Genomic DNA, 208,048 nt, shown 5'->3' with positions numbered 1-208,048 from the left:
ATGACCTTATCCACTGATTTCTCCAGAAATGGCTGTTATACACTTTCATAGAAGCTGAAGCCAGATTATGGGCTAGAAATTCTCTTTAGCTTATCTTCTTGGAGATCATCTAACAGAGCCTTCCTGCCCTTTTTCTTACACACCTGGGTTTCTGCTTGCTGCTCAGTTTTATATTAACCACATATGGTGGTTGATAAAATATTTGAGGAAAAAAAGATGTTTGATAGTGGTATTCCTTATTTATTTTGATGACTTCTCTCACCTGGGACTTTGGAGATGAAATCCTGAGGATTGAGCCAATGAGTGGTGGATTGAAGTGGAAAGAGTTTGTGTTGCAGAAAAGCAGCCTCAAAGGACATGAGCAGCTGAGAAAGCATCCATCTTCTCTGCTTCCATTTCATGTCCCACATCATCTCCATTTGGCTGCTAAAATCTCCAATTCCAAATCTTTCCCTGCTGCCAGTACGACCCTTTCCAGGAAAAAACAAAACAAAATACCTAAGTGGTAGCAGCAATGCTGCAGAGAGACTAAGGGTGTGATAAGGAGACAGAGCTGAGTCCAAAATACTGGGCCTTCTCAACCTTGCTCCTGGCTACCAGGTCACTCTGCTGCTTAAATTCCTCTCATGGATCCTTATCGCCCCATCAATGGATGGCATACAAAGGCTTTTCATTTCACTTTTCCCTACCTTGCCAGCTTCACCTGTGATGGTCCCTTATAGCACTTTTCTCTTGTCCACAGCAATATTCATCTACTTCTAATTCCCTGGCTACTGTGTTCACAACTATTGGGTTGGCCAAAAAGTTCATTCGGGTTTTTCATAACATCTTACGAAAAACCCAAATGAACTTTTTGGCCAACCCAATACTTTGATCAAGCCTAGAAGTCCCTTCTTACACCCTCTCTTCTTCTTTGCCTGGTTAATACCTGCTTATTTTCAAGACCCAGTTCAGACATCACTTTCTCCAGTAAAGCTCCTCTACCCTAGCAACCACTCTTCCCCAGACTGGGTTAGATGTGCTTTCTCTGTGCATACCTGTGCACGTCACACTGCACTGAATATTCTCTCTTTATCTCTCTGTGTCGTTCATTACATTAAATCCCTTGAAGACAGGGACGAGGTCTTCCATCTCTGCAACTCCAGTACCTAGCCCTGGGTCTAGTATAGAGTAAGCAGTCAAATAAATATTTGATGAATGTAATTCTTATAAAGCCTATCATATATTGAAATTATGTTCACATTATTTTTTTCTTTTAAAACTAATAAACATACTTAATTTTTTAGAGCTCTTTTAGGTTTACAGGAAAATTGAGCAGAAAGTACAGAGTTCCTATTTTCCCCCTTTTGCCCCACCCAGTTTCTCCTGTAATTAACATCTTGCAGTGATGTGGTATATTCGTTACACTTGATGAGCCAATATTGACACATTATCATTAGCTAAACTCTACAGTTTACATGAGGGCTCACATTGCACGTTGTACAGCCTATAGGTTTTGACAAATGTAAAATATTGTATAGTCTAAGGGTTGTGACAAATAGTTACATTTGTATCACACAGTATGATTTCACTCCCCTAAAAATCCACTGTGTTCCACCTACTCGTCCTCCCTCCCTCCCTCAAACCCCTAGAAACCACTGATCTTTTTACTGTCTCCATAATTTTGTGTTTTCCAGAATGTCATAGAGTTGGAATCATACAGGATGTAGGATTTTCAGACTGGCTTCTTTCACTTAGCAATATGCATTTAAGTTTCCTCTCTGTCTTTTTGTGGCACATTATTATTTTTGATCTTCAAAACAACTCTGCAAGTTAAGTATTATTTTAGTAGATGAACACCTGAGACTTGGAGAGGGAAGGTGACAGTGCAGAAGTAGCCAAAGTATCAATAATGCCTTACTATCTGTCCATTAAATAAACATTCATTGGTCCCTGCTTTGTGTTGGGCACAGTGTTTGCTTGATTCCAAGAGCAATAAGAAGATAATTTCCTAGTCCTCAAGGAACTAAGAGTTCAGTGTATGACAGGTATATAAAAAAAACTCATCACTTCACAATATGAAAAGGGCTACTAAAAGGGTAGGTATCCTGCTGATATAAGTAGTAATTCAGATAATGTAGGCACTTGTCACAATAATGCCACATAATAGGTGCTCATTAAATGCTAACTATTGCTATTTCACTTAGTCCTTACAATAGCCCTAACCCCTATATATTGCTATCTCTTGTTTTTCTGATCAATAAATAGTTCAAAGTAATTAATTAAACTTGCTCAAAATCACAGAAGAAGGAAATGAATCTGGGCTTGCTCCAAGTTCATGTGCCCTCTATATTCTTGTCTCGGTGATCCTGGCAGAAGTGACATCATGTCCCAAGGTAGAGACATTAAAGAGAAGGGTGTGTTGGGGACAGTGCCAAGTTGAGAGTGACTGGAGCACAGAGGGTGAGGACAGGGGCAGTGGGCAGTGGAGCTGGTCAGTCAGGCTATGAAGGACTCCCAAGTACTGAAGTTTGTAAAATGCTTCCAACCCGCTCATTTGCTCATGATATTTAGCTCTGAGAACTGCTGAAGCCGAACATTCCGTTCGGAGTGCACGGAATAAGACTAGCTCTGTGTAAGACATTTTTGGTCTTGCTGAGGTCAGTGTGGTGGGTTTGTTGCTGAGGGAGAGTTCTGACAATTGCTATTGAGACACTGCATAAGCAAAGATAAGCAAAAACGTTTGACTTCCGAAAGCAAAATTAGACGGAAGCACAGTAAATCAAGATTCCACACATAACAAGTTTTGCAAATAAACACCAATTTGAAGAGAAGCTTCAGGAAATGGAATTTAAATTGACCGAGTCCAAGTCTTTACAGAAGACCCATCTGCTTTCCCCCCTAGGTGACAGGAATGCTTACCTGTGGGGGCATTTCCTTTTATCATCCGACGGCTTCTTTATCTGAGAAATAGAAATAAGTAGAAAATTTACCTTTGATCTCTATTATACCCTTGAAAGCATCAGAGCTGAATTCTACTTTTTCTCTTCTGGGGAGAAAATGAAAATTAATTTCTGCCTAGCTATTTTTAATGTATTTGGCATTGATTTTAATATAATAGAAAAAATATTAGCATTGAATTTCAATTCAGAACAGTTGAAGAACATTACCAATACCTACTAATCTGATGTATTTTTAAAGTATGACTTAAATGAAAGCAAACCAATGGAGGTCATTTTACCATATTTTCTAGTTCCCATAAAAAAAATCTGTTTTCTGCCAATACTTGTTTACTTATTTAACCAAACTGGTTATTGAGGATCTACTATTGCCCAGCTTGGTGTCAGGTACTAAGAATATAGTCATAATCAAGACAGACACAATCCCCACCCTGATGGAATTTATAGTTTAATTAATAATACCAAAATTTATAAGCAATTGTATCAAAGGGTTAAGTTAGACATTTTTATTACTATATTGCAAGAAGATTGGGCTTGTGAGCGCATAGAACAGTGCTTCTTAAACTTCACATGTGAATCACCTGGGGAGTTTATTAAAATACAGGTTCTGATACAGTAGATCTAGGGTGGAGCTGCTATTCTGTATTTAAATGTGCTGTCATGCTGATGCCATCAGTCCGTGAACCATACTTCGTAGCAAGGGCAGAGACTATTAAGATGTAAGATGTAATATTAAAATATAAGTCATAGAGTAATATTAAAACTTTTTCTTTGGGGTATAGAGCACATGGGAAGAATAAATGGGTGAATGAGATGCATTTACAAATATGAAATGTTCCCAAGGGGAAGTAGAAAGTGGCCTGGGAGCCATATAGAGAAGAAACAGCATGAAGATTGAGGAGGGGAGGGGGTTCAGGAGGTGCTTCCCAAGGAAGGTAGTGTCTCTAATTGAGCCAGGAAGATGTGGAGGATGTCTGCTGCTGGAGAGGGCAGGATGGTGCTCCAGGTTGAGTGTTGGCATTGGTGTTTTCAAGGGTCAGCTCAGGGCTCGTCCAGAGACCAGCTACTGGTTCTCTTCAGTAGCTCTTCCGTGCAGGGAAGCAGGAAGGATAAGGCTGGTAAGGAGGTCCAGAGGAAGCCTTGCCTGATGAAAACCACCCCCAGCAAGGCCAGCCCCAGCATTCCTAAGACTGGACCCAAAGACTCTGACCTTTCTTTTTACTTGTTTTCTCTGCATACATAGCACACAATACTTGGACTTACTGCTCAGGGCTTTGTCTGGTGTCTAGTTCAGGTATCCCTGTTTTTCAGCTCATCTGGCCACTGACTATACCTCCCCTGGCCCTATGAAGTGGAAACTGAACTGGCATGGCTATGCGTTTGACAGGATATCTGGTAATAGACTTCTCTGCATTGGCCCTAAGATCCCTTTTTGTGAACTGTTGTTTTCGGTACTCAGTTGGGTTCTGCTCTCATAACCAGAACACGTGGCAAGACTGTCCCCATATTCCTGCTGGAGCTGAGTTCCTGTTGTCCCTGTTAGATGGACATGAAGTCTCCCATTCACCTCTATCTTCCCAGTCCATATTGTCTTCCTCATTTATATTACCTACTTGATCCTTGGGAGGAATCTGAGGCTGCAGTCTGATTGAATATGGGGGACAAAGGCAAAGGAGGGGGGAAAAAGGCAGAGATAGAGTAGTGAAGAGGAGCCATATATGAGGAGCTGTGTCTGCCTTAATTACTTCTGTATTCCCACTGTCCAAGAGAGCTCCTAATCCATAATAGAGGCTCAACACATGTTGACTTAATTTTAAATACAGATTTTGTATAATCTTATTTCACTAATTTTCAAGACATTATGGATTTAGAAAGTACTCTATTTAGGGAACTTTTTAGGTTTCTCGACCCATAAGTATTTTCTATCTTATATAATTTTAAAGGTAGATGAGATAGTATTTACGGTAGACAGAATTCTAAGATGACCCCAATGACCCTCACCCCTTTGAGTGTGGGTGGAAACTGCGACTATAATGAGATATCACTTCTATGATCATGCTATGTTATATGGCAAAAAGGAGATTTTCATGGATCTAACATTATTACATGAATCCTTTAAAAGCAGAGTTTTCTTTGGCTGGTTGCAAAAGAAGAAGCTAGGATTTGATGTCCCATTACTGGCTTGAAGATGGAGGGGACCTGAGAGTGACTTCCAGGAGCTGAGAGCCAGCAAGAAAGTGGTGACTTCAGTCCTACAACCACAAGGAAATGAATTCTGTCAACAACTTGAATCAGCTTAGAAGCAGATTCTTCTCCAGAGCCTTCAGATAAGAGCCCTTCCTAGCCCACACCTTGATTTTGGCTCTGGAAGACCCCAACCATAAAACCCAGTTGAGCCTGCATTGGCTTCTGACATACAGAACTGTGAGCTATTAAACGGCTGTTGTATTAAGCTGCTAAACTTGTTGTAATGTGTTGTGCAGCAGTGGAAAACTAATATGACATTTTATATGTCAAAGAAGTTTGCAATATATATGTACACATACATACATATATTTATAATGTATTCACATAATACATGCATTTAGCTTGCATGTAGTCTACTGTATGTACTGGAGGAAAAAAGAGACAAAAATAATTAAAATAGTGTGGGCAACAACCCCTCTTGGTTATTCCACTCAATAAGCCATCAGCAACATCTGACAGAGTTGCATTCTCTTCTTGCAATACATTTTTCATGTAGCCTACTGGGCAACCTCCTTTTAGGTTCACCTCCCAGTTTACTAGACACTTCTTTTCAGTCTTTTTCCTTAACTGTAGATTTTCCTAAATACGTTACACATACATATTACCCTACCCTGCAGGGTGGTATAAGCAAAATGCAATAGTTCTTCATAGGCAGTTAAAAGCTATTCAAGGCTAATTTTGACTATCCCCTGCTCAAGAAACAACTTCACTCTATCAGTTTTTCTCATCTAAAATTGAGAGTCACCCAGACATTTCAGTATGAGGTCAAGAGGATTAGTGAATTACCCTGTCTTCACATCGGATCTCTTTTTAGCTCTGAACCTGTGCTGTCCAATATAGAAGCCATTAGCCACAAGTGGGGATTTAAATTTAAATTTTAATTAGTTAAAATTACATAACATTTAGGGACTTCTCTGGTGGCGCAGTGGTTAAGAATCTACCTGCCAGTGCAGGGGACACAGTTTCAAGCCCTGGTCCGGGAAGATCACACATGCCATGGAGCAACTAAGCCCATGCGCCACAACTACTGAGCCTGTGCTCTAGAGCCCGTGAGCCACAACTACTGAGACCGTGAGCCACAACTACTGAAGCCTGCACGCCTAGAGCCCATGCTCCGCAACAAGAGAAGCCACCACAATGAGAAGCCCGTGCACTGCAACAAAAAGTAGCCCCTGCTCACTGCAACTAGAAAAAGCCTGCACACAGCAACGAAGACCCAGTGCAGCCAAAAGTAAATTAATTAATTAATTAACTTTTAAAAATTACGTAACATTTAGATTTTAGTTCCTCAGTGGCACTAGTCACATTTCAAGTGTCCGATAGCCAGTGTTACCCATGACTACCACCTTGGACAACATAGAGCATTGCTATCATCAGAGCAAGTTCTTCTGGACATGGAAAAGACCAACCCCTTTCACTGCCATCTGGTCCACTCCACTTAAATATCCTAGACTCATTGCTTTCCGCAGAGAAGATTTCACAAAGGAGTGATGTAAAAAATGCATTCTTTGGAAACAAATTGCCTGAGTTTCAATCCTGGCTCCACCATTTGCAGGCTTTTCCCTCCTAAGAGGGCTACTTGACCTCTCTGTGTCTCAGTTTCCCTAACTGTAAATTGGGGATAATAGTAGGAACTATCTCTTAAGGTTGTTGCGAAGGTTAAATGATATAATTTATATAATGCACTTAGAATAGTGCCTAACTCTTGAGTTCTCAATAAATGTTAGCTATTATTTTTTGCATTAGTATTGTTTTAGAGACCTACTTGGAATTTGGTGTAATTTATTAATCTGAAGAGTCATGATTTTTATTAATTCTGGATAATTTTCAGTCATTTTCAAATATTGTCTTTCCTTAATTCTTTCACTTTTCCTTTCTAGAATTCTAGTTGGACATCCATTGAACCTTGTCATTATATCTTCTACAACCTTTATGTGACTTAGCTTCCTCACCAATTAAATAAGAATACAAATAGTATCTACCTCATAGGGTTGTTGTTAGAATTAAATAAGTTAAGATATTTAAAACACTTTGAATAGTACCATATGTGTGTCAGCTATTATAACACCCTGGTTATATATAGCTCCTTATTCATTTTTAGCCCCTGTAGATTTCCCTTAATTTATTCGGGGAGTGATACTGTGATTTATAATAAGAAATATGTATTTGGTCTTTGTCCAACTTTTATCAGGAGCTCCTAAAACCCTTAGAATTTCCTGTGATGAAAGTGATAAAAAGTGTCTTTTGTTATGTTAATGAGGTATCTTTTGGACCCCATCAAAAGATGGGGCCTGGTTGTCAGTGGAGCCAACCATGTGATTAGAGGGCTGGAACTTTCAGTCCCACCTCTGACCTCCAGGGAGGGAAGAGGACCTAGAGATTGAGTTCAATCACCAATGGCTGGTGATTTAATCAATCATGCCTTTGCAATGAAGCCTCCATGAAAACCCAGAAAGACCGGCTTCAGACATCCTCCAGATTGGTGAACACATGGACATTTGGGGTGATTGGCAAAATCAGAGAGGGCCTGGAAGCTCCACGTCCTTTCCCTATATCCTGCTCTATGCATCTCTTCCATCTGACTGTTCCTGAGTTGTATCCTTTTATAGTAAACCGGTAATCTACTAAGTATAATATTTCTCTGAGTTCTATGGGCCACTCTAGCAAACTCAGGGGGTGGTCGGAGGAAGTGGGGGGAGGTTACCATTTCCAATCTGCTGCTGTCTCCAGGTGGACAGTGTCAGAATTGAGTTGAATTGTAAGACACAAGGTGGTGTCTGAGAATTGCTTGGTGATGTGGGAAAAACCCTCACACGTTGCAATTGGGAGCAGAATTGTAGCGATATTTTGTAATAGAAAGGTCTTTTCCTGATCATTTAGTTCACTCCATTGTGAAAACAGAAGTTATTTTAGACTCTCTTTTGCTTGCAAACCTTTATATATAATCTTTCCTCTGTTCAGAACACTTTCCTTCCCTCTTACCTCCTTTCATGACTGTTTAAGACAGAGTTTAATGTCTGTAACAGTTGGAATCACACTGTGTGATAGAAAACCCAAAATAATCATAGCTTTAAAAAGTAGAAGTTTATTTCTGACATAAATGAAGTCTAGATGTATGAGGTCTGATAGGTATGCCTTCTCCATGATGACTACGGGGACAGGCTTCTAGTTCCTTAATATCTGTGGTTAAAGATGGCTACTCCAGTTCCAGCCATTACATCCAAATTCTAGTCAACAGAGGCAAGGGGTGAAGAAGGGCATGTCCCTTCCCTTTAATACATTTCTTTAAAGTTGTACACACCGTTTCCCATTGGCCAGAATCTGGTCACGTGACCATGCCTAGTGCCATGGGACACTGGAGAATGTAGTCTTTATTCTTGACCACCAAATACCAAGGAGGTACCAGATATTGGGGGAAACAGGTAGTTTCTACTTCTCCTATGTTCCCTCTTGGATCCTATATCCTCCCATCTTGCTTACCTCTAGGGTGACTGACTTGGCCTGGTTTGCCCCAATTTGCCTGGTGTTTGCACTGAAAGTCCCTATGTCCCAGGGACATCCTCCCACCCCCCAGCCCCCAGGCATGGGCAAACACACTGGGACAATAGTCACCCTACATCACCTCTACCATGAATCTTATCACACCGTGAGCTCCCTGAGGGACAGACCTGCACCCGATTCACAGTTACATTCTCAGTACCTATCGCAGTGCTCCACACATGGTAGGCAATCAATAATAGAAAATACTTACATAGTGCTTTTTATGTGTCAGGAACTGTTCTAATTTCATAGTGCTTTTTATGTGTCAGGAACTGTTCTAAGTGCTTTACATATATGTTATGAGTTGAATTATGGCCCCTGCCCCCAATTCCTATGTTAAAGTCCCAGTACCTCAGAATGTGACCTTATTTGGAAATAGAGTAGCTGCAGATGTATTTAGTTAAGATCAGGTCATACTGGAGTAGGGTGAGCCTCTAATCCAATATGACTGGTGTTCTTATAAAAAGGGGAAATTTGGACACAGAGACATGCACACAGGAAGAACTCCACATGAAGATTGGAGTTATTCTGCACAAGCCAAGGAACTACCTGAAACAAGGAGAGAGGCCTGGAACAGATCCTTCCCTAGAGCTTTCAGAGGGAGCCTGGCTCTCCCAACACATTGATTTTGGACTTCCAGCCTCCAGAACTGTGAGACAATAGATTTCTGTTGTTTAAGCCACTCAGTTTATCGTACTTTGTTACAGCAGCCCCAACAAGTCAACATAATATATTAACTCATTTTAATCTTCACAGCTCCCTTGTGATATATTACTATTATCTCTATTTTATTGATTTTTTTTTTTTGATGGGGACCATTTTTTAAGTCTTTATTGAATTTGTTACAGTAATGCTTCTGTTTTATGTTTTGGTTTTTTGGCTGCGAGGCATGAGAGATCTTATCTCCCCGACCAGGGATTGAACCCACACCCCCCTGCATCGGAAGGTGAAATCTTAACCACTGGACATCCAGGGAAGTCTCTATTACCCCTATTTTAGAGATGAGGAAACCAAGGCACACAGCAGTTAAGAAAACCAAAGAGAGTGCCAAGGAAAAAAAAAGTGAAAGAAGTATAGACAAACTGAAAGAAAGAAGGAAAGAGGAGGGAAAGGGGACATTTTTGAAAAGTTAAAGTGTGGACAGGAATAAAGAGAAAGAAAAAAGTGGCAAAGGAAAAAGATTAAAGCTTGACCTGGCCAAAGAACACTAGAAGCTCTAGGTCACTGTATATAAACCACTAATATTTTTCTTTTTCAGATGTGTCAAGAGTTTGAATAAAAACATTCTTCTGTCAGGAAATGAACTCTCTCTTTTTTTTTAATTTATTTATTTATTTTATTTATTTATTTTTGGCTTCAGTGGGTCTTCGTTGCTGCGCACAGGCTTTCTCTAGTTGTGGCGAGCGGGCGCTACTCTTCATTGCGGTGGCTCCTCTTGTTGCGGAGCACAGGCTCTAGGCACGCGGGCTTCTGTAGTTGTGGCTCACGGGCTTCGTTGCTCCGTGGCATGTGGGAACTTCCTGGACCAGGACTCAAACCCATGTCCCCTGCATTGGCAGGCGGATTCTTAACCACTGCGCCACCAGGGAAGCCCTGAACTCTCATTTTTGACACTTCCATGTATTTTATTATATTTTGAACCTGAAGCTACAGCTCCTGAGAGCCCTGGTCTTGATTTTGCAATATAGGTTTCATTTTTATTTGAAGAGAGGGACTAATAATAATTGCTTGTTCCGTGAATGTGACTTTGAGAGATTTGGGTTTTATGCTCATATGCTTTATGGGTTTGTTTTTGATGGATGAAATAGTACTTTTTTTTTTTGAATTTTATTTTATTTATTTTTTATATAGCAGGTTCTTATTAGTTATCTATTTTATACATATTAGTGTACACATGTCAATCCCAATCTCCCAATTCATCACACCACCACCTCCCCCCTGCCATTTTCCCCGCTTGGTGTCCATATGTTTGTTCTCTACATCTGTGTCTCTATTTCTGCCCTGCAAACCAGTTCATCTAGAAATAGTACTTATTTTAAAACGCTATTATATATTATATGTTATGCTTCTTACCTCTAGTTTCATATATATATTCTTGCTGAAGGAAGGTATAGCTGAAGTGCAAAGTTGGAAGCAGTACTCAGTGAAGATGGGTTTTAATCCTCCAGAATGCAGCATACATTATATCAGAGATCTTTCTTTTTATGGTGCTGTGTCTCCAGTCAGAAGAATATATGGATCTGTAACTGAGGAGAAGAAGCAGGCGTGACACCACTGACCATCACTCCCAGTGACCTATGGAGTTATGCTTCGGGGGTTCTCCAGGGTTAGAGGTTCTGGTTTTCAATAGGGGTATGTTCTCTCTAGAGCACACAGCAAGGGTCCAGTTGAATTACAAACTATGGTTGCCATCTGGGCACTTTGAGCTCCTTGTGACCAGGGACCAGCAAGTGAGAAGAGTGACCATCTTGGCAGGGATAATTAACTCTGGTGGACAGCTGGAGATAAGGCGGATTTCCCACGAGGGGAAACGGAGGCATATGTGCAGAACTCAGATGACCACTTGGGTGTTCCTTGGTTCTTGATTCTCCTTTGATCAATTGTAACTGTGAACAGACAAGTGAAGCAACCCCAACCTGAAAAGGATATGATTACTAGGGGCTAAGATACCTCAAGAGTGAAAGTGTGGGTCATACCCCCAGGTAAGCTCCTGAGACTAGCAGAGGTGGTAGCTGAGGGCAGGACTAATTTAGAATGGATGGTGGAGAAGGGAGGCTATGAGAACTAGTGGAGGCGCAAGACCAGCTGCAGTGATGAAGGGTGACCTGAGCTGGACGGGTACGGTGAAGTGGATTTGCATGGTGCAAGAACTCGACTGTGGCTGACAGTCTTCCTTGCTTCAAGAAAGCTCTTGCTGCCCAGGTACAAAGAGTGTGGTAAGTCGACAGTTAGCAGCTCCTTCAGCGTCTGCCTGCTTTCAAGCAGCCTGTGCCAATGACTGAGCAAGGTGGTGACCCAAGGGCCTAGCCATTTACACCACTGGACTAAGAGAGGCTTTCTCGGGTCTGCATTGTGGTACGACAGTTCCCCTTGACCAATATTTCTGTCTCTCTGTTCCTTTCACAGGTGTGACACTCTAATAAACTTTTTGCGCCTCTAACTCTTTTTCAGCAACTGATTCCTGGGGTATCCCAAAGCCAGTACAGGCTGTATAAAAACCAACCACAAAACCTCAGTGACATAAAACATGAAGCATTCCTTATTGCTTGTGAGTTCAGAGGCCAGCTGGTAGCAGTTTTGGTCTTAGCTGGGTCTGTGGTCTGCTGCTGGTCAGCAGGTCTGCCAATCTTTCACATGTTGGGCTCACCTTGACTTGTGCAGATGGTGATGGAAAGCTTCCAAGAGAACAAGCTGAATGAAGCAAGCAAGGCCTCTTGTGATCTAGACTTAGAATGCACATACCATCTCCTCTGCCATACTCTATGGGCTAAAGCAAATCTCAAAGCCAGCCCAATTTCATGGCGTAGGGTACCATCTCTTGTGGAGGAGATGCGAAGTCACGTTATAAAGTGTATAGGTATATGGCCTTTATTATGTTGAGGTAGGTTCCCTCTATGCCCACTTTTTGGAGAGTTTTTGTCATAAATGGATGTTGAATTTTATCAAAAGCTTTTTCTGCATCTATTGAGATGATCATATGGTTTTTATTCTTCAAACTGTTAATGTGGTATATCACATTGATTGATTTGCAGATATTGAAAAATCCTTGCATCTCTGTATTTTGGGGATTTTTTAATCAAACCCGCTTGATAATGGTGTATGATCCTTTTAAAGCAGGGGTCCCCATCCCCCAGGCCAAAGACTGGTACCGGTCTGTGTCCTGTTGGGAACCGGGCCGCACAGCAGGAGGTGAGCAGCAGGCAAGCAAGCAAAGCTTCATCTGTATTTACAGGCGCTCCCCATTGCTCACATTACCGCCTGAGCTCCGCCTCCTGTCAGATCAGCGGTGGCATTAGATTCTCATAGGAGCGCGAACCCTACTGTGAACTGCACATGCGAGGGATCTAGGCTGCATGCTCCTTATGAGAATCTAATGCTGGATGATCTGAGGTGGAGCGGAGGGGGTGATGCTAGCGCTGGGGAGTGGCTGCAAATACAGATTATCATTAGCAGAGAGGTTTGACTGCACAGAGACCATAATAAGTCAATTGCTTGCAGACTCATATCAAAACCCTATCTGTGAGTGGCAAGTGACAATTAAGCTGCATCTGGTGGCAGGCTTTATAGTGGCAAGTGAGTTGATGTACTTCAATTGTATAGCTGCATCCAGTGGCAGGCTTTAAGTCAGAATCCGACACTTAATTTAGTCTGAGCGCAGCCGGCCCATTATTTTATTTACCACTTCCATCCGCACCTCTTTCCCACACTGTGCATTTGTCTCAGTCACAGTTTTGGTAAGCCCACACGCTAATCCTAGCCAAAATGAGTAAAAAACAAACATCGCTGGAGAGCTTCTTTGAAAACGGGGAAAGACCCAATGATGAGACAGCAGAAGACTCTAAGACTGCCAACAAAAAGAAAGCTGTATTTAAAAGAAAATATCAAGAGTCCTACTTAAATTACAGGTTCATCGCAACAGGTGATTCACATTCTCCAAGCCCGCTTTGTATAACATGCGGCGACCGGCTATCCAACAAAGCCATGAAACCTTCAAAACTGATTCGCCACATGGAGACCAAGCACCCTGCATTAAAAGACAAGGCTTTGGAGTTTTTCAAAAGAAAAAAACATGAACACGAGGAACAGAAGCAATTGTTGAAGACCACCACTTCATCAAATGTGTCTGCACTGAGAACATCATTCTTAGTCGCTAACCGCATTGCTAAAGCTAAGAAGCCCTTTACTGTTGGTGAAGAGTGGTTCCTTCCTGCTGCTAAAGACATTTGTCATGAACTTTTAGGAGAGGCTGCAGTTCAAAAGGTGGCAGGTGTTCCTCTTCCGGCTAGCACCATAACTAGACGAATTGATGAAATAACAGGGGATATTGAGGCACAATTGTTACAGGATTAATGAGTCACTGTGGTATGCAATCCAGGTTGATGAGTCTACCGATGTTGACAACAAGGCAACAATGCTTGTTTTTGTGCAATATATTTTTCAGGAGAATGTGCATGAGGATATGTTATGTGCACTTTTTTTGCCAGCCAACACCACAGCTGCAGAACTATTCAAGTCTTTGAATGGTTACATATCAGGAAAACTGAACTGGTCATTTTGTGTCAGTGTATATATGGACGGAGCAGCTGCCATGACTGGATGGCTTTCTGGTTTCACTACTCGCGTCAAAGAGGTTGCTTCTGAATGTGAGTCTACACACTGTGTCATCCATAGAGAAATGCTGGCTAGCCGAAAAATGTCACCTGAACTTAACAACGTTTTGCAGGATGTAATTAAAATTATCAACCATATTAAAGTACATGCCCTTAACTCATGCCTGTTTGCTCAGCTCTGTGAGGAGATGGACGCAGAGCACACACGTCTTCTCTTATACACAGAGTGAGATGGCTTTCTAAAGGTAGATCACTGGCCAGAGTTTCTGAGTTATGAGAGACGTTCCAGAGATTTCTTTTAGAAAAACAGTCACCACTGGCAGCACATTTCACTGACACAGAATGGGTTGCAAAACTTGCTTACTTGTGTGACATATTCAACCTGCTCAATGAACTCAATCTGTCACTTCAGGGGAGAACGACAACTGTATTCAAGTCGGCAGATAAAGTGGCTGCATTCAAAGCAAAACTGGAATTCTGGGGGCGATGAGTGCACATTGCAATTTTTGACATGTTTCAAACATTAGCAGAGATTTTGAAAGAGACTAAGCCAGGGCCTTCTTTCTCCCAGCTGATGCATGATCACCTATCTCAGCTTTCAAAAGAGTTTGAGCATTGCTTCCCAACCACAAAAGACCCCCGAACTGGGAAGGAATGGATCTGCGACCCATTTGTGAATAAGCCAGGTGAATCAACTTTGTCCGTGCTAGAAGAGGATCAAATACTTGAGATCACAAATGATGGTGGCCTTAAAAGTATGTTTGAGACAGCTTCAAATCTCCATACATTCTGGATTAAAGTCAAGGCGGAATATCCTGAGATTGCCACAAAAGCATTGAAAAGCCTGCTTCCATTTCCAACATCTTATCTTTGTGAAGCAGGGTTTTCTGCAGTGACAGCCACCAAAACGAGATTACAGAGTAGACTGGACATAGCAACACACTTTGGGTGTCACTGTCTCCCGTGACCCCCAGATGGGACCACCTAGTTGCAGGAAAACAAGCTCAGGGCTTCCACTGATTCTGGGTTATGGTGAGTTGTATAATTATTTCATTATGTATTACAATATAATAATAATAGAAATAAAGTGCACAATAAATGTAATGCGCCTGAATCATGCTGAAACCAAGCCCCCCGGGTCTGTGGAAAAATTGTCTTCCAAGAAACCGGTCCCTGGTACCAAAAAGGTTGGGGACTGCTGTTTTAAAGTACTCTTGGATTCAGTTTGCTAGTATTTTGTTAAGGATTTTTGCATCTATGTTCATCAGTGATATTGGCCTGTAGTTTTCTTTTTTTGTGATCTCTTTGTCGGTTTTGGTATCAGGGTGATGCTGGCCTCATAGAATGAGTTCAGAAGTGTTCCTTCCTCTGCAATATTTTGGAATAGTTTCAGGATAGTTGTTAACTCTTCTCTAAATGTTTGGTAGAATTCAACTGTGAAGCCATGTGGTCCTGGACCTTTGTTTGTTGGAGTTTTTTAAATCACAGATTCAAATTCAATACTTGTAAGTGGTCTGTTCATCTTTTCTATTTCTTCCTGGTTCAGTCTTAGGAGATTGTACCTTTCTAAGAATTTGTCCATTTCTTTTAGGTTGTCCATTTTGTTGGCATGTAGTTGCTCATAGTAGTCTCGTATGGTCCTTTGTATTTCTGTGGTGTCGGTTGTAACTTCTCCTTTTTCATTTCTGATTTTATTAATTTGAGTCTTCTCCCTGTCTTTCTTGATGAGTCTGGCTAAAGGTTTATCAATTTTGTTTATCTTCTCATAGAACCACCTTTTAGTTTCATTGATCTTTTCCATTTTTTTTTCTAAAAAATAATGAAAATTTAAAAGTACGCAGGCAGGGCTTCCCTGGTGGCGCAGTGGATAAGAATCTGCCTGCCAATGCAGGGGACACAGGTTCTATCCCTGGTCTGGGAAGATCCCACATGCCATGGCGCAACTAAGCCCGTGAGCCACAACTACTGAGCCCGCACGCCACAACTACTGAAGCCCACGTGCCTAAAGCCTGTGCTCTGCAACAAGAGAAGCCACCGCAATGAGAAGCCCGCACACCGCAATGAAGAGTAGCCCCCACTCGCCACAACTAGAGAAAGCCCGCGCGCAGCAACGAAGACCCAACGCAGCCAAAATAAATACATTTTTAAAAAAAATTTTTAAAAAAAGTACGCAGGCAATATGGAGAATAATATAACATAATAAACACTCATGAACCCACCATCCTACTTTAACAAATCTTAAAATTCTGTCATATTTGGTACAGATATTTTAAGAAACAAAACTATGAAGATATTATATTTTTTAAATCCACTGTATACCCCTGCCTATCCTTGTTTTTTCTTTTTTGAGGTCTTCAACTGTGAATTTTTCATTTCAGGTACTTACTTTTTATTTAAGTTAAAGGACTTGAGACTCATGTCTTCTGATGATTCAGCAGGAAAAAAAACCAAAAAGGAATTATATTCACTCAGTCATTAAACAAATATTTATTGTGCCTTCTATTTGCCAAGTATTGTACTACATATGTATTTATATAGTATATTCTTATTTTTTGTAGTGTTCTATTCTCACACCATTTTGTTTCAGGCTGTATATCCAAAGTGAGAAGCAAAGAACATTTTCCTCTGTAATGTGGGCTGTTTTTCAATATCTCTTACAAAATTTTTTCTTAATACCTTAAAGCTTTGAGGGCAAATCTTGTTCTACTCTTAGCTGTGGATTTTCATTAACATTTTCCTTCTATGGGTTTGGCTCTTGCTGTGTCACTGGGGTGGGTGGGGTGTTTTGACATATTTATTGAGTTGTCAGTTGACCACACCTTTCCTTTTCTTTCATATGATTAAGCAGTTATTGCCTGTAACTCCTATCTGGTTTCTCTAGTTCAATATGATGACTTCGGAGTGCAGTCCTCTCCCTGGTCCTTGTTTTCTTGCTTTCACGGTGAGTGGGTTATACCTTTCTTAAAAAGTAACAGCTTTGGGACGAAGTGAGAGAGTGGCATGGACACATATACAGTACCAAATGTAAAATAGATAGCTAGTGGGAAGCAGCCGCATAGCACAGGGAGATCAGCTCGGTGCTTTGTGACCACCTAGAGGGGTGGGATAGGGAGGGTGGGAGGGAGACGCAAAAGGGAGGAGGTATGGGGATATATGTACACATATAGCTGATTCACTTTGTTATACAGCAGAAACTAACACACCATTGTAAAGCATTATACTCCAATAAAGATGTTAAAAAAAAAATAACAGCTTTATTGGAATATAATTACGTACCATAAAATTCATCCTTTAGTATATTCAGAGTTGTGCAACCATCACCACTATCTGATTTTATAATATTTTCAGCACCTCAAAGAGAAATAATATACCTATTAACTGTGACTCCCCATTCTCCTCTGTCCCTGGAAACCCCTACATTACTTCCTTTCTCCATGGATTAACCTATTCTGGACATTTCATATAAACAGGGCCTTACATCTCTGGTTTTTTAAACTTAGTATAATGTTTTCAAGGTTCATCCATGTTGCAGCATATATCAGTACTTCATTTTTATGGCTAAATAATATTCCATTGTATGGATAATGCCACATTTTGATTATCCATTCACCAATTGATGAGTATTTGGTTATATCTACTTTTTGCCTATTATAAATAATGCCACTGTGAGCATTCAGGTACAAGTTTTTGTGTGGACATGTTTTCATTTCTCCTGAGTATATACCTATGAGTAGAAGTGCTGTTTTATAGGGTAGCTCTACAGTTAACCTTCTGAGGACTGCCAAACTGTTTCCCAAAGTGGCTGTGCCATGTTACAGTCTCACCAGCCGTGTATGAGGGCTGAAATTTCTCCATATCCTTGTAACACGTTATTGTCTATCTTTTTTACATTAGTCATCCTGGTATGTGTTAAGTGGTATCACACTGAGGTTTTAATTTACTTGTCCCTAATGACTAATAAGGTTGAACATCTTTTCATGTTCATATTGGCCATTTGTATATCTTCTTTGGAGAATGTTCTTTTAAAAATAAGGCTAATTTTTTTTTTTTGAGTTTTCAGTTCTTTATATATTCAGCATACAAGTCCCTTACCAGATATATGATTTACGAATATTTTTTCATATTCTGAGAGTCGTCTTTTTACTTTCTTGATGATGTCCTGTGAAGCACAAAAGTTCTTGATTTTGGTGAGGCCCAATTTATTTTTTCTTTTGTCACTTATACATTTTGGTATAAGCGACACTCTAAGAAACTATTGCTTAACACAAGTTCATAAGAGTTTAATCCTATTTAAGGATTAAACCTTTTAAATTTAATTTACTTTGAAGTTTTCTTTGAAGAGCTTTATAATTCTAGCTCTTACATTTAGATCTATGATCCATTTTGAATTAATTCTTTCATACAGTATAAAGTGGGGTTCAGATTCTCTCTTTTGCAAAGACAATTCTTTCTCTATTGAATTATCTTGGCACTCTTGCCTAAGGTTATACATTTATTGTAGAATTTACCAAATTTTGCCTTGTTTTGTGGTAAACTGGGTCAGTCCCCCTCCGTCAGGCTAGGACAGGAAATATGTTTTGTTCATTGAAAATGAGAAAACCTATGTGAAAAGCACCTACCATAGGGCCCCAGAGTAAATATTTCTTTCCTTCTTTTGAATCTCCCCACAGCACTTATTGTGGTATTTGTCATACAATAGTTACATAAGTGTTTGTTGAATGGAAAGTCAGCTTGAGCCTACACCTCGAAAGGGCACGGGTTCCTAAAGCTCTGATTGGATGGACATCCAGAACACTTTCAGCCCTTTTCAAACTCAGAAACTGAATAGTGGAGAATGACAGCTTTGTGAAATTGGGCTGCTGTCAGGGTAGGGGCTTCCAAATGACTCCTCATCCTCTAAGGTAAGTGACAAATACCCAAACACTGAAAACAACCCTAAAGGTCCAGAACCTTTCTTTCTTTCTAGTTTAACTTCAAGTGGTCCGGATGTCTACTTATTTAACTGCTTATGCAGTAAAGTCTCACTTGTGAATTTGACCTCAATTCCACACAATCGATCGTGGTTCTTTTCTGCTTAAAAGCAGAAAGATTTTCTCAGGCAGCAACAAGCACTATTTAAAAGGTAAAGAGACAGCGCTCAGGTGTGCCTGGCGATTCTATTTTCAGTGACCCGTTTCTCCCTCTCTGTTTCTCTCTTACATGCTGAACATTAGGAGCCCTCACAAGCTTTCAAAAATAGAGCAAGAGGCTGAAGATAAAGTCCTGTTCATTCCATCGGGGAGTGTCCTGTGGAGTCATGTCCAGGCAACGTCTCTGCCTGCATCTTGGATATCTTTTTCCGAGATGTGAGAATCTGCCCCTCTCTGTGCGAAAGTGTGTACGTGCGAGTGCGAACCGAAGATGTGTACTATACAGAGATACAGAATAACTTTCTTAGCCCATTCTTTTCAGCTTTAGGGAAGTGCTTCAAGTGACAGCTTCTGACTCCAGAGACACTGCTCTGTCACTTCACCAAATTGCCTTTCTGCAAATAATCAGGTCCCGGGCTCTTAAGGAAGAAGATGTACTTTTTTTATTATTAGACTTTATATTTTGGAGCAGTTCCAGTTCACAGCCAAACTGAGCTGAAGATTGAGATTTTCCAGGTCTTCCTGCCCCCACCCCTGCACAGCCTTCCCCATTATCAACACCACCCCCCCCCAACAGAGTGGTACATTTGTTACAACTGATGAATTTACACGGACATATCATAATCACCCAAAGTCTTTGGTTTACATTAGGGTTCACCCTCCCTGTTGTACTTTCTGTGGGATTGGACAAATGTGTAATGACATGTATCCACTATTATAGTATCATACAGAGTCGATTCACTGCCTTAAAAATCCTCTGGGCTCTGCCCAGAGGCTCGATTTGAAAGGGGGAAAAGAGAGGGAAAGAAAAAAGCCTGCAACTGCGAAGGTGCTACCAAACTCCAAGCCGAGTTTGTTCCCAAGTTCAGAGGCTCCAGCTGCCGCAGCTCTCCAAGTCCGGCTACCGGCAGGTTCCTCCTCCTTTGGTTTAAGTGTCAAGCAAATGGGTTTCCTGTTAACACCGGAATACTGTGAAAGGGCAGGAAGAGGCCAGGCCGCCTCCTCTTTCCCCCCTTCCTATCCGGTTTATTTATTTTGTACACGTTTGTTTTGGTGGAGCGGGTGGTTGCAGCGCGTGCGGCTCTGAGGCGGCCTCGGCGGCCGGTAACCCCTCCCCGAGGAGGCGAGGCCTGGCCAGACCCCGCCCGATCCCGGCTCCAGCTCTGCGGGGCGGACACCGGAGAGAGGAAGGGGGAAGAGAGTGGGAGAGGCAGAGCCGGGAGAAGGAGGCCGCCGGGGCGCGCGAGGAGGCGGGCAAACCTGCTCGGCCCGCGCCCGGCCGCTCCTTCGCGGGCTGCAGGTGGAGCCGCGGAGGTAGCCGCTTCCGCCGCCGCCGCCTCCTCCTCCTCCCCGGGGCCTCCTCCCAGGCCCGGAGGCTGCTGGCGCGGGACGCCCGGAGCTGGCGGCCGGCGCGCGGGGCCCGCAGCTCGTCGATGGCTGAAGGCCGGCGGCGGGAGGACGAGGACGAAGAGCTGCACGAGCGCCGGGAGCTCGGGGGCCCGCGCCGCGCCCGGGGCCGTGCGCTGTCGGGCCAGTCGGCAGCAGGTGAGGGGCGCGGGCAGCGCGAGGGGGGACCGGGGCAACGGGGACCCAGGGCTGGGCGTCCCGGGGCCGCGCAGGTCCTGCCCCGGACGCCGGCGGCTCCCTCGCCCGCCCGGAGGGGACTGGCACCTTTAACTCTAGGAGGCGAACGGGAGGGAGAGTGGTTTTTTTATCCCCATCCTCACTTTGGGGCCGAGCCCGAGGAAATTCAAACCTGTCTCTACCTGCTAGTGGCCCTGGAGCCGAAACTACAAAATTTCCATGCAGACTAAATCCAGGAGCTGCTGGCTTGGAACTTGTGGCCCGGGTGGTTACTTATCTCTGGATGAGTCAGAGACCAGTGGAGAATGCCCCCTCCCGATAGGTTTGCCTCCGCTGTCGCAACCGGGTCGAACCACATGCGAATCGTCCAGTCGGGTTTCGGTGCCTCTTGAACTTCGGACCTGTGACTGTCCTCCCAACCCCCAGCCGCCCGAGTTCACCTGTTTTCTATAGGACTTGCTTTAGAGTTACTTGGTGACCCCCAGCCCCACCCCCCAGTCCAGAATATAGCCTTCCAAAAGGCGATTCATTTGGACTGATCATTTCTGGGCCTGTAACTTGTGTTTTGGGGGTGCGCAAAGGCGGCGCGGATCAATAGTTTGGCGCAGAAGTGGAAGAGTGAATAAGTGTAGATCCGCACCCCTTCCCTCTTTCCGGGGCAGCTTTTCAATTAAACAGAATAGAGAGGACATTCTTTGGTCTTTGGTTCCAACTGGATAAGCCAGGTATCCGAAAACAAGAGGGAAGAACAAACCTAGGGAGGTGACAACAAAAGGGAGATAAGGCCGTGAGAAAGGTTCAGATGTGAACATTCATTAACGCCCCTTTAGAAAGTGGAATATCGTGAACATTCCACCCAGCCATGGAGCAGCTTTTCTATGTGGCTCCCTTAACCTAAGAGAAAGTTGAAGAATTAAAAGAAGATAATGGGTCTGTGGGGAACAGCTGGAGGGTAGAAAATGGGATGAAAGAAAAGAGTTTGAGTGGAACAGGAAGAAATAGTCAATCTTGGAGCCTTAAAAATAATTCATTTTGCCCATTACTCTTTTCATCAAAATGGGGCATTTGACTAACCACACGAATACCAGCCATCTTGAAGATAACTGATAGTTTTGTTCAGTATAAACCCAGACCTAATGAAATAATGGGTAATTGCTGGATATGAGTAAATAATTCTTGCAAGAATACAATGAAAAAACTTTACAAAGATGTTCCGCTGTTAAATTACTGATCTGAACATGCCTTGGACTCCTCTTACCTTCAGCAAAAAGCTTCACTTACGTACTGTGCAGAGCTGTACCCGAGGTCAGACTAGATATGATCCAGATAGATGTGTATCATTTAGTTGCAATATGTGTATTTATTCCAAGGCTGGTGGAAATGGCATTTTTTAACTTGTTTTTCCCAGTTCCTTAATTTCCCAAGGCTACCAGAAGCTTTTCTAAGTTCCATGATAGTATTTTGCTGATACGTGACACAGTGTCCTTTTTCACTCAGAAATTGGTGTTTTCAGTTTCTAACCATTTAGTGTACCCTGTCTCCACTAAGGGGTGTGGGGCAGAGATATTATGGAGTGGGCAGAGGGTTAAACTGGCCATTATCGGGCTTCTTTCTTCTGAGACACATTATTTAATAGTTTACATTTCTTTGCAAGCTGTGCTCCTCTTTCCCCTCATTAGTTCCCGTGTGTTTTTCAGACTCCATCGCATTCCTTACCAAGCTTGGGCATTTGTTAGTTACGTTTTGTGCTGGATGTTCTCTCTCCAAGTGAAAAAGTAGGAACTGACCCAGAGGCTTCATGTTTCTTCTTTTTAACATCTTTCTAATCTTTCACTTTTCCTGTTCTCATCCGCTCCCTCCTCCCTCCACCACCTCACAGTCTAAAGATTTTCCATTTTTCTTTGATCTCACAGAGGTTGACATCATAAAGTTAGGGTTTATGGACTTGAGGGAGTCTGTGAACTTCTCTCCATGCTAAATTTAGGTGTGGTTGTGGAAATGTGTTTTTTTACTTTACAGTGTACATTCAGGAGAACGTATAAAACCTGTAAATCATAAAGTAACTCTTGTAACCTGTGCCCAAGTTGAGAAATAGAATATTATCATTTCTAAGCAAACTCTACTCTCTCCCAGTCATGGCTTCTTCCTTACCCTTGAGGGAACCACTTTTATTCCCTTGCTTTTCTGTGCAGTTTTACCTGTACAGTTTTATCTGTGCATCCCTATACAATATTATTTAGTTTTGTTTATTTTACAACTTCTTACGAGTGGAATCATCCTGTAATTTTTCTTTAGTGTCATTCTTTTTTTCACTCCATATTAAGTTTGTAAGATTTATCCTTATTGTTACATGCAGCTGTAATTTCTTTTCTTTGTATTCTTATATCACACTTTTTGCTTATCATTTTTTATTGATTTGTTGGAGTTCTTTACTTGTGCAGGAATCTCAACTTCTGTCGGTTGCATGTGTTGCAAAATCTGCTCCACTCTGTGGTTTATTTAAAAAATGTTTGTTTGTGGTTTCTTTTGATGTGAACATCTGTAATTTTAACGTAGGTGTATTTATGAATCTTTTTCTTTATAATTAGTGTCCCTCCTCCCCTCACTGTCCCCCTGGTTAAGAATGCTTTCCCTACCCCAAGGTCATGAAGACATTCTCCTATATCTTCTGTATTGTTCCTAAAGTTTTGTTAACTTTCTTTGTAGAGAGGTGCCATAGCGTTCATCAGACTCTCAAATGGGTCTGAGAACCTCTGACTGACCTACAACATTTTTATATTGTTTCTCCAAAGGGCAGGGAATACAAAATTCTAGGTCCTCCCTTAATCACCTGGAAGAATGGTAGGCACTTAATAGGGTTTAATAAATACTAAATACTAAATAAATGTACTCTCTCTATATGTGTTGATGTGTTTATGGTAAACGCTGGAAGAACAGATATAACTTCTCCAATGTGTTTTGAGTAAAATAACTAATATCGTCAGTATGAGGTCACAGAATAAAATTCTTTGTATTCTTTATGAACCAGTTGCTTCTTACGTGCTAGCGCCTGTGAGGGAGGTATTATTTTCTCCATTATATAGTTGAAGTGAGTATGACTCCGTGCTCCCAATGCAGGGGGCCTGGGTTCGATCCCTGGTCAGGGAACTAGATCCCACATGTATGCTGTAACTAAGAAGCCCGCATGCCGCAACTAAAAGATCCTGCATGCCGCAACTACACATGCCGCAACTAAACATGCTGTAATGAAGATCCCACATGCCACAACTAAGACCTGGTGTGGCCAAAATAAATAAATACATATTTAAAAATAAATTAAAAAAAAAAAGATTGACGCTCAGAAATACTTAAGTGACTTGCTCAAGATCCCGCAGCTAGTAAATGGCAGGATGCGGACTTGAATCCCAGTCTGTTTGACCTGAAAGTCCATGTTTTTCCAAGCTATCCCACTGGCTGCTAATACAAGTCAATTGCTTTTAATGCTCCACACGTTTATACCTGCATGTTGCTTGTTATATTTTAGAAATACTTTATTACATTTATCTGGTGCTTTTCTGCTTAGGAGGGGCTTTCACAGCCTCATGGAACTTGATTGTTACAACGACCTGAGAGGGAAGACGGTACATTTTTATTATTCCCATTTTAAAGACGAGTAAATTGAGACTCAGAAGTGTTAAAAGACTTAATCTAAAAGAATACAGCTAGGTATAGCTGCACGTCAGTTACCTCTTTTGGATGTTTCAAGTCATAAACTGGCGTTTCTTTAATTTGATTCGTATAGCATGCTAGGTCATATGGCCCAGAGTTTGTGGCTCTGTCTAGTAAGTTGTGTAGTTTTGAAAACTGCATTAATTCTTCTGGGCCACCATCTTACAGTTTTTGTTATTAGAATTTCAAAGTTGTCTAATTTATTTTGAGGAGGTTATTTTAAGTCCCATAGAAACTATGGATATATATACACGTTGTTTAAAAATCCTGCACTCACCAACTTCTTTTAGAAGACCTGTCTAGTTATCCTGTCAACAAAATGTATGCAAAATGGTGTAGAAAATACAAGGAATACAAAGAAATATATAAAATAGGCTCCCTGCTTTTAAAGAACATGTCATAGAATTAAGGAAGGTAAGACTAATATACTTTAAAGAAATAAATAAGACTATAAAGTAGTCCATGGTGACTAGCAAGTGGAGTTTAGCATAAGAGAACCAGGCAGTCTTGGTTCATTTCTTGGCTTACCTCTTACTGTGTGACCTTGTGCAAGTTACCTAACCTCTCTGTGCATCCATTCTTTATTTGTAAAGTGGGAATATTAATAAAACCTATTGCATAGGGTTTGAGGATTAAGTGAATTAGTATATGTAATACCTTTAGAACATAGCTAGGCACATAGTGAATACTTCCTATAAAGTTATTAGCGTTTATTTATGTATATTTTTGTTAAAATATCTGACGCTTCGTTAAGTCTACATTTTTCTCCCTTTGGGAATAGTTATGGGGTTTCAGGTTGGCAGAGAAAAAGGAGGTAAAACTGCATCTTCACCATTTCTAATCAAATGTAGTTGCTTTGCTTTGGAGTTCATGCATCTTTTTGAAATATATCAATCTTACAAGACCCCGAAAGACTGAGACTAGTTCTTCATTTGACATTCCTTGCACCATACAAACTATTTTAACGTGGCTTGTCGTTGATGTTTACCCTTTCTTCATCATCACAAATGAAAAGCTAATTCTTTTTTTTTTTTTAATTTATTTACTTATTTATTTATGGCTGTGTTGGGTCTTCGTTTCTGTGCGAGGGCTTTCTCTAGTTGCGGCAAGCGGGGGCCACTCTTCATCGCGGTGCGCGGGCCTCTCACTGTCGCGACCTCTCTTGTTGCGGAGCACAGGCCCCAGACGCACAGGCTCAGCAGTTGTGGCTCACGGGCCTAGTCGCTCCGCGGCATGTGCGATCTTCCCAGACCAGGGCTCGAACCCGTGTCCCCTGCATTGGCAGGCAGATTCTCAACTACTGCGCCACCGGGGAAGCCCAAAAAGCTCATTCTTGTGACATAAGTATTTGTGTTCAAAGTGATTTCAACAAATGAAAGGTAAGTTAATGACTCTACATCCTGTTTTTAACCAGGGTGCATCCCTTCCTTTTTTTTTTTTTTTAACTTTGCCACTATTCATGCAGTGCTTCTATAAGGTCATTGGCATGTTACATTCTGGGGGCAACTATTTTCCCTCAGATCGTTTCAGCTTTACATTCAATGGTACTTAGAGTCTTATCCTCAGAACGTTTGGGTCTCTCTCAGTTGGCTTTAGCCTCCAGCAATTTACAGCATCTTTCTGAGCCTTAGTTTTTGCCTTATTAATTGAAAGGATGAGGCTTCCAACATTACATTTTATGATTCTAGGGGATGAGGTGGAAAATAGCTTCTGACTCGGTTTACAGAAGCCTGCCAGTGTGCGGGGTCCGATCTGGGGGGGCGGTTTCTCCGGGCTCCTTGTGATGAGGGAAAAGCCCAAGGTGCCACACTCGAGATGTCGCCTCACTGGGAAAAAGGCAGTCACGTTAGCTTAGTTGTGCCGCAGGTACCTGCCTTTCAAGATGGGCACTCCACTTCATCAGTGGAGAACATGGGATGTGTTCTGGGGGAGTTTATAATACTGAACATAGGTATGATGAAAATATTATCCGTTAAGTACAAGATGAAAATATATGTCTAGTAGCTTCAGAGCAAAGAGCAGGGTTAAGGTGGGGAGGAAGGAGGCCCGGCCCCCTCGTTTGTATGAAGGTTCAACATCCATTCCTGCCCCTCAGCAGCTGTAGGCCTCACCTTTAGGGACTCTAAGCTTGCCTTTGGGTGGGGATGGGTGCATGGCGGGGGAGGGGTGTACAGGCAGTAAATCATTGTTTTCTTTTCTTTTTTAAAATAAACTGTTTTTTTAGAATAGTTTTATAGATTTACAGAAAAATTGTTAAGATAGTACAGAGAGTTCCCGTCTACCTCACATCCAGGTTTCCCTGTTAGTAACATCTCCTTAGTTTTTGCCTGATTTCTTCCTGCTCTGCAGGATCCCATCCAGGACACCACATCACATGTAGCTGTCGTGTCTCCTCAGGCTCCTCTTGGCTGTGATGGTTTCTCAGATTTTTCTTGTTCTTTCTTTCTTTTTTTTTTTTTTTAATTTATTTATTTATTTTTGGCTGTGTTGGGTCTTCGTTTCTGTGCGAGGGCTTTCTCTAGTTGCGGCGAGCGGGGGCCACTCTTCATCGCGGCGTGCAGGCCTCTCACTACCGCGGCCTCTCTTGTTGCGGAGCACAGGCTCCAGACGCGCAGGCTCAGTAGTTGTGGCTCACGGGCCCAGTTGCTCCGCAGCATATGGGATCTTCCCAGACCAGGGCTCGAACCCGTGTCCCCTGCATTGGCAGGCAGATTCTCAACCACTGCGCCACCAGGGAAGCCCCCAGATTTTTCTTGTTCTTGATGGCCTTGACTGTGTTGAGGAGTACTGGTCAGATATTTCGTAGAATGTTACTCTACGGGGATTTGTCTGATGTTTTTCTCATGTTTAGACTGGAGTTTTGGGTGTTTGGGAGGTAAAGTACCATTTTAACCACATATTAAGGGTATCATATTAACATCATTTATAACTGTTGATGTTGACTTTGATCTCCTTGCTGAGGGAGTGTTTTTCAGTTTTCTCTAGGCCAAGGTTACCACTCCCCGCCACCCCCCCATACTGTAGGGGGGCAGAATATCTACATAAATCTGTTAGAATTCTTCTGCACAGGAGATAGCATTCTTTTTTACTCTCACCTTAGTTTCGTCAGGTTCTCCAAACATGTGCCTTGGGATTGTGTTTAGACCCTGCCTTTTGGGGACTGTAAACTCAATTCCTCCACCCCAGTTCTGTCCAGAATATCCCATGTGTGCTCTTGTCTGGCACTTACTTTCATAATTAGAAAGGAAAGGCATGAAATGCGTATCCAACTTGAGATGACCTGTGACTAAAACTCATTCACACTAGAGTATCAACAGGTACAATTTTGGAAATGGAGAGGAAGTTAGAGTATGAGAGGAATTTGGAAAAGCCCTGGATAATCAAACAATAATGAGTTAATATTTATTGTGTGCTAGGTCCCAGGTGGTATTCTAATTGTTTTACATGTATTTCCTTCACTTAGTCCTCATACCAATCTTATGAGATAGGTGCGATGATTTCCTTCAGTTTTGCAGATGAGAAACCGGAGAGGGTGTTTACCCAGAGCGGGTAAATAATATAGTCACGGTCACGTAGCTAGAAAGCTATGGAGTAGGATTCTGTACAGACTCCTACCCAGTATTTATTCTCGTCTTCCTTGGTCAGTGGAACCCTATATTGCTGACTGTGGCAAGGTACCCACCTGTGAAACTGCTTCACCCAGCCTACTAATGAGAGGCAAGAAAAAGTTGTTGAGTGTGGTTTCTAGAAAAATTCTTTAAAGGGGACTCAACTGCACAGAATATCCTTTTGCCCTTATCACCTTCCATCCCCCGACCAGGGACAAGGGTGTGTAGCTCACAGCAGCCATCCTGGGTCATGAGGTTATCTTGAGGATGGAAGCCACGCACTGAGAATGGTGGGGCAGAAAAATGGATGGAATCTCAGTTTCCAGTGGTAATAGAGTCATCAGATGAGCTTTTGATTGCCTGCTCCTCCTTTATTTAAGAAAAAATAAACTCTGTCTTATTCAAGCCACTGTTCTCTTAGGTCTTTTAATTAGCAGCTGAATGCAATTCCTAACTGATAAAAGTTGTGACTTGATCATATTTCTCTCTCCTTACCACCAGGCTATTTTTGTTAACATGAGGTTACCTAGGTTCTTGTTGCTATTTTGTACTTTATTATAATGTGACCTTGGACAAATAACTTAAAGGCCCCTCCTTTTTTGCATCTTTTGAATGGGAATTATTCATTCTCTAAATACAAGTTTACTATGGGAAACATGCTTTTAAACGTCACGTTCTCATGTGTGATGTACATTTCTTGAAGAGGGGCATGGTCATACTTGGACAAGTTTAAGGATATTGCAAAGGAAACCTATAGAATCTGAAAACAGTTTTCTGATTTTGTCATTTTGCCGAGTGCCAGGTCTGAATACCTCTCAGGGAACAAATAAATAGAAGCTGTGACAGGAGGTGATTTTGTCCCTGCTCTGATATGCTTACGAGCAGATTCTCAGTGGCACCACTGATGAGCCTATAACTCATGCCAGGGCTGCTGCGTAGGATTCAGAGTTTGTTTCCGATACGGCTGCCTTCAGTGTACCGGAGTGTTGTTTTCTGAAGATACATTAGTCAAGGAATCGCTATACTGGAAGAAAGCTAAATGCTTTTTCTGAGAGCCGGCCAAGAACAAGGCACAGAAGAAAACGTTTGCACATGTGGAGAATTCGTTTTTCTGGCGATAAATATCACCATTTCCAAAGAGTCCTTTGAAACTAGTACAGAGGTGTTCACAAAAAACTGGAAGGCCCCTCACTCAGCATGGGGCCACCCATGTAAATGATCCTTTCTTGCTTTGTCACCACCCTTGTTTCTTTATTTCCTCACAAGGACTCCCCCTCAATACACACTAGCTCAGTGGAGATAACAGGCTATCTGGAGATTATAAGGTAGATTTGTGTCACTCCGTTGAGGTATAACTCTTGCCAGTGGAAGGTATGGTTTGTAGGTGAAATTCATTTGGAATAAGGAGTGGTATTTCAAGTTTTAAAAGGTGAAGGCTTGTGTTTGAATATTACTCTTAATTAGATGCTTAATAATGTGAAATGCCTAATATCACAAACATTTTATCTTTTATGCTGTTCTATTCCTGTTTCTCCTTTCTTCTTGAGGCATTCAACTTTAAAACGTGGTGTGGTATTTCTCACATTTCTGTAGCAATGAGACCTTTAAACAGTGCTTCTCAAACTTTAATGTGCCTACAAATGACCTGGGGATCTTGTAAAGACGCAGATCTTGATTTAGTAGGTTTGGGGTGGAGCCTGAGATTTTGCATTTCTAACAAGTTCCAGGTGATGCTGCGGATACTGGTCCCTGGACCACACTTTGAGTTACAAGGTACTCAATCACCTCTACCTTAGTGCCAGGGTTCTCAGTGCTGGCTGGGCATCAGAATTAACTGAGGAGTTTTTTAAAAGACCTATGCTCATGACCCCACCCTCAGATTTTCCTGATTAATTACTTTTGGAATAGTATCTATAGAACTGGATTTTGGGAGTTCTGTGTGAGGTGAGGCTCACTGGCTTAGTGTCCTATTAAAAAATGTGATGTTGAGTGGTTTCAGTGTGCTTTCTTGTAATTTGAACTGTAATATTTTTCCATCATAAGTAATTTATGTTGTGATGCCTTTTAGTCAAACAGAATAAATAAATGGAATCCACCATGCATTTTATACATGGATTTTATTCAGTCCCTCTGTTATCCATAGCCTAAGAAGGCTCCACATAAAGAATGATGTAAGGACTTATCATTGAAGTAACTGGAAAGCAACGTATGTGATAGTTAACGTTCTTTCAGATTGCAAGAAATAGAGGTCTGTTCTGCTAACCTCAGCTGTCGGGAGGCGGCTTATAAGGATACTCCAGTAAGTTGGAAGACAGGAAGTAGCCTTGGAAGTCATTTGGAAATAAGAGTAGCTCTAGGAAACTGACAGCAAATAGTTACCCCGGAGAACATTCCTTTGTAAGTTGGGAAGACTGTTATTCTTTACGTTACTAACACCACCATTTTGGTGACTCAGTTCACTTCTATCTCCTTCCATGGCTTCTGAACTTACTGAATAATTGACTCTTGTTTTTCTTACAGTCAGCCTCCCTAAGAAAGAGACTCTAAGTAGGCTGGCCAGTCAGGGTCCTGCACAGAGTGCCCCTTTGGGGCAGGGGTCTCATGCTGGTTGACCTCAGAGGCTAATGACAAAGTATATAGTAGCCACCTTTTCAGGCCCATCCCTGGTCCCTTCTCCTGGAGGGGATGGTAGGGTCTTGTGGTACCCACCTGGCCACCTGCACATGAGAATTTGAGAATCGCCTGCAGCTGATTCTGTCAGATGAGACTCTGGGCCTGAGGGGTGTTCTGAGGTTTCTTAGAATGGAGAGAAGGTAAAATTGGCAGATTCCATGCGGACACTCTTTCAGTAATGAGTTCCACGAGGGAAGATTTATGTTGTTCATTGTTATAGCCCCATAACACAGAACGGTGCCTGGCACATATATTCAATACGTCTGTCAAATAGAATAGAATTTTTTTAATGATGTAATGTTGTCTTTATCGTTCGTTTGATTACATTTTATTCTAACCCGAATCCACAGGCAACTATGGAGAGTGAATTTCTGCTCTGCCCGTGGCTCACCGAAACAATATGCTCTGACGCGCCAGATCTTTTCTTGTTGCCTTTTTAGTAATTATGAACATTAGATGTTTGCCACTTGGCGCCATCAGTACGGCTGGCGTCAGGCTTTGGGCCGAGGGGCAGCAGATGGATGTCAAGTCCAGCGCTCGGAGTCCTTCCTAACGGCCTCCCTCTAGGGTAACCTTGGCCGCGGCTGTTTCTCCTCTGGGAGGCGAGCGGCCCCTCCCCGTACAAGGGCGCCGCCATGTTGGGTCCCAGCGCATCGGCTCTGAAAGGTCAAGTGTGGATTTGGACGTTTGGCCAAGGAAAGGAGGCTACTTTTCAGGTAAAGAGGGAGACACTAGGAAGATGAGAGTCGCCGTTACTTACAGCAGCTGCTGCCTCTTGAAAAGCTCCAAACCCCCTATCTGTGCGGAAAGGGCAGAGGGTGGATGTTAAGGATGTTTTCGAGGAAGGATGGACCCGGCTGATGATGGATGGGGTGTAGGGCAGCGCAGCGAGCACCAAGTCCAAGGATGCTGACCTGCCCCAACTCGGGAAACGGAGCTTGCAGTTGGCACCTTCCCAGGAGAGAGGCAGTGATACCCACCATTGAGTACTAAGCCTTGATTGGAGCGCGTTTGCTCTTCGTGTGAAATATCACGGCCAATACCTACGTAGCTCTGGGAACAAGCCTTTCAGTAGCTCCTTGAGCTCAAGGATTCTGTAAACCTTGAAGAACGTAATTTGATAGTTATCACCTCATAGGTTTCCAATGAATGTTTAATGAAGGTGATGAAGAATTAGGGGTTTTAATCCCAATATTCTTCAATTCTTTGCTCTTTTAATTAAAAACTAGATTTCTTCCTCTTGCAGTGGGTTTTTTAAAAGTACCAACTCTTTAGCATGTCTGAACAAAACATTTTATTGATCACTCACCAATTTAGTGCTTAGCGTATGCCAGGAACTCATGTAATCCTTTAACAACACAGAAAGTCAGGTTGTTTTTAATAAGAACAACGAGGCAAAGAGAAAAAGAGCTGGGATTTGAAGCCCTGCAGTCTTTTTTCTCCTTTAATTTTTAAATTTACATACAGTAAAGGTGACTTCTTTTGGGTACGTAGTTCTGTGAGCTGTGACACACGTACAGATTCTTGTAACCACCCCCATAGTCAGAATACAGACAGTTTCATCACCTTGAAATTCCTGTGCTGCCCCTTGCAGTCATATCTTCTCTACACCATTTAACCCCTGATCTGTTCTATGTCTCTGTAGTTTTGCCTTTTCTAGAATATGATATAAATGGAATCATTTCACCCAGCACATTGTTGTGGAGGTTCATTCATGTTGTTAACTGCGTCAATAATTTGTTCCCTTTTGCTGCTGAGTAGTATTCCATTGTATTAATGCACCACAGTTTGTTTATCCATTTACCTGATAAAGGATATTTAGATGATTTTCAGTTTTTGGTATTTATGAATAAACATACAGGTTTTTGCATAAACACAAGTTTTTATTTCTTTGGTTTAAGTACCTAGATATTGGTTTAATGGGTAATATGTAAGTGTATGCTTAACTTTACAAGAAACTGCCAAACTGTTTTCCAGAGTGGTGCTATACCATTTTGCATTATTATGAGCAATGAATGAGAGTTCCAGTTGCTCCACACCCTCATCAGCACTTGGTATTATCAGGTTTTTCTCGTTTGCTTTTGTTTTTGTTTTAGCCTTTCTGATAGATGTGTAGTGATACTTTGTTGTGGCTTTAATGTGTGTTTCCTTAATGGATAATGATGTTGAGCACCTTTTCATGTGGTTAATTGCCATCCATTATGTCATCTTTGGTGAAGAATGTTCAAATCTTTGCACATTTTAAAATTGGGTTGTTTGTTTTCATACTATGGAATTTTAAAGAGTTCTTTATATATTTTGCATTCAAATTTTTTGTTGGATATGAAATATGAAAATATTTCTCCTAGTCTGCAGTCTATTTTTTCATTCTGTTAACAGTGTCTTTAGCTCTTTGAATATATTGGAAATAGCTGATTTAAAGTCTTTGTCTGGTAAGTCCAATGTCTGGGCTTCCACAGGAACTGTTTATATTGATTGCTTTTTTTTTTTTTTTCTTTTTCTGTGCATGGGCCATTGCTTTCTTGTTTCTTTGTGTGCCTCATAATTTTTTGTTGAAAACTGGACATTTTGAATATTACAATGTAGCAACTCTGAAATCAGATTCTTCTCCCTCCCCAGGGTTTGTTATTGCTGCCTATTATGATTGTTGTTGCTTGTCTAGTGATTTTTCTAAACTAATTTTGTAGAGTGTGTAATTTTTGTGTGATGTGTGGCACTGAAGTCTCAGTTTCATTAGCTTAGTGGTCAGCTAGTGATTGGACAGAGTTTTCGTTAAATGCCTAGAACCAAAAAAAAAATCTCCCAGTCTTTGCAGGGGGGCTCTGTGTGTGTATCACAGCACACCTTCAACACTCAGCCAAGCAGAGTACAGCTAACCTTAACCTTCACTTTCTGCTTGTGCAGAGCCTGTAGTTCAGCCAGAGCTGAGAGGTTAGGGCCCTCTCAGATTCTTTCTGAGCACGCACTCACCCTGGGAATGCACATGGACTTCTAGATTCCTAGGAATATGTGGGAGCTTTTCAAAGCCCTCATTTCCCAAAGCATCTCATCCTTCAGCCTTTCCCCCCAACTTCTTTGGTTAGTCTGTTGTTTGCCCCAACTATTATCCATTGCCTCATGCAGCCGCAACAAATATATTTATTTGCCTGTAAATGATTTCAATAAGTTTTCTCGAGCTAGGCACTTTTTAGGAGAGTTCTGAGTTAGGCAAGATAAAGGCAAGTCTTTTGTGCTGGTCTTCCAGGGTGCCACCGGACAAGTCAAAACAAATTATTATAATTCTTTGTGAATGAGGTCTTTTCTGCTCCCTCTGGTACTGGTACTGGTACCGGTACCGGTACCAGTACCAGTACCAAGAGGGCAGGCTATTATTTTCAAGGCTTCCACTGAGCTGGAGAATGGGGGATGGGACCAGGGTAAGTTAAAATGCCACAAAACTTGCTACTGCAACCAAAACCCAGCTAGTTTTCCTTGATTAAGTGTTTCACTGTACTTAAGTGCATCAAGTGGTTGCTGCAAGCTTTTGGTTAGTTTTCAGTGTTCAAAAAGCGTTGATTCTGCCAGTTTCTGCCAGCTTTTAACTGCTTTTACGGAGGACAGACTTTTGGAGTTCTTTACTCTGCCATTGTCACTGACGTCCCTCAAGTATGGATTAAAAGAAAAACTGATTAAGGTTGTTGGTCTTTTTATGAGCAAATTGGCCCAAGTTTTCCCAATAAAATACCGAAAGAGAAAGTGTGGATAGTCTTACTCGTTTTGGAAGTGTTTGCACATCCTACAGTAGCATCATCAAGGTATTTGAGGAGCCCCGCTCATCTGGTTACAGCGCTGGGGTCAAGACCCTCCATTTAAACCCTGCATAGGCAGCTTGCTCTTCTCAATTCCAGGCCACAGACCACACCTAACCTGTCTGTTGCTTTTTAAAACATGATTTTCAAGGGATATCTGGTCAGGAAACCTATATTCCTCTTTGTTTTTGAAAGAATGACTCAGAGAAGGTAGCTTTATTGCGCTCTCCTGATATAAATCAGTCATGTGTTAACACTGGGGAGTGGAATTGAGGAGGGTGTGGAGTGTGTAACTCTATATACTTCTGTATTGAGTTTCCTCCAATGAGTATTACTTTGGAAGTTAAAAGAAAGGAAAATAAATTAAAAATACCATGTGAAATAATTGCCTGCTGGTCTAGTGTATTTGTTGCTCATTTTGTGGTATGTTTTTAAACCTGTTTTGCCTTAAGATGAGTTACTGCAATGATCGTAGCAAATGCTGTCCTGTTGATAAAAGAAATGATTGTTAAGTATTGGAGAAAATGATAGTAGGAAGGAAGTATATAATTGCGTTTCCTCTGAAGATCATTTTTCAAACACTGGCTAATTTATCATTCGTTCACCTATTCTATCTTATGACATTCACTTGTTTTTATGAAAGCCATAATCACTTGAAAAGCAAATCCTCATTTATAACCACACTGTTGAAAGCTGTTTAACATAATCAAAACCTACCCTTAGCGTCCTCCGCCTTATTTTTTGCTGTGTATTTCATCTCCCAAGTTGTTATGCAACAGAACCTGTTCTAAAGCAGTAGGTGGAGGAGACCTGCATTGTAATGCTCAACTTGCCACCAGCCAGCTGTATGTCCTTGATTTAATCTCTCTAGGTCTTAGATTCCTCATTGACAATATGAAGGATTTAGACCAGGGATCTGGAAACCATAGCCCTGTTGACCAAATCTGGCTCACTGCCTGTTTCTGTAAATAAAGTTTTATTGGAACACAGCCACGCTCATTCTTTTATATATTGTCTATGGCTGCTTTTGTGCCGTATATGCAGAGTTGAGTAGTTGCAACAGAGTCTGTGTGGCTTGTGAGCCTAAAATATTTACTGTTTATCCCTTAACAGAAGAAGTTTGCTGACTCCAGACTATCAGCTTTTCTTTCAGGTTAAAAATTCTCTGTTTCAGTTTTGGGATACTTGGGCCAACTATTTCTTTTTTCCCATCAGATTGCTTCGTAGCAGATCACCAGAAAAATTCAACTGGAGGAGGGGAAATACAAATCATACATTGTTATTTGTTAAACACCTATATCCATCATACGTCTGACATATTTTGTTAATGCTGTGGTTACAAACAACCTCTAAAGCTCGGTATCTTATGACAGGTATATTCAGCTGGTGAGCTGCAGCTCAGCCTCACTTGTCTTCTTCATTCTGGGATCCTGGCTGGAGGAGCAGTTCCTAACTGGGAAAAGGAGCAATGGACAAACGATGTGCCAGCTTTTAAAACTTCTGCTCAGAAGTGGCATATATTACTTCTACTCACATTTCTTTAGCCAACTGGATGTTAGTGGTACAGGGAAGGATAATCCTTCTGTAGGATGCCCTGGTCCCTCGAGTGGGTGGCTCATCCTTCTGCAGGGAGAGCTGTGGAACACTGGGAACAGCGTCATCTATCTCAGCCTCCTTAAGGGTTCCCTGGTGTGAGCAGACTGAAACTAATGGCCAAAACTTGGTTTCAGAATTCTTTGTGTGTTATATTTTTCATGAACTCTCTTCAATTAACAAGTAACTAGAAATTGGCCCGTTGAGCTTTTGGAATATATTCTGAATCTCTCAATGTGCTTATTTAATAAATGCTCATTGTAAGAATGTAATATCTGTTTGGATTTCTCTTTTATAGACTCCTGATGTCTTTAACTTATAATTCTCACCCCCAAGCTATCTTCTCCAAGGTTCCATATAATGACACAAGAGTTGCCCCAGCCAGAAACCTGGGTGAAGTTCTTAACTTCGTCCCTCCCCATGACTACTTATATCTAACCAGTCAGTTACCAGAGTCTATTGAATACATCCCCTAGGTAGCCCTTGACTAAGTCCTCTTGCCTCCATCCTCATTGCTACCATCCTTGTCCAGGCATCTCTCACCATTCACAACAGCCTTGTAACTAACTAGCCTTTCTACCTCCTGACTTGCTTGTCTGTAATCCATTGTCTACACAGCCACTGAAGTGATTTTTCTAAAATGCAAACTGATCATGTTATTCTGCATTAAAACCTTTCAACGCCTTATTTAATCTTCCCCTTAAATAAGCTCAAATTTCTTAGCATGGCCTTGAACCTTTTTTTCCTTTATTTTTTTTTCTGGGAATTCCCAGGTCTGTCCTCTTACACTTAGCTTACATTCATGGCTGGAAAAATATAATCTTTCTTCTAGAAAGATTTTTCTAGAGCATACTTTATGAACTCACATAGTATTTGGTAGATGTTTTTCACTTGTAGAGATTCAAATGCTTGATAAAAGCATTGTGCGAAGCTGACTGTGTGCAGTATTGAGGATTCTCCTGTCCTGATGCTCAGTGGATTGCTCCTTCTTGGAAGGGCTTGGATAAGCCAGATCGGCTCCAAAGAAAGGCGGGTTGACACTGTTTTGTTTTACTTTCTTTGTGACCTGTTTTTAGAAGTTTAAAATGTGCCCATTTTGGAACTGGTCATTTATTGGCCCTCTTTAAGTGAGCTAACATATTTTTCCTTATGATACCAACTCAGCAACTTTGGACAAAAAGAATGTGAAGCAAATGCATTTTTAAAAAATACTATCTCCTCTAGGTCTTTCATGTTAGCTCTCTGTTTCAGAAATAAAAATAGCTTCATTGAACTCATAGGGGGATAGGAGAAATCCAAATACTTGCCTTTGAAGATACTCTAGTGATTTTAATTTTTCAGGCAAAAGTGTTTTCATTATTTAAAATTCATTGACACAAAATTTCTTTGATCAACCAACTGCTATCCTTCTTTTTATCTAGCCTAGTTATGTGGAATTTTCAATAGAAGGAATCGAAAGTCTCAACTCTGAAGCTTTGCAATTGTTGTAACCAGCTTTCTGTTATCATAAGCTAATTTTAAAAAGCAAGCTTAATCAAAGAAAAAAGCAAGGTTAAAAAAACCTGTATATCTGTATAAACATTTAAAAAGGTGTCAGAGGTATGTTGGCCACATCTTTAAGCAAGAGAAGAACATGTAAAGGGTGATAGTGATGAACACAGCCGGTAGGTACATGGGGATTTGAACTTCCTATGTTAGATATTTCTGTAACATTGTGGGTTTTTTTTTAATAAGCAGAATTAGGAAAAAGAATATTTTTAAAAAGATTTTTTTTTTTAAATGAAGAGTTACTTGGCTTCCTCCTCCTTAGGGAGGGAACAATCATCAGAGTTAGAACAGGCTGCTTTGTGATTACTTACACTATTCTAGAGGTTCCACGAATGTAGAGATTCTTGACCATCTTGAAATTTCATGAAAAAATGTTGTGTTTGTGCATGAGTGCTTTTTTGGGATGCAGGGTTAGAGTAATGTGGGAAAGAGGGTCCATAATTCAAACAGATTCTTCTGGTTTTTTTTCTCTAGTCCTGCCCTCTCTGAGCTCCAGATTGCCTCCTCAACATCTCTACTTGTATGTCTAATAGACATCTCAAATCTAACATGTATGTATGTTTCCCATTGCTGCTGTAACAAATTGCTACAAATTGTCCTACAGTTCTGGAGGCCAGCAGTCTGGAATCAGTTTCACTGGGCTAAAATCAAGGTGTTGGTAGGGCTGCATTTTATCTCCAGGCCTAAGGGAGACTCATGTTTGCCTTTTTAAAATTTCTGTAGGCCAGCTGCACTCCTCGGCTTGTGGCCCCTTCCTCCATCCTCAAAGCCAGCAGCATAGCATCTTTGTTCCTCTCTTCCTTCTGCTTCCATCCTTCTGCATAGTCTCATAAACATCTCTGACTCTGACTCTCCTGCATTCCTCTTTAAAAAGATTTGTGATTATATTGGGCCCACCCATAATCCAGGATAATGTCCAAATCTCAAAATACTTAATCATATGTGCAGAGTTGCTTTTACCAGGTAATGTAACATATTCACAGGTTTGGGGATTAGACAGGGACATCCTTGGGGGCCATTATTCAGCCTATCACTGCATTTGATAGCCCAGCAAACTGTTCCTCCTCCAGCCTTCCTCATTTCATTTAATAATATGGCCATTCTCAGGCCACTAACCTAGCAGTCATTCTTGATTTCTCTTTTCAAATCTTTATCTTTCCCATCCTCCTATTCCAATTACCACCCTCACTCCCATCACCCACATACAATCCATCGAATCACATCTGGATCCAATCAAAATGTTATCACAGTCCTACCCAACTGTGTCTAGAATCTGTCCTCTTCTCACTAATTTCCACTAAAATCAGGATGCCTTTAGCATTTTGGAGCCTTAAGGCCTCATCCCATCCTATTCTTTTCACTCCTGGGTGTTAATTATCAAAGTTAATTATGGTACAGGGCAGTGTGGGCTAGGTGTCATAAGAGTGGCACAAAGAGCCACCGGACTAGACCTCAGTCACTTTATTCCAACCACATGGAGATGGGAAGTGAAGACTTACATGGTAGAAGACACTGTGGAGAGAATTTGGGTTGGTTGAGGATAATTATCCTGGAAAGCAATTAGAATTTTCCATTAAAGGTTTCAGTCTTTTTTTATTCTTATGACAGTGAACATTTCCTCTCAATTATTGATTGTAAGGAATAAAATTAATCTCTGGTTATTTTGAATGACTCCTTCCCTTCCCTTCCTTCCTGAAGAAGGATCATGTTTAACAGAATTCTCAGGCAACTGATTTCTAGTATGTAAACTGTACGTAGTCAAATTTGGTGTAGAGAATATTATAGCTTCAGAATGAAACCAAGCATCTGAAAAGGTAAAATACCCATTGTTGAAATAATATAAAAATAAATCTTCCACATTTTATTATTCTGAATCCTTTTTCTGTAATATTGCCACATGTTGGGGGTGACTTTACAATTTAATGAAATAAAGAAAAAAATGGGTGATTACTTGAAATAGTCTATTTGTTATATGAATAGGAGATCTGGAAATAACTATATTTCCTCACTTTTGGGGGAAAAAAAGTTCTGGTTGGATTTCAGCAGCCTTAGTGAATAGCTTTATTTGTTAAATGTGACCTTAGCAAATCCAACCTTAATTAAAATTCCTCAGGACAAGAAAATGAAAATTGGAGCATATTAAAGCAGATATTCCAAGGAATAAAGTATTCTGCAAATTAAAATAAATTTTTAAGGCAGAAAGGCTATTGAGCCCACCTCCAAAATAAGATGTAAAGTTGTTCCTATTAATTTCCTCCTCATTTGGTCAGTGGTGGTATGGACTAAATTCGTTACCAGTAAGTGTGACATTTTAGTTTTGTGAATACAAATGTTTATTGATTTTTTGGTCCTCCAGTCATGTGTTACCAGTTGCTGTACTCATATATTGGGTTAAGCTTTATATTTTGTGTTTTAGCAATGGAAACAGAAAATGTATGTAGTTAGTTTGAGCCTTTTCTTGAAATACAATCACAAGAATTATTTAGAAGATCTTTAGAAAGCCCTAAATACACCATAGACTAGTTGTTTTTTGTATAAGCAGGAAAAAAACTTCCCTGCTCAGTTTATAAAAAAATACTTTATTGAGATATAGTTCACATACCGTATACTTCACCCATTCCCTGTTAGTTTTTAAAACCATTTCCTAGGGTCCTTTCAGTGTGTTTTTCAGATATTCACTGCCTCCTTTTCTAATCAACAGATTGATTGGGTTGAGGTATACAAGAGAAGGGCATTCCAGGTATAGAGGACAGATTAAATAAGGCCTTGAGGTGGAAATGGGAGGAAGGAATGAGAAGAATATTGCTCTGGGTAAGAAGGGAAAAAACAAATAGGAAGTAAGGTAGGTGTCTTAGGGATGAATTATAAAGTAGATGGTAAAAAACTTGGGCTTGTGCCTTTCTTCACCTTGGTTCACGGGACCTTATTATAAGGGTGGTGCAGGTAGGGGACAGGGAAAACAAGAAACAGCCCACAGCCTCCTGGAATCGAACCTTCCTCACTGATGTTCAGGTGCCGTAGTCTTCTAGTGTTTTGCTTGTTAGCTGACTGGGGTTGATTGTCTTTCTCTCTGCTTCTTGTCTAATTCTGCTACCATCCAGCTCCCCTGTCTACCATCCTAGCTCCCTCACAGCCTCTGCGGACTCCCATGAGCAGTGGTGTGGGACCTTCTGTTCTTCTATTCTTTGATAATTCCCCTGCTCTCAGCCCTCAATACCTTCCCATCCCACTGAGAATGTGATTCAGAGCCCTTACTGCAGCTCCTAGGGCGCTGCTCCCCCTTTGCTCCCAATTCCCAGCCCTGTCCCCCCGCCTCCGCTCAGCAGTGACCTCTGTTCTAACTCACACGCACACAGCCGTGTGCTAACTCATCCTCCCACCTCAGGACCTTTGTACTTGCTGTTCTGTCTACCTGGAAGGTTCTTAGGTATTTGTTTTGCTTCCCTCCTTCATGCGGGCCTCTGTAAATGTCACCTCCTTAGAGAAACTTCCTTGACCACCCGACCTAAAGTGGAGTCCCCCACCCTGATACCTTATCTGCTGCTTCTGTGTTACCTTCCTTTATCAGACTTTCTTGTACTTGGCATTATAATAAACATTTACAGTTGGCACTCCATAACCAGAGTTTTGCATCTGTGGGATTGGTTGAATCCACAAACGTGGAACCCACAGATTTGGAGGGTCAGCTTACTATGCCATTTTATATAAGGAACTTGAGCATCTGCAGATTTTGGTATCCCTGGAGGTACTGGAACAAACCCCAGTGGCTACTGAGAGAGGACTGTATTTTGCATTTGGTTACTGTCTCTCTCCCCCACTGGAATGTACACTCCTTGAAGGCAGGCTTGGTGCATTGTATATGTTGTGGTATCCTCAGTACCTAGAACATGCCTGGAACGTGGTGGGCACTTAATATTGTTGATTGCACACTGACATACTCTAGGGCCCATTTTCAGACTTCCCATGAGAAGGGGTCTGTTGGGTTGTCCAGTATTTAGTGCATCTGTTGGGTAAGATGTTAGGCCAACCTGCCCCCCTACCCGCTAGGCAGCTCTTAAGTCAAGAGCTCATCCCTAGTAAGTCCAGCCAGTAGTGGTCAGGTCATGTGGTCAGTGGTGAGGTCATGTGGTCTTCTTCTATAGTTATCCCTTTCTTCCCACTTGAATGGCCTGGTCTCTCCAAAAGGTTTACGTTTCAACTCTTGGTTCAGGAGAAGAATATTGTCAGATTCCCATGCTGTGGAACAGTTGCTTCCTAAGGGTCTGGAGGAATGATAGGAAGCAGTGTTTTGGCTTCCTTGACCTTCTTTATGGCCCCTTGCCGTGTCATTCTGGCTCATACATTTGTGTGTTTTCTCTTCCTATTTGTTCTTCTCCAGTTCTTGATTTTAGTCTGTCCTTTCTCCTCCATTTTCCTTTCTTGCCCCTCCTTTCTCTTTTTCTTTTCTCTCAGCTGCCATTTTGCTTTGCCCTCTGTATCATTCCAGAGCTTGCTTAGCTTGAATTATTGTCTCTGAGAAAGATTTCAGTTCACCTGCTTTGTGTACTGTTTGTTCCTTTGTGCCTTATAGGTGGAGAGAGGTACGAAAGAGAATGGGGCCAAAACATTCTTTCCTTCTTCCTTTTATTTAACCTGTATTTGAAAACCTACTTTGTGTAAGACATTGTGCCAGGTTCTGGGCTACCTCAGTAAACAAAAGGTCCTTAGTTGGGGAGACAGAGAGATTGTGTGTTTATTTCTCGTTCATTCATTCACTCATTCAACAAATACTTATTGAGACTGGAATATAGTGGTTGGCAAAAGCAAAAATTCTTCCTCTCATGGACCTCATTGCATTTTGGTAAGACAGACATACATTAATTAGACAGTTACACAAATGAATGTTAAATTACGCCTATGTTGAGTCCTATCAAGGAGGACACCGTATTGCGAGACTGTATATTGGGGGGATTTGTTCTCGTCAGGAGAGCTGGGAACAGCTTCCTTGAGGAAGTGAAGAGTGAACTGAGATCAGTAAGACTTAACCACGCAAAGACAGCTGGGAAGAGGAAATAGCAGATACAGAGGTCTGGTGCTGAGAAGGGGCTTCTGGAGCATCTGAGGAAGTGAGAGTGTAGAGAGCAGGTGGGGTGAGGCCAGATGAGGCTGACGAGGCAGCCTGGGATGAGATCCAGCAGGGCTTTGTAGGTCCTGCTAAGGACTTTGGTTCTTATTCTTTGAGCAATGGGATGCCTTTGAAGTGTGGTAAACAGGAGAAAGGAGGAGAAAAGCATTTTAAAAATCTTTATTTTTAAAACACTAGTCTGAATTCTGTGGAGAACAAATGCACTTGAGCATAGGTGTGAGTGACAGTAAGGATGTGGGAACAGCAGTTGGGAGGCTGTAGTGGCAGCCTAGAGGAGAGGTGAGGTTCAGGGTTAGCAAAGACTTTAACTTTCCAAACCTACCCTCACTTCCTGTTAAATGTATTTATTTAATCCAAAAACATTGTTTTTGAAAGTTGACTTACCCCAAAAGACACAGATGCAACAAAACTTAAATTCATTCAAATGAGAAATGAAGGATGATTGAAATAAAAAGGAGTATGAGTAGAATTATATACCAGATAGTATAGGATAAAGATAATGACTGAAATCATGTATAAAACTCAGCTCTGACCTCCTGAAGCCTAGACAGAAAAGGAAATAGTATAGGTCACATGATTGTTCAACAAAAAGAAACATACTAGTTAAGCAAGGGAAATAATCTTTTCCTTATAAACATTTAAAAGTACTTTATTAAGAAGTAAAATTAACCTGGATAGGTCCAGATTATTGAAACCCAAAACCTCAGCTCTTGAGATTATTGCATTAATCCATTTTTGGTGGTAGGTATTTCAAAACGTAAACATTTCAGAAATACTCAGAGCTGAACTACATACATGGGTTTCTTATTTACGCCTTGTTACAGAGGGGAAGCACAAAGAGCAGAGAAAGTAGAGAAAGATAGACCAGGTAAGATGCTCATAATGCAACCTATGGGCACGAAGTAAACCCTTAATGTACTTTCTTGAGGACCTTCCCATTTGCCTTCCCAGATACTTTTTTTGTTGCCTTCTTCTGTCACCATTTCATTTGTGTCTGTAAATACTTCTTCATGGAAGGCATCCTTCCTGCCTTGCAAGATGCATAGTCAGGGACAAAGAATGCCATGCACAGAAGTGGCATTCTTATTTCTCAGTTGTTCACATTCCAGCCAGTGAAACCTACTTCCAGAATCAAGAACCTCAAAAACAAAATCATTTCTCCTTATTTTAATGAAGTCATCCAGAGTTCCCAGCGACTCTCCTCGTGAGTTCTCTGCCCCTGGGGCTTCTTCTCCACGCATTCCTTCCTAGCCCTGTACTTGGCCAGCAGCTTCAGCTACACTGCCTACTCTCCCGGTAAAATGTGAGGCCCAAAGGCGCAGGAGGGTCCCAGGAGAGCCAGAGAGAGCAGTGCAGTAGGGAGCAAGAAGTCAGCTAAGTCCAGGTTGTTGGCATCCAAGACCTCAGCTCTTGAGATAACGGACATAATCCATTTTTGGTAGTAGGTCACATTGGTGTAGACTCCAGGAAAAGAAAGACCACATCCTGTTCCCCAGCTTGACAATCCTATCTGGATCCATATACCATCAATATGACATGACAGAGGCCCTCCAGAATCACCCTAAGGAAGAGATAAAGGTCATGAGCATAGTGAAGAAGGACCATGAAGAGGAGAGTGGTCACAGGGGTGGAGGTTCCTTCGAATGGGGCAGTGGAGCCCATAGAGCTGTAAAAATCCGGAGGGAGCTGGACTTCCCACTGACATGGATATTTAGAATCACAGAATCTGAAATTGGCAGAGACCTTAGCTAAATATATCAGTAGTTTCAAAATACTCGTCTGTGATTGAAAAGAAATAAATATGATGAATTTTTCACTAAATTCATTCAGTTGAATGAACTGTCCTTATTTTTCTATTTTTAGGTTCTTATTGCCTTTTTTAGTGTTAAGATAATGCTTTCTTATATAAAATGGTGGTGATAGTAGTTGGTGATGTATCTCTCAATCTTGCTATTTTTTTGTAACAGCTTTATTGAGATATAATTCACATACTGTACAATTCACCCATTTAAAGTTCAGTTTTAGTATATTCACAGTGTTGCTCAACCATTACCACAACCCATTTTTGTCACCCCCCAAAAAAACTCCATACCCTTTAGCAGTCACCCTCATTTCCTCCCATTCCTTCCAGCCCTAGGCCAACCAGTTACCTACTTTCTGCCTCTGTGAATTTGCATATTATGGATATTTTGTATAAATAAAACTATATATGACCTTTTATGTCTGGCCTCTTCCACTTAGTGTACTGTTTTCAAGGTTCATCCATGTTATGTCAATAGCATGTGTAAGTACTCTATTCCTTTTTATGGCTGAATAATATTCCATTATATTGACATACCACATTTTGTTATCATCAGTTGATGGTCAGTTGGGTTGTTTTCACTTTTTGGCTGTTATAAATAATGCTGCAATGAATATTCATGTACAGATTTTTATATGGATGTATTTTTCATTTCTCTTGGGGTGTATACTTAGGAGTGGAATTCCTGGATCATATGGTAAGTCCATACTTAACCTTTTGAGGTTTTCCAGAGTGGCTGCACCATCTTACATTCTCACTAGGTACGTGAAGATTCCAATTTCTCCACATTCCTTGCCAACTCTTGTTATTATCTATCGATTATATCCATCCTCCTGGGTGTGAAGTTGTGTCTCGTTGTTTGATTTGTAAATAATGAATATACAGACAGGAAATTTTGGCAGAGATATAGAAAAATGCGTGTGAGAGAGAGAGAGAGAGGGAGGGAGGGAAGGAGGAAGTAAAACCCAAGTGGTCATTCTAGAACTAAAAAATAAAATATCTGAAATAAAAATTTCACTAGATGAACTTAACAGTAAAATGTAGATGGCAGGAGAAAGAAGCAATGATTCTGAATATAGATTAATTTAAACTATCCAATTTGAAAAACAGAAAAAGGTAAAAATAAAATATCAGGGACTTGTGTGAAAATATCGAAAGTTGTAACTTACAAATTTTCTGTTTCACCCAGAAGGGGAAAAGAGAGAAATGAGGCAGAATAATAGTTAAAGTAATTATGAATGAAAATTTCCCAAGTTTTGATGAAAGGTAAAAGAGTAGATTAAAAAAACACGTCAGTGAATCCCAAATAGGATAAAGACAAAGACAGTCATACCAAGGACATGACATTCAAACTTCTAACAATCAAATATGAAGGAAAATGTATTGAAAGCCGCCAGAACAAAACACATCACACCCAGTGGAGGAAGACACAAATGATTGCTGAATTTTCATCAGACAGTTATGATCAGGAGACAATGGAATGACATCTTTTAAGTGTACAATGAAATGTTTCTTACTTCAAAAAATTAAAAACTTGGCACTTCTATGTCAACCTCTTAATATATTTATAAAAACATATGAGACTGTGAAAATCCAAGCACCAGTGGTTAGCATTGCTCTAGATCAGTAGTTGAAGAGATTAAATTAATAGATAAAGGTTAAGTGACTTATCCAGGTTAACACAAGAATTATTGTCAGAACATTTGTCTCCTGATTCCCAATTCACTGTTGTTTACAGATGGGCAAACCTGGATCCAAATTAAGATCTCATGTTAAAATTAAAAAATTTCAAGAGCAAACCCTGATCTGGCAAGTATCCTTTCTTTTCTCAAGATCACCAGCACAAATCATGCTTTCCTGGATGACCGGCTCTGTTTGTGGCAGTAGCTAACCCACCGGGTTGTAGATTTTTTCGCAATGCTGGTGTTCAATGATGGGTATTTCTGCTTCTTGGCGGATGGTAGGGTAGTCAGAATCTGTAGAGATAAATAGGAGTGAAAGGAAAAGCAGCCTGGAAAGGTACAGGGACAACAGTCAGTCCTGATATGCAGACATCTCTGAATGGGAATCCAAAAGCAGAACACAGTCACTTTCCAATCGTGTTGGCTAATGGAAGAGTTTTTTTGGTACAGTTTATCTAAAACAATGGATAATTCAAAATTCTATTTGTTTGGGGCTTTTCTAATGTGCCACGCGGGGCATTCCTAATGTTCTAACTAAAGAGAAGTGCTGATATATTTTGATTAAGTAAAGATGTGAGTATTCTACCGTATTCTAAAACTTTTTCCTTTCTCATTTTTCTGCTCCCAGATCATTTCCTGTCTTTACTCTATCCTGGGAAAGAGTTGACACAACACAACACTTTAAAAACAGATTTAAAGTACTAGACTCTTTCCAACCTTACATCAGGCTTGTTAACCTCTGTTTCAGAGAGGTAATTGTGTGTTTAGATTGTTAGTATTAAAAAATAAATAAATAAATTGTTAGTATCTTTTCTTGCTGCTATAGCTAGACTCTAGGCAGGATATAAGAGTAAATAAACATATAAATAAGCAAACATTTTATTTGAAGACTTTCAGATAGTGTCTGGTTTTGTTGAAAATATTTGCCGTAGTAATGAAATGCCTAGAATATGACTATTCTGGAATGGGTACAAGAAGGTGATGTATAAAACAACCCCTTTCTCTTCCCATTCTCACCTTCATCTTCTGCTTTTCCCCATCCAGTCACCCAGCAAGAGTCTGGAATTGTCCACTGCTTTTTGACACTGGACAAGCAAATGGGCAGGATGGAAGAACTGTAGGTGACTCTAGAGAACTGCCTCAACAAGGCAATGTCTGCAGTGGTACCGTGGTGTTTGGGATGGATGACAATTCGGAACACATGGTACTTCACGCCTGTATTTGAATGGCCTATGTCAATTGATCCCAGCCACACAGTATATAAGAAAGGAATCCAGCGCCTAAGGGGAAGAGAAAGAGGAGAATAAAAGTGGAGCATGCTTTTGTGCTACAGCTGGGTCAGAACAAGCTGCCTGTGTGTAGCACTAAGTCTTTAAGTAAGAAAGGAGGGTAACAGACTTGGAATTAACCAGGCTGCTTCCAACTTGGCATAGGGTTGGTTTGTCTTCTTTTCTCCTTCCCTCACTCCCTGATCACTCTTTCTTTTGTTGTCTGCTGTTTCTGTGGTCTCCTTTTATATGATTATGGCCAGAGTTTTGTCCTGTATTTTTTCCCTGGTTCTCTTATTCACCTCTACTATTCTCCGTGGTTTCAGCCATAGCCTATATGCTTAACAGTCATTGTTGTTTTATTTTCATTTTTGAGTTCTGAGCACTAGACCTTTATTTCTAAATTTAAAAATTAAAGCAAAATATAACCACCAAAGTTCATATATGATATATATGTAATTTAAATGTTCAGTAGTTTGATCAGATTTACAAAATAAATAAATAACAGAAGTTCTCTGCCCTACTGCCCTCAATTCATGCTATCCAAAGGCAATCACTTTCAACTCTTAGCTCTTTCTTTTAGCATTTTCCCGAGTGTTTTCAAGAAACCCTATATATTGCCATTAATTTTTTTCTTTCAGTTTTAGAATATTGTATTCCTCCTGTAGAAGGTGAGGATTGACCCAACAATTACTGCCAACTCCCCACTTCCTTTTCACCATCCTCCTCATCCAATATAACTTTTTGTTAAATCAGTATTTAGTATGTATGTTCTTGTGACTATGAAAACATTATTCACTATGAGGCCATATTGAGTACCATAATGAGATTTCTTGCAAAACTTTTTGCTTCTCCTGGAATTAATAATGTGGTCTCACTTCTTTGTTTTTTAAGTTTTCTATGTACCTATCACTGACTCATTATTTGTTCCCCAAACTGTCTACCAGAAGTGTATATCTCTCAATATGTTGACACCTGTTAGGCTTTTTATGAATACTATCCTTTTTCTAAAAAATTAATTAATTAATTATTTTGGCTGTGTTGGGTCTTTGTTGCTGCACACGGACTTTCTCTAGTTGCAGTGAGCAGGGGCTACTCTTCGTTGTGGTGTGCAGGCTTCTTATTGCAGTGGCTTGTCTTGTTGCAGAGCTCAGGCTCTAGGCGTGCAGGCTTCAGTAGTTGTGGCACACGGGCTTAGTAGTTGTGGCTCGTGGGCTCTAGAGTGCAGGCTCACTAGTTGTGGCGCATGGGCTTAGTTGCTCTGCGGTATGTAGGATCTTCCTGGACCAGGGCTCGAACCCATGTCCCCTGCATTGGCAGGCAGATTCTTAACTACTGCGCCACCAGGGAAGTCTTTTTTTTTTTTTTTAAGCCCTCAGCCCTCTAACTCCAACCTTGGTACTTTTCTTTATGATTTTCTTGAGGGTTTTCTTCTGTGTTGTATTCTGTTTTTTCTGGATCCCATGTTTTCCTGTCCCCGCCCCACCCTTTATTTTGGTGAAGCGCATTCTCCTTTGGCTTCCTGAGAAAATGTGCATGAGGGGTAATATTTTTTCTGCTTTGTATATTTGAAAATGTCTTATTTCTATCCCACACTTGATTGATCATTTGTCAATATGAGCAGAATTCTAAGTTGGAATTCTCTCAGCATTTTGAAGTTATTACTCTATTTTCTTTGAGCTTTCAGTTTGTTATTGAAAAGTCCTGTTGGTTTTTTTTTTTTAATAAATTTATTTATTTATTTATTTATTTTTGGCTGTGTTGGGTCTTCATTTCTGTGCGAGGGCTTTCTCTAGTTGCAGCGAGCAGGGGCCACTCTTCATCGCGGTGCGCGGGCCTCTCACTATCGCGGCCTCTCTTGTTGCAGAGCACAGGCTCCAGACGCGCAGGCTCAGTAGTTGTGGCTCACAGGCCCAGTTGCTCCGCGGCATGTGGGATCCTCCCAGACCAGGGCTCGAACCCATGTCCCCCTGCATTGGCAGGCAGATTCTCAACCACTGCACCACCAGGGAAGGCCCAGTCCTGTTGTTTTGATTTCTGGATATATGTCATCTCCTGTGGCATAACAAATTACCACAAAGCTTAGAGGCTTAGAACAGCAAACATTTCACAGTTTCTGTGGATTAGGATCTGGGTGCCTCTGACCAGGCTGCACTCAGGGTGGGCTGCAGTGTCATCTCAAGGCCCGACTCAGGAGGGTCTGTCACGTCTTCATTAACTGTTGGCTGGAGACATCAGTTTTACATGTGCCTCTCTCTACAGCTACTCACCACATGGTACCTTGCTTCTCTCAGAGATTGTGTTTGTGACCCAAAGCAGCTTAAGACAAAATTCCCTGACTGGTGTTTAGGAAGTGATGTGGTGAAAAGTAAGCAAAGTCTCTAACATAGTGACTATTTTCATCATTTTTTTTTCTACCTCTATGCCCTGTCCCTAGTCCAAGATGACCTAGGTTTCCTTCTGCCTGTTCATCTTGGCACTTTCCTTAGTCTGTTGGCTCATTCATGGGTTCATTCAAATATTTATCGGGAACCTCTCTGTGTGCTAGGCACCAACCAGCTAGAACTCACCTGTGTAGGCAGTGTGCTGCTGTCAGTATCCACCTGTCACTGATGAGGGAAACTCCACAGACGTGGGACTCGCCCAAGTGCAGGCTGACCTGCCAAGGCCGGTCCTCACCACCCACAGTACGGCTTGAGTATACAGGTCGTCCGCACACTAGAGAAAGAGGAAAGAGAGAAGCATGGGAATCCGGTTGTGCTGTTCTCCTGATCCGCATCTTATCATCTCCAAACTCCCATCCATTCCTGGGACCTGAGTCCTCCCGAGCCTCCATACTCCATCCTATTCCAGTTCCAAGCCCAGCAGTCTTGGGCCCAAGGGGAGACCACTCACCTGACTGCAGAGATTTCCTTTGGAAAGAAAATGATAGGCAAGACGCTAAAACAAGTACACCGTATCATTAGCATATAACAACACCTCTTATATCCAGATTCACTTAATAGAGAGGCTTTCTACCTACTTAAATTTCTCAGATTGGTGTTAAACACCAAAATTTTATAAATATCTACCCATTAGTGGTAATCTTGATAATTACATACTTACTTACCTAACTTTTTTAGCAGTATACATGGAACATAATTTAACTTTTACTTGATGATTCACGGCTGCCATCAGGAGTATCAAGCATGTGAGGTTGTAAATACATTAATGCCTTCAGATGATTTTGAGGTTTATAAGCTATTTACTTTTGTCATGTTTTCTTGAACTGAACTAGCATTTTGCAGTTTTGTATATCTTTCTTTCTTGCTACCTGTTATCTTTTTGCTGCTCTCAGCCTACCCGGCTTTTAAATCACTGTGGGCCAGAAAAATAAAATGAACAAGCTTATTCCTGAAATCATTGACTGGCGTTTGTACTTCCAGTTCCCTCTGCCTGAAATGCTCTTTCCCTCAATCCTCTTAGCTAAATCACTCATCTCCTTGAAGTCTTTGCTCAAATAGCTTCTTCTTAGTGAAACCTTCCTTGACCACCCTATTTAAAGTGACAGTGTCCCTGTACCTTAGACGCCCCTCTCCGGTCACAGTATTTATTGCTTTCTAACCTGCCTTATAATTCACATATTTGATATGTGCATTGACTAGAAGCCCCCCCAGGGGCAGGGATCTTTGTGTTTACTTCTATATCCATGAGCCTTGGACTGCTTGGGCCCTGGCACGGAGGGTCCCCTCAGGACTTTCGCAGGCCACACCATTCAGAAGTCACATCCCGTGGGTGGAGTGTCCTGTTACTCTATATGGTAACTTCTTGAGCCAAGAAACCTCTGCCTCCTGCTCTCCACTCCACCCCCAGCCTCAGGGGCTCGCCCAGCAGAAGGGGCAGCAGGAAGACGCAGCCCGCAGGGCCCATGTTTCTGTCCTCAGAGTCAGCACCTCCTGCTTTCTGGACTCAGGCTCCCAGGGCGAGGCCAGCCGGGGAGCAGCCGGAGGAGAGCGGCAGGACCAGCTTCTCCTCCTAGCTGGATCCTCGGCTTCGCCCCCTCCTCCCCTTTGGCCCTCACCCTGGCCAGGCGCTGAAGGGACCAGACTTGAGAAATGCAGCTACAGGACCCAGGGGGAGGAGCTGGGGCTCGAGGTGCCCCCTGCTGTCCAGGGAGAGCAGGGTGTCTGAGGCTTCTGCCTCCAGGGCAGGTTGGAGGGTACAGAAAGGAATGGAACCCTGTCTCTGGCAAGGAAATGGAAGATGAGCAGGATTCTTCAGAAGCTAGAAATGAAAAAAGAGGAAATTAACCCAGTACCTGGCTAATTTTTTCTAAATTTTTTTGTCTTCATCTTCATTTACAGTGTTAGCCAGAGACCGTATGGCAAGTCAGATTTTCTGGGAAACAGACTCTAAGACAGAGATTTGTGTGCAAGAAGTTTGTTGGGGAATGGTCTTAGGATGAACACCTCGAGGGGGGATGGAAGCAGGATTGGGCAGAAGGAGAGTTGATGTAATGCATCTGCAACAGGGGCCTCAGCCATTCCCAAAGGTTGCTCTGGAGCTGGGCTGGCCCTTCAAAGATGCCCTGAACTGAGGCTAGAAGGCTGAGCCCTTGGACTTCTGAATGACTGGGTGCAGGTTACCTGCAGGGGAGGGGGCATTACCTTGGGTGAGGCGGCTCTGGCAGCAGTTCTTGGAATTGGACTTGGCTTCGAACTGTCTGCAGCCAACACTCCTGGTTGCTAGGAAAGTGAACGCTTCAGTCCTGAAGGGGGGTCTGGGCCATGCAGCACAGCATCTGCTACAGAATTCTTCTCTGCGCCTTTTTTGTTTTCTGTACCCATAGTCTGTAGGGTAGTAGGTCTGTGGAGGCAGAATTCAGTGAAGTGTTAAAGCATGTTATTGCTCTCTTGCAGCTTAAAATTTGGGCAAGTTTGACAGAAACACATGAATAATTTTAAAAAAATAAGACCAGAAAATATAGCTGTTTGGGTAAGTGTTATTCAGTTACAAGCAACAGAGACTCAATGAAACTAGCTTAACCAGAGAGAGATTATTTTAAAGATATTGTCATGGGCTGCAACGTGTCTCCCCCCACCCCAAATTTATGTTGCGGTTCTAACCCCCAGTACCTTAGAATGTGATCATACTTAGAGATAGTGTCTCTAAAGAGGTAATTAAGGTAAAATGAGGTCGTTAGGGTAGGACTTAATCCAGTATGACTGATGTTCTTACAAGAAGAGGAAATTTGGACACATACAGAGGGAGAAGACGGCCATTTACAAGCCAAGAAAGCCTAGAACAGATCTTTGCCTCCCGTCCCTCTGGAGGAACCAACCATGCTGACACTTTGATCTCAGACTTCTCACCTCTGGAACTGTGAGAAAACACAGTTCTGTTGTTTAAGCACGCCCCCCGCCCCCAATCTGTGCTACTGTGTTATGGCAGCCTTAACAAACCAATACAGATATCTGAGGAACAGTAAGGAGAACAGAGTAGCAAGGACATCTGCAGCTATCCTAGGACAGACTGGAGACCAGGGTGGGAGACTGGAGCTGGCAGGGGGCTCTGGATCCACGATGGCTCGAGAGCTCAGAGCAGCAGTTCGGCATCCTCACTCTGGTCCTCTGCCGTCAGGATGGCCCAGCACTTTCCATGTCTTTTCATTCTATCCCACTATAAACTACCCAAGTTTTTCCTCATTTTCAGTTCAAATTCCGCAGAATTTGAACAGATGATCTTTTCTTACCAGCCCTTAGGTACATGGCTGTGGACTAAGTGTCTCTGCAGTAAGTGCCCTTTTGCATGATGAGGATGAAGGAATATGGCCAGCTAAGCTGCAGGGACTGTTGTGGTGGGGCGGACACCACATTTGCTGTATCTCAGTACAGTAAGGTGTTTACCTCTCTCAATACATTTTTTTCAGATTTTAGAAGTGAACACTTCACAAAAAATTAATCTTCCATCTCCTTGTTTACTGACTGCCACAGCTGTCTTTTTCAGATTTAGTTGTCTTCATTTGTGACTGCTTGGTGGGGGTGAAAATCTACTACTATTATATTTATGTTATCTCCTCCATACATTTTTAATGGTTTTTGTTTTATGCATCCTATGTTTTGTGTGTGTGTGGTTTATCCATTCATTCTGGTTATGTGTCCACCACTAGCTGCGCTTTTTATCATCATATGATGACCCTCTCGGTACTTTTCACCTTAATTTTTTCCTGAAATTAATATTGTAACCTGCAATTTTGTCCTGTTCATTTAATCAAAGAAAAGATTCCTTATTCGTATCACAATTGGTATTCCAATTAATTTATTGTATTCACAGGCAATTTTAACTATTTAGTCAACTTACTTAAATATAGCTTTTAAGAGTCAGACCTCAATTTGAGATTTGCCTTCAAGTCATGTTTGGAGTAAAGATCATCTTTTTGCAAAGTTACTACAGGTCTGAACAGGTCTTTCTGTTGATTTATCAAAGGAACAGAATTTGACCAGACACTCCTTTCCCTCTGAGGGTCCTGTGGTTGTCCTAGACCTTTGGACTTTTTAATATCCCTGCACAAATCTGCGGTCGCTGAAAACTCTTTACATATTAATTGGGTCATTCACACGATCTTTTTTCCCTTTTGCTTAAATGTTTTGTGAAAATGTATTTTTGGTTCTAATTTAGTTGGAAATAAACTTTATTGTAACTAAGATATGAGCTCCTTACTATTAAAATTGGAAGTAAAAGGAAAGAATTAAATAGCTATCTTGCTTTTCCTGTCCAAACTGTAGTTCAGGGTAACAAAACGGGCTTAGTTGATGAGGGAAGAATTTCAGCTAATAAATTCTTACTGGTTGGAGTGATAGAATTTGAAAGCAATACTTACAGCTCTTTATGAGATAATTGATTCAGGGGATGATTATCAGTAGTTGAAAGTTTTAGATGAAACAGCTCAGGCTGTTACTATTTGAATGCTCTGTTCAATGTTAACATCATGAAAAGTGGGATAAGGCAGACATGAGCCTCCTGATGTGACATAATATGAAGGAATACCCAATGAAGTTTTCTTGTCAAAAAAGTGAAACCTGAATCTCTAAAGCTACTTCTACTTATAGCAAATACAAGGGATGAAGGAGTAAGTTAAATTACAAGGCCAAGGAAGTTAACAGTCACATCCAGAATGTGGGACATTTTATAAAACAACTAACACTGGTTTCTATAACAAGTCAATGGTATGAGGGTACAAAGGGAGGGAAACTCCTCTAGGTGAAAAGAAACGTAAGAGTCATAAGTGTGTGTGGCCCCTGTTTGGATCCTGATTTAGCAAATCAACTCTAAGAAGACATTTGATACAAGCAAGGAAATTTGATAATTAACTGGGTATTAGATGTTACGAAGGAAATATTGTTAATCTTGATGGGTGTAATAATGATATTGAGTTATGTAAGAAAATGCCCATTTTTAAAGAGACAGTTGGAACCTATGAGTCCTTTCTAAGTCTAAGCTAAACTCTTCTATCATATTGGAGAAATCGCCTTTGGTTTTCAGCCCACAGAGCTATGCTGTCATTTTTGTGGGGAAGACTGCATGACCTTAGGCAAGTCACCTTTCCCCTAAGGCCTGTGTTTTCCTGTTGTACCATGAAGGCACTGGAATCAGCTGATGATCTCAAAAGTGTCTTTGCAGATGTAACATTGACTTTTGACTTCCTTATCTATTTACCTGTATTTGCTTATCTTTATCTATTACCTCCATTACTCCTCTACAAATATTTCATTATTGTTGGTTTAGCAATCAAGAAATGTGTTGGGTCTGCCATTTTAATGCTCCCTTGCTTCTTCTAAGATAAGGAAGTACCAAGGAGTTGGAAGTGAGAGAGCAGGTGCTTGATGTCCACTCTAGAGATTTTCCTGAAGACAGCTCTTACAGCTTTCTGCCTTCTCTTCATGCCCTGTCTCGAGGTCCTAGAGTCTCTGTTCCCAGATCATTACCCTGTTATCATTAACGTTATCTTTAAATACCTCTACCGTACACAATAACTGTTGGTTTGGGAAGTGGCCATGTGGTGGTGTTGGTAAGAGCTTTATTGCTTGCCATGTGGCTGTTGCCTAGTTACAACCTTTTCATCTCAGCAAAATGGGAATAATAATACCTCACACGATTTTGGTAGGAATTAAATGAGATAGAGGGCAAGTACTTAGCTTGCGTTTAGGCTATTTAAGCACAAAATAATAAATAGTAGCCACTGTTTTATTATTGTTTTTGTTGAACTAATATCCTAGTTTTAAGTACTAACTTAATTCTGGGCAAACAGGTCATCTTGGTGATGGCTTAGATTGACGTGAATGGTGCCTATAGACCAGGATTTCTCAGCCTTGGCACTGTTGACGTTTGGGGCCAGATGATTCTTTCCTGTGGGGGGCTGTCCTGTGCATTGGGGGACGTTAAGCAGCATCTCTGGCCTTAACCTGCTGGATGCCAGGAGTACCACCCATCCCTAGTGGTGACAACCAAAAATGTCTTCAGACATTGTCAAGCGTCCCCTGGGGTTGGGGTGGGGAGCAGAATCACCCTTGGTTGAGAACCACTGCTGTAGAGTAAGGATGCCACTTCAGGGTGCAGTCTTCTCTTGAGCACCCTGAGAATAAAACAGGGACGACAGTAGATTTGCAAGTCTTGTAGGGTTTTTTTTTGTTTTTTTTTTTGTTTTTTTGGCCACAGCTTGCGACACACGGGATCTTAGTTCCTGCATGCCAGGGATCAAACCTGTGCCCCCTGCAGTGTCATCTTAACCACTGGACCACCGGGGAAGTCCCCAAATTCTGTAGCTTTTAATCTGTAGTTCCAGGAAGGGCAAATGGATTCCATTGTTTCTTTTCTAATTCAATCCATCAAATCTATCTATTATATTGATCTGAAAATGAATAATGAATAAATGAAAATGAATAAAATGAATAAATCTCTTTATAAAATGAGTAAATCTCTTTATAAAATTCTCCTAAAGAATAACTGATTTCTCACTGTTTGATTCCACTTACACGAGGTACCTAGAATAGTCTAGTCAAATTCGTGGAGTCAGAAAGTACACTGGTAGATGCCAGGGGGTGGGGAGGGGCAATGGGGAGTTAGTGTTTAATGGGGACAGAGTTTCAGTTTAGGAAGGTGAAAAAGTCGGGAGATGGATGATGGAGAGAGTTGCACAACAAGGTGAATGTACTTAGTGCCACTGAACTGTACAGCTAAATATGGTTAAAATAGTATATTTTCTATTATGTGACTTTTACCACAATAAGAAAAACATTAAAAAAAAAGCATAATTGATTTCTCTAGCACATGTGTAGCAGCAACAGACACCTATGCCCTCTATTCAAAGATCCAGTTTGGTCTTTGTTCTTGAACTTGGACAGGAAACTTTTAGTCCAGCTGTAGTTCCACTAACCAGTATGTCCTGGAACTAGTCCATATACTTGGCCTCCGTTATGTCAGGGCCAAGGCCTGGACAGCCTTTGAGGGACAGCCTTCTTCCTCCTCTCGCTCTCCACCTTGTTGTCCAGTCTACGGTTTCCCTCGCCTGCACTCCCCTTCTCCACAGGGACTGATCCTGCTCGGAACTCCATCCTACTTGCCCTGAGTCCTACTGGCCTTTAACTAGTTCCCCTCGGCAAGAGTTGGTCCTGTTCTTTTGACCACTAAAATAAAATATTTTTATGTTTATTCACTTATACTAAATGAATTCTTCCTTTCCGTTTTGACAGCTAGCCTTCTACAGTCTATTGCTTTCATTTTGTTATTTAGAAAATAAGATTCGATACTTTCTGTTTGCGACACTATAATAGATGCTGTTAGAAGAGCGAGAAGATGACTAGAACAGCAGTTTCTCTTCTCAAGGTTGTTCTTATCTATTCAGAAGAAGTAAAGCTGTGTGCACTCAAATAATTACAGATGGAGACTGGAGTATAATAAGAGGTACAAATAACTAGAACCAAAGGGCAGATGTTATTTTGGCATTGTATAAGGAAGATCTTTATTAGAGCTTTCTAACAGTGAATGGAGGTAATTTGGTATAGTGGAAAGAGCCAAATCTTTTGAGTCAGACAGTCCAGGGTAAATCTGTTTAATCAAATATTAGCTGTGTGATCTTAGGCAAGTTACTTAACCTCTCTGATCCTCAGTTGTTTTTGTGTGTGTGTTTTCATTTGTAAAAGTGGAATAAATAATACCTTCTTGAGTTGTTAGGACAAAATAAGATGATTTTTAAAGTGGCCCGCATAGTAACTGATAGAAGGCATAAGTAACTACAAGTTCCTGCCATAGTTAGAAGTAAGATAAAGATGGCATGACCCTCAGAGAATCCACTTTGGCAGGCAGTATGACTAGGCTGAAGTCATCTCAATCTAGGCTCTGGACCCTTAGCTTTTTAGCTTCTGAAATTCCTGTCAGAGCACCTAGAAGAGATCAAATTCAAGAGACTGACTCACTAAAATTTAAGAGACTTGTATATGAACCAGAATGTTGATTTGCAATGAGGACTATTCATTTTTATCATTTGGAATTTGCATTTTTCCCAACCAGGGCACACCTTCTCGATATTGAGTAGGGAAACCAAATTAGTAGGTGGGTGGTGGTTTGAAGAGTCTTCGGATCAGAACAAGTGGAAGTGGCAAATCTCCACAAGCATTTCACTCACTGGGAGGAAATATCCCTTCTTCACAAAAACTGGGTGAAACAGTGCTTCTCCATAACAGAGCATGTTTTTCTACATAAATACAAAGTTTATATTCATCAGAGTCTCTCTTCCTTTACAGCCTAGGGTCTGATGAACACAAAGTTGTCTGGCTTTTGCTTTCTTAGATTCCATGCTGACCATTCCCCTTCCTAATGAGGTTTTTCTTCAGTTTAGTGCCGAATAGTGTTGATTACACTTAAGCATTCTCAGGTATGATCTTATTCCTGGTATGCTGCTTTGAGATTATACCCAAACCTCCAAGTTTAGCTTATTCCTAAAACACATAAGACCTGTATTTACTGAAATCTTGGGCATCCTTTCTACAGAAAACGATCTCCTTCCATCTCACCCATTTTGTGTATATTTTACTTGTTAAGTTTCAGTTTTAGAGGATTCTGGTGGGCAAGTGGTGGGACAGTGCCATGTAGTGAAAATAGTTCCCTTTCCTTCATTACCAAAAGTTAGTTAGTTAGTTAGTTAGATAGTTAGTTTTCCAGTTCTATGATATTAAGAAGCGTAAGATCATCCGTCGTGTCTGTGAAACAAGCAAACATGCCTTGAGCTGAGAGTTGTATCAAAGAACTTGTAAGGTGCCTTCCAACTATTTTATTTTATGATTCTAAAACCTGCTGTTATCTCTTTGTTGGATTTCTTGGCTTTAGTATCTAGATCCATCCTCTTCGCTCACATTCTTTTATCGTTTTTTACTTATTTAGCATCTCACATGTTTAATAGGTTTATCTCTTCTTTTGCCAAAGCATTTTCACAGTGTCAATTATGCCTTGCTTCCAATTCTGTAGTGTTGTCATCTAAAGAAAATTCTGAGAAGATCTTATTAACATGAACAGTGTTCCTTTGAGAATAAATTGTAATCAATCTTTGAATCCTGCTCATACTTTGTATAATTTTTGCATTTGGAAAATTAATTTTTTTCAAAGTTCTTACTATTTTCTTTGTATGTATGGAAAACTTTTTAATGGCCCTGATTTAATTTCCTTATTTTTATGTAATTATCTTATCTTTGCAGTTATTAATGAAAATTTTCATTCTCAAACAGTGATTTTATTGGTATTTAATGAAATTTGAGCAAGGGATGATCATTTTGCTGCTGTTCATTCCACCATCTTGCCCAAACTCCTTCTAATCATTTTTCACTATTATTTGTTGAGTAATACAGAGCATCCTGTATTATTTTAATCAGTATCTTATGAAATCCATAAATCAACTCACTGCTGGCCAGCGTCAGATCTCATGTTCCTAACTACCCTTTGTATACGTATACCACAGGCCCAGGAAAAGGATGGGGATAAAGCAGCCATACGTTTCTTATATGAGACATGTTCTTGGACCCCTCTCTGGTCGCAGGATATTGCAAGTTAGATATCTCTCTAATAAACACCTTCCCTAACCCCAGTGCACCTCTGAGCACAACCCTGAAGTGCTCTTAGTGGGTGGGGTGAACAGGAGACTCCTCAATTTAAACCCGCCCCCATGCCTCTGCTTAATCTGTGACCACTAAACACAGTCAGTTTTCGCCTCCCAGCTCCTTAATCCAGACCCTTCCCTTATTGCACTTACAGAAGGCAGCCTTTGAGACGCCCTCAGTGATTCTTATCAGCTCACTTCTGAAGAATTGAATACAATGGAAGTAATGAGATGTCAGTTTTGAGATTAGTCATAGAGAGACTATAGCTTCCATTTGGGGTATTCTCTCTTGCTGTATCTTGTATCACTCACCCTGGGTGACGCCAGCTGCCCTGAGGCAGCCCTGCAGAGAGGCCCCGTGTGAGTGAGCTCGAAGCAGGTCCTTTCCAGTTAAGCTTGGAGGTGACTACAGTTTACAGCAGCAGCCTCTTGAAAGACCCTGAGCCAGAACTACCTGGCTAGGCCCTCCCTGATTACTGACCCACAGACACCGAGAGATAGTAAACATTTGCTGTCTTCAGCCATTATGCTTTGGGGTAATTTGTTATACAGCAGTAGATAGCCGATACACTGCCCTAGGCTCCTTTTGCCTGGCGTGCTTCAACTGAAACCTTCTAATCTTCTGAGTCCCTGCTTTTTCTTCAGAACCCAGTCTAGTCCCAGACTGGGTGGTTTTCATCTTGACTTCAGCCAAGGGCACACTAGTTAACCTCTCTGTACCCTTAGCTACTTTTTCTTTAGAATGTGAGGAATTGGTTGGGTCAGGTGATTTCCAGATCCCTTTCAGCCCTAAAGTTCTTTGCTTCTGTATTTCCCCAGGCCCTGACTCCAGTTTCATTAAAAAATAAATAAATAAATAAATGAATATGAGAAGTAATAGTTAGAACCAACCAAACTTTATTCATGCCGGGGACCTTGCTTCCCAGGTTGACCTGCAGGAGACAAGGCAGCAAGCAGACTGGGCTCCTGGGGGCTGCACCCAGAGGTAGCAGAACTGCATCTGTCTTGCTGAAGCTTCGGAATCTCCTCAAAATCCTCAACTTCTAGAATTTCCACTTTCTCCGTCATTCTTTTTTTTTTTTTTTTAAATATTTATTTATTTATTTATTTATTTATTTATGGCTGTGTTGGGTCTTCGTTTCTGTGCGAGGGCTTTCTCTAGTTGTGGCAAGCGGGGGCCACTCTTCATCGCGGTGCGCGGGCCTCTCACTATCGTGGCCTCTCTTGTTGCGGAGCACAGGCTCCAGATGCGCAGGCTCAGTAATTGTGGCTCACGGGCCTAGTTGCTCCACGGCATGTGGGATCTTCCTAGACCAGGGCTCGAACCCATGTCCCCTGCATTGGCAGGCGGATTCTCAACCACTGCGCCACCAGGGAAGCCCTCTCCGTCATTCTTAATTGCCACTTCACCTTGGCCATACTGACCTCAGCCAGTTAGGGTAGCCCTGGGAAAATGAGAGGCAGAAGCACAACAGGGAAGAGCCCGGAGAAGTCCGGCCTGAGGTCAGCGTGCGAGATGGCTGACTTCTCATTCCAAGACTTGTAGAAACTGATGTTTGTAAATACTCCAGGCTCATTGGTTCCAATGCAGTTTGATTCCCAGCTCACCACTCCTGCCAGGACCCAGAAATCCTCCACTTTACACGTCAGGGGATCTCCTCTACTGCCCTGGGGGAGAGAGGAAAGATGGCTGGGCCATGCACGGGGCAAAGGGAGAGACTCCAATAATTTAGCCACGAGCGGTGGAGTTAGGGCCTATCCAGACACTTCTGGGTTCATGCAAGGACCCCGAAGCTACGAGACATGGAGGAAGCACACTGGGGAATGGAAGGCTCTGAAAGGTGCCTATAGGATGGATTCTTACTATGCACTGATTGTCTGTCCCACTGGGAGCCTGGAGCAGATCATGGCTTCACTGATGGGCTCGACTCCATGCAACGAGCTTTCTTTCTATAGCAGTTATTGCATGTCTGGAGATCACTGAGGGGCACTTTTAGCTCCTTCAGTGTATAAGATGGTTTCATAGCTGTAAGGTCAAAAAGAGTCAAAGTTGTCTTAAAAAATTAGGAAGCAACTTTCAGCTATGGATAGAGCTTTCATGCCTTTGATTTTCAGGGATAGCTCTGATTTCAAGTTTCTGCCCCCATAACAGGCAGCACTCTGATTTCTGGTTTGGCAAATGGTCTAAAGGCTGAGTTCCCTGGGTCTGAACAAGACTGATGGCAGTTGCTCCTGCTGTACCACAAAAAACAGAAGAATCTTTTGATTCAGAAAAACCTAACATCATGAAAGATGTAGGATTAAGTTGTTTGGCTTTGGAATATATTTTTATATTCCATAGAACATAAGAAGGTGGATCTAATGGATTAAGAAGAATCAAGACTATTGAGGGCTTCCCTGGTGGCACAGTCATGAAGAATCTGCCTGCCAATGCAGGAGACACGGGTTCGAGCCCTGGTCTGGGAAGATTCCACATGCCGCGGAGCAACTAAGCCTGTGCGCCACAACTACTGAAGCCCACGTGGCTAGAGCCCGTGCTCTGCAACAAGAGAAGCCACTGCAATGAGACGCCTGTGCACCACAATGAAGAGTAGCCCCCGCTCGCTGCAACTAGAGAAAGCCTGCATGCAGCAATGAAGACCCAATGCAGCCAAAAATAAAAATAAATAAATTTAAAAAAAAAAAAAAAGGACTATTGATACATGAAGCCCTACTCTCCTAGTCTGACTTGGGACCTGCTGAGCACTCGTAACTTTCCTGGATCCATCTTTGTGTCTACTTCCCCCTACCCACCTACCCACACACACTCTACCCAGGTGCCGAAGGAGAACTGACAACTCTCCTTAAATTCATTGCCCTGTCCTTTTTACTTTTAAGGTCTTAGTAGTATTGTGAAACAAGAGCAGAAGCAGATGTAAATAAGCAAAGCAATTACAGCAGCAGAAGTATGAAGGAGGCAGAGGGAAGCTGGGGGTCGAGGAGAACTGAAGTCCGCAGTACCTCGGATTAATTGCCAGAGAGCGAGAGCGCACCGTATCTGGTGCCAGGAGTGGGATAGAGAGTAGGGGGAGGGACTGTCAGTGGAGGAAACAGCTCAGAAAGTCTACTTATCCTCACATTGGGATATCCCAGAATTGCCCCATCCAGTCACCCAGCAGGAGGTTGAGTTCTTCAGCTGGACTGCCGATGAAGGGAGGCAGATGGGCAGGACAGTGGGGCCAAAGGAAACCAGGTGGGCCAGTTCTGCCACAGCAATGGCGCTGGATGCATTTCTCTGGAACTCGGGGTACGGAACAATCCTGGACACGGTGATGATCATCGTTTTGGAGTCTTGGTGACCAGAGACCTGAAGTGACCCCACCAATACCTTGTATTTTCTGGTGTCCTTAGACCTGAGAAGAAGAGGAGCAGAACAAGTACTGTGGGTTTCTTGTGACTCTGTCATGGAGTGTCACAGCAGAGCCCAGAGTTCTGGAGGTTGTATTTTTTGTCTAGCTCTTCCTAAGCATATGTTCCTTCAATAAGTGCTGAGCATCTCCTGAAAATATAAATGAGACTTAGACATGATCTGGCCCTCACAGGGCTTTTGGTCTCAAGGATTGTGTGTGTGTGTGTGTGTGAGAGAGAGAGAGAGAGGGTGGAGGAGAGGGAGGGAGGGAGAGAGAGAACACACAAGTAAACAGGTATAAAATTTTAAATTGTGATAAATTTTATGAAGAAAACAGGATTTTGAGGTAGAGAGTAAAAGATGGGAGAAGAGCCTATGAATTGGTGATCGGGGAAGGTCTCGTTGAAGAGGTAACTTTTCAACTGAGTCCCACAAGGTGGGAGTCAGCCATGAGAAGAGCTATAAGGAAGAGCATTCCAGAGGGAATAGCGTATGCAAAGGCGCTGAGCGTAAGAAAGAGCTTGGCAGTTTCTAGGAACTGAAGTATACCTGGAGTAGAATGGGATGATGTTAGGGAAATGAGCAGATACCTGGCAATTCATGGCTTATAGGTTTTATTCTAGGTGCCTGAGCAGCGACTGGAGGATTTGAAGGAGGGAATGACATGATCCTGCCTCTGACTTTAAAAAAAAAATCACTTCGTTGTGTGTATGAAGGTAGCAAAACTTATTTTGCTATTGCAGTGGGCCAGAACATTTGTGCTGGAGTCAAAGTATTCTGTGGAAGTAAAACTGAAGAATTGGTGTGTGCAGTGAATATGAAGGGTGAGGGAAAGTGAGGCTTCATATTTCTGGCTTGAGCAACTGGCTGTGTTGTTGAATGAGATGGGAAGAAAGGGAGAGAAAAGGTTTGGGGATATTGCTGGTGGTAGAATTGTAGTTCTCTTTTGATTACATCATCTTTGAGATACCAGTGAGATATCTGAATGGAAATGCATCAGAATTAGAGTTCGGTGCTAGTGATGTAAATGTGGATGTTAACAAATCTATGACATTTTAAACCATGGGAATAGATGAGGCCACCTAGGGAGAGTGACGAGGGCTCAGAACTGTGCATCCAGAGTGGTGTGAGGATGTGGGCATGCAGTAGAGGGAGTGGCTCCCCCTGGGGAATGTCTCCTTGGGTGGAGAATTAGATGGGGGGTGGCGGGGGTGTGTGACATTTTCTAGGCACTCATTTCAGTCAAGATGATTGTCAGATGTAAAGAAACCCGAAGTCTCAGAGTAGTCGTATTGAGCTGAGAGCTAGGGCAGGAAACATTTGGACCCACTTCTTAGGCACAGATACTGTATTGGGCAGTGCAACGTAGACTCCTCTCTGACCTCAGCTCAGGAGGTCCAGTCACCCTCGTCCCTGATGGGTCTGCCTGAAGCAAGGCCCCGCACTCACCAGAAGCAGCTTGCCACTGTCAGTACCCACTGCTTTCAGATGAGGGTGGCCACACAGATGTGAAACAAGCCCTGGCGGTTGCTGACCTGCCAGGACCACTGCCCCACGTTGGCCTCTGTGCCTGAGGCAGTGCCAGGTAAGACCGCGGGCTGCCCACAGACTGCGGACAAAGTGGAGAAAGTCCTGGGAGGCCTGCCCCCTCCCCACACTGGTGTCCCCTCCTCCCTCCTCCTTCGCCCCATCCCCCCGCCCCCCCCCCCATGCTGGCCCTGGCTGGGGCGCCTTACTTGACGTCACGAGATTCTTTGGTTCCTCCTCATCTGTGCCTAGGAAGAGAAAAGGTGGACCGTGGGGACACCCAGGACGGCTTCTTATTGCCGAGGGCGGCCCACACCCCAGGCCCTGTGCAGCCCCCGCCTGGGACTCTCCTCACCCCAGGGGTTCACCTGAGATCCCCAGCAGAAGGGGCAGCAGGAAGACGCAGCCCACAGGGCCCATGTTTCTGTCCTCAGAGCCAGCACTTCCTGCCTTCTGGACTCAGGCTCCCAGGGCGAGGCCCGCCCGGGGGGGGGGGGGGGAGAGGGCGGGGCCAGCTTCTCCTCCTAGCTGGATCCTCTGCTTCGCCCCCTCCTGTCCTTTGGTCCTCACCCTGGCCAGCCCGGATACTGAAGGGTGCAGCTGCAGGACCCAGGGGGCGGAGCTAGGGCCCGAGGCGCCGCCTGCTGTCCGGGCAGAGCAGGGTGCCTGGGCTTCCTGCCTGTGGGGGGAGGAGGGGCCGTTGCGGGAGGGCGCTGGAAGGAGCAGGGCTCACACGGTGCAGAGGCCCCGGTGTGGGCCGAGGCCAGGCTCACGGGCTCCCTCTGCCACATCTCAGGGACTTGCCCTAGTTGCTCCCATCTTCTCCCCCGCCCCCCGGCCGAGGGTGACAGTCCAGGGCAGGTCCCTGAGCTTGGGTCGCGAAGGGCTGTGCAGAGGGCTGCCCCACGTCCTTGGCCTCGAGAACGGCTACGGGACTGACGGGAGAAGATAAAAAAGAGGAAATAAGCCGGTCAGTTAGCTGACCAATGTGTCCTGCTTTCTCACTTTCCCTTTGCTGCTTCAATCTCTACCTGTTGTAACTGGTTCCTTGCCTCCCTAAGTCAGGGACTATTTATTGGATGTTTATTGTGTACAAGGAGCAGGACCTATAAAGGGGCATGAATAATGGGGGTGCCTGCCCCCCAGGAGCTGACAGTCTAGCCCGAGAGAGGCGAAGTAAGGAAGTAATCCTGGAGGTTTTGCCTTATGATTGGTACCCTGTTCATTACAAAAGGAGGGGCGGGTGGCTCTGAGACCCGAGGGCAGAGCGCTGGGTCCTGGTCCAGAGTGTTGAACCCCTTTCCTGGCTCCGCCACAGACTGGTTTTGAGAACTTTTAAAGTTAGACAAGACACAGAGCCTAAGTGCTGAGCAAGTGTTGCTGCTGTTTTTAAAAACATGGCAATGCTGAGACAGTTATTGAGACTCTAACGTTCCATGCCTGTTGCTTGGCACAGGAGGGCATCATGGGTACATAAAATGAAAGGGATTAGAAGGCCTGTGGGAGTAAGGGGGAGCTTATACTTGCAAATATCAAGAATGGGATTATTACAGTTACTGAAATCAAGAATTTATTTAACTTGAAGGTTTCAAGATCAAGGTGTGGGGAAAAAAAAAAGATGAACTACATAGCTCACATCATCTGATAATAGGAACCATATTCTTTAGTCAGGAGATAACTTTTTCCCCCTTGGCAATTAATTCAATGAGTTTGTTACGATAGTATAAAAAGCACATTTATAGGTGACTAAGAAACATTTCTTGTTTTTTATATTATCTCTCACTGAATGGCGATGCCATCATTTTGAATCACAATTAAGTCATTTCTGTGAAGAACTAAACTAACTTAAAAGAAGTATTGATATTTCTCGTTATGTAACTTGAAATTAAAGTAGAATTTAGAGAAGATGCCTCTTGCTGCTTTCAGATGCCACTCTTGCCAGCTGTGCTTTGGTGGGGTCCACATTCTCTAGATACCCTTTGGACTGTCTTGACATTTTACTGATGTTTTATTTCCTAAGGAAGCTGGCTCTTATTGCTGCCTCTATGAGATCCCACCTCAGCTTTGCCTGGTTGTCGGCTGTAGGAAGGACAGTTCCAGAGCCAAATGAAAGTACCAAAGACCTCAAGATACCAAGTCTCTTCTGTCCCTATTTAGAAGAGAATAGATAACATCTCAGAATAGAAAACAAAAATGATTATAGCCCTGAGGCTAGAAGTTAGATACCAGTATTAAGATACTAATGTGTATAATTAATAGTGTAGACAATTAAAAATTCTAGAGCAGGAAGGACTGTTTAAAATCTTTGTTATAATTCAAGTTTTTTTTTTTTGGTTTACAAAAAGAATGAACTGGTGTCTACAAATATTAAATTGATTCTAAACAGCTTAACATGATCAGTTACAGAAGCTTGACAGTATTTTACATTTGCGTAACATTTTCATCCACACATTGACTCCGTGAGAGACGCATGTTTTCATTTCTGTTTTATAAGTGAGGAAACTGAGGATCTTGGAGGTTAAATGACTTAACGAGTTGTATCATACTGTTCACTAGCAAAGCTGGGCGTCGCTTCTATTTCCTAGACTAGTAATCAGATTTAAATCTAAATCTCCTGATTTGTTGTCTAGAAATCTGCCTCCATGCTCTGGCAGCCTCCCAGGTCCAGGGTCAACACTCATTTATGTAGCAGTCACATTCTCAGTGCCCATGCCAGGTGCTGTTCTAGAATAGTGGGGTGACAACATAGAAAAAGCCCGGCATCATGGAGTTTATATTCTAATTTTAGGTCAGATCATGGCAGGTTCTTTGGAGAAAAGTAAAACAGGACAGGGATGCTGGGGTGGGCATCACTTTTAAATAGAGCAGGCAAGGGAGGCATGGCTGAGGTGATTTCTGAGCAGGAATTTGAGGAAAGAGAGGCAGTGAGCCAAGGGGTTATCTGGGATAAAGGGGTTGAAGCACAGAGCATAACTTACAAGGTTCCTGAGCAGGGGTGTGTTTGGGATATTTGAGAAACACTGAAGCTAGAGCAGAGTGGGCCAGGGGCTCCAGTGATAGGAAATGAGGTCAGACAGGGAACAAGGCCAGACCACGTGGGCCCTCATAGGCTCCTGTGAGGCCTTTGGTTTCTATGCTAAGTAGAATGGCAACATTTTGACCTGACTTAAAGTTTTAAATGGATCCCATCGGCTACTGGATTGAGAATGGTCGGGGGTAGAAACAGGGAGACCAGTCAGAAAACTATTGCAGTCATTTGGGCAGGAGGTGATGGTGGCTTTGGACCAGGGCCATTGAGACAGAAGTGGTAAGAAGTGGCAGATTCTGGTTGCATTTTGAAGGCAGAGCGAATGGGACCTGCTGATGGATTGGTTGTGGGTAGGAGTCAATAATGACTCCAAGCTTTTTGGCCTGAGCCCCCGGAAGTGTAGGCTATCCATTTACTGAGATGGGGTGCACTGTAGGGGGAGGAGGTTGTTGAGGGGTAGACAAGAAGTTCATTCATAGGCATGTTAAGTTTAAGATGCTTGATAGGGACTTCCCTGGTGGTCCAGTGGTTAAGAATCCGCCTTCCAATGCAGGGGACATGGGTTCGATCCCTGGTCGGGGAACTACGATCCCACATGCCACGGGGCAACTAAGCCCGTGCGCCGCAACTACTGAGCCCACACGCCTCAACTAGAGAGCCCACGTGCTGCAAACTACAGAGCCCATGCACTCTGGAGCCCACCCGCCACAACCAGGGAGAAGCCCACACACCACAAGGAAGAGCCTGCACACCACAACAAAAGGTCCCGCACGCCGCAGCGGAGATCCCGAGATCCCAACACAGCCAAAAATAAATAAATAAAGTATTTTTTTTTAAAAAAGATGCTTGACAGATGTCCAACTGGAGATGTCCACTAGGCAGTTGAATATACCAATCTGGAATGAGGAGATTCCACAAACTGAAGGGCTAGATCAGGGTGCTGTCAGCATGTCATAGTATTTAAAGCCAAGAGATGAGATAAGGTCACCTAGGGAGTGAACACTCCCTAGGTCACCTAGGTCACCTAGGGAGTGAACATAAATAAAACCCTCTGTGAGTTTTAAGGCCTGATCACACCAAAGTTGGGATGAGATAAGAAGGAACCAATAAGAGACTGAGAGGAAAGCAGAGAGGAAGGCAGAGAACTGACAGAAGTATTCTGGAAGCCAAGTATGTAGAGAAAGTGTTTCAAGAAGGAAGAAGTGATTGGCTGCCAAATGCTGCAAACAATGAAGAACCGACCATTGGATTTGGTATCGTGAAATGAATTCAAGAGAAAGAGGAGAGTAATTGGAGACAGCAAATATAGGCAATTTTTAAGAGTAGGTTTGCTATTAAAGGAAGTAGAGACACAGCTGGCAGAAGAACCTGGGTGGTGCAGAATTTTTAGTTCTTGTTTTGTTTTAAGATGAGGGAAATTACATCATGTTTGTGTGCTGATGGAATTATCCAGCAAAGAGGGGGAAATTGATGATGCGGGAGAGAAAGTGAGAGAATTACTGAAGTGGTGTCTTTGACAGACAGGAGGGGACTGAGCCTAACTCACTAGTTGGGGGTGAGGATGCTTAGATTGGAGCACAGACCGGTCTTTCCTACAAGAGCACAAGCAAGCATGTGGGCACAGATGCCCGCTGGTGGGAGATGCGGTGGTAGAAGTCGTCTGCTGATGGCTTTCATTTCCTCAGTGAACTAGGAAAGACATCATCTGCTGAGGATGGGAAGGGAAGTGTTGAGGACTTAAGAAGGAGTGAACTGAGTGTGGGAGATGAATGGACCGGAGAAATAGTAGTGTGACTGCTGAGCACAGAAAGTATCCACTTGAATTTGAAGTGAAATTGGCACAGTTGTGTGTTCACAAGCAGCGTTCAGTAACATGGGTGGAGGCATAGAGAGGGCAGAAAGTTGACTGTAACCAGGTTGAGGGTTTCTGACGAGCATGTGGTGAAGAGGGAGGGAGAAGGGAGTGATTATAATGATACATCAGGAACTTCAGCTGGAAAGGAGGGAAGTAAGGAATGGAGGGGTTGTGCAGAGAGTAAAGCAAGGTAAAAATCAGTGGATTATAAATCCTAATGGTGTTAAAAAATATTGGAATTGTCATTTTTGCTATAAGGAGTGGAAGAGAGATAATTAATGTTCTGGGAAGGTGAGATGCTTAACATTGAGATCAAGGAGAGGGTGCAGTTCTTGGTGATCCCGAGGCCAGGGAGGACCACAGAAGAAGCATCTGAGGCTGGGTGAAAAAATCAGTTAGTCCTGAAGGCGGATTATGGTGGAAAGGCAGTGAATGTTAGGCTTATCAGCAGCACGCAGAGATCCGTGGCTCTCCTTTCACTTTCCCTGAGTCCTTCAGAGTGAGGACCAAGATAGATTTCAACCCATGTTTATGGTTCCAAAGTCAGTGCTCTTTCCACTTCTCCAAGAGTTTATTTTCTGTTGACTTTTATCATTGGAAGAAATTCTTGATGCTCAAAGAAGTTTTGCTAATCTTAGATCTAAATACCTCCTGACTGGATTATGCATGTTTGAACATGTAAAAATATTTTCATGTTAAATTAAGTTTAATCTTTTACTAAATGTTCCCTATTGTATGGGGAGAACTTTGAATCAAGGATCAGAAATCAGATGACACTAATGCTTCCTAATTAAAGAAATTTCTACTTAATGCTAACTAAAAATATATTGGCTGGACTTCTAGTCAGCTGGGTTTAATTCTCAGCCCTAAATTCCTGAACATTATGGGTAAAACACTTTGTCCAGTTTAGAAATAGCCAGACTCTTATTAGGGGATAAAAAGAAATTAAGAAAATGGAAATTATTTAAAACTATTTTATTGTTAGAGAACAAGGTTAACGTGAAATAAAGAAGAATGGCAATCTCTGATGTGTCAAAAGGCAGGGTGATCATATTTTAGTATTTGCTTCCTATTGCTTGCTGCCCATGGGGCTATTAAGAATAAGTGTTTCTGGAAGTCTCAGTACTGAAGATAGGAAAATGAGAACAATCCATACTGCTTTTTTTCCATGAGTACCAGGTAGCTTTAATGAGCGATGAGAAAATTATACCACTTGTGCACAGCACCACAATTGTTTTCTCAAAAGTAAAGAACTTTTTAATATAATATAGTCACATTATATACAATTCCACTCAAGATTTGACTCTACTCTTTTATTTAATCCATATAAAATAGATGCATCTGTTTGTAAACATTAAGGTTATAGACTTGTACTATTAAAATGGAGGGGCAGGAGATGGCAGCAGGGATTGGTTCTAAATGGGCAGAAGGGATCTTTTTAGGGTGATGAGAATGTTTGAAAATGATTGTGATAATGATTGCACAACTGTAAATTTACTAAAAATCATTGAATTGTACGCTTCAAACAGGTAAATTTTATGGCATGTAAATTATGCTTCAGTAAAGCTGTTAATTTTTTTTAATGAAGTGGAAAGTATGTGACCATAGCTGACCCCGGAAGACAGAAAATCTGAAAGAGAATTTATTATTGATGAAATAAAGCTGTTAAAGAGCTACCCTCCCTTCCCTCTCCTTCAGGTTTACAAGGCACATCTGTCACACCTTAACAAATCATCCCAATATGATTTTAAACTGTTTCAGAAGATAGAAAATGAAGGGAAGTTTCCATATTCCTCTTTATGAAGGGAAAATAACGTTGATATTGAAACAAGGAAAAGATATTTCTCCTAAAAGAAAAACAGAGATCAGTTTTGCTGTGAATATTGAAACAAAAATCGTTGGAAGAAAAATTATAAAATAGAATTCAGTATCACATTTGAAAAGTAACATACAAAACAGCAATGTAGTATATGCTGAATAGTTTGGGCTCTGGAGCTGGACTGGCTTGGAATCCCAGTACCAGGACCTAGCTTCGTGACCTCAGCAAAGTAACTCAACTTCTTTCTTTTCTCGTCAGTAAAGTGGGACCAGTAAATAAGAGAACTTACTTCATAGGGTTCTTGTGAAAGCTGAATGAGTAAAGCACTTAAGTAAGTGCCTGACACTCAGTAAATGTTGAATATGATAATAACTGCATAGCTTATAAAAGTATGAATGTGTCAGAATTTATTTTGTCATTCCTCTATTGTTGATCACTTGGATTTGCTGTTATAAAGAACAATGCAATAATTATCTTCATATGGAAATTTCCCTCACTTTTCTCTCCTGAAGATACATTTTTAGGAGTAGCATTTTGGAGAAAAAACCATAAACTTTTAAAAAGAAGTTATTGAAGTATAGTTGATTTACAGTGTTGTGTTAATTTCTGCTCTACAGCAAAGTGATGCAGTTACACATATATATTTAAGTTCTTTTGCATATTCTTTTCCGTTACGGTTTGTCACAGGATATTGAATATAATTCCCTGTGCTATACAGTAGGACCTTGTTGGTTATCTATTCCATATATTGATGTAATATATAGTTTGCATGTGCTAATCCCAAACTCCCAATCCATCCCATCCCTCCCCCACTCCCTTACCCCTTGGCAACCACAAGTCTGTTCTCTATGTCTGTGAATCTGTTTCTGTTTCGTAGATAAGTTCATTTGTGTCATATTCTAGATTCCACATATAAGTGATATCATACGGTATTTGTCTTTGTCTTTCTGACATATTGCACTTAGTATGATAATCTCTAGGTCTATCCATTTTGCTGCAAATGGCATTATTTCATTTGTTTGTATGGAAAAGCCGTAAACTTTTTAAAGGCCCATATTGCTCTTCAGAAAGATCATACCCCTTCCTACCGATGGTGATAAGAGTGTTTATATTTGCATTACTCCTACCACTATTGAACATCATCATTGCAAAGAAAATCTGAGGTGATTTGATTAGCCCCAAATAGAATGTAATCGTTTTATCTTCATTTATTGAGAGCATACAACGCAACCTTAACTCAAACATTGTCCCAAAACACCTGAAACCCTGAAAAATAGAAATGTTTTCAGTGTTCCTCTAGATGGATACCTGGAGTTGAGTTTTCATTTTCATATTCAAATTTTACATGCTGTTAGGATATTTGCCTTTTGTAGCTTTGCTTTAGCTACTTAATCTGATGGAGAAATTTTTCCTAAAAACATTAGTTAAAAAATAATCTACCAAAACAGTTGCCACCAGGGAAAACTGTTTATATTTTCAGCTTTATTTTAATTAGTTATTTTGCCTCCAAGACAGTTCTAAAGTCATGTATCTTTCCAGTCCCTCTCTGTGTTGTTCCTTCTCCAGGTAACTTCATCCCAATCTTCCGAATGACTTTTTTTTTTGGTCGTGCCTCACGCGCGGCATGCAGGATCTTAGCTCCCTGACCAAGGATCACGCCCATGCCTCCTGCAGTGGAAGCACGGAGTCTTAACCACTGGACAACCAGGGAAGTCCCCCAATCTTTAAACTCTTTGGGAACTGAGAATGGATCTGGTCTCAGAGAAAGACTCATAAGACTGCATTGGGCCAGTGTAAATCCATCCAATTAAATCTGAATTTAGATGACTTTTCAACTAGAGCACACCAAGGAACTTCTATGATCTTTTACAGGGAACAGGTATGTCTGTCGTAGGACTATCTAGCAGAGCTTTGGGTACAGTCATCACTAAAAGCCGGGAGCGTGAAAAGAACCCATCTCTGTACTGGATTTGTTCTCCTGCAGACTTGACACTTCAAAGGGAGGAGTCCCTTTTCCTGTAGTAGAACTTCCATCTGAAATCTTGCCATATAGCGAGGTCCCCTTAGTTTTTCCCTAAAAAACAAATTAACAGGGAACTGTGTCTTGTTACACTATTTACTCAAGACTTGAACGAATTAATATTAATATATTAGTTTTAAGACTTAAAGTCAGAAAGTTCAGCGGTGCTAAAATTCCTTAGAAGTTTATTCTTGTATATATTTGAATACTATTTAATAGAGATTGTTCCTGTTCACCTGTCGTGTTTGCTATGGCTATGTTTTAGACACAACCATACCCATTGACACGTGGTTAACATTTCAATCCAATACTGGAAACATGTTCTCTATACAGATTAATTATTTTAAATTGGACGGCACAACTAAGAGACTACCACGGTTCTGACATGCTCTAATGTCTCAGACTCTTCCAGAATGTATGTTTCACTTGACATATGTATCTTATGGTCTCTGACTGTAACATGGTATAGTTAGGCCTTTTAAAAATAAACCTTGAATTTATATTTAAATCTTAGTTTTAATCTCCTTTTTTGTAATTGTTATTTCCTTTTAATTTTTTAATTGAAGTATAGTTGACATACAATATCATATTAGTTTCAGGTATACAGCATAGTGATTCAAAATTTATATACATTATGAATTGGTCACTGTAAGTCTAGTAAGCATCTGTCACCATACAAAATTACCATAATATTATTGACTCTATTTTCTGTGCTGTACATTACATCCCCGTGACTTAATTATTTTATAACTGGAAGTTTGTACCTCTTAATCCCCTTGGCCTATTTCACGCCCCCCCCCAACCACTTATTGCTTTTTTTTTTAAGGTAATTCTGAGAAAAAGTCATTTCTGTTATCCTCAGATGTAGAAAGAAGCAATTTAGAATCAAGTATTAGCATCCTGCTTTCTTAACCTAGTTGCAGATTCTGTTTTCCTTAGGTTAACTGGATGTTGAGCTTTCCCCCATGCCCTATTAAGGTTTGCTTTTTTTTTTTAATAGATCTTTATTGGAGTATAATTGCTTCACAATACTGTGTTAGTTTCTGTTGCACAACAAAGCAAATCAGCCATATGTATACACATGTCCCCATATCCCCTCCCTCTTGAGCCTCCCTCCCATCCTCCCTATCTCACCCCCTAGGTCATCACAGAGCACTCCCTGTGCTATGATGCTGCTTCCCACCAGCCAACTCTTACATTCGGTAGTGTATACATGTCGATGCTACTCTCACTTCGCCCCAGCCTCGCCCTCCCACCCCATGTCATCAAGTCCATTCTCTATGCCTACCTCTTTATTCCTGCCCTGCAACTAGGTTCATCAGTACCTTTTTTTTTTTTTTTTTGAGATTCCATATATATGCATTAGCATATGGTATTTGTTTTTCTCTTTCTGACTTACTTCACTCTGTATGACAGACTCTGGGTCCATCCACCTCACTACAGATAACTCAGTTTCGTTTCTTTTTATGGCTGAGTAATATTCCATTGTATATATGTGCCACATCTTCTTTATCCATTCATCTGTCGAGGGACATTTAGGTTGGTTCCATGTCCTGGCTATTGTAAATAATGCTGCAATGAACATTGTGGTGCATGTCTTTTTTTGAATTATGGTTTTCTCAGGGTGTATGCCCAGTAATGGGATTGCTGGGTCATACGGTAGTTCTATTTTTAGTTTTTTAAAGAACCTCCATACTGTTCTCCATAGTGGTTGTATCAATTTACATTCACAGCAGCAGTGTAGGAGGGTTCCCTTTTCACCACACCCTTTCCAGCATTTACTGTTTCTAGCTTTTTTGGTAATGGCCATTCTGACCAGCGTGAGGTGATACCTCATTGTAGTTTTGATTTGCATTTCTCTAATAATTAGTGATGTTGAGCATCTTTTCATGTGCCTCTTGGCCATCTGTATGTCTTCTTTGGAGAAATGTCTATTTAGATCTTCTGCCCATTTTTTAACTGGATTGTTTGTTTTTTGATATTGAGCTACATGAGCGGCTTGTAAATTTTGGAGATTAATCCTTTGTCAGTTGCTTCATTTGCAAATATTTTCTCCCATTCTGAGGGTTGTCTTTTCGTCTTGTTTATGGTTTCCTTTGCTGTGCAAAAGCTTTGAAGTTTCAGTAGGTCCCATTTGTTTATTTGTTTTTATTTCCATTTCTCTAGGAGGTGGGTCAAAAAGGATCTTGCTGTGATTTATGTCGTAGAGTGTTCTGCCTATGTTTTCCTCTAAGAGTTTGATAGTGTCTGGCCTTACATTTAGGTCTTTAATCCATTTTGAGTTTATTTTTGTGTATGGTGTTAGGGAGTGTTCTAATTTCATTCTTTTACATGTAGCTGTCCAGTTTTCCCAGCACCACTTACTGAAAAAGCTGTCTTTTCTCCATTGTATGTTCTTGCCTCCTTTGTCATAAATTAGGTGCCCATATGTGCGTGGGTTTATCTCTGGGCATTCTATCCTGTACCATTGATCTATATTTCTGTTTTTGTGCCAGTATCATACTGTCTTGATTACTGTAGCTTGGTGATATAGTTTGAAGTCAGGGAGCCTGATTCCTCCAACTCTGTTTTTCTTTCTCAAGATTGCTTTGGCTATTCGGGGTCTTTTGTGCTTCCATACGAATTGTAAGATTTTTTGTTCTAATTCTGTGAAGAATGCCCTTGGTAGTCTGATAGGGATTGCATTGAATCTGTAGATTGCTTTGATAGTATAGTCATTTTCACAATATTGATTCTTCCAATCCAAGAACATGGTATATTTCTCCATCTGTTTATGTCATCTTTAATTTCTTTCATCAGTGTTTTATAGTTTTCAGAGTACAAGTCTTTCACCTCCTTAGGCAGGTTTATTCCTAGGTATTTTATTCTTTTTGTTTCAATGGTAAATGGGAGTGTTTCCTTAATTTCTCTTTCTGATTTTTCATTGTTGGTGTATAGGAATGCCAGAGATTTCTGTGCATTAATTTTGTATCCTGCAACCTTACCAAATTCATTGGTTAGTTCTAGTAGTTTTCTGGTGGTATCTTTAGGATTTTCTATGTATAGTATCATGTCATTGGCAAATAGTGACAGTTTACCTCTTCTTTTCCAATTTGTGTTCCTTTTATTCCTTTTTCTTCTCTGATTGCTGTGGCTAGGACTTCCAAAACTATGTTGAATAAGAGTGGTGAGAGTGGACATCCTTGTCTTGTTCCTAATCCTGGTGGAAATGCTTTCAGTTTTTCACCATCGAGTGTGATGCTTGCTGTGGGTTTGTCATATATGGCCTTTATTATGTTGAGGTAGGTTCCCTCTGTGCCCATTTTCTAGAGAGTTTTTATAAATGGGTGTTGAATTTTGTCAAGAGCTTTTTCTGCATCTATTGAGATGATCATATGATTTTTATTCCTTAATTTGTTAATGTGGTATATCACATTCATTGATTTGTGTATATTGAAGAATCCTTGCATCCCTGGGATAAATCCAACCTTTATCATGGTGTATTATCCTTTTAATGTGCTGTTGGATTCTGTTTGCTAGTATTTTGTTCAGGATTTTTGCATCTATATTCATCAGTGATGTTGGTCTATAATTTTCTTTTTTTGTGGTATCTTTTTCTGGTTTTGGTACCAGGGTGATGGTGGCTTCATAGAATGAATTTGGAAGTGTTCCTTCCTCTGCAATTTTCTGGAAGAGTTTGAGAAAGATCAGTGTTAGCTCTTCTCTAAATGTTTGATAGAATTCGCCTGTGAAGCCATCCTGTCCTGGACTTTTGTTTGTTGGAAGATTTTTAATCACAGTTTCAATTTCAGTGCTTGTGATAGGTCTGTTTATATTTTCTAATTCTTCCTGGTTCAGTCTTGGAAAATTGTACCTTTCCAAGAATTTGTCCATTTCTTCGTGGTTGTCCATTTTATTGGCATATAGTTGTTTGTAGTAGTCTCTTATAATCCTTTGTATTTCTGCAGTGTCAGTTGTGATTTCTCCTTTTTCATTTCTAATTTTACTGATTTGCGTCCTCTCCCTTTTTTTCTTGATGAGTCTGGCTAATGGTTTATCAATTTTGTTTATCTTCTTAAAGAACCAGCTTTTAGTTTTATTGATCTTTGTTATTGTTTTCTTCGTTTCTGTTTCCTTTATTTCTGCTCTGATCTTTATGCTTTCTTTCCTTCTATTGACTTTGGGTTTTCTTTGTTCTTCTTTCCCTAGTTGTTTTAAGTGTAGGGTTAGATTGTTTATTTGAGATTTTTCTTGTTTCTTGAGGTGAGATTGAATTACTATAAACTTCCCTCTTAGAACTGCTTTTGCTGCATCCCATAGGTTTTGGGTCATCATGGTTTCGTTGTCATTTGTTTCTGTGTATTTTTTAATTTCTTCTTTAATTTCTTCAGTGATCTCTTGGTTATTTAGTAGCACACTGTTTAGCTTCCATGTATTTGTGTTTTTTACAGGTTTTTTTCCTGTAATTGATTTCCAATCTCATAGCGTTGTGGTCAGAAAAGATGCTTGATACGATTTCAATTTTCCTAAATTTTCCGAGGCTTGATTTGTGACCCCAGATGTGATCTATCCTGGAGAGTGTTCCATGTGCACTTGAGAAGTGTATTCTGCCACTTTTCGGTGGAATGTTCTATAAATATCAATTAGATCAATGTGGTCTATTGTTTCATTTAAAGTTTGTGTTTCCTTATTTATTTTCTGTTTGGATGATCTGTCCATTGGTGTAAGTGGGGTGTTAAAGTCCCCTACTATTATTGTGTTACTGTCGATTTCTCCTTTCATGGTTGTTAGTATTTGCCTTATGTATTGAGGTGCTCCTATGTTGGGTGCATAAACATTTATAATTGTTATATCTTGTTCTTGGATTGATCCTTTGATCATTATGTAGTGTCCCTCCTTATCTCTTGTAACAGTCTTTATTTTAAAGTCTATTTTATCTGATACGAGTATTGCTACTCCAGCTTTCTTTTGATTTCCATTTGCATGGAATATCTTTTTCCATTCCTTCACTTTCAGTCTGTATGTGTCCATAGGTCTGAATTGGGTCTCTTGTAGACAGCATATATATGGGTCTTGTTTTTGTATCCATTCAGTGAGCCTGTGTCTTTTGGTTGGGGCATTTAATCCATTTACATTCAAGGTCGATATGTATGTTCTTATTACCATTTTCTTAATTGTTTTGGGTTTGTTTTTGTGTGTCTTTTTCTTCTCTTGTGTTTCCCACTTAGAGAAGTTTCTTTAGTATTTGTTGTAAAGCTGGTTTGGTGGTGCTGAATTCTCTTAGCTTTTGTTTGTCTGAAAAGCTTTTGACTTCTCCATCAAATCTGAGTGAGATCCTTGCTGGGTAGAGTAATCTTGATTGTAGGTTTTTCTCTTTCATCACTTTAAGTATATCCTGCTACTCCCTTCTGGCCTGCAGAGTTTCCACTGAAAAATCAGCTGATAACCTTATGAGGATTCCTTTGTATGTTATTTTTTGTTTTTCCCTTGCTGTTTTTAATATTCTTTCTTTGAATTTAATTTTTGTTAGTTTGATTAATTTGTGTCTTGGTGTGTTTTTATTAGGGTTTATCCTGTATGCGACTCTCTGTGCTTCCTGGACTTGGGTGACTATTTCCTTTCCCATGTTAGGGAAGTTTTCCACTATAATCTCTTCAAATATTTTCTCAGACCCTTTCTTTTTCTCTTCTTCTGGGACCCCTATAATTCGAATGTTGGTGCATTTAGTGTTGTCCCAGAGGTCTCTGAGATTGTCTTCAGTTCTTTTCACTCTTTTTTCTTTATTCTGTTCCACGGCAGTGATTTCCACCATTCTGTCTTCCAGGTCACTTATCCATTCTTCTGCCTCAGTTATTCTACTATTGATTCCTTCTAGTGTGTTTTTCATTTCGGTTATTGTGTTGTTCATCCCTGCTTTTTTGTTCTTTAGTTCTTCTAGGTCTTTGTTAAACATTTCTTATATTTTCTCATTCTGTGCTTCCATTCTGTTTCCGAGATTCTGGATCATCTTTACTATAATTACTCTGAATTCTTTTTCATGTAGATTGCCTATTTCCTCTTCATTTATTTGGTCTTGTAAGTTTTTACCTTGCTTCTTCACCTGTGACATATTGTTTTGCCATTCCAATTTTTTTCTTTGTTTATCTGTGGGATTGTGTTCCTGTTTTAGTGGCTGTTTGGCCTGAGGCTTCCAACACTGGAGTTTGTAAGCTATTGGGTAGAGCTGGGTCTTGGTGCTGAGATGAGGAACTCTGTGAGACCTCACTCTGATGAATATTCCCTGGAGTCTGAGGTTCTCTGTTGGTCCAGTGGTTCGGACTTGGAGCTCCCACCTCAGGAGCTTCCGCCCGACCCCGGGCTCGCAAATCAAGATCCCACAAGCCACGTGGGGTGGCAAAAAAAAAAAAAGAAAATAATAACAAAGTAAAAGATAAAATTAGACTAGGAAATTAACAGATGTATTAGAAAGAATGTAAAAATAAAAATATAGATGAATCAACAACTGCAAGGTTCCACAGTAGTAAAAAAGAGGAGGGAAAAGAAAAAAAAAAAAGGTTGCAGGGGGAAGGCCTTGGCTGTGGAGAGAAGGGCCTAATCAAGGATAAGGTTGGATGGTGGGCGGGGCCAATGCTCAGGACCCTCAGGGCTGGAAAAGGCCCTGGGGGCTGTGGGAGGTGGGGCTTAGGCTCTAGGAAGAGCAGGGGCCCAGGCGTGTCCCCACCCCTGGTCTCAGAGGGCAGGGGACCTCACCTGGGAGCCCAGAAGGCTTCCTGGGCTCGAGTGGGCAGGGCAAACGCCCTCTCCTGCTCCTCCGGTCTGGGGTCTGGGAGGGCCCCTCCCGCCTGCCTCTCCTGATCTCCCTGGCCTCAGGGGCACCGATCCTGTCTGGCCTCCACTTCTCCCCGCCTCAGTCTCCCTATGCCCTACCAGTTCATTCTGGGGTTCCTCCCATCTCCTTGGGAGTCAGAGTCCCCCACCAGCAGCCGGCAGGTGCCCTAGTTGTGGGGAGACGGTAACTCCACGCCTTCCCACCCCACCATCTTGACTCCTCCCCCTATTAAAGTTTTGAACGGTGTCTCTAAAACCTACAGGTGTAGTTCCCCACAGCCATGTATTAAGGTGTCTTTGAACTCAAGAAAATCCTTAAGCATTCTTTTTTCCAAGATGTGAAAAGATTCTGTGGCTTCACAGTAAGATGTCCATGTCTTGTTTACTATAGACTCTTAAAGGTCAAATCAGCTTTCCTTTCCTTATTATTAAATTCAGGTGCCAGTAGCTATTTCACTAACCCACAGAAATCACTTAGCTTCCCTACCAATCAGCGCCTGCTAATGCTTTGAAGAAACATATGTTAACACTTTGGAAGTTAAATTCCACAATGAGTCTTGAAAATCCATTGAGTTTTTCACTTTTTGAAGAGGATGTGTTTGGAGATACATTCCCTGTTCAGTTCTTGTTCTTGCAAGGATTCGAAAATTTCTCTGTTTATGGTTTGTCTCCTTTTTGGCAGTGATTCTCAAACCACATTACTCGGTCTTCCCTTAGCTTATATCAAAGAATGACAGTTTTCCTCAATACTCAGGAAAGGAGTAATAAATCAAGAGTTTTTGAATATTCAGTTTTTCTCCAACAGTTGTGATGCATTGACTTAGGAAATAGCTTTGGAAACACATGGTATAGATCTAATATCTTATGCTTTGTTTTGATCTTTCAAAATAATAACAATATTGATTACCATTTGTTAATCTCTTTGTCCATTTATGACTTAATTTCTGCCAGTAGGCAACATGGTATGAATGCCTAAAACAGTTAAGAACTTCATGTTGTCAGTTGTCCTTACCAGAGATGGAAATCACTTAACTTACCCCTTAATACAGTTTGACTCCCGCATGTTAATGGTATTTATGGAGAGAAACAGAAAGCCAGAGACATTTCTTTTTCCCTATTACAGTGTAAGGGCTTACATTTTTATTTGCTATTTATTGTATTTTTTATTTGATCTTAACAGAGTACTCTCAACTTACATATTAAGTGATTTTTTGCAGCTTTATTTGCCCTTAGTTGATTAACATCATAAAGTTTGAGGAGAGAGAACCAGTGAGAGGTCTTTCCTCTAAACAATGCTGTTTGTTTCTGGGAAAAAGGAAGAAAAGTTTGGAGATATTCTGTTCTCTCTAAATCCTTTTACAATTTGTCTAATAGTCAGAATTATTCCTGTGGAATTATCAGTGTGTCTTTTACCTGGAGTTATTATTGGAAATTTCTTCTGCTTATTCTTTTTTCCCTCTTGATTCCTCCAGCTTAATTAGCTGTACTACTATCAATGCCAAATCTATGTTTGGGAGACTTTCTTACAGCTTTTTATTGAAAGATCATTTTTCGTTTTTATTTCCCATGTATCATATTTAGAGATTAAGAATCTTCTAGCCCTAGTTAAATACAAACCCCTTTATTATTGAAGCCATCATACCAGAGGCTTTATGTCTTAGAATATTGTCATTAATTTCCCAATCAACTGTCACCCAAGGGTATAAAGAACAGTTTAAAGTCATATAAAACCTGTACTTCTAAATACATCTTCCCCTTTCTATTTCATTGCAGTTTTTTTCTTTTTACAAGCAAAATTTTGACTTATTAATAGACATGTGATGTTTTTACTTTCTTTTACTATTTATTTTAAAAGATAGATCAGGGGGCTTCCCTGGTGGCGCAGTGGTTGAGAATCTGCCTGCCAATGCAGGGGACACGGGTTCCAGCCCTGGTCTGGGAAGATCGCACATGCCGCGGAGCAACTAGGCCCGTGAGCCACAACTACTGAGCCTGCGAGTCTGGAGCCTGTGCTCCGCAACAAGAGAGGCCGTGATAGTGAGAGGCCCGCGCACCGCGATGAAGAGTGGCCCCCGCTTGCCACAACTAGAGAAAGCCCTCGCACAGATACAAAGACCCAACACAGCCAAAAATAAATAATTAAAAAAAAAAAAGATAGATCAGGAAAGCCTACGCGTAGTAACGAAGACCCAACACAGCCAAAAATAAATAAAGTAAAAAATAAATAAATTTATTAAAAAAAAAAGGTAGATCAGGAATGTGCTGCTGTGAAAAGCCATCTTGAGCAGGAGATTGGAGTCAGACCAAGCTGAGTTCCCAGTCCCAGTTCTGCCCTTTGCTGGTCTTGTGATCCTGGGCAAGTTAGTTACCCTCTGGGAACTTCAGTTTCCACATTTTCAAATGAGAATAATTGCAGGGCTATGAGGGTTAGGGTTGATGCACATGGCACATGAAATGGAAGTCAGTAAGCGCAGCTCAGATTATTACCAATTCTCTCCAGTTGAGACGGGCCAATATGTGAACTTCACAAATATTAAAGAACCAGAAATCCACTTCTACACTATTTTAAATTGGAAATCTGAACTTATAAAATTTGAATATTCAGAGTTCCAATTCATGTAGTCTTAATCTTCCATAAATATTAAAATAAAAACCTCAGCCATTCACTCATTTAATCAGGACTATTATTTTTAGCAACTTTTTTTTGGTAAAAGCTTCATTAAATATAATTCACATATCATATAATTCACCTATTTAAAGTATACAATGCAATAGTTTTTAGTATGTTCACAGAGTTGTGCACCCATCACCATAACCAGTGTTGGAGCATTTCATCACCCCAAGAAAAAACCCTGAACCCTTTCACCCTCACCCCTCATCCTTCCCAGCCTTAGGAAACCACGAATTGACTTTCTATCTGTCTTTCTATAGATTGCCTATTCTGAACATTCCACATGAAATGGAATCATTGAATATGTGGTCTCTTTGTGACTAGCTTCTTTTACTTAACCTAATGTTATCAAGGTTCATCCATGTGTAGCATATATCAATACTTCATTCCTTTTTATTGCTGAATAATATTACATTGTATGACTATATCATATTTTACTTATCCATTCACCAGTTGATGGATTTGAGGATTGTTTCCACTTTTTGACTATTATGAATAATGGTGTTATAAAAATTTGTGAACAAGTTTTTGTGTGGGCGTATGTTTTCATTTCTCTTGGGTATACATCTAGGAGTGGAATTTCCGGGTCATATGGTAACTTTTGGCTGCTTTCAAAGAGGCTGCAACATTTTACATTCACACCAGCAGTGCGTGAGGGTTCCATTTTCTCCACATCCTTTTTCACACTTATTGTTATCTGCCTTTTCAATTATAGCCATCCTAGTGGGTATCAAGTGGTATTTTCTTGTGGATTCTTAGCCACTTCTTAAAGTCAAATATATGAAAATCATATAACTCATGCTTTGGTACAATAATATCTCGTCAATGCTGAGAGTGATGGAGAAGTTAAGCCTCATATTGCAGAATCTTCTTCTTATTGAATACCTAGTGAACAGAACTTCCCTAGACTTTTTTATTCCCATAATCTCTGTTTCATCTTCTCCTGATTTGCAGTTTTCTGTTTCCAGAAGTTCTCTTGGGCTTATGAGCTCTCCTCCAGCAACCCCTCTCTATAGATATTATAGCAGAGTGAACAGAGCCATAAAAACCTTTTCTTTTTGCCTTTCCTTTGTCCATCCTTCTTGAGAGATTTTCTCCTGACAGAATTTTAGAGCATGTTCCTAAAATAAATCTCCTTCTGGATGTTTATGTACTAAGTTCTCAGGATAGATTATTTCTTGTTCATAACTTTTCATCTGTCACTTTTTGAGCATTTTGTCCCTTCTAGCCTCTCTATTTTCTTCTCCTGAAATGCTAATTTTAGAAATGATGTGCACCTCCTAAATCTAGTCTCCATTGCTATTAATTTTTATCTTCATCTCTTTGTGTTTTTAAAAATTCTGTCAACTTACTTTTCAGATTTCAAATTCAGCTTTCAGCTGTGTCTATTCTGGTTTTTAGCCTGTTTAATCTTTTATATTCACAATCATATTTAATTTCCAAGAACTGTTTCTTATTCTCTGGTTGCTCCTTTTTCATGGCAGAATCTTCTTTTATAGATGTAACATGCTTGTTCACATATGAGGATGCCAATTAGAATATCTTAAATGTTCCCTTTTATTCCGTAAATTTTCTTTCTTTTTGATCCAGAGATGATCGTACATTTTGGTCTTTCTATTTTTATGTTATTGATTTTCCGTAGATGTTTGCTTATCATTGGTTGTAGGTACATGTTTATAAATAAAAGACTAAATTGATTGGTATAGGTAGTGGGTTTGTTTCTCCAGAAATGCTTTCTTCTGGATGATGTAACTGCCTGTGTCAACAGGTATAGTAATGGGTGTACCAGTAATAGGTGGGCTTTCCTGTAGGGGAGGAGGAAGGCAAGCTCAGGACCCCCCCCAAATTGCCAAAATAAGGAAGGGGTTAGATGTATCTGGAGATGGAGTAGTTGACTGTATTTTACCTCTAGGACATGTCTTCTCCATCTCTCCATTTCTGGGACTGAAGTTACCGTAAATCGTAAATTACCTTAAACTCTAGTCTTTTTCCCTTGCAAGCCCCAGGTCCCCCAAAGGGAATCTTCCCAGGCAGATCACCAACTTTGTGTGGACAGCAATTTTCTGCCTTTAGCTCAAAAGGGAAGCCTTGACTGGCTATTAAGGTGTAATTGGTTGTGGAGTGGGCTGGGCACTGCTGAGTAGCTGGATCTGGTAACCTGAATGCAGCTCTTTAATTAACTGTCTTTTTGGTTGCTTCAGGGCCTACTTTTTATTCTTTGATGCAGAAGGAGCTCCCTAGGGAGGATTCCTGTTTAACCTCTGATGTCTTGGACCCTGGTTTCTCAGGATCTCTGATCCCTTGATGACTCTCATTCTTGGTTTGTTTGTTTGTTTGTTATGGTTCCATTCCATTTTTGTTTTGTTTTGTTTTTATTTTTAGCTGTGTTGGGTCTTCGTTTCTGTGCGAGGGCTTTCTCTTGTTGCGGTGAGCGGGGGCCACTCTTCATTGCAGTGCACGGGCCTCTCACTATCGCGGCCTCTCCTGTTGCGGAGCACAGGCTCCAGACGCGCAGGCTCAGTAGTTGTGGCTCACGGGCCCAGCTGCTCCGCGGCATGTGGGATCTTCCCAGACCAGGGCTGGAACCCGTGTCCCCTGCATTGGCAGGCAGACTCTCAACCACTGGGCCACCAGGGAAGCCCCCATTCAGTTTTTTAAGTTCTATTTTATTGTCATTTCACATTTAGAGGGAGGGGAGGTGGATGTAACTACTTATTCAGCCATCTTGAATGAGTCAAGTAAACATTTCCATGTGATTTTTCACTTAGAAGCCTCAAACTTAATATATCCTAACCCTAAAATCTCCTTGCCTGTTCTCTCATCTTGCTTGCTTCCTTATCTTGCTTTTTTGCTAACCTCAGTTACTGGTAGCAGATGCCCCGTACCATGTCATTACTGCTGCTTCCTCCTGCAAAACCGTACCATCCATTCCTAATCCCGTCGTATCCCCTCAACCTTCCCACTTTCATTTCTTCTTACTCTCTCCTTACGTCTGCTTTTAATCCTGGTTTATACCGTTGTTAGTGGTCTCTCTGCTTCCATTCCCCACCCCTCTCCCAAGTCCATCCCACCAGGTTACCTTTCCTCCATTGCCTACAGAAAAGTACAGATGCTAAGGCATGACATTCATGAATTGCTCTAAGTGATCCTGACTTAATTTTGTAATATTATCTCCCAAAATATTTTCCTCACACCTTGAGGTCTACCTACAACTGGATTACTCAACACTTTCCCTCAGTTCTTCGCAGTCACACTTTTGTACATATGATTCTCCTAAACTTAGATGCCCTTCATCCCTTTTTACTTCTCAAATTTTGCCAACCTAAAGTGATGCTCAGGGAATTCCCTGGCGGTCCAGTGGTTAGGACTCAGCGCCTTCACTGCCATGGGCCCAGATTCAATCCCTGGTCAGGGAACTAAGATTCCACAAGCCGCGAGGGGCAGCCACATGAATGAATGAAAGAATGAATGAATGAATAAATAAATAAATACTGTTTTAAAAAAATGAAGTGATGCTCAAATCAAATGCTATCTACTCTGGGAAGCCTTTGGAGATTTCTTAGTCCCAACTAAACCTCTTATAATTCTGTATTTTGGTAGCTCTTGGGCATTCATTTATTTTGATATTCACTATTTGATTATTCACTAGCAACTCTGTAAGTCCAAGTAATTTGCATGTCAGCTGATGCAGGAATTTTTTTATTCCTGCTGCAAGGTAAGTACAGCTGTGCAAGTGATTGATAAAACTGTAGTGAAAGATGAAAATGCAGTTGACTCATGCTACAAAGATATACACAGGAAATACGTGGATTTTGATGAAATTGTTATTTGAGAGAGGTCTGGGAATTTGTGCAAATATTTTTGTTGAAGACTTTGCAGATTCTCACAATTCTTGTTGATATGTCAATCAAGGATGTTAAGGTTCTTATGTACTTTTTGTATTCGCATTATGCTTTAGAAATTGTTTGTTCTTACAGTCCTCAACATGGATTGTGAATTTGTTGAAAGCAGATTTTGTTGTGTTCCAGCTGTATTCCTTAATCTCTTATCCTCCAAGACAGTCAGCATTATCTTTGTTTCTTTTTTCTCTGGCCCCAGAGCTGAGTAGATCAGAGAGCTCTCTACCTGAGCAAACTGAGCCAGAAAGTGGCTAAGATTATCTCACTCACCTACATCTACTGGTGTTTCATTTACAGCTCTGTGAGGAGAAAGCACACAACACCTTACTTTGGTTTCTGACAACGTTGAATAGGTCCTGTATTTCATCCCTATATTGCTGGATTTGTCCCCTGACCAAATGATCACTCTGTTTTTCAGACCTAATTTTTAACTGCCTGTGGCGCATGGGTTAATCCATGAATGATGCAAACAAACATATTTCACCATGTGCCCATGAGTCTGGGTGTGGAGTAGTGTGGTGATGACAGGTCAACCCAAGATATCTGAAAGTCTGGTGTGCATAAATGACACACCAGCTGCCCCAGAGCCAATTTCTGGTCATGTGGCTAATATATCTTATAGTTCTTCCTCCTCATCCCCCAATGTTTGTGTGTCTTAGCTGTCATTAAGAGTGGACTTTGCATTGCAATAAAAAAGATAGCTAATTGTATTTGAAAAGAAAATCAGCAACATCCAGATTGGTATCCTATAAAAATATAATAATTCTCTGAGGTCACTTTATTCTTTTTTAAAAATTTCACTCCGAGGGTACAGGAATTAACAACAAACAGTATTCCAACAGAATTCAAGCTTGTCTCACAATCTGTTAATTTTTAAATGAATTGTCCCTCCCATCATGTACCTGTGTCCATACTCTGTTGAGCCCATAAATTTCATGTTAGTAGCATAAGATTATTGAGAGCACAAGGTAGTGAATTGAAACTGTTTGCCCAGCTCAGGCATCTTGTTATAAGACGCCCAAGTCAAAATCTTCTGTATTCTTAGGAATTTATAAGAGGGCGTTTGTATGTTTTGTGGAGCTGAAGAAAACCTCAGAAACAGTTGGAAGGAATTTGAGGCCCTGGATTCAGTCTCTAAACGATACACCATCTGATGCTGAAATATAAGTGTGGCTTCTGGTGAACAGCATTTCTGCACATTTACCCTGTGGTTCATCAAACGAGTGGGTCAGCCTGCCTTCTGATGGTAGTGGGAAGAGCAGGGACTTTGGGATTCTTCAGATCCAGATTGAAAATTCATGCTCCCTTTTAATTTAACTGGCTTCTCTGAGACTCTGTTTTCTCATCAGTAAAATGGAAAAGACTTGCATCATGGGACTTCTGTGAAGATTAAATGCGAATGTATTAAGAATGCTTCTAACATGGTAAACGCTGGGTGAATAACAGCTGTCATTGGTGGTGGGGTTGGCCCACTGATAGCCAGTTCTCGAATTGACCTCAACTGTTTTTTGTGACCTGGCACCCACAGAAGTGAATCCCTTGCGCAGCTTCCTGTACTTCTCTGTGATCATCGCATTGCCTCCCCGCCCTCACTTAAACAGTGCATTTTTTCGTGACATGAATATGTTTTTACTAATTCTGCAACTCTGCAGTAGCACTTCAAAATGCTTTCATTCCAAATCAAAATTATTTGAAGCCTTCCCATGGTAATGCACAGAATCTCTTCTCTAGGAATTAATAACAGCCGCCCCCTCCAAAAAAACACCAGCAACACAAAGGCTGTCCACTTTGCAGAGGTGTTGGAGAGGTTTCATACCAGTATATTCAATGACAGATACTTAGGTTTCCCTACTGTGTGTAAGGGGCTCTGCCCAGCATTACAGGGTACGTAAGGCCCTGTCTTAGAGGAACTGACAGTGGTGGAAGCGTGAAGACATAAAGAGAATTATAACGTGAGTCAAAATGTGATTAAGTGCCAACAGGTGCGGGGCACTGTGTGTGTTGGCGGGGGTGGGAGGCCTGGGGGGGGGTTGGAGGGAAAGCATTATTTCTGCCCGTGGGAAACAAGCTTCAAAGCAGAGATGTCAGATGCCTCTCGGGCCTCCTCTCACCCCGAGTTCCTGTGTGTTAAGAACTGTGAAGAGTCAGAACTGAGCCACACAGCTGAAGAGCAGAAGGGGGCCACTGGGCACGCTCCTTGTCTGGGTTCCAGCAGCCTTTGAAGGTGCCTGTGTGAATGGTAGTTTGTTAATGGAGTGGAGAGGAAGGAGCTCGGTGGGCCCGAACTTGCAAGAAGCCGTGTGTTGTTGTACAGAGAATACATTCTCTACCCGTCAGTAAGGTAACGTGGCCAGGCTTGGATGTGACCTTACCTTTTCTTTTTTTTTTTTTTTTTTTTTTTTTAATTTTATTTATTTATTTATTTATTTATTTGTTTATTTATTTATTTATTTATTTATTTATTTATTTATTTCTGGCTGTGTTGGGTCTTCGTTTCTGTGCGAGGGCTTTCTCTAGTTGCGGAGAGCGGGGGCCACTCTTCATCGCGGTGCGCGGGCCTCTCACTATCGCGGCCCCTCTTGTTGCGGAGCACAGGTTCCAGACGTGCAGGCTCAGCAACTGTGGCTCACGGGCCTTGTCGCTCCGCGGCATGTGGGATCTTCCCAGACCAGGGCTCGAACCCGTGTCCCCTGCATTGGCAGGCAGATTCTCAACCACTGCGCCACCAGGGAAGCCTACCTTTTCTTGATTAAAAGAAAAAAAATGTTTTTCATCATTCTAGATTAGAGGCCAAGACTGCCCCACTGTGGATAACAATCTGTTTGAAGACTCAGATCAGAAAACTCAACCATGTAGGAAAGGTTTGCACATCAGAGTGAGGTGTGTGGTATTTGGAATAATGTGATCTTCCCTTTGTTTCCTGCTTGCCCAGATAAGGGAGTCTCTTGGTTCCAGTGGTTTCTGATATTTGCTCACTTTGCAGAGTCAGTTCTACTGAGGTAAAACCTTGTTGCAACATCTGCAAATTCATCCTGAACTAAAGGGAGAGGAGCAGTGAGAATGGGCCTTTTTGCCCTTTAAGGGGGAAAAGAATCATCTTTATTTTTACCCTAACAGCTGAAAAGGCAACCTGTGGTTAGAGATGTTACCTATCCTTTGACACCTGAAATAATGCATTTTAATCTTTGTTTTCCGGATTCTTGTAGAAGAAATCCATAGAATCCTAAAATACGGAGGCAGATTTCAGTAATTTCATAAACAGATAAAATATCTATATTTAATCTATTTAGTTTCTGTCCTTATATCACTCATTCATCCTTCTCAGGAAATTCATGTTAGAATCTTGAGTCTCAGAAAATGACTGTGAGGACTTAACACCTTGAGGATGAATTCAGATTGGGAAAAGACTTCAAGGGATGGGAGGGTTGGTGATCCTTGGTTGGCACAGTTTTTCATCCTGAAGGAACTACCTGTGTCTGCCTTTTAGTTCTCTTTCTCCCTTCTGCTGCTTACTTTCGGGGCTTATTTATCACTTCTGTCAGAGGCTGCAGTGGGAAAATGAAAAAAAAGTGAAAATCATATGTATTAATTTTTCGTAGTAGCCCTTGGTTCAAAAGAAGGGGAAACGAAAGAGGCTGGAGCCATTGGGTAAAGGAAGATTTTGGAAATTATTTATTAGTGCATTCCTGTCCTCTTCACCAGTAATAAGCAAGAAAAAAATCCTACAGAATTTCAAAATCCGTATTGGACAAAGGATGATTAACCTTTTAGATAATTCTACTCACAGTATTATGAACTCTATGAATATTCTGTATCCCTCATATTATCATCATAATAGTAAACATTTATTGAGCATTTATCATGGTCAGCCACCATGCTATCCTTTATATGCATCTCTTCATTTAATCCTTGTTCAGCTTGTTGAGTACTACTATGACATGTCCCCCTTCTACATGTGGATGCTGAGGCTTACAGAGGCTAACTGTCTGTCTAAGGTCATGCAGGTAATATACAAACAGTGGAGCAAGAACTCAAAACAGGCCTGTCTGACCTAGAGTTCCTGCCCTTAACCTCTATCTAGGTTGTCATCCTGAAATAGCAACTGATTTCCCATTATGGGTATGACCCGGGAGTAGAGACCTGGAAGCACTACATGCACGAACCTTCTTTGTGGAACCTGTAATTCTAACATGCACAAATTAACCCAAACAATGCAAAATCAAAGATAAATAAGTGATGGGATTAAAGGAAGGACACATTTAATATAATCTTCAAAGATCAGGGTATAACCCGATCGGGTTGGGGGATTTGTTTATCATTAGTTCCTACTGCTTTTTGCGTTTGGGTACTGTGCCTGGCCCTACATCAGCTGGAGTTCAGTTAATTAGAAAAGTGCCATCTACATGTCAGGGGTGGTGCTGGACATGGACATGCAAATACTAGCCCTGTAAAGGGACCTTGGGTTCCCAGGGGAGTGGATGGTGATAATGAAATAACATTGTTCATGCTAAGGTACCAGATATCAAGTCTGATTTTGTACGAGATGTTTCATCTTCAAATTAGTTTGGGAAATGCTAGTTAAAGTTGAACAGATTTTTTTAATTGTAATATTTCTTAGAGGCTTTAAGATACTAATATGCTTTGTGACTACCCCAGAGGTTCTTAGAATTTGGGAAACACTGAAAGCAATCCCTGTTATTGGGTCACTTTCTCAGGTTACCTTTCTTGTAGCATATCTTATTCTAGGTAAAATTTATGCCTCCTTTAGAAAAACCCTTAGGAATGGCCTAATATTTTGAATATGGGTGTAATATTTTTACCTTAGCAGTTGGGGGAATAGAGATTTTTTTTTAACTAAAAGCTCTTTTTATCCCATCTTAAATCACAAGTTTCACTTGCTGAAAAAGTGAGATTGTGTAACAAGAAGAGTTACAAAAGGGGCTTCCCTGGTGGCGCAGTGGTTAAGAATCTGCCTGCCAATGCAGGGGACATGGGTTCAAGCCCTGGTCCAGGAAGATCCCACATGCCACAGAGCAGCTAAGCCTGTGCGCCACAACTACTGAGCCCACGTGCCACAACTACTGAAGCCCGTGAGCCTAGAGCCTATGCTCCACAACAAAGAGTAGCCCCCACTCACCACAACTAGAGAAAGTCCGTGCACAGCAACGAAGACCCAACACAGCCAAAAATAAATAAATAAAATATATAAATTTATTTAAAAAGAGAGTTACAAAAGTAATTATTAAGAGACTCACTAGGGAGCTTGAGGTGGCAGCAGCAGGGAGTGTTGAGGACACCTTGCTGCGAAGCCTGCTTCCATCTACTCCCCTCATCACCTTGCCTCCCAGGACCTGAGTGGCCCTGATGAAATGCCCATCTTACAGAAGTGTCTACCGAATTCACTTTCAGGTGAACATGGGCAGTGTAGATGGTAGCTCTGGTGTTTCATCTGTGAAACTAACATAAAAAACTCAAATCATATAAAGCCTCTTTCAGTAGTGAGTTGCACTCAACAATCAAAATGATTCAGTTGAACTATTTAAGGAAGAATTATTAAAAAGAAGTAGCAGCCTGTTATCAAATATCTGATTCTTCTTCCAGTTCAAATGTGCTATGTAGTTTTTTTTTTTTTTTTCTCTTGTGTGTAGTTTGGTTTGGTGAGAGCTACTCTGAGACAGAAGAATAGACCAAATGTGGATTGTTTTAGGGCAGAGGTGATTCTTAAATCACTAGGGTGTTTATAAAAAGTAAAAATGTTTGGGAATTCTTAGGAAGGCACATTTTTCAGCAATATCAGATATATCAGTGAACCAACCACAGCCTAAAGAATGCAGCGCAGGAAAGGAAAGGGCTTGGGAGGGCATTGGATATTACCGTTATCAACAAATATTTACAGAGGGCAGTCTGTGAAGCAGAGTCTAAGATAGAGTCCTGCCTTCATCAGACACACTGATAGGATAAGGGGGTAGACAGATGCCTAAAACTAAATAATACAGTATTATTTAGCATTGCTAAATGTCAAGTGAATGGTATAGATAGTACGAGAGTTCAGGTAGGATGTGGTAGGCAGAATAATGCTCTCCCCTCAGAGATGTCATGTCCTAATCCCTGGCACCTGTGATCATGTGTTGTATTGCATGGCAAAGAGGAATTAAGGTTCCTCATCAACTGATCTTGATGTAACATTATTTTGCATTATCCCGGCAGCCCCAATGTAATCAATAATAAGGCTTCTCCACAATGGAAGAGGGAGTTGGAAGCAGAGGTCAGGGTCAGAGATTTAAAGATGCTACATTGTTGGAGGAAGGGGCCACAAGCCCAGGAATGCAGGTGACCTTGAGAAGTTGGAAAAGACAAGGAAACTGATTCTTCCCTAGGACCTCCAAAAGGAATATAGCCATGCACACACCTCGATTTTAGCCTTGTAAGACCTATTTTGACTTCTCACCTCTAGAACTGTAAGATAATACATCTTTGTTGTTTTAAGCCACAAAGGTTGAGGTGATTTGTTACAGCGGCAACAGGAAACTAATACAAGGGTGCTGAAGAGAAAGAAGAGTCAGGGACAGTTTCATGAAGAAGGTGGTTCTTGAGCCAGGCATGAAAGATAATAAGAATAGTCGTAACAGGGGAGTTCCCTGGTGGCCTAGTGGTTAGGATTCTGGGCTGTGGCCTGGGTTCAATCCCTGGTCAGGGAACCAGACCCTGCAATCTGTGTGGCATGCCAGAAAAAAAAAAAAAAGAAAAGAAAAAAGAATAGTTGTGGCAGAATTCAAGTTGTAAAACTTATGTTCCAGGTACTGCGCTAAGCTCTTTATACACTTTAATTCATTTATCCTCACAAAACCTCTATAAAGATAGTATTCTTCCCCATTTTGTAGATGAGAAAACTGAGGTGTAGAGAGGTTAAGAAACTTGTGCAATCACTACTCTGCAGTACTAGTCACTCCACCTAGTCAATAGCTGGCCTTTTAATGCCAGATGGCAGCTGACATTTATTACTGTGCACAGGCAACGTTCTAAGGATGTCACTGTCATTACCTCATGGAGTCCTCTCAGGGTCTGGGGCACATAGTGATTTGTAATTTCTCTGAGGCATGGACTTATCTGGCCAGCAATACGGCTGTTTCAGAGGGGAAGAGACAGGAACCAGAATATTCGATCAAGACACAACCATTCAGACAAGTGCTGATCAGAACCTAAAATGCAGGTAAAGGCAGCAGGCATGGGAAGGAGAAAACAAGATTCCAGAGACAGTCTGTTTCTTTGTTGAAACATAACTTCCACGTGGAAAAAACTTCCCTTCCCTCTCTAATTTCTCTCCCCCTGTGATTTTAGCGTGCTGCGTTTGAACGAGTTGAGGCGCTTTATAATTAGAATTAATGAAAGACGTCAGTATTGGCAGTGCTGTAGACCAGACTTTTCCACTTACGCACAGAAGCGTGGGCAGCGCTCATGTAAATACACCTCACTTCTCTCCTGCAATGGTCACTCACAGATGTTGTCTTTCATTCCTTGGACCAAGAGAATAGTAACTTTCTTGCTTAAGTTCAACAACAACAGGTACATATGTACTGAAAACCTACCATTTAAAAGAGCAATATACTAGTCACTGTGGGAGTCTGAAAAGTGGCTAAAAATCAGTCTGGAAACACACCTGAATGAGGGTGGTGAAATGAAATTAGAAAGAGGAGGTGAGGGACTTCCCTGGTGACGCAGTGGTTGAGAAGCCTGCCAGTGCAGGGGACACAGGTTCGAGCCCTGGTCCAGGAAGGTTCCACATGCCGCTGAGCAACTAAGCCCGCGAGCCACAACTACTGAGCCCGCGTGCCACAACTACTGAAGCCCACACGCCCTAGAGCCCATGTGCCACAACTACTGAGCCCACGCGCTGCAACTACTGAAGCCCGCACGCTCTAGGGCCCGTGTGCCGCAACTACTGAGCCCGCGTGCCGCAACTACTGAAGCCCGCACGCCCTAGAGCCCATGTGCCACAACTACTGAGCCCACGTGCCGCAACTACTGAAGCCCGCACACTCTAGGGCCCGTGTGCCTCAACTACTGAGCCCGCGTGCTGCAACTACTGAAGACCCCGTGCCTAGGGCCTGTGCTCCACAACAAGAGAGGCCACCGCAATGAGAGACCTGCACACTGCAACAAAGAGTAGCCCCTGCTCGCCACAACTAGAGAAAGCCCAAGCTCAGCAACAAGGACCCAACACAGCCAAAAAAAATAAATAAATAAAAGAAGAAGGAGAAAAAAGAAAGAGGAGGTGAATAGGTATTAACTGGTGTCAGTAATTTCTAGAACGAATGCTGGATTTTTTTCAAGTAGACGTGTTTGCCATTTTCTCAGCCTACATATAAGAACCATTTAAAGATTTTAGGAAAGCCTCTGAAACTCTCATCTGAGATATATAAAATTCCATTCACGTTCTATTTGAGTAGAACCAGTTTTGCTATCTTTTAAAGAGTCATTAAAGTAGGATTTGTGAACCCTGCGTAGATACCCTGTCTTCTAATGGAGGGATTCATTGTTTTATTTATTCTGCTTATCATAAGTAAAGAGGCGATAATATCATAGGTGCAAAGAATTCTTCAGAATGTGTGTATCTTTCAGTTAATACTGACTGGCATTGACCATTTTTTTAAAAAACATAAACTAGTCATACATACTCCCAAGCCGGAGTATGTAAGTAATGCTTTGGAGTCTGATCCAGAATCCCTTCACAGATGATAGTCATTCTAAAGAGACATGTTAGTATTCCAATATGAGGTACAAGACAGATTCCCACTCTATGTATTTTCATTCCCACGGACTGTCTTCCCACTAATTTCAAAGAATGATTTAGGACCTTTTGTTGCCGACTTGAGCAAGTAGTGTAAGTCCCTACCCAGTGGGGTTTGATTTTTCTCTCCAGTTAAGTGATCAGAGCCAAATCCTCAAAGCCTGAATGTCTTACAATAGATTCTAATAAGCTCTGAGTTGGCCATTCTTCTTAGTTTTAATCAAAGCAAAAGATGACATTTGCATTTTTGTCATCTTCATTTCAAAGTGTTTGTCATATTACTAGATTCAGAATCACCCTGAATAATTAGCATCAGTAGCATCTGTCTAGCCATTCCCAAAAAGCTATCCCTGCCAGAATAAGGGCCTATTTCTGCAATGGTGGTATACCACCTAAATATATGAACATTGGAATCATGTATGTCAGATTACTTAGAAGCAGGAGTCATCATGGCAGGAAAATTTGGGTAATCTAGAGTTCTCACACAGACCCATGGAAACTTCCCAGCACTCTCCTGATTCTTGGTCCCCTTGATGTGCACGTTGCCTCCTTTCCATGTCCTCACAACATTTACACACATCCAGGCTTCAGCACCCTTTGCACGAGTTCTGCCTACTTTCTGCCTTTGTTCTTCTTGCAGGGTATTCTTCCATTCCCTCAATTAGCTTTATCAACTAGGAGACGTGCGTGAATGGGGACAGGGAATGCAAGGTCTCTCGTTCTCCCTCTCTCTGTCTCTCCCTTGCATGTGTGTGTGTGTGTGTGGGGGGGTGACATACACCTACGAAACCAACACACTTTCACCCAGCCACCCAGCCATGCTGACCTTCACATTGAGAGTGTACTGCTCATCTCTGAGTGACCTAAAGATCATCACGCTCTACTCGGTGGGCCCCCAGAGTTAGTGCATTATCCACAGCAAATGTGCACCATTTGGCAACTAAATTTTAGAGTTGGGGCATTCTTATCTTTAATAACTCTTTTCTTTGTGGAAATGGTGAGACTTTGGGCTAGTAAGTTATCTGTGTGATTTCTAATTATGTAAAAGTTCGGGAAGCCTTTGCAAGTATATTCTAATTATTTAAAAATTAGAAACTCTGAAAAAAATTGGGGGGGAGTGTGCCAAAGAGTACTTAATTTGAAATAAATAGAAACCATATGCTTAAAGCACTGTATATAGTCAAGATGAAATTTCCATGCTTGCTACAGATCTGTTCTCATTTTTCGTAAGGGGATTTTAATCCAAATGTTTTATTATTGTTGGCAAGATCCAGATCCCAAATCTGCCCTCAGTGCTTTGTTTTGTTCAGGCTTAGCTTTTGGATCAAAATAACCACTTACTATTTTGCCAGAAATTCAGTGTTACCACTAGTGTATCTCTTGACAATTGCACAATAGCCTCGGCTATCATGAAAATTACTTTGCTTAAAATAAGTATATAAAAATATGTGTAGACACAGAGGTACACAACATACAGACACTACATATTTATATGTTTTCAAGCTAAAAGATGGCTTATGGCAAAATGTGAAGTACAATTATTTGTATACTTTAAGAAAAAAGATCAAGCCAAGAACATGTATTTTAATTTGTTTTCCATTGCCAAGAGCTAGGGGCTGGGGAAGATTGTGAGTAATGGATAATTTACCCTTACCCTCAAATTATCAAATAGATGGGTTTTAGGAGTAACTGTGTATGCATATTTACATAGAAATGTAACACATGTAACACCTAAGAGTGAATTTGGGAGGAAATGTTTAAAATGTCCTCCAACAGATTATCAAGTTATTGTCTCAGATTTTAATTACTTCTCAATAGGGAAGTACAGTGGGGAGGCATTTGTATTTTCTTAGAGCAGAAAGTATTAAAATGACTGTAGAATTTCCTGTTTTAACCAGGAAAGAAGGAGAACCATGAGCCATTCACTTCCTGAATGGCCACATTCCAGCTGTGCAGACTGATCATAGCACATCTGCCAATCAGAACAGGCCCTGGAGGAAAAGCCCTCAGATGCTGAGTCTTGTTTACATGCATTGTGACTCTGTTTCTCCCCTCCTCCTGTGTGTTGTACGACTAGGAAGATTTGTAGGGGAATTCGCTATTACATGCCTAATAAAACTGAATGAAACTAGGACCACAGCCACAGCAAATGGCGTTACGGGCAGACTTTTAGCTCATCCTTAGCCACAGGTAAGACTTGTTGCTTTGTTATGAGGATAGCTGATCTACATCTAGTTTCTAGCTTTACCTTGAGACATCATACTTTACTTTTGTTAGCAAAACTAACAGGCTAGAAGCTGAAGAGGAGCGATAGAAAAAATGATTAAAATGTGTGCTGTATCCCTGACTTTAAATTTTTAGTACTCAACAAGTGAAAAACTCTATTTTTATTTAAGGGAGGGGTAAACCAAGTTAAATTAAAACAACAGTTTTAAAAGCGGCAGTAACACTCAGTGTGTAGAGAAATTGGAACCAGAAGCATATTAACCTTGTGCCTTTTGAAGAGCATTATATCTTAACAAACATGTTTTATTGTGACTCTTCCTACTTGTTAGTGTTTCAGAGTACAGTGCCTTCCTGTGTGCTAACTCCTTGGTTTAAAAAGACATTTCTTTTTTATTATGAACCCATTCAGAAAGAATTTATATTTAACTCTGTAAATCTGATTCCTTTTCTTCCATAAATCTCTCTTAAGAAGTTTTAGAGAATGTCTTCGTTGCCTTTATGCTACTCCATCAGCAGTAAAATTAAGGAAAAAAAAAAAAAAGAGAATTCCTGTCTAATCTTTGTTTCGCCATTAAATTATATCATGTTAGTGTTAATTCAGAAGATACTTTAGAGAACTGTATTTTGATAACATTGCATAGGATTTTTAAAAGCCATCGTGTAGGATTTTATTGTGGCTTACCCACTGCTTTCTGTTGTTAGTTTTTTCATAACACTGAGATCTTTTTACTTCATTTATTTATTTATTTATTTTTAAGCATGTACTGAAGAAAAAATAATTACTCAGAGTCAAAAGAAAAGACAGCCTGTGGGTTTCGTGGCTCTTTCTCTTGTATATAATAGTCTTCAGGCTGATTAAGAGCATTTCAGAGCAGGGCAAAGAGGCATTTTTAAAAACTTAAAGCAGCCAGGCTCCTGATTTCTCAACTTCAGCACTGTTGATATTTTGGGTGAGATTATTCTTTGTTGTAGGATGCTTTGTAGGGTGGTTAGTGGCATCCGTTGTCCCTACCCACCAGATGCTAGTAGCTCCTTCTCCCCAGCTGTGACAACCAAAAAAAGTCTCCAGGCATTGCCAGATGTCCCCTTGGGGAGGAGGAGCAAAGTTGACACTGGTTGAGAACCACTGCCTTACGGCACATTAGACCTAATTATCTGTGAAACATGGAAATCCAACTTCTGAAAAGTTCTGGGTGATAGAGAGTTAAGGAGGCTGTACTGGTCTCAGTGTATTTGCAGATGTAGCTGACTGCTCATTTTTTCCCCCTCCCCATCCTGTTAGAAGCTTTTGCCAACCATGATTCATGGAATGATTTTTTTGAGCTGAGTAATTTGTGGCTTTTCAGTTTCCTTACTTTCTTTCCTTAGCTAAATTTGTTTTGGTTTTAGCAAAGTGTTTAAAACAGCAGAGATCTTTGAAAATGGAACAATATGTGTAATGATATATTTTCTAAGTAGATGATTTTAACAAACTGTAAAAACCTTACATGCCTGTCCTTCTTTGTATCCTTCGTACCTCCTCTGTCAGACAAATCCTTTCAACTCTGAAGAAGAGCCTTACAGGGGGAAGACACAGCAACCTTTGAACAGTCCTTTGTGAAATCTAAGGGTACGGCAGCTGGGATGTAAGAACTTCTTTTCCAGGACGTCTGAAGAGCATTTTAAAATGTAACTGTCTTCTTTCTTTACAGATCGAAACGAACGAAATAAACCAGAGCATCGTTCTTCAAGGTATGAATTTATAGTATTTACTAGCTCTGTATAAAGCTTCTCATTTGGAAAATATTGTTTGGAGGGAGTGCAAGTGTCCCTTTTAGAAATACTGTATATTTGAATCCTCTGTAGCACTCAAGCTTCACAAGGGAAATACTGTTCATTCTCTGAACAAAAATTCTTTATAAAATTATTGACTACCTGGAAGACATATTTTATTTTGAGAATTCCTATCAGTGACAGGTATATCTTTACAAAAAATTATTTTATCCCTGCTTCTTTCCTTTTGTGGTTTATATTCCTCCGTGTTCTTTAATTGGTATTTTTATAAATATGTACTGCATTTTTCCTAATTATAAAACTAACATGGGCTCATTGTAGAAATTTTAAAATTATTTTTTAAAATATAAAGCATTAAAAAAAAAACAACATGTCTTTCATCAGCTAGAAATGGCTGGCTACTGCTAAAAATTTGATGTAATTCTTTCTAGATTTTATCAGTATATATATGTATTCCAGTTGAATTCTTTAAGTTCTTGTTAGATAGTTTCAAATGGCTAAGAAGGTTCTATTACTTCACCCTCTTTCTCCTGCTGTCTGAGAGTATGTCTCGCAAGACCTTCACCAGTACTGAAGGGTATTTTTTTAAATCCTTGTCAAACTTATGTGTGGAAAATTGTCTAACTTCCACTCCTAGGCAAGAATGACAGGCCTGTAATTTGATTTTTTAACCCAGTTCTGTGAAGGATTTTAATTTTTTAAATACTATTTTCACCTTATTCCACATTCCATCACTTTTTCTTTGAATTTTATATTATGGGAATTGATAAAATGGTAATAATACATTCACTGGGTTGAGTGGCCTGGTAAACAAATCCTGATGCTTTTTCAAGGTATCAAACTCTAGAATGCATTGACCTCAGATGAATAAAAATACAAAATCTGGGAAAACTCTGTTAGAATAGTAATACATTTTGCAGAGATTGTCAATCAGAATAAGTTAGTGAGACCTAATCTGGGAGAAAAATGTAAATGAGTATTTGGGATATAAGGCTGATTTTTTTTTCAGTTGTAATTCACATACATTTAAATTTACTCTTTTTGCTGTATGATTCCATGAGTTTTGACAAACACATACAGTTATATAACCACAACCACAGTCATAGAAATATGTGTAAGAGTGATTTTTTAATACTTAAAAAAATAATAGAAGGGACTTCCCTGGCGGTCCAGTGGTTAAGACTTCACCTTCCATTGCAGGGGGTGTGAGTTCAATCCCTGGTCGGGGAGCTAAGATTCCCACGTGCCTCGCAACCAAAAAACCAAAACATAAGACAGAAGCAATATTGTAACAAATTCAATAAAGACTTTAAAAATGGTCCAATTCAAAGCAATATTTAAAAAAAATAAATAATAGAAAAAAAGACAGGGACTTACTTCCCTGGCGGTCCAGTGGTTAAGACTCTACGCTTCCAATGCAGGGGGTGCGGGTTCGATCCCAGGTCGGGGAACTAAGATCCCACATGCTTCACGGCCAAAAAACCAAGATATAAAACAGAAGCAATATCGTAACAAATTCAATAAAGACTTTAAAAATGGTCCACATCAAAAAAAAAATCTTTAAAAAGAAGAAAAAGAGACAATGTAAGGGGACTTTGACAGCGTGCTTGACTGACATAAAGTTGGAAGGGTAAAAAATAATTAGGATGATAAAATCAGGATGCCTAAGACCCTTGACATACCAAAAGTTTAACTGAATTAAGCAATATGTGTTTTCATTGGAACAAATGTAAATCCTTACACCTAAGGCTGAAGGATCAGTGGAGCATGAGGAGATAGGGGAGATACACCTTAACAATATGTTGGAAAAGATCTTGAGGATTCATAAATTCATCATGAGGGGAGTTCCCTGGTTGCCTAGTGGTTAGGATTCTGGGCTTTCACTGCTGTGGCCCAGGGTCAGTCACTGGTTGGGGAACCAAGATCCCCCAAAAGCCCCGTGGCGGGGCCAACAACATCAACTAAATAAATAAATTCAGTCATCGTGAGTCAAAAATTCCGTGTCATTGCCTCCACCTCCCCAGAAATGTCAGCATTGATTTAGTTATGCTGAAAGAACTCTAATGTCCGGTACAAGAAAAGTTGGTAGCTCTAGGCCACACTTTTGATACTGTATCCAATACTGGGTCCACAAGGCCTTAAAAAATTGATATACGCAGTGGGCTGGCTATGTTGGTATTACTTGGGGAACTTAAGAAAACAGAAACAGAGTCCCGTGATCTACTCCAGAGATTCTCATTCAGTAAGTGTGGAGTGAGTGGATCCTGGGAATCTGTGTATTAAAGAAGTCCTCCAGTGATTCTGATGCAGAGCCAGGTTGGGAACCACTGGGATAGAAGACAGCAGCTGAGTTGGGACAGGGACTATGAAAGAGACAAGCTGGGTAGAAATCAAAGCTAAGTCGCAGGAAGACTTGTGTAAGAAATTGGGTGAAGTTAGCCTTGGTTTGGAAGTTTGGGGAGGGGTATGGAACAGAAATAACTGGCTTCCAACACCTGGAGGGCTGTATAGAAGAGAGGAGCAAAACTGTTCCTCTTAAGTGCTGTTCCCTCTAAGAGGAACCAGGGAGCCTCGGAGGAATGGCTAATTCTAGGTCCTGGGAAGGGGAAAGTACAGGTAAGCTTGGACCCTGAGTGACAGAAAGTAGGAAATGCTCAACTAACGGGGTCATGTCAAAAAGGCCTAGGAGGCAGCTTCTAGAGGCTCCCACTGGCCAAAACTGGGACAATTTTTTTTTCTTTTTTCTTTTTCTTTTTTTAAACAAATACCGTACGCTAACACATATAAATGGAATCCAAAAAAATAAAGAAAATGGTTCTGAAGAACCTAGGGGCAGGACAGGAATAAAGACACAGACATAGAGAATGGACCTGAGGACACAGGGAGGGGGAAGAGCAAGCTGGGACGAAGTGAGAGAGTGGCATGGACACAGGCACACTACCAAATGTAAAATAGATAGCTAGTGGGAAGCAGCCGCACAGCACAGGGAGATCAGCTCAGTGCTCCGTGTCCACCCAGAGGGGTGGGATAGGGAGGGTGGGAGGAGACACAAGAGGGAGGAGACATGGGGATTATGTACATGCATAGCTGATTCAGCCTGCCACAAAGCAGAAGCCAACACACCATTGTAAAACAACTACACCCCAACAAAGATGTTTAAAACAAAAACAGTAAAACTGAATATGCCTTCAGTGAAGAAGACACAGGTGTCAATTTCAGTGGGCCTCAGCCCCAAGGCTACCGTGTCAAAAACTGGGACAATTTGAGTAGCAAAAAATTTTTAAATGATAGTGGGTTCTAACACACTGGATTTTTAAAAATCCATGTAGAAGAAGAAATAGAATCAGAAAATTATAATTTTATAATTCTCAATGTAATAGTTGATTCAGGCAAAGATCCCCAGTGGCTCCTAAAACTTGGGTAAAAAATTGTTGGAGGAGTAGATATTCACACTCCCATAAGATGATATTTAAGTTTTTAATTATAAAGGGGAAAATGTACCTTCTCAATGAAGAGATCTGGTGATCACATTCTTAATCAAGTGGTCAACTTATATACACATCACCACTAGTGAGACAACCTGACGATATGTGGCTCCAGCTGATGCTTGAGCAGTGTACACAGATATCACTTATGTAGTGGTGTTCCTGGCCAAAAAAAAAGGGTAATGTTATGAAAAATGCAAAAAGGCTAGAAAAATATTCTAGATTAAAAAAGGCTGTGATTCGAAAATGGAAATGCTAGGTATGGTTTTAACTAAACATTATGATATAACTGTCCTAGAAACAAGAGAGTACATGAAATGAAAAGGGACAGCAATATAAGTACTCAATAGTCATCTTCCATAGAAGACATTAGATAATATCTAAAACAGAAAAATCCAGAAATAGCTATCATTTAGAAATATGAAAGTAACTAGCAGAGTCAACAGCTAAGAGATCTGAATGTGGCTCCTTCCAGAAAGGAAGAATCAAGGGAAAGAAGAAGAATTGCAGCAGGGAACTGCTGTTTTCAGTTTAAGTTTTATACTATTATTAGGTCTGTGAAATAATATATGTTTTCTTTGATAAAAAATAAAATTTATATTAAAAATAAAAAAAATTAAAAAAAGGCTGTGATTTTTTTTAATCTGGAATTTTAAAATCCAGATTTTTAAAAAAAAAAACAAAAAACACTTTGGGGAATTCCCTGGCGGTCCAGTGGTTAGGACTCCACGCTTCCACTGCCGAGGGCCTGGGTTCGATCCCTGGTCAGGGAACTAAGATCCCACAAGCCACACAGTGTGGCCAAGAAAAAAATAAAGAATAAAAATAAAGTAAAAGAATAAAAAAAACACTGGGGATAATTAAGAAAATTTAAATACGAATTTTATTTTAAATAATATTTGATTAATATTACTTTGTTTAGGTGTATAGTAGGAAAGCTGTTATGTGGGAGAATGTCCTTATTCTTAGGAGATGTATGTAGATGTATTAGAGGTGATGCAGGCTTATGTTTGCAGCGTACTCTCAAATAATTCATGAAGAATAAAACAGAGTAAATATGGGAAGATATTAATAATTGGTGAACAGATGATAAGTATATATGGGTGTTCATTGTACTGTTTCTTCAACTTTTCTGTAGACTTGAAATTTTCACAATAAAAAGTAGCAGTGGAGGGAACGGTTCTGTGTGTACTGTGGCATCCCAGAGGGTAGAATATGCGTCTGTGGGTGGAACCTTGAGGGGCTGGATTTCTGCACAACGAGAGGAAAGATTTCCAGGCGTAGCAGGTCAAGGATGGAACACGCCATTCTGTAGGGGAACATGTCAGGGAAAAGCTGGACAAACTAGTGCTGGGATAAAATAGAAAAGATTCATGCATGGCTAAATCATGATTCTAGATGGCTCCAGCCCTTGCTCATTCAGTAGCCGATAAATATCCAGGCTCAGGATACAACAGAAAGCAAGAAAAAGTCTCCAGCTTCGTGGAGCACAGAGCGCCCATTGTTTGGGATTTACATTCCCAGTCTCTCACGTCAGGATCCAAGTCTTCCTAGCTCTGCTTCAGGCAATGCTTGTGGTACTCAGTCTTCAACCTCTAATTTATACTTTCAGGTTCTCAAGGACTCTGCTGCTGGTCTTGGTAACCCTATCAATTAGCGTTGTGCCTGGTCCACAGTGAGCACTTAATAAATGAATATGGAATAAATGTCAAATGTAGTTCGAAGAGAGAAAGGAAATGCCAGTGTTTTTCCCTTGCCGATTGGGAAGAACCTGACTCTCAAAAGCTCGCCCATGACTGTTATTGAATGTTTGTTACTACAGTGGCAAGGAGTAATGCCCTATAAGAAAGGAGAAATGTTTTCCAGGAAAGGCCATTGTTGTCTGTCCGGGGTGTCTGCTGAGATTGGCAGTGACCTCCTCTTCCCCTCCAATCCTTAGCTGAGCCGGGCCACCCTGCCAGTCCAGCAGTGCATCAAGCAAATTAATATCTGCTGCATCAACAGAGCAGAAAGGAGAAAATATAAATAAAAGTCACTTAATTTTGGTATGTTTTTTGGTTCTCCTCAGGCCACTTGGCAGCAAGAACATGGGCTCAACGCCCAGCAAGGATAAGAGAGATGCATTTCTTTGGTTTGTGTTTTTCTAAGGCTAAACACTCGTATAGCTTTCACAGTGAGAGGTGAATAAATCTGGGACGGCTGCCTGTTCTTTCATTTCGGTGCTGAAATAAGAAGGAAAGTAAAACTCTTGCCAAGTTAAAGGAAAAGTCTTATTAGGTATAGGTCAACACTAAGACCCCAAGCTAAAAAACATCACTAAAGCATTTTCAAGAGGCTTGCAGGGTGCTTTTTGATTAGTTTGTTTTGTAGAAGTCAGAAATATCTGAATTCTTCTTGTCTTTTCGTTATTAGTTTAAATACACCATTTCCCAAATTGCTGTCCCATGGAACATTCTTTGTGGGATATTAGTTAGGATGCAAGAAGTGAATAATTAGTGCATGCAAAAAGTTTGGAAATGGTGAGTTAAGACAAAATTAGACATATTTCTTTACTGAGAGTCTTTGATATACTGAAGTGCGTTATAAAACTCCAAGTGAGAGACTTACTATAAAGGATTTTTAAAATTTGTTTGAATTTGTTACTTCCTTTCCCAGACACAGCTATTAATAACATCTAGAAAAATGTACTATGGAATGGCAGTTTGGGAAACTAATTGAGAGGGAAGTAAGAGCTAAAGATAATGAAGAAAGTTAAGCCCTGTGGCAATCCGTGCCAGCAATGGAAAATTAGGAACTCTTTTTCTCACCCCACCAGCTCTGAATAATAGATCCCAGTGACTTATGGAGGCTGAAAAACCAGCTACTTTGCCTTAAGTGCTTTACCAACTACAAGGAAATAGTTTATAGCAGGAAAAAAAAGAAAAGAAGGCAGCAAAACAGAGAACCCTTAATCTATTTCTCAAAAATTATCATTTGAATATTAGTCTTCCTTAAAGCCTGTCATAATCCCCTTTGATACCCATTTATAAAGTTCAATGGAATTTCAGTAAAAATCACAAAATTTTTAAAATATTAGACAAAATGATTCTAAAATTTATAAGGAAGAACAAGAATAACCAAATAACCAAGACAACTTTGAAGATCAAGACCAGGAGGTAGACTCTTGCAAGTGTTTTGTCAGCAGAGAAACAGGTCAAGGGAACAGGACAGAGAGTCCAGCAAAGACACAGATGGATACGCATGGTTCTGTGTCACATGCTGTGATGGAGCCAGCAGGACAGGTCAGCAGGGAAAGTGGACGTGTCAACAAGTGGTGCAGTTGTTGATTACCCGTATTTAAAACTCTAGACGGAATTTGCTTTATTTTATCCTGTAGGGTAGAATCTAAAGACACAAAAGTAAAAAAGTAAAACACTTTGAAGAAATACATAAGGATATCTTTATGACTTTAGAGTAACGAATGAGTTCTTTTTTTTAAAAAAATTATTTATTTATTTATTTATGGCTGTGTTGGGTCTTCGTTTCTGTGCGAGGGCTTTCTCTAGTTGTGGCGAGCGAGGGCCACTCTTCATCGCGGTGCGCGGGCCTCTCACTGTCGCGGCCTCTCTTGTCGCGGAGCACAGGCTCCAGACGCGCAGGCTCAACAATTGTGGCTCACGGGCCTAGTCGCTCCGCAGCATGTGGGATCTTCCCAGACCAGGGCTCGAACCCGTGTCCCCTGCATTGGCAGGCAGATTCTCAACCACGGCGCCACCAGGGAAGCCCACGAATGAGTTCTTAAACAAGTACAGACCACAAAGAAAAAGACTGATAAATTTGACTCTGTGGAAACTTTAAAGTTAACGTACATCGAGACAGCAAAAGCATGTGAAAAGACAAGTCATGACTGCAATGCACATAGGCAACAACAGTTAGTGTCCAACATAAATAAAAAACTATGCATCGAAAGAAAAAGACAAATAACTCAGTAAAATAGGGGCAGGGAGCTCAGAAAAGATGAAACCTAAGGAGCCAACTAATATTTGAAAAGATTCTTTACCTTGCTACTACTAAGAAGATGTGTTCCATGGGATAATGAGGTACCATTTCACTTCCATTGAGTTGGTGCAGATATCTCAAAGATTGACAGTAACAGTTCTCAGAGATTGAGAATAAATTGGTACATCATATTTAGAGAGTAATTGAGCAATGTCTGGTAAAGCTAGAAATGCCTATACCATACAACCCAGCAGGTGTTATATACCCTAGAGAAATTCTTTCACCTGTGCCAAAGGAACTACGTATAGGAACGTTGAGAGTAGCACTCTTTGGACTGAGGGAACTACAGCTACATGTGACAACATAGATAAATCTCAGAAACAGAATTTTGGATGATAAAAAGCAAGTTGTAGGGAACTATATCCAATCTCCTCGGATAAACCATAATGGGAAAGAACATTTAAAGAAAGAATGTGTGTATGCGTATTACTGAGTCACTTTGCTGAACAGCAGAGATTGCCACAGCATTGTAAACCAACTCTACTTCAATTAAAAAAAAAAAAGCAAGTTGTAGAAGAAAAACAGGTACAGCATGATACCATATATATAAAGCAGAGGCCAGCAAATGGTTTTTATAGGACATGAGCGTAAAATTGAGTGAAGTTTTCTTTGATTATTTCTGAAAGAGGAAAACAAAAAGGAGGAAGTAATCAAGAACGTTCAGAAAAAAACATGATCAAACACTGCTCCCATTTCATTTCTACTCATAGTCTACTCCTGTAGTTCCCTCTACCTGAAGCACTATTTATTGCTCTGTGGATTTTTATCTCATTTTGTTACCCAAGAGTTAAACAAGTAACACATGAAAACATTTTTTAGTAGTACAGAAATATGTGGTGTCTGTCTTTATTCCACAAGCAACTATTATTAAAGGAGTCTGATGGTTCAGTGTCTATCCTAGTCTGCTTTCTATGCACATACATAGTATATATTCAAATAATATTTAGAATAAATGAGGATATATATATATATGTGTGTGTGTATGTATATATATGTGTGTATATATATTCATATATATATATTTATGCCAACTTGCCTTTTCATTTGTATTTTAGAAAGTTTTATCATGCCACTTTCCACTTCATTGTTTTTTTTCAACTGCTACATAGAATTTTCTATTGTAGTTATATTATTATTTATTTAACCAGTCTTTTATTGGTAGCATTTGTATTGCTTATTGATAGCATAACAGGAATGATGCTGCAGTAAACATCTTTATGTTCATATATTTGTGTACATGTGTGAGAAAACCTCTTGCTTCTTACAAGATAAATTTTTTACTCAAGTTTCTTTCGAACTCCTATTCTCATTCACACTTAAAGTTTGACATTTTATATACCCTACATTTCAATTTTCTCCCCAAATCTCAGATGGCTTCATGGTGGTTTGGTCCCAGCGCAGGTTCAGTAGGGCCTGTTGCAACCACCATCCCCATAATGTGGCCTGAACTGTCACCCACACAGGGAGGTACATGAACTCAACATGAAGAATATTTATAGCACATAGTTTGGCACACTCACAGTTAATAGTTGATCATATTAAAACTCATAGCAACCACTTTATCATTAAGAATTTGAAAGGGTCTTGGTTTTCTGCATTGGTACCCTACTGTTGGTCTTATAAAGATGTTTAGGATTTTATTTTGACACTTTACCATTATCACATTATGGTTTAAATAGATTAGCTAAAAGCAAAAGATTTAACTTGTTTTTGCTTTTCTCCTTTCTAAATATGTCTATTAAAATGTCATGCTCTGCTGGGCTTAGTTTAACTACTGTCATTCTGTAGCATTTCCCTACCCTTATGTTCTGATTCCCATACCTCTATAAACTATAGCTTGTGTGTAATTACTTTCTGGCATTATGTTTTCTAAGCTATAAGAAAAACATTACTTTTGCTGTAGCATTTCTAATGCTGTAAACAAGGTGAAAAATTAAAGTGTATGCAGGTTTTGGGGGGAAAAATCCTTTTGCGGTGGGAGATGAGAAAGGATTATTAACATTTTATGTCATTCTACAGAGAATATATACTTTTTATTGTGGTTTTAAGAAATGTGACTTTAGCATTCCCCCCTAGTGTGATGGGAATGAAAATGAAGCATTTATATGGTTTATCAGTTGGGTAATTGAAAAGTTTTATCAGCTGGCCTATCACTGCCCTAGTGCTTAGTTGGCGGGGGCGGGGGGGGGGGGGGGGGGGGGGGGGGGAGCCTCTCTGAAGCTGTTTCAAATTAAACTATCAGCAGGCAGTTAACTTTGGAACAGCAGCTGGTCCTGTGTTTGCTGCTTTTCTCAAGACTGGCAGGTGCGGCCCGCACTTCTCAGCAGTCCAGGGAGCACGTGGACGTCCTGGCCCTTAAATCTTTTCATCCTAATTCTTTTCTCTCTTTCCCTTGGGTTATATTTTGTATTCGTTCTTTACTTTTCTGCAGTATAATTTAGAAGCAGTTATTTACACAGTTCTACAAAATCTATATTAAACAGCCTTTAGTTGAGTGAACTTTGTATACATCTTTGTGGATCTCTATCTGCCCTTAAGTTATGATTTTACCCCGATTAATAAATATCCTTGTACAACTGGACTTTAATTTTTTATTTAAGTGCTTTCCTTTACTGGCAGAGCATGATCACATTTTTCAATGTGTGTATTGAATAGGACTATAAACCATAAAAGTGTACTAACTAATTCCTGGAAGCATCTTAGTGTGGACAGAATTCCTAAACAGTCATTCAGAAGCCCAGTCACCTGCTGTCTCGTTAACAGTAAACTGCTGTTGATCAAAATTCGGTCTTGTTTCATACATAAAACCCTTCCTTTTTTTCTTTTTTTTTAAATTGAAGTATAGTTGATTTACAATATTGTGTTAATTTCAGGTATACTGCAAAGTGATTCAGTTATATATATGTATTTATATGTATTTTTTTCAGATTGTTTTCCATTATAGGCTATTACAGGGTATTGAATATAGTTCCCTGTGCTATACAGCAAATACTTGTTGCTTATCTATTTTATGTATGGTGGTGTGTACCTTTTAATCCTATACTCCTAGTTTGTCTCTCCTCTCCTCCCTTTCCCCTTTGATAACCATAAGTTTGTTTTCTATGTCTGTACGTCTATTTCTATTTTGTATATAGATTCATTTGTATTATTTTCTAGATTCCACATATAGGTGATATCATATAATACTTGTCTTTCCCTCTGACTTAATTTCATTTAGTACGATATTCTCAAGATCCATCCATGTTGCTGCAAATGCAATATTTCGTTCTTTTCATAGCTGAGTAACATTCCATTGTGTATATATACCATATCTTCTTAAACCAATCATCTGTTAATGGGCACTTGGGTTGCTTCCATATCTTGGCTATTGTAAATAACGCTGCTATGAACATTGGGGTGCATGCATCTTTTTGAATTAGTTTTCATCTTTTCCAGATATGGAATGGAATTGCTGGATCATACAGTAGCTCTATTTTTAGGTTTTTAAGGAACCTCCATACTGTCATGAAACCATTCTTGAAACCAGAAATCAGGCCTGCTCCCAAAAATATAATTTCAGGGTTGAGGACTTCCTTTTTGATGAGGGGCTCCTCTGGACACCAAATCAGAGCATTCAGTTCTGCCCCGTGACAAGTTTTTGTCACTTTCCATCTCGTTCCAGTTGTAGAGCAGCTCTCAGAAGATGCAGAGTGAGCCTGCCCACCCTTGCACAACACTTCTATTGATAAATGCAGCAAAAATAAGGCAGGCGTGCCAAAGAAGGACTTTGTGTGTGACTCTCTCTCCTTTTGGAAAGGAGAATTGAGAATCAGTACCCTTTGATAATTAAGAAAATAAAATAATAGAAGGAAAGTATAGATTGTCCAAATGCTTCAGAGTAACATTGTGTCTAAAATACAAACATCCCATCAATTGTAAACCTGTTTCCTAGAGATAAAATTGTCCCTGGCTGCACTGCCTTGTGCAGACACTCCAGGGATGTTATCAAGGAATGACAAGCAGGCCTTAAAGTTTATCACCATCTCTTGCCCCATAGTTTCTCTTTGGTTACAGATTCCAGAGAGAAGCTCTAAACAGAAAAAGTCCTTATACGCTGAATTGCACTCTTCGGAATTTTTTTTTTTTTTAATTATTTAGCTTTGGGGTTGGTCGGGGCGTATATATTGATTAACGCTGCCCAGGTATGCTGATGAACAAGCAGACAGAGTCCAGCTCTAGCAGGAGTTTTAAAGAGAGAAGCAGGGATGGTGTGGTCTCAGAAGAAGAGAGCTTGTGTAAGAAACTACCTTATTTCCAGTGCTGCATGAAGTTCAGCTGTACTTCCTGATTGTGGGAATTCCTGAGATAACCTTGTATACTCATAATGAAAATTCCTTTTATTTAATTCAAGTTTAAAGGGTTTCAGTTGCTTTTAACCTTACAAGTTAATATAATATCATTAGAAGGAATATCAACAATACTGTAATTTAGAAATGAAAATCACATGCTTACATTGGCTTTAGGACTATCCCAGACTATAGCCTTGATTCTAGGATTTATTTCCACAGAGGTTAGGGTACCATGAGTATATTGACCAAATCCCTGCCATACAATATACTGTGTGAAGAAGAAAATGTATTGCTTGTCTTATGAACACTGACAGCAGATCTATGCCTTGGTGAGTAATAGAAGGATTTACCGTTTTGTCTTCTTCAAAAAAAGACCAAAAAACAAAACAAAACAAAACACCCCTCATTTCTTTTCTTTTCTTTTAGTTTTTTTAAACATCTTTATTGGAGTATAATTGCTTTACAGTGGTGTGTTAGTTTCTACTTTATAACAAAGTGCATCACTTATACATATACATATGTCTCCATATCTCTTCCCTCTTGCGTCTCCCTCCCTCCCACCCTCCCTATCCCACCCCTCTAGGTGGTCACAAAGCACTGAGCTGATCTCCCTGTGCTATGCGGCTGCTTCCCACTAGCTATCTATTTTACATTTGGTAGTGTATATATGTTCATGGCACTCTCTCACTTCATCCCAGCTTACCCTTGCCCCTCTCCGTGTCCTCAAGTCCATTCTCTAGTAGATCTGTGTCTTTATTCCCGTCTTGCCCCTAGGTTCTTCGTGACCATTTTTTTTCTTTTTTTAGATTTCATATATATGTGTTAGCATACGGTATTTGTTTTTCTCTTTCTGACTTACTTCACTCTGTATGACAGACTCTAGGTCCATCCACCTCACTACAAATAACTCAATTTCGTTTCTTTTTATGACTGAGTAATATTCCATTGTATATATGTGCCACATCTTCTTTATCCATTCATCTGTCGATGGACACTTAGGTTGCTTCCATGTCCTGGCTATTGTAAAAAGAGCTGCAATGAACATTGTGGTACATGACTCTTTTTGAATTATGGTTTTCTCAGGGTATATGCCCAGTAGTGGGATTGCTGGGTTGTATGGTAGTTCTATTTTTAGTTTCTTAAGGAACCTCCATACTGTTCTCCATAGTGGTTGTATCAATTTACATTCCCACCAACAGTGCAAGAGGGATCCCTTTTCTCCACACCCTCTCCAGCATTTATTGTTTGTAGATTTTTTGATGATGGCCATTCTGACCAGTGTGAGATGATATCTCATTATAGTTTTGATTTGCATTTCTCTAATGATTAATGATGTTGAGCATTCTTTCATGTGTTTGTTGGCAATCTGTGTATCTTCTTTGTAGAAATGTCTATTTAATTCTTCTGCCCATTTTTGGATTGGGTTGTTTATTTTTTTGATGTTGAGCTGCATGAGCTGCTTGTAAATTTTGGAGATTAATCCTTTGTCAGTTGCTTCATTTGCAAATACTTTCTCCCATTCTGCGGGTTGTCTTTTCATCTTGTTTATGGTTTCCTTTGCTGTGCAAAAGCTTTTAAGTTTCATTAGGTCCCATTTGTTTATTTTTGTTTTTATTTCCATTTCTCTAGGAGGTGGGTCAAAAAGGATCTTGCTGTGATTTATGTCATAGAGTGTTCTGCCTATGTTTTCCTCTAAGAGTTTTATAGTGTCTGGACTTACATTTAGGTCTTTAATCCATTTTGAGTTTATTTTTGTGTATGGTGTTAGGGAGTGTTCTAATGTCATTCTTTTACATGTAGCTGTCCAGTTTACCCAGCACCACTTATTGAAGAGGCTGTCTTTTCTCCACTGTATATTCTTGCCTCCTTTATCAAAGATAAGGTTACCATATGTGCGTGGGTTTATCTCTGGGCTTTCTCTCTTGTTCAATTGATCTGTATTTCTGTTTTTGTTCCAGTACAATACTGTCTTGATTACTGTAGCTTTGTAGTATAGTCTGAAGTCAGGGAGCCTGATTCCTCCAGCTCCGTTTTTCTTTCTCAATATGGCTTTGGCTATTCGGGGTCTTTTGTGTTTCCATACAAATTGTGAAATTTTCTGTTCTAGTTCTGTGAAGAATGCCATTGGTAGTTTGGTAGAGATTGCAGTGACTCTGTAGATTGCTTTGGGTAGTATAGTCATTTTCACAATGTTGATTCTTCCAATCCAGGAACATGGTATATCTCTCCATCTATTTGTATCATCTTTTCTTTCTTTCATCAGTGTCTTATAATTTTCTGCATACAGGTCTTTTGTCTCCTTAGGTAGGTTTATTCCTAGATATTTTATTCTTTTTGTTGCAGTGGTAAATGGGAGTGTTTTCTTAACTTCACTTTCAGATTTTTCATCATTAGTGTATAGGAATGCAAAAGATTTCTGTGCATTAATTTTGTATCCTGCTACTTTACCAAATTCATTGGTTACCTCTAGTAGTTTTCTGTTGGCATCTTTAGGATTCTCTATGTATAGTATCATGTCATCTGCAAACAGTGACAGTTTTACTTCTTCTTTTCCAATTTGGATTCCTTTTATTTTTTTTTCTCCTCTGATTGCTGTAGCTAAAACTTCCAAAACTATGTTGAATAATAGTGGTGAGGGTGGGCATCCTTGTCTTGTTCCTGATCTTAGTGGAAATGGTTTCAGTTTTTCACCATTGAGTACGATGTTGGCTGTGGGTTTGTCATATATGGCCTTAATTATGTTGAGGAAAGTTCCCTCTATGCCTACTTTCTGGAGGGTTTTTATCATAAATGGGTGTTGAATTTTGTCAAAAGCTTTCTCTGCATCTATTGAGATGATCATATGGTTTTTCTCCTTCAGTTTGTTAATATGGTGTACCACGTTGATTGATTTGCGTATATTGAAGAATCCTTGTGTTCCTGGAATAAACCCCACTTGATCATGGTGTATGATCCTTTTAATGTGCTGTTGGATTCTGTTTGGTAGTATTTTGTTGAGGATTTTTGCATCTATGTTCATCAGTGATATTGGCCTGTAGTTTTCTTTCTTTGTGACATCTTTGTCTGGTTTTGGTATCAGGGTGATGGTGGCCTCATAGAATGAGTTTGGGAGTGCTCCTCCCTCTGCTATATTTTGGAAGAGTTTGAGAAGGATACGTGTTAGCTCTTCTCTAAATGTTTGATAGAATTCACCTGTGAAGCCATCTGGTCCTGGGCTTTTGTTTGTTGGAAGATTTTTAATCACAGTTTCAATTTCAGTGCTTGTGATTGGTCTGTTTATATTTTCTATTTCTTTCTGGTTCAGTCTCGGAAGGTTGTGCTTCTCTAAGAATTTGTCCATTTCTTCCAGGTTGTCCATTTTATTGGCATATAGTTGCTTGTAGTAATCTCTAATGATCCTTTGTATTTCTGCAGTGTCAGTTGGTACTTTTCCTTTTTCATTTCTAATTCTATTGATTTGAGTCTTCTCCTTTTTTTTCTTGATGAGTCTGGCTAATGATTTATCAATTTTGTTTATCTTCTCAAGGAACCAGCTTTTAGTTTTATTGATCTTTGCTGTCATTTCCTTCATTTCTTTTTCATTTATTTCTGATCTGATCTTTATGATTTCTTTCCTTCTGCTAACTTTCTGGGTTTTTTGTTCTTCTTTCTCTAATTGCTTTCGTGTAAGGTTAGTTTGTTTATTTGAGATGTTTCTTGTTTCTTGAAATAGGATTGTATTGCTATAAACTTCCTTCTTAGAACTGCTTTTGTTGCATCCCATAGGTTTTGGGTCGTCGTGTCTCCATTGTCATTTGTTTCTAGGTATTTTTTGATTTCCTCTTTGATTTCTTCAGTGATCTCTTGGTTATTAAGTAGTGTATTGTTTAGCCTCCATGTGTTTGTATTTTTTACAGATTTTTTCCTGTAATTGATATCTAGTCTCATAGCGTTGTGGTCGGAAAAGATACTTGATACGATTTCAATTTTTTAAAATTTACCAAGGCTTGATTTGCGACCCAAGATATGATCTATCCTGGAGAATGTTCCATGAGCACTTGAGAAGAATGTGTATTCTGTTGTTTTTAGATGGAATGTCCTATAATTATCAATTAAGTCCATCTTGTTTAATGTATCATTTAAAGCTTGTGTTTCCTTATTTATTTTCATTTTGGATGATCTGTCCATTGGTGAAAGTGGGGTGTTAAAGTCCCCTACTATGATTGTGTTACTGTCGATTTCCCCTTTGATGGCTGTTAACATTTGCCCTATGTATTGAGGTGTTCCTATGTTGGGTGCATAAATATTTCCAATTGTTATATCTTCTTCTCAGAATGATCCCTTGATCATTATATAGTGTCCTTCTTTGTCTTTCGTAATAGTCTTTGTTTTAAAGTCTATTTTGTCTGATATGAGAATTGCAACTCCAGCTTTCTTTTGATTTCCATTTGCATGGAATATCTTTTTCCATCCCCTCACTTTCAGTCTGTATGTGTCTCTAGGTCTGAGGTGGGTCTCTTGTAGACAGCATATATACGGGTCTTGTTTTTGTATCCATTCAGCCAGTCTTTGTCTTTTGTAGAGCATTTAATCCATTTACATTCAAGGTAATTATCGATATGTATGTTCCTATTACCATTTTCTTAATTGTTTTGGGTTTGTTATTGTAGGTCTTTCTCTTCTCCTGTGTTTCCTGCCTAGAGAATTTCCTTTACCATTTGCTGTAAAGCTGGTTTGGTGGTGCTGAATTCTCTTAGCTTTTGCTTGTCTGTAAAGGTTTTAATTTTGCCATCAAATCTGAATGAGATCCTTGCTGGGTAGAGTAATCTTGGTTGTAGGTTTTTCTCCTTTATCACTTTAAATATGTCCTGCCACTCCCTTCTGGCTTGCAGAGTTTCTGCTGAAAGATCAGCTCTTAACCTTATGGGGATTCCCTTGTATGTTATTTGTTGTTTTTCCTTGCTGCTTTTAATATGTTTTCTTTGTATTTAATTTTTGATAGTTTGATTAATATGTGTCTTGGCGTGTTTCTCCTTGGATTTATCCTGTATGGGACTCTCTGTGCTTCCTGGACTTGATTAACTATTTCCTTTCCCATATTAGGGAAGTTTTCCACTACAATCTCTTCAAATATTTTCTCAGTCCATTTCTTTTTCTCTTCTTCTTCTGGGACCCCTATAATTCGAATGTTGGTGCGTTTAATGTTGTCCCAGAGGTCTCTGAGACTGTCCTCAGTTCTTTTCATTCTTTTTTCTTTATTCTGCTCTGCAGTAGTTATTTCCACTATTTTATCTTCCAGGTCACTTATCCGTTCTTCTGCCTCAGTTATTCTGCTACTGATCCCTTCTAGAGAATTTTTAATTTCATTTATTGTGTTGTTCATCACTGTTTGTTTGCTCTTTAGTTCTTCTAGGTCCTTGTTAAATGTTTCTTGTATTTTCTCCATTCTATTTCCAAGATTTTGGATCATCTTTACTATCATTATTCTGAATTCTTTTTCAGGTAGACTGCCTATTTCCTCTTCATTTGTTAGGTCTGGTGGGTTTTTGCCTTGCTCCTTCATCTGCTGTGTTTTTCTCTGTCTTCTCATTTTGCTTAGCTTACCGTGCTTGGGGTCTCCTTTTCACAGGCTGCAGGTTCATAGTTCCTGTTGTTTTGGTGTCTTTCCCCAGTGGCTAAGGTTGGTTCAGTGGGTTGTGTAGGCTTCCTGGTGGAGGGGGCTAGTGCCTGTGTTCTGGTGGATGAGGCTGGATCTTGTCTTTCTGGTGGGCAGGTCCATGTCTGGTAGTGTGTTTTGGGGTGTCTGTGGCCTTATTATGATTTTAGGCAGCCTCTCAGCTAATGGATAGGGTTGTGTTCTTGTCTTGCTACTTGTTTGGCATAGGATGTCCAGCACTGTAGCTTGCTGGTCGTTGAGTGGAGCTGGGTCTTGGCGTTGAGATGGAGATCTCTGGGAGATATTCGCCATTTGATATTACGTGGAGCTGGGAGGTCTCTTGTGGACCAGTGTCCTGAACTTGGCTCTCCCACCTCAGAGGCACAGCCCTGACGCCTGGCTGGAGCACCAAGAGCCTGTCATCCACACGGCTCAGAATAAAAGGGAGTAAAAAGAGAAAGAAAGAAAGAAGAAGATAAAATAAAATAAAGTTATTAAAATAAAAAATAATTATAAGAAAAATTTTTTAAGCAATAAAAAAAAAAGAAAGAAAGAAAGGAGGGAGCAACCAAATCAGAAAACAACAAATCCACCAATGATAACAAGTGCTAAAAACTATAGTTAAAAAAAAAAAAAAAAAAAGGACAGACAAAACCCTAGGACAGATGGTAAAAGCAAAGCTATACAGACAAAACCACACACAGAAGCATACACATACACACTCACAAAAAGAGAAAAAGGGAAAAATATATATATATCTTTGCTCCCAAAGTCCACCTCCTCCATTTGGGATGATTCGTTGTCTATTCAGGTATTCCACAGATGCAGGGTACATCAAGTTGATTGTGGAGATTTAATCCGCTGCTCCTGAGGCTAACACCCCTCTTTAATATGGGATTTCCTAAAATACAAAATACAGCCAGACCCATGAATTTTCAAACATTTATTTGCATATACTCCTTGACATTTTATATATTGTGAATAAATCCCAGAAGTGATGAAAGTCTTAAATCATTTTCTAATTCTCTTCAAGACACCTTCCCCCTTCCTCTGATTTTAAACCTTCCACCTATAGGAGAGTCAGTGAAAGAAGACAAGTTCTCAAGATTCCTTGGTAATTGATTCACAATTCTTACTTATTTATGTGTTTTTTTGGTGATTTCCTCTCAATGTTCGGCTGTAGGTGAGGCAGTGATGAACAGTAGCTAAGAACTCGGGCTCTGGAACCAGACCATCAAAGTTTAAATCCTGGCTTCATCATTTGTAAGCTGTGAGACCTTGAATGTTTAAATTACATAAACTCTTTTCTTATCTGTAAAATTGGGATAACAATAGTACATTCCTCTAAGGGTGGATGTGGGGATTAAGTGAGTTAAAAGATGTAAGGCATTAGAGCAGTGCTCAATAAGGTTGGCTATTATTACCATTGGAATGGATGTTATCAACTCCAATGTCCTTCATTCCAGGTGGATTAAGTAATTGATTCTTATTAAGTGGAATTTAAATTGGGATCTTGGAGTTTTTAAAGTTTCATATTGAAAAAAATTTTAGAGTAGCAGGTAGAATAGAGATCATCCATTCAAAGTATATGATAGATGAGGAAACTGACATTACAGTTATGCTCAGAGTAGTGGCATGGCTGTAACTGGACCTCGGACCTCTGAACTCTTCTCACGGTCCACTCTCTGTGTCTGACAACTATCAGGATCCTTGGTCCTGAGCCCTACATGCCCTGTGTCTCCAGGAATTCACTTATAGCATTAATGCTATCAGATGCTTTATGTACAAGGGTGAGTCACCTCTCCCCTCTTCTGTTTGGCCCTTACTTGCAGAGAGTAGAGACTTGATCTTGGTATTATTTTATAATAGTCATTGTTGAGAATATAGCCTTCAGATCTCCCATAGGTTTGTTCTGCTTAAGCCTGAGGCAAAACCACAACTTGCATTTAGGGTAGGCCTCATGTTGGGAAGGGATCGTGACTTAAAAAAAAAAATCTCCATGGAACATCGATGAATGCAAATTTGATATCAAACAAATGTATTGGGGTTTCTGTATGATGATATATTTGAAAGTGGGATTCACTTATATTCAACAAATAGTTATTGTGTGTGATAAGCATTTATAGGGCATTGAAGTAGTTTTATACTAAATCTGGGGAATTGGAACCCTAAAAAATAATCTACAGAAATTTTGCCCCTCCCTGTTTTACCTTACACTCTTAAGGTTAGCAGTCTTTCTGTCTTCCTTTTACTAGTACTTCTCTTCTCTGTAAAACAGCACTCCAGATGTTCTTTCTAGTGGTGTTAGTCAAAGTGGCGAGCCCCATGATTGGGCCTTCTTGACCTCACTCCTCATTTTGAACATGACCTCACCTTGAGAAAAAAATATTTAGGTTTTGACAACGCTACAATTCCTGTAGGGGATCTTTTCTAGTACCTCCTATAATCTCTTACAAATAAAACATGGAAGAGCAGAGTTTGCATAATCAGAGTGGGGGTTTTTTTGATTTTTTTTTAAATTTTTTTAAAAAGTTATTTTATTTTTGGCTGCGATGGGTCTTTGTTGCTGCGTGCAGGCTTTCTCTAGTTGCGGCGAGCAGGGGCTACTCTTCGTTGCGGCACATGGGCTTCTCATTGCGGTGGCTTCTCTTGTTGCAGACCATGGGCTCTAGACGCACAGGCTTCAGTAGTTGTGGCACGTGGGCTCGGTAGTTGTGGCGCACGGGCTTAGTTGCTATGCAGCATGTGGGAGCTTCCCGGATTAGGGCTCGAACCCATGTCCCCTGCATTGGCAGGTGGATTCTTAACCACTGCACCACCAGGGAAGTCCCAATCAGAGTGTTTAAAAAAACACAATGGTGATAAATGTAACATTAATGTAAGATGTGAGCAATGGAGGGAACTGGGTGTGAGGTATGTGGAAACTAGTAATCTTCACAACTTTTCTGTAAATCTAAAACTATTTACAAAATTTTTAAATTTATTTTTTAAAAAGGTCTTCCCCCCACCCCAAAATACGTATAAAATTACTGTGACAAAATAAGTTACAGCAATTCAGTATTAGCACAGTGAACAGTTTTTATTCTACTTTACCAGATAATCTAAGATAAAATGGTCAAGGCTGAATCACTTCAATAAGAGAAAGGTCACTATTCTTATACAAAGTCCTAGTTTGAAAACAAACATTTCTAAGGAAATGTTAGATGTAAAAGGGAATATGAGTACAGTCTTTATGTTAAAATTTAAAAATGAGGCCTAAAGTCATTATCTGAAACATTTTGATATCCAGGGACAAAAAGAAACAAACTGACCAACTAAAGACTGCTTCCTAATTACTTCGGCATAGTTCTATCTAGAGCACAGATCACCCTGCAGGATAGTTCATCATTATATGTTTATAAGTCTCACTCCCCACATGAAGGCAGTTGTTCATCTTTGTATCTCCAGGTTTGGTACATGACAGATGATCAGTTAGTGTTTCCCAACTTGAGAAGAGATACTTTCAAGTGAACTAGAAACAACTAGAAATCTGAGGATCTCAAGAAGTGTACTCCATTTTGAGGCTACTTGCAAAAGTAAATAAATGATGTAGAAAACGCTTTCTGATTTGTATTTGTGTCGGTTGTCTCCACACACTGCTGTTTTCTCCGGCTGCTGAAATCCTCCAGAGGCCCCGCTGCCCCACCACCAAGCATAGTCCCACATCAGCGAACTTTCTGGTAGAGGTGCTGGTGGAACGAAGAGGGGACCTTTGCTGTTCTGTTCCGGGAGTCCCACCCCGTCTTTCTTAGACCCTTGCCGTCAGGATTGTGGCTTGTGGGAATGAGGTGGGATTAGGAGGGGAGCTTGGAAACATGTCTTAGATTCTAACCCCACCATCGGTAGTTATGTTTCTTTCCTCTTTTGTCTCCATCTCCTTCTTTCTTCTTTTCTTGAAATTCCAGGAAGAACCCTAAGTATCGTTGGACTGGGTTCAACTCAGACTGAAACAGTGGTACGTCTCTCCTAGGAAAACTGTGGCCCCAGTTTTAACAGAGTGTTTGTCTAGAAGCAAAATGTGTAATGTTATCACACCACCTTCAGGTGTGTGGGGGGCTTTCCTCTTTTCGCAGCTCCATTAAAACAGGAATGATATTTGCTACGTAGATAGGTGGGACGTGTAGGTGGTGGGAGTTACTAAATAATGTATCTTCTTTTTTAAAAGTAACGTCATTAAGAAAAAACAAGTCTGTCTACCCGTCCATCTGCCTGTCTGTCCACCCACCTACCTGTCCATCCATCTGTCCATCCACACATTCATTTCAGTTGATTCCCGTTGTCAGGAATGCTTGTAACAGGAGGGGCCATGGCCCAGGAAACAATTGACGTATCTTATAGGCATTCTTAAGGTGACATAGGCATTGGTGGCAGGTGAGCAGGACGACCCTGGCCCCCCTAGAAGTTTGAGTTAGGACTGGACTGTTGTGCTAAGCCCGTTCGAGAAACGCCAGCCCTGGACTAGCTGGGAGCTTGAGGAGCGGCTCTGGCTTTGGCTGCTGCAAGGAGGTAGATGTGACTCTTCCTATCTGCACCGTCTTGCCACTCAGAACCCATTTTATTATTTTTTAAAGTTTGATTATACTTTACCATCTCTTTCAATTGCATTTCATTTGAATTGACATTCCTGATTTGTTTTATATTTGCAATATTATTTTTTAAAGGATATCTGGAGATGTCCTTAGGTTGTCCCACACTTCCTAATGTGGATTAAAATTGCCTGATTAAAAAAAAAAAAAGAAAAAGAGCTCACCTGTTTACTTTTCTGTCTTTTCCACTAAACTATAAGCTCTTTGAATGTGGGGCTCACCATTTTTATTCTTGTCCCCAGCACCTAGGAGAATCTCTGGAATGTAGAACACACTAAGGAAGTAATAGTTACACTAATGATTTTTAAACTCTAGGTGTTCATGTTCATTTAATTTGATTATTAACTCCCTCTTTTAAATTTTCATGCTGGAGCAATAGGGTTTGTAAAATATATACATCATTTTCTTCTTGTAAACTGTTTTGAAGTTGTATGCATGCTGCTATCCATACTAGGTTACTGGGGGATTTTCACCCCATAATGGCATTTAGGTTGGACCTAGCCTGCTACTTCCATAAAGTGATTCATTATCTGATGGTTTGAATGTAATTTTAATTATCATAAAGTCATGACTTTGATATAAACCGGTCACTTTTTTTACTTTTTGCCATAACAAATCTTTTTTTAAAATAACTTACAAATTACAAAAGTAATAATGTTCATTACATAAAACTTGGAAAATACAGAGATACAGGTAGATAACAAATCATATGCAGTGGTGTCCTGATAAATGTTCAACAACCAGCTAAGTGTAATTGCAATATGAATGTTGGTTGATACTTTTGTTTATATAAGTAAGATGACAGTGAAACAACCAAAACATAGGTCAGAATTTCCACCCATTTTGTCAGTGACCTGAGCAAATTCTTTGCTGATTCAGATAATTGTTTTCAAATACAGGAAGACTGTTTCCTCAGTTTTGGGGGATATTCCTCATGGAACAGCTACAAACACAACATACTTTTATTTTGAATCTGCATTATTAACATTTTCTCCATCACTTTCTTAAGTCCAGACAATCAGTAAAATGATAAATTCAACCCTGGTTTGCCAATTGTTGTGGTGTAAATACTCCCACCTTGGCCAGCATGACACCACTGATGATGAATTGGAAAAAGTTGCACAGTAGCACATCATTATTATAGTATTTCCACCATTCAGAAATGATAGGCATACGTCATCTCAAGAGCATAGATAATAGTGAAATGTAGTAAAATAATTAGGAGATGGTAAGTTTTGAGTACTTATTGCCTTTTTTATGTGATTTATTTAATTGTAAGTTTATATAATTTAAATAAGTCTATATAATTTTTAATAATGGCTATGTTTAAAAAACTGGCCTGTAGAATTTCTGAAAATTTAATTGTCAGCTTTCATGAGCCAGTATGAGCTGTCTCCAGCACACTGCTGGGTAGATGTGTTCTCACTTTTCTTGTATAAATATAAAATATAAATATATAAATTATATATGTGTATATATAATGTGGGTGTATATATATATATATATGGTTTTTTAGGTAAGATTTAAAAAATAAGATTGGGATCACACTGAATATTCAGTTTGGGGATCTGTTTATCTACCTTATAGAAGTAAATTCTGTACTGGTCACACTCTGTTGCTTTGCCACAGACTGTACTTTAGGCCATTTCACTGTGGTATAGCTGGTCACAAGGCAGACTGGGCGAGAATGGCTGAATACAACGCCTCTCCTCTCCAGTGTGGGAGGGAAGAGGAAAGAATGAATGGGGAGGGGACCCCAGAAATCTCCTGAGTAGCAAGCCGGTTATATCACAGTGTGGCACTGGTATGGGCTGCTCATTCCTCAGGCAGAGTCCTCTTGAGAGCCTTGGCTCATCCACATTATGTATAGCTGGACCCCATCCCTACCATTCTCTCCTGTGTTCTCTTCGGCATTTTCTTGCTTCCCTCCTTTCTGCTGCTTTCTAATGCTTATAGCAGGCAGATTTACTGTCTCTGAATCTTTCAAAATGTCCTGTAAAGATAGACCTGCTGGGACTTCCATGGTGGTCCAGTGGTTAAGACTTCACCTTCCAGTGCAGGGGGGTGCAGTTTCGATCCCTGGTCGGGGAGCTAAGATTCCACATGCCTCGCGGCCAAAAAACCAAAACATAAAACAGAAGCAATATTGTAACAAATTCAATAAAGACTTCAAAAAATGGTCGACATAAAAAAAGTCTTAAAAAGAAATAGAACTGCTAGTTTGGGGGCAGTTGTACTCGGTGTCTGCAGTCTTCATCAACAGTCATACCCTTAAATGAAGTTATCTTCAAATATCTAATGTGTATCCTAAAACCTGTTTTTCTGTGGGCTCCCTAATCTAGCGATTTACTATACCTGTTAGGTAATTTCATGTAACTCTTAGTAGTCATCATTTCAAATGCCTTTAAAGTCTTTTGACTGCCAAATATGTTCTTGTTTTACAATGAAAAAGATTTCCAGTGGCTTTGCGAAAGCTAGATATTAGCTGGTAGGTGCACTGCTTGCACTCCTTATTGTAATGGAGAAGTTGTTGAATATTGCAGTAAACGTTTTCATGCCTGCCCGCTCGCTGCTGAAGTTCTGTTCCAGTTCCCAGAGGAGAACAAATCTGCATGTTTGTTGTTAGAATGAGCTCAGCTATCTCCGTGTTCTCTTTTACAATTCTTAGTCAAAGTTTTAAGCTTTAACAGAAACTCTAAGAACTGCCAGCTTTTGAAGTACTTGGTTAAAGGATTTTTTTAATGTATTTGTTTTTATTAGCAAAACAAAAGCCTTTTTAGGCCTTCAACATATGAAATTACATTGATCAGATTTTTCTGTTTTGTATGTTTATTGCTTCATTATTATTTCCTCCACCATTGATTAAGCCTATTTTATTCTGGCTTAGACATCACTGAGATTTGGTGAAAAGATAGAAATGTAATGCTGTAGGAAACTATAAAAGGGTAAAAGGAAAGACTTAGCCAACCTAAAACCTTTGATCAAGAAATTACAAAGCTGCCACCTCGCTCCGGCCCGGGGCCGCCCCCTCCCCGCCCCGCCCCGCCCCCGCCGGCCGGGGGTGCTCTAGATGCTGCGCGGAGACCCTCTGCACCCCTGCGAACATGGCGCTGCGAGTGGCGCGGAGCGTTCGGGCCGCGGTCTGCAGCCTGCGCGCCATGTCTGCGCCCAACGCGCCCTGCCCGCCGCGGCCCTGGGGACTGAGGGCGGGCGCCGTCCGGGCGCTGCGCACCGGACCCGCTCTGCTGCCGGGTCGTAAATTCACAGACAAACATGAATGGGTAACAACAGAAAACGGTGTTGGAACAGTGGGAATCAGCAATTTTGCACAGGAAGCTTTGGGAGATGTTGTTTACTGTAGTCTGCCTGAAGTTGGGACAAAATTGAACAAACAAGAGGAATTTGGTGCTTTGGAAAGTGTGAAAGCTGCTAGCGAACTCTATTCTCCTCTATCAGGAGAAGTAACTGAAATTAATGAAGCTCTAGCAGAAAATCCAGGAGTTGTCAACAAATCTTGTTTTGAAGATGGTTGGCTGATCAAGATGACACTCAGTAACCATTCAGAACTAGATGAACTAATGAGTGAAGAAGCATATGAGAAATACATAAAATCTATTGAGGAGTGAAAATGGAACCCCTAAATAAACTAGTTTGAAACAAAACAAAACAAAAATAAGCAATTACAAAGCTGAGAAATGGGTGGCTACGACATTCACTTTTAACAGAGATTTTTTAAAAATTATTGGTCTAGAAAAATCTTGTAGTGCCTTATAACAAATAATTTATGCATTTTTATTAATAACATTTAAATCTAGCTTTTAAAAAATATCTGCCTCACTATTTCAAATAAAAAATGGAGCCAACATTTTAGAAGTAATATCTTTGTAAAGTTTTAAAGTCAGGGTTTCAAACTGACCTAATTTTCTATCTTATTGGAAGCATCACTTAACTGATATTTTGATCAGTTTCAGATGCTTAAAATATATGTCTGTTTTTGCAATGAAAAATAGCAAAACTGCCTTGTGGCAGTTTTATTTTCATCCCATAAAGAATGGAGAGGGGACTTCCCTGGTGGCGCAGTGGTTAAGGATCCTCCTGCCAATGCAGGGGACACGGGTTCGAGCTCTGGTCTGGGAAGATCCCACATGCTGTGGAGCAACTAAGCCCTTTCGCCACAGCTACTGAGCCTACACTCTAGGGCCTGCAAGCCACAGCTACTGAGCCCGAGGGCCACAACTACTGAAGCCCACGCACCTAGAGCCCATACTCCGCAACAAGAGAAGCCGCTGCAATGAGAAGCCGGCGCACCACAACGAAGAGTAATCCCCGTTCACTGCAACTAGAGAAAGACTGCGCGCAGCAACAAAGACCCAACGCAGCCAAAAATTTTTAAATAAATAAATAATGGAGAAACACGAAATCATGTTTCTCACCTTTTTTCTTTCCCTGCTGCCTTCTACTAAACCCACTGATTTTTCATATGCTATTATTAATAGTAAGGTTTCATTTTTTACGAGAGGTTACTACAGTGGTTAATTGAGATGAATTTGATCTCATTTGAAAACTACCACATGCTGAGGTTAAGGCATCTTCCCAAATATTCATATGCCTGCACACACCCCTTTGTTTGGAACATATTTTGTTGCTAGCCCAGCTCCAAATATCAGCTGCTTCTGGAACTTCTGAGTTTTGGTACTGATTTTGATTGTCCACGTCATCAGGACATAGATGTCCAAGCATCTATGCTATGCAGTTATCTCTTCTAGGTTTCAATCCTGAATTATTCAAAGTGAGTTAGGAATGATGTCAAAATGAAGGCCAAAAATATTGGTCTATACTAATTGTACCTCCACTAAAAATTAATCCCCTCACTTTTACTCTGATAGATTTATCAAGTTGTGTGTGGAGTGTAATTCCTCTTTTCCGCCTTCCATCTTCCTACCTTGTCCTCCTGCATCCTTTATATGACCTAAAATTCAAATAATCTATTAATCAGATACTCTCCCTTATCTACATATATATTCCTTTGACTTTTTTTCAGTGTCTCCAAGGGAATAGAATTAATCTCAGGTTATTTTTTAAGTGTTAGATTTGTTCATGTACTAAGGAAGGAAAAAGATAAATAAAAGCTGTAACCAGAAATGTTAGAAAAGAGCTCATCTCCATAACTGACATCAAAAAGTGTTACCAGCTACGTCTCTGAGTTTACAGCAGCAGTGAAGGGGTGGGGTCATTACCTCTTTCTGCGTCCCACCCTCTTCCATCCTTTTGCATAACAGGACCAAGAGAATAGAAAAATAGATTACATGTTCTGATGAGAACTGTCATAAAAAACACACTTATACCAAAAAGCAGATTTTTCTAGGTAGGTGATAAATTAATCTGTTACGAGAAACTCTTCCTCCTTCTCTTCTCCCTGAATATTTTTTTCATCCTTGAGCAGAGGGTTTTCACTTGGTGTTTGCTTCTTATTATCTAGGCCTTAGGACTCCGTATATGGTCTGTGATGTAGGAAACATCTGCCTTTAATTGTTCCTTCTGTAGTGTGACCAAGTGACTCTGGATTTCCACCAAACTTCCTGTGTCCTAATTTTTCTTGCCACGTGGAGTCCCCTCTCCTCCTCACAGGAGTTTATCCCAGGTTTTCCCTAACATCCATAAGGAAGTGTCCAAAGGGATGTGGCAACCTTTTCCAGTAGAAGCTCTGCTGCAGGATGACAGATTTTAGGGAAGGGTGTGGATTTTCTTTTTTTTCTTTTTTAAAAAGAACTTCTCTTTAAATTATTTAAAAGTCATTGTTAAATAGGGTGGAATTGCACGAGTCATTTGTCTTTAGGAGACTTGTTCTTTACTTATGATCTAAAATATTTTATGGCATGGAATCTGAGCATGCCAAAAGTACTTTAAAAGTTGTCTTAATTTTTTTAAATTGGCCGTACTTATTTTTTTTAATTTAAGGTTTATATGCAACATCATTCCAATATGTACATTGCCTGAGAAGGAGTTTATAGACTAGCAGAGGAAATAATACAACAAAACACCTCTAATACAAGGTACCAAGAATATGAAAGACCTAATTTTAAGAAAAGCAGAACTACACACAAATTGTGAGCTCCTGCCCACAGGCTTCTCGCTAGACCATGAGCATCTTACAGCCAGGGACCATGTCCTAATTGTAGATCTTATTTCTTTGGTATCTAGCATAATACCTGGAATAAAATAAGCATTAAAGTTCTTGGTTGAAAATTAAAAATTTCTCTTCATAACTGGGTACATGCCTGTCTTTTGGTCAAAAATACAGACATCATCAGCTAATAAGACAAAAGTTTGAAAAATCAGGCTCTGGATGTTTTGGGTGCTTCAAACTTGAAACTGCTTGAAACTGCCATCTCTTTTTTTGACGTTTTATTATCCCTCACTCTGTCCTGGCATATATATAATGGACACCCCTTTAGGACCGTGTGATCCTTTTCATGCAAATAACTTTTAATCATAAAATTTAATCCTCCTATATTGCTATATATCCAGCAAGGAGAGGGGTAAATTTTAGCCCTTTTTCTCTTTCTAGGTTTTCTATGTAAACTCGTCCTGTAGATCACTTTAGGTTGACTATAAAGGAAAGATATAAACCCAGAAAAGATTTATTCTGATTATTATTTCCTTGGTTCATTCAATAGGTGTTTGTTGAACACAGTTATACATCAGACCCACAGTTTTCACCCTTTTTGTGTTAACATCTGAAGATCCAGCTAAAGACCCTATTCTCACATGTTGCAGTAAAAGCCACCTTTCTTAGGTGCTCACTTGACATTATGCCTATTCCTCCTCTCAGAATAAGTTGTACATGCTCTACATCATATAACATAACCCACAGTTGCATCTGACTAATATCACTGTATGCTATTGTGTATGAGACATGGTTTGAAATTTAGCAGCACACCAGTGAAGTTTGTGCTGCTTATTGGTTGGGAATTACCAGAGGCTTAACTTATAAAATTACTCCTGAAATTCCATTAATTGACACTTAAAGTACCGTATTTGTTGCCAAATTACGTGCCATGTCGATGCCATCTCTTAATAAGGTGAACCTGGCCAGTTTTCCATCTACTGTTAGGCGAGAGTTCTGTTCTTTGAGCACCAGATGCTCATCAAGGTGACATTTTGTAGGAAAAATATCTATTTTAAACATCAGATCCAGACACTTTTGGCAAGATGTGCATACAAGATGTACCTGGGAACTGAAACCAACAGAACAAAGCCAGCAGCAAAATTATTTCTGGGGATTTGCTTATTAAGTAGATTGTAAGTGGGATCACCTGTGCTATTCAAGTTACATGTGTTTCTGTCTGTGAGTAGGATTGAGTTTGCATTAGTTCAGTGAGCACGTGATCCCACTGAGCTGCACTATAAAAACGAGTGGAGACCATCTCTTTCCTTGAGAAGTTTGCAGGCTAATTAGGAAGTCAAGACATGCATGTGTGGAAAAAAAAGAAAAAAACAACTTAAACCATTGGAAAGGACAGGGCAACATATTCTAATTTTAAATGTACTCTAGTTATTAATAGTAGAGTTGAAAGCCTCTTGCAGGATCTTTGAACACTTTTGTGGGATTTGTTTTTTAATAGAGCTAAAGAAATATGAAACTCTGCAGAGCTACTGAGCACCGTGCCCATTTTGTGAAAAACGTCATGGGAAGCATGACCTAAAGGAACAGAGATCTGTGTTCTCAATGGGGAAAATACAGCGCTCACAAAAGCCTGGTGGTCTGCTTTGTTCTCTTGGCTTTGTTGTTGCTTCAGCTTCGTAGGAGATTAGGTACATGAGAAGCATGCATTGTGAATCTCAGAATGGTTGTTAAGTTGTGAATAATAATTGCAACTGAAATGCGAATGGTCAATTATTTGAATTTATAAGGTAGGGTTATGATAACTACAGGGCAACTCAACTGGCGTGGGCAGAATAGCTCCAAAAATTTCAACCACATGTAATTATGGACTCCAGAAGCTTGTGTATTGGCAAACAGGGTGGGAAAGAGAACGAACATTTTTTGAGACTCTAATAAATGCCAAGCACTGTGCTGTATATTTTATGCAGTATTTTTTCATTCAGTTTTAGTAACAAGCCAAAAGATGGACATTCGTATCCACATATTACAAATAAGAAACTATCCCAGCAAGTAAGTAAATTGGCCGAGCTCACACAAATAGGAAAGCAGGTCTGTGGCCGGCTCCAGATTCTGTCCTTTTCCCACTACAGTCATGATACCCCGGAGGTACATCATGCATCCTGTTTGCTTTCTCTCTGCCTGTCCTCTGTATTCTTCATGCTCACCGGCACACTGTCAATAAAACTCATTTTACAAATTTTATAACAGGTAGAGTGTGTTAATGACACTCATTTAAATATGTATTAACTTTTTTGTCCAGAAACCAAATATGTAAATAAAGGTTATACGTATGATTTTCTTGTCTTTGAAAAAGATTAAGTAGAAAAATAACTGATGTAACTTGATGTTATATTATAGATCTCAGTGATTATACTTGAGCTGTCAATGTGATGAAAAAGTTAGTGAACTCAGAACTCATACAACTTTTTGCCTAAAGCTTTCAGAGTATTAATAGAAGTATTTTATAGTTTTGTTTTAGTTTTTAACTTTAGCAAAAGTCATTCTAATTGGATCTCAATTATTTTTCTTTACTAACCTTTATTTTCTAATTCTGAAGAAGGAATTCACTCCCCTTGCCATACCCAAACTTTATGGAAGCCAATCAGAGTTTTAGAACTAAAACATAATTTGTTTTCATTAGTTTCAGATAACTACACTTAATCTTATTTTTTTTCCATTCCCCACAGTGTATCAGATCTGGCTCTACATATTATGATGATGATGTTAACTTAGACACTTTTAAAATGACATCATAGCTTTATATTTGTCTCAGTGGCAAAATATTATTTACTAACTCATACTTTCTTCTCCCATTACATGATATTGTCTTAATCTAGCAGGCAACATAGGGTGATAAATTTTGATTGATGCACACAAAAGATGAAAGCACAAGTATTTTTGTTATTCTGTAACACTAGTGCTTTCTGTTTTGAGAAGCAAATCAAGGTTGGCCCAAGGCTTTGTTTATAAAAGTACTGTATATGTAATGATTTTTTTTTCTGCAGTGCAGCAAGTCAAGGTTTATTGTAGTCCTGAAATTAGTATCATAAAAAAAGCCGTGCACATAATCCTCGGTTTATAAACACCTGACTTAAAAAGGTTATTTTCATAGAATGACTGACTTCTTATGTTCCGTCTTAGAAAGACTAATTTTTTCACCTGATACAGCCATAGTACCGCTTTTCTAAAACTGTTCTTGGTGCTAGAAATTTCTTTTACTTCTTCTCTTCTCATCACTGCCTTTGTCTTATTCCCTCGCATTGAGCCTCTACCCCTGCCCCATTTATTCCCACTGCTGCCACCATCAACTTGGCAGCCGGAAATGGTAAAGCCAACATCTTTCCCATCCGTATAAACACTGTTATTCTGTTTTGTTGCCATTGGCTTAGTGGTCCAGCTGAGGTCAGTTTTCCTCCATGGGACATTTGGCAATGTCTAGAGACATTTTGGGTTGTCAAAACTGCAGAGGGGCGGGGGGAGTGTGCTTTGGGCATCTGGTACGTATAGGCCAGGGATGCTGCTAATCCTGCTATAGTACACAGGACAGCCCCCGCCCCTACCCCCTTAACAAATGTCAACAGTACCAAAGGTGAGAAAACCTGCACTAGTTCTATTCAAGCATCAGCTCCGTCTTTTCCTCTCCTCTCCCAGGGCTAAACTTAGACACTCCTCTTTTGAGCTCCCGTAATACCTTGTATAACATTTTTTTCATATCCTGTTTATATCTTTTATTTGTTGATCTTGTCAATAAGATTGCATACTTCTTTTTTTTTTTAAATAAAGAAGTTTATTTATTTATTTATTTACTTATTTATATTTGGCTGTGTTGGGTCTTCGTTTCTGTGCGAGGGCTTTCTCCAGTTGCGGCGAGCGGGGGCCACTCTTCATCGCGGTGCGCGGGCCTCTCACTGTCGCGGCCTCTCTTGCTGCGGAGCACAAGCTCCAGATGCGCAGGCTCAGTAGTTGTGGCTCGCGGGCCCAGCCGCTCCGTGGCATGTGGGATCTTCCCAGACCAGGACTCGAACCTGTGTCCCCTGTATTGGCAGGCAGATTCTCAGCCACTGTGCCACCAGGGAAGCCCAAGATTGCATACTTCTTGAGGGAAGAGGTTATTTATTACCAATATTGGTGTCCCCAGTTTGTGGCAAAATGTCAGGTACATAGTGAGAACTCCATACGTGAATAAATGCATTTTTGAATAAGGCACCCTAGACTTCTCCAGTGCCTTTCTGGAACTTCCAGAAACCTCTTCTTGCTCACTTTTACCTTCTTTTTCCTACATCTACTCATCACTTATTTTTTAAAACGTTAGTGTGTCAACCCTATCATTCATATATTTAATTCCTAAAAATATGGATCTCCCCACAATTCAAGACATATAGTGGGATAGGGAGGGTGAGAGGGAGATGCAAGAGGGAGGAGATATGGGGATATATGTATATGTATAACTGATTCACTTTGTTATGCAGCAGAAACTAACACACCATTGTAAAGCAATCATACTCCAATAAAGATGTTAAAAAAAAAAAAAGACATGTAATGCCAGACTCCAGGGTTTATTCGTAGACCCTTTAAAAATGTCAGGCATGCCATAAACATCATGGCTGGTGCGTACAAACCAGCTACAGTCAACAGTGCTTGTTCTAGGGAGATGTTCCAGACAAATTCCTACTTGCTTTTGAAACACTTTGCTGTCATATCCCTGACCCATGGATTCTTAGTGTTTAACCTAGCTAGTCATGCCTGGCATCAACACTACCCACTGTAGCATGTTCCCACATCCTTTGGCATGGCATTTGGGTTCCATTCCCTTCTTATCTTTGACTATGGCTTCTTCATATGTGGAGCTCAAACCATGCTCAACTGTCTCTTTACTTCTGATGGTTTGCTACCTGACGCTCTCTCTTTAGAACCTTTCCTCCTACACATTCTTCAGGTCTCAGTCAAGACACATGTCACATGTTAGAAGCCTCTCCTCGGACCCCAAGATTGAGTGATGTATACCTTCTCTGCATTCATAGCACCTTGTGCCTAACCCTGTATACTATTAATAGAAAAGCAGTTGCAGTATCTGTCTTTCTCACCAAGGTCAGAGTCTGTGCTTTCAAGGCATTTCTGGTGCCTGGTACATATTATACATGTAATAAGTATTGGATGTATGAGAGAATGGATGAGACAGAATACCTCTTCCAGCCTGCAAATATCTTACCGATCTGGTTAAACCTTTCTGCTGGGAGGTGGAGATAAATCAGTCCAAATGTTGAGAGCCTTTGGAGAAGATGCTACATACAAGGGGATAAAGTTCATGTTCACTAGCAGCTTTATCAGGTTGACTAGAGGGCTGTACCTCTAGATCACATTAGTTTAACTCCTTGTTAAGCTGATGGCTTTATTGACTAGTACTCTAATGATATGCCCATGGCCTTTATTGAGGATTTTTATATAGAATGCATTTTTAAAAATATACTCAGTTGCCTCTGCACCTAGAAAGAACTCCAAAACCTATAAGATGTTGCGGGATGGGCACTTGCAGGCATTGTTCTGATTTGTTTACCAAACAAGCCAAATCCAGCAACTCCTGGATTTGGGAAAACAATTTTTTTCCTTACCAGAGAGAGTGGTGGGCAATGAATTTAAACTTGGGAACAAGCTGTTGCTTTGAAAGTTGGATAAATATTTTTTTTAAATCTGTTTTATTTTGATAAAACATGATCCAAAATAAAAAGAGAGATTAGATTTTCTTAGATGAGATTAAGAACAACCATTGTGTTTGTTGTTGTTGACAACATTACAGTGTCATACTTAGCAACTTTTATTTTGTTCTCTCCTGTCATCTGCAGAGTCTGGATGAAACTTCAATGTGAAATTTTGGGGGCCAGCTTTATGCCTAGGGGCGATTTGCTTACATATTGAACTTTGTGCAACAGTGGAACATTCAGAAACTTACACCCATCCACCCAAGCCTGAGTTGTAGACTTTTGGACTATCATCAGACAGTAGTGAATTCACATCTGGCTCTGCCACTCACCAGCTGTGTGACTGCAGCCCTAACCTCTAAGCCTTAGTTTCCTCCTCATTTTCAAAATGGATCATGTGTTTGGCACACGTAATAATAAGCTGTTCTCATCATCATCTTCATTGCTGAAATCTCATTTCATTATGTTGAGAAACTTTTTTTTTAATGCGATTTTCTTTGTTAAAGACACTTTCTTAACAACTAAGCAAGGTTCTATGCAAAAACAGTGGGAGAGAGTGCTCCTACAGCACAGCCTGGGAAGGGCTATTGGGGGAAAGTGGGAAGAAAGGGTAGAAGGGGACCCTGAACAGCTGGGGACCCCAGAGTCCTGGAGGAAGACAAATCAGCATCAGCAATCACACCTGAGACAATTCTGTCTTGACCGCAACTTTTGGTTCTCCTCCTCAGGATCGAAAGCCATTTCCCCAACCTCTCGTTTCCCTCCTTGGAAGGTTCTTTGACTCTCATACTCTCTAGTGGGTTTATCTGCCGCACCAAGAACAAAGGCACCTGATAATAGGGCAGCAGTGCTTGAAGAGCAGACGGCAAAAGATCTGGGTCAGCTCTGCCAGGCGCCAGGACACGGGCTTATAAAATTAGAATGGAGTGAAGATGCAGTTTCACAGTCCTGTGTTTTGTCATGGAGGGGCCTGGGCTCAGGTTCTGTCTGAACAGCAGAAACCAGAGGAGAGCAAGTGAATCTCAAAGAAAAAAATCTCTTAAAAACATAAACTGTTAGGCCTACCATCTGTATGATATCAGACCCCAAAGTGAGACCCTGTCAAGGGTTGTATGTGTTGTCAGATGTTTTGTGATGGCCCTAAAGATTATGAACACACATGAATCATGCTAATAGTGGCTCGCGTTTATTGAACACACACTTTGTTCCAGGCACTGTGTCAAATGCTTTCATGGATTCTCTCTCTTACTGTTCACAATGACCTCATGCGGGAGTTGAGTTATTCTTGCTTTTATACGTGAGGAAACAAGGGGCCTTGGAGAAGCTAAGTAATTTAATTTGCACAAAGTCACACCAGCTGACAGGTAGAGGCGCCAAAAGTGAATATGGGCAGTTGGACCCAGAACAGGCTCTGCTGCCCCCTCCTCTGACCAGGGGTCATGTGGCCATGTCTCCTGTCCCGTGGTGGCCATCCTGCCTGGATGTTCCCAGCTGAGACATGAGCCTGAGCTCGTGCTGAGGGAGGATTCCTGTGAGGTCTTCTCTTAAGACTATAGAGTGGTACCTTCCACTGCAGTCTGGGCTCTGCAGAAAGATGGAGATAAAGGCGCATCTTCAAAACCCCAGATTTTGCATCTACAGCTACATTTGAGATACAGACATTGTATGCACTGCACAGCCTGGAGGCTACTCCAGCATCTCCCAGAACTGCTTCCCACAGAGATGTGTTGGACCACAGGCCTTCTTTTTAATTCTCCCTTCCACAAAACCTGTCAACCTCTAAAGGAGAACTTTAGAGTTTGGAAAATGTTGTTTTAGACATAAGATGGTTGGTTGGTTGGTTGGTTTTTAGATCTAGCCTGAACATGATGCTGCAAGTCTTGAATTGTAGAACCTGAGCTGACCTCAGTCAAAATTCTATTTTGTGCCAAAGTTTCCACCCCCGACACACAACTTTTTATTAAAGTATAACATACAGAAAAATACACAAAGTGTACAGCACCACGAATTTATCACACCTACTCAGCACCCCTGAAGGCCTCCCTGTATTAGTTTCCTAGAGCTGCCCTAACAATACTCCAAACTGAGTGACTTATAACAACAGAAGTTTGTTGTCTCACAGTTCTAGAGTCTAGAAGTTTGGAATCCAGCCCGTCAGAGGGGTCATGCTCCCTCTGAAAGCCGCAGGGGGTCCTTCCTTGTCTCTTCGTAGCTTCTGGGGGTCTGCCAGTGTCTTCGGTGTTCCTCGCCTTGCAGCTGCATCCCCGTCTCCCCACCTCCATGGCATCTTCCCTTTGCGTCTGTGTCTTCACATGGTCTTCTTCTAATGACACCAGTTACATTGGAATTAGGGGCCCACCCCACTCCAGTATGACCTCATCTTCACTATAGTAATAACATCTGTATTGGCCTTATTTCCAAATAAGATCACATTCTGAGGTACTAGGGGTTGGGACCTCAATGTATCTTTTTTTTTTTTTTTTTTTTTTTTTTTTTTAAGATTTTTAGAAATTTCATGTAATGTCTGAAACATTTATATTAACATATTTCCATACATATTTCCATACAAATACAAATATAAGATTTTTAGAAATTTCATGTAATGTCTGAAACATTTATATTAACATATTTCCATACAAATAACCCAATGAAAGTTTAGTATTAGTTGTTTTGTTTGTTTTTTTATACTGCAGGTTCTTATTAGGCATCAGTTTCATACACATCAGTGTATACATGTCAATCCCAATTGCCCAATCCAGCACACCACCATCCCCACCTCACCGCAGTTTTCCCCCCTTGGTGTCCATATGACCATTCTCTACATTTGTGTCTCAACTTCTGCCCTGCAAACTGGCTCATCTGTACCATTTTTCTAGGTTCCGCATACATGCATTAATATACGATATTTGTTTTTCTCTTTCTGACTTACTTCACTCTGTATGACAGTCTCTAGATCCATCCATGTCTCAACATATGACTCAATTTCGTTCCTTTTTATGGCTGAGTAATATTCCATTGTATATATGTACCACAACTTCTTTATCCATTCGTCTGTTGATGGGCATTTAGGTTGCTTCCATGACCTGGCTATTGTAAATAGTGCTGCAATGAACATTCGGGTGCATGTGTCTTTTTGAATTACGGTTTTCTCTGGGTATATGCCCAGTAGTGGGATTGCTGGGTCATATGGTAATTCTATTTTTAGTTTTTTAAGGAACCTCCATACTGTTCTCCATAGTGGCTGTATCAATTTACATTCCCACCAACAGTGCAAGAGGGTTCCCTTTTCTCCACACCCTCTCCAGCATTTGTTGTTTGTAGATTTTCTGATGATGCCCATTCTAACAGGAGTGAGGTGATACCTCATTGTAGTTTTGATTTGCATTTCTCTAATAATTAGTGATGTTGAGCATCTTTTCATGTGCTTCGTGGCCATCTGTATGTCTTCTTTGGAGAAATGTCTATTTAGGTCTTCTGCCCATTTTTGGATTGGGGTGTTTGTTTCTTTGATATTGAGCTGAATGAGCTGTTTATATATTTTGGAGATTAATCCTTTGTCCGTTGATTCATTTGCAAATATTTTCTCCCATTCTGAGGGTTGTCTTTTCGTCTTGTTTATGGTTTCCTTTGCTGTGCAAAAGCTTTGAAGTTTCATTAGGTCCCATTTGTTTATTTTTGTTTTTATTTCCATTACTCTAGGAGGTGGATCAAAAAAGATCTTGCTGTGATTTATGTCAAAGAGTGTTCTTCCTATGTTTTCCTCTAAGAGTTTTATAGTGTCCAGTCTTATATTTAGGTCTCTAATCCATTTTGAGTTTATTTTTGTGTATGGTGTTAGGGAGTATTCTAATTTCATTCTTTTACATGTAGCTGTCCAGTTTTCCCAGCACCACTTATTGAAGAGACTGTCTTTTCTCCATTGTATATCTTTGCCTCCTTTGTCATAGATTAGTTGACCATAGGTGCGTGGGTTAATCTCTGGGCTTTCTATCTTGTTCCATTGATCTATGTTTCTGTTTTTGTGCCAGTACCATACTGTCTTGATTACTGTAGCTTTGTAGTATAGTCTGAAGTCTGGGAGTCTGATTCCTCCAGCTCCATTTTTTTCCCTCAAGACTGCTTTGGCTATTCGGGGTCTTTTGTGTCTCCATACAAATTTTAAGATGATTTGTTCTAGCTCCGTAAAAAATGCCATTGGTAATTTGATAGGGATTGCATTGAATCTGTAGATTGCTTTGGGTAGTATACTCATTTTCACAATGTTGATTCTTCCAATCCAAGAACATGGTATATCTCTCCATCTGTTGGTATCATCTTTAATTTCTTTCATCAGTGTCTTATAGTTTTCTGCATACAGGTCTTTCGTCTCCCTAGGTAGGTTTATTCCTAGGTATTTTATTCTTTTTGTTGCAATGGTAAATGGGAGTGTTTCCCTAATTTCTCTTTCAGATTTTTCATCATTAGTGTATAGGAATGCAAGAGATTTCTGTGCATTAATTTTGTATCCTGCAACTTTACCATATTCATTAATCAGCTCTAGCAGTTTTCTGGTGGCAGTTTTAGGATTCTCTATGTATAGTATCATGTCATCCGCAAACAGTGACAGTTTTACTTCTTCTTTTCCAATTTGTATTCCTTTTATTTCTTTTTCTTCTCTGATTGCTGTGGCTAGGACTTCCAGAACTATGTTGAATAATAGTGGTGAGAGTGGACATCCTTGTCTCGTTCCTGATCTTAGAGGAAATGCTTTCAGTTTTTCACCATTGAGAATGATGTTTGCTGTGGGTTTGTCATATATGGCCTTTATTATGTTGAGGTAGGTTCCCTCTATGCCCACTTTCTGGAGAGTTTTTATCAGAAATGGGTGTTGAATTTTGTCAAAAGCTTTTTCTGCGTCTATTGAGATGATCATATGGTTTTTATTCTTCAATTTGTTAATATGGTGTATCACATTGATTGATTTGCGTATATTGAAGAATCCTTGCATCCCTGGGATAAATCCCACTTGATCGTGGTGTATGATCCTTTTAATGTGTTGCTGGATTCTGTTTGCTAGTATTTTGTTGAGGATTTTTGCATCTATATTCATCAGTGATATTGGTCTGTAATTTTCTTTTTTTGTAGTGTCTTTGTCTGGTTTTGGTATCAGGGTGATGGTGGCCTCATAGAATGAGTTTGGGAGTGTTCCTTCCTCTGCAATTTTTTGGAAGAGTTTGAGAAGGATGGGTGTTAGCTCTTCTCTAAATGTTTGATAGAATTCACCTGTGAAGCCATCTGGTCCTGGACTTTTGTTTGTTGGAAGATTTTTAATCACAGTTTCAATTTCATTACTTGTGATTGGTCTGTTCATATTTTCTGTTTCTTCCTGATTCAGTCTGGGAAGGTTATACCTTTCTAAGAATTTGTCCATTTCTTCCAGGTTGTCCATTTTATTGGCATAAAGTTGCTTGTAGTAGTCTCTTAGGATGCTTTGTATTTCTGTGGTGTCTGTTGTAACTTCTCCTTTTTCATTTCTGATTTTATTGATTTGAGTCCTCTCCCTCTTTTTCTTGATGAGTCTGGCTAATGGCTTATCAATTTTGTTTATCTTCTCAAAGAACCAACTTTTAGTTTTATTGATCTTTGCTATTGTTTTCTTTGTTTCTATTTCATTTATTTCTGCTCTGATCTTTATGATTTCTTTCCTTCTGCTAACTTTGGGTTTTGTTTGTTCTTCTTTCTCTAGTTTCTTTAGGTGTAAGGTTAGATTGTTTACTTGAGATTTTTCTTGTTTCTTTAGGTAGGCTTGTATAGCTATAAACTTCCCTCTTAGAACCGCTTTTGCTGCATCCCATAGGTTTTGGGTCGTCGTGTTTTCATTGTCATTTGTCTCTAGGTATTTTTTGATTTCCTCTTTGATTTCTTCAGTGATCTCTTGGTTATTTAGTAACGTATTGTTTAGCCTCCATGTGTTTGTCCTTTTTACGTTTTTTTCCCTGTAATTCATTTCTAATCTCATAGCGTTGTGGTCAGAAAAGATACTTGATATGATTTCAATTTTCTTAAATTTACTGAGGCTTGATTTGTGACCCAAGATGTGATCTATCCTGGAGAATGTTCCGTGCGCACTTGAGAAGAACGTGTAATCTGCTGTTTTTGGATGGAATGTCCTATATATATCAATTAAATCTATCTGGTCTATTGTGTCATTTAAAGCTTCTGTTTCCTTATTTATTTTCATTTTGGATGATCTGTCCATTGGTGTAAGTGAGGTGTTAAAGTCCCCCACTATTATTGTGTTACTGTCGATTTCCTCTTTTATAGCTGTTAGCAGTTGCCTTATGTATTGAGGTGCTCCTATGTTGGGTGCATATATATTTATAATTGTTATATCTTCTTCTTGGATTGATCCCTGGATCATTATGTAGTGTCCTTCCTTGTCTCTTGTAACATTCTTTATTTTAAAGTCTATTTTATCTGATATGAGTATAGCTACTCCAGCTTTCTTTTGATTTCCATTTGCATGGAATATCTTTTTCCATCCCCTCACTTTCAGTCTGTATGTGTCCCTAGGTCTAAAGTGGGTCTCTTGTAGACAGCATATATATGGGTCTTGTTTTTTTATCCATTCAGCCAGTCTATGTCTTTTGGTTGGGGCATTTAATCCATTCACGTTTAAGGTAATTATCGATATGTATGTTCCTATGACCATTTTCTTAATTGTTTTGGGTTTGTCTTTGTAGGTCCTTTTCTTCTCTTGTGTTTCCCACTTAGAGAAGTTCCTTTAGCATTTGTTGTAGAGCTGGTTTGGTGGTGCTGAATTCTCTTAGCTTTTGCTTGTCTGCAAAGCTTTTGATTTCTCCATCAAATCTAAATGAGATCCTTGCCGGGTAGAGTAATCTTGGTTGTAGGTTCTTCCCTTTCATCACTTTAAGTATATCATGCCACTCCCTTCTGGCTTGCAGAGTTTCTGCTGAGAAATCAGCTGTTAACCTTATGGGAGTTCCCTTGTATGTTATTTGTCGTTTTTCCCTTGCTGCTTTCAATAATTTTTCTTTGTCTTTAATTTTTGCCACTTTGATTACTATGTGTCTCGGCGTGTTTCTCCTTGGGTTTATTCTGTATGGGACTCTCTGCGCTTCCTGGACTTGGGTGGCTATTTCCTTTCCCATGTTAGGGAAGTTTTCGACTATAATCTCTTCAAATATTTTCTCTGGTCCTTTCTCTCTCTCTTCTCCTTCTGGGACCCCTATAATGCGAATGTTGTTGCGTTTAATGTTGTCCCAGAGGTCTCTTAGGCTGTCTTCATTTCTTTTCATTCTTTTTTCTTTAGTCTGTTCTGCAGCAGTGAATTCCACCATTCTGTCTTCCAGGTCACTTATCCGTTCTTCTGCCTCAGTTATTCTGCTATTGATTCCTTCTAGTGTAGTTTTCATTTCAGTTATTGTATTGGTGATCTCTGTTTGTTTGTTCTTTAATTCTTCTAGGTCTTTGTTAATCATTTCTTGCATCTTCTCAATCTTTGCCTCCATTCTTATTCCGAGGTCCTGGATCATCTTCACTATCATTATTCTGAATTCTTTTTCTGGAAGGTTGCCTATCTCCACTTCATTTAGTTGTTTTTCTGGGGTTTTTTCTTGTTCCTTCATCTGGTGCATAGCCCTCTGCCTTTTCATCTTCTCTATCTTTCTGTAACTGTGGTTTTTGGTCCACAGGCTGCAGGATCGTAGTTTTTCTTGCTTCTGTTGTCTGCCCTCTGGTGGTTGAGGCTATCTAAGAGGCTTGATGGGAGGCTCTGGTGGTGGGTAGAGCTGACTCTCAATGTATCTTTTTTGGGGAGGAAACGGTTCAACCCAAATGACCCCTACCATGTTCCACCCTAGTCAATATACCTTTCTCCTTCACAAAGGTAACAGAGTGTTGTAACATCCCTTCAGATCAGTGGAGACATTCAATAACATCCCTTATACCCTGCCTGGATATGTACGTGATACTTTGCCTTTTCTTTTTTTTTTTTTGGACCCCGCCGCACGGCATGCGGGATCTTAGTTCCCCAACCAGGGATCAAACCCGTGCCCCCTGGAGTGGAAACGCAGAGTATTAACCACTGGACCGCCAGGGAAGTCCCCTAAACTTTGGCTTTTTGAGTCCTGCTTCTAAGTACTGTTTTTAATCTTTTTAATTACTGTACCTGAGTCAACATAATACTAACATGCAGTCTCTGCACTTTTACACCAAGAAGTTTCTTCTGAAAACTTCAGTCAACCTATTTGCGTTTTAGTGCTGTTGCCTCTTCTATGTTACCTTATGCTAATTTTTTTTAAGTAGTTGTTTACAGAAAGCCTTCAAGAACCTTTTAAAAAAAATAAGTATTGCTGAAAATACTTATATTTTTATATTACGATCCTAGCTTCATAATATTGGAGACCTCCTGGAGCTTTTTTTTTTTCTTGTCTGTCAGAATAGTATATTCTTTTTTTTTTTTTTTAAGTATTTTTTTATTTATTTATTTTTGGCTGTGTTGGGTCTTCGTTTCTGTGAGAGGGCTTTCTCCAGTTGTGGCAAGCGGGGGCCACTTTTCATCGTGGTGCGCGGGCCTCTCACTATTGCGGCCTCTCTTGTTGCGGAGCGCAGGCTCAGTAGTTGTGGCTCACGGGCCCAGTTGCTCCGCGGCATGTGGGATCCTCCCAGACCACGGCTCGAACCCGCGTGCCCTGCACTGGCAGGCAGACTCTCAACCACTGCGCCACCAGGGAAGCCCAGAGAATAGTATATTCTTAAAGTATCCCTCTCATAAAATTAACTGATATATCATTGTATCTTCCTGAAGTTTTATCTTATCTACCTAAGAAACGGCAAGAGGATTTATACAGATTACCACAAGCATAAACTTTAAAAGAGCACAAATTCAAAAATAAGTATAAATTTTTTAAAAAGCATTCTGAAAAAAAAATTTATAAATAATTTTTTTCCCTAAATCACATCATTAAAAGTTCATGGTTGTATATTTTTTCTAAACGACTTCAAAGATGAATGTGTAATAACTATTCTTTCTTTCTTTTTCTAGCCAAGGACCCTTGTCATCCATTAGAGCAGTAATCAAGAGATGTAAGTTTGTTTCTTCCTGCTCTGTATTTTCCTCTGCAATAATTTTGAATGATGATTTAGATTTCCAGCAAGTGATTGTATTTGATGAATCTTACAAAGAATCTGACAAGAGTAGCTTCTCCTAAGGAGTAATAAACCATTTCAGACAAGCAGCTAGATTTTCAGCGTTCTTTTCAACTTCCGTTTATTGATAAGCCAGTTCCTCAGAACAATATTTTTCTCTAGAGAACTAAGCTGTTAAAAAAAAAAAAACAAACTATATTATGTAGTCAATTTTAATGATCTAATATAAATTGTATGTAACCATTTTCTATAGGTAGAGACATCTGATGGGTTTCAAAGATATCAAACCCTGTCCTTTTTTATTGATTTACTTCCACAGTATTTTAATTTGACTCTGTAAATAAATGCTTATGGAGATCAGCTCACACTTCCACATACATGCTAGAAGTGCCATAACAGAATTCTCTCTAAAATGGCGCATTCATAATTTCTGACTTTACTTCTTGGTTAAAGCTTTAAAACTTGCTCTTGGTGCAGGAGTTCAACATTCTTTTTAATAAAAGGCTCTGCAAATGTCCCTTTTCCAAAAAACACATGGATTACCTGTTATTATTTTTAAAAAGATAAGAAAGGGATATTAAATGTTCTTCGCATTATTTGAGCTGAGGTCACCACCCTGAGGAGAATGTATCCTATTTTTAGAAGCATAAGTTATAATATTTAGTATGACTTTAGGATATCCACAGGTGTGAAGAGCATGCATTTGAGCCATTGCAGTGAAAAAGTTGTCAGGTGGCAACACAGAAAGATATTCCACGCTTTCCCACATTTAATTTTTTGTTGGTGGTGGTGAATTATGAAGGTGTGGGAATGCCACAGTGGATATTGATGGGAATTCATATATGAAAATGAAAAATTCATGGTAACTTTATATGCCTTAGAGCCCTTGGGGAAAAAGGGGCAGATGGGGCAGGGAGGGAATTTAAAAAGAAAAGTAGGGTTTGGAATTTAGACAAGATGTTCTTGCTGAAGATATAATTCGGGGTAATTAAGGTTATAGGCAAAACCTTGGGAGTAGCCCAATATTTAAGGAGATAGTGTTGAGAATAGAGAAGGTGAAAACAAAAATAAAAAAACAACAACAAGAGAATAGAGAAGGTGACAAAAGACAGAATCTTAGGAAATATTGGTGTCAGAGATCAAGCTGTGCCTTTAAGGTTCCATAGGGCCAGAGAGGCGTGAGGTCCTCTCACCGAGTCCTGTCTGCTGGCCCCTGCCTTTGTTCCCTGGCTTCTTACCTTTCCTCCCTCTTGGATTTCAGAGGGGATTTGTTGGGGATTGTAATCCGTACCTGATTTCCCATAGATCCTCCAGCATGGCACTTGCTTACACTGAGGCCCCAGTGCCCTGCAAGGCTTAGGAGAAGGCAGCTAAGGAGGAGTGGGCCAAAAAAAGCTGAAAAAGAATTATCCCAGTAATAGAAAAACTAGGAGACAGCCGTATGTTAGAGGTCAAGGGGGGAGCGGTTTTCAGAGAGAATGAGTGAACCACAAATAGCTCTTAATGCTGCAGCAGGTGAGGTGACAGGAGCTGAGAACAGGCCGTTGAGTGTGGTGCTCAGCAGTGACCTTGGAGCAGGCAGGTTCGGGAGAATGTTGAAGCTGGAAGCCACACTTCATTTCAACAATGGATGGAGCTCGTGAGGTTGGGGCAGCTGAGTAGGCTACTCTTTCATGAACCATGGTGGTAAACAGGAGGAGAAGGATGGAGGGTCAAGCAGAGAGGAAATCTGGGCACGTTTATACACTGTGTAGGATGAGGAAGCCTGGAGACTTTTGTAGGCCGGGGAGGGAGGAACCAGGAGCGAGACCAGATTGGAGCAGGAGAGGAGAGGAAATAGTGAAGTAGGGCCCTAGGAGAGAGAGAGGGAGGAGGAGATGAAACAGAGGGAAAACGCCTGCTTTGAGGTGTCTTTAAAAAAAATAATAACCCAGTGATCTTTTAATTCGTATATGTCACTCACTTTGTATACACTGAAGAAATACGTGTTGGTTGTATTTATTCCTGACGTTTAGGCAAGAAGGCCAAACAGATCCTCAGGTGCTGCCACGTAAATACAGAATGAAGAATAATTGTGTCATCCCCTCTGTGTTTTCCCTTTTTGCCCATTCTATAAGAAAAAGTTGTAAGCAAATTTTGCCTTACCCAACTCATTAAAATGTTTGCTTTCCTATCCCAGACTCAGTCATCTATCCTTGGCAAGGAGAAAGACTTTATCACATTGTTAAAGCAACATTCCTTAACTGGTTGTATTTTAAATTCTTTCATAATGATTCTGGATCCAATCAAGACTTGAGATCCTTCTTTTTGTGTTCGTTCTTGGGAGCCCTAAATATTTTGGGCAAAGATCTTGAAAGTGTTCTAAGTGGATGTTTCTGGAAGTTTGTGCTTTTCCTTTCATTAACTTTTTAAGAGAAAATTATTCTTTGAAATTCACAGACTTAACTAGTATTTATTGCTTTCTGTGCATCAGGAACTATTCACTTACATTGTAAAATAACACTCTGCGTGGTAGGTGTTGACCCCATTTTACAGATGGTAGGGATACTGAGTCTCGGAGATTAAATGGCCTCACAAGGTAGATCTGAGATGTGCACCTAGACTTCCTGACTTCAGGGCCATTTTGAGCTTTCCACTCCTTGGATGTTCCTGTTATCATGTCAAACGCCTCTAGTTTATACCCTGTCCCAAGCAAATGTAGTTAGTGAGTTATTTTTATTATTGTGATTTTCACTGGTAAGGTAGCACTATAGCAAGGATGCTTGTAATATAATAATCCTTCTTTGTGGTTTTTTTTTCTGACCATCATTTAATTGATAATTTTGAATTATTTAGAATTAGGACTAGCATCCAGCTCTCCTGGCTCCACAAAGAGTTTAGTTCAAGAAGCAAACTGCTCCCAGCCCTTCCCATAATGAGCTGTGTGAGGTGGGATAATTCATTGACCCTCTCTGATCTCAGTCTCCTCATCTGTAAGGTTGGAGTAGGATGATCATTAAGGGTCCCTCCAGGACTTCCCTGGTGGCGCAGTGGTTGGGAATCCACCTGCCAATGCAGGGGACACGGGTTCAAGCCACGGAGCAACTAAGCCCGTGTGCCACAACTACTGAGCCTGTGCTCTAGAGACCACGAGCCACAACTACTGAGCCCATGTGCTGTAACTACTGAGCCCTCCTGCCACAACTACTGAGCCCACGTGCCACAACTACTGAAGTCCACACCCCTAGAGCCCATGCTCTGCAACAAGAGAAGCCACCACAATGAGAAGCCCACACACCACAACAAAGAGTAGCCCCTGCTCACCGCAACTAGAGAAAGCCTGCGCACAGCAACGAAGACCCAACGCAGCCAAAAATAAATAAATAAATAAATTTTTTAAAAAGCAGAAGTTTACTTAAAAAAAAAAAAAAAAGGGTTGGGGGGTCCCTCCAGGCTTATGATCCTGTGGAAACTTAGGAGAATTTTTTTTTTTTTTTTTAATGACTACATTTATTTATTTATTTTTTGGCTGTGTTGGGTCTTCGTTTCTGTGCGAGGGCTTTTCTCTAGTTGCGGCGAGTGGGGGCCACTCTTCATCGCAGTGCGCGGGCCTCTCACTATCGCGGCCTCTCTTGTTGCGGAGCACAGGCTCCAGATGCGCAGGCTCAGTAATTGTGGCTCACGGGCCCAGTTGCTCCGCGGCATGTGGGATCTTCCCAGACCAGGGCTCAAACCCGTGTCCCCTGCATCGGCAGGCAGATTCTCAACCACTGTGCCACCAGGGAAGCCCCGGGAGAATTCTTTATTAGTGCTAATAATGCAAATCCAGATCTCAGTCTTTTATAAACAGCTGAATATGAATTTGCTGTGTACTTAGAATTTAGCCATATGAACTAGAAAAGTGTGAAAATAATTCTGTAAAATGATATAACTTTGACTGAAAAACCTGCCTTTTTTCTGCGGCCTTAATCCAAAATGCATGGAAGACTGGCCTTGTGTGGCAGGGTTTAAAAGGAACATGTTGTTCTGTGTGGGCCCTGGGGGCAAATTTGAGTCTCCTGGTAACAACCACATCAAATCTGTTTGATCTGGGAAAGTGAGAATGAGATTAAGCAGATAGTTGAGAAATTAGCAGGAAGAATGTGAGGCACTACATGAAAATCTGCCGTGAAAATCTAAAGTGTTTCTAGCTACTAAACTTGTTCAACACTGACAGAAAGTGCTAGTCATTCTATAAGGATCAAGAGAAAAAAGAGATTTCAAAGATGAGTGAATACGAGAAACAAAAAAAAAATCAGAGCAGGAGAGGGGAGAGCAAGTGACTCTCCAAGGGTGTGGAAGAGGTCCGTAAGCATGATTGGGAGACCTTCTCTCCCCTCATCCTGCTGCGTGCAGTGTGGGAATGCCACTGTGCTAACCGGGGGTTGGAGTGCTGTTACGAATGACCGCTGGGGTGAAGGGGCAGAATCAAGTGGAAGGCCACTGATTTGAAAGATGTAAACTGACTACTGAATTACCTTTTGAGTACTATTCATACTTTAAAATTGATCCCTGTTGAAGTAGCAAATCGATTTTGCAGAATGATTTTTAGATTTTTTTTTTTTGCACTGTTACTAAAAACTGTAGGAAGATTTTTTTTGTTGTTTTTTTTTACCGTGGTTATGTGTGTGGATATCCTGGTCTGTACAGATATATCTTTGCCTGCAACATATTTCTTTACTCTCTGAAACTATGGTTCATCAACTTTTCCATCAAAGTACAGAGGTGGGTAGAACCAGTGGCATGACAAGACAGTTTTGCTGCTTATTCTTTTTAGAGCTTAGGCAACTGCGTTCACTCTTTTTTCTCCCTTTCCTCTTCTATAACCCCATCTTTTTTTCCCTTAGCACTCATGAATAGTGCACAGCAAAAATGCCCCGTGGACGAGGTATGTTTGTGACGATAAATAACATGATGTCTTTTAAAAGTGCTGTGTCTGCTGATTCTGGCTTTAGTGATGGTGGTGATGGGATTGTAGCACACTCGGTGAGCCTCTGACTTAATGAAACCGTTCTTACAAATCAGACCTGCCACTCAGAGCTTTAGCCTCTCTGTCCTCCTTTATTCCAGTAGAGAAAATGCACCTCAACTTGGTTAACTCTTGATAGAAATGTACCAGTCCATCATACCAGTTGATGGTATGAGTACAGAACATTCTCCAACTTGAGATCCAAGGGTTATGGTTTCAGATGTCAGGTTTGCTTTGCTAACCCCACGTAGGTTTGCTGTCACAGCTCCAACCCCAGCCTAAATTTCATCCCCACCTCCCGTCTTCAGCCCTGCCTCCCAGCTTTGGCATCCTCCTTGTTCAGAGAGAACCAGAACTTAATAGGAGGAAGAAAGAAAAGATTGATATCTTCAACCTTTTCAAGTCAGAAGAATTGAAAAAGTAGAGTATTGGAGACATAGGAAAGTAGAAATAGTTTATATCTGAAACAAATTCCCCTTTGTCCACAAATTTTACAGTATAGTATTTGAAGATTTGTTTAAAGGTATCTTTTAAATGTGCTCTTTAAAATAGAAATACTGTTCTCTATTACACATGTGTGTAATATGTGATCCCATATGTGACACATTTTCCAGGTCATCTGGTTAAGACATAATTTAATTTTAAAATAAAATTTGGAAAAAATTTAAACCATCTAGCTTTTTGAGTTTGAGGTTTAAGGGAAAAGTTAGTGCTGCATATACAATAATACTATCTCCTATAAACATTTTTATAAAAGTGCTTTGAACACTTTTTGCATGTATTATTATTATCTCTTAATGTAAGTAATAAAACAACTTAAGGCTTGTAAAACTCCAGAAAAATTAGAAAATAGATGGAAATTTGACCACTTCCACTCTCTTTACAATAGTTATAAAAAAAATTACAAAAGTGTAGTAATATGAATTAGAATAGATATTTAAAATTTTTTCTGCCCATTGTTATTTCATGTCATCATAATGCTCTTACCATGCAATTTCTATTTAGTAGCTGTCGTCTTTTCTCTGTTCATTCTTCAAATTATTTTTCAGAACCACGGAATGTGCTTTGGGGAGTTTTTGAAATCTATATTTTCTTATGCAATTCAGATATATAACTATAATTAACTTCATGCCATATGAAAAGATTGTTTTGATTTGCTTTCCTACTATGGATGTTAAAATTCATACATTCTATCTGATGTCAAATATAAGCTAACTTTTTCCAATAGTATATCCTATAAAAATTTAAACCTTTATTGAATGTACAAATTTTGTACTATATCAGTGTATTCTTTCTTTTATAGCTTCTCGGACTTCTATTCAGAGTGAGCTTCATCGAGATAGGAGGTATGGTTATATTTATAATAGAGGACATATATGCTGCTAATTATGAAGTAAAAGTGTGTCATCAGTTAGCAAGTTAAAATATTTCTCTCTCATAAGGAGTGTATTACAGCCTCATCAGTACATTTTCTGAATTAATCTGTAAGTTTGAATGATGATTTCGCTTGCGAGAAGAAGCAGTACGAGCCTGAAAATCTTCTTTTGACAGTAATTATTTACTGGAGCCAATTTTGAAATGTTTATTAAGCAACTGCTGTATGGGAAGCATTGTTGTAACTACTTCAAAGAAATGCTTTGTACCTCATAGCTACTTAGTAAATGTCACATGGATGAATGAACTGATGGCAGGATAGAAAATTGAATAAAGGAAGGATAAAGAAAGGAAAAGAGTCAGGCAGACTAGATGGATAGCTGAATGAATAAAAATGGCTAGATGGCTGGTGGGAGGGAGGGATGGAGGGGAGCAGGGAGGAGTGAGTCACTGGATAGATAGAAGGAAGGACCAATAGACAGACAGATGGTAGGATGGATGGAAGTGTGGACAGGTGGATAAATAGAAAGATAGATTTATGGTCCCTACTTTCAAATTTCTTAAAGTATCGTGTTGAGTAATGAAGAACAAGGAGTTTATAGTCAGACATAACCAAGTTCAAATCCTGACTTCGCTTTCTCACCATGTGACCTTGGGCAAGCTCCTTAACCTTTCTTAGCTTCTATATCCCCACCTTTAAAATGCCGCTAATCATACTTACCTCATAAGGTTGTCATAAGGGTTACTGCGTGTATAGTGGTTAACATTTATTAACTAGTAATTCATTATCTAGTTAGATAAAAGCTATATAAAAATTGGAATGACTCATTTGGATTCCACACAGGGAAGTGAAAGTAAGTTCACTGTGGCACACTTAGCATAATGTCTAAGAGGGGATTGGCTAAATGCAATTTGTGAAACGCTTTTTCTAACTCTGAGTATAATGCATGCTCATTACAGAAAATATTGGAAAACTAATAAAAATATAAAGAATAAAACACAGCGTATTCACTCTCCTACATAAAGACAGCAACAATTAATAGCTTTGACTAGTACATTCCAGATTATGAAGATAGGTAACAAGATTCTGTACATACATCTCAGAATCTCATTTTTCTCTATAATTAGATCTTATATTTCCCTTTGTCAATCCAAGTTCTTCTAATATATGACTGTTTGTGTTTAAATAATATTTGTCTGTGAGGTGATCATATTCTTTGTTTAATCATTTTTCTCATGTTGAAAATATGTGTTCTTATTTATTTGTGCTAATAAATAATTCTTGTTATTTAAATTTTTAAAAGCTATAAGTAGAGGTTCTTAGGTAATACAATTCAAATTTAATCGATGGGCAGTTTCTACTGATTCACAGGCTAGCATGTGAGTGTGTGTACATGTACAGTTTTTATAATAGCAGTGCTTTTTATTTTTATTTTTATTTTCCATAGAGTTCTAGAGAAAGGCAGAGGAGGTATCATCATACCTATGTGTTAGATGAGAAAAGTGAGGCTCAGAGAGGTTGACTGATTTGCTCAGAGTCACGCAGTTGGTATTTGTTAGGAAATCAGGTTGAAGGTAAAATGTAAACATGAGACCGTAGAATCAGGTTAAGAAAATGATGAAAGAAGCCACACCTAAATCACTGTGGCTCCAAGTATTGAAGATTAAGCCTCAGATTCATATACAAACTGACCAGGAACACACATCAGGGTCTAGAAGTGAACAAGTAAACTCTAAACACTTAAAGGTCATTCTGAATGGGGGAGAGGTAGAGAGAGGAGGAAGAGGCTTTTCTTCTGATACATAGCATCATTTCAGACTATGTACTTTATAATAACGGAAAACTAAACATTTCCATTCAACCAGTGCATTTTTCTGTCTTATGATACCCTATGTTTGTGCCATAGGCTAGATAGCAGAGCCCTGGGATGAAGAGGTTGAATGGGTCTTGGTCCTCATTCTTATCAGCCAAGGCAGAGCGAAGTGTGCTCAGGGTACATCTCTAACTCTCTGAGGCCAGTGTCATGGAGGATGGCTGTCATGTGCTCCCTCGAAGCCTGCCTCGGTGTACTGTTAGAGATAGAGCAGGTCAGACAGGTCATTTCTGTGACTGTGGCAATTCTTATGTCACTTTCTTGGGTGGTAGTTATTTTCATGAATCTTTGAACATTTACAAATAGACAATAGCTTGTTACCAAGCTGTAAAATCTCACTGAGGGTTCTGTCTGCTAGGCGCCCAGAGATCACCATTGTGGCAGCTGAGCCACTGAGGCCGACCTCGTGGTTTCCAGGAGCCCCACCCCCAGGACTGGCATTTCCCCCATCTTCTGCAGCAGGCCCTTGGAGGCCCAGTGAGCTGGTTCCTGCTGAGGTGAGTAAATATCGCATTATCTCTCTGCATTTTATTTTTAATGACGTTCAAAGGTAAGAACAGTGAGACTGTTAACACCTTGACTATCACCCATAGGTGTCTAAAATCTTCATCCTTCATTCTGCAGCTCCCACCATCGTATGAACAAGTCATAAAAGAAATCAACCAAGTTCAAGTTAACACTACAAATAATAATAATGCTGCTGCCACTCCAAGGCACACTATTACTTCAGCAACTCAGACTGACTTTTCAGAAGAAATAGACAACCATCTGCCTCAAAGTAATGCAAGTAATTTGTCTTCCCTAATTCTGACCTAGTTCTAGGGAAGTAATCAGTAGGCTCCAGCCTTTAAAATAATTTGCAATTTGTGCATAATTCATTGAGCTCTGCTTCCCAGTCGTGTGATCACTGTGTGCTTGCTTTATTTGGGTTTGCTGTGATTATTATAATAGGTCATTCTTCATCCTCACAAGCCGCAGCCCCAATCTCTAGGGTTCACCCTAGTTCATATCACAAAAACATCATCTTTTTTTATTTTTTTTAAAATTTCTTTATTTTATTTTATTTTTGGCTGCGTTGGGTCTTTGTTGCTGGCACAGGCTTTCTCTAGTTGAGGCGAGCGGGGGCTACTCTTCGTTGCCGAGCGAGGGTTTCTCATTGCAGTGGCTTCTCTTGTTGCGGAGCACGGACTCTAGGTGCGTGGGCTCAGTAGTTGTGGCATGTGGGCCCAGTAGTTGTGGCTCGCGGGCTTAGTTGCTCCACGGCATGTGGGATCTTCCCGGACCAGGGCTCGAACCCGTGTCACCTGCATTGGCAGGCAGATTCAACCACTGCACCACCAAGGAAGCCCCCAAAACATCATCCTTTTAACTCATGGTTGGTATTATTGCTGATGCCCTTTATTCCCATTGAGAAAGCTGTTATATTTAGCACTTAACTTGATAGGATGCTAAAAGTGGTTGTCCTGTTAGGCTTTTAAAAAGCATTATATTAAGATAACAAATGAGAGTAAGTTACTTTGGAAAAGTAAAGCAAGAATTTTTGGAATTTTGACAAGAGAGAAATGGTCATTGATAAGTCTACTGAGAATCAGGAATTTAATGGTGTTTTAAGATATTATATAGGGACTTCCCTAGTGGTCCAGTGGTTAAGACTCTGCACTTCCACTGCAATGGAAGCACGGGTTCCATCCCTAGCCGGGGAACTAAGATCCTGTACGCCGCATGGTGTGACAAAAAAATGAATAAATAAATAAAAATAAAATATCATATAATGAATATTTTTGTATGAATAAATATAACGTGAAGAACCCTCCTGCAGGAAGCTGAATATAAACATCTCTCCATTGATTTTAGAATTACTTTTTCCTGAGGAAGGAAACCAAAATCTCTTGATATTCTACATGTATACTTTTAAAATCTGTGTATCCTTTTTCTTTGAAATTATAACGTTGCAGCTTCTGTTCGTTTTGGTCTTGTCAGCACTGCCGGCACCTCTGAAACCTCTCCAGCCTGCCCCAGCAGCCTCAGCCAGCGATCCTCCGACAGACGAGACGCCTTTAATAGTCTTTGATATTTCTGAAGAACAGAATTGTCCAGAAAACTCCAGTGCTACAAGATGTCCGGTGCCCAAACCAAGATCAAAAAGCAACCTCAGACCAGTGGCCAGAGAGCCTCACGTTAGAGAGCGGAGTCCCCAGCAAAGCAGCCCAGCGGCCACGCCGGAGGAGGCAGCCCCGAGCCGGCCCCAGCCGCTGTGGGACGACACCGGCCACGCGGACAGTCAGGCGGTGATGAGCATTATGAACGCGGAACGGAGCCCAAATACCGTCGTTTCCAGGATCAAAGCGCTTGAGGGTCAGACAAATGCGGAAAGCGTGGGACTGCCCAAAAAGCCGGAAATTGCCCCCCGCACAGTCCCCCCGAGGCCTGCTGCCTCCTCAGGGAAACCCTCCGTGGCTCCCAAACCCGCGGCTGACAGAGCCTCTGGAGGCTGGGACTCCTGGACCACAAACAGACTCCGGGGCGCATCTAGGGAAGGCCTCACCCCACACTCTCCACCGCAAGAAGCAGGGAGCGTCCCTGTAACCAAACCCGAATTGCCAAAGAAACCAAATCCTGGCCTCATACGAAGTGTTAATCCCGAGAGCCTGGGAGGAGGGTCCGTGGCCGAGAGCCCCGACGGTGGGAGGAAAGCCCCGACTCCTGCTCCTCGGCCTTTGCTGCCCAAGAAATCAGCTTCTGCAGAAACGGCCTCCTACCCTGCGGCCTCAGAAACCACCCCCTACCCTGCGGCTTTGCTGAAACCCATCACTGTGCCTCCCCGACTCTCGGTGGCGTCACAAGCCAAAGCGTTCAGGTCCCTGGGAGAAGGACCCCCGGCCAGCCCCCCAGTCCCGGTTCTGCAAAGCAAGCCTCCGGGGGACATCGACCTCATCAGCTTTGACGATGAGGTTTTACCCGCCCCGTCTGGGAACCTGGTTGAAGACTCTATCGATTCAGAGATGGTTCTGGGTGAGTGAAACTCAGAAGTGGAGGGGAATCTAAATTCATCATAGGGTATCTCAAATGGCACTTGCTGTTTTCGTTTCTGGCACATAAGTTATTGAGGCGTGGACGTGCATGTGTGTGCACATGCGTGCGTGTGTGTGTGTGTGTGGATGTGTAAAGACAGGGAGAAACACAGCGAGATTAAGAAACAAGGAGCCGCGTGGGAGATGAAATCAGAGAGCGAAGGGAAAATCTGGGATGGGGAGATGGAGACGGAGAAAGAGGGAGGCACACGTGTTGATTACTCTCACATGAGCCAGGAATAAGCAGACTGGGACCAGGGACTTAACTAGATGAGAGGCTGGCCCCTTCCTCGGGCAGGTGGAGATTCGAGCATTAGGAGGAAGAGAGGGAAACTTCTCAGAGGGGGAAGTCATGCCCCAGAAGGGCTCCTCAGATGGAGCCAGCCCCGTGGGAGTGCCGGGAAAGGGGCCAGCCCTGCAGAGGACTCTGGCAAGAGCAGTAAACCCGGCCATATGTTGCAGAATGTTGTTGCATAATCTTCACGGAGCACCTTCCCTTGGGAATGGAAAGTTTTGTAAATAAACTACAACAGTTGTAAGTTTCCTGCCAAGATCGGGACAATTAGATTTCCCAAGAGGCAGAGAGTATGTTTTCTTTCCTCACACTGTTCAAATGGAGAGTGTGATGGTAAAGCTTATCTTTGATTTGTCAAACTAAACTGCTGTACTTGTCATTGCTAAGATTCCTTTCACTGCTGTTTACTTACTTGGGCAGAATTTATGAACATGTAAGCGTAATAGTATTTTCAAAAGGTTAGCTGTCATCTTCTAAATGTTTAACATGCATCAAAATGATATAAGCTCTGTGATTCAAAACCAAATTCTGCTAAGTACAGGCATATTTTAAATGATAACAACCACATATTTATTAAATATTTATCATGCACACAACATTGTAACTGGCTGTAGCATGCCTCTTGTCCATAAGGAGTGGAAAGAAAAACATTAGGATATATTGAACTTCTGCCTAGCTCCAAACCCTCTGCTAGATGCCCAGACATACATTATTTAATTTAATACTTACACTAACCCTTTACAAGGCATCATTGGCCTCAGTTTGCAGATGAAGAAAATGAGACTGAGAGAGATCAAAAGGTAACTTACTCGGTTTTCCAAAGCAGGATTCAAAGTCCGTCTTTTCTTTCTAAGTCTAGTTTATTTTTCACTCTATCATGTTGGTACTCAACATTTTCAGAAACCTTAAACCAGGCAACACATTAAAAACTTCTCAAGTTTTTGTTATACCATTTTCGTATTTAAACCTTTTTGATGTTAACAGGGTTCAGAGTAGGACAGGGAGGGGTAAATCCAACAGCAGCAAGCTGTTCAGGGGTGGAAACAGTACGAGCCAAAATAATACCACCTTTTGTAGAAGCTGCTAGATTCTGTGGGAATGGCAACATGGTTAATAATTGCTGAGAATTTATTCTGTGTCATCAAGCAGATAATTACAGTCATCTTCAAAAAGGAAGGTCAACAGTATACATCAACATGAATACAGTATCGTGCTTCATACTCAGCCTTTTCTGTTTCTTGATTTCTACCACTTCCTTGCACAATGTTTAATTACTGAGGCAGTCTTTCAGCAGAAGGTGTAATTTGCTTGCCCCACCTGACTTTAACCATTGCTCTTACCTGTGGAGTTATCCTGAACACTCTGTCTTCTTTTTTTTTTATTTTATAAATTTATTTACTTATTTTATTTATTTTTGGCTACATTGGGTCTTTGTTGCTGCACACTGGCTTTCTCTAGTTGCTGCGAGCGGGGGCTACTCTTCGTTGCAGTGCGTGGGCTTCTCATTGCAGTGGCTTCTCTTGTTGCGGAGCATGGGCTCTAGGTGCGCGGGCTTCAGTAGTTGTGGCTCGCGGGCTCTAGAGTGCAGGCTCGGTAGTTGTGGCACACAGGCTTAGCTGCTCTGTGGCATGTGGAATCTTCCCAGACCAAGGCTCTAACCCGTGTCCCCTGCATTGGCAGGCGGATTCTTAACCACTGTGCCACCAGGGAAGTCCACTCTGTCTTCTTTTTAAACCTGCTTCTCTTCCTGTATTCTGCTCCTGTCCTAGTGACACCATCACACACCAGCCCCCCCAAAGGATCCTATCCATCATCCTTGAGCCTTCCTACCTGTCACACACAGTGACTGGTTGTTTGGACTTACAGTCAGGAAGGTCGGGGTCTACCACTTAAATGCTATGTGACCTTGGGCAATTTACTTAATTCCACAATGCCTTGGTTTCCTCATCTGTAAAACATGATAATAATACTCCTCCTGGAGGTATTGCAGGTGTTAAATATGATTATGGAGGAAAGCCCTATCACATTGTCTGAAGCATGGTAATAATACTCCTCCTGGAGGTATTGCAAGTGTTAAATATGATTATGGAGGAAAGCCCTATCACATTGTCTGAAACATGGTATGTGCTCAATAAGTGGTAGTCATTATTCTTACTTCTCGTCCTTCACATCCAGTTAGTGGTCAAGTCCTGCTGGTTTTACTTTCTGAATAGTTCTTAAATTTTCCTTTAGTTTCCATCACTCCTGCTACTGGCCCACTTTTCTAATCCTTAGGCTCAGATTCCTGCAGTAGCCCCCTAAATTGAGCCTCTGCTTCTGCCTCAAACCCATCATCATATCATGGTTACCCAGCAGATTTTTCTAGAGTGTACATTGGACCTTGTTGCTTCCGTGCTTATTGCCCTCCAGAGGCCTTCAAGATCACCTCTGAATTCCTCAAAATGTAGAGGGAATTTTTGTTTGTTTACTGACTGGGGCTTTGTGACTTTTTTGGGGTGGGTGAGCTACACATTTTTTTAACTGAAGTATAATTGACGTACAGCACTATGTTAGTTCCGTGTACACAGCCTAGTGATTCGGTATTTCAAGAGGATCACCATAAGTCTAGTTACCATCTGCCATCATACAAAGTTATTACAGTATTACTGACTATATTCCCCATGCTCTAAGGCTTTGTGACTTTTTGATGGTGTATTAATAGCATTGTCTTTGTAGATAAAGGGTTATGGTCTCTTGGTGAAACCTTGCTTAATCGTCCTGGCATCAGCCAAAAACTGGGGGAGGAACACAGGAGAAAGGAGAGAAACTCACAGATATGTCTTTCCTTCTTTTTCTTTTCCCTCAAAAAATAAAGAAAATCCAATAAAGTAGTTTTCATAAAATGAAGTTGCCATATTAATCTCAGGAAATAAGAGATCAGAAAATACTGAAGCTATGAAAACATTGTAAGGATTAGAAAAATTATTAAAGGGAAACTCATCAAACAGGCAATTTAATATTGGATTCACTTCTTGGGTAGAATGCCTTCCAGGTTAATGTAGTGGAGCTGAGAAGCATTAGCACTTCCTCTTCACACCTTTACAAATCATACCCAGTTGTCAAAAAAGCAGAATGCTTCTGCTGTCAACCCCATTACACAGACCAGAATAATAGTTTAGCAGCCAACTTCTGCTATTAACAGAACTCAAGGGAAAGAAATAAATGACAGAAAAGCTAGCCAAGGATGGTGAAACTAATTATGATGACAAGCATATTATTAGAGACAGGTAATGGGCAGAAAACTACATTATCATCAATGTTTTTCTCAACCCGGTAATGAAGACCATGTGGATATAGGTGTAAAGGGGCAGCAGGTGTAGAATAATTGGCATTGGTGAGAGGGGGCTGGAAGGAGGGCAGAGTAAACACTGCAAATAAAAGTAGAGAAAGATGCCATGGACTTTCCTTAGACTTGGTTAGGAGATGCTTTTGCAGATAGTTGTGTTTTCTCTATAGAAGCAAGAGCAAAGAGTCTGTGATAGAGGAAATTATGACACTGGGGTTCTTAACCCTTTCTGGATCACAGAACGCAGCCTATGAATCTTTTTTCTCCCTTGAAAATAACCCTTTTGCACATGTATGCACAGTTGGAGGTACAATTTCCAGATCTTCAAGGGCTTATTCTTGGAACCCAGATTAAGGACTTCTACTACAGAAGGTTGGAAATTGCCTTCAGTGGACTGCTGAAATAAATTCTGGTTGCATCCATACAATGGAATATTGTGCAGTAGCTAAAAAAGAGGCAGACCCCCTATTATCCCCTACTATGGACCAACCGCCAAGATATTCTGGGTGAAAAATGCAAGGTATAGGTAGTATTCATGGTATTTTAGCTATAGTGTTGGTGTTAAAACACATATTTACATGTAAATATGCTGTGTCTTTGGAAGATGTATTAAAAATGCTAACAAAGCTTGTCTTTTATGAGGGAACTCCATCAGCAGGAGAGGATGGGGGAACTGGTTTTCAAATAGATGACCGTAAGCAGAATTAGGATGAAAGAAACTAGGAGACATAGCCCTTGTCTTTGCCACAGAGAAAGAGCTGCCCCCCACACTGTTCCTCAGCCTGTGAGGAGTAGAAATTTTAAGAGTAATAAAATATGATTTTTCTAAACAATTATATTATTCAAGGTTACAAATAAAAGCTAATTATTATGAACTAAATATGTCTAAATTAGACAAATTCAAAAATATGTTATCTACATTATTTCCTATTAAATAGAATCACTGAGGAGTATTAGCCAAAAAAAAGAGTTTTTATTTTTCTGGTTACTTTATGGAAAATTTTATGGCCATTATTGCCTTGAAAAAGCAGCTAAAGGGACAAGTATTTTCATATTTTTCCTCTTATTTCTTTTTTTTTATTATTATTTTTATTTTTATTGTTGGCTGCAGTGGGTCTTTGCTGCTGCGTGCCAGCTTTCTCTAGTTGTGGTGAGCAGGGGCTACTCTTTGTTGTGGCGCACGGGCTTCGTTGCTCCGTGGCATGTGGGATCTTCCCGGACCAGGGATCGAACCTGTGTCCCCTGCATTGGCACGTGGATTCTTAACCACTGCGCCACCAGGGAAGTCCCTCCTCTTATTTCTAAGTGATTTTTGTTTCAGTTTGTTTGGCAGGGGTGTTATTTCAGCTTAATTTTGTAACTTTTTTCATGTGATTGAATTTATTTTATTGGATTTATTTTTCAGTCACAAAGTAACATATTTGCGGTAACAAGTCTAACAATATAAACATTTAGTAAAAGACAAAAATGAATCTCCCTCCAATCCATTCAAATCCCCAGAATAACCAGTGTGAACCATGTTGTATGTAGCTTTCTGTGCCTTTGGACATTCCAAACCAAAGCTTACAAACATGTACACATACATGTACTTCTTCCTGTTTTTTACAAAAAGTTTTACCTAACTGTACCCATTACTCAGCAGCAAAAATGTTTACGTAACTGTACCCATTACCCAGCAGCTTACTTTATTGATTTAGTAATGAGGTTTAGGGACTTCTCTCCAGGCCAGTAGATCTAAGTCTGACTCCTTGTTCCCTGATACCTGCCTGATATTCCCTGGTATGAGCGCAGCACAGTCAAATCAACGTTGCCCCTATTGATGGACACCACTACAAAAAGTGCTGTGGTAAACACTCTTGTAAGTATTTTCACTTCTACTAGTGCTTTTATAAAGAAATTTCCAAAAGTGGGACTACTGGCTTAAAGATCATGAACTTGAAACATATTAACAGTACCAACAATCCAGTTTCTCACCTGGCAGTGCCAGGAGTTCCCAAACGTGAGGTGCCATCCTTGCCTTCTAGGTCGCCCACTTAACACTGCTGTTGGAGAAAAATACCCCTCTCATGAAAAGACGTAAAAAGTAAGCATACTGTGTAGCTAGAGGGAGACGCTCACACCATCGTCAAGATGAAAACCAGGCCTCTGGCTCCACCTTCTCACTGCAGTGAGGCTGTCTCTCCTCCCCGCTCATCGGTGCGCCTCGTCTGGATGGCAGCCTGGGGCAGGGCGCGGACAGGCACAGGCCGAGCTCCCGGACTCAGGGCGCACAGCTAGGGGAGGTCGTTAAGCAGACCCACTCCTGCCAAACAGCCACAGTACCGGAACACTCAGACTTCCTTGCTTCACTGTATGGAGAAAGAATTTTTTTTTTCTTTTTTTTTGGAGACGTGTATACTAGAATAATTACACATGATCTGAGTGCCAGTTATTAAAGAGCAGCTAATGATACTAAAAATAAAGACCAAGAAAGAGACAGAAAGTGGGTAGGGAGGACACTTTGAATACTTTGTATTTAAGTTGTATCTTGCTACTTCAGTTAAAATCCAGCAGGTTTTAAAAAATGCCTGGACCCTTTAATGCGGTACTTGAGACCTGCAGGATTTGGGACGGGGTTCCCTGAGGCTAGTCCTCCAAGAACAAGTGCATTTGGGATCCCCCTTGCCCAGCCGTCCAAGGCCACTGAGTGGCCTCTTTCTCCTTCTCTGCCCCCCTTGTTCGTGCTCTCACTCCTGGGATGTGAGAGAGACAGAGTGTACGTGGTATCCTGGCCCAGAACATCAGATGAGTTGGGAAACAATTGAAGAGATTCCATGCTCAAGATTTTCTTCTCCCTCCACACTCAACCCCCAGAATCACCAACTAAAAACCTATCCTAATAACCACCAGATTGTAGGGGCCCAAAGCAGCTGTTAAAGCAGAAATACCACTTGAATGGGAGAGCACAGTGAACAGTTATCAGCCTTAATCCTTTTCTTGAATTTTGGTCCTTTTCCCAGCAGGAAACAGAGCCCTGAGAGGATGGGCCGTTACAGCCAAGGTTGAGGGGACAGGGGACGGTCAAGTCTCTGCAGCAGTGGGGGAAGGAAAGTCGCTCCTTGGAGGTCACTGGGTTCCAATGAGAGCCAAGGAGGCAGAGCAGGGGCAACGGCAGGGGAGAGAGACGAACAGGAAGGAAAAATATGCACACAGGAGAGATACTATGTTTCTGTGTTTGAATAAAATATATGCCGAGATTGGGGTCTTCAAATTCTTTCATTCTAGCTAGCATTACTCAGAACAGGTGACACGTTCAGGGAGTTCAGTTTCAGGTAATGTGTGCAATAATGGGCTTTAATACCAGCCTACCTTCCCCTTTTTATCCATCAGCACTGCTGTTTCCTAAAAACCCAGATGTGTATTTTTCAGCTTGGAAGAACTGTTAGAATACGCAAAATCCATCTGTTGGAAAGAGGATCAGGGAGCCTCCTCTCCCTCGCCGCCTGCACTCCTGTTTCACGCTGCAACCTGCTTCCCTTCTGACCACAACTGAAGTTCCCCCTTGCTCTACATTTCCCTTTTTCAGTAGCATGTCTCACCTTCTAGTATACCGCATGAATCACTCAGTATATTTATTGTTTATTGTCTCCGTCTCTTGCTGGAGTGTAAGCATCACAAGGGCAGAGTTCTTTGCTCTGTTCACTGACGTATTCCCAGCATCTAGAATAGCATTTGATGTGTAGCAGGCACCCAATCAATACTGAATGAAAAAAAGTGAAAGAGTAAGTTACAAAGAAATAGATATAAAATGATCCTGTTTGTGTTTTTCAAAATACCTACATAATAATACATATGATACAGAAAAAGAATCTGTAGACAGATACACATATTTTAGATAATAATTACTACTTCAGGGATGGGATTACGGGAGATTTTCTATCATATATTTCTTTTTTTTTTAAAGATCAACTTATTTTTTTTTTTAATAAATTTACTTATTTTTTTTTAAATATATATTTTTTTAAATATATTTATTTTTTAAAAAAATAAATTTATTTATTTTTTAAAAAAATAAATTTATTTTTTAAAAAAATAAATTTATTTTTTTAAAAATAAATTTATTTTTTAAAAAATAAATTTATTTTTTTTAAAAATAAATTTTTTTTTAAAATAAATTTATTTTTTTTAAAAAATAAATTTATTTATTTAAAAAAAATAAATTTAATTATTTTTGGCTGTGTTGGGTCTTCATTGTTGCGTGCAGGCTTTCTCTAGTGGCGAGCAGGGGCTACTCTTCATTGCGGTGCGAGGGCTTCTCATTGCGGTGGCTTCTCTTGTTGTGGAGCACAGGCTCTAGGCGCATGGGCTTCAGTAGCTGTGGCATGCAGGCTTCAGTAGTTGTGGCTTGCGGGCTCTAGAGCACAGGCTCAGTAGTTGTGGCTCATGGGCTTAGTTGCTCCACGGCGTGTGGGATCTTCCCGGACCAGGGATCGAACCTGTGTCCCCTGCATTGGCAGGCGGATTCTTAACCACTGCGCCACCAGGGAAGTCCCTATCATATATTTCTTAATGTTTCCCATTTTTACAATAAATGTTACTTTTGAAATGAAAAATAATGCTATAACAAAATAAGGAATTGACGAATTTCTTTAGACCTAAAAGAAGAAGCTTTGTTTGTTTTCTGGGGATATAGGTTACAATGGAAGAAAGTGATATTATTACAAGAGCCTTTTTTGAAAGTTTAATATTGTTTTGATGATGTTGAGTTGGGTTTTTGAGCACAGACAAGACTCGCCTCACTAATGAGCTAATAGACAGGTTTCCATAGAGGGGTCATCTAATTTTTTTTTTCTAACTAGCCTAATTATTATTTTACCTAGCATGCCATCTGGGGGCCTTACTTAGGTGATAGATAATAAACTTAAAATAGGATTGTACTTAACCGTCCTATCTCCCCACCTCGCACCGTTACTGGCACGTGGTAAGCAGACATGTGAGATCAAGTGACTAGTGAGTGGGTGATGCTCTGGTAGCAGGTCTGAGAGTGGGGTTGCCTGAGAGCTGGGTGGAAGGGAAGGGCAAGTATCAAGGAGCTGAAAGGCCTTCTTATCCTTAGCTGAGCTCTTCGTGTATCCTGAAAAGAGCTGGTCAGCAAAAGATGCTTTATTGAACTGCGGCTCATAACAGGCAGAACATAAATGCTGTTCATCACGGGCGCTGTGAAGTGCGTTGTTTATAGGGAGTATCTCCCTACAGGCGAGATCCAGAGGACAGGTTCCGAATACAGTATGTATTCCTTCTGCCTCTTGTTGAATAAAGGCAAAAGTGGCCTCATGAGACCCTGTGCACTGTATAGAGTATGCATTATACAGCATTTGATTTTATTTTTGCTAATCTATTTATTTTTAGGTTTTTCATCTTTTAAAAATTTTTTGGTCATCTTCCCAAACTACTAAAAAGAACATTTACATGAAAGAAAAAAAGACTATTCCTTTCAGTAAAAAAGTTTGGTGGGGGATTTCTCTGGCGGTCCAGTGGTTAGGGCTCCACGCTCTCACTGCCGAGGGCCTGGGTTCCATCCCTGGTTGGGTAACTAAGATCCCACAGGCCTTGCGGCATGGCCAAAAACAAAAAAAAGGAAGAAAAAAGTTTGGTGGTTATGCTTTTATTTAAAATACTGTCCCTAAGCACATACTGTCCATTTTAAATGAATGGGTTAAGATGGAGAATATATATCTTTGGCCCCAAATCAAATATTTGAAGGGAGATGTCTTATTTTATTTCCAGGATAAAACGCTTTCCGTTTTCATGTTAGCAAGGTGTAGTTTCACTTCACTACTCAATCCGAGTGTGCTGCTGCCACGCTCTGGCAGGGTGGGATGAGGGGTGGAACGAGGCCCAGGGTCAGCCCTTCAGGGAGGTTTTCCAATGCAGGCACAGGGGTGGGGCAAAGAGACCTTCCTTCCTGGGGGATCCGGGAGGCTTCACTGTAGGGGGAAAATTGGCTGCATGTTTCAATTGCCCCTCATTTTCAGGCAGACACTTATGGAATGATTACACTCCTGTGAAAGATAGCTTCTACATAATTGAAGATTGTCCTGGATCTCTCTCATCAGAGAGCAAGAAAAGCCACATGAATTATTTACAGAGCGCCAAGTTATTTCCTTTCATGAGCCCTGACTTTGTTTTTGTCTCTGCAAACTGAGATTTTGTTTATCCATGAATAGTTTTCCCTAGGGCATGAAAAATATGACTCTTTAATTATGAATGAGGTTTTTTGTTTGAGTTCATGTTAACTAAAACATGCAAAATACACTGTGTTTTCCATTAGATCCCTTTCAGCTCCCCACAAGAATAGAACCAGCAAAGGAACGAGCAGTTCAACCAGCACCCACCAGGAAGCCCACTGTGATTCGAATTCCAGCCAAACCAGGAAAATGTAAGCACTTCTCTGCCTCATTTATCTGCTTCTCCAAGAGCCAGTGAGAAATATATCCTAATTTATCAGTCTGCTTTTGAAATTATGTATAATCGGCCACTTATTATTATTTTTCAGTCGAGAACATTTTTTTTAACATCTTTATTGGAGTATAATTGCTTTACAATGGTGTGTTACTTTCTGCTGTATAACAAAGGGAATCAGCTATACGTATACGTATATCCCCATATCTCTTCCCTCTTACATCTCCCTCTCATCCTTCCTATCCCACCCCTCTAGTTGGACACAAAGCACTGACCTGATCTCCCTGTGCTATGCGGCTGCTTCCCACTAGCTATCTGTTTTACATTTGGTAGTGTATATATGTCCATGCCACTCTCTTACGTTGTCCCAGCTTACCCTTCCCCCTCCCCATGTCCTCAAGTCCATTCTCTGCATCTGCATCTTTATTCCTGTCCTGCCCCTAGGTTCTTCAGAACCACTTTTTTTTTTTAGGATTCCATATATATGTATTAGCATATGGTATTTGTTTTTCTCCTTCTGACTTACTACACTCTGTATGACAGACTCTAGGTCCATCCACCTCACTACAAATTAACTCAGTTTCGTTTCTTTTTATGGCTGAGTCATATTCCATTGTATATATGTGCCACATCTTCTTGATCCATTCATCTGTCGATGGACACTTAGGTTGCTTCCATGTCCTGGCTATTGTAAATAGTGCTGCAATGAACATTGTGGTACATGACTCTTTTTGAATTATGGTTTTCTCAAGGTATATGCCCAGTAGTGGGATTGCTGGGTCGTATGGTAGTTCTATTTTTAGTTTTTTAAGAAACCTCCATACTGTTCTCCATAGTGGCTGTATCAATTTACATTCCCACCAACAGTGCAAGAGGGTTCCTTTTTCTCCACACCCTCTCCAGCATTTATTGTTTGTAGATTTTTTGATGATGGCCATTCTGACACATTCTGGTGTGAGGTGATACCACATTATAGTTTTGATTTGCATTTCTCTAATGATTAGTGATGTTGAGCATCCTTTCATGTGTTTGTTGGCAATCTGTATATCTTCTTGGGAGAAATGTCTATTTAGGTCTTCCGCCCATTTTTGGATTGGGTTGTTTTTTTGATATTGAGCTGTATGAGCTGCTTGTAGATTTTGGAGGTTAATCCTTTGCCAGTTGCTTCATTTGCAAATATTTTCTCCCATTTTAAGGGTTGTCTTTTCATCTTGTTTATGGTTTCCTTTGCTGTGAAAAAGCTTTTACGTTTCATTAGGTCCCATTTGTTTACTTTTATTTTTATTTCCATTTCTCTAGGGGGTGGGTCAAAAAGGATCGTGCTGTGATTTATGTCAGAGTGTTCTGCCTATGTTTTCCTCTAAGAGTTTTATAGTGTCTGGCCTTACATTTAGGTCTTTAATCCATTTTGAGTTTATTTTTGTGTATGGCATTAGGGAGTGTTCTAATTTCATTCTTTTACATGTAGCTGTCCAGTTTTCCCAGCATGACTCATTCTCCATTGTATATTCTTGCCTCCTTTATCAAAGATAAGGTGACCATATGTGCATGGGTTTATCTCTGGGCTTTCTATCCTGTTCCATTGATCTGTATTTCTGTTTTTGTGCCAATACCATACTGTCTTGATGACTGTAGCTCTGTAGTATAGTCTGAAGTCAAGGAGCCTGATTCCTCCAGCTTGTTTTTCTTTCTCAAGATTGCTTTGGCTATTCAGGGTCTTTTGTGTTTCCATACAAATTGTGAAATTTTTTATTCTAGTTCTGTGAAAAATGCCATTGGTAGTTTGATAGGGATTGCATTGAATCTGTAGATTGCTTTGGGTAGTATAGTCATTTTCACAATGTTGATTCTTCCAATCCAAGAACATGGTATATCTCTCCACCTATTTGTATCATCTTTAATTTCTTTCATCAGTGTCTTATAATTTTCTGCATACAGGTCTTTTGTCTCCTTAGATAGGTTTATTCCTAGGTATTTTATTCTTTTTGTTGCAGTGGTAAATGGGAGTGTTTCCTTAATTTCTCTTTCAGATTTTTCATCATTAGTGTATAGGAATGCAAGAGATTTCTGTGTATTAATTTTGTATCCTGCTACTTTACCAAATTCGTTGATTAGCTCTAGTAGTTTTCTGGTGGCATCTTTAGGATTCTCTATGTATAGTATCATGTCATCTGCAAACAGTGACAGCTTTACTTCTTCTTTTCTGATTTGGATTCCTTTTATTTCTTTTTCTTCTCTGATTGCTGTGGCTAAAACTTCCAAAACTATGCTGAATAATAGTGGTGAGAGTGGGCAACCTTGTCTTGTTCCTGATCTTAGTAGAAATGGTTTCAGTTTTCACCACTGAGAACAATGTTGGCTGTGGGTTTGTCATCTGGCCTTTATTATGTTGAGGTAAGTTTCCTCTATGCCCACTTTCTGGCAGGTTTTTATCATAAATTGTTGTTGAATTTTGTCAAAAGCTTTTTCTGTATCTATTGAGATAATCATATGGTTTTTCTCCTTCAATTTGTTAATATGGTTTATCACATTGATTGATTTGCATATATTGAAGAATCCTTGTGTTCCTGGGATAAACCCCACTTGATCATAGTGTATGATCCTTTTAATGTGCTGCTGGATTCTGTTTACTAGTATTTTGTTAAGGATTTTTGCATCTATGTTCATCAATTATATTAGCGTGTAGTTTTCTTTTTTGGTGACATCTTTGTCTGATTTTGTTATCAGGGTAATGGTGGCCTCATAGAATGAGTTTGGGAGTGTTCTTTCCTCAGCTATATTTTGGAAGAGTTTGAGAAGGATAGGTGTTAGCTCTTCTCTAAATGTTTGATAGAATTCGCCTGTGAATCCTTCTGGTCCTGGGCTTTTGTTTGTTGGAAGATTTTTAATCACAGTTTCAATTTCAGTGCTTGTGATTGGTCTGTTTATATTTTCTATTTCTTCCTGGTTCAGTCTCGGAAGGTTGTGCTTCTCTAAGAATTTGTCCATTTCTTCCAGGTTGTCCATTTTATTGGCATATAGTTGCTTGTAGTAATCTCTAATGATCCTTTGTATTTCTGCAGTGTCAGTTGTTACTTTACCTTTTTCATTTCTAATTCTATTGATTTGAGTCTTCTCCCTTTTTTTCTTGATGAGTCTGGCTAATGGTTTATCAATTTTGTTTATCCTCTCAAAGAACCAGCTTTTAGTTTTCTTGATCTTTGCTATCATTTCCCTCATTTCTTTTTCATTTATTTCTGATCTGATCTTTATGATTTCTTTCCTTCTGCTAACTTTGGGGGGTTTTTGTTCTTCTTTCTCTAATTGCTTTAGTGTGAGGTTAGGTTGTTTATTTGAGATGTTTCTTGTTCCTTGAGGTAGGATTGTATTGTAATAACCTCCTTCTTAGAACTGCTTTTGTTGCATCCCATAGGTTTTGGGTCATCATGTTTTCATTGTCATTTGTTTCTAGGTATTTTTTGATTTCCTCTTTGATTTCTTCAGTGATCTCTTGGTTATTTAGTAGTGTATTGTTTAGCCTCCATGTGTTTGTATTTTTTACAGATTTTTTCCTGTAATTGATATCTAGTCTCATAGTATTGTGGTCAGAAAAGGTACTTGATACGATTTCAATATTCTTAAATTTACCAATCCTTGATTTGTGACCCAAGATATGGTCTATCCTGGAGAATGTTCCATGAGCAGAAGAAAGCATATTCTGTTGTTTTTCGATGGAATGTCCTGTAAATATCAATTAAGTCTGTCTTGTTTAATGTATCATTTAAAGCTTGTGTTTCTTTTTTTTTTTTTTTTTTTTTTTTTTCTGGCTGTGTGGGTCTTCGTTTCTGTGCAAGGGCTTTCTCTAGTTGCGGCAAGCGAGGGCAGTCTACATCGCGGTGCACGGGCCTCTCACTATCGCAGCCTCTCTTGTTGGGAGCACAGGCTCCAGACGCACAGGCTCAGTAGTTGTGGCTCACGGGCCTAGTTGCTCCGCGGCATGTGGGATCTTCCCAGAACAGGGCTCGAACCCGTGTCCCCTGCATTGGCAGGCAGATTCTCAACCACTGCACCACCAGGAAAGCCCTGTGTTTCCTTATTTATTTTCATTTTGGGTGATCTGTCCATTGGTGAAAGTGGGGTGTTAAAGTCCCCTACTATGATTGTGTTACTGTCGATTTCCCCTTTTATGGCTGTTAGCATTTGCCTTATGTATTGAGGTGCTCCTGTGTTGGGTGCATAAATATTTACAATTGTTAGGTCTTCTTCTTGGATTTATCCCTTGATCATTATGTAGTGTCCTTCTTTGTCTCTTGTTATAGTCTTTATTTAAACATCTATTTTGCCTGGTATGAGAATTGCTACTCAAGGTTTCTTTTGATTTCCATTTGCATAGAATATCTTTATCCATCCCCTCACTTTCAGTCTGTATGTGTCCCCAGGTCTGAAGTGGGTCTCCTGTAGACAGCATATATACAGGTCTTGTTTTTGTATCCATTCAGCCAGTCTATGTCTTTTGGTTGGAGCATTTAATCCATTTACATTTAAGGTAATATAGATATGTATGTTCCTATTACCATTTTCTTAATTGTTTTGGGTTTGTTATTGTAGGCCTTTCCCCTCTCTTGTGTTTCCTGCCTAGAGAAGTTCCTTTAGCATTTGTTGTAAAGCTGGTTTGGTGGTGCTGAATTCTCTTAACTTTTGCTAGTCTGTAAAGGTTTTAATTTCTCCATTGAATCTGAATGAGATCCTTGCTGGGTAGAGTAATCTTGGTCGTAGGTTTTTCCCTTTCATCACTTTAAATATGTCCTGCCACACCCTTCTGGCCTGCAGAGTTTCTGCTGAGAAATCTGCTGAGCAATCAGCTGAATCCTTATGGGGATTCCCTTGTATGTTACTTGTTGCTTTTCCCTTGCTGCTTTTAATATTTTTTTTCGTTGTATTTAATTTTTGATAGTTTGATTAATATGTGTCTTGGTGTGTTTCTCCTTGGATTTATCCTGTATGAGACTCTCTGTGCTTCCTGGACTTGACTATTTCCTTTCCCACATTAGGGAAGTTTTCAACTATAATCTCTTCAAATATTTTCTCAGTCCCTTTCTTTTTCTCTTCTTCTTCTGGGACCCCTATAATTTGAATGTTGGTGCTTTCAATATTGTCCCAGAGGTCTCTGAGACTGTTCTCAATTCTTTTCATTCTTTTTTCGTTATTCTGCTCTGTGGTAGTTACTTCCACTCTTTTATCTTCCAGGTCACTTATCCGTTCTTCTGCCTAAGTTATTCTGCTATTGATTCCTTCTAGAGAATTTTTAATTTCATTTATTGTGTTGTTCATCATTGTTTGTTTGCTCTTTAATTCTTCTAGATCCTTGTTAAACGTTTCTTGTATTTTCTCCATTCTATTTCCAAGATTTTGGATCATCTTTACTATCATTACTCTGAATTCTTTTTCAGGTAGACTGCCTAGTTCCTCTTATTTGTTTGATCTCTGCGTTTTTACTTTGCTCCTTCATCTGCTGTGTATTTCTCTGTCTTCTCATTTTGCTTAACTTACTGCATTTCAGGTCTGCTTTTTGCAGGCTGCAGGTTCATAGTTCCTGTTGTTTTTGGTGTCTGCCCCCAGTGGGTAAGATTGGTTCAGTGGGTTGTGTAGGCTTCCTGGTGGAAGGGACTAGTGCCTGTGTTCTGGTGGGTGAAGCTGAATCTTGTCTTTCTGGTGGGCAGGACCATGTCCAGTAGTGTGTTTTGGGGTGTCTGTGACCTTATTATGCTTTTAGGCAGCCTCTCTGCTAATGGGTGGGGTTGTGTTCCTCTTTTGCTAGTTGTTTGGCATGGGGTGTCCAGCACTGTAGCTTGCTGGTCGTTGAGTGGAGCTGGGTCTTAGTGTTGAGATGGAGATCTCTGGGAGAACTTTTGCCATTTGATATTATGTGGAGCTGGGAGGTCTCTGGTGGACCAATGTCCTGAACTCGGCTCTCCCACCTAAGAGGCTCAGGCCTGACACCCGGCCGGAGCACCAAGACCTTGTCAGCCACACAGCTCAGAAATAAAGCGAGAAGAAGAAAGAAAGAATAAATGAATAAATAAATAAAATGAAGTTATTAAAATTAAAAAATTAAAAAATTATTAAAAATTAAAAAGTAATAAAAAAAGAAAGAAAGAAGAGAGCAAGCAAACCAATAAACAAATCCACCAATGATAACAAGTGCTAAAAACTATACTAAAAAAAACCAACAAAACAAACAAACAAAGAAAGAAAAAAACGGACAGACAGAACCCTAGGACAAATGGTAAAAGCAAAGCTATACAGACAAAATCACACAAAGAAGCATACACATACACACTCACAAAAAGCAAAAAAGGAAAATATGTATATATATATATTAAAGAAAAAAAAAGGAAGAGAGCAACCAAATCAATAAACACATCTACCAATGATAATAAGCTCTAAATACTAAACTGAGATAAATCTAAAACCAGAAACAAATTAGATGCAGATAGCAAACCCCAAGTCTAAAGTTGCTTCCAGAGTCCCCTGCCTCAATTTTGGGATGATTCATTGTCTATTCAGGTATTCCACAGATGCAGGATACATCAAGTTCATTGTGGAGATTTAATCCCCTGCTCCTGGGGCTGCTGGGAGAGATTTCCCTTTCTCTTCTTTGTTCGCACAGCTCCTGGGGTTCAGCTTTGGATTTGGCCCCGCCTCTGCGTGTAGGTCGCCTGAGGGCGTCTGTTCCCCGCCCAGACAGGACGGGGTTAAAGTAGCAGCTGCTTCGGGGGCTCTGGCTCACTCAGGCCGGGGGGAGGGAGGGGTATGGAATGCGGGGCGAGCCTGTGGCAGCAGAGGCTGGCATGATGTTGCAACAGCCTGAGGCGCGCCATGTGTTCTCCCTGGGAAGTTGTCCCTGGATCACGGGACCCTGGCAGGGGCAGGCTGCACAGGCTCCCAGGAGTGGACGTGTGGATAGTGACCTGTGCTCGCACACAGGCTGCTTGGTGGCGGCCGCAGCAGCCTTAGCATCTCATGCCCGTCTCTGGTGTCCGCGCTGATAGCCGCGGCTTGCGCCCGTCTCTGGAGCTCGATTAGGCGGTGCTCTGAATCCCCTCTCCTTGCACACCCCGAAACAATGGTCTTTTGCCGCTTAGGCAGTTCCAGACGTTTTCCCGGACTCCCTCCCAGCTAGCTGTGGCGCACTAGCCCCCTTCAGGCTGTGTTCACGCAGCCAAACCCAGTCCTCTCCCTGGGATCTGACCTTGGAAGCCCGAGCCTCAGCTCCCAGCCCCCATCCGCCGCAGCAGGTGAGCAGACAAGCCTCTCGGGCTGCTGAGTGCTGGTCGGCACCCATTCTCTATGAGGGAATCTCTCCGCTTTGCCCTCTGCACCCCTGTGGCTGCGCTCTCCTCCATAGCTCTGAAGCTTCCCCCCCGCCACACCCCTCATCTCCACTAGTGAAGAGGCTTCCTAGTGTGTGGAAACTTTTCCTCCTTCACAGCTCCCTCCCAGATGTGTGGGTCCCATCCCTATTATTTTGTCTCTGCTTTTTCTTTTTTCTTTTGCCCTACCCAGGTACGTGGGGAGTTTTTGCCTTTTGGGAAGTCTGAGGTCTTCTGCCAGCGTTCAGTAGGTGTTCTGTAGGACTTGTTCCACATGTAGATGTATTTCTGATGTATTTGTGGGGAGGAAGGCGATCTCCACGTCTTACTCCTCCGCCATCTTGAAGGTCCTCCCCTCGAGAACTTTTAAAAGCAAGTTGTTTTCTCATAATTCTTTAGACAATTAGTACAGCAAATTGGTTTATTTTTTATTTTTTATATTTTTTTAGTTCATTTTTGGCTGCATTGGGTCTTTGTTGCTGCATGCAGGCTTTTTCTAGTTGTGGCAAGCGGGGGCTACTCTTCATTGCAGTGCTACTCTTCTCATTGCAGTGACTTCTCATGGCAGTGACTTCTCTTGTTGCAGAGCAAGAGCTCTAGGCGTGCAGACTCAGTAGTTCTGGCACATGGGCCCTAGAGCATGCGGGCTTCAGTATTGCAGCACACGGGCTCAGTAGTTGTGGCGCGCGGGCTCTAGAGCGCAGGCTCAGTTGTTGTAGCACATGGGCTTAGTTGCTCTGCAGCATGTGGGATCTTCCCGGGCCAGGGCTCGAACCCATGTCCCCTGCATTGGCAGGCGGATTCTTAACCACTGCGCCACCAGGGAAGTCCAGTACAGTAAATTTGGTTTTTACTTCTCTTTAACATTGTCTTAGACAGAGAGAATAGAGGGAGGCTGAAACTCAGAGTAATTGTAATATCGTATGTTAGTGCCAGTAGTAATGATTTGGTAGGAAAGTTTTGAAACTGATAGCAAATATAGTTGTATATGTCTGTCAGGAGTGTATTATTCCAGTAAGCATAATCTAAATATAGCTATGTGTGAATTGTCTGAAGAGGAGTAACCAAGAGTTATAAAAACATAACTGTGTATAAAAATATTATTTTAATTAGTATAACACTACGTTTTGATACACTTCCTTACTTGATTTTTCAGTGTTACAATAAATGAAATTTTGGATGAATTTTTTTTAATAAGTACTGCAGATACATCTGATATTATCATAAGAGAGAAGCCAAGAGGGCCAGAACTGTTTACCTTAGGCCCTAGCGATTAGAAAAAGCGTGAGTATGTGTGCACGTGAATGCACATACAGTGGTTTCCAGAGCAGTTCCTGGGTGATCACACAGCTTTCTCTGTGAGCCTCTGCTTTCCTTTCATTTCCTTTAGTGCTTTTGCATAGCCCAGTTGCATCCTTGCCTTTGTCTAACGAGATTCTGCCACTCCATTCCTGCCAACAGCAGAGCAAGTGTCCCAGTCCTTCACCTGCAGCATCCCAGGGTTACACTGCAGGCATACCCTGGAATGCCATCAAACTTAGTTTAGGGGTTTGGCTTCTCTATAAAATACTACCTAGAAGAATCATATTGGTTTTAGTCTCTTGATGGTTTTATTAACTGATGGCTCTAAGCCAAGTAGTGAGAAGATTGAACGGAGTTTCTATGAAGAATGAGGAGGAGAGAAAGTCAGAGGTACCAAATCCTAGTGGGTTCTCGCTTCTTAGGAGCTTATATGGTAGTGTTAGGCTGAAGAACTGGTCGTGCGTTCCTCTGGACAGCATCATATAGCCCACAGATCAGTGACAGGACAGCTCACAGGGTTGTCGGCCTGCTCACTGTTACCTTGTTAAAAGTATTTGGGATTTTAATAAGCTACGTGAGATAGAATGATAATAAATATTACCTGAAGCTCATGTGGCTTTAAGTAATACAACTTTTACATTTAAATGTATTCTGCTGTTGTGTCAGCGTCCCCCAGATCCCCGTGTTTGATGATTTGCTAGGAGGACCCACAGGATTTAGCATATAGTTGTATTCGTGGCTGTGATGTATTATAGCAAAAGTATGCGAAGCAAAATCAGCAAAGGAAAAAGGTGCCCGGGGCAAAGTCTGGAGGAAACCAGCACAAGTTTCTAGGAGTCCTCTCCCCGTAGAGTCACACAGGGTGTACCTAACTCCACTCAGATGTGAAACGTCAATCATGGAAGCTCATTAGAGACTCAGTACCCAGGGTTTTTGTTGGGGGCTGGTTACATGGACGCCTCTAGGAATTATGGCATGTACCAAAATGCCAGATTTCCCAGAAGGAAAGCAGGTGTTCAGCATAAACCATATTCTTGTGTTTTATCAGTTCTAGAAATGGTGCGAAGCTTCCCAAAATCCAAGTTCCTAGGTGCCAGCAAGGACCAACCTTGTAACTCAGGCCTGCTATGTTTACTCTTTTCTACACACTTATAAATTGGATTAATAGTCCTGAAATCCTGAGAAGGGTATATTGAGAAAGCACCTTTATTTATTATCCTGACAAAACTCCAGGAACTATTAGAAAGCTGAGTTCTGTACTGCTATATGTGAGAGAACTGAAGTGCCAGTTCCTAGAGAATTCATTCTATTTATATCAAAAACCAGTTCCCCAGAATTTTATTATTACGATTATTAAGCAATGCATATATTGCTGTGGAGGAAAAAAAAATAAGACTTTTGGTGTCCAAAGAACTTGGAATGGACAAGAAAAAAAGGAACAGCTTTGTGGTGTAAAACTCCTTGCTCTGAACCTGTCAGCTTCTTCCTCTGGGGACCTGTTTCTTCTGACTAGGATGTCCTTTCCCCAGATCTCTGCATGGGTCCCTCCTTCACTGTTCCTTCAGGTCTTTGCTCAAATGCCACTTTTCTCACTGAGCACTCCGCTGACCACATAGTTTGAAATTGAAAATCTCCACCTCTCCCACATACCCACACCAGATAATTACTATGTCCCTTCCTTCCCATAAGCTATCTCCTCTCTGCTTTCATATTCTTACTGCTTTGTACCCTTCAGTCAGGAAACTGCAGCACAGAGAAAATCTTCAAGATGGCGACTGAGTTGGACCGTCCCTGTGTGTGTCTTAATTCCCCGCGCAGCACCGCCTCTCAACTAAGAACGCTCGTCTGTCTCTAAATCATTGTTTTCCTAGGAGCTGGCCTGGGTATTTTTCCCCTTTTGAGAGTGTTTTCCTGTCTGTGGATAAAACAGGAAACCTGACAAATCATCCTCTTGTTTTGTTATAGGTTTTTCATGTGAAATGGAAGCAGAGAGTGTTCATTTGAATGGGAAAAATTCCTATCTCCTTTAAATGTCCAAACCAGTAAAAGGTGGCTTTAGCCTCCCTTAGTATGTTACAGTCATCCTCTCTCCAAGTGTTTTGCACACAGATTTTAATTAGCTGTCACTAATTAAATCTGGTCATCTTTGTTTTCTTTTTAAAATAAGTTGGGAGTGCACTATCTCTGGGTTAAGGATGTAGTTTGGATGTAAAGATATTGCTTGTTAAAATGGGAGCAGTTAAGCCCATTAATCTGGAGCTAATATATTAGAAAACACATTTAATTATTTGGATGGGGGAGGGTTGGATACACTGCCTATTAGGAAGCAGCATGCCTTACTAAAATGAGTACAGGCTTTTGGTTTCAAACCCATCTGACCATTACTAGCATTAAGACCTGGCTAGCTCATTTATTTTCTTCTCAGCTTCAGTTTCTTCATCTGTAAAATGGGTAGGATATTATCTAATATAGTGCTGTCCAGTATGGTAGCCAATAGCCACATGTGGCTACTGAGCACTTGAAATGCTAATGCAACTGAGGGACTGAAATTTTAATTTTATTTTATTTTAATTAAGATTTAAGTTTAAATTGCCACTTGTGGCTACTAGCTAGTAGACTCAACAGATCTAGCACTTAGATTGAGGTTGGTTTGGAGAAATGTATATGAATAAAGTGCCTTAACTTAATGCGTGGCCCATAGAAGGTTCTCAACAAATGCTGGCTTGCTGTTGTAATTATTTAGTATTATTTTTAATCTCTATAAAACATTTGGTAAAATTAACTGATGCCTACTAACTCATCAATTTTCTGAGGTTTGCCAGAAGATCCTTCTCATTTGCTTAGCTATCCATTCTTTGTGTGGATCTTTTACAATAGCCATTTTCCTAATCGGGAACCAAGCTGTAATCATTTCATCCCTTGAAACCTCCGAAGACTAGAAATTATTGATTAATTAATTACTGCTATTTTTCCAGGTTCACATGAGGAGGATCCACAAAGCCCACCTCCTCTCCCTACTGAAAAACCTATTGGAAACACCTTCAGCACAGTATCCGGAAAACTTGGTAATGCTGACAGAACTAGAAACTTGGTAAGTGGTCATTATAGGTAATCTTAGGTTGAAGACTAAGCTATGCGCTAATTTTAAGTAATCAGCTGATGTCTAAATTATTTTACTATTGGCCAGATAAAACCAATTTCTAAACTCTATGTACTTATTTAATATTTTTAAAATTCCTATAGAATAAAAGAATTAGGCTAATTCATTGTACTTCATCATAAAATAATTTGCCCTATACCAATATTATGGCATTGTCTTTTAAATAGCACTAATAATGAGGAAGTTATTGAAAATCTCTAAAAACCTTTAATTTTTGTGGAAACAGATTTAGTTCAATTATCAGGTTTTATTTAAAATACCAAATTAGGGACTTCCCTGGTGGTCCAGTGGTAAAGAATCCGCCTTACAATGCAGGGGACGTGGGTTCAATCCCTGGTCAGGGCACTAAGATCCCACATGCTGCGTGCGGGGCAACTAAGCCCGCGCACCACAACTACTGAGCCTGTGCGCCTCAACCAGAGCCCGTGTGCCTCAAACTACAGAGTCCACGCGCCCTGGAACCTGCGCGCCACAACTGCAGAGCCCATGCTCCCTGGAGCCTGCGTGCCACAACTAGAGAAAAGAAAACCCGCACACCTCAACTAGAGAGAAGCCCGTGAACCACAACAAAAGATCCCGCATGCCTCAGTGAAGATCCTGCGTGCCGCAACTAAGACCCAATGCAGCCAAAAATAAATAAAATAAATAAATAACAAATAGATCTTTAAAAAAATAAAATAAAATAAAATACTGACTTAGTGACATAATTTTAAGATAATTATCATAAGAATTTGTTCATCTGAAATTTAGGAGAGAATTATTTTTTAAATTTTAAAAGTAGTGCTTTATCATGTACTTGTTAACAGATGGTGGTAAAAAGTTTTTTTTTAAATTTCAGCCTCAATACTGTTTTTCCATACTTTTTGAAATTCCCATATGATAGATTATCTTTAAGGTTTGTTTCAAAAGAAACCAGTTCTTAAAGTCTTTGAGCCAAATTTTCAGTTCAAACTTCATAATAGTTTTATATTTATGCATTAACTATGCTATTATACATGCAAACCCATCTAATCATCTAGTGAAGAGAAATTTCTTTGAAGGAGACATTAAATTGAATTAGCCAATGTCAAGTTAATGAGATTTTTCTGTAGGCTGAATTAAAATTTAGTGATCACTTACATTTCAAAGTACTTGGTAATAAATTTTTATTAAAACTGGGCTAGGAACTTCCGTGGCAGTCTGGTGGTTAAGACTCCACGCTTCCAGTGCAGGGGGTGCGGGTTTGATCCCTGGTCAGGGAACTAAGATCCCACATGCCGTGCAGCAGAGCCAAAAAAATTTTAAAAAAACTGGGCCAAGACGACCCAAAAGAGGATGATAGGGCTCCTACCATACTATTGTTGAATGGGAAAATCCCAAATTTCCACGGAGGAAAAGTTACTTGAGAGGGTTACTGGCTTCTACTCTAAAGGGTTGTAAAGAAGAATGAGAGGCTGATGAGTAGGCATACACAGCATTCACTGAGTCACGTCATGGGCTTTGGAAACCCATAAAGCTCTATTAAAATATTAAGTATTATTCCATTTGGTGTTAAGCAGTCCACAAAGCAACTCCAACATTTTAGAAAAAACAAGGAAAGGAAGTTAGAATAAACTAAGCCATCTGGAGAGGGACCCTATTCATAACTGTTTGTATCTCGCATGAACAACATGAGGGAAATCCTGTCCTGCGCTGTTTACAAAGGGTGGGGGCCGGAGGGGGGCGCGGTCAAAGCACTCTGTGCTGTACTGTAATGAATACATACCCTAATAGACACACTGGGTCTGAAGGAAGAAGAGGAGAGAAAAAGACCACAAGTTAAATGATTTGGCTGAAGTCATGCACTTAGATTTCCAGGGCCCAAAAGTCAAAACTATGCCTGAGAAATTCCTTTGGTTTTGAGAATTACAATTACTGAGTGAATTTTAGATCAGAGGCCAGAAAGGCTTCAGGTGTTGGGGAGGGTCTCTAGAAAGAGTGCTTCGCCGCTGTGATGACCCATGAGGAAAGGCACGGTCTTTGAAAGTTGTGTCTTCTGACGAGGCACAGGACAAAGACCCTTGACTATTTCTCCTGCCTTGAGTGCCGGGGAACTTTCCATCTCAGGACAAGGTGGCTGTAGCTGCAGAATCTCACTTTCTTCGCTTAAACGATGAGGGAATCCAGGGTGAGGAACATCAGGAGCCACTGGCGCTGTTCTGTCAGCAGGAGCAGACGCTTCTGTGGAAACCCAAGGCTCCCAGAGCCTCCCGCAAGGCGGGTGCCAGCCGGTGCCAGAGGAGAGTCAGGGGACGCTGTCCAGAAGGTGGAAGGAGTCACAGCCGCAGCACAGGAGATGGCTAATGAATTCAGGACATGAGAAGTGGTACCAATTCCTGGAGAAAAAAGAGAAAGCACATCTTCAGAGGCTGCTCAGTGATTCCAACAGACAAGAATGTGGTTTTGGAAGAAATATCTGTTTTTTGAAAAAACAAAACAAACAAAAAAACAGGGAATTATTTTGAAATTAGAATATAAGAAACCATTCCAAAGAACATGAACAAAAAGAGGGCATCTGCAGGGCAGTACAAGCCGAAAAACCAACTTCACCTGGAGCTAAAATGCTTACCCGAACACATCAGAAGCCAAAGTTCACAGATGTCAGAGCTAGAGAAAAACTACAAAAAGCAGGTACAGAGGAGCTCCATTCATGTGTGGACTATTGAAGAGCAGGAAATCCCTAATCAGTAATCTTCCAAAGACTGTCACCAGAACCTGCACACAAACCTGGACTTGAGCAAACACGAGACAGTGGCTCCTACAGGAACCAAGCCCCTGCTCTCAGTATTTGACGTGTGTCAGGTGCAGCAGTGCCTTTTGGAATGCGCCTAACAGTCCCGGGGGATTTGAGTGTGCTGCCTTTTTTTCTGATTTATTTTTGCTCATTATAGAAAATTGAGAAATTAAAAATATATTTAAGATTTCCCATAAAAGTAAAACCAATCAGAGAAAACTATATTTGGTACAAGATTTGGATTATATGGTATGTGTTTATTAAAGTACATCATCTATAACTTTCCATGTCAGATTTATATATCTATATTTTTAAAAATCTGCCCTTAATTATTAAGGTGTCTAACAACTGTAATTTTGAGGAAAGCTATAAAAGTTCCTACCTATCTGCTAGAGTGTTTTTCTCTTTGCTTGTTTGTTTTAATTTTAAAGGCAGCCAAAGAAATAAATGAGTTTTTCAAGTATCATTGCAGTATTTGTCAGGGGGCACATAGGCAACAGTGTATTTATAAGGCATGGATGATAGTCTGGAATATTGCAGGGTTTATGAGCTGGTGACTTGCCTCACTACATTAACTGAGTTCATTAGTGAAACTAAGTTTTAAGGGCAAGCTTAATTTGTTTTTCAAAATGGGATTATAAAACATTGAAACATATTCAAGTGATCGCAGTGATTAGCAATTAATCACTTGGTATTTAAGGAAAACTTGTAAATATTCAGTTTGAATTAAAAACCATAGAAGAGAGTTTTAACTCATTTGTAAGATAAGAAGGGGGAAAACAGCCTGAATTAGCCCAAAGATTTCCAAGCTATAGTTAAACCTCTTTTACAAAAAAAGGCAGTATATGGGTTTCCCTGGTGGTGCAGTGGTTAAGAATCCGCCTGCCAGTGCAGCGGACACGGGTTTGAGCCCTGGTCCGGGAAGATCCCACATGCCGTGGAGCAACTAAGCCCGTGCACCACAACTACTGAGCCTGCGCTCTAGAACCTGCGAGCCACAACTACTGAGCCCGCGCGCCTAGAGCCCATGCTCCGCAAAAAGAGAAGCCACTGCAGTGAGAAGCCCGCGCACCGCAACGAAGAGTAGCCCCTGCTCGCCGCAACTAGAGAAACCCCGTGTGCAGCAACGAAGACCCAACACAGCCAAAAATAAATAAATAAATAAGATAAATAAATTAAAAAAAAAAAAGGCAGTATAATTTCAAAGAGCTGGCATTTTTCCCTCTCAGGTGGTCTTGGAGAAATATTATTTCCTGGAGGTCAGTGGTGAGGGCTTAGAAAGTAGGAAAGGTTAAAAAAGAGACTCAGAATTAGAAGGATTTAGTGAGGACTTTTCCCTAAAAAACAGAAGTCTTGGCTTTAAGATCCTTTGACTCCTCATTCAACAGAATATCTGAAAATGTTTTCCATGTATTATACTCATTTCCCAATCCCTGGACCGTAACGTGTTCGGAAAGCCTATTTAATTAGCACAGTTTGAACCCCTTCTGAAGAAATCTTCCTGTTGACCCCCATACTTCCGATTTCTCTCATCTACTTTCAGGCCAAAGCATTCCAGCTCTCCCTATCTTTTGTTTTTCACACTACCCCCCTTTGCTTTTTCCTACAGAATTCTCAGCACATCCAACCCCTTTGCTGTAGTGGTACAAGCTAAGCTCTCTGCTTTCTCGGGCCTTTTCTGTTCTTCCTCACATGCCTTCCTTTCAGGCCACCCCTTAAGCTTCTGTTGTGTTCCACCTCCGTCCAGTTCAAAACCCACCACACAATGTGGAAACCATCCAGTATGAGAGATCTGCCTGTTCTAAGCAAAACGAACCGGTCACCACCTCACTTACTATGTGTTTAAACTTAGGAGCACTGCATATCTTAAATGTTGTCATGGGATAAATAAATGCCATATTTTTAAAAAATTCCCTACGGTGTCTGCTTAAATTGCTGCTGTGTGACCCAACATGATTTAAACAGCATCCTTAATTCCTCAGAATATGCTGGGTGTGTAACCATGCAGTGCAGTTGGTTGGGCCGGTGTCCACAGTAGCAGGACACCCCCCTCCCTGCCCGGCCTCTTCCTCTCTGTTTTCACGTGCATTGTGACATGGACAATGTAGCTAGGAATGAGAAATGAGTTAATATTGCTTAAGACTAAAAAACTCTTTTAATCTCCTTTCTGTAACTCAGCTACATTTCCGCTTTATAGATCCAGCCAAAAAGTTGTCCATAATTCCTCTTGAAAAGCTCTTGTTTCAGATTCATCTTAACTAAAAATCATTCTCTGATACTTGCAGGAATCTGACCATGCTGGTCAGTCAGGAGGTTCTGTGCGAGGACCCCCAAGGTTGCCACCGAGGTAAGTAAGCATGGGAAAACTTCTAAAAAGTCAGTTAGAGACAAACTAATGACTCCGAGACTGGACTCTCTTTTCTATCACGAAAACTGAGTGTTGCTGGCCTTCGATCTTCTTCTAGAGATACATTTAACTCACAAATTCACCCAGGCCACTAGCCCACAGTCTGCTTCTGACAGCAGGTGTAGGAGTCTCTGCTCCTTTTTTTAACGCAATCCAAAAACTCACAGAGCACACACATGGATATCTATTACCTTTCCTCAAACAAATGAACAAGACTCCTTTCTGAACCTAAAATACAACTCCACTTCTGGAATACACACGCGCATATACACACACATACATACATACACACACTCGCTCGCTCTCTCCCTGTTACCAGAAACCAGCCTGGTTTTTGGCATTTCCAAAGGGAGACAGGCCTCCTGAGCTCAGAGGTGACCAGCCCTCCTGAGTTCCAGGGCTATTTAGACAAAAAACTGTGATGTTATCAGAAGACATTACTGTATTGGAAATTATTTTTATCATAGGGATTAAGGAAAGGCTTTCAAAGTAATAATTGTCCTGTCCCATTTTCAGAACTAGCTTTCTTTAATCTAAATTAGTGTTTTAATAATGATTCCTATAACATGAATATTAGGGGAGTTTGACATACCTTTTCTAATCATGTACAAGACTCCATCACATATACCTGGTATCTTATTATAAGCTTTTCATCTCAGACTTTGGTAGAAAGTGCTTAGTTTTCTGAAACAGTCATGGTGTGTTTAAGAGCAAATGGGGCCTTAGAGAGCTCACGATAGTAAATGCTTGTTTGTCTTGAACTAATGAATCTGTAGTGCAAGATAAGGGGAAGCTGGAATATCATGGCATTTCTTCAAATAATATAATGTTTAATGCAGCAGTCATTTGCTAAAAAATAGCATAGCCTGCATGTTTCAGTAAATGGTATTTACACTAGCAGAAAGCTGTATGTGTGTGTGTGTGTGTGTGTGTGTGTACGAAAGGACAAAACAGAACCTACTACCGATCAAACACTGACTCCCAGCTACCACATTGACTTTCAGACCTGTAAATGGAAAAGTCATACCAGCTCGACAGCCTCCTCCCAGGGGGGCCCCTGAGAGGCCACCTCCCCCAAAACTTCCTGCAACCAGAACAGCAAATAAAAAACTGCCTTTTAATCGGTCTTCTTCCGACATGGATCTTCAGAAAAAACCAAGTAACCTGGCATCTGGACTCTCAAAAGCCAGGAGTCAAGTCCTTAAAAATCAAGATCCGGTGCTGCCCCCTCGCCCCAAACCAGGACACCCTCTCTACAGGAAATACATGGTAAATTTAGCTTTTAAAAATGTTTGTGGTCAAGAGGTTTGTCCTGAAGTATACGTAAGATCCTTATTCCTTAGAAAAAGATGATGAGACCACTGTGGAATTGCCCCTTGACACTGAGCGCTTTAGAAAAGTAGGCCATGTTAAAACCTAGGTCTTTTAAAGCAGGGTTTCATTATTAGGAGAAATATAGGAAAAGGAAGCAGGGCAGACAAGGATTGCAACCTGCTGTCTGGCTTGACCAAACAAACTCTGAAAAACCTGACCCAGTAGGTTACACTGATGGGAGTATCTCTGACAGATATTATATTCATATCTTGATATAGTTTATATCTTATAGCTACCTTGCCCACAGAGTAAAATTTGAAGTAGAAAGAAAGTTCTTATTAGTTTTTCCCTCATTTTCCACTTTTGTAAACCTGATTATCATGGTCCATTTAATAGTTACCAGTTAGAAGTTTTCATCAATAATTGAGATAGTTGAGATATTAATTTTGTTCTCTTTGAATGTTTTTCTCATCATATGACCTTAAGCCTTTGTCTTCAGAGTTGATGTGCTCTCTCTATTTTGGTCAGGTTAACCTGATGAAATCTAGAACAAATTAAAATGGTAAGGAGAGCAGGAGTGTTGGCACTTTTTAAAACAATTGTACAACAGTAGGTCTTAACAAGAACAGCAATTATTCATTTCATTATTGTTCTACATTTCCATCATTGAGCTGGAAATTGTTCTCACTTTAAGCAATTTAGGATGTTTTTCCTCTTCCTAAGGGAAGGGTGTAGACAGATAAGAAGGAGGTAGGATATTCGTATATATTCATATTCATTTAAACTGATACAATTTTAATTGCTAAAACCCAGGGGTGTACTTTGGGATAGGATACTTAAAACTAATTAATAAATAAAAGCAGTAGCTGATGTGTTGAATACTTATAAGCCAGACATTCTTCGAAGCACTTTATATATAAATAACTCATTTATTCCTCACACCAACCCTGTAAAGTAGATACTATTATTATCTCTATTATACAGATGAAGAAAATAAGACTCAGAGAGATTAAGTAGCCTGTCCAGGGTCACACATCCAGTAATGGTAGAGCCAAGATTCGAACACAGACAGAACTTTCCATACTAGGAAAACAGTGTTAGTGGGGCTTCCCCAGCGGTCCAGTGGTTAGGACTCCGTGCTTCCACTGCAGGGGGGCACTGGTTCAATCCCTGGTCAGGGAACTAAGATCCCGCAAGCCATGCTGTGCAGCCAAAAAAAAAAAAAAAACAGAAAATAGTGTTACTAACTGTAAAGTCTCTGCTTGGATTGGCTGTTCCATGTCAAGAGCCTCAGTTGGGGGAATGAGGTTTTGCTTATAGATCTTAGCATAGCGGTATAATGTCAACAAAGCATTTGAACAACTCAAAGAAATCAATAAATTCAAAATGATGGTGTATTAGTGTGTCTCTTTACGAAATAATTCCTTAAATCCCTCATTGTTCCTGTGGCCGCCCCACCATTAAGTTGCTAACCAGGGTAACCTGGGTGCCTCGGGCGCCCTGGCGCTCTGGCAGAGATGCTGGGGGGCAGCACCACCCGCCCCAGCCTCCCAGGGCCACACCCTCGTACTCTACATCTTTGCTCCTGAGTGCAGCCTCCCTTTCCTTGTTGGAAGCGAGCTTGTGTGATCCCACGTCCTGGGTACGCCTTTTATATTGCACAGGCCCTCTGACCCGCGCTCATCAGCCAGAATTTACCAAGGCGGGAGACAGAGTTCTCCGGCCAGAGTAAAAGCCATTCTAAGATCAGACAGGGCTGAGTGGACCAGGAGTGACTGAGGTCAGGCAGGGAGATGGGTTTAAGTAGATGCTTGTAGCAGAGCGACTGCAGGAGCAGATGAGATTGAAGGCAGATGGAAGCGGCCAGTCCAGCCCCGCAGGGGAGGCACCAGTCCCCTATCAGCCGCCCCTGAACTAAAGGCCGTGAGGTCAGGTGCTGAGTATTTACCCTTCCGACGCCCTGGGGACTTGGTGGACCTTGTCCTGTAGAGCAGACCTTCCTGGATGTGGTTGTCAAGGGAACGTTAGGCCACCTTCGGCTGCCGAGGTCCTGTGGGCTCAGCTCCAGGCCCCCGAGGTCTCTGAACATCCTGAGAAGTGGCAGCCCCACCAACTAGATCCCGAGCTTGAGGAAGCCGAGTGAAGCGCTTAACTGCTGGAGGTTATACTGCAGGCGCACGTGCCAAATCCCCACATGATCAGCCGCTTAGGACGAGGTTATTTGATTGTGAATAATCCTTTTATTGGTTTATGTTTAAGCTGTCTGTGCCTCACGGAATTGCCAATGAAGACATTGTCCCGCAAAACCCTGGAGAACTTTCTTGTAAGGTAAAGTAGAGCTCTTTCTTTACTGACTAATGTAAAAAAAAAATCTCCGGCCTCTGTTACTGTTCTACACGTTATTAAATGCTTTAGGCTCCAAAGATTAAAATGTGGAAAAAGTAATAATGTTTTATTAAATAATAATCGCTTCAGAGAGTGATATCGTACCTTCCAGCGTGGGGACGTCCTTGTGATACTGAAGCAGGCGGAAGGTAATTACTTGGAGTGCCGTAAGGGAGCCGACGCTGGCAGAGTTCACCTGTCTCACATGAAGATCATCACCCCACTTGATGAACATCTCAGAAGCAGGCCGAACGTGAGGAATTAATATTGTACCGCCTTCATATCGCACATGGCAGCACATTTCATAGAACTATTAATTATAGCTCATTCTCAGGTTTTTATTAGCACGTTTATTTGAACCAGAGTAAAAATTACAGTAGCGTTTTATTCCATTTTAAGAATAAATTACTTCCAAGAGACTTGCCACTGCCATACTAATCACTTTGATACAGTGACTACCATGTGTTTTGCCTTCCTCGCATCGTGCTGACTTACAGCAACCAGGACACTCAGTCGTTAATTTTCAACCGTGAGAGCTGTTTATTTTTGAAATAATGTAAACATGTTTACCAAAGTACTAGAGATTAGTTTTCTAACAGAATGGATAACTATTTTAAAGGCGGCCCTATAAATGCTAAGCCTGACATTAAAAAATACTTCCCTTTAAGATTTAAGCTTAATATAAACCTCATTTCTCTGCTCATAGCCCATAAAAATAATGAAATGAGATGTTCCAACAACCTGAAGTCACAATTTAGGCCTAACAAATTTGTCGAGCCTGGGAGAATACAATGATTTTTCTCTTTTTTAAACTTCACAGTTATTTAATCTGCACATGTTCCAGAGAACCCCCTCCACCCTTCCCAGCTCCCCTTCTCCAGCCCCTCACAGTCCTTGAGTCCCTAAATCAGCCCAAGGAGCTGTCAGGGACTAGAGTGGCTGGACTGTCAGGCAGAACACTAAGAAGGGCCCAGGGGCGTGGCCCGGCTCTGCCCAGCGCCAGGGCAGCAACAGCAGCTGTCTGACCCAGAGGAGCTGACTGTTAGTGGGTGCTGAGGGCCAGCTGCCCCGGGGGATGGTCACAGGGAGGGGCCTCCACTGGCCCCTGGAGTGCTCTGTGGCACAGGGCTGGGCTCCAGGGTAGTGGGAAGAGGCAGGTCGGAGAGGCAGGCCTAGGCAGACAGCAGCTCCCACCGTGTCATGGGGAGCAAGGTCCGGAGGGGCCAGCAACACTGCCAAGAGCCCGTGGAGGCACTACGGGCGGAACATGGCAAAGGCCAGGAGACTGGGGCGCAGGGCGAAGCCAGCCAGCCCCAGAGTGGCGGTCAGGGGAAAGAAGGGCCGGTACTGGATCTGGCAGTCCCAGAGCAGCAGCAGCAGCAGGCTGCCTACTGCCAGCCCGGAGGGGCCTGGCTCTGACCCCGGTGGGCGGGGTGGGTGTGGGGGACCCTCCCGAGTGGGCACGTGGCAATGCAGAACGCAGTTAGGAGGGAGGTGAAGGCTGCCCAGGCTCTGGGTGTCGTCTCCTAACAGCTGCCCTTGGTAGATGAGTCGCACGTGCTGTTCCCGGCCAGGAAATTGGGTCCTTTTCAGGGAGCCGATGGTGTCATGGGGCCAGGCCCTGGCCACCTGCTCTGAATCGTTGAGGAATTTCAGCCGTAGTACTGGGGGCTCCTGGGGGGGGTCTGGAGGCGGCGGCGTTGCTGGGAGCCCCACGCCAGGCTCTGGCTGTGCAGCCTGACCTCTGTGTCTCAGGCTGGGGGTCTCGGCTCCTGGGGCCTCCCCTCTGATGCCGTCGGTGACCGCCATGGCTTCTCTGGGCTGTGTCGGTGTTGGGGTCCCTGACGGCTGGGGCAGTGGATCAGTGCCCTCGGCAGTGTGTGTTGAGGCCCAGGCGAGAGCCAGCACCGGAAGGCAGGCACGCACCGCGAAAAGGATGGTCACCTCATCACCCACTGTCAGGGCCATGGCACCTGCCTTGCCTGCTGCACTACCGAGCTGGGGAGGCACAAAGAACCCGTGAGGGGCTGGCTCACCCTCCAGGAGCCCTCCGAACTTCAGGGGGCTCCTGACGCCACCCCACCCCAACTCTCCCACAGTCCTCATACCTCTGCCCGCATACCCGAGCTCCGCCCTGGGACACGGACTGCTCTGACGCCCAGTTGTCCCAGACCTGCCCCACGTACCCCTTCCCATCACCAAATCCCAAGTCCTAATTTTTTGTAACCTAAGATCTAGGTCTTTAACCAGCTCCCCAGTTCGCCCAAACCCTATTCCGAGGTCAGGGCCTTGACCTTCTAAGAGACTCTCCCCTAAATTCAACCCCCACCAAACTGCACCCCAAAGCTTACCCGTTCTTCCCGTCCAGGGCATCCCAAAGTTCATCTACTCCTTCGTCTCGTTCACCCAAAGCTTATCTACTCTTCCGTCGCTGAAGTTTCTCCAAGGGGGAAGAAGAAGGTCTCTGCACACACCCGCGCACGCGCACACACACACACACCCACACCGCCCCGTTACCATTTACCCAAACCCCGACCCGAGGCGCGGGGCCGCTTCCCAAGGCTTCCACACGCCAAACGTCAAACTGCGCCCTTTGGCAAACTGGAACCTCCGAGGATTGCCACCCCCCGCCCAACTCGGCCCCTCCTGGTCCCCTCACACCCCAGCCCGAGGCGGCCCGACCCCGTGCCTCCCCTGGAAGCCTCTCCACACCCAGCCTGCTGCAGGACCCCAGATCTCGCCCGGGAATCCGAGAGTTCGCCCTCCCCGCCCCCATCCTCCATCACCGCTCCCATCTTCCCGCCCCACACACCCATCCCCGAGCGGCGGGAGCGCCAATATAATGATTATTGAAGGTCGTTTGTTCAGCAAGAAAAATGCCATTGGACAGTTTATGGAGTTGTGTTTTTAAAAGAGCTTCTTAAGGTATCCAGTTAAATTTTCACTATTAGGTAATGTAGCAAATATGAAAAATGAGACCCATCTGTCATTTAAACCAAGTAAAGTACTTGGTTTGTCATTCAGCCTAGTTTTCATAATCTCCTCCAATTCTTTCTTCTTAGAAGGCAGCTTATCATTTGATGTTTGCTAAGAAACTAAAAATTTGAATTTCAGAGAGCAGGGAAGCTATGTCTTACGCTAGTTGCAGCTGGGATGCTGAGATTTCTGACTTTGGTCCACACGGGGAAGGTTCTTCTGTTAACTCATTTTCGCTCTGTTTTGATGCAGCATTAACATCTGTCACCGCTCTTCTTCCTGTCTCAGAGCATACTGATGGGTAACCATGGGAGCTGTACTGTCCAAAAGTTCTCCTTGATGAAAATAGAAGCTGAAAAAATTACAAGTTGTTCTTTTATAGAAGCCCACAGTTTTGTCCGCTTGAAACATTATCTTACTCATGCTTGTGCCATAGACTGGCAGAGAGGTGGCCGCCAAGGGCCAACAGCTGGTAACACTGAAGTGGAGCCTCTCTTAGGCTCTGGGTCACGGCTAACATGACATTTTTTTTAGAACAATAAAACCTATTTGAAAGCCTAGTTTTAAGGTAAATATTTCTTAAAATATGTTATGCGTTCCCCTACCTTAGTCAGTAGAAGGCACTGCACATTATCGGTTGAGGTTGGGCTGTCAGAGCTGGGAGGCGGGGGACTGTCACCTCACTTGGTTCTCAGCACAGACGCGGGTTTCAGTTTCCCTCCCACCACCTGAGGCGGTGATCTGACCTCCCTGAACTTCATTTTTTAAATATGTGAAATAGGTATGATAATTCCTCACAGAGCTGATTATACAATTGATTTATCGTTATGATTCCATTTATATTAAGTCCAGAATAAGTAAATCCAGAAGGTAGATTAGTGGTTGCCCAGGGCTGGGGGGAGGGTGAGTGGGGAGAGACTGCTAATGGGTGGGAGGCTTCTTGAGGGAGTGATAAAAATGTTCTAAAGTTAGATTGTGGTGATGGTCGCACAATTCTGTGAATATACTAAGCCTAGGTACACTTTAAATGGGTGAATTTTGTGGTATATGAATTATATCTCAAAGGTGCTTAAAAAATTAGATGAGCTAATTAATGCATATAAGGTGTTTAACACAGTGAGTAGTGCATAGTGGGTGAACAGTGAATATCAGCTTTTCTTTTTTTTTTTTTTTTTTTTTGGCGGCACTGCACGGCATATGAGATCTTAGTTCCCCGACCAGGGATAGAACCCGTGCCCACTGCAGTGGAAGTGCGGAACCCTAACCACTGGACCGCCAGGGAAGTCCTGATATTAGCTGTTCTTATTACTCATTAGTATTAACCATTATAGTCATACTGTCATACTAGAAAGAGCTTTGAAATATGTTGGATTTTCCTCCCAGATACCCACCCTAATGGTATGGTCTGAGTTGTACAGACTCCTGTGGCCAACCCTGTTCACCTGTGCCTCTCGCCCTTCATCTGCCAGGCCAAGGTGATGAGCAGCGTTCCAGGGGTGGCCATGCATGGAAGGCAGAGAAGGGAAACTGGGAGGCCCAGGTTACCATCCCACCTCTTCTACCTTCTCAGGCTTGTGTTTAGATCTTGGTCCATCTGGAGGTTCATGTTTGTGTTTGGTGTGGGGTAGGCCTCTGACTTTACTTTTTCCAGCAGATGGAAAGCCATCTAGCCTAACACCACTTAGTGAGCAGTCATTCCTTTTTCCACGGATGTAAATCAGAAAAAAATGAAAACCACACATACACACATGTAATAAATTGTGTAAATAATAATTTTTAAAACCCTCTAGGCTTAAAATATCTCACAGTTCCTTTCCACAATCCCTGAAGTTCCCATCATGCCCATTTATTTAGGGAAAAGCACTGAGCATCCTCTACGAAAATGTCAGTGTTGCTTTGGTAAACTAATACACTGAGCTGCCATTAGCTATTCCTCTATTACCATTCAGCTGACATGAGAGAAGGCAGCGTGCCTATGCAGGTGCGTTTTGATTGATTCAGAAAAGAGTCGAGCAAAGGTGCTGCAGGGCAGAAGTGGAAGGAGTGGACCTCGATCCCTGCTGAGCGTCATGGCCAGGGGAGGGGCGAGCCCTGAGGGGACAGGAACCATTGAAGGAGGGAAGAGAAAAGAAAGGGCACAAAAATTTGCCTTCATTTATTCCACAGGTTTGCCAGTATTGAAGAATTTTAAGTTATAATTTCAAATGATATCCTTCAGTCAGATTTGGTGATGATGATGATGTGGATAAGCCTGTCTCTTCATATAAAGAAACTAAGAATAACAGCTGCCTGTCAATAAGAAATGGTCACTCTTCAAATTCAGCTTCTCCTCTGGCCAGTCTAAGCAGTTGGTTAGATAGGTAGAGAATATTGAATTCTCTTTGCTAATTTACTTAGAATTACTGGTGAATAAACCATTCAGATTAAATAGGAAATCCAGGCCAGGCATGGGAGGTAGCATTGGCTTTCAAATTAGAGAAAGCATTCAGTTAAGTGGTAATAAACGAAATGGATTTTACTTTTTGTGAATTATACTTTTGTGGAAGTCATTAGCTCTTTTCATTACAAAAGACAAGAGCATAAATTGCAGAACTTCCTTCTTTTCCCATCTTAATGAAGAGACTGCTTTTAAGGCTCTGTTCTTAAGGTTTAGTCCTGATCACAGTTTATGGGAAAAGTGACCCTTGAAAGGTAAAGAAGTCAAAAACCACTACTTCAGGATAGAATAGGTACTGCTTTAAAAAAAATTAAGTAATTTCCTTTTGTTTTACTCTCTTGCTTTAAAAAATGCTGAGGGATATTATAATTGAGAGTTATTTCTGTTTTCCTCTGGCAAGAACACATGCCTTTTCAACTTGGAAATGATTCCCTTGTCTGGCTCAACTGTGTGGTTTGCGTCTTGTACTCATAATGTAATTGTGTCAAGAGGACCCTAATGAGGAAAAATAAAATGGTCTCAGAGTGAATAATAAATCCAGCGTCCATCCTGCACACTCCATTCACCACCCTGTTTTCCCCCTCAGGATCCAAGCCACGCTCAGAAGCCTGTTGACAGTGGTGCCCCTCATGCTGTCGTTCTTCATGATTTTCCGGCAGGTAAGGACATAAGTAATAATGTGGTAGAACCTTAGGATCTGGGATCAGGCATCCTCCCCAGGTTAACCTCTCAAGGACATCCTCATTTTCTGCACCAGCAGAGCCCTGGACTGGAGAGATCATCTCATCCATCACCCCACCTTCAGGAAGAATCAGCTGTACCCAGGCATTCCAGAAAGCTTAGCTGTAATAGCTTTGCCTTTGAAACTCCCTGTGAGAGAGAGAGGAGGAGTGTTTCCCTTACAAATGAACAAATAACAAATTGCCTACCAGTTGCAAATTTTTAACTCTTTCAAAATGGGGTACCAAATACCAGTTATAGTGAAATTAATTTGAATTTAATAAGTGTAGTTCTTTTCTCCTAAGGGTTGTAAAACCAATACACATAGCTCAGCTATTACTTACGAAATGAGTATAAAAATTAAAAATAGGGACTTCCCTGGTGGCGCAGTGGTTAAGAATCCGCCTGCCAATGCAGGGGACACGGGTTCGAGCCCTGGTCTGGGAAGATCCCACATGCCGCGTAGCAACTAGGCCCGTGAGCCACAACTACTGAGCCTGCGCGTCTGGAGCCTGTGCCCCGCAACAAGAGAGGCCGCGATAGTGAGGCCCGCGCTCCGCGATGAAGAGTGGCCCCCGCTTGCCACAACTAGAGAAAGCCCTCACACGGAAACGAAGACCCAACACAGCCATAAATTAATTAATTAATTAATTTTTTTAAAAAAATTGAAAAAAGATTATTAAAAAATAAAGAATCCGCATGCCAATGCAGGGGACACAGGTTCGATCCCTGGTCTGGGATGATCCCACATGCCGCGGAGCAACTAAGCCCATGTGCCACAACTACTGAGCCTGCGCGCTACAGCCCGCGAGCCACAACTGCTGAGCCCATGCACCACAACTACTGAAGTCCATGGGCGCTCTAGGGCCCATGTGCCACAACTACTGAGCCTGCATGCTGCAACTACTGAAGCCCATGCGCCTAGAGCCTATGCACTGCAACAAAGAGTAGCCCCTCCGGCCACAACTAGAGAAAGCCCGCGTGCAGCAACGAAGACCCAGCACAGCCAAAAATAAATAAATAAATATAAATAAATAAATAATATAAATTTTTGTAATCAATTTTTAAGTATCTTTTATATCCAAGGCTACAAATAAAATAAATTCCTGATTTATTTATAACCTTTTCTTTATCCACTTGGTAGACTGATTTTTATTTCACTGTGAGTAAATTTATTTGCGGAAGAGCCGTAGGACTCCCTTAGTTAATATTTTGAGATTGAAATGATTTTTAAGCATGGTTGAGAATAATATGAATATTATACCATGTCTGTAAAACTCTTTTCATTGTTAAAATATGTATTCAGCAGAGGGTTTATATTGACATAGGAAGAATCCTTGGCCAGCACAGTGTTTTGTGTGTGTGTGTGTGTGTGTGTGTGTGTGTGTGTGTGTGTTTTAACCATTTCCTATCAGTCAGTGCCTGGTAAATATATCTAATTTGATCTTAAAAGAGGAAGCTCATAACAACGATATCCAGGAAAAAATAATATATTTTTAAAGTCAATTTGATTAGTATAACCTGTTCTCAGAATCAGTAGAACATACTGCCTCGGTGGACAGAACTAAATGCTACTTTAATCAGATCTGCAAGCAGGGTAATTCATCATACATAATTATTTTATGTTACAGAGCAAGTTGATGATTTGAACCTCACTTCAGGAGAAATTGTTTATCTTCTGGAAAAAATAGATACAGATTGGTACAGGGGGAAATGTAGAAACCAGACTGGTGTATTTCCTGCCACCTACGTCAAAGTGATTGTAAGTAGATTGTGCTTGTTTAAGTTGGTCATATATTCAGTGAATTCTGTGTAATTTACAGTTTAGAAAAAAAATAACCAGAAGCCTAGATTCTTGGGTTCTGGTTCTCTCTGTTCCGTTAATTCATTTGGTGTTGAAAAATTCAGAAATAAAGGTTTGTTCAATTAGATACTAGTTAATTATTAATATATTATGGAGTACTAGAACTTAATGCTTAAATGCTATCTGAAATCCTAAGGTGAAAAACTACAGGTCCACTGGTGAATCAGCTATTCTTGGAGGGTTGATAAGCACTTGAGGGTATATGTTAATTCTTTGCAACATTCAGCAAACAAGAATTAAATGATACTGGATTGTCCTGAAGGAATGTTTGTTCTCTGAGGTTATGGTACCACTTCTCCTTTTCTTTGGAGTACATTTCGTTATTGGTTTCTTTCATCCTTTCCATTCCCATTTATTTCAACCTTTAAAAAAATAGATTTGGGAATACCAAAGTACTTTCATTGGAGGTAATGGTCCATTAATGATTTTTCACATAATAATTCCAAATCTGACTGGGAAACATTATATTAAAGTGTCCGAATTTTATACACCCTCAAAGCCTAACTTGTGTAAGTAGAGCCCTGAGTGCTAAGCCCGGATGGCTGAGAAACATGGGGATGAAATCAGACTGCCACTCGAACATTTATATCAGTAGGAAGAGAATGACTCAGTCTCTAATATAACTTATTGATACTGGAACATATCAATAAACCTGGCTTAAATAGTTGAGCATTAACTGCTTGGCGGGGTGGGGAGAAGAAAATGATTTTCCATTACATCAGAAACTTAGCAAACAAATATAACAGAAAGCCTGTATTTTTCAAGTATGAATGAGGTTGAGTCTCTTGAATTACGAAATGTGGGTCTTAAAAATTGTCTGGTATATAAATACCTTGATTCTTTGGAGAAATCCAACCACATTCTCTAAATTAATATTAAAGAGTAATGTTAGTTTTAGCACTCTTCCTCATTTTTCTTCTGCCCAATGTAGCAGTACTTTAAAAAGCACAATTACCACACTGAAATCAATCACACTGAATTTGCCAGATTATTGGTGTAAGTGTTATTTCTAAGCCTACAAGTTTAAAAAATTGTTTTAAGACTTCGAACTTTTGAAATTCATTAAGAAGGGCACTGATTTATTTAATGTAAACCTCAAAGCCTTAAGTAGTTTTCAGACCTATAGTGCATTATGGTCAAATATTTCATCACAACCCAGCTCTCTGGAGACTTGTAGATGAGGTATTATATAAAGTGCTCGCCTCTTAGTAGATGCTCACTGAGTACTGAATCCTCTCTTCCTTCCCTACTCACGTTGAAGGGGAAAAAGTGTTCCAGAGTTATGAAAATGGAGAGAATCCACAAGTTTGACTAAAAGATTTTATTTTAGGGTCATGAAAGTATTGCAGAATTCTACCAACAGTTTGAATAGGTGTCTACGTAGTGCCTGATGCCTCGTTTCTATCCTAAGCCCTCCTCACCTGGAGTTTTCAACTTAGGGGATAAGGGGTAGAGAATACTCAGTCAGGGGTAGAACGACATTAATGTGCTTATTCCAGCAAATAAGAGGATTGGTTATTCAAGGAAGGCTACATCACAAGTTACGCATTTTTTTAAAAACCCAAATTCTGGATTTCATACCTTTGTAGCACCTGTGGTACATTTCGTCGGTTTAACACCTAGCTAAACTGGTTAACTTCAGTCATGAATTTGCTAATTACTTAGCTTAAATTTATCTTATTAAAATCTGAAAGAATACAGCTGTTGTCTTGATTTTTGTCTTTACTAGACTGATGTTCCAGGAGGAAATGGGAAAAGGGAATCCGTCGCATCTCATTGTGTTAAGTAAGTTTTACTTGTGTTGTTTTGAACAAAATACAAAGGATGTGAGCATTTATGTCATACAGAATTAATAAGCTTAAACACTTCAGATGTATGATTATTCAGATTCTCAATGTGTCTTTTTAATTATGAGGAACACTACTTGTTTAAAAATTCTGGTGAAATTGCAACATGCTGATAGAAGCAACTCTCCACATCAAAACAGGCCACGTAGACAGGCACAAACAGTCTATCCCAGTGCATCCCACAGCCTGGCCTCACCCGAGCAGAGAGGTTTCATCATCCAGGGCATTTCGTGCTGGCCTTCTGCTGTTTATCTACCAACAGATTTCTAGAAGGTTCAAATATTTTTGTCACAGTGTTAGGGAACCGTTGACCGAAATCGCCCACCTTGGCTAGGCACGATGATAACCACTTGCACGAGTTGTCTCACAACAGGAGGTCCCGATAAGGAACTTGCTGCTAACCAGGAGAATTCAGGAGGGGCCGAAAAGAGGGAGGAGACGCCAGCCCATAATATTGTCCTACCAAAGTCCCAGAATCCTTCGCACTGGAATCCATCTTGGCTGAGAGATGCGCGCACCACCAGGAAGGACCCTGAGTCAGACTAAATATGGGCCAACCAAGATGACTGGGCAGAGACAACCCGGAAACTAACCCCATCACCATAAAACCTGAGACTGCGAGCCACGTGGCAGAGCAGTTCTCCTGGGGTCTCTTACCCCGCTGCTCTCCACCCAGGCACCCCTTCCCAATAAAGTCTTTTGCTTTGTCAGTACATGTGTCTCCTCGGACAATTCATTTCCGAATGTTAGACGAGAGCCCGCTCTCAAGCCCTGGAAGGGGTCCTCCCACTTCCTGCAACAACAGAAAATATTTAAACCTGATAGAGGGACTTCCCTCGTGGTCCAGTAGCTAAGACTCCGTGCTTCCAGTGCAGGGGGCTCGGGTTCAATCCCTGGTCAGGGAACTAGATCCCACGTTCCGCAACTAAGAGTCCGCATGCCGCAACTAAAAGATCCCGCATGCTGCAACTAAAAGATCTCGCATGCCGCAACTAAAAGACCCCCGCATGCCGAAACTAAAGATTCCACATGCAGCAACGAAGATCCCACGTGCCACGACTAAGACCCGGTGCAGCAAAATAAATTTTTTTTTAAAATGAACAAAAAAGTAAACCTAACAGAAATATAAACCCTACAAAAACTGCTAGGCATTTTGTATTGTTTTGTTTTTGAGAGGAACTAGAAGTAAAGGAAGGGTTAATTTGGGGGGGGGGGGATCTTCTTTATGTTTGAAGACCTATCCGTGAATTTATGTACCCTTTTCTGCATCACTGTAACTCCTTTGTGATTTAAAACATTGCCACAATGCAACTTTATATTCCAGTTAAATGAGCAAATTAATAGAATTCAGTACCTGCTGAAGACTGTAAACCTGTCTTTGAATAGGTCAGACATAAGATATGCTCCCTGAGGACTTCAGAAAATAAATGCAAAGGTTATCACAAATAAGAAAACTTCTGATGCCACAATAGTTTAATTCTATTTCAGGTTCAGTTTTTCTGTGTCAGCAGGTTGAATTTAAAGCAGACTTTCATGGCTGTTGATCCATTGACCTGACTTAAATCAGACTTTGGTTGGAGCGAGTACCCACATTTTCTCTTCAGACAATTGCATCTCCTTAGTCATAGCTGTTGAAACTTCCTTTCCAAAGCCTCAAATCAAAGGTTTGGGATTCAGTCATGTCTTCTAGGGACACAATTTCATCTCTGGTTTTATCTTATTTTCAGTCAAAATTGTAGATCATTTAAGGATCGTTCTAATTCTCAGAAATGAAGCCTTTTTAAAGGAGATACCAAAATCATTTTTAAAACAACAGTGTAAGATATGAGATTAAATGTTATAAGATAATAAGCCGAGTTTCTGTTTTCTTCGAACCTTCTAGTTTTGAAGGCCATTCATCTATATACACAGCTCACTGATTCAGCATACATTGAGCATCTACCCTGCCCAGCTGGTGCCCATTGCATTTCTGCCATGGAAGTTTGATGTCTTGCGCTGAGATTCTCAGGGTTAACACTCCTAAACTCAGTGCATTTATGACTGAGAGGGTTCAGACTTGGCCCTGGATTACTGTGGCCCAAGGATACAAAGACAAGGAGACTGGGGAGATTCTGTCATGAAGAAAAGGTGATCAAAAGACGTGCAACATTAACCAACCACCAGCTGCTTATCTGGGATTCTGCCTGTACTTGTGACCTTGACTTTAGCCTTTCTGAGTGAATAGGTTCATATCTAAAAAAGTAAGGACTATCATTTAGAAATATAGCTTATTCTTTTTCATGGAAAATTTTAAACTATGCCTAGTATACCTTGTTCCAAAGTAAACACAGAATAAATATTTATTGAAAGACTAAATGAAGGTTTTAAGGCATTTTGAAAGTTAGTACTCTCTAGTTTAACCCACAAATGTGATTTTCTTTCTTCAGAGGCCCAAGATGTGTTGCTCGATTTGAGTATATTGGAGACCAGAAGGATGAGTTAAGTTTCTCAGAGGGAGAAATTATTATTCTTAAAGAGTATGTGAATGACGAGTGGGCAAGAGGAGAACTTCGAGAGAGATCTGGGATCTTCCCCCTTAACTTTGTGGAGCTCATTGAGGATCATCCCACCTCTGGTACAAATGTTTTAAGTGAGTACAGAGAATATGGTTTTTTATTATGTCCTATCCTAATTCAAATAAACCAGATAATAGGTTAATTCTTAAGTTGCATAATAATCCATATTGCCATATTTTTTAAGGTAGAAGGAAAAATGATTTTTAAATGGTAAACATCATTATTGGGATAGTCATTGTTGTGGCAGTCTCTCAAAGAGCTGGTTTTGGTGTTTTAGGTAATTAGTGGTGGCTTCATATTAGAAATGGCAGGAAAAAAAATCACTGAGTTTCAAATAGAAATGGCCTATAGAGTGTAACTAATGTGTATCCTCCTTCACCTTACAGTAAAGGAAACAAATCCGGAGAGGGTAGTGCCGGGCAAAGTTACGTAGCCAGTACATGAAGAGACTGATCTGGAATCCCAGACTTTTCACTCTCCCCCCACAGTTTTTCTCCAATACTATATGGTCTTTACATCTGAAGTTTTGACATTTTTTTAAAATACAGGCACAAAGGTACCACCGAAAACCAAAAAAGAAGATTCTGGTGCAAATTATCAGGTAGGCTGCTTGAATAGATGACTGTAGTGAAAGCCAAGTTTTATCTCTGGGAGGACTATTAAAATCATAATTATCAAAAGAAAATGTTATAAATCATTTTTTGTTTTTTTTTTAAATGTATTTATTTATTTATTTTTGGCTGCGTTGGGTCTTTGTTGCTGTGTGCGGGCTTTCTCTAGTTGCAGTGAGCGGGGGCTACTCTTCGTTGCAGTGCGTGGGCTTCTCATTGTGGTGGCTTCTCTTGTTGCGGAGCACGGGCTCTAGGCACGCGGGCTTAGTAGTTGTGGCTCGCGGGCTCTAGAGTGCAGGCTCAGTAGTTGTGGCGCATGGGCCTAGTTGCTCTGCAGCATGTGGGATCTTCCCAGACCAGGGCTTGAACCCGTGTCCCCTGCATTGAGAGGCGGACTCTTAACCACTGCGCCACCAGGGAAGCCCTGTAAGTCATTTTTTAATTCATGTAGCAAATATTTGAAGTAAATAGATGATTAATATCTTTATTGCGTATAGAGCTCATACAAATGAATTAGAAAGACATGCAAAGCCTGATAAAAAACAAGGAAAGAGATATTATTAGAATATTCATGAAAGAGATACTATAAGTGGTTGATATTAAAAAAGTATTTATCCTTATAGTAATCAAAGAAATACCTTGTAAAGAGACAATAAAATACCATTTAACGTATCTAGTTAATGAAGATTCAATACAACTCAACAGTAAGTAAGTAATTATAAGTATGTGAATGTTAAAACAGAGAAAGTACAGATTATTGTTATCATTATTTTTATTTCTCACCCTAAGAAAAGGATGAAAAATGAGACAAGGTTTTAGTCAGAAAGATGGTTATGGTGATGTTACTGTAACAAGAAAAATTTGGAAGTAACCTAAATATGATCATTATTGGGAGAATGTTCTGAGGCCATTAAAAACTAGATTTGTAAAGTAAATGGCATGGGAGGAAAACATGTATTATAGGGAAATTGAATATATAGCATAAAAAGACTATGAGGAAATGTGTTTGTTACCATTCAGTTGCCCTTAGGTAGTGAGATTATAGGTGGTTGGGTGTTTTTCCCATTCTTCGTATATTTCCAAACTGCCAAATGTTTAGGAACATTTGTATTATTTTTATAATGGGAGAGAGAAAAAAAATGGATTAAAATTTTTACACTGTATAACATGGCTTCAGAAGTGTTTAAACTGAATAGGAATGTGGGTGACTCCATTGTTTTTTTTGTTTTTTTTTTTTTTTCCATTGTTTTTTGTGACATATTTTAGAGGAGTGAGCCTGATGGGGTCATTGTTTGTCAAAATGTCAGTGGTAATTAGGCTGTGTGTCTCTCAATTCTTTCATCTTCCCCCCACTGATAAAGTCAAACAGGAAAGAAAGGGACTACAGTTCTCCAAAAGGAAATGTTCACATGGTTCCCTGTATTTCTTGGGAGTGACAAGTACCATTCTTTAGGGTTGGTTACCCAAGTACAGGAACAAGACGGTAGGGTTAGGGTTTTTTGTTTGTTTAATTTTTTGTTTTTCCTTCAAGCCATCAGTTGATGAGAACTTAAGATGTACCAGGCACTGTGCTAAGCATTCTACACGCATTACCTCCTTTGATCCCCAAAGCAACTCTAAGATGAAGCTGAGGCTCAGAATAGAGAAGCTTCCTGCCCAGTGTCAGCTAGCAGGTGGCAGAGCTGACTGGCGGGCTCCAAGCCTTTGCTCTTAGTGTTACCCTTGCCTCTCTGCTTGGGCTTCTTGAACATAGGGCTCCCATCGTGACTTGGCAGTGATGCCTCTTCGCAGGGCAGAACCTTCTTCTGATGTGTTTGCAGTAAAACCATTCCTGTTGGAGCATTCCGTCACACTAGCCCACCATATCTGGGTGATTGTCCTACCAGCCTTGGAGCTAACTACACCTCATAAAATTAAAAGTGTGAACTAATGAAGTCCTGTGCCATGGAATCTGATAGCCTCTGAACCATGTAGAGACCTGGGAATTAACAGACTGCCCATTCTGATCCTTCCTAATTTAGATAAAGAAGAAGCTCACTGAAAATTATATGCTTTGCCAGAATGTTTTCATAGTGTCATAAATACTATACACAAATATTGCAAGATTTTATCTAATTTTAGTGTAACTAATGTCATAGATAATAATTAGAAAAAATTTTTGCTTAAGCATTATATAGTCCTTGAAAGCAGAAAGTCACAAATTTTATCACATCTGTCATTTAGAATTCTATTTTAAGAAAAAAGTTATTGGAAACTTTTATTTCTGAAACTCAATAGTGACATAAGGTATTGAGTGATTTAAAGTGGCCTTCAGGCTTTGAAATCTTATGACCCCTTAGCTTTTTTTCCACCACTTTTTAAGCTTTGTAGAAATTAATCTCAAATAAAATCTCACATTTCTTACCGAACTTCTGATTTGTGACAGGAGAACAGTCTTTCTGCAGAATGGTGCGAAGCTCTTCACAGTTTCACAGCGGAGACCAGCGACGACTTGTCCTTCAAGAGGGGAGACCGGATCCTGATCATGGAACGTGTGGACCCCGACTGGTACAAGGGCAGACTGCGCGACAGGGAGGGCATCTTCCCCGCAGTCTTCGTGCGGCCCTGCCCAGGTGCGACAGCTGCAAGGAAGGCTCTTACCCTCTAAGGGGAGCGCGAGACCTTTGAAATGATACATATTCCGTTTCCCTCTGGCCATGTTCAATTTAAGTTGTTTGCCTACTTTTGCAAGTTGATTCATAAAGTTATGCAAACTTTCTTCATATATTTGTTGAAGTTATGGGGAAAAGAGATTTAAAAATGCCTTCAATTAATAATGGCTAATTTTGTCTCCTAAATATTAATATATTTTGTATAATTTTTTTCCTGCTAAGACAGCATCCTTCATCTTTTTGCAAGTTAAGTGAATTCAAAGTTAATTCAAAGTATTATGTCCTGGGAATGACAAGGGGGTTTCTTAAAATGTTCAACTTGTGTTTTAGTCCAATGTCTTTGTATATATTTGAATTTTTGGTGTCTTCACAGCTGAGGCTAAAAGTATGGCTGCTTTAGCACTGAAGGGAAGGAAGGCCAAAGCCTTGTATGATTTCCATGGGGAGAATGAAGATGAGCTTTCCTTCAAGGTCAGAATGTGTATCTTTTTGTAATTGCATTAAGCAGCTATAAATTTTGAAATGTCTTCCACTGAAGGGTGGAACATTTGGGTGGAGTATTGATCATTAGTCAGGAATGAACAGATCTCAGACCCTCATTCTAAAGGATGAGATTAGAGAAAGTGAACAGGGCAAATGTAAATTATCAGCAAGGCATTTAAAGAAAGCCTTATTGATATCTATAGCACCACAATCACCTACCAAATTCCTTATTCCTTGGCCTTATAACATGTGATCTCACTAATGTTGGAGGTTTCGTTGGTAGCCCTAGTAAAGGATGATCCTCTACATGGCCCTTGCAGCCTGCTACTGTCATGTCTTTGAAACCAGTGGAGAAATCAGGTGGCACCTACTACAGCTGGCCTCTGCAGCAGTGCCTCGTAAGACACCGGAGTCTTGTCCACAAAGACACTGACTAGACGTTAGGGAAATGATCCCAAAAGGTTAAGGTACTTTGCAGAAGTTTTTTTTTAGAAGCCTAAAATCTAATCTTAATCTTACTTCATCAAAGAAGTACCTTTTATTTTTTTAAAGTAAAAAGAATACTTCCATGATCCTGTTTCCGCAGTCCACAGTTCGACCATGGTCAGAGGAAAGCACCCAGGGTAGTACTTTGGGATTGGGCCAGAGGAAGGAGGGTGGCTTTAGTAAGTCATTGCTGTCAGAAGAGCCTGTGTCAGACAGTGGGAAATTCTCCATCATCGGAGATACTCAGAGGCAGGGATGCCATAGAAGGAATTAAAGTATCCAGGAGTGATTGGACAAGATGAGACTTAAGACAGTGGGTACCCAAACAAGGTTTTCACCTGTCTACAACAAAATGAGGAAAACAGTGATATTGGGTATGTGCAGGCTTTAGGGGAGCCACGGAGAAGGGGAGGCATGCCTAGATATATAAGGTTGCTAACTTTTCTATTTTGTGATGGAGTTTAACTTTATTCTGAGAATTTCTTCTTTTTCATATTAAAATGTCATTTCTATTATAAAATATTATTAGTAAATGATATAGATTCCTTATGCAAAATTATAATTGGTAACCCTATATCAGTTTCTTTTTTTTTTTTTAATTTATTGGTCCATAAAATCCAAATGTTTGGAAACTGTTGCCCCAGTCCTTTTCAATCTTGAGAGTCAGTGGCTCAAAATTAATTCCTTTTATCTTTACATAAAATGTTACTGCAAGTGAACACTCTGGATTCAGACTTTTTGGATATTATTTTGGCCTTCATTTAGGTTATGTCAATGTAACAGAATTCACAGTATCATCCAGAAAATAGGTTGTCTTCATTTTACAAATGCCTGGCTGTAAGCAAGATAGTTCTAGAGTTTTTTAGTTAAGGGATTCTGCACCACTTTCAGAGTTGTTGATCATTAATATTTTATTAAATATCCACAGAATATTAGTAAATAAAACTTTTTTTAAATTGTCCTAGCCCTCAGAAAACTGACATAGTATGTATGTATGGACCAGAGCTAAGAAAATTTGTTTTAGTCAGTGATTATATTATAGTTTAGGAAGTGGAAGGAACTTACTTATAACAGAAACGTTGAATGCCAGAATTTTTACAGATTTTAGCAAGGTAAATTAATGACATGGGATAGTCAGCATTTTCCCTTAAGACAGGCCTTAAATCAAACCAGTTTTCCAAAGGGCAATGTCCTAGGGCTACAAATAAATCCATTTAGCCTGATAAAGATCTTCGACCATTATAGAATCCTAAACCCAGATTCTAAGCAACAGTTAGAAACCATAAAGAACAAAATAGTTTCAGGAGATAACAGATGAAGACATAATTTTTGAAATTGAGGAATTATAATTCATACATGAATAAGATACACAACCCCTTTGACTAACCTGATGAGGATAAATCATGTGCTGAGTCAGGGTGAAGCTCTTTAAGACAGGAAAGAATGCAAATTTGATATTGAGGCCATGGAGGAATGGAATAAACCAAATGGTAGAGGAGAATACCATTATGTGGAAGAATAAATATAGAGTACAAAGTGCTCAGGATGTTAAGAAAAAGCAATTGTAGTAAAAACCTTTCTAAGTAAAAAGGTCTACTGTAAAACGTGGTGACCTCATGCCTAATAGTTAGCAATACAGGCCCTGGAATCACACTAAATTTGAATCCTGTCTCTACCACTAACTAGACATGCGACACTGAGCAAGTCACGTAATCTGACCTTCAGTTTCCTTTTCTTTAAAATAAGGAAATCTATAAAAATATTTCTCAAAAATGGGGATAATAATAGTACCTACTTCTAGGACTGCGTTATTGTTTAAATGAATTAATTTCCACTATTCTTAGTTTGTTAAAAAATAAAAATAAAATAAATGAGTTAATTCCCATGAAGTACATAGAAAAGGACAAGGCATACAGTAAACATATGGCTCGCTCTCTCATCTTCAGATCTTTGCTTAAGTGTCACCTGGCTGCCCTAATGAGATGGCAGCCCACACTTTCTGTCCTCCTCTGCTGACTTACTCATCTCCCAACTCTAGAATAAGGTCTTTACTCTTCGCTGTATCCATAGTGCCCAGAATAGTGTCTGACACATAGTGGGTACTCAACAAATAACTGTTAGATGGGGGAAAAAATTTTATATATATGATAGCTGGTATTTTTATTTATTAAAGAAGAATTTTAGATTAAGAGTGGTGAATTTGGGGGGCACAAAATACCACCAGGAAAATAAAAGTGCAACAAGGGTGACAATGGCAAAGGAATGCGCTCTGAGGAAAAGAGCATACAAGCTAATGGCATCATTAGGGTTAGGTCATCTTTGTGGTACATCGTTTAAATCCTCTCGGCAAATCAAGATAAATGAGTTATATAAAGAGGAGATGTACATGCCTCTCCAGGTGGGCTGCTTACCATGCTTACCCTCAATAGAAACTAATAATTATTTTCAATTCCTGTCTTCTTACAGGCTGGAGACATAATAACAGAGCTGGAATCTGTAGATGATGACTGGATGAGTGGAGAATTGAGGGGAAAATCTGGAATATTTCCCAAAACCTACATTCAGTTTTTACAAGTCGGCTAAAGGTGAAAGCTTGACTGTGTTCCTTGGCACAAGAACTCACTTGAACTATCACTTTGACTATCAGATATGTTTTTGCACTATTTTTTTAAACTGAAAGAAATATCTATGCTGTACATGGTATACTAGAATTTTCTGAAAGCAGAAAACATCTGATTTTGCAGTTAGCTTTCATTCACAGTAGAAACGTGCGCACGGAAACCCATGAGCACATTTCTACCAAGGAGGACATCAGGCAGGATTAGCAAGGCAGGCAGACCCTTCCCCGGGGAAAGCGTCTGGTGACAGGGCAGCATGAGGACACTTACAAGCAGAAGTTGCACTTGGACCTCTGTGTTCATCAGCACAAGTAAATTAACCGTGCTTCCTCATTTTCTACTTTAGTTTTAAAAGAGGACATTTGTTATTCTACATGCTGTAACTATCAGGCCATGGTTGGTAACCTAAATTTCATTATTGATATTCAAATTAATTCTAACAGCTTGAGCGCATTATCCTTATTACTGGAGCAAAGCCTTGCTCCAGGAGAGGGTAGTTCATTGACTAGTGGGAGCCTTTGTGAGCACATGGTGAATCAGCTCACAGTCACCACACGCTCCTGTGGTAGCAAGTGTTCCCCCTTTGTCCCAGTGTTTGAAAGGGGTTGAAATTTGATGTACCTTAGTCAAAAGAACCAAAACCATCCTGAAATGCCTTGCTAATACAACTAACCCGTCCACATACCTACAGTAATTAATTTCTTTCCTCTGTGTATACTTTATGTTAACAGGGTTATTATAAGCACATTTTCTGAATCTGCAATCATTCTTTTGACAATTACTGGTACCCAAAGAAAAATTCATTTTCTTTGAGTTACCCCAGTAATATATAAAACTATGTCTTGTTATAGTGGTACATTATGAATCACATATATCTCAGAATACAGAGCAACTGTTAAGATGGAAAACAATGCCAAACCCCCAGCTCATTCTTCCAAATATAATCAGAGCGAAAAATAATTTGAGAATCTGAAGGCTGATACTTTTGGGGTTGTTTTCTCTTTTCTCCAGCTCTTCCCTGCACAGTTATTAGAGTAAATAAGAAACCACTTTCCTGCTATCCATTGTTATGCATTCCAGGCTTAAGATAAAAGTGGTTCCTTGCAACACTGAATCAATTACAGTTTATGGGCTAAAGCCAAATAGGTCGAAGACAATCTTCCGAACAGATCAATGGAATAGAATTTCATTGGAAATGTAAAACACTTTCCCAACTATGTTCATAACTTTCTTCTATTTTTGAGAAGAGTTTCATATGCTGGGCCACTTTTTAGCTTTTGTTTTTGTTTCCACTGTCTGAAAAGTTAGGCAGTAAGTGGTGAAACCATCATGTGAACACCACGTGGGGTTCTGTAAGGGAGGAGATATTTACTCTGTCTTTGATTGAAGTTCATTTCCCGGTATATGGTTAAAATTGATTTTGGAATATGGGAGCTGTTTGTTCTACATATTTTGGTGTTTTGGGTAAAGAGGACTATATAAAGAAAACTGGTCAAATTTCACTCAAGTTATTTCATAAGAAATGGATGGCTTAAAGCATATTATCCCAACTAAATTCCTATTTGCAGCAAGCTTGTACAACAGCAGGAAAGTGAGAAGTGGGGGGTAGTGTCTGGGATAGGACATGAGGTATATTTCTTTGCCTGTGTAATTTTAACATCTTATATCAAAGATCATGAAAACCTAGCTTTATTGGAGAAAAATATTCCTTTTAAATTTTGGCCTCTGTCAGCAGAATGATAAGTGCAATAGTTGTAAATCTACTTGACACTATAATAAACCGAACTGAACTTTTCAAAGTCCTTTTCTCATACATATTAGACGGAGGTTTTTGAGAATGGAGTTGATATCTTATCTTTATATCTCCAGCCCTTTGCACCATATAGGCTCAAGAGGTTTTTTGGTTGGTTGATTGGTTGGCTGGCTGGCTGGCTGGATGGATGGATAACTTTCACATAATAGCGATACTATCTTGGATCCAATATGCTCCAATATCTTTCCTCTTTATTGACAAAAATCTTTATTGAAACAAAATTTGCAGTTTTATATCTTCCACTCCATCATGCTACATTTTTTGCTTGCCATTTATTACCTACTCAACTGACAAGAAGTAAAAATGTAGCATGGTGTAGGTTTTTCATAGGTACTTTTTTTTTTAATTTATTTATTTTATTTATTTTATTTTTGGCTGTGTTGGGTCTTCATTGCTGTGCGCGGGCTTTCTCTAGTTCCGGCGAGCAGCGGCTACTCTTCGTTGTGGTGCACGGGCTTCTCAATGCGGTGGCTTCTCTTGTTGCAGAGCACGGGCTCTAGGTGCACGGGCTTCAGTAGTTGTGGCTCGTGGGCTCCAGAGCGCAGGCTCAGTAGTTGTGGTGCATGGGCTTAGTTGCTCTGCGGCATGTGGGATCTTCCTGGACCAGGGATCAAACCCGTGTCCCCTGCATTGGCAGGCAGATTCTTAACCACTGCACCACCAGGGAAGCCCCTTCACAGGTACTTTCTTATTCTGTATATTGACTGAACATGATTTTTATACTCAGTGAATTTCATAGTGAAGATATAGAAATGTATTCTTGCTCCTTTCAGGAATTTTAGGTGAAAACCTCATATTGTTCATCCAATCCTCCTCAAACTAGAATCTCCAAATCCTTTTTCTTTGGTGGGTTAAAACTAGAGAAGTCATTTAATATATTATTCTTACCCTTTTGAACACTAAAAGACAGCAGATTTCTTTAAAAGATGCCCTTGCTTATATGGCTGTCATTTGTGCTTATGGAAATTACAGGTTTTTAATACAGCCTGAAACATCCATAATGAAAAAAAATCAGTACATTTATCAAAATTTTAGAAATGGCATTTGAAAAAAACAAAATGTATTTTTCTATAGGGTTTGTTATATATCAGTACTCTTAACAATAATTGTTTACAGTTTTTGTTCAGCTTCTTAAGCTTAGATAAATATACGTAGAGAAATAGTGATGATATAGGCTAATTGTAAGGGGATATTTGGTATAATCAATGGTTTATTCTTTTTAATTAATGTCAGATGTACATGGACCATATGATTCATAATTCAGTGCCATTTTGAATGCCATTTTGAATGCCATTTTAAACGAATGCTTAACAGTGAATTTTTTAGAACTAAATAGGAAATAATTTTCTAACCTACTTTTTATTTCACTGTAGTTACAGAGGGGGGAAATACAAAGCCTAATTCAGAACAACACCACCATCTAGGGGCCTTTCACCTAATTGCAATCTCATCCTGTTAAACCACAAGAAAAGTCTGAGAATCAGAGCTCAACCTGCAGAGGTTAAATGATTTGCCTAAGGTCATAAAGATATGGCAAAGCCTAAAGCAAAACCTAGCTCTACTGATTGTCGATTCAGTACTTTTTATATTTGTTTTGCTAAAGTGATACATTTCTCTTTAACAGTTAAACAAGTAGAATTGATATGTTTTATTGTAAAAAGTTATAACTTCTCAAATATAATAGTTATGATCAGAATGAATTGCAGAGAACAAAGCCTTGAATTTATTCCTTTCAAGAAGAAAAGAAGGGGCTTCCCTGGTGGCGCAGTGGTTAAGAATCTGCCTGCCAATGCAGGGGACATGGGTTCAAGCCCTGGTCTGGGAAGATCCCACACGCCGCAGAGCAATTAAGCCTGTGCACCACAACTACTGAGCCTGCAAGCCTAGAGCCTGTGCTCCACAAGAGAAGCCACCGCAATGAGAAACCCACGCACCGCAACAAAGAGTAGCCGCCACTCACTGCAACTAGAGAAAGCCCGTGTGTGGCAACAAACACCCAACACAGCCAAAAATATATTAAAAAAAAAAAAAAGTCATTTTAAAAAAAGAAGAAGATCCGTGCTTGGCTTCTCAATTTTATATAGGCAGTTCATACTGATGTTACCTAGAAACTCAAACATGGACTGATCCATTCATGGGGATTCCTTTTTTAGTTTAATAGGAAATATTTGAATGCTTGGAACATGAGATCTTGAAAAGATCTGTGTCTGTAGAGCTGTGCTCTTGGCAACAGCAAAGCAATCTTAAACTAAGGTTTTCATACACATGTAGCACAAAACATTATTTTAGTATTTTGGAGTCTAAGAGATCAGCTCAACTACTTACACCAATAAATTT

General features: G+C 40.7%; 4 protein-coding genes and 1 long non-coding RNA gene across 22 annotated transcripts; 2 read left to right on the top strand and 3 right to left on the bottom strand.

The window, feature by feature from the left end:
* The first annotated feature begins 20,192 nt into the window (after nucleotides 1–20,192).
* Nucleotides 20,193–205,700, top strand: SH3D19 (SH3 domain containing 19). 18 transcript variants are annotated; one of them, XM_036853930.1, is made up of 23 exons: nucleotides 20,652–20,730; nucleotides 99,407–99,446; nucleotides 120,919–120,968; nucleotides 142,508–142,548; nucleotides 147,477–147,517; nucleotides 148,902–148,944; nucleotides 151,205–151,343; nucleotides 151,471–151,633; nucleotides 152,827–153,858; nucleotides 163,848–163,955; nucleotides 175,608–175,723; nucleotides 180,830–180,891; nucleotides 181,956–182,220; nucleotides 184,525–184,593; nucleotides 184,763–184,903; nucleotides 190,650–190,722; nucleotides 192,415–192,545; nucleotides 194,377–194,432; nucleotides 196,921–197,123; nucleotides 197,598–197,650; nucleotides 200,086–200,272; nucleotides 200,685–200,782; nucleotides 203,747–205,700. In XM_036853930.1, the coding sequence occupies exons 5-23, from the start codon at nucleotides 147,502–147,504 to the stop codon at nucleotides 203,861–203,863; spliced, it is 3,072 nt and encodes a 1,023-aa protein (XP_036709825.1). In that variant the 5' UTR covers nucleotides 20,652–20,730; nucleotides 99,407–99,446; nucleotides 120,919–120,968; nucleotides 142,508–142,548; nucleotides 147,477–147,501; the 3' UTR covers nucleotides 203,864–205,700. The 18 variants fall into 18 exon arrangements, with proteins under 18 accessions (XP_036709829.1, XP_036709820.1, XP_036709819.1 ...); XM_036853933.1 differs by lacking the exon at nucleotides 120,919–120,968 and having other exon boundaries at nucleotides 20,670–20,730; nucleotides 151,471–151,624; XM_036853926.1 differs by lacking the exon at nucleotides 120,919–120,968 and having other exon boundaries at nucleotides 20,670–20,730.
* PRSS48 (serine protease 48) lies at nucleotides 43,989–51,625 on the bottom strand. The gene is given in 7 exon segments (XM_036853402.1): nucleotides 43,989–44,056; nucleotides 44,059–44,107; nucleotides 44,110–44,373; nucleotides 46,414–46,589; nucleotides 47,313–47,575; nucleotides 50,134–50,287; nucleotides 51,427–51,625. Coding segments are annotated over 7 exon segments (1,020 nt in total). The 5' UTR covers nucleotides 51,473–51,625.
* Nucleotides 62,352–65,042, bottom strand: LOC118896136. The gene is made up of 4 exons (XR_005020097.1): nucleotides 64,971–65,042; nucleotides 64,812–64,850; nucleotides 64,525–64,684; nucleotides 62,352–63,079 (listed from the first exon to the last, which is right to left on the bottom strand). It is a non-coding gene; the product is annotated as an uncharacterized LOC118896136 (long non-coding RNA).
* LOC118896135 (glycine cleavage system H protein, mitochondrial-like) lies at nucleotides 124,689–125,255 on the top strand. The gene has a single exon (XM_036853944.1). It carries the CDS (start codon nucleotides 124,704–124,706, stop codon nucleotides 125,223–125,225), a length of 522 nt encoding a protein of 173 aa, XP_036709839.1. The 5' UTR covers nucleotides 124,689–124,703; the 3' UTR covers nucleotides 125,226–125,255.
* LOC118896134 (transmembrane and ubiquitin-like domain-containing protein 1) lies at nucleotides 184,916–188,516 on the bottom strand. Its single transcript, XM_036853943.1, has one exon. The coding sequence runs from the start codon at nucleotides 187,033–187,035 to the stop codon at nucleotides 185,905–185,907; it is 1,131 nt and encodes a 376-aa protein (XP_036709838.1). The 5' UTR covers nucleotides 187,036–188,516; the 3' UTR covers nucleotides 184,916–185,904.
* Nucleotides 205,701–208,048: the final 2,348 nt, after the last annotated feature.

The sequence above is a fragment of the Balaenoptera musculus genome, chromosome 5, assembly GCF_009873245.2.
Source record: "Balaenoptera musculus isolate JJ_BM4_2016_0621 chromosome 5, mBalMus1.pri.v3, whole genome shotgun sequence".
NCBI lineage: Eukaryota > Metazoa > Chordata > Mammalia > Artiodactyla > Balaenopteridae > Balaenoptera > Balaenoptera musculus.
The sequence above is the reverse complement of the archived record's forward strand: the minus strand, read 5'-3'. Positions and strand labels throughout refer to the sequence as shown.

Bases quoted from the DNA above. Each gene is read 5' to 3' on its own strand.
- LOC118896135 (XM_036853944.1), top strand. From the start codon at position 124,704: ATGGCGCTGCGAGTGGCGCGGAGCGTTCGGGCCGCGGTCTGCAGCCTG.
- LOC118896134 (XM_036853943.1), bottom strand. From the start codon at position 187,035: ATGAACTTTGGGATGCCCTGGACGGGAAGAACGGGTAAGCTTTGGGGT.
- SH3D19 (XM_036853923.1), top strand. From the start codon at position 20,619: ATGGCTGAAGGCCGGCGGCGGGAGGACGAGGACGAAGAGCTGCACGAG. The intron at 151,344-151,470 runs GTGAGTAAATAT...TTCATTCTGCAG, and splicing joins GTGAGCTGGTTCCTGCTGAG to CTCCCACCATCGTATGAACA. The intron at 197,124-197,597 runs GTGAGTACAGAG...TTTAAAATACAG, and splicing joins CTCTGGTACAAATGTTTTAA to GCACAAAGGTACCACCGAAA.